The 288358-nt window shown below is 44.1% G+C and overlaps 1 protein-coding gene across 3 annotated transcripts; it reads right to left on the reverse strand.

Moving 5' to 3' along the window:
* Positions 1 to 2353: 2353 nt before the first annotated feature.
* On the reverse strand, positions 2354 to 236328 carry DVL1 (dishevelled segment polarity protein 1). 3 transcript variants are annotated; one of them, XM_073585434.1, is made up of 16 exons: positions 235933 to 236328; positions 143581 to 143650; positions 138420 to 138541; positions 118350 to 118462; positions 40713 to 40845; positions 33658 to 33751; positions 31597 to 31666; positions 30435 to 30574; positions 24744 to 24820; positions 23886 to 23953; positions 22285 to 22434; positions 18123 to 18254; positions 15632 to 15799; positions 12011 to 12217; positions 11259 to 11306; positions 4997 to 5109 (listed from the first exon to the last, which is right to left on the reverse strand). In XM_073585434.1, exons 1-15 carry the CDS (start codon positions 236100 to 236102, stop codon positions 11296 to 11298), a joined length of 1725 nt encoding a protein of 574 aa, XP_073441535.1. In that variant the 5' UTR covers positions 236103 to 236328; the 3' UTR covers positions 4997 to 5109; positions 11259 to 11295. The 3 variants fall into 3 exon arrangements, with proteins under 3 accessions (XP_073441533.1, XP_073441534.1, XP_073441535.1); XM_073585432.1 differs by lacking the exon at positions 11259 to 11306 and having other exon boundaries at positions 2354 to 5109; positions 235933 to 236327; XM_073585433.1 differs by lacking the exon at positions 11259 to 11306 and having other exon boundaries at positions 2354 to 5109; positions 22357 to 22434; positions 235933 to 236326.
* Positions 236329 to 288358: the final 52030 nt, after the last annotated feature.

Consider the following 288358-nt stretch of genomic DNA (forward strand, 5'->3'; position numbering starts at 1 on the left):
AAATCTTCAGGCCGAGAATTGATCCGTCAGCGAAGAAGGTGTCCTTCATGTTCATTACTTATCAGTATGGGAGCAATGTTCCTAGCTTCAAGTAAAAGGTTTAGCAGTAGCATATACAGGGCAATGCCGCCATAGCAATAAAACAAATGTAACAGGAGTGATCTTACACTGCTGTAAAAAAATGCACATAAGTTACTTCCAAACCCTGGCCTTTTCCCAGTCTCTGTCTACCTGCCGTCAGCTGTGCTGATATCAGGACGTACTCATTTGGAGTACAGCTGATGGCAGTGATGGGTCAGGTCAGCACCTGTCTCACTGCCGCTGGGGATAAAGTACTGCAGGATATTGTCCTGATAAGCAGAAGACTTATCACTGACATCAGTACTCCAAAGGAGTACATTTTGATATCCATACCGCTGAAGGCAAATAGACTGGGGGAAATCTGAGGTTTGGAAGTCACTTATGAGCAATTTATTTACAGGAATGAAGACAAATCCCTCTAATAGAAGGAGTTGCAATGTTTCAGAACTTTCCTTGATGGAAAAAATATAAAAAAATTGAGTCTTTGAAGTCTATGGTGGTCATAAAAGCACCTCTTCACCCACATATCCATCAGCCATTAATAAGGTAATCTGCAGATCTATAATTTTCAGTGGTGGTAATATCCCTTTAAAGGCGTCTCATAAATACAGCTATGTCCCCCTGTGGCTTTGAAGAATTGGTCTTAGGCTGGGGTCACACTTGCAACTGCAATGCGAGAAACTCGCGCATCAATACCTGACACTGCCGCCGGCACTCGGGGCCGGAGTGTTCAGCTGGATAGAAATACATGCAGCTGAGCGCTCTGGTCCCGAGTGCCGGCGGCAGTGCCGGGTATTGATGCGAGAGTCTCACATTGCAGTTGCAAGTGTGGGGCAGCCTTACTTTCTTCCTTAACCACACGGCTAATACTGTGGTCCTTCATGGATTTCCCATCTACTGCCATAGAATTCACAAAATGCTAAGTCTATAGTCACCCATCTTGGCCAGTCAGGAGGACTAATGTGGTGATCTTTATCTGACTGTTGGCCAATGCTGCTAATGGGTAGTACATTTTAACAATCAAGCCCTTGAACGGGACATTGTCATCCTAGGCAAAATGGTCCATATTCTCCAGTGAACATGGCATAATTATTCTTAGGCTCACCAGATAAGGTGGATCCAGTAAGCCTCAGGTCTGGGTGGACACTCGGACACTAAGTGTTGGTGTAGCACGCAGGAAGGCACATGTAGAATGAAGACTTGGCTCAATGGAGACCACAGGTGGCTGGTTGCAGAGGACAGAGGAAAGTTGGAAGCAACAAAGGCAGTAAGTATGGCAGATACAGACCAGGAGCTGATGAAGGAGAACAGCAAACAAACAGTAGTCTTAATACCGAGACACAAGTGTGTGTCTTAGTGGGCTTCATATAGGCCTAGGCAGATGATGTCATGAAAGAAGGCAGGGTCACTCATAAAACCCAACGTGGAGAAAGCCATAGGGAAAGGTGGTGACACTCTGCCCAACCGAGGCAGATGAGTAACAATAATGATGTCATAGGTGGTGATGCTCAGAATTACACCACGTTTAGTATTTGTAATCCAAAACCAGGAGTGGGACAATCAGAAGAAAAGTGTAATAGAAACATGTCACCACTCCTGGTTTTGGCTTACAAATACTGAAGGTGTGAACGTGACCTTAGTGAAAAAAAAGCTCTGAGGAGGAGGTGGTGCAGGACATCAGGCGCATCATGGGCCATATTTGCAATCTATTCAGGAATGTCATGGGAACTCCATTAAGAATGGCAGTGTTAGGAAATTTCCTGGAAGGCAAACTCGAGCCCAACTATTGTGTTTTTGCCATTATGCTGAGTCTCAGCATCCCGAGGCGAGGCACATTCAGGGGGTGGAAAACGGAGCATGGTGATTCATATAAAAATTAGACAAAGAGCTTCACAGGCCACAGTCTCATTTCTTGGAATTAAATTTTGAAAAGTTGGCAAATATGAGGACATTTCTAGTGGGCCACGTAGGGGGCTTCCACGAGATCTTCAGTAAGTGCCACTTTTGGGTGGTTTGTTTTGCCAGCACTTTAAAAGTAATGTGCAGCACTCTAGTGGCATCTGTGGCTGGCAGTGTCTGTGGTAAGTAATCTGGACGGCACGGCTTAATGGGACTTGTGCTAGAAAACATTTTAGATATTTACTCGTTACCTTATTGTCACCCTGCTGTTGCTGCTCCTTACTGGCCTTGAGAGGAGAAGCATTAGCATTTTCTGTTCTAGACAGTAAAACCGTCCCCCCTCACAAAGCTGATTCATCAAAAGCACTAAAAGTGAAGTTGAATGTCGTTTAATCTTTCACAATAAATTAAAATGCTCTGTAGTCATTAACACGAGTCAATGCATTCTCTAATACGGTTAATACGGTTTCATGGTAAGCTGCTGGAAAACACGCAGTGCGGAACCAGGCGACCGTCAGAGCTGCAGCAGTTTTCTTCGCAACACCTTTCATGATTATCAGCACTGGCGGAGAATCCTGGGAGTTGTAGTCCATATGACAGCTATGGCACCTGATCTGGCTCATTCTGGTTGGATTTTTAATAAATGGGAAAAAAATGTTGAATTAACTTTGCTCTGTAACTGATATTTACACAGATATACACATATATATTAAAAAAACAAAACATTAAATTAGGGCTAATTATCTATACACAGATTTTCTGTACATTTGTAGAGGAATTAGTAAGAAATAGTTCAGAATATGGGACATTTCGGCCTGCCCAGCGGGAAGGAGCGGAGGTGTGGCGCAGATTTTTAAGTGCTTTCCTCCACATATGGGATCAGTTGTATCTGGTGTAATATAAATGCTCTCCTTACATTCATGGTGTTTTGGGCTACATTAATGTACGTAATCAGTAGTAGTTGACCCAACGTTGGCGGTACAGCCCAGTACGGACTGTAGAAGGCAGTTCTGATTGTCCACAAATATTTAAAGGGGGTCTCCTCTACAGAAATATATATTATGGGTGAAGTAATGGAGCACCAGACTTCTTATAGGAGCTGTAAGGGAGCAATCAGATGATTGCCATAGATCTAGTGTCTGAAACCCCTGGTGATCATCTGCTATGGTCAGTGAAGTTTTGGGCAAGTATACATTATATTTCTCAATCTACAGGGAAAAACGAAGTATTACCCTTGTTTTTGCCATCCTAGCACCCTTGCTTGGTCCCACTGCACCTGAGCTTCTCATTCTTAATCTACTGCATGTGCCGAGTCCTGGTTTCCCGTGTGCCTTACCTGCCTGTTGCACCGACGCCCGTGACCCGTGTGCCCACCTGGACCTGGGGCTTGGAGGATCCACCCCACCAGGTGAGCCAAAACACTTACGGAGCCATCTCTGAATGTACACAGTCATACAGGAAAGACTCTCAGTCCCTGAACAGGCCCGCCCACTGGACTCCTACGCATACAAACGCCAGGATTTCAATTAATATAATTCAAGTGTTGCTGAAACTTTTCTTACAAAAAATGGTCAAAATGACGTCTTCTGTTCTACAGCTTCCTGTCTGCAGATCAGATACCATTTTCAATATGACGGGATCCCTTTAATAGTATTAGTCTTCTCATATGGGCTAGAGAGCCCTCTTGAGCCCTCCTAGACCCCAGGGCTCGGTGGCCACTACAACCCCTTTACCCACTATAGCTGTGGCCCTAGTGAATGCTAAACCTAAAGTAATGCTCTACCATCAGATGTTGGATTTTTGCTCTATACCCACTATAAACCTAAGAGCAAGTTCTTGGGGTCCCCAACCTCAGGGAAGGGAGGTTGTTTATCTTGTCCATATCCATGGGCTATATTTCTAGGGACTTACATTATATACATATCCTGCCCATATGGATGAGACCATCCCTTTGTTGTGACTGCGTAGCATGCTCTGTTATTTCAGCCATTGATGTATTTCAGAAGAACCCTCTTTAAACCTAAAGTCACGATATCTGCGAGGAACTGATACTGATTCTAATATCAATGGTGAATCCTAAAAATATTTTTTTAATCACTAAATACTTTTGAGTGAATGCAGAGTCATCTTTGAGGACTCTCCAAACTATCACTATTATTGGGCTGTTAACGGACATGCTGAAAATGCAGTCCGATCTGCGGGTGGCATGTTTTGGAACAGAAGGCGCTATGGAGATTGATAAAAGTGTTATGGGATTTGAAATTCTGCTCTTTTCAGCTCAGGAGTCCAGTAGGTGGTCCTATTGAGTAGGGGGACCCCCCACTGGACTCCTAATCCCAAAATGAGTAGAATAAACCACGGATGACTCTTCTGAGCTCCTTCTGCTCTACAGCATGCTGCGCACAGATCAGACTTCATGTTGAATGTGATAGATTCCCTTTGGGACGTCAAATTCTGCAACCACCCAGGGTTACCCAGAATTACAGGACTATGTATTTTAGCAGGCTTGTGTCTTTCAGAGGAGTCCTTCTCCAAAATGTGCTACAGATCTGTACACTTAAAAACCTTCTCTCATTGCACGGCGGCGCTGCGTTCACTTCTACCATTCTTTATGGCTTGCGACTGAATATGGCAGTGGTCAACCTTTCTGATAATACGGAATTTTTAAAGTTCTAAATTTCTTTTGTGGTTCTAGTCGCTGACTCAGAAGGCACTTTAGTTGTCACATGATGTCAACAAAAAATTCACAGGGGTTTCCCATTGCCTTCTGAAAGGATTGTCGACTTCCGGTCAGTTCTGGGGGAACATTGCCAAGTTCTCGGACAGGGGGTCCCCCTGGTGGGCCGCTGGTGCCATACACCTTGCTCCCAATCTTTGGCAGGCTATAAAGTGGGGGTACACCCGGAGGACCATGCGAGTGGTGGCTGCTGCGGTGACTGCGTTCACTTCGTGGCACTGAGCTATGACTCCGGTGACTGTGTTGGCTCAACGGCCTATCACTTTTTCTTCCTCCGCTGCTGGTGGCCCGATCAGATCCGCTGCCGCTACCAGTGGACTTGCGGTCCTTCTCTCGGCCGGATGATCTTTTTCCCTCTCTGTTGCTGCGACTGGAGCCACTGCTTTTGCTGCCTGTAGAAAGGGAAATGACCATAAATATCAGAATGTGGTACTGAAAGGAAAGCCGTGGGATTTACGGTATGTTATTATTCACATGCAGAAGGAAAACTGAGGGATGACTACCACGGAAATGAATACATAGAATGTTCGTTATGATTGGCAAAAGTTGCAAAAGTACAGACGAAATGGTCGGTGACATCTAATCTTTATCAAATGCTATGTACACGTTCACACAGAATTTTGCTCCCTAAATGCAAACTCAAGAATGTACAGTCTCAGAGAGGGCAGTTAAAGTAGAGCTGTAAAAAAAAAAAAAGGGGGATAGCACATGAAGAGGAAATAGGCACAGGATAGAAGCTGTGCTGAAGCTGCACTCTGGATACATACAGAGTTCACCCAGCCTATATTACAGGGAGAGGCAATCCCACAAGAGAAAAATCTGGAATTTAGATCAGGCTGCAAACTACATATCAGGGGATCTGAAAATGAATAACGGAATGAAGATTGCTTTTTTTTTATTAAAGGTAATCATTAATACATATAAAAATATTTTTTAGTGAAAGTAAATGTCATTTAAGCCACAAGATTTTGTAGCTCTTTAACGTTACAATTATTGCACAGATTTGATTTCAATGACATAACCCACCATTGCTTTGTCCGCCTTTGAAAACGGAAAGTAAAATAGATATACCCATCATTGCGTGTTATGGCACATAACCAGGAAGTATCATAACATTCTGGTCAATGGGCATTTCACCATCTGCATTTCTACTGCATAGCGGCACTCGATCATCTGTGTGAATGGGGCAGATGACTGGGAGCGCTGCATGGGTGAAATAACACTGTTAAAGGGGTTGTCCAGTAAAGAGAAGTTATCACCTATCCACAGGATAGGTGATAACGTATAGATTGGTGGGGGACCGACTGCGGAGAGCTGCGTTGATCGGCAGAACGGAGAACTTTCATGTCCATTAGAATAGAGTGGTGGTGCGCATGCTGGAATGCCACTAAATAATTCAATGGGAAAAGCTAAGTGTAGCACTCAACACCCAAATAGGGAATGAATGGTGGTCGAGAATCTGCATGTTCTAACAATCAACCCCCCACCAATTTATATGTTATCACCAATCTCCTGGGTAGGTGATAACTTATCTATCTTCACTGGACAACCCCTTCAAGGATTCAGTGCTTAGTTAGTACTGCTCCTCTTCATGCGAACGGTGGCCATATACTGATAAATACAGTATGAGCCAAAACAGCCGATTTCAATGTGACTGACCAACCATCTAACCTTTATCAGGAAGTTATGTACATGTTCACACATAATTTTGCTCCCTTAATGCAAACTCAAGCAAGTTTCTAAATCGTCTTTCTACCATTTTGCTGCTGCGGAGCATCTGGAAGTCCTTCATCTAGCTCAGTGGTTTGTTTTTTTTTAAACTGATGTAAATAAGTAGTAGCTCCTTATCCTAGTTTTGATAGCACTCTGCTCTTGATCTACCTTTTTTCAGGAAAGGAGAGGTGTTGGTGCACAGTTTAGCAATGTCAGGCAGATAAGGGTTAAATCCTAGTTCTCCAAGCTTTGATTAGTACATCTGCTTAGCTCTGCATATAGACAGGCTAGGTGCTTATCACAGTAAGTCTGCTGGGGAAGGTGACCAGACTGGATGTGTCTTGGAGCTACACCACAGGCCAGAATCCCTCTCTGAGAAGGGTCTGCACAGGATATGTGCATAGAACCAAAAGGTTCAGTGGTTGCTATGAAAAATAGCTGTTTTATTTGACCAAGCTGGGACTAGTTTAGCCATGTATGAATAGCTAAGCTCCATTCTGTTTAGATAGTGCCTAGACAAGGCTAGGGATTAATGTTTAGGAGTTTGTTTGGTGCTGTGGAAAGCAATAAAAACTGCACCTATTTGGGCCAAAACTGGATTGCCTGTGTGAACGCTACCCAAGACCCAATGTCTAACACCTACCAGAGACAGTGAACCCCTACAATAGCTATAGACCATGTGGAGAAGGGAAAAGCATTTACAGTTTCAAGAAGGACAGAGAAAATAGGTCTGTAAAAAAGGGGATATCACATGAAGCAGAAATAAGTACAGGATAGAGGCTGTGCTGAAGTAGCACCCCGGAGACACAAAGAGCCCATATCCAGCCTATATTACTGGTAGAGAATGGGTCCTGGCTGGGTGTTAGTGTTCTATGGGCTTTACGCCCTGCCCATGCGTTCTACCTTTAGCCGAGGGTATTGGCTGGCCAAGACCATGAATTCCACAGATTAATAATGGGAGACTTCCGTTCAAACATGGGGACTTTACTGAACTTGATAAGGGTTATGTACAAGTGACAGCGAGTACACAGTTTTAAGTATGTTTCCTTCACATCAAGACGCCTTTTCATTCCCACTGTATCCTTCCTCTGTGGGCAACTACAGGGCTCTGCAGCTTATCTGTTTCGTCTCTATGTTGCCACAACCCAGCTTCCAGGCCAAAGACCTGATCAGCGAGTTTCTCTCCACATGCTCAGCGATTCCCCATCCTCTGGATCTACCGTACGGGACCCCCACTATCTCCCACTCCAGTCTCTTCTAGCTGTAGATCACGCCTTGGCAGCACTACACACCTGTTATTCTCCAAACTCTATCAAGGAAACACAGTCCTGTCCCTATCACTAAGCCCTCCCCCTGTAGGCTAGTCCCAACACTACTTCTGACTCTGCTGTCTGTTGCTGGGCAGAAATTTCCTTACACTACGCATTACATTACTTATCTTACACTATACATCCCCTGTAACACTGCTACAAGCTATGCATATTGTACTAACAATACTTATCACACAATATGTCAAAATACATCACATCGGAACATATCACATGACATAATATACAGTATATATATAAGACACACAACACTATTCACATAACACAAATGGTGTCTTCAGGAGTAGGAATGCGACAATCCAGTCCACACCCCTTACATAAGAACAGTAAATTGTCCCATTATAGTCCAATAGCTCATTATACTGCACAATACCACCTGCTTTGGAGGTGGTAGAGGAAAAACAAAACCCCCAGCAAAGCCACGGGTGTAGTGACCCATGACTCAGCTTTGCAAGGCTATTTTCACACTAGCGTTTGGCAGAGCTGCAGAGGGCTGCGTAGTTCCTCCATGAAGCTCCGCCCACTGCCGCACCTCATCCAGTCAGCTCCACCTACGTCTGCATGCCGCCTGCGTACCTATCTTTAACATTGGCTACGCAGGCCATGCAGATGTATGTGGATGCGTCCGCATGCGTCATTTTGACGATGCGACCATCTGCGTCGAACGCAAGGTGTTGCAATTTGTTGCGGTCGCCGCATGACCTGCGTACCCAATGTTAAAGATAGGTACGCATGCAGACGTAGGCGGAGCTGACCGGAGGAGGTGCGGCAGTGAGCGGAGCTTCACGGAGGAACAACGCAGCCCTCAGCAGCTTCTGCCAAAGGCTAGTGTGAAACTAGCCTAAGGAAAGCAAATTAAATAAATAAAATGGGAAAAACGCAGGCTTTGCAGGGTCAAAAGTTTAAGAGGGTTGGGAAAGGAGTGGGGGAGGTGACAGTAGAGCAGGCCTATATATATATAATTAGGGATGAGGTGGGGGTTACTAATGAAAAAGGTCCCACCCTCTCACCCTGTTAACTTGGAGGTTGAGTAATGTTGAATTATTGGAAGAAATAGTGTATAAGGGGGTCGCTGGGCCATTTCGGCGAGGGGTGGTGAGCGGGTTCTTGGAGTTGGTGGCAAAATTGTGATGGGGGGTTGCACAACAGGTGGATGGTAACATCCCCTTTATGTTCAGACTTGGTTAATTACCGGGCAGGGCCGGCCCGAACGTATAGGCGAACTAGGCGGCCGCCAGAGGGGGCGCCAGAGAAAAAATAGGAAAAATTATAAAAAATCTTTTCAAAGGGCAAAAAGTTTTAGGGATGGAAAGAAAAGTGTACATATTTAAGGGCAAATATGACGCAATGACGCAAGAGAGGTTGGTTGGGTTGGCAACAATTTCAATAGAATCTGAAGTTGCTAAACAAATTAATCTCGGCGACTTAGTGTCATCCTTTTAAAAAAAAAAGGCAAGGAAACAAAAATTTTAATTACCTATGGTCGTTTTTGTTTTGTGTTATTGATTACTTTGTATATATTTGTCCTATACAACTTCTCAGAAGATTAAAGAGTTAATTAATCATTGTTGTTGTGGTTTATTTTGCTCCTAAATTTATATCCTAAGTTTTCATCTACTGCCAAGAATAGTAGGGCGCAACAAAATAGTTTTGCCTAGGGCGCCGTAATCTCTCGGGCCAGCCCTGTTACCGGGTGGTTTTTGGAACTCTCCAGGGTGGGATCCCTGGGAGTTGGTGATATGGAAAAGGTTTTCCTGCAACAGCTGTGCCCCCGAGCCTGTGTTCGCGGCTGGGAATAATGCTGGATGGGTAATTATTATAATATTGGTTTCTGCCAGGTTTTGTAGCTCCAAGAACCTTCCTACCTTCAAGTTATTTATTACTGTAATGTTTGTATAATAAAAGGCCGATTTCCCCAATTAATCCAAAAACGGTGGTATGAGTCTTTATTAGGACGGGGTCCTTGGGAGTGGGGTGGGAGTGTGAAATGGTTGGATCGTAGAATGGTCAGTTAGAGGGGAAACCTCTACAATCCTGCACCTTCTCTCTTGGGCTCCTGTGCGGCTGTACAGGTTGCACCAATGATATGTCCGCCCCTGATCTACACAGAGTTTGTAAGTTCTCAATTTGCTTGTGAAAGTTTCCTCCAGGTTCTCTGGTTTTATTCCACACTCCATGAATACACTGATAAGTTAATTTTTCCTGTGAAATTGACCGGAGTGTCTGAAATAGGGCAATTGAGTTGCAGTCATACACACCAGTGGACCTACTATGTGAGTGATGCATGCAATATAATGCCCAGTGCCCAGGTGAAGCAAGTCATGCACTGTCATATAGTTTCTCCTTGGATTAAAAATAACATAATGGGGTAGACATTGTCCTACAATACTGTGCGTGGTCAATAAGGATAATATTTCTCATCAGATTCCTATACTTCTCCACTGCACTATGTAGACTTCATTACACAGATATTGCATAAAAACACATCATTTATAGAAAGAACATGGAGGAGCAGGACATGTCATTACATTTTGAATAGTATTTACACAGAGGACCAGATATCAGTTTCATCCTTTCCATTTGGATCTGTTTCTTTTATAAGAAACAAATCCATTATTTTCTAACTTCTAATTGTTTCAATTCACTCTACACATCCTCTCTTCTCTATTGAGTGAAATGGGACTATGTCAGCAGTTTTTTTTGCTATGCAATTTGTCTGAGGGTAGCATCTAGTAGGGGCAGAGAGCCTGATTCCAGCGATGTGTCACTTACTAGGCTGTGTAGCTGTTTCAATAAAATCAGTGTTTAATCAGCCAGATACTGTCACTACAGGACTAGGTGTCTCGTGCTTCCTAGTCCAACCCGGTCTCCACCACGGACGGATTAGCCTCTTTTTGCCTATGCAAAGTGTACACAGAAAGCTGCCAATCAGTGATATGGGCAGGGTTATATAGTGCTCAGCATTCAGAAATCTTCTAGATCTAGAAGACTGTGATTTTATTACAACTTGGCCATGTTTGAAAACTAATTTTTGAAGGCTCAGACGGAACCCTTGTTGGTGTCAATAAATGGGAATTCCTAACTGGGCAATAAATGAGAATTCACAATTTGTGATCAGTGGGGGGTCTAAATTCTGGGACCGAAACTGATCCTGTTAATTACGGGGATTCATTCCAGACTAGTGCTGCAGCCCCATGTAAATTTTACTTGCACTGCCACCCCCCTCAATGCCTAGCTGTACAGGGAAGTACAGCAAGCCCAATTCACTTGAACAGGACCATGCTTGGGTTTCCTGCAAATAGGATGTCCATTGTGTTGCCTTTCAGGAAAAAATACTGAGTTTCTTACTATTAACTTGCCATCTAGGAAAGGATGGTTGGCATCTGTGGTTGCTTGGGGGTGGGGGGTGGGAATGGTCTTACGAGGGTGAAGGAAGGACCACAGGATATCTGAATGGACATGCTTGGACTCTAGTGTTGAGGTCAAAGTTGGAATCTTACCGATGACCTAGATTCCTCCATTCCTTCCATGCATCCTTCAGTCTAATGCTTGCTCAGCACAAAACAAGGGAATAACACAGTTACTAGTTGCAGAGGATACAGCAAGGGATAAAGGAGCAGATTATTTTCTTATTGTACTGTAGACGAATACACACCTGAATAACCTTGTCCTTGTGTAAAGGGGAAGCACAGGGTTAAAAAAACATGGCTCCTGTTTCGTTTTTTGTGTGTATTATAGCCGAGCTGCAATACCAGACACCACCCATGGACAGGTGTGGTGCTGTGACTGCAATAAAGGAGTCATGTTTTCTTTTGTAATCTTGTGCAACTGCACTAACCGGCAACTCTTAAACTTTCTACCGTCTAATCTGCCTTGCTCATGCAAACTTTTAATAAACTCTTTGCACCCCTGATTGAAATAGAGGAAGGTTATTCCAATCTGATCACAGTGATCATGCTGCTTTCATGCCCAGTGCATCGGCATAACCAGGTTACGATGCACCACAGACCGCCCATGGTGCGCATTCTCAAGGCGAGCAATGCCGTGGCTTCATCCGTCCACGGGAGGCAATACTGACCCATTTGGAGTTGAAGAATGAAAGTCACACTATGGATAATGTCAACAGATGGTCACACCGTGGAAGCTTATGATGTGGGAAAGTCATGCATGCACGACGGAAATGCAAAAAAAAGCTTGAAGCACAGGCAACAAAAAGAGGTAACGGGGCACAAGAGAGGCCACTAGGACTTACCTTCACTGTGCTGGCTTCCTGCACTGCCGCTGCCATAGCTGAATCCTGGCTCTTGATATGTCGGGGGGAAGCAGGCTGGTGCTAGAGGATACTGGTAGGGATATCCCTGACCTATTGGCCAGGGAGCAGCTGACTGCGGGAGGGGTGCCAGTGTGTCCTGATCAGATGTCCCACTGGACCCATCGTTAAGATTCAGTGCTGCCACATCTGATGAGCAAATACAAACGACTGTTATTTCTGGACTTATATATGATGACTACGGTGCCGAAAAAAATATAGTGGCCACTAGTATATACCATGTAACTACACAATAAGATCACGATTGATAGGCACCATTGTCATCGAGTCTGAGGGCAACATGGATGTCTCCACTATTGGCAATCACCATTGAGACAATAAACTCCATTTCTTGTAGAAATTGATATTTTAGTATGTTTATTGAAGATATGGTGGCCAACCACGTCTATGATAATAAAGCTGGAACCAACAGATGTTGGATTCACGAATATGACCTGGATGGGATCTACAGTATAGGGTTGAGGTGCCATCACAAAGGACTACAAAGCAGACCAAGCACAATGCAGCTGTACATTGTTAGTGGGTTCTTAACCTTTTTTATTCCAGGGTCATAAAATAAGCTGTAAGGTTTGCGTGACACATTGCTCATGGTCTTCCTGGGTTTATAGCTTATTGGCATCGGATCACTGGGTAACCCCTACTTGCATGGTGGAGTTTAGCTCAGTGATAGAGAAAGCCGAGTAAACTGTTTGACTATTCTTATCCATCCCATAGACATTCACCAGAACATATGGAACCCCTGTTCCCATGATTGGCATTCATCTCCGGCGTGGGACCCCCAGTGATCAGCCATGCATCACCTATCCACAGAAAGTTCGGGTGCTGTGGCTCCCTCATGGATAGTGGTGGTCCCATCCAACCACTGCACATGGAACTGCAACAAAGCTCCATTGACTATTAATTCCCTGGTTGTGGATCCTTCATTTTTGGGATTAGTAGGGGTCTCAGATGTCTCACTCCTATTACCTGTAATGATATGGCGTATCCTAACGATAAGTCATAACATTAATAAATGAGAATACCCCTTTTCTCACCAGGGCATCTAAATGGAGACTGTATGCTCCCCCTGTGATTAAATCGACATTTCTGTAAGAACTTTTGTTGTTTCCAACCTTCCAAACCCATCTTTAAGCTGACTATACACATTAGGACTCATGCAGATGACTATCTCGATAGGAAGAATGCTAGCCGGGGATTTGATGGCTAGCACTTGTGTCCATATTATTCCATGGGGCTGTGCACATGACCGATTTTTTTTTTCCTCAGACCAAGTGGTCTGAAGAAAAAACTCGCTGCATGAATGATTTGTCGCCGATAATCGGGTCGCACTCGTCCATTCATGTCTATGGGTCCGTGAAAAAAAATCGGAACAAACTTGGGTGACATATAGGACAAGGTGGAGAAACTTTTTTGTCTCCACCTCCGAGAAAATCGGATCCCAATCTGATCAGAGTCTGATTAGCATAATCGGACCGAATTTCTCAAATGGAGAAAAAAAAGTAGTCTGCACCCGTCCTTAGCACCCAATTGATCGTTCAGGTGACAGCCATCTTTCCTGAGACCTCCATACTTAGGGGCGGCCAGCTCAGCTGTGTATTCATGTGTTTTCTATGATACAGTCGCCGTCAGAGTCATCCAGTAGCGGCCAGGCTCCTGGAAAACGAAAAGTTCGAGTGACTGAATTCTAACTAATCGATTCTCATGTCCCCGCACATGATTTGTTGGCGGACATTTAAGAGGTCCCCATGTACATTAGATGACTGGGCGATCCTGCAGTAATCGGATGGTTGGGATGACTTATACCCAATGTGTATGTTGTCGAGTACTGGACCAACCTGCTTTTTTATAAGTAATGATTACACATTTGATAATGGTGAGTGTGCCTCCACCCATTTGTCATTTATAAGTGGTTAAATACTGGGCACATTTGATGCCAACTACAGAAGCCTCTGGATCACAGAAGGATCCTACAGCCCATGGTCCGTATGGCACAGGTTAAGAACCCTGATGTCCAGCACATGGTGTAGTGATGGTGTTTGTGCCAAACATGACAAATTCTAACAAGCGGGCTATTCTGTACACAGACAAGCGACAATAACCAGCAACACGATGAGACGGAGGTATAGGCAATTCGACAGGCATGTAAAAATGATAATCCTTCTCTAGTGTCCCATTGCTGTGTAGACAGAGATCAAAGATGTATGTGCACTACCACATATAACAAATTGACCCTAAAACTAGCTGGGGCTCATGACACTATTATCCAGTTCCCATACTACCTCCTCCTTAGTTCATGTAACAAGTCCAATAAGGGGCTAAATGGCGGCTATATGATACCTCTAAGCTATTTTGAATCAGAATTAACTAAAAATCTTCTACTCATATACTCATATACAGAAGAACATTGCGTTCTTATGGGCACAGAGCTTATAGCATAGAGTACCTGTCACCAGGTCAAAAGTGGTCAGTTTTTGCTCTTATTCCCACTGCTCTCCTTAGGATTTTTTTTTTCATTAAACGCATCAAATGGTGCAAGAGATATAGGCTTTTTTATTTAATGCTAATTTTTATAGTCTTTCCAAGTGGTCGTGGCTCAGAGTGTAGCAATGCAGAGTAGCCTAAAGACACGCCCTAGAGGATCCTGTGAGCCACGCCCCAGAGGATCCTGTAAGCCTCATCCCCTTGTAAAGACCATAAAAATGAGCACTAAATTAAAAGGTCCTTTTTTTTTAAACTGAGATAGATTTAAAAAAAGAAAGAAGTATTTAGGGGGACCAAAATAAGAGCAAAATCTGTTCACTTTTGATGCCTGGTGACAAGTTCTCTTTAAAGGTCATATTAAACTTCACTTGAAAGTCCACTTTATTAAAATGAACCCCTGATGATAAATTGATCATCGATCAGCTGTGATCTGTAGAGAACTTTCGCAGCAAATGTTCAGTTTCCCTGCAGTGCCCCCACAGGAGAAATAAAGCAGTACGCAGTGCCTATTGAAATCAATGGGCTGATATTTAATGCAGGGATGTGCTAGGCCCTACAGGGAGAGAGAACTGCTACTTGTAGTCATTTTGTGCTTGTTTCTTATAGTCGTTCTTGGTACGACTGGTGGATCCTCTTTCCTTGGCCTATACAGTTGTGAGAATCCTCAGCATTGGGCACAATTTAGGAGACCCCTTAGATGTAAAACCTCTTTGAATTAACATACACGTCTCTTCTCTAAGCTAAATCCTTGCTCTGGAAAAAAAATATTGTTGTGATATAAATGTATTTTGTTTTCATTGCGTGATAATACACATTACATCTATTGAGCAATGGGACACTATGGCTTAGGGCCGCCATTTCTGTACTGTAACCTTCAGCCATTGACAGTCAGAGCATTTATCACGGTGACTTTCCGGTGCTTGCAAAACTATAACTTTGAGCTGACTGGGAATGTTGAGAGTGGTAGTTTTGCAACAGCTGAAATTCCAAATGCTGGGGTCCAGTTATCTTTCCTAACTTCTCTCATTACTATATGAAATGGTGGGTAGATTTGGTACTTACTACCACACAGGTCTCCAAATACGTAGTAGCACTGTTCTGAGAAGGTGATCTTGTTAACCGTGTGTCTGAGGTAGCCATGCTTCAACATACTGCTGGCATATTTTCTAGCTTCTCGCCGCTCTTTAAAGCCTTCTACGTGAGTGTACAACCAGTCTACGACATCGGCACCTGGGGGGTCAACCAAAACCAAATCAAACATGGGAGTCACAATGAGCAATATTACAATGTACGTTCATCCATTTTGTTGCATTCATCCAGTTTGGCATCCAGTTTTATCGTATGGGAGAAAAAAAATCAAAGATTCTCCTGGCGTAAAAAAACCAGGCAGCACTCAGATAGGGAGACCTGTCATCTGCTGGTGTAGGTCCACTGTGTTTTATCAAGACCAAAGTCAGCGCAGCCGTCTACCAGGAAATTTTAGGGCACTTCATGCTTCCCTCTGCCGACAAGCTTTTTGGAGATGGAAATTTCATTCTCCAGCAGGACTTGGCACCTGTCCACACTGACAAAAGCACCAATACCTGGTTTACAAACAACAGTATCACTGTGCTTGATTGGCCAGCAAACTCGCCTGACCTTAACCCCATAGAGAATCTGGGGTATTGTCAAGAGGAAGATGAGAGACACCAGACCCAACAATGCAGATGAGCTGAAGGCTGCTATCAAAGCAACCTGGGCTTCCGTAACACCTCAGCAGTGCCACAGGCTGATCGCCACCATGCCACGCAGCATTGATGCAGTAATTGATGCAAAAGGAGCCCTGACCAAGTACTGAGTACATTTAGTGAACATACATTTCAGTAGGCCAACATTTCGGATTTTAAAATAATTTTTTCAAGTTGGTGTTATAAAGTATTCTAATTTACTGAGATAATGACTTTTGGGTTTTCGTTGGCTGTAAGCCATAATCATCAACATTAACAGAAATATAAACACTTGAAATAGATCTCTTTGTTTGTAATATAATATAGCAGTTTCACCTTTTTGTATTGAAGAACTAAAATAAATTAACTTTTTGATGATATTCCAATTTTGTGAGATGTACTTGTGTTTATTTCCTTTGTGTGGACTTTCTCAAGTCCTCAGACAGATCTCTTCTCCTCTTTCTGTTCTCCATGCTTAGTGTGACACAAACAGACACACAGTGCAAAGATTGACTCATCTTCTCGCCTTTTTATCTGGTTTCAGGTGTGATTTTCATATTGCCCACATCTGTTACTTGCCACAGGTGAGTTTGAACGAGCATCACATGCTTAAAACAAAGTTTTTTTTAATCCACAATTTTGGAAATATGCCAACAATTTTGTCCGGCCCATTTTGGGAGTTTTGAGTAAAATTATATCCAATTTTTTCTTTTTTTTTCTGTGTTGTTCCAATACACACAACGAAAATAAACTTGTGTATAACAAAACATGTGTAATTGCAATAGTTTTCAGGGAGAAATACTTCATTTTCTGGAACAATTTCAAGGGTGCCTTTTGGCCATGATCGTATGTGGTGTAGTAGCTGTGATGGGTGGATCAGGTGATGGCGGACTGATGGGAGTGAATACATCTTTTTGCAGCGCTGTAGGTATGGTAATTAGGGGTCTGTTTAATTTATATTCAGAAGTAATGATCTAAGCATAGGATGATAATTATCCCGACCGTGCAATGAACAATGCACATAACCTGGTATGTGCGGGAACCCTGTTGTATTCCTACTACTTTACAATAGACCTCACACCGTGACAAATAATCACACATGTACAGCTGTCCGACTCAAAGGAGGAAAGCAGAAAGTGATCCGGGCATGTAAGCGATACAGCCGCAACCTTTAACCCCTTCCTTGGTTACACTGATCCTTGCGGAGTTTGAGTTTAATTATCGTTGGTCACACGTACTTAACTCTTGATCATCAACTCAGCAGATTCAATCCGTAATATGTGTACAAATACCTAATCAATCTTTATTAGATCATCTAATATATATTAAAGGGATTGTCTCATCACAGTCGATCTTTTTAACACGAGAGCTGCCGCAGGCAAATTGCGATCGCTATAGGAAAAAAAAATGAAGGGTCATCATCTATGTAATAGATAAACAGATCAACCCATAAAGGCATATGTTGCCATGTGAATCTATCAGCACAAAATGACGTTCAAACCAAGCACAGGAGCTCGGTGCACCCTTGTCGTGCAATACTTGTCTTCCATCTATCTCTGCCCTCCTCTGGGTCGTTTGTAGAAATTAGTCCAAAAAATACCTAAAGTGTGAACACACCCTTACACCCCTGATCGGTGGCCCCCAGGGTTAAGAGCAATAAAAGAGATTATTTTGATAGGCCGGGACCAAGTATTTTAGGGCGTTTAGAAATGTGATGAGAAAGTCAAATTTGTTATATATTTTACATTTCACTTTTTTTTTTTGAACTTTTCACAGTTTCATGCCCAGAGCAATGGAAGAGCACAAAGATGGGCAATGAGGTTGTTACATTATAGGGGTCGACCTACCAATGACCGCGTTCAATATTGTAATCTTTAGCCACATACGATCCCGAATTTCCAGTCCTGAATCTGGCAGCTGCATTACTTTCACTATAGTCGCCATGTCGCTCTTCACGGATAGAGAAGACTCTTCTAGTTCTGCAGTACAATAAAGCAAAAAGCGAAAATTCAGACATCTTGAATACTTCATAATTAAAGGGAAACTCTAATCCGAAGAGAAATGTGCTCGATGACCATCAGGCCCAAGGTACATATGTCTTTATGTGGATTTGTTATGGTATAGAAACGATATCCAACATAAAATACTATAACCTCATAAAAGTAGCAATATTAAAAGAACCTCATTAAGCCAAGCTCTGGCTTATTATCGCAGAGCCTTAGCTTATTACCTTACAGCACTTGCTTATTATCTCAGAGAATTGACTTACTAACTCAGAGCAGTGGCCTATTATTAGTGAGCCATTAGTTTGAAGAAGTAAACCAATGGTTTATCTCACAACACTAGCTTATTACTTTACAGCACTCTCTTATTGCCACACAGCACAGCCCAGTGCACAAGCATAGGTATTATTTTATACCACTAGCTTATTATCTCTCAGAACACTGACTTATTATATTGGAGAACTCAGAGTACTAACTTATTAATTCAGAGCACTGACTTATTACCTGAAAACATTTGATTACTATCTCATGGAACTAGCTTATGACCTTAAATCACTGATTGCCACACAGCACAGATATAAAATCTCACAACACTAGATTATTACCTTACAGCACTACCTTATTATCAAACGGTACTGCTGTCATTTCAGAGTACCATCTTCCTAACGTAGAGCACTGAGTTATTACATGAAAACATTAGATAACTATGTGAGGGCACAAACGTATTATCTTACAGCATTATCTTATTATGTCAGAGCACTGGCTTATTATCTCAGAACACGGACTTATTATTTCAGATCAATGACCTATTACCTTATAACATTGTGCTATCTCAGAGCACTAGCTTATTATCTTACTGCACTAAATTATTACCAAACAGCACAGACTTATTATCTCAGAAGACTAGCTTATTACTCTACAGCTCTACTTTATTACCATATAACATTGGTATTATCTTACAGCAATAAATTATTATCTCACAAAACTGACTTATTGTCTCAGAGCACTAACTTATTATCTGAGAGTACTAACTTATTACCTAAACAGTGGGTTATTATTTCAGGCAACTAGCTTATTACCCTTCAGCACTATCTTATTACCACACAGCACAAACTTATTCATATTGACTGAGAATACTAGCTTAATACCTTACAATAACGTATTTTTGCCACAAAGCACATAGTCTAATTATCTCAGAGCACTTGCTTATTACTTCAAATTATTATTCTACAACACCCATAGAAAAATGAATCTGTGTCTTAGGTTTAGTGGTCTATTAAAAAACGTGGCACCAGTTTATTGTACTGACAATGTTTGCCCAACCAAAGATTGTGACATAGCGTAATAAGTGCTGTCATTCTTCAAGATATCATTTACCTCAACAGAAAAATTAATGACAACTTTGTGATTGCCAGATCCAAAACTAGATATCAGTAATTCAGATGAGGTGAAGTACAATGATGTCCTTCTGTCTTAAATCATTGATTTCCATGACGATTGTTAAAAGCTCTTGTAGGATCTTTCTTTTGAGATTATAGTCACCATTAACAAAAAATATAAATTGCCCTCACAGTATCCGGGCAAGTAGGTAAACGTGGAACACATTTTTTTTTATATAGCGCTAACATATTCCGCAGCGCTTTACAGTTTGCACACATTATCATCGCTGTCCCCGATGGGGCTCACAATCTAAATTCCCTATCAGTATGTCTTTGGAATGTGGGAGGAAACCCACACAAACACGTGGAGAACATACAAACTCCTTGCAGATGTTGTCCTTGGTGGGATTTGAACCCAGGACCATGAAATATATTTCTACTATAGTCAGACCTCAATCGGGATAGGGTATGTAGAGAAGGCATCATACATAACCTTGTACACCATCACTAGGTCTGATCTGGTGCTTGATTTATCAAGCTTGGTAAAATTTAAAGGAAAACTCTGCCTTTCTCCACTACCGAAGACTCGAGGAGGAGAACCTGGAAGAACTATATGCAGGAAAATTTGAGTTTTTCCTTAAAGGTGTTGTCTCATTAAAAATATCCTAGTCCTTGTAAATGTTTTTCTCTGCTACTAGTTTCTATCCAGCCCTGACATCTCTCTAACCACAGGTGTCATGGTCTACACAGGTCACTGGATTTTTATGTCTGCTGCCCTCAGAAATATGAACCCCGCATGGTCAATGGCACCATTTATCTTTAAGGTGTCAGCAAGAGGACAATACCCAGCACAGGTCAGCCATGTCACAGGATTTAAGAAATCAGATCACGGTTACAAATGTCCCAATGAGAAAGATGATACAGCATCACCTCCCTCTCTAGCCTGAGAATCATGACTTGGACCCTCAACAAGGAGTCAAACTGTCTTCTGATGAGGTGAGAAGGCAAAACCAAAGGAATCTGTTCTCTGACTCCCACGGAGCAATTATGCTAGACAATGCCTACATCTCAGTGCTCCCAGAACTGCTCCGTCAGTTCTATATAACCTACTAGTGACTTGGAAGAGGTGAGGTTTCTATCTCCACTAACAACATTTTTGTAACCTGGATCCCCACTGGTCATTCTGATGTCCCAGATTGCTTGTTTTCTAGGGTGTCTTCCCAATTAAGGCCAGGTCCCTTCAACACAAACAACTGCTGCTGCTTTGAAGTGGCGGCAGTAGTTGCCAAAACCACACCCTACTTGATCAGTTCTCTGCATCTACTGGCTATGGCTACATGGAATTGACCCTAATTATGGCCGCCCCCTTCAGCAGTTATTGGCCACTGGTGGATTTGTTTTTTTGGACACTCAAACATTTAAGGGTCCCAGGGCAAAAAGTACACTGAAAAGCAGATAGAGAAGAACTTGCCACAAGCAGCGACAAACACTTGACCCTTGTATGGTGGTGTAAGTACCTAGCCCGAATTACAATGCTGGTCTCTGGACCAGTAAGCATTGGTAAGCCTACAGCAGAACTGGGGTAAGGGCAGATGATGGGGCAAGTAAGGGAATCCCCCTGCAAGTAAGTCTCTAAGGCCCCACTTATATGTCTGCTTTTATTTCCATTTTTATGATCCGTTTTGAGAGCAAAAAAAACCTAAATGAAACATCCAGTTACAGAACCCAATCATTGTGGTCCATAAAAAGGCATTCGTTTCCATTGGCTATCGTTATTTTTTATATAGACCCAAAAACGGTATATGCACAACCTTTATGATTCGTGTATTTTAACATCAAAGTCTATGGAAAAACAAATTGTAAAAAATGGATCCTTCTAAGGGCTTTTGCACATGACTGTATTTTCAGTCCGACAAAACATTGGATCATACTGCTATTCTATGGGGCCATGCACATGCCTGATTTTTTTTCCTTAGACAGAGCGGTCTGAAGAAAAAAAAATCACAACATGCTTATCAGTTCACACTCGGCCATGGCAGTCCAAGACTCCATGCAACACAACGGGCTGCACTCAGATGACAACTGAGTGCAGTCCGATTTCAATGGATTGACACAATGGAGAAGATGGACACTTTTTTTTTTCCCATCTTCTCCTCATTTGAGAAAATCGGATCACACTATGATCACACTCTGGAATTAGCATCTGAAATACTCATGAGCAGATTCTCCAATCTCAGTGCAATAACCAATGTTCCTTCCAATATACGTGTTAGTTTATATGACAAGTAGAGCATTGAGCGTGAAATGGTTTAGTAAATCAAGCCCTACTTTAAAACGTTTATGGAACTTTATATCCCATTATGGCTGAGCATGCTTGGTCTTGTAGTTCCTATTCAGAGTAACAGAAGTCAGCAGCCCACTTCTGCGCTCCACCATTCCAGTAGCCCCTAATGGACTTTATGCAGCATTATCAGTCAGATGATCTACTTGGCAGTGGCGGGCAGGACGCAGGATAGCGAGCACGTCCTTCTGCTTGGCTGGTTGGAGGGATTGTGGGTTTGGGTTACACTGCTGCCCCAGAGCAGGATCAGTCCTGCGCACAATGCGGGGGCTGCAGTGTGACTTACTTTCCGACTCGGGTAAAGAGCTTGTTAATGAGGAGCTGGTGCATGTGATGATACTCATGGAGGGGCTCATACCGTAACGGGGGTATGTTCCCGTCAGGGCTGAGGTATGAGTGATCCAGGCAGCCGGGTCTATTGGTCTCACGGGTTCCGCTATAATTGGACATGGGGGAAATAAAAAAAGAAGAGAAAGTTACCACAATGAAAGGAGAGAAGGATAAAATAATTCACATTGTAAGATCTGTACTATGCCAGATTGCATTTCTCCGTTTTCTACCTGATGTTTTAGCTTTATGGAGTGATTTCCAGTCAATTAAAATCCTCATGGCAATTCTCTTCCAAGAGCTGAGAATATAGATCAGTTGTCTTGAGATGCTCTTTGTTTTCCCTTTATAGAGCTTCTTATTGATTGCTAATCAGTGAAACTACACGTAAGCCCAAAGTCATCTAGATTGGCATTTTACACACTAGTCTTAATGTCGGGTGTAAGAAACATGCACTAATGAAAAGGAATCTGTCACCAGGTTTTTGCCACCCCATATGAGAGCAGCATAATGCAGGGACAGAGACCGTGATTCCAAACATGTATCACTTACTGGGCTGGTTGCTGCAGACCAAATTGCTGTTTTATCTTCTGCAGAGCTAGCATTGGTTTTGCACCCTTATCGATCAGATATTGATGACCTATCCTAAGGATAGGCCATCAATGTTAAAGTCCCAGACAACCTCGTTAAATATGTCCTACTTACAATTTTTGTGTCTACAGCTCCAATGCAGACCAATGAGTCAGATAACAGATTTCCTATAAACGCTGTGTAGTCAGATCTTTGATCTATCACCTACTTATTGCAAACCTTAATTAAGTATATTAGAAAAAAGGAATCAGATTAAAAAAAAAAATTGACTGCAAGTTCAGACTACAGAGAATTTGTAGTCTGTTACCATGGAGACAGTTTTGCATAAAAGTCCCTACTGGTCCTGTGATCGCCAGTGTAAAATAATAAAGCTTACACTCACCTCCCGTGCCTGCTCCGTTTCCAGCAATGTTGGAATTCGCTCTCCCGGGGCTCCCATGCTGTTGCTGTGGCATGTGATGTCGGCGTCCAATCAGCACTGGAGTCACTGTCTCCGCCTTCGGACAAATCGATCATGAAGAGGAAGTCCGGGAACAGCTGATCTTGGACTTCCTCTTCCTGCTCAATTCGACAGGAGGCGGAGACAATATCGCCAGCTCTGATTGGGCACCAGTGTCACATGTCACAACAACAGTACGAGAGTCCCAGGACCGCAAGTGCCGACACCGGGGGAACGGCGCCTGCATCTGAGGCAATCATAAGCTTTATCATTTTATGGGAGCCAAGTGAGAAGAAGTTGTCCAAGTAGTGGACAACTTCTTTAAGGGAGCCGTGGTCACCCATGCATATTAACACTCATGTAAATGTATAAGGGTGAAGGGGCAGTGACCAGGCATTAGCAGGACCGTTCAAGTCACATGGTGGATATCAGACCCCCCATTCTCAGGATTATTTCCTGTGAAGAGTTGATAAATGCTATGTGTCTAAAAAAATATATATATAAGCCACAAACTTGCATACATTGCTTACCTCGGGGAATGGTGAAGTAGCTTCTTGGAGTGGGGTCCCAACATTTTGCTACAGTAAGGCTAATTGGTCTGGAAAAAAATGAGACAAATACTAAAGAACTATAGCGCCGCCTAGTGGTGCCACTGTACGGCAGAGCAATATGCAAATATTCTCCGTAATGTGGCTGTAATATGTACTGTATGTGTGCTGTAATATGGCTCTGAACAACAAAGAGGTTACATAGAGCCATAATACAGAATTGAGCATTTGTGGGCTCCCGACCTATGGGTATGAGTGATACCTGTGGCGTATAGCAGCCATTTATAGGATAACGTGAATGAGTGATATGAAGGGGATGATCTAAATCAACTGACAAATTATTTGCCCAACAATTTTTTCCATTCTTGCCAATAATCCCATGGTGGAGACTGGCTTAGCATAAACATGCCCACATGCAAGTATTTTTAGGCGATCTTGGTTGTATTAGGGGTGGGGCTTAGATTTCAGCAAGTGTGCCTTGGTATAGGTAATATTTAAATGAAACCAATCCATTGAATAAACTAGCATGCTAAATATATGAGTACTGTTTAACAGGAAGCTGTCACCAGTTTTTAGCTATTTAAAGTGAGAACAGCATAATGTAGAGGGAGAAACCTTCATGCCAGCGATGTGTCACTTAGTAGGCTGATTGGTATAGTTTCAATAATATCAGTGTTTTATCAGCAGGAGATTGTCTCTAGGCGACTAGCTGTTTTCTGTCAGCCCTGCAAGAGACACATCTCTGGAATCAGGGTCTCTGCCCCTACATCATGCTGCTCTCAGTTTACATAACTAAACCTGGTGGCATACACTATATAAACGTGTCCACATGCTACTTACCCTGGTTTGGATACAATTTCCCTTAAAACTCTGACTGCATCATCATTGCTCATGTTCTCAAAGTTGACATCATTGACCTGCAAAATCCCCCAAAATATAGAGAGATATAAATATTAAATAAAGAGATAATGTCACGGGGTTACCACAACAGAGAGGAGCCAGAGGACCACAGCATCTGATTTCTCCTACTCCTGCGCTGAAAATAAGCACTTCACCTTCTTTTTAAATGGTGTTAATTTATTTTGACAGAACAGGGGTTAATTAGCCATGTTGAGAGCTCTGGGAGTCTGAGCTCTCAGCTGAGAACGGTTAGCCAATCCTATCCCCTATATGATCTGGGTCCTGATGGAAACATATTGTCAGTGCTAGCTTATGCTGCATGGCTTGGAGGAGAGGTGTTTTTGGTGGTTATATGAGAAGGAGTTATCTGTAACTGTTGTTTGGTTTGTAAGTTTGACAATTCCCTTCCCTCTTCTTACTTTAGTTTTTCCCCATCCTCCACTCCCCGATACATTCCTCTGTTAAATGTGAGTGAATATTTGTATGCGTGATATTTTCAGTTGACCCTTGTTTGTGTTGCCTTGTTTGTTTGGTTGGTGTACTGTGGTGCACATCAGCTCCCCTCTTCCCTATGTGGGGGAAGGGAACAGACGGAGGGCGGACTCAGGAGAGAAGGCAAGGGTGGAGGCCCCGGCATCTTCACCTTCAGAAGTATCCTGGATAATAGGGCGAGCTAGAGCACCCTAGTGTTAGGGACAGGGAAGGAGCCCTGGTCCAGGGTCACCCAACAATTGAATAGTGACAAATAATCTGAAACATAGATAGATAGATAGATAGATAGATGTTAATAAAAAATAAAGGAAGGTAGCACTCCAAAATTCCAGTTGTAAATTGTGAGGACTTTATTTGCTCTATGCAACGTTTCAGTCCATTTGGACTTTTTTCAAAAGCATAGATTGTTTTTCTAATATAGATAGATAGATAGATAGATAGATAGATAGATAGATAGATTATGAGATAGATTAAACAGGGCCACTGCTCAGGAGGAATATTGATCTGGTATAAAGAAGAGCTCCATCAGTACATCAAACCAGTGAAGCGAGGAGACAGCCACATATGGATCAGAATCAGCAGCTCCATCCTCACCTCTCAGTCTGGTGACTACTTCTGCGCCAGCGTCACCTATATACCACCACCAAGGTCACCCTACTTCAAACCGGTCAGATGTGAGATCTTACAAGGCTATGTGCAAAGTTCTCATCTTTGGAAACATCAATGCGAGAACAGGGAGATAAAAAATACTTTTTGACCACGGATGGAAACATGTATATATTTGTAGCCGAGACTGATGATCACGGCTCAGTACACATGGAGAGAAACAGCTATGACAGTACAGTCAACAAAAGTGGCAAAATGCTCCAGAACTTATGAAGAAGTTTAGGACTTCATATTCCTAATGGCGACACCAAGGGAAACTCTCTAGGAAGGTGTACACTAAACTCCCATGTAGGAAGGAGTGTAGTAGACTACACCATTACAGATATGGACCTGGCAAATATCGGCGCCTTTATAGTCACCCCAGAAACCCACCTGTCAGATCACAGCTAACTTGTTCTGTACATGAAATCTATTAAGAAACCATCCACACAAAAACTTCAGCCGAGCGGCCTCTTCAACCTGCCTCCATCGTATAAATGGTCCAAGATGTTGGCAATAAAATATAGAGAGGTTCCAAGCAGATCTTAAACACTGGAGATGCTCCACCACTTCTACAACTACGAGTACAAGCCTAAACAGAAGGAATGGAGTCAAGCTGCCAAAGACCTCAATTGTATATTCTACAACATGGCCAGATTGTCCAACCTTATAAAAGTTAACAACAAGAGGCCAAAAGAAAAACAGATCAATGGTTGGTTTGACTGAAAATGCAAAGCCGTATGGAAGAACCTGAGCACAGCCTCAAATAAGAAACACAGAGACCCCAAACACCCGGGTCTGAGGGATGCCTATGACACCATACAAAGGCAGTATAAAACAATCCTCAGGAGGAAGAAGCATTGTTACAACTCTACCAAACTTAGTCAACTCTAAGACGCCCTCCAAGACAACTCTTTCTGGGAACTATGGAACCACATGGGCACAAAAAGCAAGAAAACCAACATCCATATCCAAAACAGCAACATCTGGCTCCAGTACTTCAGAGACCTCCCTAAGGAAGGACTAAACCAATAACAGAAAAACATGACGGCGAAACTAAAGGCAAAGGAGGAAAAAGTCACAAATGTCCAAAACCCTCTGGATACACCAATCACATTACTGAAAGTTACAGAGCGAATCTGTTCCATAAGGTGTAGAAAAGCCAGTGGCCCACCAGAAATACAGGCAGCAATGGTTAAACTGTTCACTGACATCCACAAGAGTGGGGACAGGTATGACCCTGCCAACTACAGAGGCATATGTGTCAGCAGCAACCTGGGAAAACTGTTCAACAGCATCCTGAACAAGAGGATCCTCAGTTTCCTCACAGAGTGCAACATCCTCAACAAATGCCAAGCAGGGTTCATGCCAAACCACCGCACTACCAACCACAACTACAACCAGCACAGCCTCAATCACAGCCACGTCCCCAACGCAAAGCATGGGAAGATATATGCCTGTTTTGTAGACTTTAAAAAGGCCTTTGACTCAATATTGCACCTGGGACTATTTCTGAAACTGCTTGAGAGCGGAATAAGAGGAAAGACCTATGATGTCATCAAATGCTCCTACACCGAGAATCGCTGCAGCGTGAGGGTGAACAGTGAAAGAATGGCTGAATTCCAGCAGAGCCGCGGAGTCAGACAGAGCTGCAACCCAAGTCCTACACTCTTCAACATCTACATTCATGAGCTGGCCACTACTCTGGAATCCTCTGAGGCACCAGGTCTCATCCTCTATGACTCCCAGGTGAAATTATTGATGTATGCAGATGACCTACAGCTGCTGTCACCAACCGATAAAAGCCTCCAAGACAATCTGAAAATCTTGGAGAAATTCAGCTCCACATGGGCACTACCAATCACCCCAATGAAAACCAACATCGTGTTCCAGAGGAAAAAGCCAAGATCGGACCAGCACCCTATATTTGTGCTAATCAACTGCGCTCTTACAGGAATTTACAAATACATCTTCCTGGGCCTGGAAATTCACCAGTCAGAAAGCTTCATACATGCCATAGAGACCCTTTAGGACTAGGTCTGAAAACCCTTCTCTACCATCCTAAGGAAACGCTACCATCTGAAGTCACCAGTGAGAGTCTTGCTAAAAATCTTCGATGTCATCATAGCCCCAATCCTCCTGTATGGCAGCAAAGTCTGAGGTCCTCACACATACCCAGACTGGTCAAGGTGGGATTCCAGCCCAAAAGAAATATTCCAACTGGAATTCTGTAAGCACCTTCTCCAGGTCCATCAGAGCACCTCCAACAGTGCCTGATGGGCTGAGCTGGGCAGATTCCCTCTCCACCTAGTAGTTCTGAGGAGGGCGCTGTTATTCCATGCTCATCTACATAGTAGCAATCCAAGCTCCCATCACCATAAAGCCCTCCCATCACCAGAACCAGGACTCCTGGACCAGCTCACCCAGACCCAACCAGACCAAAACACCAATCACAGCAGCCTGACAAAAGCCAGAATTAGGAAGGTGGGAGATGAGGGCCAGAAGAGGTATGTCAGTGACAGGAGGAACATTATCATCACCTCACAGAAAATGACCATGTACCGGAGTCTACAGAGAGACTACAGACTGGCTCCATATATGGAGAAACTCCTGGACCCCAGAGACGGCCAGATCCTGCCGGTATAGACTAAGTACTCACAATCTGGCCATTGAGGTCGGCCGGCACAGACAGGGCTACAAGACCAGGACGGACTGAGTGTGCCCTCAGGAGGGTGAGACCCACTTCCTGCTACATTGCACCAAATACTCAGCAGTGAGGGACACTCACTTTAGGAAATTCTCCGATCTCTTCCCGGATTTCAGCTCAATGGAGGAAGAGAAAACATGTATCCTGCTGGGGGGGAAAGAAAAGAGTGCGGTGGAGAAAAAGAAGGAAAGGGAAGGGAAAGGAAGGAAATGGAAGAGGAAGGAAAGGAGGAAGAAAGAAATAATTTTTTTGCTATAAAGGGTGAAAGCTTCATGGAAATGTTCCCACATCTACTTGATAATCTAAAGGCAGTACTCCGAATGTAAAGAAAAATTGAAAGAATAGATGAATATTCGTAACGTAATATTATGGATTACACTTGTAACCATGTCATTAAAAAAGAGAAGCTCAGATGACGCTGCCTGTATTTTGTATGCCTGGCACCTTTCCCAAGAATATTAAAATGCAACAAACACGTTTATTCCTCATTCTTCATTTAAATTGGGGAGGTTAAAAAAAGGGAAACAATTCCCAGTATATATTAGGCTTAGTAATATCAAAGGCAGCTGCCATGAGCCTGTGATGGCAGTAAAGCATCCCCTGTGTAATCGCTGCAAACTCAAAGAAACACAAGTAATCTTGTAAATGACTCCTGAGGCTTTGTGATAAGTGGCCCACATCTTGCTTGTTGTTTCCGTAGCGTTACTTCTACTTTTGTCTTTCAGGATGGAATAATACCATAAGGCAGCCTTAATTAACACTGCGGTGTCTATGGCGCTGACTTGTTGTAACCAATAGCAACCAAAGACTTAGCAGCTTTGATCAGTCCGCTATATACCATTGGGTTTTTTCCGATTTCCCTTGTAAAGGCTAATTGAATGTCAATGTTACCATGCAGGGAATGGCTAGTCTATCGCTTTTCAGTCTAACGTTCAAAGGACCATTAAACCTAAACTCTGCAACCTAAAATCCGGCCGTGCACACTGGAGACATATAAAGTTGGGGGCATACATTGGAGGGGGAAGTATATATTTTTCTTGACCTCATCGTCTCCTAGGGATTAACTGTGCAGCAAAGGAGTTAACATCGATTTGACATTTGTGTCTTGTAATGAGCATGATGACAACTTTGTTGGTTGCTACTGGCAAGATTTCAGCTCTGAAAAAGGCAGAACTATGATTGCAGCTGCGCGCTATACTCCTAACGCTAAGAATCAGCACAATAATCAATCATTATAACATATTTAAGATATTATTTGACTTTACGTAGATTATTTATATGTGAATTGTACATTGGTGGCCTGGTTAGACGTATCTTTTAAAGAGGACCTGTCACTTGTTATGAATATGTAATTTTTTTTCTTTTAAATCTGGTGAATGTGCTACTATTGTCCTAAATCTGGTGTTGTTTTTCTTTTGATCCTGTGACTTTCCATTCCTGAGATATGGCCCTCTCTAAATCTGGCCTTGTTAGCCAAGTGGGTGTGGTCCCCAACTATTTACGACAGTCTTCTTGACAACCGCGTACGGTTGTCTATATTAAGAGGGGGTCATATCTTGGGAATGGTGAGGCGCAGGAACAAAGTAAAAACAACGCCGGAGGAGAACAGCGGCTTTTATGCCAGGGAAACAAATTATGGCAAGTGACCTATCCTCTTTAAGTATTAGATATATCATATGTATTATCTATTAGCCTTGATTTGGGGCTGTATTAAACTTCATGTAGCAACAATCAAGAGAAAATGAAAATCGGGGCATATAATAATATAATATGGTCATATACTACACCTGTAGGAGCATATCTCCAGGCTCTATACGTCCATCTGCTGCTACTGCGCCACCTTTCATAATGGATCCAATATAAATTCCTCCATCCCCACGGTCATTGCTCTGGCCCACAATACTGATCCCCAGGAAGTTATATTTTTCTGGTAACAAAAAAGCATAGCAAAGCATTCGTAGACAAAGGCTTAGGTGATCCAAGACACTTCTACTTGTAGTAATAGACATACCGTACAGGCAGCATTCAGAGGAAACTATGTATGAAGTCTGTCTACTGACTGATCTACTGACAGACCATGCTCCCATTATCTGGGTGTCAGTAACTTAAAAGGGAACTATACTGTCATCAAACTTTGCATAAGTCAATAGTACATGTACATAAATAGTACTTAAGAAACCTTGTAATACATCTTATCAGCATAATTTGCTCTTTCTCCACTTACGAGCCACATCAATTTGTCAAGCTCAAAACAAACAATAACCCAAAAACTTGGATAAGGCTTAAGAAGGGAATAATAGCAAAAGACCAATAATATATAAAAATGGAGTGACGATAATATTAAAAGCAATGCACACATAAATATAACAATACAAAAAAAACAAATATAAATGAATAAAAACATTGTAGGGACCACGTAAAATTACTGAACCACTATAAAAAATTATTAATCTAGTCCCACATAAAACCCTATACTATGCACAGAGAGTTGTACAATATATCCAAAAAATATATCACCCAGAGATAATATATGCATAAATCCACATGGACCTTAAAAATGAAAGATAGAGTTAAATAAACAATATATAATATGTGTTGTGTGGACAACCTGCATAACATAATCCCCTGAAGCAGAGTGAGGAAACGGAGACATAGAAAGATCATGCTGAGCTTTCTAGCAAGTCTTTTACCTCATTCCAGAGCTGGATTCACATCCACACATATAAAATAAGCTCTGGAAGCAGAATGTCAGTGAGATCTATGTCCGGCCCATAGATCATAACATTTAATCTACATATTAAGAAAAATGTGGATTTCTCTGGAATAAGACATCAGATCGCATATATCAAGGTATGATTTTATTGAGCCTCCTATGACCTACATGTTTATATAGATGGCTTGTGGGGGGGGGGGTTGTCCTATGTCAAGTTTCAGAGTGCTGCCACTTACCCATATTTAGTGTGACTGTGATGATATTTAGTGACATTGTTGAATCTGTGATGCTGCTGAATGATGAGGACTGTGGAGGAAAACACAATATTGAATAAGAAGCAAAATTTACTCTTTGCTAATAACATCTTTATAGGCTATGTACATGATCAAACACATTTTTTGGTTTATTTGGTTCCTAAATGAAACCTTAAACAACTTTTTAAATTGTCTTTATTAAAAATATTCTAACATTTTGCTGCTGCAGAGAGTCTTTACAGTCCTTTATCTAGCTGATTGATCGGCATAAATATTACAAATCCATCTGAGCTTCTGATCAGGTCTGGTGGCTGTGATGGATCTCTCTACTCTCACCTCCCTTCTCTTAGTGTTAGAGATTGCAGCAAGGAGAGTAATGAATACGATTTTACAGTGAAGAGAGGGGAAAGCGTATCTAAAGATTTATCAAGAGCAGAGAAAACAGGCTACAAACAAGGAGGAAAGCCTAGAGAGAGGAAATACGGTAAGTGGATTCCTGTAGCTGTACAGATACATAACACTAAGTGAAGACAGCAGCACCCTGGATACACACAGAGCCCACATTCAGCCTATAATATATATATATATACACACACACACACACCGTATATACTCGTGTATAAGCCGAGATTTTCAGCCCATTTTTTTGGACTGAAACTCCCCCTCTCAGCTTATACCTGAGTCATATATCGGAGGTGGGCGGGGAAGGGGGAGCGGGGGTGTCAGAGACAATACTCACTCCTCCTGACGCGGTCTCTGCAGCCCCTGCTTCTTCCTGGTGGTCTGCTTCCTGCATTCAGCGGTCACGTGATACCACTCATTAAACTCATGAATATGCGCATATTTATGAGTTTAATGAGCGGTACCACGTGACCGCTGAATGCAGGAAGCAGACGACCGATGGAGAAGCAGGGGCTGCAGAGAAGACCGTGTGCCAGGAGGGGGTGAGTATCACGGGGCAGAGCAATATTCACCTGTCCACGTTCCATCGCCAAACACCGCTGTGTCTTGGGGTCCTCCTGCTGTGACATTCAGGTCAGAGGGCGCGATGACGTAGTCAGTGCGCGACCTCTGATGAATGAACGTCACCGCAGAGACCCAGGAGACACAGCGGTGGACGGCGATGGAACTGGAACTGGTAAATATCGCCGGTGCCGGGGGCTCAGGACACCGGCACCTGGCCCCCCAGCGACGGAGAGGTGAGTATGTCATTTTTTCTTTTGTAATTGCAGCAGCAGCGGCAGCAGCAAATAAGGGGTATTTATGGAGTATCTTTTGGGGCAGCATTAACCCTTGTGCAGCAGCATATGGGGCGTATTTATGGAGCATCTTATGGGGCAGCATTAACCCGTGTGCAGCAGCATATTATGGGGGGTATTTATGGAGCATCTTATGGGGCAGCATTAACCCTTGTGCAGCAGCATATGGGAGAGTATTTATGGAGCATCTTATGAGGCAGCATTAACCCTTGTGCAGCAGCATATTATGGGGGGTATTTATGGAGCATCTTATGGTGCAGCATTAACCCTTGTGCAGCAGCATATGGGGGGTATTTATGGAGCATCTTATGGGACAGTATTATCCCTTTTACAGCAGCATATGGGGGGTATCTATGGAACATCTTCTTGGACCACCATTAACCCTAGGCTTATACGCAAGTTAATAAATTTTCCCAGTTTTTTGTGGCAAAATTAGGGGGGGTCGTCTTATACACGGGTCGTCTTATACACAAGTATATACGGTGTATATATCGCCACAGGATATCAGGATGGTACGGAGCAATAGGTTGAAGCTCTTAGTTCTGAGAGCAAAACATATAGCTATTTCCAAAGCCTGCACTATCAAAGTTGCCAACAGTCCTAAATCTCCTGGGACTGTTGTGATTTCACAATCTCAGCATATCTGAGTACATCCCAAAAAGGAGTGCGGTTCACCCAAGACAGGGGGTGATTGTTGTTGTTGGCGTTCCCCGGAAGGAATGGAGGTGAGACTTAAACCTCCCTATACAGCCAAAATCAATGCTGGTAACAATGCTCAACTCACCCTATCGATTTGCCTCATTTTCTGCTTCCGCCGCCTTCGTTTGTGCTTCCGTATAAGTCTTGAGGATGTGCTCTGCTCGGTGGAGCTGCTTAGCCTATAAAATACAGAACAGGTTCACATACATTGTGACTACATTAGAAGCAGAATTACTGAGAACTTAAACTCGAATCTCCATAGGTCGCATATTTATTGACCCACAGAGCATTGGCCTATAGTCACAGAAGGTCTAAAAATATTACATTATGCACATGTCCGATTTTTTTCCTTGCACAGAGACAGTCCGTGGCAAAAAAAAAAAAATCGCTGCATGTCCGAGTTTGATATTCGGATCGGACTCAGCCAGGCAAGTTAGCATGTCAGTGGAAAACATCGGGCTGCACTCACATGATATCTGAGTGGAGTCTGATTTCCACAGAATCAGAATGGAGAAGATGGAAAAAAATTTTCTCCATCTTCTCTTTATTCCGGAGAATCGGATCACACTCTGAACAGAGTTTCATCAGAGTGTGGTTTGCATAATAATCCCAATTCTCTCAGGAGAATACACGGCTGTCTGCACCTATACAATACGCATCAAGTTGTATGTAGCTCGAATCTTACGATTCTAATAATGATACTATTTTCTGGGAGGCAAGTTCATTTTTGTGACATAGAGAGACATATAGAGTCGACAGTTCCTCTACATCAGCATTTCATCAGTATTATAGGTGCTGGAACTCATTTATCTTACCTTCCAGAATGTATTGCCTTTGTCCAGTGGTTTGCGTTCCATGAACTGGAAGCCTGCCTTTCTTTTACACCTCTAGGAGAGCAGGAGCAAAGACATAAAGACCTGCCACAATTTATGTAATCCATCTCGGCATCTCTGCTGTTAAGGACGGATTACACTTGACAACAGGCAGTGGACATCAAACTAGACAAAAGGGAGACATCTTGTGGCTGGCAGTGTGGATTGATTTTTATTGGGGCTGAAAATGTAATTTTCGTAAAGTAATTTGTCATTTTTGTCAATCACTGCATTGGCTATCAGTAGATATATAATACTAGGGTCATTTTATGTGGCAGCGAGGCCTTTGGGTGCCTCAGATAACCATAGCCTGTGTGCATCTGCTACCTCTGTACCCCCTATAGCTAGGCATGTATATATATAAATAATCATTGCTGTTCCATTAAATATTCATTCCTGACAGATGTGGTTTATTCATGTTTATGGTGAAAATTCTCCTTGGACAATGTAGCGGCTCATTGCTGGGTAGATGTGTTTGCAGAAGTCTTTCATCTTTAGCCCTGCGTGTCCAAGATCTGTACCCGTGAAATTCCTCTGGTAATTAATCTGCTCTCAGGATGACAGATATTTCTACATCGCCAGCAGCAATGATTTCATTCTTGGGAAAAGAAGGCTAAATGCTGGTGAGATACAGACACAATATCACACAGGGAAGACAAAGGTGATATTGCTTGTTGTTTTACACTAACATGAACCTTTACGAAGGCGTTTCCTTATGGCGTAGTTTGCAAAATTGCACTTTGTCATTCTCAATGATGTTTGGAAATGTGCAAAATTGATCATGCCTTCAGGTCAGCAAGTTAATTATAATCAGCATTAATTTCAAGAGAAAATGTAATTTTGCAGGCGGCATTGTGACATGACATACAAGTTGTGTGGGAGGGGAAGCCGTACACGTGCACTCTATGGCTGCACTCAGCTTTAATACAGACTGTCTCCAGCAGTTTCATTCATGCGTGTTTACCCCTCCATTCCAAAAGTGCAATTAAAAATTGCAATTTTGGAAATTGGTGGGGTCCCAGCAGTCGCAGCCTTGGTGGGGTCCCAGCAGTCGGAGCCCCACTAACCAGCAAGTTATCTTCTATCTTGGAACTGGGTAAGTAACCTATATGTGACGAACAGGCCACCGCTGTTCACCAATATGTGACGAACGGGGGTCCCGCTGCCACCAAAACGCGACGCGGACAGCGGACCCTGTGTCACCAATATGTCACAATCCCACCACTGGCACGGGTGTATCAGCGGACGGAGGGACGCGACACACTGCCGGTACACGGCTATCACAGGCACAGTGGGGCTTATCTTAGTTATCCCACCACTGACACCATGTGACCAAAATATCCAGCAAGCTAATCTCGCTCTAACAATTTGCCGCAGGAGGGGGGCACGGTGGTTAGTCCTGGGTTCGATTCCCACCAAGGACAACATCTGCAAGGAGTTTGTATGTTCTCCCCGTGTTTGCGTGGGTTTCCTCCGGGCACTCCGGTTTCCTCCCACACTCGAAAGACATACTGATAGGGAATTTAGATTGTGAGCCCCATCAGGGACAGTGATGAAAATATGTGCAAACTGTAAAGCGCTGCGGAATATGTTAGCGCTATATAAAAATAAAGATTATTATTATTATTATTTAACCTGTAACGTTGCGAATAATCCTTCAAAGGGGTTGTCCACAACGTTTGATATTGAAGACCTTTTTATAGGATAGGTCATCAATATCAGATTGGTAGAGGTGCGACATCCAGCACCTCCACCGATCAGCTCTTATCAGCTCCTGTGGCAGTTGGATGTAGTGTACGGAGTGGAATTGTACAGCTTGCCTCACATAGAAAAAGGACCACCAGGTCATCCATTTTTGGTTGGATCTTCAACCCCAAACCAGTAATTGGGCAAATTTAGTCACAGGGCAAAAGAAAACTGGACCAGGCCCTCATATGATGCCCTCATACCTGTGAACCTCATAGTGTAAAAGAGCCCAGCAGATGTGGTAAGTGCAAGCAGTGTTCTAGATGATACAGGATCTCTGTGGGTATCAGAGGAAGTAAATGGGGGGGGTTGTGAACATGGCATTCAATTTTGGGGCAAATGAGGCACTGTATAGTGGCAATCTCTGTGACAAGTAACCTGGGAGGCACACAAAGGTAACTTGCTTACAGAACTTCTGTGTAAAAAATAGGTACTGAGAAATATTTGCACTGGGCGTTATATAATGTCCTAGATTTAATCCTGAATGCAGAGATTTAATCCTGAATGCAGAGGTGTAAGGTGGGAGTTGGAGCTGCAGTCATGACAGGACTCTGACACCTACAGCGACTATAAGCTCTGTTGGCCTATATAAGAAGACCACTACTATCAAAGACTCGTGATAGTTCGAGGCCCTACTTGAGATTTTGGAGCAGACCAGTGTCATTGTCTACATGTCAAATTTTTGTGGGCTCTTACTTGTTACCAAAGATTTCAACATTTCTTGTCAGGACTCAAAAGGTCTCGTCCATTCTTTATTTTTCCTCATTGTGGCATGCTCTTCCTGTGTGATGACAGCTGTGATCTCCACTTTAACACTGCTCTGTCTACGAGGATTTACATCAACCCATCAATTGTAACCAGTCTCTCAATTTCTAAACTCAAACCTCCAAAACAAACCTAGTGTCATCTCACATACATCCCTCCCATGTCAGAGCCTGCAGGATTCAAGCCCCGGGGAAGTGTCTTGATCTCTGGGTACTAAGCATGCCAGATCACAAGCGGAAAGAAGAGATGTGATGACAAGGAGGCATCTGCTGGAGAGGAGACACACCTTGACCACAGCCACCATGGCAAGTAGAGTCTAACTGTATGGTGAAATCTTATCAAGTTTTGGCTTGTCGTGAAGACTTGTTAGAAATGTTCTACTTTTATGTCAGGCGTAGATAATGAAACAAGTAATAAGATATAGGCTTAATATGTCTTGTTTTTCTATAATAAAATATGGATGTGGTTTTTCACTAACAAACTAAACCGTTTTGAACAGTTTAACAAACATTTATGTGACTTGTTCTCGGAAAAACATATCAAAATCCTAATTTCACCTCTACAAGTCAAAATCTCTTGAAGATGTTGTCCAGTGAAGCTACTAAAAAGGGGTTGTTTAGTAGAGGACATCCACTTAAAGGCTATGCTTACATAGGTGGCGCAGCAAAATCGCAGCTCCAAATTTGTTGTGTGACAGTCACACAAATGTTTTTGATCTGAGACTTGCTGTAGGGTCACTAGTGTCACCATGAACCCCCAGCCTAATACTTCTACCATTCCATATCCAAGAACTTTAGCAATTCTTAAAGTACCTCAACTCATGCAAGTTTCATCAAAGTACCCCCAAAGATATGATCATAGACAGTGCTGCTAAGTAGAGTATGAATACAGTGCGAGTACGTCCCAGATACATGGTATGTAGTAGTATATATGTACATTTGTAGACCTGGCATTCCAGAAAGACGCACGTATGACATCTTACTAGGCCTACTGATCAGGCGCTGGAGATGCCAGCAACTAGGAGGATGTTTGCACAGCTCTGGTCTAGCAGCCACAGACTATCAACGTGGCCACTGCACCAGGATCCAGCAAATGTTTTGCTCAACTCCAGTTGAGAGCCTAGGTTCAAGAAGATTGGCTCGATGCCTTTCGGTGTGCAGGCAAGTCAAGTCAAGACTATGAAATTCTGCATCCGCCACAGAAAAAAATGAGAGTAAAATATTCCAATTAGAAAAATGACACTTTGGGTCTTAAAAAATGTGTACACTGTTGATATCCTAGAATTAAAAAAAATGTAATAGATTTTCATGTTGAGGTCCAACGCGTGGTAAGTGTAGTCCTACAAGGGTTCAACAACACCTGCACAAAGAATGCAAAGAACCCTCGAACTCCAGAATATTGTCATCGAGGAGTTCTAGACCATCAATACATTGATGTCTGAGAGTTCTAGAAAACTGGTGCATGTGTAGGTAACAGCAGGTTCGCAGGATGCAGTGACGAGATGCGAGACTGGTTGAACTTTGAAAAGCAATTTTTTATAATTTCAAGCCGTTAGGGCTATACTAAGCAACCAAAAAAGGGTAACAACAGTTGTCCTCGCAGGGACTCAGTACAACCAAACACTACTTGGGTCCTTATACTCTATAATGTCACTTATCCGTCCTGACATCCCTCGGCGGCTCTGTGGAAGCTGTGTTGCTGATGAAGCTGCTTTGGCGTCTTTGATAAGGCTGCTGTGGCGTCTTTGATGAGGCTGCCTTGGTGTCGCAGCCACTGGGCCCAGCTGCTGAAGGTTTGGAGTAATCTTCGGGCGTTCCAGCACCCAGGAGGAGTTGGGGCACAACAGGCCCTGATGGAGTCCTGAGATGAAGTGACCCCCTGTTGTAACAGCGGGGTTGCGCTTGTTAGCGAGTTCAATGGGACTCCTGTCCCCAAGCAGGGTTGTGTCGCAGTCCTCAAGAGTGGCGGTTTACTGGCCACGCGCACAGCCTGAGGCTGTGTGCAGAGTGTCTCTGTTGACGAGGAACAGGCCCCAACTGCCGACTGCAGCAGGGTGAAGGTGGCTGTGAGCGGTGATAGACAGGCCGCAACCACGGGCTGAAGTGAAACGGCAGCGTCCGCGGGTGGCAGCGGGCAGGCCACAGAAGCGGGCTGAAGAGGGATGGCAGCAGCCGTAAAGGGAGCGGACAGGCCGCAGAGGGCTCGAGCTCAGCGGTAACGGCCGAGGATGACCGGGGGCAGATCGTAACCCGGGATTGGGGTGAAGAGGCAGTCCCCTGTCGGTAAGCTCGGCGCCTCTCTCTTGGGGGCCACTTTGTATCTACCCTCTGCTGCTGGTCTCTTCTCTCAACTGTCAGTGTCCTTCCCGTTCTCTCACGCCCCCTCCGTCTCCTGCTCTGTGTCTGACATATCACCAACTCACTCCTCTGCGCGCTCCCTGTCCCTTTTATACTCGCCGCTCCCCTTGCTGTCCTGTCACTCTCAACAGTCCACTCTCCTCCGGTTCTTGAACCTTAGGAACTAAGATGGCGGCCCCCTTGGTTCCGGCCCGGACACTTTGTGGGGATCCTCCTCCCTACACTTGTACATCTAGAAATCTAGTTTTCTAGAAATCTTAGAACACTGGCTCAGTGATGGCTAGGAGTTCATGAATACTGGGACATGAGACATCTATGAGTTCTTGAACACTGGCACACTTGATTAAGAGCTCTAGAACACAGTCAATTCTCTCTCAGAATAAGTACTACTAAAATTGGCAAAATGAAAAAACGTCACAATTTTCTTTCCTAGCAAAGCTCTATGAGATGACCAAACAACTGAAACCACAGGATAGCCAAAAAAATTCCAGACAGGAATTTAGGTAATAAATATTTTTGTTAAATAATAGTGGCAAAGAAAAGAATTACATAAAAACAAAATGCACGTATTTAGGACAAAGATATATAAAAAAAGCCATTTTGGAAAAGGTGGACCCTAAAATTATATGCATGAAAAATATATAATAAACCTCAAAGTATAAGAAAAAAAATTTAAAAAATGATAAAAAATAAAAAATCTAAATACGTGCAAATGACAAGGAATATTTAGACTAAATTTAATCGCATAAAAAGTGCCTGTGCAGTACCTTTTGGGGTGCGTGTGGTTACGGGACCCAGCGACCCTTAAAGGGTCCTCCTAGCACTTTATATATGCTTTGGATTCAGTTTCAATTGTATTTATATTTTATTCATCATGCACATTTCATGATTTTTCATATATACTGCACATGCACTTTTTGTGCGTTAAATTTTATTCTAAATATTCCTTGTCATTTGCACGTATTTATATTTTTTATTTCTTTTTTTTTTCTTGTACTTTGAGGTTTATTATATATTTTTCACGTATATATATTTTTAGGGTCCGCCTTTTCCAATATGGCTTTTATATATCTTTGTCGGAAATACGCGTACATTGTTTTTATGTAATTCTTTTCTTTGCCGCTATTATTTAATAAAAATATTAATTACCTAATTTCCTGAATTGAATCCTTTGGCTATCCCGTGGTTTCAGTTGTTTGGTCAGCTCGTACACTTTGAGTGGTTTCCACTTTTTTTCACAGAGCACCGGGTTTTGTTAATAATATACCGTAGATACGTATAAATTCTTGTGTATATATATATATATATATATATATATTTTTTTTTTTATGCCATATTTGGTGTCTCTGTTGCTTTACTTTAATCTAGCAAAGCCCTATGTAAGGGTCCCTGGTACATACCTGCTTGTGTTGTCTTCATCAGAGTCCACAAAACTGCTGGACTCCAGCTCACTGCTCATCACGGTGGACGTGCTGTCATATCCTCCAGCCTCCCGTAGACGCTCCACCTTGGGGTGCCCATTGATTCTTGGAACTGTCACAGAAAATAAACATTGTGATGAGCAGAAGCCCCCTGGAGGACTACTATGGGTTTATGCCAAGAGAGAGGTTTTCGATCAAAGAAAAAAGTTTGTATCGTGGGAGAGACAAAAACAGTCCAAAGTACAGTAGACTTAGCAGAAACTACAAGTGACATGTAGATAAGGGCAACTGAAAAAAGAAATATTACCATCTAACGCAATGTATGTCTTCCTTTAATCAGAGTGAAAAATGGATGACACTGACACCGGGAGACAACAAAGCCGAGAATAGGTCAGGCCTTTAATCAGACTAATAGGTGCTGTCATTTCCAGACTGTTTGAAGTGAGGTTCCCTGACTGATGAAGATGGAGGAACATTACCTCAGTCATAGCACAACCTCTGTCATCCTCTACCTGTATCCGAGCTCCTGCAGGACTTCCCCTACCTCAGCCGGCGCTAGGCTCTAGTTATATACCACGAAAGGAGGCCGGAGAGGCATTGTTTTCTGTCAATGTTTTAAAATGTCAAATCGGGCTTTTTTGATTATTTTTGTTTGGATTCAGTTTTTCACCAAATTTCAGTTTACATAATACCGACATATAGTGAGAAGCTAGTAATATTGTCATTTGCTACACAAATAACACCACCATGACTCTGCCATCAGTTCAGTTCCTAAAGAATATCACTACATGCTTATGAAATAAACTGGGTGGTTGTAGTTTGATCATGACTATCCCACCCTCTGCGAGCCCCTACGAATCAGGACCCTGGGCAATTACCCAGTTTGTCATCCTTATCCCACCATGGCTAATGTGCTGTATGTTCAGTACTACGTAGGTGCTAGATGTACATCTAGAATACCGTAACACAGAAATTACAATATAGTCTTCTGAACGAGACCATTTTTTATTTTCCCATCTATAGCATTGTTCACCTTAATATACAGAGCAGTTAAAAAATTATTTATATTTAGAAGCAGAAAATGCACTTTAAAGGGGTTGTCTACTTTAAAAAAAAAACATTAAAGTGGTGCTCCGGTTGAAACAAGTTACCACCTATCCATAAGACAGATGAAAACTTTTAGATGGGTGTAGGTTTGACCTCTGAAATCGCAACTGATCGTCAAAATGGGAAACTTTTATCTCTTCCCGGCCTTTTGGATAAGATCAAGTATAGTAGCGCTCGAAAAGGCAGCTATGGACTGGGATGCCTGAGTAAAAAGATACAAAACACACTGGTTGGAAGCTACGGGGTGTATGTCGGGTGGCTTATATAGTCATCCCGTAGGTGAACCTGGACCCCAGGATTGCCGCCACAGACTGAGTAGTTTGAAAGCCCAATGCTGCTTCATTCTTCCCCTATTGGACTGCAGGGTCACTGTATTCAGCTTTCTCGGGCAGCCCCATACAGAATGAGTAGAGCGGGTAGTCAATCATCTGCACTTCCGATCCATTCTCATAGGAATAAAAATGCCTGTTTTAGTGAGGGTCCCAGCTTTCAGTCCCCTTTAATATAGGGGGTCTTCTTTACAGCATCCTCATGTCTGGGACAGTGATTTTCTCTCTCTGGAGGAGCTGTTCTGTCCTATAACGCACAGAAAACCTACTGTTTTCAATAAGTCAGTGTAATGCTTATTATCCCCTGTGGTGGCGCTGTACACTGTACACTTACTAATAGGTTTCCCCACAGATTACAGCTGATTGATGGTGGACCTAAGGAGCTCAAAAGGTCCCTTTGATACAAATGAAAAAAACAATACTAAAGACCCCTAACAGTGGGGGCCCCATTGGAAATTTTGCATTGGGGCCCATGAGCTTCAGGTTACACCACTGTATACAAGTATTTATCGTCTAGGTGTTCCACTTGAATTGTGATATAATGATGCCACTATGCCCTAATTACAGCCGATCACAGCCCGGAGCAACGTTCCAAAGAATGCAGCGTGTAAGAGTTTTCTATACATAATACATAACAAATCAGTCCTATCACTTGACAGGGCGTATACTGTAAGGTAAACACATCCATTCCTTACAGGCGACATCTTACACCATGTACCAGGCCCAGCATGTAACAGGCTTAGGATGAGGTTTTATCTTCAGATCCTTGTTTGGACTCAGAACTCAGATTTCTAGATAAAATGACTTTCAATTCTAAATGGAAAACTGCTTTAAAACGAAATCTGATCGGCCCTCTACGCTTTATATCTTCACCCCCGGATTCTATTTCTTTACCTCTGCAAACTCCGTATCTGAGAATGGATGACGGACACATTAGATGTTTATGCGGCCATCCCACTGATTTCGGAAGGACTGGATGACTAATATCTTTTGGGACCACACGACTGTCCCCTTATGTAAAAAGTCATGGACGATTAGGACCAGGCAGATGGATTTTAACTGACTGATCCTTCTGCTCTCGAGAGATATACTTGAATCACTATGTACAAATAAAGGCAAACATCTACCTGCGACAAGTATTAGCTAAGGACAAGTTTAGGAAAAGTAAAATCCCTAAGGGGCAATAGTTTCTTGATTCGGAAACAAGGGTATGTCACAATCAATTTTCCATGTATTCTGCTGCAATCAATGGTTCTTGAGCAAAAAAAAAGCATTGCGAAACATACCGACGTAACGCCTTTACGTCTCCAGCATTAGCAGATATCGCCTATATGTTGTATACAGCACTGTAACTAAGATGAAACATGATAATACATTAGCGCGAAATTCCCGCAATAATAGATCACAGTCAGCCTCCTGAAATCAAAAACTTTCAGAGGTCATCCGGTGACCCCCATCACTGCGATCGCTTTCACTGTGAACATAAAGATTCTTATCAGGGAGTATGAATATGTGAAGAATTTCATTAAAAACACTACATACAGGACCTAAAGTCGTCTTCCTATGGATAATTGTTAAAGTCGTCTATTCAGTTCATTTCTTAGTTACAGCTGATTTGAGAATAGCCGGGTGGAAAGTAATACGGCGGGCATTGCAGAGCCCTCCCATAAGAATATCAAATATGCTTTAGTGCTGTAGTACATGGATCAATGATTTGGAACCTATCGACGGCTGAATATATAAAAGGGCCTTTAATAGTAGGATGTTTCTCTATTTGGGACAAGCGTCTACTAGCCAAAGTAGATAGTGGCCACAAAGAGCTTGGGAGTCTCTTGCTTGGGAGGAATTGGTATGACTACTACCTATTATTTCAATAAACATCATGTAATACCTCAAATCTCCTCTGGAGGTGCTGCAGGGAAATTGAACCAGGGCTGCAAGATTTTTCAAACAGATCACAAATGCTCTCTTTTAGCCTTAGTAGCAAGACAGCCAAATGAGCATTCTTTAGGAGACTTCTCAAAAGCAAAGAGCCCCTCTAAATCTAGAAATACGATGGAACAGCAGTGACAAAAACATTTTTTTTAACATATCTGCCTAATATTGTAAAATTAAGTCTGTCCTCATAGGTTTTTGGACGTCTGAAAAATGTAAGAAATGTAAATGCCGTATGATTTCGGTCTTACTCTGAGTAACTGATGAAGATCAAGTCAGCAAAGGATTCTTACGTCACATACTACAGGTCACCAAAGGTCCAGGTTAATACCTACAATGACACACTCGTGGTTGAGCTTCTGGATAACAACGAACAGGTTCCAGGGGCCAAGGCAGACAAAAATGACCTCTCTGCGTAGATCTCCTTGCATGTGTGTGTGATTGAAAGGAAAAGTTTGATCGATGGCGTTGTGGTGGGTTCCTTCCAAAACATTCCATGAATGAAGAGGTAACCATGATGGACCTCGAGATGGAGCATAAATCCAGAAGATCCTATGATACAGCTATGAAGACGAACGTATTACAGGCATCAGGTATAATGAGAGGTGCATGGAGAATGTCATATATTAGATAAGACTTTAGGAATGTTTCTTTTCCAGTAGCGTCCCCGCCATCAGATGATTGATGATCTGTAATGATGGTGAAACAGGAAATTGGCAAGAAATAAGTAGTTGTAGAGCATTCTAATCAGCTCAGAGCATTCTACATTTACATAATTAGTGATCGCTCTATTCAAGTGTCCCCATCACATCAAGAACATTGCCATATCCCTAGTGAACTATTGAGATGTGCACACGGAGGGTTTTTTCCGAGGCAGTCAAAAACAAGTTTTGTAGAGGAAACACTCCTTCTTCAAGGAGTTATTGATGTAGTTTTTCATTTCCTGAAGCTTTTTTGAAAAGTTTTGGAAGATATTTTTGTTTCCTTGAAGCCTTTTTTTTGCAGCATTTTTTTCATAGTGTCTAATTTGTAACAGATTCCATCAGGAGCTGCTTCAAAGAAGTGACATGCACTTTCATTTTTTCCCTCACGAGTCGTTTTTGAAAATCTAAAGCAAAAAAAAAATCGTTCAGGAGGCTGAACATAAGAACAGTAAATAAATATGATGGGTCTTTCAAGCTTTTTTGTTTTAGCAGTTTTCCAAGCATTGTTTTTAGTGGACCTGTTCTAAAAAAACTCTATAAAAAAATCTGTGTGCACATACCCTGAGAGAGTGCATTCTGAAATGATATACAGCACTCTATAGCTAGTGTCAGTAGTTCAGTGTAGGATGTGCTGTAAATGCACTTATAATAATTTGGGAAAGTTATGAAATGTCCTATAAATGTCTGTTCTGTTCCTGATCTAACGATCTCGGCTTTTAGTGGAGATGAATCTGTGCTGCACTTCATGTATAAGTTCAGTAGTGACCAGTGCTGTGGAGTCGGAGTCACGGAAATTGAGAAGTCGGAGTCAGAGGTTTGGCTTATCGATTCCACAGTCCTGGTGAATAGGAGTGTGTTCAGTGTGATCGGAGTGTGATCGGAATGTTATTGGAGTGTGTTCAGAGTGTGATCAGAGTGTGATCAGAGTGTGATCAGAGGGTGATCAGAGTGTGAAAGGAGGGTGAAAGGAGGGTGATCAGAGTGTGAAAGGAGGATGATCAGAGTGTTAAAGAAGGGTGATCAGAGTGTGAAAGGAGGGTGCTCAGAGTGTGAAAGGAGGGTGTTTAGAGTTTTATAGGTATGTGTTCAGAGTGTGTTCAGAGTGTGATCAGAGTGTGTTTAGAGTTTTATAGGTGTGTGTTCCAAGTGTGTTCAGAGTGTGATCAGAGTGTGATCAGAGTGTGATCAGAGTGTGAAAGGAGGGTGATCAGAGTGTGAAAGGAGGGTGATCAGAGTGTGAAAGGAGGGTGTTTAGAGTGTGTTCAGAGTATGTTTAGAGTTTGATAGGTGTGTGATCAGAGTGTGTTCAGAGTGTGTTTAGAGTTTTATAGGTGTGTGTTCAAAGTGTGTTCAGAGTGTGATCAGAGTGTGTTCAGAGTGTGATCCGATTTTCTTGGATGTGGAGAACAAAGAAAAAAGTTTCTCCATCTGCTCAATTCAGTTTGTCCATGAAAATTCAATGTCATCCAAGTGCGGTCCGATTTTTCTTACAGACCCATAGACTTTAATGGCCCAGTGCGATCCAATTAAATTGTGCATGCTGCGATTATTTTTCCTTGGCCCACACGGAACAAGGAAAAATTTAGACATGAGCGCGGCCTCATTCAATAATGTGGCGGAGCGCTATCTGTCAAAACTACGGATAGCACTTGTCCGATTTTTACGGTAGTATGCATGAGCCCTAATGCTGAGGATGTCACCAGTCATACCTTTCCCACTTTCATTGATGTAAAGCTGCCTAAAAACTAATTGGTATATGGCCAGCAGTAATCACACCCCAAATCCTCCTACATTACTATACATAATTCACCTCAATGGTGAGATTTTTAGAAGCCATATACCATAGATTGTAGGCCGCTGCCATGAAAAATAGCAATATCTGCCAATAAACGTCTATCGTAAATGGGGACGTTCATACTAATTAATTGGCGCGTTAATGATGGAAAAGAATCATTCGCCAATTATCGGCCCGGGCGAAAGAGCATTTTGATAACTGAAAGATTTATAGATAAAGACCTAGAGGAAATAGTGCATGCCATATTTAATGTACGGCTGTGAGCTCAATCGTACAGCCATCTGCTCCACGTACTGGAGACTAAACAATACTAATTTGTCCGATCACTTTTCAGCTCTTACATAGGACTGCACCCATTATGTACCAATATTGGCACATTTACCAGGAGGGCTATTTAAAACCCTAAACCTGATCGCCCTATCAACCATCCGTCCTGCATCTAACATGCTCCATCTGTATTATTAGATTATATCTTAATAACTATACCGCAGCATCTGTTTCGAATTGAAATGATGAAATAATCTTATTATTATTATTTACTTTGTTTTTATACATTTTACGATTATTTTACCATTACAAAAAATTCCCAAGCTAACCCCACTGTGTAACGACCTGAAGATTTAATAAGAAACACTTAAAAAAAGAACATCGTTATAACAGATACGTACACGACTGTATCTGCTGATCATGTTGCCGACGGCTTTTAAGTTCTAAAAGGTGCAATTAAATTTGAGCTTGTTTGCTCCAGGCTGCAAGATCTTATGGCAAGATAAGCACAGATTGCGCAGAGCTGAATGGGTCATTTAACTCCTATAGTGAAGTCCTATGTAAAACCTTACGTGACACATACCGTAGTAAAATCGCCTACATCTGCTCTCCTATGTATAGATCTATACATTGTATGTAAAGAGGTTTACACGCAAAAAATTAATTGTCTTTGGTGTTAATTAAATGGACGGACTGTCCCGCTCTCATATTAAGGTAAAATACCCCCAAAATTATGCAGACAATACATAAGGGTCATTTACTTACATAGTTTAGTTGCATGGAGCTCAGGTTATGCTCGTGATCATTGCACATTTCATTCTCCGCAGCTCCAGCGCCCCCAACAAAAGCTACCTGAGAAGTACTACTACCACCACCAGAGCTGACAACTCCATTCCGCAGCCGCTGAGGTCACTGCCCTTGAAGCCAATGAGATCCTAGCATGCAAATGTATTATGGAACTGTATATAGAGGCAGCCCCAGGCGGTGGGTTTTGTGAGATTGATAAATGGCCACCTCAGAGGTGACTACCCTAAGGGGGTGAATGCGGGAAGAGAGAAAAAAGACCCTGTTACTTAGTGGAAGCTTTGCCCTTTAGTTTTTTTTACTTTTTTTTTTAAGAAAGTGATTCACCATTCCCTTTGATGCTCATACGACACAAATCAGATTGATACTTTACTAACACCTAATAAGCCCGTTTGCACCCCTAGCTGAATGCAGAAAATCAGCGCACGTTTTTTTCCCCCCGTAGAGCAATTTTTTAAGCAGCTGTAAATTTAGGTCTTAAAAAACATCAAACTCTTACAGCTTTGTTTCTAAGATTTTCTGAAAGTTTTTTTTCTTAAGAAAGCTGGGTGACACATCCATTCGTCACAAATCTTACTCCAGTCCCTATGGCGCAAGGTACGCCTTCACTGGTCGTGAATTTGGCGAATGGGGACCACCACACACCCATCCTGTCCTCGTTCCACCCCAGCTTCGCTGACTTTGACGGAGCTGGGAGGAAATGTTGTGAACATCCCAAAAAATGTCAACATTTTTGCGCAAAAATATTGCGCATGTCAACGTTTTTTATGCCGGAATTCTCAAGTAAAAGATTTGGAGTACAAAAAATGACAAGTTTTCTAGCGGAAACCGCTTCAAGAAACTCTTATTTGCAGAGTTTTTATGTGCAATTTTTATTGAGAAAGTGCAACAAACAGTGCAACAAAGAAATGCCAGGTCAGCAGTTTAAAACCTATGGATTTGTAAAGGTCCCCGTTGAAATGAGTGAGTGAAATTGGCGCCAATAAAGCTGTCCGGGGTTCATTATGAGTGCATACCATGGTGTTGATAAGAACAGGGCCTTGGCCACATGAGGTCCCTATTAGTGATGAGCGATCATGCTGGGATAAGGTGTTATCTAAGCATGCACGGGTGCTAATAGAGTGACTTTGGCGTGCTCGAATACTATGTCCTCGCGGCTGCAGGTCTCAAGGCTGTTCGACAGCCAGAACACATGCAGGGATTGCCTAACAGCCTCAAGACATGCAGCCGCGGGGACTAGAACATAGTATTCGAGCACGCCGAAGTCACTCGGTTGGCGCCCGAGCATGCTCATATAACACCTTATCCGAGCATGATCGCTCATCACTAATAGGAACCTCATGTGGCCAAGGCCCTGTTCTTGTCAACACCATGGTATGGGAGGCACAGTATGGACTCTATAACACATTGTTATGGAATACCACCAAGTGGATGAGACAAAAAATGTACAGAAAACTGCTTCATAAGTGCATTCCTCCAAGAAGCGTTTAACAGCCTTTGTTATACCCACGCAGTGTATATATGTGTTTATTTTCACATCATATGCTCCTTACGGCTCATTTATATCAGTTTTGCCTGTAGCACGTTCATCTCAGACCCACAAAATGAAACTGTCACAGTGATCATTAATCAAGACAATCTGTCAGACCACTACTTTCTCATGTTTTAGTTTGTTGCGGTTTCTTTTTATTGTAAATTAATTTTTATGTGGTAACCAAAGTCAGACACATGATCAATAATCAGAGTCCAGATCTCTTATCATAATTATAGAAAAAAAATGGAATATGGCTAAAATTCCAGACACACTTGGGTGTCACGAGTGTATTTTTTAATGCGTCTACTGGGATAATATTGTCAGATATTGAGAATTTCATTATAATTTTGTATGAATTAAGGCCTTATACACACAGTCATGTTCATGGATACATGTATAGCAGGTATACAGAGTCCAGACTGTGCTGTAAGATGAAGAACAATTGGACAAGCCTCAATTTTTATTTTTATTTTTTCAAAAATCCAGAAAAAAAATCTGTGAGAAACTCTCTATGCTTGTATTTGAACCCGTTGAACAGTATGAACAAAAGACTTATGGGTGACATATCATAGATCTGTACAACATAACCATAAGTCCATAAGACAATTTTTGGTCACAATAATGTAGAGAAGTTGTCGACAGTACTATCAATATTTGGGCACATCTCTCTTTAGAAAGTGGCTCGATGTTGCCTACAGTAAAGCATTGCAGTAGCTTGTTGATGCCTACAGTGAAGCATAGAGGTGTCTTGGTGTTGTCTACAGTTAAAGCACCACAACAGCATTTTATTTTATTTCAGTGCTGGAGTGGTGCTACTAAACTAAGTTACCCAACCCTTGTTTTATACTTAACAGCTGATGTCTTCAGCTCTTCCCGATGCTGCTCTGGTTCCACAATGCCATCTTCTGACTGCAACTTCTGACTTGTCAGAAGTAACGGTCAAGAGCTCTCAATGCAAGTCTATCAGAGCCTTTTTCTGGCTCTTATAGACGTACATTGAGCTGTGACTTCCGTAACACTCCAGCAAATACTGAAGTGATCCAGCAGGTCACAACAACTGGAGACTGACAGGAACAGCGCCAGGAACAGATGAAGACGGCAGCTAGCAAGTATAAGACCGAGGCTGGGAACTTAGTTTAGTAGCACTACTCTAACGCTGCAATAAAAAAATTGCTGGGGTGGTGCTTTAAGCATGATGGTGGCTTGGTAATGTTTAAAATGAAACATGGCGGTGGTTCAGTGATATCTAAATAGAAGCATGGCAGTGGCACAGTGATGAATACAGGGAAGCATGGTGTCAACTTGGTGATGAATACAGTGAAGCATGGTGGTGGTCTGGTAATGACTACTGTGATGCGTGGTGGTGGCTTGGTGATGACTAAAGTAAAGGCCGGCAGTGGTTCAGTGATGCCAACAGTGAAGGATGGTGATGGCTGGGTAGTTAATATAGTGAATGATGGCAGTGATTCAGTGATGCCCACACTAAAGCATGGTCGTGGAGCAGTGATGCTCTGGAGCTGCATTGTTTCTTCTGGTACTGGAAACCTGCAGCGTGTGGAGGGCAAGATGTATTCAATCAATCATCAGGAAATCCTTGGAGAAAATGTCATAGCTTCTGTGAGGAAGATGAAGCTTGGGCATCACTGGACTTTCAAACAGGAAAGCGATCACAATCATACCTCACAGTGTACCAAGGCATGGTTTCAGAAAAAGTCGTGGAAGATTCTGGAGTGGCCAGGCCATCACAGTCTTCTCACTTGAACCCCATAGAAAATCTTTAGTGGGATTTGACTGAGGCATTTACAGAAAGGAAACCAATGAATCTTAGTGATCTGGATGCCATTGCCTAAAAGGAACGGACTAAGATTCCTCAGGAAAGTTGCCAGAAGCCTGTGTCTGGCTATAAATCACTTTTCCATCAGGTCATAACAGCCAGAAGGGCTCAAAGTAGTAAAGAGTCTTTTCACGAATAATTCTGGGATGGAAGTAGTCAGTAAAAGTGTCATTATGTGATGCAGTTTGAGAAACCACTTGTTATATTAGTTGTGTAGTTCCTATTACACAAGAAACACAAAATATAAGGCATAAATCCTACAGATCCATGGGTCACTGTTGTGTGGGAAGCGGTACGTGACTATGTGCAAACGATGGGGTTCAAGACAAAGGCTGGGAGAAAGTAGAGGCATATTATAGTGGGTGCAGGAGTTGCACTGAAGCCTAAGGCTGTGTGCACACGCTGCGGATTTTGCTGCGGTTCCGCAGCGGTTTTGGCCGCTGCGGACCCGCAGCAGTTTTTGCTGCGGTGTACAGTACAATGATTCCCTATGGGAATCAAAAACCGCAGTGCAGACGGTGCGGAATTTTCCGCGCGGATTATCTGCGGTTTTCAATCCGCAGAAAGAATTGACATGTCAATTCTTTCTGCGGATTCTCCTGCGGTTTGCCATCTCCTCCATTGAGGAGATGAAAAACCGCAGGGCAAAACCGCAGAGCAATCCGCAGGTAAAACCGCAGGTCTTTTGACCTGCGGTTTCACCTGCGGATTGTACAAAATCCGCGCGGATGAATCCGCACCTTTTCCGCAGCGTGTGCACACAGCCTAAGGGGGCCCAAAAGGTTCCTTTGTCCCATATTAGGAGACCAAGACTAGTAAAGACCCGTGATAGTTTGAGGCCCATTTGAGATTTTGTATGGGCCCATAAACTTCAAGTTACACCACTGTGATTAAGGAGCTCAATCAGCTCTGTCTATGTATACTTATAGGGCCCAAATAATAGTTACAGTATGGTGGCCTTGATGATAATGTTTGGATGTGTGGTAGAGTTGAGACATTAGCAAAAATCAGTTTAACCAAAATATCTTACAGTTCTAAATTAAGGAAAAAAGTAACTACAGAACCCTTTATTAAAACAAGGGGTCTCTTATCCTTGTCATACGCCAGGTGGCTGAGACTTTTTATAGCTCATTGTGTACTGCCAGGCCCGGGGCCGATGCCCTTATTGCCCTTATTATAATGGTGCTGCAGGGGCAGTTTTCTGATAACCAAGAGCAACACATTTCACCCTTAGATTTTATTCATTAATTTGTATACATCAATAAAAAAAACTGAAAAAAAAATGAAAAAAGGAACAAAAAGATGCCTAATCTGCTCAACAACCTCCAGACATCAATGACAGATTTAATTATAAATCAGGACTTCATTTAACAAAACTTTCAAATAGTAAAACTGTGTATGTTGTGTATAGCAACCAATCAGAGCCCAGCATTCATTATTTAAACTGCTCTGGTAAAATGAAAGCTGTGCTGTGATTGGTTGCTATGGGCAATGAAGTCAGTTTTGATAAATGAGGCCTCTAGTACTTCCTATTGCAGTTAAAACCATTATCAGCTAATGACCTTTCACTAATGTATATGAGTGTTCGTAACCACGGTTACCTAAGCTACTGCAATGCCCTGCACATTAGCGACATAGCTAATCAGAAGAACTATACTACATTTCTAATTGGAGGTATTTGCTAATATTATTATTATTACTACACCTACTACATATTGAAATAGGATCTTGGAGATGGGAATACCACATTAAAACAGCATGTCATCTTCTAGCAGCCAAGGCACGCAGCTAGCGAGCATTTATTATAGTAATTACATTGATTGTGACTTTTCTGACTTCATGACAGCGTCTGATAGGATATTTCTAGGAACCAGATTATAATGCAATGATAAGAAGGAAGCGGAGACTGTGTGACGCAAATACCTGGTAGATATGATTATTCTGATTGATTAAGCAAACCGCGTACTATTAGAGGCACAGCGAGAAGTAAAACGCAAAAAGCAAGATTAGACACAGCACAAAAACATAGCTTCCCAACTGTCCCAATTCTCGCAGGACAGTCACGTTTTTGACACCCTCCATCCGCATCCCGACCGGGACACTATTTTTCCCGCATTGCACTGAGCCGCCACGCCCCCCCATGCACCGACCCCATCCTCGCCCTCCCAGAGACCCACCGCAGCCTGCAATGACCTGTGTGACACAGGACCTGCGATGAGGTCACAGGAGGGGAGGAGTCAGGGGTCACATGATCAAGGGCCTCGATGTATGCAGGACTGTGCTGGTTGTCATGGTGCTGGATGGGGTAAGTTTCTGTGTGGGGTCATGAGGGGTTTACAGTGTGGATGCAGAAGAGCTGTGTGTGTTCAAGGTGTTCGGAGCGGAGCCACACGTGTACGAGGTGGAAGGAGAGGAGCTGTGTGTGTACAAAGTGTACAGAGCGGAGCCACGTGTGTACGGAGCGGAGCCGCGCGTGTACGAGGTGTACGGAGCGGAGTCGCGCATGTACGAGGTGTACAGAGCGGAGCGGCGCGTCTACGAGGTGTACGGAGCGGAGCCGTGCATGTACGAGGTGTACAGAGCGGAGCTGCGCGTGTTCGAGTTGTACGGAGCGGAGCTGCGTGTGTTCGAGTTGTACGGAGCGGAGCTGCACGTGTATGAGGTGTAAGGAGCCATGTGTATTAGGTATACGGAGCGGAGCCACGTGTGTACGGAGCGAAGCCGCGTGTGTACGAGGTGTACGGAGCGGAGCCACGTGTGTATGAGGTGTACGGAGCAGAGCCGCATGTGTACGGAGTGGAGCCGCGCGTGTACGAGGTGTACGGAGCGGAGCCGTGCGTGTAAGAGGTGTACGGAGCCGCGCATGTATGAGGTGTACGGAGTGGAGCCGTGTGTGTACGAGGTGTATGGAGTCACGTGTGTACGGGGCGTACGGAGCGAAGCCGCGTGTGTACGGGGCGTACGGAGCGGAGTCGCGTGTGTACTTGGTGTACGGAGCGGAGCCGCGTGTGTATGGGTATGCGGAGTGGAGCCGTGTGTGTACTGAGTGGAGCCATATGTGAACGGGATGTACGGAGCGGAGCAAAGTGTGTACGAGGCATACAAAGCGGGCTTTTCACACGGACACAGGAGTAGATGGCGAAGCCCCGAGGAGCACTTTAAAACTCGCACATGACGGTCCACCAGAAGTGATGTGCTGGAAGCTGACCGGAAATTAGGTAATTTCATGAGGAGTTTGTGATGGAACCAGGAATGCTTCAGATCCATCACCATGTCCTCCTCCAACAGCGCGGACAGCAGGACTGCCTTGGAATCGGAGATGCCGGCCATGTGAGCAGATCGTGATATGTCCAACACCGGGAGGTTCAGGTGGGCAATACAATGGGAGCCGGGCTGCTATAGTATCTTTATAGAATCTTTACTTCTTTCTTTCTTTCTCTCTGTTTCTTTCTCATTCTCTGTTCTGTCTTTCCCTCTTTTTCTTTCTCTCTCTATGTTCTTTCTTTCCCCTCCCTCTTTCTTTTTCTTTCCTCTCTTTCTTTCTTTACTTGTTTCTTTCTCTCTCTGTTCTTTCTGTCTCTCTCTGTTCTTTCTTTCCTCTCTTTCTTTCTTTCTCCTCTTTCTTTCTTTCTCTCTGTTCTTTCTTTCTTTCCCCTCTTTCTTTCTTTCTCCCTGTTCTTTTTTCTGTCCCCTCTTTCTTTCTCTCTCTGTTCTTTCTTTCCCCTCTTTCTCTCTCTGTTCTTTCTTTTTTCTTTCCCCTCTTTCTTTCTCTCTGTTCTTTCGTTCCCCTTTCTTTCTCTCTGTTCTGTCTTTCCCCTCTTTATTTCTCTCTCTCTGTTCTTCCTTTCAATTTTTCTCTGTTCTTTCTTTCTATCTGTTCTCTCTCTGTTCTTTCTTTCTCTCTCTCTGTTCTTTTTTTCTGTCCCCTCTTTCTTTCTTTTTCTGTTCTTTCTTTCTGCCCCCTCTTGTATTCTCTATGTTCTTTCTTTCTTTCCCATTTCTTTCTCTCTCTGTTCTTTCTTTCTTTCCCTCTCACTACATTACAATGGAAGCCAGGCTGCTATAGTATCTTTATAGAATCTTTCTTTATTTCTTGCTTTCTCTCTCTGTTTCTTTTTTCTCTGTTCTTTCTTTCTCATTCTCTGTTCTGTCTTTCCCTCTCTTTTTCTTTCCCTTCTTTCTTTCTCTCTGTTCTTTCTTTCTCTGTTCTTTCCCCTCTTTCTTTCTATCTGTTCTTTCTTTCTTTTTTTCCCTTTCTGTTCTCTTTCTCTCTATCTGTTCTTTTTTCTGTTCCATCTTTCTTTCTCTCTCTGTTCTTTCTTGCTTTCTCTTTCTTTCTCTCTGTTTTTTCTTTCCCCTCTTTCTTTCTGTTCTTTCTTTCCCCTTTTTCTCTCTCTATTCTTTCTTTCCCCTCTTTCTTTCTCTCTATGTTCTTCCTTTCTCTTTCGCTCTCTGTTCTTTCTTTCTATCTGTTCTCTCTGTTCTTTCTTTCCCCTCTTTCTTTCTCTCTCTGCTCTTTCTCTCTCTGTTCTTTTTTTCTGTCCCCTCTTTCTTTCTCTGCGTTCTTTCTTTTTCTCTATTCTTTCGCTATTTCCCCTCTTTATTTTTCTCTGTTCTTTCTTTCTTTCCCCTTTCTTTCTCTCTCTCGGTTCTTTCTTTCACTCTCTGTTCTTTCTTTCCGCTCTATCTTTCTCTCTGTTCTTTTTTTTCCTCTTTCTTTCTCTCTGTTCTTTATTCTTTCTGTGTTCTTTCTCTCTCTGTTCTTTCTTTCTCTCTCGCTCTTTTTTCTTTCTTTCTCTGTTTTCTTTTTTTCTCTCTCTCGGTTTTCTTTCTTTCTTTTCCTTAGTACCAGTCAGTGTGCCCACAGTACCAGCCACTGTGCCCATAATGCCAGCCACTGTGCCCTCAGTACCAGTCAGTGTGATCAGCAGTACTAAATGGGTGCGGTTGGGTGTGGACATGGGTGTGACTAATTGCGAAATGGGTGATATTGGGGGGCATGGCCTAAAATTTGCAGCGGCGGTGCTGCGAGTGCCGCAGCCTTTGTCCCTCTTTCCCTTCTTCAAAAGTTGGGAGGTATGCAAAAAGCTATCAGACCGTATGTAAGCCGACCATCTTAGAAGAGCAGTCTGTGTCTTGTAGGTCTTCAACCTGTGGCTCTTTGGCTATTGGAAAACTATAGCTACTTTCATGAAGGTTAGAGCCACAGATTGGAAACCACTTGGGCTATGTTCACACAGAGTCTTTTTTTCAGAATTTGTTTTCAAAACGCTTGCAAAACTCTTCCTGGAAAATCCTCTTTTCTGTTCATGTGAGGAGGTTTTATTTTTTTTTCCTGAAAAAATGCCTATTAGAGAAAAAAGTCCATATATGTTACTTCTTTGAAGTGAATCCTTATAGAATCTGCTTCAAATTAGGAACTGTGCAGTCAAAAGTTTGCAAACACACACTGCGAGGAAAAAAACTCTTTAAGGCCGGGATCGCACTCAGGAGCGGAGCGTGCGACAGCATAGCAATACATAGAGCCGCACACTCCGCTCTCGAGTGTCGGTGGCAGTGCCGGGTATTAACATGCGAGACTCGGCCGTATTCCTCGCATGTGTGATCCCGGCGTCTCTTTCTTTTTCTGTGGAATACGCTGACAAAATACCCCCCAAAAAATGTCCTACTCATTTCTATGTAAAAACGACTTGCTGTTCATATGTTTAGGCTTTTGAGCATCTTCTAGAAGAAGTGAGCAGACCACCGTTCCAGGCATTTTCTGCTTTGAAGGCACGCAATACTTTAACAATACAAGTCAATGAGAAAATGACCAAATCCTGAAGAGTTTTCTGCTTGAAAATAGGACATTTTTCACTGCCGGAAAAAGGTGCAGTGTGAACGTACCCCAAAACTACATCAAAACTGCATCAGTAAAACAAAAACTGCCTCTCTTTCCCTTCACAAAAAATATATGAAAAACTTATGGTTTTTGACCTCCTCAAAAAATTCAGTGTGAACATAGCCCAAAATCACTTGAGAACAAAAAACAGTTTTTTGCAGCCATTTCTGCTTAAATTTTTTTTTTAAAAATTCACATTAAAGTAGCCTTACAGTACAATCTCAATGTTAGGGCATGCTAGGATTTTAGAAAAGTTCCGGCACTTGCAATCTGCTGCCCTCAGTGATACATTCTCTTCCCAGATTCCATGAGCTGGTTACCATACCTCATGCTCACAAGCGGCTACACATCAGAGGTTTGGCCTGCCATCACCTGCAGTTACTCTTCTGGCTCTATTGAGACGCTCGTCATTGTGGATTGACTTCTCTATTAAAGAATAGTTACTGGGCTCTGAGCAGAATATATAGGTAGTGGGACTGATAACCTTTTATTTTTTGGATATGTGAAAGAGAATCATTATTTTACATGGCATCACCTTAGGCCACATTCCCATGATGAGTTTTTGATGCTGCAAAATTTTTGCACCTATTACGTTAGGTTACTTGCTTTTTTTCATTGTGTTTTTGTGTGCTTTTTTTATCATGGGTATTTATGGCATTTTTGACACTGCGTTCTTTGTCTCTGTTTGGTGTGTCATGCTTTAAATAAATAGGAAAAACTGGATAAAGCGCAAATACTGTTTAATCGGTGTTGCAATGGGGAGACCAAAGGCAATGGTAGTCACCTGGTGTGGTTCTATATCCACAACCACTAAAAGGCTCAAGGCTTCTGCAGACCCACGGCTTGGAAAGCAAGTACTTGGAATATAAGGGTTAATTCTGCGCTGCTGGTATGGAAGAATAGAAGAGAGCGATATCCAGGAATGCGGTTGCAAATTCAACGCATTTCGAAGTTCCAGACTTCTTCATTGGGACAAACCACAGTGTCCACAAACCAAACCAAAAGAATGTCCTGCTACTCTACCGACTGGAGTGTGACAGCTTTCATAGATATCTGTGCAGCGGTCAGGTCAGGAGAGCACACGGATTGTTTAAATCAAGATTTTGTGTTTTATGCATTTTTTATATAATAGAATCAATAGGGGGTGATCCAAGTAAATCCAACACGTCCCCTGAAGAAGTGTGGACGAAACACGCGTCGGGGTAGAGGGACACAGCACGGACTCTGCATCGTTTTTAGTAAGTTGCCTTCGTAGGGATTTGTGCCCATGCTTATTTTGCTGTACAAGTCAGTATTGAGGATAATCGTTTTACATTGTATCACTAACTTATCTCAGGCTACAATTAAACTTTAGGCTAATATACCCCTTATGCTATTCTAAGCCTTATACTCTTTAAGGGGATTTATTGATTAAACCTCTAACCTGCTTTGAGCTTGCCTACCTTCAGTCTATACATTGTTGTTCTGCACATGCACTTTATAATTGACATTTGTTGGTGTCTTTTGAATGTAGGCTTGCTACAGAGGTTATGATGAACTGTAAGGCTATGTGCACACGTAGTTTTTTGGGTCTGCAGATTTTGTAGAGAAAACCGCAGGTAAATCCGCAGGACAAAAGTCCTGCGGTTTATCTGCGGTTTTGCCCTGCGGTTTTACACCTCATAATGGATGAGGTGTAAAACTGCAGCGTTTCTGCACCAAACAATTGACATGCTGCGGTTTGTAAACCGCAGCAAAAGCGCGCGGAAAAAAACCGCAGCGTCAGCACAGCTTTTTTTATTTCCATAGGAAATAAAGGTACTGTACAACGCATCAGAATCCGCACTGTGTGCACATACCCTAATAATTCACCTCATATTATCATTATCCTGGCAATTGATGTATATCAGGGTCCTTAGCCATAAACGTCCCTCGCATTTGAGGCATCTTTTTATTGGTAAATAAATTTGAATGTAATTATGATTATAATAAAGATTGTTTATTAATTTTCTATAATTTTGCTTTGGTTGTGCTTTTTCTGATTACCCTATATCGTTCCCGGCCTAAGACAGATTGTCGAAACTAGTAGGCCATCTCTGTCTCCATCATGGTCTGACAGATTGTCGAAACTAGTAGGTCCTGTTAACAATAATATACACTGCATTGCCTGTATGTTTGGAGTTTTTTTGTTCTTGAATAAATGCTAAGTTTTACTTTTTAAAGAAAGCCTCGATCGTTTCTCCCTTCATTTTTGAACATCTTCACTTTTTCCATTGGACCCCATTGCACGATCCTGGGCTGTAGCTAAGGTACGTATTGTACGTCATAGACAAGGTCCATAAGTCAATAAGTTAGGTCTACATCAACATTCATCCTCACTTATAGCAGAAGAACGATGCTCACATGCTGTTCGCGCGCAAAGTCTCACTAACTGTAGGACAACTTGACGTTGTAATGTTCTCCTTGAAGCCAAGATCCAAACCTACCTAGAGAAAAAGGATCTATTATGGGACAGGGGCACAGATGATATGACGTTTGGTTACACACATTATATAATACATTTTCCACCTCCTTTACTTGCAGGGACAAAGTTGAATGATGTAGCTATGAGGGTATGAAAAGCATGAACCCCCTATGGCAAGAAGTAAGCTGCTGCTCAACAAATTAGGACAAACCCTGAAAAACTTCACCTTAGGCTGGTTTCACATTTGCGTTTTTTAGCGCTGGAAAAAAACGCATACGTGCGCATGCGTTTTTTGCCCTATATTTAACATGGGTGCGCATACCTGCGCGCTGGCATGCGCACGTATGCGATTTTCATGCGCTGCGTTTTTTTGGGGTGTGCGTTGGTATTTTCCAGACGCAGCATGTTGCATTTTTTGGCCCTGCAAAAAAGCGCATGTGCACGTATGCGCACGTTTTGCGCTAAAAATGGCCATTATAGCCTATGGGTGCGCATATGTGCGCATTGGCATGCTTATGTATGCGTTTTTTTGCACATGCGTTTTTTTTTGTTAACCATGGAATTTAGGGGTTTGGGTTAGAGTTAGGGTTAGTTAAAGGGGTTTAGGGTTAGGGTTAGGGTTGGGGTTAGGGTTAAGTATGGTTTGGTTAAGGGTTAGGGTCAGGGTTAGGGTTAGGGTCAGGGTTAGGGTCAGGGTTAGGGTCAGGGTTAGTTAGGGTTTAGGGTTTGGGTTAGGGTTAAGTATGGTTTGGTTAAGGGTTAGGGTCAGGGTTAGGGTCAGGGTTAGGGTTAGGGTCAGGGTTAGGGTTAGTAAAGTCATGGTTTGGGTTAGTGTGAGGGGCCACCTAATGTTGGAAAAAAACGCAAACGCGGTAAAAACGCACTAAAAACGCATACAAACGCATAAAAACGCTGCGTTTTTTTCATGCATGCTCATAAAAATGCTTGAAAAAAACGCAGCAGTTGTATGCTTTTGTATGCGTTTTTTCAATGCGTTTTTTTGCGGGAAAAACGCGCTGCAAAAAAAAGCAAGTGTGAAACTAGCCTTAATTCTCTATTGTGTGAGACATCACACTTTGTGAAGGTGATTAATGAGTCGCACTCCTTGCCTTAGAAGGTGATAAATGGGTAAAGCTTTCTTATGTCAGGGACGTGACAACTTTCAGAAGTCTTAGGCTATATTCGCACTAAGCGTTTTTTCCAGCTTTTTTTAATGCAAATATTCGTCTGCGTTTTACAGCACCAGCAAAGTCTATGAGATTTCAGAAATCTCATGCACAGGCTTTGGTTTTTTTTTGTCATCAGTATTTTGTGCTTAGCGATGTTTTTTCTTCCGCAGAATACAGCATGTACGGTAAGTCTTTTCAGCGTTTTTCCTGTGTTTATTCACCCGTTGAAAATAATTGATGGTGAAAAAATGCTGAAAATACGCACCAAACAACATAAGGTATCAGGTTTTGCAGCGTTTTTTTTGTGCCAAAACCTGATTAAATAGAATGAGATTCTTTTTTGCACTAAACATTATCAGCATGTACAAGAGCATGCAAAAAAACGCAGCAAAAAAAGTAAGAAAAAACAAGGAAAACATGCTTATTTCTACAGCTTTTTTTCTGTCAAGAGAGCAGGTTTTGATGCAGAAAAAAAGTCTAGTGTGAAAATAGCCTTAAGCTGGAAATAGGAAAAAAAATGGAGTGCCATAGTGATTCTGCGAAATACCGTGGGGGGCTTAAAACGGATAGTAGTAATAAAATGGACAGCACTTAGATGGCACAAAAACGGCATCTGTGCTATTGCTTTTCCATTGATCCATGGGCAAACTTGATGTGTGACACTGACATGTCTGTTTTATTTGCAGACCGCACGCCCACAAAAAAAAATTAATTCTGGAGACGCGACATACGTCCACAATATAATGGGTATGTGCTCTAGTTGGGAAACATATGGCTAGATCATGTAAGCAAAACAAGACGTCTGAGACAATTTTCAGTCTCAAGCGCTGAGCGAACGTCAAGACGTGACAAATAATTTTGCTGCAAATCTGAAATCAGTGTGTGTTTTGTGCGGATTTTAGTGTAAATTTGCTCATGGATTTTATCATCCATATTGAAAACAGTGAAATCCTTGGAGGTAATCCCCATCTGTTTACACATCACTGTATAGTGCTACAAATTGCTGCTTATCTGCACTGCGGAATACTGGCTGCTGCTGATTCCAGTGGGGGATTTCGGAATCCGCAGTAATCCCCTGGGTGTTAAGAAGGCGAAATAACCTCTTTAATACCTGGGGAAAATCAAATTTAGGGTTGACCTTCATTGTGCCCTCAGGTCCTGTCTTTACACCCAGTGTCCCTGAATTGTTTTTCCCTAATAGGAAAATGTAATCAGCACTTTCCAACAAAGTGAAATGAATGGGCCGGCTCGCCCCGACCTGTTCCTATGATATTACCATTTTTTTCTCTTCATATAAAATGTTCTATGCACAGAACGTTTTCTTGCGATTTATGGATACTGTGATTACGATGACATGTTTAGTAAGTTTAGTAGATCTCCGCCATGCCTTCACCTGTTTGGACAAGATCTAAAATATGTGTATTTTCTTAATGTCATAACAGGTCAAAGTAAATCACATGCAGGTTAAGCAAATGACAGGCACGGGTGGCTACAGATCGCATCGCCCGGTTGTAGGTGAGGCAGCTTCTGAATTCTGAGGTGTTGGCTTTGATATATTTGACAGTAAAATCTCTAGTAATTACTTGTGAAAATAAAACATTGAGCATTGAGCTGTCAGTACGACGAAAGCGCGGCCCAGACACTAAACTGAATGATGATGATGATGAGGGCAAAACAAGAAATGGATTGTGCTGGTTACATCTTTGGAAATGATTTTCTGTCACCAGTACTTTAAACGGTCATGTATAGATTAGGAGCCGTATATCAAATCTTACATTAGGGTCCAGGAATGACAGAATATGACTTAATTATCTATCATTATCTATCTATCACCTATTATCTATCATCTAATATCTATTGTCTATCTATTATCTAATATCTATCTATCATCTATCTGTTATGTACCTATAATCTATTATCTATCAATCACCTATCTATTCTCTACCCATCATCTAATATCTATCTATCATCTATCTGTTATCTATCATCTATCTATTATGTACCTATAATCTATTATCTATCAATCACCTATCTATTCTCTACCCATCATCTAATATATATCTATCATCTATCTGTTATCTATCATCTATCTATTATGTACCTATAATCTATTATCTATCAATCACCTACATATTATCTACCTGTCAACTATTTATCTATCTAGCTATCACCTATCTATTACCTATCTATCGAAAAGATTTAATGGGCAAAAAAGCATGGCCTCTTTATATATAGATATCTATCTATATCTATCATCTGTCATCTATTTATCTATCAATCATCTATTTATCATCTATCTATCTATCATCTATCTATTATGTATCTATTATCTATTATGTATCCATCAATCACCTACATATTATCTATCAACTATCGATTTATATATCTATCTATCCATCTATTATCTAGCATCTACCTATTATCTATCTATTTTCTATCTAGCTATCATCTATCTATCTATCATCTATTGTCACGTGTACCTGTCCTGTGTGACATGACCCGCAGGTCGGTAACTGAAACAACAACTGTCACGTATACCTGTCCTGTGTGACACGACCCGCAGGTCGGTAACTGAAACAACAAGACAAAGGGGAACACCGGGGAAACAGTTACAACGGTGGGCCCTGCAATAGGGAACGGGGACGTGGAGACCTCCTGCACTCCCCTGAGGCAGTGTCCCTGAACACTCCTAACGTTCCCTATACAGGCTCTTCACCTGTCGCCCACCAGGATACCTAAATCCCTCACTATCCCTGCACTAATCCCTTACTAGGGAGCTGGTTAGTGCGGACACTGGTCCCACTGCTGCACTAATACACATGAAGGAAAATACACCAACGGGGGAAAACAACAAAACACTTATCTTTCTCTGCTGCAGTCACCAGGCAGCAGAGTTCATCACCGGATTAGCTTTCAGCAGTGGCTCGACACCTAAGAGACAGCTGCTACCTTCACATCTTTCTCTGCTGCCATCACCGGGCAGCAGAGTTCAGCACCAGATCAGCTTTCAGCAGTGGCTACACACCTCAGAGCCAGCTGCTAACTTCACCGTGGTTGGAATCCACCAAGGACCTGCTATTACCAAACCCCAGCTGATACACCATGTGGACCTTATAAAACAAAGGAGGAGTGATCACATCAGCAGGGAAAGCAACAAACATGAAATAAGCCCAGTGACCACCGGGGGCAAAAACCCATATTAAGGCCCCAAAGACCTGAAAGGAAAAAAAAGGTTTAAATGAGGGAATCCAGAATCTGACACAGATCCAAGAATTGGACTGTGACATCTATGTATTATCTATCATCTATCTATTATCTATTTATCATCTATCTATCTATTATGGATCTATTATCTATCTATCAATCATCTACATATTATCTATCAACTATTTATCTATCTAGGTATCATCTATCTAATATCTATCTATCATCTATTTTTTTATCTAGCTATCCTCTATCCATCATCTAATATATATCATCTGTCTATCTATTATCTATCAATCTATTATCTATATGTCTATCTATCTATCTATCGAAAAGATTTAATGGGCAAAAAAGGATGGCCTCTTTATATATACCGTAGATATCTTTTTATATCTATCATCTATTTATTATCTATCATCTACAGATTATCTATCATCTATTATCTATCATCTATGTATCTATTATCTATCTATTATTTATCTATCTATTATCTATCTATCATCTATTTTTACTATCCATCTCTCATCTATCTATTATCTATCATCTATCTATTATCTATCTATCTATCTATCGAAAAGATTTAATGGGCAAAAAAGGATGGCCTCTTTATATAATCCATTAATTGCAATGCATGGCACTTTATAGGCTAAATAAAGTCACTCTTTCTTGCACATATTGAAGTACTGCCTTCCTTTCTTTTGCTGGCAATTATTGAGGTTTTTTGGTAATCCTTTGAAGGTGTGCACCAGGGGACATTGTTATTGGTGCTGCTTCATTCTCTTGTTTTCTGTTTCTATATCCATTTACCTGTGTAGATGAAATACATCTAGCATTTAGCAGGGGTTACTGACAGAGACGTACATAGAGTAGAAAGACCATATAGCAAAAATGAAAACAGACCCCTTTTCTGGTAGTGGCCACTCACATATCCCACTTCCCATGCAGAGCTTTTTTCATTCCCGTCCTTTGTGGTCAGAGCAGAATAAGATTGAGTCCTTCCTTCTCTCTTTCCTTCGCTTTTCTCTTTCTTTCCTTCGTTTCTCTTATTTTCCTTCTTTTCTTTATTTCCTCTTTCTTTCCTTCTCTTTCTCCTTTGTTCTTTCCTTCTTTTCTCTCTTTCTCCTTCTTTCCTTCATTTCTCTATTTCTCCTTCTTTATTCCCTTCTTTTCTCCGTCTTCCTTTCCTTCTTGTCTCTCTTTCTCCTTCTTTTGTCTCTTTCCTTCTTTTCTTTATTTCCTTTCTCCTTTCCTTTTCTCTTTCTTTCCTTCTTTTCTCTATTTCTCCTTCTTTATTGCCTTGTTTTCTCTTTCTCCTTCTTTTCCCTCTTTTTCTTTCCTACTTTTTTCTCTCTTTCTTTCTTTCTCCTAATTGTTTATTTAACTGTTCCCATCTAATTTATGAAACCTTAAAATGAACCTGTCGGCAGGATTGTGCATAGTAACCTACACACAGTGTCAGGTCAGCGCCGTTATACTGATTAAAATGATACCTGGTGATGAAATCCATCTTGTGGTTGTTGTTTAATCTTTATTTTCAGTTTTGATCGCCGATAGCTGCTACTGCGCAGGCGCTGGCGGCGCCATCTTGGAGGAGGACATTTTTTTTTCTCTAGCAAGATGGCGCCGCCGGCGCATGTGCAGTAGCAGCTATCAGATCACCTCTATATACAATGATAACTGCTACTACACAGGCGCCCGCCATTTTCGAATGGAATTTGTTTGGAAAATCAGGATAACCTCAAACATATTAATTATATACACAGTAAACATGCAATTATGCTGCAGTGCAGGTGCCATGAGGGTTTTTTTCAATATGTATATGTAATATTCATTATGTAAACGAGGGACCAGGTTGCTGAGAGATCAGTGAACTGTCAGAAGCCATACTGGTGAATACCTAATCAGAACAGCACATGAAGATCCCCCACACGCCGCTCCGGAGCATGGGAATTTCATTATCTCAAAACTGAAAATAAAGATTACACAACAACCACAAGACAGATTTCATCACCAGGTATCATTATTCATCAGTATAACAGCGATGACCTGACACTGTCTGTAGGTTACTATGCACAATCATGCTGACAGGTTCACTTTAAGGCCTTCTTCATGTAGTCTTTTTTAGCATTCTCTTTAATATTTTAATTTATGAATTTTATATGTTATTTCCAAATTTGATTTTGTGGCATTTTTTAAATCTATACATTGTATATCAAGAGTGAACACAGACCGAAGAGACCCCTTGCCTAAGAACAATATCCGAATCCTTTTCAGTCCAATAGCTCCTCATATTGCACAATTCCACTTTCTCTGGAGATGGTAGTGGAACCTTTACCTCTTGGGCCCCTGTGTGACTCTGCACAGTTTGCCCCAGTGGTATGTCTACCCCTGCATTGCATTAAAGGTTTTACTTTTTTTGCTGTACACTGAAAACATGCTTCAGGAAAAACATCAGTAAAAAACACCACACCTCCAGCAAACTGCATAAAAAGGCCCCAAAATACTTAAAAAGGCCATAAAAAAGGCAAAACAAATATTTTTCCTAGTGAATGCTATACTTTGCTATGGATATTTAGTTAACTTGTGCATGCAGTGTTTAAAAAAAATGAAAAAAAAAATCCACAGAAACCTATGTTTATCTAAAAACCTTCCTTTTAGCCTAATTCTTTTTTTTTTTTTTTTGCCGAAGGAATAATGTGATATCTCTGGCTGGTTCCATGGACCCTCCAGGGATTTATCATTGGTTTAACACCTCGTTTACAGGCAGAGATGTCCCTTTCTCAGGGCCCGTTGGTATCACACAGGCTGGCAGCCATGAGTTTTCTTTGACACTGTGTTAAGGCTTTATCTATCCCTTTATAGTGAGCGTTGACTCCCTCACCTCCGGATGCATTAGTCGCAGATAATATGGCCTTTAAACATTACCTTCAGCGATGGCATGAAATACTGAAGTCAAGATGAGTGTAGCTGTGTAGCTGTGTAGCTGTGTGCAAGCGAGATAGGAGGACGGAAAAGTAATAGACTGGCGCATGAGTTGTAAGGGTGTACTCATTACCATGTGCAGAGAGATTATTGGAAAAGGTTTATGATGTTTGGCGTTGTAACGTGGAAATGTAGTAATGTAAGGAATTTGTGCTGCATGTGTGGATGAAAGACCTCTAGGACTGAACAGTGGCTACTAATACTGGCGTACATGGTAAAAATAAAAACGGCCCCTTATATGTCCCATCCAGCATGAAGAGCCCCATGCTTCTTCGCCTCTACTGCTTCCCGTCCCTTGTGCTCAGAGCTTCGTCTGACTATGTGTCTGCTCTCTAGAAAGTACAGGTGCTTCTCACAAAATTAGAATATCATGAAAAATAGAATCATAGAATCATAGAATCAAAAAGTTAATCTATTTCAGTTCTTCAATACAAAAAGGGAAACTCATATTATATAAAGTCATGATTTTAAAATCATTTTTCAAGCTGGTGTTATAAAGTATTCTAATTTACTGAGATAATGACTTTTGGGTTTTTATTGGCTGTAAGGCTACTTTCACACTAGCATTGTTTTGGGCTGCGCTACGTCCAAACGCATACAAAAAACGTACCAAGCGTTTTGTATGCGTTTGCTTATTTTATGCGCATGCGTTTTAACCAGTTTGTTGCCATGTGAACTCCTAAAACGCATGCATTTTTAAACGCTGACATGTGCATGGACTGTAATGTGATTTTTGTTTGCGCATTCCGTGCACTTTTGTGCGCATGCGTTTTTTTGGCACAGGTCGGGCGCACAAAAAATGCAACAGGGTGCGTCCAGCGCGCCTAGGCGCACACTGCAAAAAAAACCGCATGAGCACAAAAACGCTTACAAACGCTAGACCATGCGCACCCATTGCGCATGCACGCGCATGTACGCGCACGATGCGCTGCCCTGAAAAACGCTAGTGTGAAACCAGCCTAAGCCATAATCATCAACATTAACAGAAATAAACACTTGAAACAGATCACTCTGTTTGTAATGGCTCTATATAATATATGAGTTTCACTTTTTGTATTGAAGAACTGAATTTTTGATGATATTCTGATTCTGTGTGAAGCACCTGTATCTGTAAATCATCGTCATCAATTGACCTTAAGCAAGCTCTCATCATGGCCTAGTTGATCCTCATTGTATATTAGTTTCACATAGCATTTATGGCATACTAGTTATCTAACAAGTAAGGATTCTCCTTGTGGAGAGCGTCCAGTCGGCGTAAGGATTGTTCTTGCAAAAGTTGCATCTTTTTCAAAATATAGCAAAACATGCGACTTTTGAAAACATGCATAAAAGTACACTACAAGTGGAATGGAGTAGGCCTGCGCCCAATTTTGTGACTTTTTAAAAAGTCGCAATTGATAAATCGGCTCAAAGCAAGAAAAAAAAATATGCAAAGGCAATGATAAATCGTACCTTTACTCATGAAATTCTTTGTACAGGCAGACAGGTTTTGGAGTAACCTATCACCATCACAGCAATATGCCTCCTCGGCTCATCATCACCATCACAACAATATGCCTCCTCTGCTCATCATCACCATCACAGCAATATGCCTCCTCGGCTCATCATCACCATCACAGCAATATGCCTCCTCGGCTCATCATCACCATCACAGCAATATGCCTCCTCTGCTCATCACCACCATCACAGCAATATGCCTCCTCTGGTCATCATCACAGCAATATGCCTCCTTGGCTCATCATCACCATCACAGCAATCTGCCTCCTCGGCTCATCATCACCATCACAGCAATGTGCCTCCTCGGCTCATCATCACCATCACAGCAATATGCCTCCTCTGCTCATCATCACCATCACAGCAATATGCCTCCTCTGCTCATCATCATCATCATCACAGCAATATGCCTTCTCTGCTCATCATCACCATCACAGCAATATGCCTCCTCTGCTCATCATCACCATCACAGCAATCTGCCTCCTCGGCTCATCATCACCATCACAGCAAATATGCCTCCTCGGCTCATCATCACCATCACATCAATCTGCCTCCTCGGCTCATCATCACCATCACAGCAATATGCCTCCTCGGCTCATCATCACCATCACAGCAATATGCCTCCTCTGCTCATCACCACCATCACAGCAATATGCCTCCTCTGGTCATCATCACAGCAATATGCCTCCTCGGCTCATCATCACCATCACAGCAATCTGCCTCCTCGGCTCATCATCACCATCACAGCAATATGCCTCCTCGGCTCATCATCACCATCACAGCAATATGCCTCCTCTGCTCATCATCACCATCACAGCAATATGCCTCCTCTGCTCATCATCATCATCACAGCAATATGCCTTCTCTGCTCATCATCACCATCACAGCAATATGCCTCCTCTGCTCATCATCACCATCACAGCAATCTGCCTCCTCGGCTCATCATCACAATCACAGCAAATATGCCACCTCGGCTCATCATCACCATCACAGCAATGTGCCTCCTCGGCTCATCATCACCATCACAGCAATATGCCTCCTCTGCTCATCATCATCACAGCAATCTGCCTCCTCGGCTCATCATCACAATCACAGCAAATATGCCTCCTCGGCTCATCATCACCATCACAGCAATGTGCCTCCTCGGCTCATCATCACCATCACAGCAATGTGCCTCCTCGGCTCATCATCACCATCACAGCAATATGCCTCCTCTGCTCATCACCATCACAGCAATCTGCCTCCTCGGCTCATCATCACAATCACAGCAAATATGCCTCCTCGGCTCATCATCACCATCACAGCAATGTGCCTCCTCGGCTCATCATCACCATCACTGCAATATGCCTCCTCTGCTCATCATCACCATCACAGCAATATGCCTCCTCTGCTCATCATCATCATCACAGCAATATGCCTCCTCTGCTCATCATCACCATCACAGCAATATGCCTCCTCTGCTCATCATCACCATCACAGCAATATGCCTCCTCTGCTCATCATCACCATCACAGCAATATGCCTCCTCTGCTCATGGTCCTCACCAGCTGTCTTGTAGTGTCATAGATGCGGATTTTCCTTTTGGTTAGACTACAGGTATTGTAGCAAAACTGTCAAATATCAGGCCAAATTGTTTAACCTTTTCTTAAAAAGGTCAAACAGTTTTTACTTAAATGTTCACTAGCCACAGACACCGACTAGACATGACACTCAATCTACAATACAGATCCTGTTAGATCCATTTAAAAAAAGGATCCGACACCGCGACAGAGGTAAACAACCGATCGCCCAGAAACCTTCACGGTCAACCTCCAGTAAGGGCCATATCTTGAAACTCCTGGGCTCAAATAAAAATGTCTCTGTCCACGTATGTGGAAACATTTTCTTTGGGCCCCCTTTAGTCAATTATGCAATGTTGGGGGTGAAAAGTCACAGTCCATGGAAATATCCCAACATTGCTTCACTCTGGATACTCCACTTAGGAAATCAACGGTTGTTCCGCTCATCAAGCTACCACCAATGGCCTATCCTGTGGAAAGGTTATAACTAGCAAAATAAGTGTTCCGCTCATCAAGCTACCACCAATGGCCTATCCTGTGGAAAGGTTATAACTAGCAAAATAAGGACAACCCCTTTAAACTGTGACTGTTTTCTCAAAAACTACAATACCAATACGTGTCTTCAGTTTTTTTAAAGGGGTTGTCCGGGACTATAACGATGATGGCCTATACTAAGGATAGCCAAAAGAAAAGAAATCAGCTCATCACCTGGTTGAGAATGAAGTCTTAGCACGAAACCGCCCTTGTGCAGGTTGAGGCAAATACAAAAATAGGAAAAAGAATTTACTCAAGTGATGAAAACGTAAGTATAAAACTTCACTTTTATTGCAGTGATGTAAAAAATTGAGGTTTTGGCAGACTATGCGAGTTTCGGGGTTCTGGCATTAGTCATGGTATTAATGATAGGTCATCAATATCTGATGCACACCACAGCTCTGTCGACTGTACAGTGTCTGCGGTTGGGTACTGCACATCCACCCTTATTGATTTGAATAGGGGGCGGATGTGCAGTATCCAGCCTAGAGCACAATACAGTCAACGGAACTATGCAGCTACATAACTGTACAGTTCCGGCCATCGCCGACCCAGGAAACAGCTGATAGGCGGAGGTGCTGAGTGTTGCACCCCCCACCAATCATACATTGATGACCTATCCTAAGGATAGGCCATCAACAAAGTCACGGATAACCTCTGTAACTTGATGTCCAATGCCTGCTGTCAAGTGTAATCCACCTCTCCCAGCTGAGATGCTGAAATGGATTACATATATATTTTTAAAATTAACATATCCTTCCCCTGTTTGTTTTTTCTGTGTTTTTATTGTTTTATTCATACATTGTGGTGATTAATAAAATCATATTTATCAATTTATTCTACATTTGGGTGTGCAATTTTCTTTCTGTACAGCACTCCCTCTCATATTTTCCCAGTTCACTTTCTTGCACAATTTTTTGTAGCACCCCTTATCATTTATCTGAATCTTTTTTGTGGTGCCCACTAAATCTCCCTTTTATTGCAACAAATAGTTAGTTGCAAGATTCAAAGTTGGCACCTATCCATCTCTGGGACCCTGATCAGTCCTGAGAATGGGGCTCTGAAATGGCCTGTTGGAACTGCGCGTCACTGCTTCATTCATTTGTACAGCATCCCAATGGTAATTAATTAAATTGACCGGTTTGATGGAGAATTTCACAGACCTGATCTTGGCATTGATGGATGTCCCAATTCTCTTGACCCCCAGCATTTAGTAAATTCCAAAATGCAAAAAAAAATAAATCTGCATTTGTATGTTTGATGCAAATTTTGCCTTCTTTGAGTGCAGCTCTATTTTTCCCGTCAAGATGCCGGACACTCCAGTAGAACATGTCAGACTTCACTACAAGGCAACAGGGTTTGGTGGGCCCTTGCAATAGTTTCAGAAGAGAATTGAAGGTTTAGTTATAAATCTGAGATGCAAGAAGTACTAGTTTGTTGTCACGCACAAGTTATGAGGTTGGATCACCGCAATATGGTAAGACAGGATGTTGAGAAGGCCGAACTTTTAAATTCCTATTTTGCATCTATTTTCTCTCAGAAAGGAAATGTAACATCAACTATTCTTCACTGTCCTATTAAGGGAATAGAAGAATCCAGGATAACTATAAACAGAAATATAGTGAGGAAACACTTAGCTAACCTAAATGAATTCAAGTCTCCAGGTCCAGATGAATTACACCCCAGAGTATTGAAGGAGATAGCAGAAGTAATTTTTGAACCGCTCTCCATAATCTTTGAAAATTCGTGGAGAACAGGAGAAGTCCCAGAAGACTGGAGAAGAGCAAATGTTGTTCCTATCTTTAAAAAGGGGAAGAAGGAAGACCCAGGCAACTATAGGCCGGTGAGTCTGACTTCTATACCATGAAAGATATTTGAACAAATTATTAAACAACATGTATGTCAGTACCTGGATAAGAATGAAGTGATTAAACAGAGTCAGCATGGGTTTGTAACTAATAAGTCATGTCAGATTAACTTAATTTCCTTCTATGACAGAATCACTGATTGGGTGGATCAGGGAAATGCTGTAGATATAGTAGATCTTGACTTCAGCAAAGCATTTGACAAAGTATCTCACACAATCCTTATTGAAAAAATGAAAGTATAGAATGGACAAGGCAACTGTTAGGTGGATTCATAACTGGCTTAGTGATCGGACCCAAAGAGTGGTCGTAAATGGCTGCACATCCAGTTGAAAGAATGTCTCAAGTGGGGTACCACAGGGCTCTGTCCTGGGCCCTGTATTGTTCAACATTTTTATCAACGATTTAGATGAAGGAATTGAGGGTAAACTGATTAAATTTGCTGATGACACAAAGCTAGGAAGGATAGCTAATACTATAGAAGAGAGAGAGAAGATTCAAAAAGATATAAATAAACTGGAGCAGTGGGCAGCAACTAACAGAATGGTTTTTAACAGGGAAAAATGCAAAGTACTACATCTGGGCAATAAAAATGAAAAAAGCATATACAGAATGGGAGGAATAGGGCTAAGCAACAGCACATGTGAAAAAGACTTGGGTATACTAATAGATCACAGACTGAATGAGTCAACAGTGTGATGCAGCAGCAAAAAAGGCAAATGCAATTCTAGGATGTATTAACAGAAGCAAACAGTCTAGATCATGTGAAGTCATTATTGCCCTCTACTCCTCTTTGGTGAGACCTCATCTGGAATACTGTGTCCAGTTTTGGGCGCCACATTTTAAAAACGACATCAACAAACTGGAGCAAGTTCAGAAAAGAGCGACCAGAATGGTGACCGGTCTGGAAACCCTGTCTTATGAGGAAAGGTTGCAGGATTTGGGAATGTTTAGCCTGCAAAAGAGAAGTACTGACAGGAGACTTAATAACTGACTACAAATATCTCAAGGGCTGTCACATTGCAGAAGGATTATCTTTATTCTCATTTGCATAAGGAAAGACTAGAAGCAATGGGATGAAACTGAATGGGAGAAGACACAGATTAGATGTTAGAAAAATTTTTTTGAGAGTTAGAGTGATCAATGAGTGGAACAGGCTGCCACGAGAGGTGGTGAGTTCTCCTTCAATAGAAGTCTTCAAACAGAGGCTGGACAGATATTTGTCTGGGATGATTTAGCGAATCCTGCTTTGAGCAGGGGGTTGGACCAGATGGCCTAGGAGGTCCCTTCCAACGCTACGATTCTATGATTCAATAATTCTTATTATGGACCAAGACAGTTTTTAACTTCCAAATTCTTGTAAAAGACTTTTATAAATGTCCACATTTACTTAGCCTTTGTAACATTTTATAGGAATGTCAGGCAGCTGTTCTTCACCATTCACATATATGAAGACATGGTGCAAAGTGTGGGGATACCTTATGGATTTATTTGCACAGCTTTGAGCTCCCGTGAATATAATCCTTCATGGATCAGGTGAGGACAGACAGAGGTGCACTAATGCCTAAAAGCATAGTTGTAGATAGCAAGTGAAGCACATTAGAAGAGATTAATGAGGGTCTACAAGGGCCAGGAGAAAAAGCCTTTTGGTCAGATAACAACTTGGCCTTAGACAATGCTCGGCCAAGTTTCCCAAACGTTGTTATGGCTTTTTAAAAAGCTGCTGTCATTAGGAGCAAATTTGCCCAAGATTATCTTGCCACCTTCCTCCTCTCCCCGTGCACCTAGCTGTTCACATGTCATTCGAGTAGATTAAGAAAGTCAGTGAACTTGTACACAGGCCAGCTGCATTAGTCCCAGTCAGTAGAAAAGAACAGCTGGTACCAAGGTACTCCCCCATAGTTACAACGCTTCATCCCCCACCATTATGGAGCCACCAGATAAGGTCCAATTAGCAAGGAATGTTGGTGGCTTTTTATCTTCTGGAAACACCTCTGACTTGGGTAGGAAAACACACTTGTTTTGTTAACAAGTTAATGGTGTGCCGAGTTCATAGACACTATTAGACTCAATGAGGCTTACAGAGACAAATGACTACTTCACTGCTAAACCTTGACCTCTGTTTGCTTAGACATTTGTTTAGGATCTGCGGTGCTATTCCCACCAGACCATATGCAAGAGGCCTCTCAGAACGTATTCCCTTGTTGAGGTCATTCAACTCTTTTTGAAGCAATTTTGTAAATAATTCAAGTATTCTCAGTTATAATTGCCTATTGAGGCCCATCCAGACTTACTAGGCAGCGGCTGATTATGCTTTGAATGGAACTCTTGGGACCACTTTGGTTGGCATTTATGGAGTACTGGCGTTCGATGATAGCAATGTGGTGACACACATGGGCACTGTATGTCTACTGTGGTAGCACTATAGATGTAATGATAATTGGACATTGTGGCTGTCACACATAGGGACTGGTTATCTCTTATAAGAATACTGTGTCTCTCAATAATATGATTCACTGTGGTGATCACACATATGGGGACTGGCTATGTGCAATGGGAGTAATTTGGCTGTCATTATTGTGGGGCAGTGTGGCTGACAAAGGAGGAGAATGGATATCTCAAAGTATAATTTGTCATTTTCATCAGGCATTATGACTGACAAACATGAGGGGACTGGTTGTGTGTTAAGGGAGTACTGTGGCTGTCATTATTATAGGGCACTGTGGTTGACACATGAGAGGATTGACTATGTCTTATGGGAGTACTGTGGCTATCATTACTATGGGGCACTGTTGTTGACACATGAAGAGACTGGTTATGTCTTATAGGAGTACTGTGGGACTGGCTATATATTATGGGTGTACTGTGGCTAATATTATAATGGGGCACTTTTGTTGACACATGAAGAGACTGGTTATGTTTTATGGGAATCCTGTGGAGCTGGCTATATATTATGGGAGTAGTGTGGAGCTGGCTATATATTATGGGTGTACTGTGGCTAATATTATAATGGGGCACTTTTGTTGACACATGAAGAGACTGGTTATGTCTTATGGGAATCCTGTGGAGCTGGCTATATATTATGGGAGTACTGTGGAGCTGGCTATATATTATGGGAGTACTGTGGGACTGGCTATATATTATGGGTGTACTGTGGATAATATTATAATGGGGCACTTTTGTTGACACATGAAGAGACTGGTTATGTCTTATGGGAATCCTGTGGAGCTGGCTATATATTATGGGAGTACTGTGGGACTGGCTATATATTATGGGTGTACTGTGGCTAATATTATAATGGGGCACTTTTGTTGACACATGAAGAGACTGGTTATGTCTTATGGGAATCCTGTGGAGCTGGCTATATATTATGGGAGTACTGTGGAGCTGGCTATATATTATGGGAGTACTGTGGAGCTGGCTATATATTATGGGAGTACTGTGACTGTCATTATTATGGGGCACTGTGGTTGACACACGAAGGGACTGGCTATGTCTTATGGGAGTACTGTGGCTGTCAGTATTATGGGGCAGTGTTGCTGACAAAAGAGCAGTATGGAAGTCTCTTATATTATACTTTAATTGCTATTTTTGTCAGGCATTGTGACATAAGGGGACTGGCTATGTGTTACAGGAGTACTGTGGATGTCATTATTATGGGGCACTGTGGTTGACACATTAATGGACTGGTTAAGTGTTATTGAAGCACTGTAGCGGTCATTACTATAGTTCACAGTGGTTGACACAGAGGATCGACTATGTCTTATCGGAGTCAAAGTCCAGTGGCTGTGATTATCATGGAGCACTGTGGTGAATACATGAAAGGACTTAAGTACGTCTTATGGGAGTACTGTGGCTGGCACATAAGAAGACTGGATGACTTGGTACACTACGCTGTCATTATGACCGAGGGGTGCTGCCTTTCTCTCTTTTTTTCTCTATTATGTAGGCAGTAGTCACACCAAACTTTGCAACGTCAAGCCCTTGTGTATGTTGGGTGATTTAGGAAATAATAGCAGGTTTGAAATTTTTTTTTTTACTTACAGGTTATCTTTTTTAGGATAAATGCATTTTAAGAGGTAGGCACCTTGTAATCATTGTAATAATATTTTACAGCCCTGTACATTACCAGCCGTTCTAGCTCAACAAAATAAAGAGAACATTTGTAGTGGGTGTCATTTTCAAAGCCATTTTGCAACACATCAGACCAGTAAATGTTATTATGGCGTCATGCAGCATTTAGCGAGGAGCAAATACAGGCAGGCACGTTGAAGTATGGGATTGCCCCTAGGTTAACACAACATTGTGTCTGGCCAAGAATGTGAAAATTTTAAAGATAAATCTGTGCAGGAGGATATGTCTGTACTGTCAAGATGGGTGCGGGGTAAACTGTAAAATAATAAAAATAAAAGAACCAGCCTAAATAAATATCTGTTTTCCTAATATACTTAGGGGGAATCTGTCAGCAGGATTTCACACTGAAAACTATATATATTCACATGTAGCTCTTTCAAAGAGAAGTCCAGCAATACCTTTACATAACCGATCCATTCCTCTGTTACTGATAAACTAGCTTTTGAATTGATATGCAAATTGCTATGGTAGATCTGAAACCTCTGTCACTCCAGCTCTAATCCCCACCCAGTGATGCCTCCTGCTTGACTGATGGCTCCTTTGCCTGAAGTCACACAACATAGATACTGTCAGTTAAGCAGGAAGAGGTGGCACTGGGCGGGCAATATGACTGGTGTGACTGAGGCTTAATATCTGCCATAGCAATTTGCATATTAATTCAAAAGCTGATTTTTCAGTAATGGAGGAATGGAATGGCCATGTAGATTGTCATCACACTCATACACCTTGAGTTACAGCCTATGGCCAGGGTCACACTTGCGAGAAACTTGCACGATTCTCGTGTCTCAATACCCGACACTGCCGCCGGCACTCGGGACCGGACTGTATTTCTATGCAGCTGAGTGCTCAGGTCCGAGTGCCGGCGGTAGTGCGGGGTATTGAGACGCAAGAGTCGTGCGAGTTTCTCGCAAGTGTGACCCTAGCCTACCAGGGAGTTGTTAATGATGTGTAAATGATGAAAAAATAGAAACAACATTTTCGAAAGATCTCGATTTATTCAGTATCAAGTGAGTGCCACATGAAGAAATCTCAGCACTTACAGCATTGGCTGATATCAATAAGGTCATTAATCGTTGCTTGAGTAAGGTTCTGCAGCAATAAATGCATTAGAGAATGCAAATAATCAAGATCTGCTGCTGGCAGCTTCCTTTGCAATTGCTGCCAACTGATGAGTTCGATGGGAGACAAGTCTGTAAATTCTGCAGGCCACAGTAGCGCGTTTAGGCCATGTAGGCTCACAGTAGCACGACATTCCTAAGACAAATATTAATAACATTATTCATAGCAGCCACAGCAGTAAATGAGGGGATTTCTCCACATGGTGCGCCATACTAAATACATAGAGATGTTTTTAAAATATAATTTCCATTTTTTTCATCATTTACAGATCATTGACATGTTTATTAGTGATAAGCGAATGTACCCGGATAAGTTGTTATCCGAGCATGCTCGGGTGCTGACCAACTATCTTCGGCGTGCTCAAAAAATATGTTTGAGTCCCTGCGGCTGCATGTTTCGCGTCTGTTCAACAGCTACAACACATGCAGGGATTGCCTGTTTGTTAGGCAATCCCTGTATGTGTTGCAGCTGTCCAACAGTCGTGAGACATGCAGGCATGGGGACTCAAACATATTATTCGAACATGCCGAAGACACTCGATTAGCACCCCAGCATGCTCAGATAACACCTTATCCCAGCATGTTGGCTCATCACTAATGTCCATCCTTCCTATGATCTTCAGAACTCCACAACTTATCCTTCTCGGTGTTGCAGATTCAATGTAGAAGAGTGTATGAACAAGCTATTTAAATAGAAATTAATATTTTTATTATTTTGAGTGTTTTTTTGTCGCATTTTTGGTGCAAAAAAACGTAAAAAGATGCTCAGTGTGAACATACCATTAGGCTATGAGCAGGCAAAGTTTTTTGAACAGGTCGAAAACATCGAGTTTTTCAAGCATGAGAAGTTTTTGAAGGAGTTTTTCTTTTCCTGAAAACTTTCCTGATTTTTTTAATTCCCAAAACCTTTTTTGAAGTCTTTTGATTTGACAGTGTCCAATTTGGAGGGGACCGCATCAGGAACCAGTTCATCTACTTATTTTTTTCCACCAGGCAGTATTCAAAACATTTTTCATAAAAAAAAGCTCAAGAAACCTCTGAGAGCCGGAATGGGAAGTGTCATCATCATTCTAAAATTCGACTGAATCAGATCCTGAGCCAAAGTTCTCTACTTGCTCAAACAAGTTGATATCTCAGGTTCTTGGATTTGATAGGCTGCAGAGGGATAATGCTGTATCCCAGAAAATGGCTGCCCTGGGTGCCCTCACAATGCCCCGGTGACAGATACAATAATTCTCTGTACAAACATTGAAAGGAAAAGCAAATAAAGATGGAAAGCAGTGGAAGGGATGCGAGGCTTCCTGTTCAGCGCAAGATGGATGACGAGATGTGTATGTTAGCACTCAGAGATGTTCACACTTACTATGAGTAATGTCTTCATGTGTGAGATAATATCGCCTCATGCTGTGGCCTGCTACGAGATGGATGCCTTACTCCGGACACTTCAGATAAATTGATGGTCTAGTATCAGGAAGTGTTACTTCATACGACGGAATGTGATCATCGAGTGCTTCTCTTGGTTAGCGCTGCGGACAGCACATTTACCAATAATTCCTATTTGTTGGCCTTTTTCACAACTAGTTCAGCATCAAAAAAGTCCAAGGTACCAACATGTTTCACCCTACCATTGTTGAATTGTAAGATGATTGTCGAGGCTGTAGGAAACAACGCGGATGGCATCTGAGTGTTCTGTTCCCTAACGAACCCATTGACTTGAACGAACGATTTTGATCTACAAATCAGACACGTCTCAGTCTTTTTTTATTTGCAATTGGCGCACGAAAAACGGACTTGTGAACATGCCGAAAGACTGTAATGGACACATGTCCTGAGTACGTGTCCTATCTGTGAAAAACACAGAGAAAACTAATGCAAACTAACTAGTAGACCTCCTTCAATCTTCGCTGAAAAGCTTGATGACAGCAGATCCAAGGTGCCCGAACCTCAGCCAGCGTGAACCAGAGAATGACTCCGTTAATGCAGCAAGGTATGTTTTACTCTATAGCCCTGCAGTATTTTGGAGAAAACTTACCACAAAGAGCCGGCCGGGTTTGGTCATCTTTAACTATACACTAGTGATTAACAAATCAATTTGATGCTGAATTTTAAGGAATTTTAGTAAATTTGAGCAAATCTGGACAATTAATCCCTTCATGACAGCCAATACGTATATTTACTGACCTGAGATATAAGGGAATATCATCCCCATAAGGGTGACAATCCAGCAGCTGTCAGCTGCCCACTATATCTGACAACTTGCTGTATCACAAATGATCAGTGTTGGCACCATCCATATCTGTTTAACCCCTTAGTTGCTGCTGTCAAAAAGTGACTACATCAAATAAATGGTCAATAGATTGTGGGGGCTTGCACTTTAGCCATGCCAGTAGAGCACAGCCGTGCCAGAAGAGAGAGCAGTGCAGAGCAGAGCCGTGCACCCAGAGCGGAGTCAAGCCGGGTGTCGCAGCAGATATAGAGAGGAGTGCTCTGGCCAGGAGTACCAGAGCCAAGCAGACCAGTGTCACCCTCCGCCAACAGCGGGAACCAGGGAGAGTGGGACGTGCGGTGTGTGTCCAGTGACAGCCAGAGAGTACCAGGTGCCGTACATGACGTGACCGTGAATATCGTACACGCGCTGCCCATGAGACCACATATAGGACTGACACTCGCACCCTGACGTGGACACACAATAGTTGTCCTCACCTGTTGTGAATTCCCTTGCTCGGACTTCTGAGCCGAAGCTTCCTCTGCTTTCTCTGGTGGTTACTGGGAGTAGTGGAGCTGGCCAGGTTGATGGAAGTTTCCCACCTGACGACGATAATTGGGAACCTGGGATTACTGGCTGGGAGCATACTGTATAACTGAGCTGGCTGCTCTTGGTAGTTGCTGGTGATTTCCTCCTTGTGCATTTGGAGTTCTTTTGTCTCCTGTCTGTTCTGCATGATTCAGTTAAGTGATTCTTTTGCTAATCCTTTGCATCTAATCTGGTTGTGCCTTTTTTTGCTTCCTGCTTTGTTGCTTGTGTTCAGCGTACTCCCTGCTGGGGGCAACGCTGGGCCCCGCTCCATATGTTACAGCTTGTGTCAGTTTGTTCAGTCCCCTGTTATGTTAGTATCTTTTGCTTTGCTTCCAGTCCATACCAGAGTGCTGATCTAGCAGGGGTGAGGTCAGGTTTTTGTATATCAGATGTGTTGGATTTTTTTAGGGTTTTGTGCATGATTGCAGACAGTATCTTTTCTGTCCTGTCCTGTCTAGACAGCTTGGGCCCCACCGTTTGGGCAGTCTGTTCTCTACCTGTGTTAGTGTCTCATCTTGTCTCACCGACAATATATGTTTGGGGGCTGTCTATTCCTTTGGGGATCTGCTCCGGGGCAGTTTAGATTTCACCTTTCTGGCTTTAGGCTTAGTTAGTTCTCTGGCTGTGCCGAGGCGTCTAGGGCATCGAAGGCACGCTCCACGGCTACTGCTAGTTGTGTTGATAGGATCAGGGGTCTGCAATCCACTTAGTTACCAACCTCTCTGGTTTTCTGGTGGCTTAGCCTGTTCCTGCCATCCTCCTCGGTGACCCATTCATAACACTCACCCTTGTGACCTTACTACGTCAGTTAAGACAGTTTAGGAGCCACATTGGACTTGTACAGGTCTGTGGCCCATTCCTTTAATAGCCACATCAGTACCGGAGACCGACCACTGCCGCCGGAAGACGGACCAACGACTACAATACCATCCAGTAGAAGGCGCTGTGCTCATTGTTGCCGGTGCTATTGAGTGGGCAGCAGGAGCGGCAGTTAGGACTTCCCGATACTCTTGCTACCTAATTGTCGTGATTTGAACCGTTGTACTCTACCGTGCCTTTAATACTGTTTAACTCTTTACCTCCCTGCGTGGAATATTTCCCTTGCAAATAAACCTGTTACCCCTTGCTATGCCTCCTGCGCGTTGCTGCATCCCGCATTCCTGCAGTTTCTACATCTCAGTCACTTCTGCTCCGGATCTCGCTATCACTTGAGTTCGGTCTCCTCTCAATTGGGGACACCCCAGAATGTCGCAATGCTCACATTGAACCTTAAGTTATCTTGCTATGCCCTCCAGACCCTATCTGCCTTCCTGACAGGAAAACTGTGACTTTCCCCTCAACTTAGCCCATCCCACTCTTGGTTAGTCCCAAACATTAACTCACACTATCCCTTTTGTCAAATTACACACTATATCGATACTGCTAACATATTTAACGAACATCACAATTCAGATTAAACATTACATAACACATTAACTTGTTTCTTCAAGGGGAAAGTGGGCAACATGTCCATCTCCTTACACTTGCACAGGGGTCCTTTTCTGTCTGTGTCTACCACTGGTGTAGATGGGACCTAAGACTTTAATGGGTACTGTGAGGGATGAAGGAGACTCCAATTTCGATTTATGAATTCAGGCCCCATAGATTATCCAGAGATCTTTCTCCACTCCTGAAATGTGGCCCCCACCCTTGGAAAAAGTACACAGTTCCCAAAAGAGCAGAGCTTTTGCCAAATGGCCAGTGAACTAGAGGCCATGTGTTAATGAAGGCAAGGTGGAGCAGAGCTAGGACCCCCTGCTGTCTTTTGTGCAAGTCTGCCTACTTCAAAGAAAAACTCTAGCTCAAGCTTCACCATCATCTAGAGATGAATTATGAAAGTACAGTGCATCTCAGGATTAAGTCCAATGTATCACCAGAACCCTGGGAGTCCCCTGCATGCACTCGAGTCTCATATTGCTCTAGCTGTCTCAAATGCCGAGCTATCAAGACTGGCTCTCCCGAACCCGTTAGCCGACCCAAGTTTGGACTCTCTGTATGGGTCCAGCCCCAATGAACCCATTGAGACTTCAGTGGTCCCGTTTGGACCTCCTGCTAGGAAGTTATGACCCATCCTAGATATTGGGAATTATTTAAGCCAGGAGATCAAGGGAGGAGAATTCAGTCCATCCCAGAGGGGCGGTGGCAAATATGGGAGGGGGTGTCCAAAGGTCTAAATACCTGGTTGTCTAATGGTTAAACAGAGACCAGGAGAGGCGTACAAGCAACAGTGTCTTGCACCCACTGTGAAAGTTGGTGGAGGATCGGTGATGATCTGGGGATGCTTCAGCAAGGCTGGAATTCAGTAGTTTAATCTTTGCGAAGGATGTATGAATCAAGCCACATACAAGGTTATCCTGGAAAAACAGTTGATTCCTTCTGCTCAGGCAATGTTCTCCAACTATGAAGACTGTTTTTTAAAGCAGGACAATGCGCCATGCCACACAGCTAGGTCAATCAATGTGTGGATGAAGGACCACCACATCAAATCCCTGTCAAGGCCAGCCCAATCTCCAGACCTGAACCCCATTGAAAACCTCTGGAATGTAATCTAGAGGAAGATGGATAGTCACAAGCCATCAAACAAAGAAGGACTGCTTAAATTTTTGTACCAGGAGTGGCATAAGATCACCCAAAAGCAGTGTGAAAGACTGGTAGAAAGCATAAGAAGACGCATGAAAGCTGTGATTAAAAATCCTGGTTATTCCACAAAATACTGATTTCTAAACTCTTCCTGAGTTAAAACATTAGTATTGTTGTTTCTAAATGATTATGAACTTGTTTTCTTAGCATTATTTGAGGTCTGCAAGCACTGCATTTTTTGTTATTTTGACCATTTCTTATTTTCTGAAAATAAATCCAAAATTTAGTGCTTGGAAATTCGAAGACATGTTGTCAGTAGTTTATAAAATAAAAGAGCAATTTTCATTTTACTAAAAAATATACCTACAGTTGTGGCCCAAAGTATTGACACCCCTGCAATTCTGTCAGATAATACTCAGTTTCTTCCTGAAAATGATTGCAAACACAAATTCTTTGGTATTATTATCATCATTTAATTTGTCTTAAATGAAAAAACACAAAAGAGAATGAAGCAAAAAGCAAAACATTGATCATTTCACACAAAACTCCAAAAATGGGCCAGACAAAAGTATTGGCACCCTCAGCCTAATACTTGGTTGCACAACCTTTAGCCAAAATAACTGCGACCAACCGCTTCCGGTAACCATCAATGAGTTTCTTACAATGCTCTGCTGGAATTTTAGACCATTCTTCTTTGGCAAACTGCTCCAGGTCCCTGATATTTGAAGGGTGCCTTATCCAAACTGCCATTTTTAGATCTCTCCACAGGTGTTCTATAGGATTCAGGTCTGGACTCATTGCTGGCCACCTTAGAAGTCTCCAGTGCTTTCTCTCAAACCATTTTCTAGTGCTTTTTGAAGTGTGTTTTGGGTCATTGTCCTGCTGGAAGACCCATGACCTCTGAGGGAGACCCAGCTTTCTCACACTGGGTCCTACATTATGCTGCAAAATTTGTTGGTAGTCTTCAGACTTCATAATGCCATGCACACGGTCAAGCAGTCCAGTGCCAGAGGCAGCAAAGCAACCCCAAAACATCAGGGAACCTCCGCCATGTTTGACTGTAGGGACCATGTTCTTTTCTTTGAATACCTCTTTTTTTCTCCTGTAAACTCCATGTTGATGCCTTTGCCCAAAAAGCTCTCCTTTTGTCTCATCTGACCAGAGAACATTCTTCCAAAACATTTTAGGTTTTTTCAGGTAAGTTTTGGCAAACTCCAGCCTGGCTTTTTTATGTCTCGGGGTAAGAAGCGGGGTCTTCCTGGGTCTCCTACCATACAGTCTCTTTTCATTCAGACGCCGACGGATAGTACGGGTTGACACTGTTGTACCCTTGGACTGCTGAGCAGCTTGAACTTGTTTGGATGTTAGTCGAGGTTCTTTATCCAACATCTGCACAATCTTGCGTTAAAATCTCTTGTCAATTTTTCTTTTCCGTCCACATCTAGGGAGGTTAGCCACAGTGCCATGGGCTTTAATCTTCTTGATGACACTGCGCACGGTAGACACAGGAACATTCAGGTCTTTGTAAATGGACTTGTAGCCTTGAGATTGCTCATGCTTCCTCACAATTTGGTTTCTCAAGTCCTCAGACAGTTCTTTGGTCTTCTTTCTTTTCTCCATGCTCAATGTGGTACACACAAGGACACAGGACAGAGGTTGAGTCAACTTTAATCCATGTCAACTGGCTGCAAGTGTGATTTAGTTATTGCCAACACCTGTTAGGTGCCACAGGTAAGTTACAGGTGCTGTTAATTACACAAATTAGAGAAGCATCACATGATTTTTTCGAACAGTGCCAATACTTTTGTCCACCCTCTTTTTTATGTTTGGTGTGGATTTATATCCAATTTGGCTTTAGGACAATTCTTTTTGTGTTTTTTCATTTAAGACAAATTAAATGAAGATAATAATACCAAAGAATTTGTGTTTGCATTCATTTTCAGGAAGAAACTGATGATTATCTGACAGAATTGCAGGGGTGTCGATACTTTTGGCCACAACTGTATAACGAGAAAAATCAGACAAACTGAAAAATTTTGCCAGAGCTGTATACTGTTGCCTACATGCTTCACAGTAAGGATGAAGTTCCACAGAAACTTGAAGAATATCTTGCTGTAGTGTTTAACAAATTTGGAAAAATGACAAAAGCCCTGCGTGCAGATAAAGGAACCGAATATACAAGTGGTAAGGTGCAAACCATTTTGAAAAAGGATGGAATCATGTTCCAGACTACTATTCCATACAACCCAGAACAAAATAGCATTGCAGAGAGAAAGAACCATACTCTCTGTGAAAGTGGAAGAAGTATGTTGTTTGATGCGAATCTACCTACAACGTATTTGGGAGAAGCCATCATGACATCATGCTATGTTCAAAACAGAGTGCCAGGTAAAGCCACAAATTAACCTCCATATGAGCTATGGAACTGCGAGAAGCCTAACCTGAAGCACCTCAGGATATTTGGAAGCAAAACGTTTATGTATGTTCCCAAAGAAAAATGTTCCAAGTGGGAATCACATGCAAAGCAAGGAGTCCAGGTGGGCTATAGCGAAACTCAAAAGGGATATAGAATCCTGCACGCAGAGACCAACACAGTAACAATCAGCAGAGACGTAGTGATTGATGAAAACTCTGTATCACTCAAATTCCATGAAGTTACACCAGTTATTCAACCTAAGAAGCAAGTACAAGAATCTCAATCACCAAAACCAGATGCCGAAAAAGAAAACACTGAAGTGTGGATAAGTTCTGAAGTCACCAAGTAAGACACAGAAGAACCAAGTCAACCTCCAGTCAGGAGGTCAGAAAGGTCAAACAAAGGTATCCCAGCTAGACGCCTTTCTTATAGGGTCAGAACATTTCCTGAACCAGAGCCACTGTCATGGCAAGAGATGCAAAAACTGACAGTTCACAAGAAGCAGAAGTGGATAAATGCTGCTAATGATATGGAGTCCCTTCACCAACTCTAGACATAGGAGCTTACTGAGCTACCGCAAGGAAAAAGAGCTATCGGATGCAAGTGGCTCTTCAAAAACAAATATGACTCAGAAGGTAAAGTTCACCGCTTTAAGGCAAAACTGGTTGCAAAAGGGTACTCGCAAAAGTATGGTGAAGATTATGATGCTACCCAGCAATGAGAATTACAGACAAGCAGTGGGGGCGCTTCTGTACATAGCAACCACAACTCGTCCGGATATCACAGCCACAGTCGGAATTCTCTGCCAATGTGTAAGCAAGCCACACCAAAGAGACTGGAATGCAATTAAGAGAATTCTTCAATATCTTAAAGAAACTCAAAGGCTAAGTCTTAAGATATCTGCATCAGGAGATCTTACTCTCAGAGGTTATGTGGATGCAGATTGAGCTGGAGATTCAAGTGATCAGAAATCAACAAGTGGTTACTTGTTTAAGTTAGGAGAAAATTCACTTTCTTAGTCCAGCAGAAAACAAACAAGTGTCAGTCGCACTATCTTCTACAGAAGCAGAATATATGTCTGCTGCTTATGCAAGTCAAGAAGTAATTTGGTAGAAACAAATTTTGGAAGATTTCATCAAGCCATTAGTTTAACCAACAGTTATCTATGAGGACAACCAAGGATGCATTAAACTTGCCAGCAGTGAGAAGATTAGGGCAAGGACTACGCACAGTGATGTAAAACATCACCACTTACGTTACTTAGTTCAGCGTGGTGTACTTGAATTTGTTTATTGCGAGTCTGACATGATGATAGCTGATGGAATGACAAAGCCATTATAAAAAGCCAAGTTTGGTGCAACAACTCCATTCCTGTCTATGAGTGTTTAGCTGCTAGATTTGTAGGCTGTTTATGAAGTTAGAAGAAAAAAAAATCCCAGAGGCTCATACGGGGAGAGCATGTTACTGTATTTCCAGTTTTTCCTGTGTCTGTGTATGAGAGAAGCAGCCTGCTGTAGATGCTGCACAGATAGAGACACATAAATTATTTATTCCTGATCTGTTAATCTTATCATATATTGTTCCTGTTTGTTACTGAATAAAGAAGCTTTGTTGTCACACACTTGGAGAGTATCCTCATTAATCTGCTGCAAACAATTTGTAGTATCTAGTGCGCCTTTCGGCAATTAAAATACCCATTAATTTTGGGCTGCTCTTTTATCTCGAAACCTAATTTCCCACATCTGTGAATCCGGCTAGTACTTATATGCTACCTGGGGTTCGTTTCCGACCTGATATAAGCTTGTGAACAGACCGGCCTTATATCTAACCAGGAACTGGTGGCAGCATACTGTTCTGGTGTTATTGGGGGATCCCAGCAGTGTCGGATCGGAGATATATATATATATATATATATATATATATATATATATTCCTGGCCTGGGACTGGTGATATTTATACCGCCCTCACTGCAGAGTGCCCCTATAACCATTAGGTGACAGGGCAGCCTCACGGGCGACTACTTATCCTAGGTGCAGTGATCATCGCTAAAATGCACCCAACTTATGACACATATATAATAGTTTATCATTACTAATAGGCAGTAAATTTATATATATAATATCTCTAAAACAACAACTTGGCACAGAGCTGACGTTGATGACTATTCGGTATGGACTATTTACAAAATGAGTCTACGAAGACCAGCGATAGCCCAGTCACACAAACGTAGTGGAACATGACCTCAGTGGTGTTCCATTCCTCGCCACAAAGGAGGCAGAAGGCCATTTTCCTATGAGAATTATCAAAACTGGAAATCGATACCGATCGAGTATAACAATGAGTAGCCAAAACCGTGTGTACGAAACTGTCCATCTGCTCTATCAAATGCCCTGAACAGATGCATCTAGAAATTGAAAGAGTAGATCCATGATCTCATACATGGCAGCTGTAAGTCCTGAGTCAGAAAGGAAAATCAGATTATTTAACAAACAATCAAAAATTCTACAACAAGAAAAAAAAGAAAAAGAAAAAAACCAAGATAAACACATTATAAAAGGGAGGAGTATGTGCACACAGATTTTTTTTTTTTTTTTTTTTACAAGAAAACAAAAAAAAATTTTGGAGCCACTTTTATGCATTCTTTTACTCCGTCTTTAGGGTCTTTGTTATTCTTCTATTCAGTCAATACACTTGGGGTTTGTTGTTTTTAATGCAGAAATGCCTCAATAATTGACGCTTTGGTTCTTTTTCAACACTAAAAAATGAGAAAAAAAAAGCACCATGTGCACTGAAATCAATAGGAAAATTATTAAAAGACTACTTGAAGATGTTTTTGCTTTGGAGTTTTGAAACAGATACGTCCAAAAACTCTGCATGAATATGACCACACTGTAACGGTTTGCGTGGTGGATCCACTGTGCCAAAGCCCAAGAAAGACCTGGAGAGGCGTGACTAGGAGCCTCACTCAATCCGCCCTTGGACACGCAGCAGCTAAAGACACCGCTGTCCGTGGAGAAACAAGGGAGGTGATCCAGGTGCTTTGGTTAGATGGCAGCTGACCCCTAGGAACGGATAGCTGGAATGGCCCGGGGAAATGTCCAGCAGATGCAGACAGGCAGAAAAGATGACAAGAACCGCAGGTGCAGGCAGGACAGTCAAACGGAGAGATAAGCATTGGTGGGTTCAGCTGGCTTGGCTTCCATTGAGGTGAGCACTGGCAGGTGCAGCTGCCTCCGCTGGCATTGAGATAAGCACTGGCGGGTGCAGCTGCCTCTACTGCCATTGAGATGAGCACTGGCGAGTGCAGCTGGCTCTGCTGCCATTGAGAAGAGCACTGGCAGGTGCAGCTGGCTCTGCTGCCATTGAGATGAGCACTGGCGAGTGCAGCTGGCTCTGCTGCCATTGAGAAGAGCACTGGCAGGTACAGCTGGCTCTGCTGCCATTGAGATGAGCACTGGCAGGTGCAGCTGGCTCTGCTGCCGTGGAGGAAAGCACTGGCGGGGGCAGCTGGCTCTGCTGCAGGGGTGGCGAGGAGGGACAGGACAGGCAGGGCCCAGGAAAAAAATTAGGTGGTGGTGCTGCTGCTGATGCTGATAGGCGAGGAAGTTGTACTGTGCTTAGGTGGTGCTGATCCAACAGGCTGGGGGGGGGGTGACCCACTTCTTGACGCAGACAGACTGGAGACTGAGACAGGAAAGCGTATTCAACAGGTCCGTATTTTATTCACCAACTCCTTTACCAACCTCCGCAGACCATGACAGGACTTTTGGGAATTGTTTCTCACACAGACCCGGGTACCTTTACTTGTTCTGTGTGTCACCGTCGTGGTGTCCCCTGTGGTTCTCTTCGCTGTGGCTGCCCTAGGCACCTTCACCATAGTGCTTCACCATCCAGAGTACACTGTTGTCCTCACCCTCAGGGTGTCACTGTCTGCTGCCACCATCTATTGGGTCACCCCCATGACCGTCTTCACTGTCAGGCTCTCTCTGAGGGCCCTCTGCTGCCTCTCTCCTAACAGCAGACCCTCCTTTCTTGTGAGCTCCCCTGGCTAACTGAAGCTTCAGCTTCAGTTAGCCAGGGGAGCTCACAAGAAAGGAGGGTCTGCTGTTAGGAGAGAGGCAGCAGAGGGCCCTCAGAGAGAGCCTGACAGTGAAGTCTTTATACTCACAGCCTAGGTAGCCCCGCCCACTGTCACCTGACAGTCACCTCTGACCAATGAGAGTGACCTTGACCTCTGGCAATTACATAACCTCTCTCATGGCAGTTATATAACTACCCCTTACAAGCTCCCCACTGCCCTCTAATGGTCACTCTCAATATGGCACCCTCTTTCTTGATCTGAGTGCCTCTGTCAGGTCAACCCCCCCACACTGCTGCCATTGAGGTGAGCGCTGGCGGGTGCAGCAGACTCGGATACAAGTACAGGGACCTGAGAACTGACAAGTGTGTTAGGAACAAACTCACAACATTGCAGAGGCACCTGCATGTTGGGAAAGGCAGTTTAAATAGAAAGAGACCTCCAGCTATTGGCTTGGGACACTTTACAGGAACGCGTGCAGCCCCTTTAAGACAGAGGAAGGGTGCATGCACGTGCGTTCTAAGCACAGTGCCTGGAGACCTGCTAGGAGTGCGTGCACCCCGGGCAGCAGCAGACCCAGAAGGGGCAGGGCGGAAGCCTTGGCGGTGAATACGCTTATGTCTCTGCAGGGAGAGAGGGATTGCAGGCGCTACACTCACCATAGGCTTACACTTGATTGATTGCCAATTCAGATCCTTTACATTTCGATAAAGATCTGAGATCTACCACCTACATCCCCAGCTACTCTTTTAATTAGTCATCCCGGTGCAACGTCATCATTGATGCATGCAACACATTTGACATCTCGTTAGGTGGGCTAATCAAGAGAAGAGCAGCGGATGCAGGGGGGTAAGAGACGGTTCTCAGTGCTCCCATCAAGCAGCCACAGATTAGGCTGGAGTCACACTAGCGATTTTAAAATCGGTCTGATTTTGATGCAGGAGAGACAGACGAGTGTAATGCAAGTGTCATGCGTTTTTTATGCGAGTACAATCCGATTTTTCACACCTAGCATCCTATCTACATCTGAATACAGTGTGATTGCTATCCAACTGCAATGCAATTTTAACATGAGCTTTCACATAGAGAAATTCTGTAAGTAATTCTCTAAGTCATTTACACATCACTTGGAAAGGAAATATTCTTCAAAACATACAGTCATATGTAAAAGTTTGGGCACCCCTATTAATGTTAACCTTTTTTCTTTATAACAATTTTGGTTTTTGCAACAGGTATTTCAGTTTCATATATCTAATAACTGATGGACTCAGTTATATTTCTGGATTCAAATGAGGTTTATTGTACTAACAGAAAATGTGCAATCTGCATTTAAACAAAATTTGACCAGTGCAAAAGTATGGGCACCCTTATCATTTTCTTGATTTGAACACTCCTAACTACTTTTTACTGACTTCCTGAAGCACTAAATTGGTTTTGTAACCTCATTGAGCTTTGAACTTCATAGCCAGGTGTATCAAATCATGAGAAAAGGTATTTAAAGTGGCCACTTGCAAGTAGTTCTCCTATTTGATTCTCCTATGAAGAGTGGCATCATGGGCTCCTCAAAACAACTCTTAAATGATCTGAAAACCAAGATTATTCAACATAGCTTTTCAGGGGGAAGGATACAAAAAGTTGTCTCAGAGATTTAACCTGTCAGTTTCCACTGTGAGGAATATAGTAAGGAAATGGAAGAACACAGGTACAGTTCTTGTTAAGCCCAGAAGTGTCAGGCCAAGAAAAATATCAGAAAGGCAGAGAAGAAGAATGGTGCGAACAGTCAAGGACAATCCACAGACCACCTCCAAAGACCTGCAGCATCATCTTGCTGCAGATGGTGTCACTGTGCATCGGTCAACAATACAGCGCACTTTGCACAAGGAGAAACTGTATGGGAGAGTGATGCAAAAGAAGCCGTTTCTGGAAGTACGCCACAAACAGAGTCGCCTGAGGTATGCAAAAGCACATTTGGACAAGCCAGTTACATTTTGGAAGAAGGTCCTGTGAACTGATGAAACAAAGATTGAGTTGTTTGGTCATACAAAAAGGCGTTATGCATGCGCTGTATTGTTGACCGATGCACAGTGACACCATCGGCAGCAAGATGATGCTGCAGGTCTTTGGAGGTGGTCTGTGGATTGTCCTTGACTGTTCTCACCATTCTTCTTCTCTGCCTTTCTGATATTTTTCTTGGCCTGCCACTTCTGGGCTTAACAAGAACTGTACCTGTGTTCTTCCATTTCCTTACTATGTTCCTCACAGTGGAAACTGACTGGTTAAATCTCTGAGACAACTTTTTGTATCCTTCCCCTGAAAAGCTATGTTGAATAATCTTTGTTTTCAGATCATTTGAGAGTTGTTTTGAGGAGCCCATGATGCCACTCTTCATAGGAGAATCAAATAGGAGAACTACTTGCAAGTGGCCACTTTAAATACCTTTTCTCATGATTTGATACACCTGGCTATGAAGTTCAAAGCTCAATGAGGTTACAAAACCAATTTAGTGCTTCAGGAAGTCAGTAAAAAGTAGTTACGAGTGTTCAAATCAAGAAAATGATAAGGGTGCCCATACTTTTGCACCGGTCAAATTTTGTTTAAATGCAGATTGCACATTTTCTGTTAGTGCAATAAACCTCATTTGAATCCAGAAATATAACTGAGTCCATCAGTTATTAGACATATGAAACTGAAATACCTGTTGCAAAAAACAAAATTGTTATAAAGAAAAAAGATTAACATTAATAGGGGTGCCCAAACTTTTACATATGACTGTATATATAAATATATACTGTATATAACAGATAGATAGAATAAAAGCCGGCAATTCATGTGCCGCCTACAGAGTTAAATCACGGAGTGACAGGTTAGAATAGAATAGATATATACATATAAAATACATATATATATATATATAGATGTCAGTGACACACACGCACATATACAGTGCCTACAAGTAGTATTCAACCCCCTGCAGATTTAGCAGGTTTGATAAGATGCAAATAAGTTAGAGCCTTCAAACTTCACACAAGAGCAGGATTTATTAACAGATGCAGAAATCTTACAAACCAAAAAGTTATGTTGCTCAGTTAAATTTTAATAAATTTTAAACATACAAGTGTGGGTCAATTATTATTCAACCCCTAGGTTTAATATTTTGTGGAATAACCCTTGTTTGCAATTACAGCTAATAATCGTCTTTTATAAGACCTGATCAGGCCGGCACAGGTCTCTGGAGTTATCTTGGCCCACTTCTCCATGCAGATCTTCTCCAAGTTATCTAGGTTCTTTGGGTGTCTCATGTGGACTTTAATCTTGAGCTCCTTCCACAAGTTTTCAATTGGGTTAAGGTCAGGAGACTGACTAGGCCACTCCAACACCTTGATTTTTTGCCTCTTGAACCAGGCCTTGGTTTTCTTGGCTGTGTGCTTTGGGTCGTTGTCTTGTTGAAAGATGAAATGACGACCCATCTTAAGATCCTTGATGGAGGAGCGGAGGTTCTTGGCCAAAATCTCCAGGTAGGCCGTGCTATCCATCTTCCCATGGATGCAGACCAGATGGCCAGGCCCCTTGGCTGAGAAACAGCCCCACAGCATGATGCTGCCACCACCATGCTTGACTGTAGGGATGGTATTCTTGGGGTCGTATGCAGTGCCATCCAGTCTCCAAACATCACGTGTGTGGTTGGCACCAAAGATCTCGATCTTGGTCTCATCAGACCAGAGAACCTTGAACCAGTCTGTCTCAGAGTCCTCCAAGTGATCATGAGCAAACTGTAGACGAGCCTTGACATGACGCTTTGAAAGTAAAGGTACCTTACGGGCTTGTCTGGAACGGAGACCATTGCGGTGGAGTACGTTACTTATGGTATTGACTGAAACCAATGTCCCCACTGCCATGAGATCTTCCCGGAGCTCCTTCCTTGTTGTCCTTGGGTTAGCCTTGACTCTTCGGACAAGCCTGGCCTCGGCACGGGAGGAAACTTTCAAAGGCTGTCCAGGCCGTGGAAGGCTAACAGTAGTTCCATAAGCCTTCCACTTCTGGATGATGCTCCCAACAGTGGAGACAGGTAGGCCCAACTCCTTGGAAAGGGTTTTGTACCCCTTGCCAGCCTTGTGACCCTCCACGATCTTGTCTCTGATGACCTTGGAATGCTCCTTTGTCTTTCCCATGTTGACCATGTATGAGTGCTGTTCACAAGTTTGGGGAGGGTCTTAAATAGTCAGAAAAGGCTGGAAAAAGAGATAATTAATCCAAACATGTGAAGCTCATTGTTCTTTGTCCCTGAAATACTTCTTAATACTTTAGGGGAACCAAACAGAATTCTGGTGGTTTGAGGGGTTGAATAATAAATGACCCTCTGAATAAACTTTTCACAATTTAAAAAAAAATTAAAGAAATAACATTCTTTTTTGCTGCAGTGCATTTCACACTTCCAGGCTGATCTACAGTCCAAATGTCACAATGCCAAGTTAATTCCGAATGTGTAAACCTGCTAAATCTGCAGGGGGTTGAATACTACTTGTAGGCACTGTATATATATATATATATACTAGAAATAGGCCCGATGCTTTCGCATCAGGAGTGCGGTGACATTTAAACATCACCGCTATTCCCCACGCAGGCGCAGTAACAGCCGCATCGTTACCGCGCATGCACGTGTAGTGCGTGCAGCTGTGGCTGTTACTGCGCAAGAACGGGAATAGCGGTGACATGCTGTCACTTGCGCAGGCACAGTTTGTCACACTGTATAAAAACACACACCAAGAATAAAGTGCTTTAATTGAAAAAAAGACACAGACTCCTTTAATAATCTTAATTAAACCATACTTACAACCTTGCCTAATTCCACAGAAACCCTCGTTCTCCTGTAATAAAACCAAAATAAAAAAAAAAGAATATACCTGGATGGTGCCAAGATATGACCGTCCAGGTAGAGAACCACTTGTGAATGAGCCGCTGGGTGCGCAGCTTCAGTGACTAGCGGTGACGTCATTGAGGCTGCGTTCCCAGCCGGGCTGAACTGCAGTGACCTCACTGTGAGCTCCACTAGCACTGTGAGAAAGTCACACGGTGCAGAGGTGAGTTCATCGCAGTTGAAATTCACCAAAGTGAAATTCTCCCGCTTCTCTGGGCCTCAGACTTGGCTGAAGATTCACATTCCAACAAGACAATGACCCTAAGCACACAGCTAAAATAAGAAAGGAGTGGCTTCAGAACAACTCTGTGACCATTCTTGACTGGCCCAGCTACAGCCCTGTCCTAAACCCAATTGAGCATCTCTGGAGAGACCTGAAAATGGCTGTCCACCATCCAACCTGACGGAACTGGAGAGGATCTGCAAGGAAGAATAGCAGAGGATCCCCAAATCCAGGTGTGAAAAACTTGTTGCATCATTCCCAAGTAGACAAATGGCTGTACTAGCTCAAAAGGGGGCTTCTACTCAATACTGAGCAAAGGGTCTGAATACTTATGACCATGTGATATTTCAGATTTTCTTTTTTAATGAATTTGCAAAAATTTCTACATTTCTATTTTTTTTCAGTCAAGATGGGGTGCAGAGTGTACATTAATGAGAAAAAAAATGAACTTCTTTGAATTTACCAAATGGCTGCAATAAAACAAACTGAAAAATTTAAAGGGGTCTGAATACTTTCCATACCCACTGTATGTATGAATATAGCCTAAGCCAGCAGTAGACTAAAGGTCCCCCATATATATTGGATTAATGTCAGCTGAACATGCCTCATTATAAGTCAGTTATGCAATTTGAATAGGGGTCAACCGACTCTCCCCCGACTGTTGATGATGGGGATTAGAAAGATCAGACAGTTTGAGTTAAATCCCCAATTGTTCACTCCGTAGAAAGAAACACTACAACACCTGCTCCTGTGACATCTACTTCTGTCGCCAGGTGATGCCATATTAATTCTGCAGGCAGCACTGGTGATAAAAGAGACATCAGATCCAGAAGCTTTGTGTAACACCAAAGTCCTTGCATGCCTCCGCTCCTCCCTCACGTCAGGGACGCCAACTTAGTCACCACCCAGGCCGCCCTGTCGCATTCCCTTCTCCAACTCCCAAGTCTCAGGGTCTGCGCACGCCAAGCAGGACTCCTGGCAGCGCTCTCACTCAAAATGTGTCTGCAGCTAATAGCTGGAGACACGTAGCACTTAAGGCAACTCCACCTGCTGGGAGGTGCCTGTGCAACAATTGAGTTAGTCAGTAGCACCTGAGCTACCTGAACCTAAAACCTCTCCGACGGTACCTGAACCTGAAACCGTACCTGCAGTACCTGAACCTGAAACCGCTCCAACGGTACCAGAACCTGAAAACTGTTCTGCGGTACCAGAACCTGAAACCTCTTTGGCAGTACCTGAACCTGAAACCGCTCTGGCGGTACCTGAACCTGTATCCGCTCCGTCGGTACCTGAACCTGTATCCTCTCCGGCGGTAACTGAGCCTGAAACTGCTTGGGCAGTACCTGAGCCTGAAACCTGCGCATCTAAACCTGATTCCGCACTGGCGCTACCTGAACCAGTACCTGTGCTTGAAACCTGGTCCTGTCTGGACCAACCCAATATCTGTTCCACCAGAATCCAGTCCTGTCTTGGACTCCGAATCTGTGTCCGCTGTCCTGACCCTTGGGGTCAGCTGCTGCAGTACCGGGAAAAGCATCTGGCGTCCACCTGTGTCTCAAGTCTAACCCCACCATCGGGGGCTCTAGTGAAAACCCAGGTGGTCACTTAGTTATGCCCCTCCAGGCCGTGGCGCAGTGGGTACACGATCCACGAGCATGACATTCTGGATGGCGTAGGCTCTGTCCAGCCACTAAGATTATAGTGCCATGTACTCTGGCAGCATAGGAGTGTGTGCTGTTCAGCTGCAGTCATCAGCTCACTACTCCAGCCAATCGGAGAGCACCACACCCTACTTAAGCCTCCAGCTTCCTGCTATAAGCTGCCATATATAGTCTTATCCTCCTCTGGTTAAGGTCTTGGCCTTGGCTCCTGTCTAGTATTTGTGTTTCCTGTTTTTTGACCTTGGATTGTTTATTGACTTTTCTCCTGCCTTACAATTTTGTACCTTTGCTGCCCTCTTGGTTTTGACCCAGGTACCAGACTACTCTCTTGCCCTGGTTCGCTCCTCCAGACAGCAGCTCTTTTGTGGAAGCAATCCAGTGGGCCCCATTACAAGATCAGATCCCTGTACATGGGTTTAAGGGTGAAGGCCAGGGTTCCTCTGGTGTCTGCCATACAGAGTGGAGTGTGCCAATAATGTCCGAGGTGCCCTTTTTGGGCCTATGGCCTGTGACAGATGTGACATGTACTATTTCTTATCCTATTAGTCAAAGGTGAAGTACATAGGAGGATACCCAGCTTATTTATAGACGGCATTCCTAAAATTTGTATGAGGAAATCGGAAATCTGCAGCGTTGTGTTCCATGTTATCCCAATGGCTCATCATATATATATATATATATATATATATATATATATATACACACTCACTGGCCACTTTATTAGGTACACCTGTCCAACTGTGTGTTAAGACTTAATTTCTAATCAGCCAATCACATGGCGGCAACTCAGTGCATTTAGGCATGTAGACATGGTCAAGACAATCTCCTGCAGTTCAAACCGAGCATCAGTATGGGGAAGAAAGGTGATTTGAGTGCCTTTGAACGTGGCATGATTGTTGGTGCCAGAAGGGCTGGTCTGAGAATTTCAGAAACTGCTGATCTACTGGGATTTTCACGCACAACCATCTCTAGGGTTTACAGAGAATGGTCCGAAAAAGAAAAAAAATCCAGTGAGCGGCAGTTCTGTGGCCGGAAATGCCATGTTGATGCCAGAGGTCAGAGGAGAATGGGCAGACTGGTTCGAGCTGATAGAAAGGCAACAGTGACTCAAATTGCCACCCGTTACAACCAAGGTAGGCAGAAGAGCATCTCTGAACGCACAGTGCGTCGAACTTTGAGGCAGATGGGCTACAGCAGCAGAAGACCACACTGGGTACCACTCCTCTCAGCTAAGAACAGGAAACTGAGGCTACAATTTGCACGAGCTCATCGAAATTGGACAGTAGAAGATTGGAAAAACGTTGCCTGGTCTGATGAGTCTCGATTTCTGCTGCGACATTCGGATGGTAGGGTCAGAATTTGGCGTAAACAACATGAAAGCATGGATCCATCCTGCCTTGTATCAACGGTTCAGGCTGGTGTGGTGGTGTCATGGTGTGGGGAATTTTTTCTGGGCACTCTTTGGGCCCCTTGGTACCAATTGAGCATCGTTGCAACGCCACAGCCTACCTGAGTATTGTTGCTGACCATGTCCATCCCTTTATGACCACAATGTACCCAACATCTGATGGCTACTTTCAGCAGGATAATGCGCCATGTCATAAAGCTCGAATCATCTCAGATTGGTTTCTTGAACATGACAATGAGTTTACTGTACTCAAATGGCCTCCTCAGTCACCAGATCTCAATCCAATAGAGCATCTTTGGGATGTGGTGGAACGGGAGATTCGCATCAGGGATGTGCAGCCGACAAATCTGCGCCAACTGTGTGATGCCATCATGTCAATATGGTCCAAAATCTCTGAGGAATGCTTCCAGCACCTTGTTGAATCTCTGCCACGAAGAATTGAGGCAGTTCTGAAGGCAAAAGGGGGTCCAACCCCTTACTAGCATGGTGTACCTAATAAAGTGGCCAGTGAGTGTATATATATATATATATATATATAAAATTGAATGAATATGTGTGTGTATCACCAACAAATCATGAAGCGTCTTTCATTTCACCAGAGCTGTTTAAAAGAAGCTGAGCTGTGATTGGTTGCTATGAGCAACAGTTTTCTCACTCCACGACAACACCTCAGCAGACAGTGACCGGGTGGGAGAAATCTAGCATCCCCGAAAACATAAGCTCCCAGCCATTGTCTGCCCCCCAGGAAGGAGCAGAGAGCATATGACAGAAATTAATCACCCCCTCCCGTGCCCATATCCCCATTATTATTATTATTATCATTATTTATTTACATAGCGCCATTAATTCCATGGTGCAGTACATGAGAAGGGGGTTACATACAAAGTTATAGATATCGTTAACAGTAAACAAATTTACAATGACAGACTGGTACTGAGGGGAGAGGATCGTGTCCTTGCGGACTTACATTCTATGGGATAGTGGGGAAGAGACAGAAGGTCGGGGGTGCAGCAGCTCTGGTGGTTTTGAGGCGGTGGTGAGGCGGCAGAATGGTTATTGCAGGCTGTAAGCTTTCCTGAAAAGAAGAGTTTTCAGGTTTCGTTTGAAGGATCCGAGGGTGGTGGATAATCGGAGGTGTTGAGGCATAGAGTTCCAGAGGATAGAGGATATTTGGGGAGAAATCTTGGAGGCGGTTGTGTGAAAAACGAATAAGTGTGGAGAAAAGTAGGAGGTCTTGGGAGGATCGAAGATTACGTGAGTGAAGATGTTGGGAGATTAGTTCAGAGATATAGGGAGGGGATAGGTTGTGGATGGCTTTGTAGGTCAGTGTTAGTAGTTTGAACTGGATTCATTGGTGAATTGGGAGTCAGTGGAGGGATTTGCAGAGGGGAGAAACAGGGGAGTAGCAGGAGAGAGGTGGATTAGTCGGGCAGCAGAGTTGAGGACAGACTGGAGTGGTGCAAGAGAGTTAGAAGGGAGGCCACAGAGGAGAGTGTTGCAGTAGTCAAGGCGGGAGATAATGAGGGCATGTACAAGAGTTTTAGTAGATTGAGGGCTGAGGAAGGGACGGATTCTGGAAATATTTTTGAGTTGGAGGCGACAGGAGGTGGCAAGAGTTTGGACGTGTGATTTGAAGGACAGGGCAGAGTCGAGAGTTACTCCGAGGCAGCGGATTTCAGATGCGGTAGAGAGCGTGATGCTGTTTACCCTAATAGATAGATTGGGTAGGGAAGATACGTGAGATGGAGAAAAGATAATGAGTTCAGTTTTGTCTACATTGAGTTTTAGGAAGCGAGAGGTGAAAAAGGAGGATATGGCTGATAGACACTCTGGAATTCAGGACAGCAGAGAGGTGACATCTGGGCCCCATCACACATCCTCCATCCCATAGGCACATCTTCCCTCTTAAAGGGATCCCCGGTATGGAAGTCAGGGCAAATCCATCCAGCACTTTGGTTTTGACGCCAGGCCTCTCTTAAAGGGGTCCCCGGTATGGAAGTTAGGACCGTTCTACTCAGCTCTGTGGTTCTGACCCCAGGGTCTCTTAATGGGATCATTAGTATGGAAGTTAGGGCAGTTCCACTAAGCGCACTGGTTCTGACCCCAGGCCCCTCTTAAAGGGATGCCCGGTGTGGAAGTCAGGGCAATTGCTGTTAGAGTGTTAGCGACTTCTGGAGTGGACCTTCTGGGTCGCGGCACCAACCCTCCCAGGGCGAGCCAGCCTAGTGAGGACCACCCCCTATACAGGGAGTGTCAGGAGCAAGCCCCAGGGGATACGATACCACGACTGCTGGCACCAGGCGGCCGGCTCACAGGAGATACGAGACTGTGTGACTGGAGGGTGCAGGATACTAGGGAACACAGGAGAATACACGGGAGTGCGCTGAATACAGGATAGTGCAAGACGGGTACACGTGGGCACATAAGGCGTGTAGCGAGTAACACATCCGGAGGTAGACAAAGCAGGACGCGTGCAAGGAGCACGACAGGGTACAGAATGAGGCAGCAGTCGTGCCAGGAGGTGTAACAGAACACAGGAATAGTGAATGCCAGGAGGCACGACTGAGCAAGAAACAAGGGACAGGATACGAGAGGATGTGCCAGGAGGCACAACTGAGCATGAAGCAACAAGGGTTCAGAGCAAGTGCTAGGAGCACCACAGAATAGCAGACAGAGCAGAGGACCTGAGAACAGCGCACAGCCAGGCTGGGACACAGCTGACCCAGCCAGGAAGCACAACAATAATCAGGCACCTCCCCTAGGGGGAGGTCGTCTGATATAGCACATGACTACTACTGGTTCCGGGTCAGGACCTAGCCAGAAAGCACATGACCACTACAGGTTCCGGGTCAGGTCCTCCATTACCATAGAGAGGACCGAGCCCTATACAGCACTGACAGAAGCGCGCAAGCGCAAACGTGACATGTAGGAGGAGACCCGGGGACGAGAGCTGCGCGTGCGCACCTGACAGGGACCCCCGAGGGACCGCCGTACCAGAGGGAGTGACGTCGGGGCCGAAGTCCCGCCTCCTGGTGAGCGCGGCATAACAATTGCCTTCAATTGCTCTGAAACTGACCCCAGGCTCTCTTAAAGGGATCTCCTGTATGGAAGTTAGGGCAAATCCCTCAGTGCTCTGATTTTGACCCCAGGATTCTATTAAAGGGATCATTGGTATGCAAGTCAGGGCAAATCCACTCAGCGCTCTGGTCCTGATCCCAGGCTCTCTTAAAGGGATCCCCAGTATGGACATTAGGGCAATTCCACTCTGCGCTCTGATTTTGACCCAAGGCCTCTCTTAAAGGGATCCCCGGCATGGAAGTTAGGACCGTTCCACTCAGCGCTCTGGTTCTTACCCAAGGCTGACTGGATGTTGTGGGCTATTAGGGGTAGTAGTCCGGTGGCTCTGGCTGACTGGATGATGTGGGATATTAGGGGTAGTAGTCCGGTGGCTCTGACGGGATGATGTGGGATATTAGTGGTACTAGTCCGGCGGCTGTGACGGGTTGATGTGGGATGTTAGTGGTAGTTGTCTGGTGGCTCTGACTGACGGGTTGATGTGGGATATTAGGGGTAGTAGTCCAGTGGCTTTGACGGGATGATGTGGGATATTAGGGGTAGTAGTCCAGTGGCTCTGACGGGATAATGTGAGATATTAGTGATAGTAGTCCGGTGGCTCTGGCTGACAAGGTGATGTGGGATATTAGTGGTAGTAGTCCGGCGGCTGTGACGGGATGATGTGAGATATTAGTGATAGTAGTCCGGTGGCTCTGGCTGACAAGGTGATGTGGGATATTAGGGGTAGTAGTCCGGCGGCTGTGACGGGATGATGTGGGATATTAGGGGTAGTAGTCCGGTGGCTTTGGCTGATGTGGGATATTAAGGATAGAAGTCCGGTAGCTCTGGCTGACGGGATGATGTGGGATATTAGGGGTAGTAGTCCGGTAGCTCTGGCTGACGGGATGATGTGGGATATTAGGGGTAGTAGTCCGGTGGCTCTGGCTGACAGGATGATGTGGGATAGTATAATGAATGCGGCTATGCGGAGTGGGTGGGGATATACACAGCTACAGTATATATATATCATTATATAATACCGCAGTTATTTACTATGCCCTGGCAGCGCCGGGCACTTCAGCTAGTAATGTATAAAACTCAACAGCATCTCCACCCTCGGACTCAGCGGACCTCGATGCCAGCCTCCCGGTTACTGCAATTAGAATTCTTTTTAAACAAAATAACAGACTTCTGATTCCAGGCAATAATAACATGCTGCTTCTGATTACTGTTTATTTTATCCATTCCTATAAACTCATTGTATCTGCCAGGTCTGAATTAATGTTGACCTCACTGGCTGGGTTTCTGGAATAAACTTGTGAAAACTGATTAGGTGAGGTTTTTCCATGCTGAGACACAGATGCATCTTGAGCACCTATGGAATTTGAGGGATAAATAAATCTCTCTCTTTTTAATGATTTTCCAAAGACTGAAAAAAAAAACCTGAAACATTGAAAATCTTATGTGAACTGCCCTCAGGACCCATCTGTAGCAGCAAGATATTTTTAACAGGTGGGAAATGTTCTAGAATTTAGCTGTCATAATTCTTGAATAAAGAACCTTAAATGCCAATTTTCGACCCTCGGAGGGTATTCTTGTTAACAGTCCTTAACATAGTCTATTCAGACATTTCTGAGTTTCCTTGGTCTATCACAAAGGTAACAGACAGTGAATGGCAGCCAGAAAGAAAGGCTCAAAATGCCATTATTAGTGCACAATCACACAGCTGTGTTTCACAAGGATCATGGCCCATATTCCATGGTGAAATCTGTGAAAACATGACCCTCCAAAAATCCCACAGTCCCACAGCTGCAAATTTTTTAGTTGCGAAAATCAATCAGACCTGTCATAGATACCGTGGCATGTACAAGTTTGGGCACCCTGGTCAAAATTACTGTTATTGTGAACAGTTAATCAAGTTGAAGATGAAATGATATTGTCATCTTTTACATTTTAAAAATGGCAAAAAGGAAAATAGGCCAATGTAAAAGTTTGGGCACCCTGCCTGGTCAGTACCTAGTAGCACCCCTTTTACAAGTATCATAGCTTGTAAACGCTTTTTGTAGCCAGCTAAGAGACTTTGATTCTTGTTTGAGGAATTTTCATCCATTCTTCCTTGGGAAATTCTTCCAGTTCTGTGAGATTCCTGGGTCATCTTGCATCCTCTGCTATTTTGAGGTCTAGCTACAGATTTTCACTGATGTTTAGATCAGGGGACTGTGAGGGCCATTGTAAAGCTTTCAGCTCGCACAATTTGAGGTCATCTATTGTGGATTTTGATGTGTGTTTTGGATCATTATCCATCTGTAGAAGCCATCCTCTCTTCAGCTTCAGCTGTTTTGCAGATAGTGCTATGTTGCATCAAGAATTTGTTGAAATTTCATTGGATCAATTCTTCCCTCTACCTGTGAAATCTTCCCTGTGCCATTGGTTGCAACACTAGCCCAAAGCATGATTGATACACCCCCCAATGCTTAACGACTGTCAAAATGTTCTTTTCCTGAAATTCAGTGCCCTTTTTTCTACACACATACCTTTGATCATTGTGGTCAAAATTTTTTAAAATGATCGATCCACAGGACTTGTTTCCAAAATGCATCAGGTTTGCTTTGATGTTCTTTTGCATACTTCTGATGCTGAATTTTATGTTGAGGATGCAGGAGAAGTTTCTTCTGATGACTCTTCCATGAAGGCCATATTTGTGCAGGGGTCTCTGAACAGGAGAACTATGTACCACAACTCCAGTGTCTGCTAAATCTTTCTGAAGGTCTTTTTCAATCAAGCGGGGGTTCTGGTTTACCTCTCTAGCAATCCTACCAGCAGCTCTCACTGAAACTTTGCTTGGTCTTCCAGACCTTATCTTGACCTCCACTGTTCCTGTTAAAGGGAATCTGTCACCCTTTTTTTGCCCTATGAGCTGCCGGCATTGACATCAGGGGCTTATCTACAGCATTCCGTAATGCTGTAGATAAGCCCCCGATGTAACCTGAAAGATAAGAAAAACACGTTAGATACTCACCGGAGGTGCGGTCCGGTCCGATGGGTGTCGCGTTCCGGTCCGGCTCCTCCCATCTTCAAACGATGACGTCCTCTACTTCCCTTCCTGTAGTAGCTCCGTCGCTCGTGCACTGCTCTGCCCTGTTGAGGGCAGAGCAGAGTCCTGCAGTGCGCTGGTGCCGGGAGAGGTCACAGAGGTCCGGCGCCTGCGCACTACAGTATTCTGCTCTGCCCTCAACAGTGCAGAGCAGTGCGCCTGCGCTGGAGCTACTACAGGAAGGGAAGAAGAGGACGGCATCGTATGAAGATGGGAGGGTCCGGACCAGACCGCGACACCCATCGGACTGGACCGCCCCCTCCGGTGAGTATAATCTAACTCTTTTTTCTTATCTTTCAGGTTTCATCGGGGGCTTATCTACAGCATTACAGGCTTTCAAACTTAGGAAAGGGTAACAAACTCTTTGCTATCTTCTAATTGCCTTCTCCTGCTTTGTGGGCCTCCACCATTTTCATTTTCAGAGTGCTAAGCAGCTGCTTAGAAGAACTCATGGCAGCTGTTTTTTGGCACAAGGTTAGAGGAGGCTGGGTATTTTATACAGCTGGGAAATTTACAACACCCGGCCTTTCCTAACGATAATAGTGAACAAGCCATAACCCTAACAAGATGATAAATGTTTCAAACCTTGGTCAAAGTAATCTGAGCACACAAATCTCCAAGGGTGCCTAAACTTTTGCATTGGTCCATTTTTCCTTTAGTAATTTTTAAAATGTAAAAGATGAAAATATATTTTTTTGAGCAAGACACATAGGAAATGTGTCATCTTTAACTTTAGGTGTTTTAGAGATTATTTCATCTTCGACTTGCTTAACTGTTTACAGTAACAGTAATTTTGACCGGGGTGCCCAAACATTTACATGCTACTATATATTTTTTTTAAACTTGGCGTAAATGCCAATGTTCTCCTGAATCCAGCGTCTATTTATCTCTTTCCTTACCATTCCTGAAATATACCCCTCTCTTCCCTGTAAAAAAATCTAGCCTTTTTAGCCAACTGAGCTTCATCTTAAAGAAGATTGGCTGAGGCCCACTCCCACTTGGCTAAAGAGACTAGATTCACATGCATGGATGAGGGGGGCAATATCTCAGGAATGGAGTGGTGCAGGAACAAAAGAATAACAACACCGGATTCAGGAGAACGGCGGCATTTACACTACAGAGGAAAAGACACATTTTAAAGTAATAATCCTCTTTAAAAATCATTTCAATTAGGGGCGTGGCTATGGAGGCGATGGAGGATGCGTTCGGTGGAAGCTCCTGCCATCCTGACAGCATCCGACCGGCGGACCCCTTGCTTCTGGGGCACACTTGCCTGGCTTTGACCCCTCTGGACCCGGGGTCGTTCCTGGACCGCCGCTAGAGAGCGGGGCTGGATTCTGCAGTGCCTGCGGCTCTGAGGACTCTGGCGGCCGGCGGGGGCCTGCACGGGGCGGCGGCCATATTGGAGGTGCGCACTCTGCCTGTGAGACGCGGCGCCAGGCTCTATCACTGCAGCGCTGAGGAAACAGGGAACAGTGAGCAGATAAACTGACCATTTGCGAGGGACAAGCGGTGTGTGCCCTGAAAAATTGGGCCCCGCGTCCCTCTATTCACCATATCGCCCACCCTGCCAGCGCCATAACTAGTTGGACCTGGATCCCTTCCTGGCTGTGATCCGAGGGGCCCTGAGGGTTACTTCCTGGGCTGTGGGGGCCCTTGCCTGCCGCCTGATATTGGATATTGCCCCCTTGTGAGATGCTGTGAGACGCTGCGGGTCTGTGTTACACCTGGGACCCTGCAGTCACCATACCTTTGTCATACCCTGTCTGTCACTCTGATTCAGAGACTCCGGAGTGCACGGTTCCTGCTCCCCAGCTTTGCCCTATTGCTTTTAAAATGAGCCGTTCCAAGGGATCTGGAACGGCGGCTGAAAAGCTAAAAGAATATGCCAGAATAGACCATGCTGAGGGTTCAAGATCCACTAAAAATAACCCCACACAAGCTCAGCGTAAGAGTCGCCCCTCTGAAGGTGGGGACGAGTGTGAGCAAGGGGAATTAACCCTTAAACAGGCGTCCGAGCAACTCATGCAGGACATCTCCCTGACCAGGACGTCTCTGTCTGGGAAGATAGAGGACGTATACACTGAGGTGGGACGCCTCCGACAAGATATGCAAGCCATGAAGGGCCGCATTATGGAGGTGGAGACGTGGGTATCCCAGGTGGAGGACACCATCACGCTCATGGAAGCTAAGCTGACGAAAGTGGCAGGCTCCATGAATGTGTGGAGGCAAAAGGCAGACGACCTGGAGAACAGAATGCGTCGGAACAACATCCGAATTATTGGCCTGCCAGAGCAATTAGAGGGACAACATCGGGAGCAATTCCTAGAAGACTGGCTTAAAACCACTTTGGGCGATGAATTCTCCTCAATCTTTGCGGTGGAAAGAGCTCATAGAGTCCCTACTAGGCCTCTTCCTCCGGGAGCCCCGCCTAGACCATTCCTGGCGCGCATTCTTTACTGCAGGGATAGAGACGTGGCTCTACGACTGGCACTGCAAAAGAGTCCGATTAAGTTCAACAATACCACGATCTCGATTTTCCCGGATTTCTCTGCGGAATTCCAGAAGCAACGGGCGCAGTTTACGGAGGTCAAGAGACATCTACTGGAGAGGAATATTGTGTACTCGACGATTTACCCGGCCCGGCTCCGGGTGGTCCACGGGGGTTCTACTTCGTTTTTTACAGATCCGGCGGAGGCGGCGGAGTGGCTGCGATCCCATGGAGGGTCTGCTGGAAAAGAATCCTAATGCATCTATTTCCAACAGGAATTTTTCTATTAATCAGCTGATTGGAGCTTTACTTGATGGCGTTCAGGTTTCCAACAATACCGGACAAGGGTTCAGTAATGGCATCTCCTTGATTGTTTTGCGATGGGAGTACAGGACTCTGCTCCTACGTTGTTCGTTGTTTTTTCACTTTGCTTTTTTCCATAGTGGTTTTTGGTTTTTTTTAGGTTATAACCGCAGTCAACAACGATTTGAGTCTCTAGGTGATGTTTCTAAACTTTGCCCGGGTAACACTATGCACCATGTTCAGAGGAGTAAAATATGGGGTTGGAGTTAATATGTATAACATGGAATGTGAGGGGAATAAAAACTCCTCGAAAAAAGGTCAAGGTCTTCTCACAGGTCAGACATTACCGTCCTCACATTGTGGCCTTGGTGGAGACACATTTGACTAGGGATACAGCGCGGTGCGTGCAGAAGCCCTGGGTACAGTGGTCAGCCCATACATTTCATACCAGCTACTCAAGAGGGGTCTCACTGTTGATACATAAAGACGTCAGATGGGAAGCGAGGGAAACTCGAAGGGATCCTCAGGGTCGTTTTATTTTTGTCCACGCATTGATAAACACCAGAAAATATGTGGTCTTATGCCCCCCTCCGGCTCGTATATCCATCCTGCAGAAGGCAATGTGTTTTGCCCTTAACTACCCGGACGCAGATGTTATTTGTATGGGCGATTTTAATATGGTCATGAATAACTGCCTTGATAAATTGAGGCTGGATGATGAAGCGACCGGGGGGACCTCCCCAACAACTATAACCCCGTTATCATCATTTATGGGGGGTGGGGGGTGGTTGGATTTGTGGAGGATGCATCATCCTGAGTTAAGGGAATACACTTGTCACTCATCCACTAAACGCTCTCTATCACACATAGACTATATATTCGGTTCTGGCGGTCTGGCAATGTGGGTGGCTGATATAGAGCATGGAAGTAGGGGGCTCTCAGACCATAGCCCGGTCATCCTTACACTCAAATATGGGCAAGTAAACAATAGGATAGCTTGGAAGTTAAATCCTTTCTGGTTAAAATTGATGGGGTCTCCTGATAGAACGATTGATCAGTTGAATTGCTTCATCGCGTCCCACCCGGAACCCCGGGATATTAATTTATTCTGGGATGCCCTTAAAGCATATCCCAGGGGCTGGTTGTCCTCCACGATTTCTTATATTAAGTGGGTAACCGCAGGGAAGGATGACGAGGTGGAGCAACGACTGAGAGACGCAGAGGCAACGTATATATCTAACCAAACCAGCGGGAACAGGAATGAGTGGCTGGCTGCCCAGAGGCTATATACTCAGCACGTGGACACTAAATCTAAGCGTAAATTATTCTTTACTCGTCAATCCTATTTCGAGTTGGGGAATCAGACTAGCAAATTTTTGGCCTATCTGGTGCGCCAACATAACACCTCTAATACGATACTGCAGATCCGCAGGGTGGACGGTACACTGGTGTCTTCGACCGAGGCTATTCTTGGCTGTTTTCAGGATTACTACAGGTCATTATATGAATCTAAAAGTGACTCTGACACTTTGGGGTGTTTAGATATATCATTCCCCACATTAGACTCGGAACAGCGAACCCTTATGGACGCTGAGTTCACTGCAGAGGAGATAGATAAGGCTAAGACAGATATGGCTTCTGGGAAGGCCCCTGGACCTGATGGGTTACCTATTGAACTATACAGGAAGTATCGGGATATATTGACGCCACTTTTGGTAAAGGTATTTCGGGGAATATGGGAAGGGAATTCTATGCCTGAGTCCTTTAACGGGGCTAATATCATAGTGCTTCGGAAGGAGGGGAAGAACCCTTTGGAATGTGTATCCTATTGTCCCATTTCATTGGTGAATGTGGACTATAAAATTTTTACCAAGATTCTAGCTACCAGATTGAATTCCATTATATTGAATCTTATACATCCAGATCAAACGGGCTTTATGATTGACAAAAGTACTTCTATTAACATAAGAAGAGTCCAGTCAATAGTCCAATATAGTTCCCTAATGCCAGACAATAAATGGGCATTGGCATCGCTAGATGCTGCCAAGGCTTTTGACTCTCTTGAATGGCCTTTCCTCTCCGCATGTTTGCAGAGGTATGGCTTTGGCAATCAATTTATAACATGGATCAAAATATTATATATGAAACCTAAGGCCCGTATTATAATAAACAATTCTATATCTGAGTCTTTCGCGTTGCATAGGGGAACCCTTCAAGGTTGCCCTCTTTCCCCGGCTCTCTTCGCCCTTGCGATTGAGGCCTAGCAATACGTATAAGGTCCTTCCCTAATGTCCGAGGTATAGATATAGCAGGTAGGGTAGATACCATTGGCCTATATGCCGATGACATGGTGATATTCTTGAATAATGCGGACGAAACTTTGCCACAGGTGATATCCCTTATAGATAGATTCAGTAAATACTCAGATTTACATATAAATTGGGAGACGTCTGCCCTGTTACCCCTTTCCCATGCTCCGATGCCCCAGCTGGAGGCTCTCTCCTCGCTGCCTATTGTATCTAGTTTTAAATATTTGGGCATCCACATCTCTAATAATAATACGCTTGATATACAACTTAATGTCCACCCACTGCTGGACCTGGTTAAAGCTAAATTTGCGTCTTGGAGTAAGCTCCCACTATCTGTGGCTGGACGCATTAACCTGATTAAAATGATATTGCTCCCTAAATTTGGCTACTCGCTCCAGCACAGTGCGGTAGCGGTGCCCAAGTCCTTTTTTGTCAATCTTAACCCTTTGGTCACGTCCTTTATTTGGGGGAAAACTAGGCCCAAACTTAAATTGTCCATTTTACAAAGACCAAAGAAGGGAGGTGGGGCGGCGTTGCCAGATTTTTTCCTATACTACTTAGCTGGGCAGGCTAAAGCTTTAAATAAATGGATGCCGGGTAACTGCCTCCCTAACTCTGAAAGCCACCTGCTTCACGCTGCACAAGCAGATTGCCCATTAGGTTTCCTTGAGCTGGAGAAAACTAATGTCCCACGTCTGCTGCCCCTGCTCAAGCTGGCACGATTAATATGGAGACAAATTAAGAAGGTAATAGGGTTTAAGGATGTTATAGCTGAAATGCCCCTGAGGAGTAATAATTACTTTCCGGAGTTGCTGAATCACCCGTCCGCTGTTTTTTGGACCCAGTGTGGCGTCTCATCAGTGGGAGACTTGTATGACCAAGGGACCTTAAAGTCTTTTGAACAATTACAGGCCATACATGATATTCCGAGATCTCAATTTTTTAGCTATCTGCAGCTGAGATCAGCTCTTCAATCACATATGAGGGATAGGGGTGTGGACCGTACTATTTCATCTTTACCTCTGACAGGAATTCTTAATTCGCAGGGTCCCCAGGGTCTCATATCCTCCTGTACACATATATGCTGGCAGTAGGGGCAGATTCGGCCATAGGCTCTATTAAGATGAGGTGGGAACGACTCATCCCTGATACGCAAGGAGAGGAGTGCGAGGAGATTCTTGAGTCTCCGATTGGAGTATCACCATCTATCAATAACAGAATGATACAAATGTATATAATAAATCAATCATATTTGACTCCGTTGAGACTTTTTAGGATGGGTCGCCTTCAATCGTCAGGATGTATGCGATGTCACTCGCCAGATGCTGATTTTATCCATATGGTGTGGCATGTCCCATTATTCTACACTACAGGAAAGAGGTGACTACATTACTGACGTCCCTGGTTTGGGGCCCCTGTCCCTCTAGAGCCATTGGTCTGCTTGTTCGGGGTATGGGAGGAGATTTGGGATCGCTATACTGGGGTCTTCTTGCGCGAGACGCTGTTTATGGCACGGAAGGTGCTAGCACTGAGGTGGATGGGGGGTTCGGATCCTTCCCTTAGATTTTGGATTAAATTGGTGAAATCAATTGTTCCATATGAGCGCACGCTGTATCAAAATAGGGGATGCCCGGGTAAAAATTGAAAAGATCTGGGAGAGGTGGAATTCCTCTCACCACATCACACGCGACATAATATGGTATAAGAAACTAGGCTACGGAAATAGTGGATACTAGTTGATGTAGTGGTAGTTGTAGTTTAGGAGTTTTAGTTAGTTTTATACTGCTGCATGACATGACAAGGTTTGTGAAATTAGAGTGAGATACATATGGGGAAATATATAAACAGTTATTCTTTACATACACTGGGAAAGAAATGTACACATTACCTTGTTTATCTATAAGAGTGTGCAATCTCTTTGTATTATATTTTACTATGGACAGAGACATGTATGCTTTGTAAAATGCCTGTTATCATAAGTTATTGTGTATTCTTTGTACCCTGATGTTTAATAAACGATTTAAAAAAAAAAAAATCATTTCAATTACGGTAATTTCTTGAAATTACTGAAGCTGTCTGTATGGCATTCCACCTTGAAATCACAATGACAATCCACGTGCAGACTAACCCCACAGTATGGGGCTAACATACAGCTCTGGCAAAAATTAAGAGACCACTGCAAAATTTTCAGTTTGTCTGATTTTTCTCTTTATAGGTATATTTGTGAGTAAAATGTAAATTGCTCTTTTATTCTATAAACTACTGACAACAAGTCTCCGAATTTCCAAGCACTGAATTTTGTATTTATTGAAATGGTCAAAAGAACAAAAAAATGCAGTGCTTGCAGACCTCAAATAATGCTAAGAAAACAAGTTCATAATCATTTAGAAACAACAATACTAATGTTTTAACTCAGGAAGAGTTTAGAAATCAATATTTGGTGGAATAACCATGATTTTTAATCACAGCTTTCATGCATCTTGGCATGCTTTCCACCAGTCTTTCACACTGCTTTTGGGTGACCTTATGCCACTCCTGGTACAAAAATGTAAGCAGTTCTTCTTTGTTTGATGGCTTGTGACTATCCATCTTCCTCTTGATTACATTCCAGAGGTTTTCAATGGGGTTCAGGTCTGGAGATTGGGCCGGCCATGACAGAGATTTGATATGGTGGTCCTTCATCTACACATTGATTGACCTGCTGGAAAAAAAAACAGTCCTCAGAGTTGGGGCACATTGCCTGAGTAGAAGGAATCAACTGTTTTTACAGGATAACCTTGTATGCGGCTTGATTCATACGTCCTTCGCAAAGATTAACCTGCCCAATTCCAGCCTTGCGATCCTCCACTAAATTTCACATTGGGTGGAAGACACTGTGGCTTGTACGCCTCTCCAGGTCTCCGTCTAACCATTAGACGACCAGGTGTTGGGCAAAGCAGAAAATTAGACTCATCAGAGAAGATTACCTTACTCAAGTCCTCTATGGTCCAATCCTTATGGTCTTTAGCAAACTTCAGCCTAGCTCTCCTCTGCTTCTCATTGATGAAAGGTTTTTTTCTACCTTTACATACTTGAGCCCTGTTACGAATTGTTCTTGCTGTGCACTTCACCCCAGCTGCCATTTGTCATTCCTTTTGTAGATCACTTGATGTCATTCTGCGGTTGCTGAGTGACATTCGAATAAGATGACGCTCATCCCGGTCAGTGGAGAGTTGTTTTCACCCTCTCCCGGTCTGTAGCTTTGTTGTCCCCAATGTCTACTGCTTGACCTCGTTGTAATGGACTGCCGTATTAGAAATTTTAATGATGTAGGCAACATGATGCTCACTGTATCCCTCTGCTAGTAAAGCCAGAATTGAGCCCTTCTTTTCCTCACTCAAGACTTTTCTTTTCAACTCCTTTGACACGGTTAAAAGTTATTTTTTCATTCCTATTACTTTTGGGATATTACTAGCACTTGTTTTGCCATCCAGCTTGTCCTTTTACAAGAGGATTATAAACACCACAGCAGGGTTTTTTTTATACTTTCCTTCATTAAATAAGAGTTGGTTCAGGTGATCACCTTATCAGAAGTACATTAAGTAGAATGAGGTGTACTCTGGTTGGAATTCAACGGACACTGGACTGGAATGGCTGTCAGACATGTAGAGAAGCTGATTTTTATAAAACTGCGCAGTGGTCTCTTAATTTTTGCCAGAGCTGTACGTGCAAACTTGTTGAAAGTAACATTGAAAATCACAGAAATTTGTCTCAAAGTACCTATACAATAAAGCCACACAGAACATGCAAGACATTTTTCACTACTTGGTCCTGGCAATTGGATTCATTAAAAAATTGCACTGTTTGCCTTCTATAGCTGATTACAGAATGAGTTAACCGAGAATCCATCAGCGAGCTCATTAGGCTGTGAGAGTTTGTAACTCATTTATTTATTTATTTTTACTGAGCTCCTCTAATTTATGAACACAGATCACATCAAAGTTGAATGTGCCAGGTAATAAACAGCCTGTAAAAGCCAAATGGGGCAACATTCTTAATGCAGGACAGTTTCCAAAATAATTTCTAGCCCTAAATAAGTGAAACGAAGTGAAAAAAAAAAAATATCCCCAAATGTGCACAACCCTGTTAATTTGGTAACGATTTCAATTAATGGTCCCCTTGTCACACAATGATGAAGTAGAGATGAATATACAGTCACCTGTGTCAGCACACTCATAGCATCGCCTGCAGTCTGCTCACATTCCCAGCACGGCTAGAGACAGGTGACCTGCCTGCAGGCGGCACATAGCCAGTCCGGACAAGCAGTGCACAGAACATCCGCTCTGAGAAGCCTCAGGGGCATAAGCTGGACCTGCTGCACTTCACGAAAACCAACTAACAGTCTGACCCTAAGTGAGTGATGGGTACCAGAGAAGCCCAACTCGATTCGATCTTATCAGGCAAAATGCACATTCAAAGGGGTTGTCTAAACGTACAAAATGGGTAAGATTGCAAACAAGTAACTTCGCCATTTACTTATTTTTAAAAAGCCTTTCCTTCCTCATTTCCTAGGTTACTGTCCACCTCTGCAGTCTACTGGAAGTGGCCGGCTTCCTAGGTAAAGAGTACGCACATACAAACTTTTTACACTTTGAAGGCCCCGCTCTGAAGCTATCCGGACCACTGGATCTGGCTAGCTTTAGTGTCCCTGCGCTCCTCCGATGCTACAGAGATGAAACTGCGTTTTAATGCACACAGATCAGCCATGTAGCTGATCCAAAATCAATCATGTGGAGCACATTGCGCCCCCGCCTGGAGACTGGACAGAGGTGCGCTCCTGAAGACAAAAGAAAAAATAACCTTTAGGTCTGACAATTTTTTCACATTGGAATTTGGCTGAAAATGGGTGTTGCTTAGAAAGAAAAGGGTGCGTCTTAAATGTTGCAGTGTGTAGAAAAACTTAAAAAGGGTTGTCTAATACCTGTACAACCCCTTTTTAAAATAAGTAATCCCCTTGTAAAATAAAATGAACCGATACTCACCTCCAGCAATGTCGGCGGCGGGTCTCCATGGTCTAGTGACATTGTTATGCTAGGTGAGCCCTGCAGCCAATTAATGGCGCCGGTGTGGGTGATGAATATAGATGGCTTTTATCTCACAAGTTGGGGTACTTATGTTAAATAGGATAATCTAGATAGTGGACACAAAAAGTGGTGTGAGGTAAGCCATCCAAGAGGTGGCGGAAAACTAGACAAAAGTGTCTGAGGAGGCGCCACTGTGATAAATTTGCTGCAGTTTCAAAGTAGTGGACAGGTTCTGAAAATCTGACGCTGAATTTTAAGACATATTCCCTGTGTTTAAATCGCAATTTCCCAAGAAATTAAAATGGTTCTTGGGAGAACATCTTTATGAAGAAATTAAAGACCCAAATCATCAAAGTATTTTCATCAGAAATCTAGTGTAAAACACCTTGACAGTCGAGGATGCACAAAAATGTTGGCACTTTGGACATTTTTACACCAGTAGCGCTCAACTCCGACAAAATGGTATAGGGAGGTGACACCACAGATCATTAAATTCATGCTGAGCTCAAGGTTTGCGGAGGCGTCACCACTTTCACGAGTCTGATTCATTAGGATTAATTTGCCCTTTTCATAAATCAGATGCGTCTTGACTCCAGAATTGATCACTGATGGCAGGATCCTCGGATGATGAAAGCATTAGACCAGGCAGCATTGTCTTTATATTTCTCCTTTTATTTAACCCCTTAGTAATGGGGCCAATTTTTTAAATTCTGACCAATGTCACTTTATGTGGTGATAACGCTGTAACGCTTCAACAAATCCCATTGATTTTGAGATTGTTTTTTCGTGGCACATTATAATTTATGATAGTGGTAAATTTAGATTGCTATGTTTTGTCTTTATTTATAAAAAATATCGGAAACTTGACAAAAAATGCAAAAAAAAAAAAATCGCAATTTTCAAACTTTGAATGATTATCCCTTTAATCCAAATAATCATACCAAACAAAAACATGAATAAATAACATTTCCCACATGTCTGCTTTACATCAACACCATTTTTAAAACACTAATTTATTTTGTTAGCCTTTTAGGAGGTTTAAAAATGTAGCCGTAATTTTTCATTTCTTCAAGGAAAGTTACAAAATTTATTTTTTTGAGGGACCTATCCAGGTTTGGAGGGACTTTGGGGGTGCTATATATTGGAAAACCCCAAACATGATACCATTTTAAAAACAGCACCCCCTGTCATATTGAAAACTTCTGTCATAGGCTAGTTTCACACTAGCGTTTATTCTATGCAGCGCACGGTGCCGCTAAGCCCCGCCCCCTGCCGGCTCCCTGCCCGCCCCATCCGGTCATCGCCGCCTACTATCGCACATGAACGCTTGCGATCTGCGCACCCTAACTTTAGCATAGGGTGCGCAGATCGCGCGCTGGCCGTGCGCTAGTAGGATTTTGGCGTGCGCTGCACACTTTTGAAAGTGTGCCGTGCGCGCCGAAATGCAACATCCTGCGTTCGGCGCGCACGGGCGCACCTTCAAAAGTGCACAGCGCATGCCAAAATCCTACTAGCGCACAGCCAGCGCACCCTATGCTAAAGATAGGGTGCGCAGATCGCAAGCGTCCATGTGCGATAGTAGGCGGCGATGACCGGATGGGGAGGGCAGGGAGCCGGCAGGGAGCGGGGCTTAGCGGCGCCGTGCGCTGCGTGGAATAAACGCTAGGGTGAAACTAGCCATATAGTTTATTAACCCTTCAGATGATTTTCAGGAATTAATGCAAAATGGCAGGAATGAAAAAGTGTTTGTCTACCACCTAAATGTCGCTAACTTCTGAATAGGCCGCTATAGCCGAGAGACTCTAAGGCCGCTATTTGGCCATGAACTGCTATGGCAAACATCAGGACCACACAATCATGATATCGGTGTGTCAATTAGATTAAAGCGACAGCCCCCACAATCTATTAACCATTTATTTGATGTAGTCACTTTCGACAGCAGCAACTAAAGGGCCCGTCATACTAAGCGAGATCGCTAGCGATATCGCTAAAGTGTCACCGATTGTGTGACGCAGCAGCGATATCGCTATGTGTGATACTTACCTCCGACCAGCTCCCCAGCTGTCTGTCGCTGATCGCGCGAGATCGTGCAGCTCCATTTCTCGTCGGGCGCTTCCTGCTGGCGCCGACGAGCGACGCGTGGACGCGGGCGGGAGGACGTCAGGATCGCCACGTCTGAAAGGTAAGTAATAACCGCCGACCGCTGCTGCATCGCTAGTGAGATCTGCCTGTTTGGCAGCTCACTAGCGACCACTTAGCGATGCACCAGCGATCCTGACCGGGTCGTATCGTTGTCCGAATCGCTGGTGCATCGCTAAATGTGACGGTACCTTAAGGGGTTAAACAGATATGGAAGGTGACAACACTGATCGTTGGTGATACAGCAAGTTGTCAGCTATAGTGTACAGTTGACAGCTGCTGGATTGTCATCTGTATGGGGATGATATTCTCATATCTCAGGGCAGTAAAAAGATGTATTGGCTGTCATTAAGGGGTTAAATCCTTAGGTCCCAAAATTAAGCTCACCACTGCAATCATCTATAACATATAAATCAACTTCAGCTACCTTTGGGACCTATGTAGCCATTGAAAGGATTTTGGTGCGATTTTCACAAAATTCCATTTGACCATAACGTGAGACCCCACCTTTGAAGGTTTTCCCATACAAATCACCAGTTTTCTATATGAGCACCCACTAGTTAGAATGTGATAGCCATGGTTCCTGCAGCTGGAAACCCTGGCCGTCAGCTGCTACTGCTCTATGCAGCCACCATTTGTGCTTGGTGATGTAAGGCTTGCATGCTCTCTCATGGAAACCCATGCCATAAACTGCTTTTGAGCGTTTGTGACTTTTATACACTCTGCTCCTCAGCACTCAGCCATCCCTGTTGTGAGTTCATTTTCCCCTTCACTACTGAGGCCCGAGGAACTCCCTCTTCTGGTGAAGAAAGGTAGTGAGCCTGATTGTCAAACACCTGGGGCTGATGATGATGACTGGCTGAGTGGAGTTAATGACTGGATATAAGGCTGCGGACGCCCTTCTGGCCTGCGGGTGATTTCTCTGTGGACTTCTAGGAAACCAGTCTGATTCCTGCTCATCTAAAGCTAAGATTTCTGCTTTGCCTTTTTGCATTAGTGTTTTGTTTTCCTTGCTTTTCTGGATTCTGCCATTCCCTGCTGGGGTGAGCTGAATCTCCTTTTGCCTGTTGCTCTGTCTTCAGAATATTCCTGAGTACTGACATAGCTTTTTTGAAGCCTAGCGTCTTCAGGGCCTTTTTTACTGTCAGTTTGTTGGCTCTTATTTTCATAGGGTTTTTTACGGATTGCAGACAGCAGCCTTCCTGTCCTTTCCTATCTAAGCTAGCGTGGGCCCCATCTTTGCTCAGTCTATCTTTCTGTCTGTGTTTTGTTCTTTCTTCTTGCTTCACCGTCATTATATGTGGGGGGCTGCCTTTTGCTTTGGGGTCTGCTCTGGGGCAGTTTAGATTTCCCTTTCTGTCTTTAGGCTATGTAGTCCTCCGGCTGTGATCGAGGGGCCTAGGGCATCATAGGAGCCCCCCACGGCTACTGCTAGTTGTGTTGATAGGTTCAGGGGTCTGCAATCCGATAGCTGCCAACTTCTCTGGTTTTCTGGACTTAGCTAGCATTTCTATTTTTGCCTCCTACGGTGACTCAATCATAACACATCCCTTTATGCAGCCACTCAATCCGACATTTGGCACTGTGCTTGGTGATGTAAGGCTTGATGCAGCTATTTGGCCATGGAAAGGCATTAAGCTCCTGTTGCACAGTTTTAGAGCAATTGTTAGTACCAGACATGGTTTGCACTCTACAGTTATGGAGTCAGAGCGATGGTGACTCCTTTTGTCAAACATCGGGTATTGCTCACAGCAATAGAATGGATCAAATTATCTAAAAATGAATATATATAGATATTGTGACAGGGTCACTGGCACAGTGTATGAGGGGAGATATGTGTTACTGCGCATAAAGGCGTCAGTGATGTGAAACCAGGATATTTTCCTCCAGCACGCTATGTGTTGAAAGGGTCAAGTTAAAGTTAAATGGGCTGGTTTTTGGTGGACAGTCACAGAGCGAGTGGGAGAATGTCCACCTTATCTCCACCTTTTATCACAATAAAACATTTTCCATTTTTTTTCCTCCATAAAATGATAAACCGCCATCAAGCATACAGAATAATGCCGATGTTTTTGCCGTTTCATGGTTCTCTAAGCCTCACATTTTGGATATGTTTCTATGCATCTCTACAAAATCTCTCAAATTATTTTAGACTAGTTGGTCACGAAAGCAAGTCCCCAGCAGACGTTCATCGTGGAGGAAATCAATGACGGTCACTGATGTGATCAGGTGAAAGCCTCCCGTCAGCATTCACTCAATACCTCTGTCTGTCAAGTCCATCTGCACCGATCAATATCTACATGACACAGACAGCTGAGCACGACATGCGAGCGGAGATGGCGGGCCACCCTACCGTCATTGTGAGCCTCTCTGTTCTTCCGCCGGTGACGTTCTCTCCTGTGGCTCACAACCGAGTCTGTTCCTGTCTCGTTGTCGAGTCCATCCCGACTGCTGCCAGCGTTAGGGCTGTGAGAAACAGGAAAAGTCAGTGCGACATTATAGATTCTGACAGATGTCACAATTTCCATCATTTACAAATTGCTACTTTTTCAGAATTCTGTAATTTCGGCACAGGGATATATATACATATCTATATGAGTATTGTGCAGCAATCACGTAGTGCATAGTATACAGACGCCTCTTACAAATACGGATATTACTAGAAAATGTATCTGGTCACTCATAAAAGTCAAACATCGCATCACTGGCCGATATAGTAAATTAGCTACTAAAGAATTGGGGGTAGAATTGCTGGGGTTCATAAGCTGGTCAGTGTCCTGCCATTAGTCCTGGGATCAGATGTAATCCATTGGGAAACCTTGCAGTAAGGCTTCTTTTACTCTTGCCGTGTTTTTTTTGCGGACCGTTTTTGCGGGTCTTTTTTGCGGGCCGTATTGCTGCAATTTTCACGGTCATCCGCAAAAACGGGCCCAAAAATATTCTCGGATCGCCGTTTTTCCTGTTTGGAATAGCTTTTGAAAAGTAGAAAAAAATAAAAAATATGGCGTTCCGCAAATACATTCTTCACGGCGTACCGCAAAAACAACACACTGGGCAAACTTCCGTTGTTTTTGCGGCCCCATTGATTTTCAATGGGGGCCGTGTCCGTAAGCCCTGAAAAATATCGAGCTTACGGACACGGCGCTCCTATGATTTTTTGTGGCCCATTTTTGCGTCCCCATAGAAATCTATTGGGGACGCAAAAACACGGCAAGTGTAAAAAAAGCCTAAGTGTTTCGTTTTCCTGCAGCACCCCCACATGGGAAATAAAGCATTACACAGTTTCCAATGAAAACAATGCATTATCCGTGTAATTTAATGGCATGCTGGGTCCTCCATAGTGAAAGAAACATTTAGCCACGCTCTGCTCCGAGAGACTAGATTCTATCTATCCACAATTTATAGGAAAATAAGCTTTCTGAAAAAGACAACTAATTTAAAGGGAAGATCTAGCTTTATTTATGTAAAAGTATTTTACTCCCAAAAAGGGGGTAAATTAACATGTGTGAATTCATATACTCTCTTAAAATGGTCTTTTATTAAAGGGAATCTGTCACCTATTTTTTGGCCTATAAGATGCGGCCACCGCCATCAGGGGTTTATCTACGCCGGACCTCTCTGACCTTTCCCGGCGCTTGCGCACTGCAGTACTTTACTCTGCCCTCAATAGGGAAGTTAAAGTACGCCTGCGTAGGAGCCAAGGGAGAAGTAAGAAGGAGAACGTCATCACTAGAAGATGGGAGGACCCGGACCGGACCGCGACACCCATCTGACCGGACACCGGGGTGAGTATAATCTAACTCTTCTTATCTTTCAGGCTACATCGGGGGCTTATCTACAGCATTACAGAATGCTGTAGATAAGCCCCTGATGGCGGTGGCCGCATCTTATATGCCGAAAATGGGGTGACAGATTCCGTTTAATAAAGTCTAAAAACAATACCCAGTGTAACAAACAATGGTGATACGAATAAAGGAGATGTAAAATTGCGCCTTCAATTAGATTAGACCATACATAGATTGTAGTGATGAGCGAACGTGCTGGAATAAGGTGTTCTCTGAGCATGCTCCGGTGCTAACCGAGTGACTTCAGCGTGCTCGAATAATATATTCTTAGTCCCCGCGTCTGCATGTCTCGCGGCTGTTGTGCAGAACAGTAAACCCGTCCTAGTTATGGGTCATTGTCTGAAAATAATCTCACTTCTTATGTACAGTATAATAGGACACACACAGTTGGAAGGATTTCATTTGCAACAGCACAACCTAGTGGTAGAAACCAGAACTGCAATTTTTTTCTTAAATGTTACATAACATAGATAGCTCAATTAGTTAGAGACTAGATAGTTTCTGTAGATAGATGGTAGATAAGTAAGTAGATACTTACTAATATACTGCAAGAGTTTCCTAACAATCAAATAATAGCAGCAGCAAGGATAGATATTAGTAGGATATTTAAAATCTAACTTTTAATATAATCATATAAAAACTGAGGAAAAAAACAATACAAAAGATACCACATAGAACGTGCTCACCGGTACAACAGTGCACATAAGTAAAAGTGGCTTGGTCTCACCCAACCCCTCTTGTCAGAATTGGTGCATCTAATAGATGTGTCTTTTTTGGGATGGCTGGCAGCTGCTATTTTTAGGCTGGTGGAGGGCAATATCCATGGCCCCTTACCAGCCTGACAATACCAGCCCCCAGCTGTCTGCTTTAGCAAGGCTGGTTGTCAAAAATGGGGGGGGGAACCCATGCTGTTTCTTTAAATTATTTGTTTAAATAATTAAAAATATGGCGTGGGGACCCCTCCATTCTTGATAGTCTTGCTGAAGCTGGCAGCTTACAGCTGTCAGTTTTGCCAGGCTGGTTATCAAAAATACAGGGGAACCCACAACTTTTTTTTTCATTTATTTATTTATTTACAGCACAGGTGGCGGCTGATGAATACTCTCATCAGCCGCTGTCGCTGTTATAAGCTGAATACAACTCTCAACATTCTCCCCTGCTAGTGCGGATTGGTTGACAGTCACAGTTGCAGGATCACGCTGCGCTGTGACTGACAGTACCGGCGGTAAGGTTACCGCGGGTGACAGTCACAGTTGCGGGGTCACGCTGACATCTGACAGCATGATCTCGCAGCGCTGTGACCGAGAGTACCAGTGGTAACATTACTGTGGGTGACAGTCACAGCTGCGGGGTTACGCTGACATTTGACAGCATGATCCTGCTGCGCTATTACCGACGGTCTTATTGGCAGTAGCGTTAACGCTGATAAGAACTATCGCGCTTGTGTTTCCCACGCTGTCACACAGATGACAGTGTGGGAAACACCATAGGAAGCCGGTAAAACGTAAACTAAAAACTCAGCAAATCCGCAAATGTTTTTATACCTGCGTTTTCACTGCGGATTTGACTGACTCAGTTGAAGTCAATGGGTGAAAAACGCTGCAGAAATGCACAAAGAATTGACGTGCTGTAGAAAAAAACGCACTGCAAATACAGACAGAAATTTACTGATCATGTGCACAACATTTCAGGACTGTCATTGAATTACCTTGCATAAGGATGCCATTGCGTTTTTGGACCATTTCCGCGCGGAAAAAAAGCAGCGAAAACGCATCAAAAACGCTTTGTGTGCACATAGCCTAACATTGATGGCCTATCCTTACAATGATCAGTGGGGGTGTGACTCCTGCTCCCTCACCGATCAACTGTTCCCAATGTCAGTGGCTGGAACTGCACACCTGGAACTTGCAGAGCTGCACAGCTCCATCAACAGGTCTTTACCATTAGGATGATGACATGATGTGATTAAAATCTTTTTAGCTCTATGTAGAAACAGGAGGTCAATTTTCCCTGTATGACTCATGAGTCACTGCAAAAGTCCCTGACAGGGACAGAAGGGAACAGATGGGCCAGGAGGATAAAAAAAAACTTTGAAGTACTACAAGTCTCAAGATTTCTGGCAGCACCTTCAATGCCTGTGAACTTCTCCTCCATCTTAGGGCCATTTTGACAGATTTCAAATTTATGCATTTTTACTTGTATGTTTTTCAAGGAGCTCACATTAGGCTAGACCAGCTTTCTACTTTATAGGAACATGCATCGGGGAAAAACTTTGTTCTGAAAATTCCGAAAGTCACAAGACTTGGCGCTGGAGCAAAGCAATGTGGTGTTCTGTATTGTGAAGCTGACTCATCAGTTCTTGGATCCAGGCAGTGATGACACATCACCAGTGGGGGAAGAATAGGGTGGGGCACAGAAGACCTTTCCAATTAATTAAATTAATAGAGAGGAGAATTGATTTATTTGGCTTTTTCCAATGGCTATTGTCCATCAGAGCATTAAAAAGGATATCCATGTACTGCTTAGGGCGTTAGCTTTTTTATGCATGACAAAAACTGACGGAGTTTAATCAGGGATTTTCATCAGAGTTTCATCACTTTTTTCCACAAATGGAAAAAAAAAAGTTTCTCCATCTTCTCCTATGTATCGATGAAAAACAGACGGCACATGGATGGCATCCGAGTGAAGCACAATTTTTTTCACAGACTCACAGACTTGCATTGCCTACTTTGATCTGACTCTCGGCTCAATATCAGACATGTCTCCACAATTTTGCATGCACCAATCAGTCCACAAAAAATCATGGATGCGTGAACAGCCCCACAGAACAAAACGGATAGCATGCATACGTGAAAAACTGGTGTGAATGAGCCTGTATTGTTTTTAATTCTCCCTATATAATAATAATAATTTTATTCCTATAGCGCCAACATATTCCGCAGCGCTTTAAATTATCGAGGGAACTTGTACAGACAATAGACATTACAGTATAACAATAATCACAGCTCAAAACAGATACCAAGAGGAATGAGGGCCCTGCTCGCAAGCTATCTATGAGGAGAAAGGGGAGACACAAAATGTGGATGGTAACAATTGCTTTTGTTGTTCGTACCAGCCATAGTGTACGAATCGGGTGTTGATGTAATGCTGCATGAACCAGTTAACAGCCTAAGTATATAACAGTACAGACACAGAAGGCTATTAACCCCTTCATGACCCAGCGTATTTTGACCTTAATGACCTGGCCATTTTTTGCAATTCTGACCAGTGTCCCTTTATGAGGTAATAACTCAGGAACGCTTCAACGGATCCTAGCGATTCTGAGATTGTTTTTTTGTGACATATTGGGCTTCATGTTAGTGGTAAATTTAGGTCGATAATTTTTGCGTTTATCTGTGAAAAAAATGGAAATTTAGTGAAAATTTTGAAAATTTCACAATTTTCAAAATTTGAATTTTTATTCTGTTAAACCAGAGAGTTATTTGACACAAAATAGTTAATAAATAACATTTCCCACATGTCTACTTTACATCAGCACAATTTTGGAATCAAATTTTTTTTTTCGTTAGGATGTTATAAGGGTTAAAATTTGACCAGTGATTTCTCACTTTCACAACAAAATTTACAAAACCATTTTTTTTAGGGACCACCTCACATTTGAAGTCATTTTGAGGGGTCTATATGGCAGAAAATACCCAAAAGTGACACCATTCCAAAAACTGCACCCCTCAAGCTACTCAAAACCACATTCAAGAAGTTTATTAACCCTTCAGGTGCTTCACAGGAACTAAAGCAACATGGAAGAAAAAAATGGACATTTTAATTTTTCCAACAAAAATGTTGTTTTATCATCAATATTTTCATTGTCACATGGGTAACAGGATAAAATGGATCCTAAAATTTGTTGGGGAATTTCTCCGGAGTACAACGATACCTCATATGTGGTCATAAACCACTGTTTGGATGCACAGCAAGGCTCAGAAGGGAAGGAGCGCCATTTGACTTTTTGAATGGAAAATATGCTGGAATATTTAGCGGGTGCCATGTTGCGTTTGGAGAGTCCCTGTGTGCCGAAACATTGGAGCACCCCCACAAGTGATCCCATTTTGGAAACTAGACCCCCCAAGGAACTTATCTAAATGCATAGTGAGCACTCCAAACCCCCAGGTGCTTCACAAATTGAGCTGTAAATATGAAAAAGTACTTTTTTTTCACACAAATTTTCTTTTAGCCTCAATTTTTTCATTTTCACAAGGGCAGCAAGATAAAATGGATGCTAAAATTTGTTGGGAAATTTCTCCTGAGTACACCGATACCTCATGTGTGGTCATAAACCACTGTTTGGGCGCACAGCAGGGCTCAGAAGGGAAGGAGCGACATTTGACTTTTTGACTGGAAAATTAGCTCCAATCCTCAGCGTACACCATGTCGCGTTTGGAGAGCCCCTGTGTGCCTAAGCATTGGAGCACCCCCACAAGTGACCCCATTTTGGAAACTAGACCCCCCAAAGAACTTATCTAGATGCATAGTGAGCACTCCGAACCCCCAGGTGCTTCATAAATTGAGCCGTAAATATGAAAAAGTACCTTTTTTTTCACAAAAATTTTCTTTTAGCCTCAATTTTTTCATTTTCACATGGGCAACAGGATAAAGTGGATCCTAAAATTTGTTGGGAAATTTCTCCTGAGTACAGCGATACCTCATATGTGGTCATAAACCACTGTTTGGGTGCACAGCAGGGCTCAGAAGGGAAGGATCGCCATTTGACTTTTTGAATGGAAAATATGCTGGAATATTTAGCAGTTGACATGTCACGTTTGGAGAGTCCCTGTGTGCTGAAACATTGGAGCACCCCCACAAGTGACCCCATTTTGGAAACTAGACCCCCCAAGTAACCTATCTACATGCATAGTGAGCACTCCGAACCCCCAGGTGCTTCACAAATTGAGCCGTAAATATGAAAAAGTACTTTTTTTCACAAAAATGTTCTTTTAGCCTCAATTTTTTCATTTTCAAGTGGGCAACAGGATAAAATGGATCCTAAAATTTGTTGGGAAATTTCTCCTGAGTACACTGATACCTCATATGTGGGGAGGAACCACTGTTTGGGAGCACGGCAGGGCTCAGAAGGGAAGGAGCGCCATTTGACTTTTTGAATGGAAAATTAGCTCCAATCGTTAGCGGACACCATGTCGCTTATGGAAAGTATGTAGTGTATGTCAGGTTGGTGTGTGGTGTAAGATACACCACCCACACACACGACAACAACATGATGTACACTATATTGCACCACACACCAACCTGACGTACACTACGCCACACACACCAACCTGACACTACGTCAGGTTGGTGTGTATGGTGTAGTGTACGTCAGGTTGGTGTGTGGTGTAGTGTACATCACGTTGGTGTGTGTGGTGTAGTGTACAGCACACATACTCACCAACCTGACGTATACTAGGCCACACACACCAACCTGATGTACACTACACCACACACACACACCAACCTGAAACACTACGTCAGGTTGGTGTGTGTGGTGTAGTGTACGTCAGGTTGGTGTGTATGGTGTAGTGTACAGCACACATACTCACCAACCTGACGTACACTAGGCCACAAACACCAACCTGATGTACACTACACCACACACACACACCAACCTGACACACTATGTCAGATTGGTGTGTGTGGTGTAGTGTACGTCAGGTTGGTGTGTGGTGTAGTGTACGTCAGGTTGGTGTGTGTGGTGTAGTGTACAGCACACATACTCACCAACCTGACATATACTAGGCCACACACACCAACCTGATGTACACTACACCACACACACACACCAACCTGAAACACTACGTCAGGTTGGTGTGTGTGGTGTAGTGTACGTCAGGTTGGTGTGTGTGGTGTAGTGTACAGCACACATACTCACCAACCTGACGTACACTAGGCCACACACACCAACCTGACACACTATGTCAGGTTGGTGTGTGTGGTGTAGTGTACGTCAGGTTGGTGTGTGTGGCGTAGTGTACAGCACACATACTCACCAACCTGACGTACACTAGGCCGCACACATCAACCTGATGTACACTACACCACACACACCAACCTGACACACTATGTCAGGTTGGTGTGTGAGGTGTAGTGTACGTCAGGTTGGTGTGTGGTGTAGTGTACGTCAGGTTGGTGTGTGTGGTGTAGTGTACAGCACACATACTCAACCAACCTGACGTACACTAGGCCACACAGCAACCTGATGTACACTACACCACACACACCAACCTGACACACTACGTCAGGTTGGTGTGTGTGGTGTAGTGTATGTCAGGTTGGCGTGTGTGGTTTAGTGTACGTCAGGGTGGTGTGTGTGGTGTTGTGTATGTCAGCCTAGTGTGGGCGAGTTCTGTCGTGGAATGTCTGGATGTGTTTAGTCCATGGACGTGTGATGAATTCTGAAGCATTCATTCAAACACAGTCCAGGTTTGTCAGGACACGTTTCACATTGGAAACGAGTCGTTCTTCTTGTCCCCCTTTTATAGCACACCCGGCACCTTTTTCTTGTTATCCCCTCACTGGGAAAATGTTGCCCTAGTACCATACGGGAAACTTGAGTTCCAGGGGTGCTGGGGCGCACTCCGTCCTCCTCTCTAAAAATCATGGCCTTTATCACCGCCTCCTGGAACTGAAGGAAGGTGTGGGTCTGGCCTGCACATCGTGATAGCACACATGCATTATACAGTGCCATTTGTACGAGGTACACAGCCAGTTTTTTGTACCACACCTTCACCTTCCGCATGGCATTATAGGGCTGGAGGACTTGATCAGAAAGATCAACTCCCCCCATGTGATGGTTGTACGCCAGGACACAGTCCGGTTTGTGGACCGGTGCTGGGGTACCTCGAACGGTGGTGGCCGTGGTGTCGGGACCATGGATTGTGGTCAAGACAAAGACATCTCTTTTGTCTTTGAACTTGACCACAAGCATGTTGCCGCTACATTGGGCTCGGCTCTCACCCTTTCGGAGAGGCTGCTCAATTAGCGGCAAAGGGAGACCCCTCTGGTTTCTGCGCACGGTACCGCAAGCAACGGTAGCTCTGGCAGAGAGAGACTGAAATAGTGTGATACTTGTATAAAAGTTATCAACGTACAGATGGTAACCTTTATCAAGCATTGGGTGGACCAAATCCCACACTATTTTCCCACTCACCCCCAAAGCAAGTGGACATTCTGGGGGCTGGATCTTGGTGTCCTTTCCTTGGTAAACACTAAAGCTGAGAGTGTACCCTGAGGAACTCTCACACAGCTTGTAGAGTTTTATCCCGTACCTCGCCCTTTTGCTGGGCAGGTACTGACGGAACTGAAGCCTCCCTTTGTAGTGGACGAGGGATTCATCCACACAAATTTCCCTTTCGGGAATGTACACTTCAGCAAACTTGTTGCTGAAGTGTTCGATGAGCGGCCGAATTTTGAATAGTCTATCAAAATTCGGGTCATCGCGGGGAAGGCTTTCAGTGTTGTCCCTGAAATGGAGAAATTTATGAATCGCCTCAAAACGTTTGCGAAACATAACCATGCCAAATACTGGAGTTTGATATAAAATATCGGTACTCCAGTATTGGCGAATTTCTGGTTTCTTCACAATCCCCATGTGAAGAACCAGTCCCCAATATTTAATCATTTCTACAGAGTCCACGGGACTCCAAGTAGAGAATGAAGAAATTGGGTGTTCGGCCAAAAATCGCTGGGCATACAAGTTTGTTTGCTCCACCATGAGACCGACGATTGACTCAGAGAAAAAGACTTTGAAAAAGTCTATTTCCCTGAAGTTGGCAGTCTCAAACTGGATTCCTGATTGGGGAATGAAATCTGGAATCCGTGGAGCAAAATTTTCAGGGACGGGGGTCCAGGAGGGAGCACTAGTGCTAGGTTGGGCGTGACTAGCACTAGGTTGGGGGAAACTCACACTTGACTGTGGGACTTCCTCCAAGGTACCTGACTCTTCCTCTAAGGCCTCCGACTCTTCCTCCCTGGGCTCCGGACGATTTCTCGTCCTGCGACATCTTGGTGGTGGCAAGTCTATGTCGCTGGAAGAGGAAGAGTGGGAGGTATAGAGAAAGGTGGGGTCCTCCTCACTATCAGTTTCGGAGGCAATAATTTCATATGCCTCCTCAACTGAGTAGACCCTTTGTGACTGGGATGACTGGGATGAGCGGGACATTGTGTGTGTGGTGTGTGCGTGTGTAAAAAAGCTTTATTATAGTGTGCGTGGGCGTGTGTATGTGCGAGTGTTTGGTGAAAAACTTTCTACTGCAGGACGGGGCTGTCAGGTGCGGGTTGTCAGGCGGGGGCAGTCAGGCGCGGGCGAGGGCAGTCAGGCGCGGGCGAGGGCAGTCAGGCGCGGGCGAGGGCTGTAAGGCGCGGGCTGTCAGGCGCGGGCGAGGGCAGTCAGGCGCGGGCGGGGGCTGTCGGGCGGGGGCTGTCAGGCGCGGGCGGGGGCTGTCAGGCGCGGGCGGGGGCTGTCAGGCGCGGGCTGGGCAGAAGGGGAGCCGAGGACCAGCTACAGATGGAGCGGGCAGCAGCAGGTGATCAGGGGGGCACGGGGTGATTGGGGTGATCACCAGGGGAGGATGGAGCTGTCAGGCACTGGGGGGGCAGGAGGGGAGCAGAGGATGAGCTGTTTTTATGGAGCCGGCAGCAGCAGTAGGTGATCAGGGGGTGATCAGGGAGTGATCAGGGGGGCACGGGGTGATCACTGGGGGGGTGACCACCAGAGGAGGATGGGGCTGTCAGGTGCAGGGGGGGGCAGGAGGGTAGCAGAGGACCAGCTGTAGATGAAGCTGGCAGCGGGTGATCAGGAGGTGATCAGGGGGGCAGGGGGTGATCAGGGGGGCAGGGGGTGATCAGGGGGTGTTTGGAGTGATCACCAGGGGAGGATGGGGCTGTCAGGTGCGTTTGGGGGCAGGAGGGGAGCAGAGGATCAGCAGAAAATGTAGATGGCAGCAGCAGGTGATTGGGGGGGGGCAGGGGGTGATTAGGGGGTGATCAATGGGTGATCAGGGGGTGATCACAAGGGGAGGAGGCCAGAAATTGGAGCTGTCAGGCGCAGGGGGGCAGGAGGGAGGAGGGGAGTAAATGGAGCCTGCAGGAGGAGGTGAGCAAATGCAGCAGGTGATTAGGGGGGCAGGGGGTGATCACCCGTTCAGGTCGTAATCGGGGGGCAGGGGGGAGGGAGCGGAGGTCGGGGGGAGTGGAGGACAGGAGGGGGGAGTACCTGTCCTCAGCACACAGCAGCGGTGGTGCTAGCAGCGGCGGCAGGCGGCGGCAGTGGCAGCAGCAGCGGCGGCGGGCAGCGGCGATCGCGGGCAGGTCAGCGGTCAGGCAGCTCGCTCCTCGGCTTCCACAGATGGGATCAAGCTGAGGAGCGAGGCAGACATTGTTTTTCTCCGCCCCTCCACATCTGATTGGAGGGCTAGCGTCACATGGACGCTAGCTCCAATCAGATCAGAGGGGGGTGACAAAAAGGTCACCAGGAGTGATCGTAGACCCGGGGGGCTAAGCCACCCCCCCTGGGGTCAAGTATAGGTCCCCCTGTACCTGCGTGCCGGGTGACCTTTCATTCACCCCGGTCACCCGGCGCGCAGGAGGGCGATCATTCTGTGACACAGGGTATGCGTCACAGGTCGGATTGGCACCGACTTTCATGACGCATACGCTGTCACAGGTCGGGAAGGGGTTAAGTGCATAAAGCATGTGAGAACATGATGCGAGGAACCAGATTATGGTAAAAAAAAATTTTTGAATGTGCCACAAAGTGATAGTTAGGTTAATGCGTTGAGGCGGTAGGCCAGCCTAAACAAATTCATTCTTAGGGCACGCTTAAAACTGTGGGGGATTGGGGATTAATCGTATCAACCTGGGTAGTGCATTCCAAAGAATTGGCGCAGCACGTGAAAAGTCTTGGAGACAGGAGTGGAGGTTCTGATTATTGAGGATGTTAACCTCAGGTGATTAGCAGAACGGAGGGCACGGGTAGGGTGGTAGGCTGAGACGAGGGAGGAAATGTAGGGTGGTGCTGAGCCATGGAGTGCTTTGTGGGTGATGGTAATAAGTTTATATTTAATTCTGGAGTGGATGGGTAACCAGTGTAATGACTGGAACAAGTTAGAGTCATCGGTATAACGATTGGTGAGGAATAAGATCCTGGCTGCAGCATTCAAGACAGATTGGAGAGGGGAGATTTTGGTAAGAGGGAGGCCGATTAGTAGAGAGTTACAATAGTCCAGACGAGAATGAATAAGAGAAACAGTAAGAGTTTTTGCAGAGTCGAAAGTAAGAAAAGGTCGAATTCTATAAATGTTTTTGAGGTGCAGATAACAAGAGTGAGCCAGTGATCGGATGTGGGGGTGAATGAAAGCTCGGAATCAAGTATGACCCCAAGACAGCGGGCATGTTGCTGGAGAGTAATGGTGGAACCACACACGGAAATGGCAATGTCGGGCAAAGGTAGGTTAGTAGAGGGAGGAAACACGAGGAGTTCAGTTTTTGACAGGTTCAGTTTCAGATAGAGGGAGGACATGATGTTAGAGACAACGGTAAAACAATCACTGGTGTTTTCTAAAAAGGCAGGCGTGATATCGGGAGAAGTGTATAACTGGGTGTCATCAGCATAGAGATGGTATTGGAAGCCAAATCTACTGATTGTTTGTCCAATAGGGGCAGTATACAAAGAGAAGAGGGGGCCTAGGACTGATCCTTGAGGAACCCCAACAGTAAGGGGAAGATGAGAGGAGGAACCTGCAAAAGATACAGTGAAGGAACGGTCAGATAGATAGGAGGAGAACCAGGAGAAAACGGTGTCCTTGAGGCTGATGGAGTGATGCATAGGGAGTAGGAGCTGATGATCCACAGTGTCAAATGCTGTGGAGAGATCCAAGAGAATTAGCATGGAGTAGTGACCATTAGATTTAGCAGTTAGTAGATCATTAGAGACTTTAGTGAAGGCAGTTTCAGTAGAGTGTAAAGAGCAGAAACCAGATTGAAGAGGGCCGAGAAGAGAGTTATCTTAGAGATAGCGGATAAGACGGGTGTGGACCAGGCGTACCAGGAGTTTAGAGATGAAGGGAAGATTAGAGACATGTCTATAGTTAGCGGCACACTTTTGGACGAGGGATGGTTTCTTAAGTAATGGATGTATGATGGCATGCTTAAATGAGGAGGGAAAGATACCAGAAGAGAAACAGAGGATGAATATTTTTGTTAGGTGAGAGGTGACAGCAGGGGAAAGGGACTGGAGGAGATGTGACGGAATGGAGTCACTGGTGCAAGTGATAGGGCGAGAAGATGCAAGGAGCCTGATTACTTCTTCTGTGACTGGTTCAAAATCAGAGAGTGAGCTAGATGCAGTGGAGGAGGGAGGACAGTGCATGGTATGAGGTGATTGGAAGATAATTTCCTGTCGGATATGGTCAATTTTTTTCTTTGAAATAATTGGCCAGATTGTCAGCGCGGAGATCGTTGAGTAGGGAATGAAAAGTGTCAAAGAGACGTTTAGGGCTATTGGACAGTGAGGTGATGAGAGTGTTGAAATAGATTTGTTTGGAGAGGTGAAGGGCAGAGTTGTATGTTTTAAGCATAAGGTCGTGGTCAGAGAGCAAGAGAGGGGAGTTTGTGAAATCATCCACTGAGCAAAGCCAGGAGAAGACCAAGTCAAGGGAGTTTCCATCTTCATGCGTGGGGGAGTTAGTATGCTGTGAGAGGCCAAAAGAGGAGGTTAGAGATAAAAGGTGAGAAGCAGATGGGGAGAGGAGAAAAGCAATGGGGATGTTGAAATCACCCATGATGAGGGTGGAGATGTCACAGGAGAGAAAATGTAGAAGCCAGGTGGCAAAGTGATCCAGGAACTGAAGAGAGGGGCCGGGAGGACGATACACCACTGCCATTAGCATGGAGAAGGGGATGTAGAGTCTGAGAGCATGGACTTCAAAAGAAGGGAAGATAAGTGTGGGTACTTAAGGGATAACTTGAAAGGTATATTTTGGTGATTGGAGCAGACCAACGCCTCCACCTGCTCTGTTGTCCGATCTTGGGGTATGAGAAAAGTGTAGTCCACCATATGAAAGAGCAGCAGCAGCGATGTGTTTGACTGCTGGATCCAGGTTTCAGTAAGAGCTAGAAGGTTAAGAGAATTAGAAAGTAAGAAGTCATGGATGAAGAGGAGTTTATTACACACTGAGCGAGAATTCCAAGGGCACAATTGAAAGAGACAGAAGGCATGCACGGAATATTAATAAATTTATAGGGGTTTCTGAGTGTAGCAGTTGGGAGGTTTGTCTTGCTATAACATGAGGGGCCGGGGTTTGGAGCGATATCTCTTGCGACTAGGAGGAGGATAGAAAGAGTGATCAGATGGTTAAGTGGTTTTTAATTAATAACCATTATGGTGGTATTATTAGGTCACTATGTGGTGGTAATAAGTGGTCATGGTGTGGTGGTATTTGTCTCTTGCATGTGGTATTATTGAAACTGGACAGATTTGTGGTGAAAAACCCACGCTGCCGTGCAAATCACGATCCAACAGTAAAGATGAAAGTAATGGTTTACTTTCTTTCTCTATGCGTTTCAAAGTCACAAGGACTTCTTCTCCTGAAGACAGTAGCGTAGTTACTGGGGGGGGCAGAGGGGGCCAAAGCCCCGGACCCCGTCCCATGAAGGGGCCCACTCGGAACCATGCCGGCTTCTGTCATAAGGCTGCACTGAAGGTGAGCACAGCAAATTGCCTGCTCCCTTATCTTCCTGAGACTCGGCACACTGGCTAGAACAGTGGCAGAGTCCTCAGTGCAGTGTAATGTGCAGAGGAGCTCACAGTTTCTGACCGGCTCCACTGTCAGTGCTCAGTCAGCTCAGCTCCATGCTCTGACTGATGCAGGCTGGGGCTCCCCTGGGTCCTAGTGCTCACCGTTGAGTTACCTCAGACACTGCCTGGGCCTGACCTCATTGCATGCTGTTAGCCTGCAGCACTTGAATCACAAATTGCCAGGGGCATTTATAAACTATTAAACGTTTTAATATATGCGCTCAGAGATAGACTTTTAAATAAACTAAACTCACTTTGTAAATGATTATAGAAAACCAAGTAGCCAGCCTGAATTGCAACCTCCTAGCATCGGTGAGGGTCAGGCACCGCCTACTTGACTCTTTAGAAAAACTTTTTCAATAGTGGAAAAATAAAATAATAAAGAAATTAATACTTCAGATACTGCACCATACAGCATTAACCATGTGGCTAGGAAGAGGAGATTGTCCCTAAATAGAGGAAAAAAGTTACCTTGAGGTAGACTTCCTTAAACTAATGGTACTTGGCAGTCCAGGTCCTGTGCATGGAAGATCCAAATGAAGCGGCAGCGATAACAGTATAATCCAAAGTGTTGCCACCAGGTAAGGCAGAGGGTGATTTAGTGCTGTAGGTTGCGGACGCTCGTCCCGGCCGGAGACGTACGTCCTCTCTGCAGTGCGCCCACCTGGGCTGGAAGCGGTAGCGGCGCACGCCGAGAAAAGCTAACAAGGTCCGCAGGACCTTGTGTGACGTCACGGTCACGTGATCACTCACGTGACTAGCTATGGAGAGCGGTGAAGCTCAAAAACATCCGACGCGTTTCTGAATCAGCGGATTCCTTCCTCGCGTCGGATGTTTTTGAGCTTCACCGCTCTCCATAGCTAGTCACGTGATAATTTCTTTATTATTTTATTTTTCCACTATTGAAAAAGTTTTTCTAAAGAGTCAAGTAGGCGGTGCCTGACCCTCACCGATGCTAGGAGGTTGCAATTCAGGCTGGCTACTTGGTTTTCTATAATCATTTACAAAGTGAGTTTAGTTTATTTAAAAGTCTATCTCTGAGCGCATATATTAAAACGTTTAATTATTTATTCATTTGGAGGAATTTGGTGGTATTATCCTAATATTTTGCAGCTGAGTAGACTAAAGCGCTAGCGCTGTGGCTGAGACATCCAGCATTTATAAACTACCTGCAAACTTCATCTGTTGGCGGCCAGAATGTATTATGATAATTAAAGTCAGGTATGTAATGATCTCTTGTGAATTCTCTTTCTGGTCTCCTTCTGGTTATTACTGAAGGTAGTGGAGCTGGTCAGATTGACAGAGGGGTTGCGAGTTCTCTTTCTGGGCTCCCTCTGGTGGTTACTGGAGGTAGTGGAGCTGATCTGACTGACAGAGGCTTGCCACCTGATAATGAGGATGACGATTGGAGATCTGGGGTTTCAGATTGGGATTTAAGACAGCTGACTCCCTCTATCCCTGCTGGTGATTTTCTTCCTGTGCCTTCTGAGGTCTGATGTCTCCTGCTTTGTCTCTGCATGGTTCAAGTTAAGTGGTTCATTTGCTATTCTGTTTGCATTTGATCTGGTTTTGTATATCTCTGCTTTTTGCGGGTCAGCCAACTCCGGCTGGGGCTGTGCTGAATCACCGCCCATATGTTACTGCTTGTGCCAGTTTGTTTTGTCCCCTGTTATATTGGTCTCTTTTTGCTTTGCTTTCAGAATATACCAGAGTGCTGATATAGTGGGGGCAAAGTCGTGCAACTTCAGTGTTTTTGTGCATCAGACGTGTTGGACATTTTGCAGGGTTTTTTGCGTGATTGCAGACAGTGTCTTTCCTTTCCTGTCTAGTCAGTGTGGGCACCATCATTTGCTCAGTCTATTTTCCTGCCTGCATTTGTTTTTTCATCTTGTCTCACCAACAATATATGTTTGGGGGCTAGCTATTCCTTTGGGGTCTGCTCTGGGGCAGTTTAGATTTCCCCTTTCTTGCTTTAGGCTTAGTTAGCTCTCTGGCTGTGCCGAGGCATCTAGGATCATCGTAGGTACGCTCCACGGCTACCGCTAGTTGTGTGGATAGGATCAGGGGTCTGCAATCCGCTTAATTACCAACCTCTCTAGTTTTCTGTGCCTTAGCCTGGGCCTGCTATCCTCTTCGGTGACCCATTCATAACATATCTCTGTGGGGTGAATGTGAGAGGATGGGGGCATGGTGGGAATTACGGAAAATGAGTAGGACAGGGCGGGGGGGCCTTATTATTAGTGTTTATTGTTTTGCACTACATGCACTACAGCCCATGTGCTGTTTGGGGGGCTGATGGGGAGGTAGAGGGCTTAATTTTCTTACAGCCGGGGTCTTATTATAAGCCCAGCCTGTGAGTATAACAAGCCCCCATACAGTAATCACGGCATGTAACCGTAAATTACTTATTATAATAAAGGTATTAAACCTCTCCTGACCAGTGATACCGGACGCTCATGGTTTGTGCAGCATCTATGAGCAACGGCTGTAGTGTCACAGCTGGGTATTCCCACGGTCAGTAAACGCTGCTGGTTGGACGCTGTGTACATCCACAGCGCCCAACCCGCAGCGTTCAGATGTTAGAGCATAGTGGATATCCCATGTCCACTATGCATGCTGAGACGCCCGCGGGTCACCCACAGAAACGGACATGCGGCACGTCTTTCCAGACCACAGCATGTCAATTTATCTCATGTAGACGCTCAGTCTCCGCAAAATAAATTTCCCCCGACAAGGTATTGGACACGGTGATTCAGCACAGTTCAATGAACACATGCAGAATCACCTGCGTTCAATAAACTTCATCGCTTTGGACACAGCGGACGTGTGCTGTGTCCAAAGCGCTGCCAATTACTGACTGTGTGCACCTACACAAAAGCTGTGGTGTTTCAGAGAAAAACATACTAATAACTGCTGGGAAGCGAGCGGTGCTGTGCACTAGTCCTACAGACAGGTCCCCGGCAGCATCTCCCCGCCGCGCTGACAGTGCAGCGCTGTGCACTAGTCCTACAGACAGGTCTCCGGCAGCATCTCCCCACCCGCTGACTGTGCGGCGCTGTGCACTAGTCCTACAGACAGGTCCTTGGCAGCATCTCCCAACACGCTGACAGTGCGGCGCTGTGCACTACTCCTACAGACAGGTCCCCGGCGGCTTCTCCCCACACGCTGACAGTGCGGCGCTGTGCACTATAGTAAAGACAGGTCCCCGGCAGCATCTCCCTGCCCGCTGACAGTGCGGCGCTGTGCACTAGTCCTACAGACAGGTCCCCGGCAGCATCTCCCAACACGCTGACAGTGCGGTGCTGTGCACTAGTCCTACAGACAGGTCCCCGGCAGCTTCTCCCCACACACTGACAGTGCGGTGCTGTGCTCTAATCCTACAGACATGTCCCTGGCGGCTTCTCCCAGCCTGCTGAAAGTGTGGCGCTGTGCACTAGCCCTACATACAGATCACCGGCAGCATCTCCCCACCCGCTGACAGTGCAGTGCTGTGCACTATTCCTACAGACAGGTCCCCGGCAGCACTATTGGAGTCCATGCATCCGAACAACATGCCGGTGGTGGGAGGGTCCAAGTCCAAATTTTGAACTGGTGCCCATAGGACTCTAGCTATGCCACTATGACAAAGGCAATATTTATGACACCAAAGATATGATTTCTGGTGGGGCCATATTTGATATTTGATCCATTGACTGTGTTATTACAGCCTGACCAGTCTCCTCCAGGGTTGCCAAATGTCCAGAAATTCCATGACAGTCTAAAAATTTGGCACTTTTTTTGCTCTGTATAAAAAACTTTTTTTTTTTAAGATGAAGAAACTTCTACAGATTATTTTGACGCAATTATCATTTTACAGTGAATACAGGATTATGGGCTGTAGACATGGATCACTTATAATCATTATCATTTATTATGGTTTTACAATGTGTTCATAAAAAATAATGTCTATTCGTGATTTTTCGATAAGGCGTCCTGAAAAAGTTAAAAGTCAAGTTGGCGTAAGTTCAAATGGGGACTGAAGAGACATTGACTTGCTCACTCACTGCTTAGCAAACCCAAATCTGAGGGTGGTACGGGCATGTCGAACTTGAGAAACTACCATTGGGCAGCCATAGTGATACGGGCCTTGGACTGGTTTCATGATCAGGGAGGAAACAATGGGTCTAGATAGAAAGGTCTCTTTCACCACTGGCCCTGACTTCGCTACTTTGGACCCCTAAGACACATTGTAACTAGACCAACCCCCTACCTTTTCTGGCACGTGAGCTACTTAAAATATGGGACTCCTCTATTTTGGCACTGTGTTTCTCAAACAACCCCGGTCCCATGACCCCAGTGTTTGACAAACCCAAGTTTCCCCCGGGTGTTGGAGTAGGATCGTTTTTGGCGTAGTCCAACACACCTAAACTCAGAGTGATGCACATCTCTAGGATGTTAAAGAGACAGTAGTCACTGGCGGAACTGAGGGAGGAATTTCCAGAACTCCACATCTCATGGTTTGCAACTACATTCGTTTGTGTCGTCTCTCCAACCTGCTTCATTAAACAAGACAGATATGACGCCACTGGAATCATTGATGATGAAAGAAACGAGCCCTGCACACTCAGTCTCACAAGTATACTCAAGTCTTATGTCAGAGAGAGCCGAGAATAAGTCATGGTTTGCCGTGGATTGGGAACGGGAGATTGGGCTAGAGTTTTCTTTTGAGCAGTGTAAAAAGCTTTCTTTTGTGCACACAGGCTCCCTCTGGCTTGTAGGGCTCAGAAGGCGAACTTTAAACTTTTAACTAGGTGGTACAGATGTCCAGCCCACCTTCATAGGATATATCTCTGCTGAAGATGTGATGCATCTGAGGGTACCATGCTCCACATCTGGTGAGATTGTCCACCAATTAAAAGACTTTGGAAAAAGGTCTTTGAAATGTATTCAAAGGTTTCTGGTGACATCATTCAAAGTAACCCACAGCTGGGCCTAGTGTCAATAGTGTCAATGATTGCAGGTTCCTTCAGGTGCTTCAAGGTAGGACTCCTAAAACATTGCATAACGGCCACTCATACTATCATTCCTAGGAAGTGGCGTTCTAAGACAGCCCCAAGTATCGGGGATTGGATAGTTGAAATGGATTTCCTATGTAGGATGGAGAGGCTATCCACCGTTACGACAGAGCGTGAGGATACGTTTTACAAAACATGGCAGGAATGGATTATGTTTCGCGAATTGCCTGAATTCCTAACACTCTTGGAGACAAATTAGTAGAGTACGGTAGAACAGAGAGGCAGTTAACACAAACGGGAGAGATTCAACTCTCCTCATACTTCACCCCTCAATCCCTTCTATTCCCCCTCCTCCCACTTTTTTCCGTACCCCTATTTACTACTTTCTCTTTTTTCTGTACTTTCTATTACCTACTCTACATTTTTTTTCTTCTTTTCATTCTATTTTGCTTCTCGGATATTTCTGATGATAAGGAATATGATACTCAAGACAGCATTATGGCAACTCTCTGGACAATCAATTAATGGTTATTGAGTGAATCGGACTCATGTAAGGCGTTTATGCTTTACTTGGTTGTCTTGCTGTTTTACTTGACTGTTTTGCTATTTTTGCTTTTCATTGTCCTTGCATGGATACTTTCTACTTTTTTGTATGTTATATATGAAAATATTAAAAAAATCTGTTAAAGATAAAAGTCAAGTTGGCAACCCTGGTCTCCATACAGTATGATATTACTTACTGAAAGGATGGCGGGCGCGAGTCTCCAATTCCACCTGTCCTCTCGATTGGAGGAGGAAGGTCTGTCCGGCTTTCTGTACTTTGGGAGCCGCCATCTGAGTGTGAACTTTCCGCCAAAACCAGCTACGGAAACATAAAATAACAAAAATGATAAGTACTGAATATACTTAGGGAATGAGGCTAAGACAGAGGATCCTCCATAAAGAAAACATGTCCAACTTTGACATTTCAAGACGGGAAGGAGTCCTATTCGCTGCTCAGTGGGTGGCTAAGTGCCTGTCCTGCCGTCATAACATTATGTCTATGTATCATGTGACTGCTACAGCCAATTACTGTCTAAGTTGTCACTGCTGAGGCCACTGATTGGCTGCACTAGTCACAAGACCGATGGATAGTATGCCAATTTTGGCACTTTGTTGTGTGACAGCACACTATAGGGAGTTTCCAATAGAGGAGGGTATGACATAGGGATTTAAAAGGGTCATCCACACTTTTTTTTTTACTTAAATGCATGTAACTGGGGCTAAAAAATAAATTTTGCAGTTGGGTTTAATTAAAAGTTTTGGACCATTTGTGTTCTGTGACTTCTGTGTTGCACTGTCTATTGCTGATGGCAGAATTATTTTACAGAATTTTCCGAATATATTGCAATTCAATGGGGAAAATCCGCACCCGCAAGAGAAAATGGACATGTCGCAGATTTTAAACACGCACCGAGGGTCACTTTACGCTGAGTAAAAGAGATGAAAGGTGCGCACGAGATTTCTATAAATCCTATCTGCTTTGCTGGAACTGTAAAACACTGCTTTTTTTGTGCAGCAAAAATACACAGCATAATTTTTTTTTTTTTAAACTCATCATTGGAACTCTATCTGTCTTCTTCTGACCTCCTCTCATCTGATTGATGACCACAGGCAACATCAACGTTGAATGTGCCGGAAACAAAAAGACTGTAAAAGCAAAACAGTGCCAAATTTTTAATGCAACCCAATTGCAAAACATATTTTTGCTCCAAGTAAATGCATTTGAGTTTAAAAAAAAAAAAAATCCCCAAAACGTGGACAACCCCTTTAGTGACCAATCACATTTTTTCAGATCTGATGTTACTTTATGATGAGTGGAGTGTTTCAACATTGTTTTTTTTTGTGACACACTGTACTTTGCTAGTGGTAAATTTAGATTGATATACTTTTTGGTGCAGGGGCACTATATTGGGGATTAAGAAGCACTGTGGGGGCATCATACTGTGTGGAGGGCAATGTGGGGGACACTACAGTGGCATCATATTGTGTTTTGGGAGCAGCATGTAGGGGTCACTGTGGGGTCATCATACTGTGTGAAGGGCAATGTGGGGGGGAACTATAGTGGCATCATATTGTGTTTTAAGAGCTGTGTGTTGGGGTCACTGTGGGGGCATCATACTGTGTGGAGGGCATTGTGGGGGACACTACAGTGGCATCATATAGTGTTTTGGGAGCTGCATGTAGGGGTCACTGTGGGGTCATCATACTGTGTGAAGGGCAATGTGGGGGGGAACTATAGTGGCATCATATTGTGTTTTAAGAGCTGTGTGTTGGGGTCACTGTGGGGGCATCATACTGTGTGGAGGGCATTGTGGGGGACACTACAGTGGCATCATATAGTGTTTTGGGAGCAGCATGTAGGGGTCACTGTGGGGTCATCATACTGTGTGAAGGGCAATGTGGGGGGGAACTATAGTGGCATCATATTGTGTTTTAAGAGCTGTGTGTTGGGGTCACTGTGGGGGCATCATACTGTGTGGAGGGCATTGTGGGGGACACTACAGTGGCATCATATAGTGTTTTGGGAGCTGCATGTAGGGGTCACTGTGGGGTCATCATACTGTGTGAAGGGCAATGTGGGGGGGAACTATAGTGGCATCATATTGTGTTTTGGGAGCTGCATGTAGGGGACACTGTGGGGTCATCATACTGTGTGAAGGGCAATGTGGGGGGGAACTATAGTGGCATCATATTGTGTTTTAGGAGCTGTGTGTTGGGGTCACTGTGGGGGAATCATACTGTGTGGAGGGCATTGTGGGGGACACTACAGTGGCATCATATTGTGTTTTGGGAGCTGTATGTAGGGGTCACTGTGGGGGCATCATACTGTGTGGAGGGCACTGTGGGGGACACTATAGTGGCATCATATTGTGTTTTTGGGAGCTGTGTGTAGGGGTCACTGTGGGGGCATCATACTGTGTGGAGGTCATTGTGGGGGGGAACTATAGTGGCATCATATTGTGTTTTTGGAAGCTGTGTGTAGGGGTCACTGTGAGGGCATCATACTGTGTGGAAGGCTTTGTGGGGGATACTATAGTGGCATCATATTGTGTTCTTGGGAGCTGTGTGTAGGGGTCACTGTTGGGGCATCATACTGTGTGGAGGGCATTGTGGGGGGCACTATAGTGGCATCATATTGCGTGTAGGGGTAACTGTGGGGGCATCAATATGTGTGTCCTGGGTTATCTTTGGGGCTTCAAACTGTGTGATGGTGCATCATACTGTGTAGGGGTCATAAAAGGCTTAATTGTGTGAGAACACTTAGGCTAAGGCTAGTTTCACATTAGCGTTTTTTTGCGCAGCGCATCGGGCGCATAAAAAACGCAAAACAAATGCGCTTTTTTTAAAGTCATGCGCACGCTGATGCGTCAAAAAAACGCAGCGTTGCTTGCGTTTTACATGCGTTTTTGCATGCGCTTGCGTTTTTTTATGCACATGCGTTTTTAGGTGTCATTTTTTCCATTGCCTAGAGCAGGGTTTCCCAACTCCAGTCCTCAAGGCACACCAACAGATCATGTTTTCAGGATTTCCTTTGTATTGCACAGGTGAAGCAATTATCACCTGAGCAATACTAAGGAAATCCTGAAAACATGATCTGTTGGTGTGCCTTGAGGACTGGAGTTGGGAAACCCTGGCCTAGAGAACATTCTAGACTTGTTTAACTCAAAAACGCATGCACAAAAAAACGCAACCGTGCGCAAGACCATGCGCACGCATGCGTTCCCATAGACTTCAATGTGTTGTTTTTGCGCATTCCGTGCGCATTCCGTGCGCAAGCGTGCACATGCGTTTTTTTGCCGAGACAGGGCACACCAAAAAATGCAACATGTTGCGTCTGGCGCGCCTGGCGCGAAAGACAAAAAAACGCATGCGCACAAAAACGCAAGTGTGCGCAAGACCATGTGCACGTCATGTTAAACATAGGTGCGCAGTGCGCATGCGCACGGGTGCGCACGATGCGCTGCGCACAAAAGCGCAAATGTGAAACCAGCCTAAGTGCCCACGTTGCAGAAATGCTGTGGAAATATACGCAGCATTTTGGAAACTCCCCGCTGCGTTTTCCCACAAAATACAAGTGTTTTTAGCTTGCGCTTTTCCAAGCGATTTGAAGCATCGCTTGGAAAAGTGATTGACAGGTTGGTCACACTTGTCAAGCATAGTGCTTGACAAGTGTGACCAACTTTTTACTATTGATGCCGCCTATGCAGCATCAATAGTAAAAGATAGAATATTAAAAATAATAAAAAAAAATAGAGATATACTCACCCTCCGTCGGCCCCCGGAGTCGTCCCGCCCCTCATTGGCGCTGCTGGCAACTTCCGTTCCCAGGGATGCCTTGCGACAATGACCTCTGATGATGTCATTTGTGCAATGCATCCCTGGGAATGGAAGTTGCCAGCAGCGCCATTGAGGGGCGGGACGACTCCGGGGGTTGACGGAGGGTGAGTATATCTCTATTTTTTATTTTTTTTATTATTTTTAATAGGAATATGGTACCCAGGGCATGGAGGAGAGTCTCCTCTCCTCCAGACCCTGGGTACCATCCGCATATGAAGCGCTCACTTCACGCATGGGGGGCATAGCCACGTGCGTAAAGTGAGCGTTTCAATACAATCCTATGGCGACGGAATCGCCGCGATTCTGCAGAAATAATGCACATGCTGCGGATTTTAACGCTATGCGATTCCGCAGCGGAAAAATCCGCAGCATGCTCACAGCAACTGCAGAATCCCATAGTATTCCATGGGGATGCAGTTTTTTAGCGTTTTTTTAAGCATTTCTGCAACGGAAACGCAAAAAAATGCAATGTGGGCACACGGGCTTCACTACAGGCACTATTTCTGTGTGGGTGCACAAAAAGGAGTAGGAATAGTTGAAGGTGGGGCTTAGCTGTAGAAAAAAATGCTGCAATATGTCTTCCTCTTCCCTGCTCTTTAAAGTAGGGAGGTATGATGTACCCCTGTTTATAGTGGAATAAAGATGGTGCTGGACACTTATTGCAGGGGTGAAGCCTCGTCCAGTATCCTGAATCAATGCTGTGTTAATAAAACAATTATATAATTAGATAAAAACACATGCGTTTGAAATTTGCATAAATGTGACTGTGCCATCACCACCACAGAGACAGGACACTGTTATGTGTGGTGAGAGGGCTGAGAACTGAACTCCTCTTGTTTCCCATGACACTGGCATAGTGCTTACCTGCAGCCACTAGAGGGAGCTCACTACATACAGGTTTATACAGCAAACAAGTTCAGTATTAACTGTATAAATCCATATTTAGTTAGCTCCCCCTAGTGGTGGCTACACAAATTCATAATTATCTCATTTATGGAAGTTCTGATCTTAGCCATCTCCAGACTAAGAGTTCCCTGAACCACATATTGCCCTTGGTTGCCACATTCAAGCAGAGAATGAATGGAGAGATGAACACATGTGTACTCTACACGCTCCATTTCCTTCCATGGGAGCCACAACCTCTCCATTCAGTCTCCACCTCTATGTGTTGTGACCTGAGGATCCTTCTGGAGATAAGTCTGGATCCCAGAGGTGGTGCATCTATCAGACATTTATGAAATATTCCATGACTTTTAATTCAAATAATCCCATATGATATAATTTTGGCAGCATGTCACCACCACTAGGGGGAGCTCACTCCTTTACCAGAAGACAACAGGGCTCCCCTTATACAAGTATATTATAAAATGAGAGGGCAAAGAAGGTCCTAAAAAAAATAAGGATAAATAATGCCCATTCTCACTCTGGGAGGGTTACCAAAAGTGACATCATATCAATTCCAGGTATGAAACCATGATAAATTGGGATAAAATCTCATTATTATTTTAAGCGGAAACTCACCCAGGACACCACTCTTCCATTAAAACACGGGAGTTTAGCATTGTCATCCGAAATCTCTTCTTTGACCACCCTGAAAGATTGAATGTGACAGGAGAGTCAGAGGCTGAACGTTTCATCATCTCAACAGCCAGCCGCCCTCTAGAAATACATATAGTCTTTTCACAGCCGCACTCGCACGCTCTTCCTCTGTAATCCATGCCAATTAGCTCAGTCGGTCTGCTGTCATCTCTTCACTATTTTAAGAGCCCATCGACTATAGCAAGGGAATAAATACTCCATAATTGCTTGTTTATGGGTACTCAGGTTCTACTTTCCGGATATTACAGCCACAATGTTCCATATAATTTTAGAACAACGCTATGCATGCAAAACATGATGGGGCAATTAAGGCCATTGCCTTAGAGGGGTTGTATAGGTTACTATTAGTGATGAGTGAACGTGCTGGGATAAGGTGTTATGTGAGCATGCTCAGGTACTAATAGAGTGTCTTCAGCGTGCTCGAATACTTTGCTCCAGTCCCCGCGGCTGCATGTCTCACAGCTGTTCGACAGCCACATGGATTGTCTAACAATCAGGAAATCCTTTCACGTGTTGCTGCTGTCTAACAGCCGTGAGACATGCAGCTGCGGGGACTCTAACATATTATTCCAGCACGCCAAAGTCACACGGTTAGCACCCGAGCATGCACAGATAACACCTTATCCCAGCACGATCGCTCATCACATCAATAGGTAGTGAAAAAAACGCAACAAAAACGTAGGTATAATTTTTTTGCAGCTTTTTTTGTTCCAATACCTCATTCTTTCGAATAGGACTTTTTTTCAATACTAAACTTTATCAGCATGCACAAGAGACAAATCTAGCATGCCAAAACCGCTGCAAAAAACGCGTGAAAAACGCAAAAAAAAAACCCACGGAAAACATGCTTTTTCTGCAGCTTCTTCTCAGTCAAGAGATCAGGTTTTGCTGCAGAAAAAAACTGCAACAAAAATGCCTAGTGTGAACTTACTCTGTTGGACTATCCTTGTAAACAAATTGGGGGTGGTCTGACCTCTACGATTCCCATGACATGGGAAAAAAAGGTGCTGCGCCAAGAGAGCTGCAGATCTTCAGTGACCGAGCAGCAGTACCAGGCACAGATTTACAAAAGGCGCCAGAGGGCTCCATCAATGTACAGAAGTTATGTCGCTTATCCAGGGTATGTAAATAATAGCTAATCTGACATTAAATTCATCCATTGGTTGTATAAATTATTCTTTTGAAAGCTGAAACCCTCCGAAATGTAGTTTAGGTTAAGAAAATAAATTGGCATCAATGCAGAAATATTGATCATTTAATGAACACAGAATGGTCAGATTTTGGCAAGACAAAGGTTTTGTCACCCGCAGAAAGTAATGTGATATTCAAACAAATAATTAACTTAAAATACAAATATAGGTTGCATAACATTGGTGACTGAAGTTGTGGTGCTATTAGAGTCATATTTAATATTTTGTGTGACTTCCATAAGCTTGAAGGACTGCATCCATGCGGTTCAACAGTGATCCATACAATTTATTAATGAAGTCATCAGGAATAGCAAAGAATGCAGTCTTACATGCCTCCCATGAGTTCATCTAGATTCTTTGGTTTTGTCTTCCAGGCTTCCTCTTTCATCCTACCCCAAACATGCTCAATGATGTTCATGTCTGGTGACTGGGATGGCCAGTCCTTGAGCACCTTGATCTTTTTTGCCTGGAGGAACTTTGTTGTAGAGATGGATGTATGAGATGGAGCACCATCCTGCTGCAGAATTTGACCATTTTATGATTTGGAATATAAGAGGTAGCTAATACTTCTTGATATTTTAGGCTATTGATATTGCCTTCCACCTTGCAAATGTTTCGCACACCCCCATGCTGAATGTAACCCAAGACCATGATCTTTCCAATACCAAATTTAACTGTTTTCTGTGTGTATTTTGGATCCATTCTGGCTCTAGTAGGTCTCCTGCAGTATTTGCAGCGGCTGTGGTGTAATTCTACTGAAGATTCATCAGAGAAATCCACCTTCTTCCACTTTTCCAGTGTCCATCTGTTTAGCAGTCTGTGGGACTTTGCAAATGCCACACGGTTTTTTATTTGCCTTTTGTTTAGTGCTGGCTTCTGGGCACTGATTCAACCATGGAGGCCATTTCGAGACAGAATCCTACAAACTGTTCTAGTTGACACAGGGACTTGAGGTGACCAGGCCTGTTGGAGCTCTGCTGCAGTGGAAGAGGCGCTTGCTTTGGATTTTCTAACAAACGCTCCTCCTGATCACTTGTCTTGTGGGGTCTGCCGGACCTGGGCTTGTCAAACACATCTCCAGTCTCTTCAAATCTTTTTTTAATTCTTTGTACTTGACGCTGAAATACATTAAAGGTGCCAGCCACCTCTGCAGTGGATCTGGTCTTCAGCCTCTTGATAATCCAGGCTTTGGTAGCAGGGTGGATTTTTGGCAAGTTGTCAAAGGTCAAGTTGCAGCTCAAGTGAAGGTCTGGGGTGCTGGATTTCTTTTTATACACACCCGCTAACTACCCGATCTTTTACTGAGCACAGGTGAGGATGTAAACTAGGATTGGGTGCATTATATGACCAGGCGACAAAACTTTTGTCTTGCCACAATCTGACTATTCTGTGTCCATTAAATGATCAATATTTCTGCATTGATGTCAAATTATTTTCTTAACCTAAACCACATTTCGGAGGGTTTCAGCTTTCAAAAGAATAATTTATACAACCAATGGATGAATTTAATGTCAGGTTATAAGCTTTTATTTACATAACATGGATAAGCGACACAACTTCTGTCAGGGAGTGTATTGGAGAAGAAGATAAAAAGAGGATGGCGGCTCGTGTAATATGTACAGTCTAATGAAGGGTAACTAAGTCCCGAAATGCGTTAAACTCCAAATAAAGAAAAAATATTTTACTGCAGAGTCATCTTTTCAATGAATCGTCCATTTGCTTTGCAATGCTTCAGCCGTGCACTCAAGGTATTTTAATGCCATAATATATTACTAGGGGCAACACCAAGCAATACAGACCCACTGGGGTGGGGGGCAGACCTCCACTTAATGACACACACTATATCGTGATTTATGATGAATTATTTCTGTTTTATTCTTTTATATATTTTATTGTATTTCATCCTTTGTTGTGTTCTTAGCAGATTGTAATATAATACTATTTTTTATAGTTCAGATTATTCTCCACATGGTGCCGACACATGAACTCTACAGAATGCATTTGTTCACTTGGTGGAGGTTGTACTAGATTTGCATCTCTCATGCCGGCATTGTCCACCGATGGTCACACCAAAACAGGATGTGGAAGTTCAGCATCCGGTTTACTGTGTATAGCAGATAATGGTCCGGAGGCATTCTTAACAGATTTGTCTAGAGTCAGTGTCTGCCGTACTCAATATATGTCATTGCTCCACGTCTGGGAGCATGCCATATATTTCAGGCACTTGTCCATCAAAGTAGGCGGTAAGGGGTAATGTTTCTCATTGTGGAGAGTGACATGCCAAGCCTGGCATGTCAGAGTGATGAGACTTATAAGCCATGCAATGCTACTCTGGGAAATTACAGAAGCGAATTGTCTCTTTATGGAGGAAGAGGACTAGCACTATAGCATCACCTATTCCAGGACTTTTTGCTTTTTTTCGGGACCTTTTGGTACCTTCCCCAGTTTTCATGTATCTAAAAAAAAAATAGCTATTTACTTTGTTACCCTATTGTTAGATTATTAGATCTGTTGATTTTTCATTTATTCCTCTTCTACTGTTGTGCTTTTTATCTTTTTTTTTAATTGCAAGGCATCAATGGATATTTGACTTTTGTGATTTTATTACATCACTCCAGGGAGTAATTCCCTTATGTATATATAATATATTTTTCAAGCAGAAAATTGATAACATCAGGGACAGTTTTGGTCAACAACCCCCAGAGCCCTTCCTCCCGACTTCCCAGCCCTCCACCTTCAAAACCAACTTCTCCACCATTACAGAAGATCGACTCTCCACTCTACTCTCAAGATCACATCTCACCACCTGTGCACTCGACCCGATCCCATCCCACTTCATCCCAAACCTCACCACAGTCTTCATCCCAACCCTAACCCATCTCTTCAACCTATCACTAACAACTGGTGTTTTCCCCTCAAGCTTTAAACATGCCTCCATCACACCTATCCTCAAAAAGCCCTCTCTTGACCCATCCTCTGTATCTAGCTATCGCCCTATATCACTTCTCCCATACGCCTCCAAGCTACTGGAACAACACGTCTACCTTGAACTGTCCTCCCATCTCTCTTCTTGCTCCCTCTTCGACCGCTTACAATCTGGCTTCCGGTCACACCACTCCACTGAAACTGCCCTTACTAAGGTCACCAATGACCTCTTAACTGCCAAGAGCAAGCGACACTACTCTGTCCTCCTCCTCCTGGACCTGTCGGCTGCCTTTGACACAGTGGACCATTCCCTATTATTACAGACCCTCTCATCCCTCGGCATCACAGACTTGGCCCTCTCCTGGATCTCATCATACCTAACAGACCGGACATTCAGCGTCTCCCACTCACACACCACCTCCTCACCTCGCCCCCTATCTGTCGGAGTCCCACAAGGTTCAGTCCTAGGGCCCCTGCTGTTCTCTATTTACACCTTTGGCCTGGGACAGCTCATAGAATCTCATGGCTTTCAGTATCATCTTTATGCTGATGACACACAGATCTACATCTCTGGACCAGATATCACCTCCCTACTAACCAGAATCCCTCAATGTCTGTCCACTATTTCATCCTTCTTCTCCACTAGATATCTGAAACTCAACATGGACAAAACAGAATTCATCATCTTTCCCCCATCTCACGTGACCCCCCCTACGAACCTATCAATTACAGTAAATGACTGCCCACTCTCCCCAGTCCCACAAGCTCGCTGCCTCGGAGTAATCCTTGATGCTGATCTCTCCTTCAAACCACATATTCAAACCCTTTCCACTTCCTGCCGACTTCAACTCAAAAATATTTCACGCATCCGTTCATTCCTCACCCAAGAATCTGCAAAAACCCTAGTCCATGCCCTCATCATCTCTCGCCTTGACTACTGCAACCTCATGCTCTGCGGCCTCCCCTCAAACACTCTCGCACCCCTCCAATCTATTCTAAACTCTGCTGCCCGACTAATCCACCTGTCCCCCCGCTATTCCCCAGCTTCTCCCCTCTGTCAATCCCTTCACTGGCTCCCAATTGCCCAGAGACTCCATTACAAAACCCTAACCATGACATACAAAGCCATCCACAACTTGTCTCCTCCATACATCTGTGAACTCGTCTCCCGGTACTTTCCTGCACGCAACCTCCGATCCTCACAAGATCTCCTTCTCTACTCCCCTCTTATCTCCTCTTCCCACAATCGCATACAAGATTTCTCTCGCGCATCACCCCTACTCTGGAACTCTCTACCACAACATATCAGACTCTCACCTACCATCGAAACCTTCAAAAAGAGCCTGAAGACCCACCTCTTCCGACAAGCCTATAACCTGCAGTAACCACCGATCGACCAAACCGCTGCACGACCAGCTCTACCCTCGCCTACTGTATTATCACCCATCCCTTGAAGATTGTGAGCCCTCGCGGGCAGGGTCCTCTCTCCTCCTGTACCAGTTATGACTTGTATTGTTTAAGATTATTGTACTTGTTTTTATGTATACCCCCCTCACATGTAAAGCGCCATGGAATAAATGGCGCTATAACAATAAATAATAATAATAATAATAATATATATATATATATATATATATATATACACACATATAGATATACATATATACACTTCTCAAAAAAATAAAGGGAACACAAACAACAGAATATAACTCCAAGTAAATCAAACTTCTGTGAAATCAAACTGTCCACTTAGGAAGCAACACTGATTGACAATCAATTTCACATGCTGTTGTGCAAATGGAATAGACAACAGATGCAAATTATTGGCAATTATCAAGACACATTCAATAAACGAGTGGTTCTGCAGGTGGGGACCACAGACCACATCTCAGAACCAATGCTTTCTGGCTGATGTTTTGGTCACTTTTGAATGTTAGTTGTGCTTTCACACTCGTGGTAGCATGAGACAGACTCTACAACCCACACAAGTGTCTCAGGTGGTGCAGCTCATCCAGGATGGCACATCAATGCGAGCTGTGGCAAGAAGGTTTGCTGTGTCTTTCAGTGTAGTGTCCAGAGGCTGGAGGCGGTACCAGGAGACAGGCCAGTACACCAGGAGATGTGGAGGGGGCCATAGGAGGGCAACAACCCAGCAGCAGGACTGCTACCTCAGCCTTTGTGCAAGGAGGAGAAGGAAGAGCACTGCCAGAGCCCTGCAAAATGACCTCCAGCAGGCCACAAATGTGCATATGTCTGCACAAACGGTTAGAAACCGACTCCGTGAGAATGGTCTGAGTGCCCGACGTCCACAGATGGGGGTTGTGCTCACAGCCCAACACCTTGCAGGACACTTGGCATTTGCCACAGAACACCAGGATTGGCAAATTCACCACTGGCGCCCTGTGCTCTTCACAGATGAAAGCAGGTTCACACTGAGCACATGTGACAGACGTGACAGAGTCTGGAGACGTCATGGAGAGCAATCTGCTGCCTGAAACATCCTTCAGCATGACCAGTTTGGCAGTGGGTCAGTAGTTGTGTGGGGTGGCATTTCTTTGGAGGGCCGCACAGCCCTCCATGTGCTCGCCAGAGGTAGCCTGACTGCCAGTAGGTACCGAGATGAGATCCTCAGACCCCTTGTGAGACCATATGCTGGTGCGGTTTTCCCTGGGTTCCTCCTAATGCGGACAATGCCAGACCTCATGTGGCTGGAGTGTGTCAGCAGTTCCTGCAAGATGAAGGCACTGAAGCTATGGACTGGCCCGCTGGTTCCCCAGACCTGAATCCGATTGAGCACATCTGGGACATCATGTCTCGCTCCATCCACCATCAGGTTGCACCAGACTGTCCAGGAGTTAGTGAATGCTTTAGGCCAGGTCTGGGAGGAGATCCCTCAGGAGACCATCCGCCGCCTCATCAGGAGCATGCCCAGGCGTTGTAGGGAGGTCATACAAGCACGTGGAGGCCACACACACTATTGAGCATAATTTCCTTGTCTTGAGGCATTTCCACTGAAGTTGGATCAATCTGTAATTTGATTTTTTTATATATATACACACACATATATATATATATATATATATATATATATATATATATATATATATATATATACTGTATATATTTCAATAAGATTATCATAGACCATCTTTTTATTTAATGTATGAGAAAAACGGATAGAGTTTAAACAGCAATTTTCATCAGAGTTTGGTCAGTTTTATTAGTTTTTCTTCACTGATGAGAAAAAAAAAATCTCCAGCTTCTTCTATCAGTCAATGAAAAACGGACTGCACATGGATGGCACCCGGGTGCAGTCCGATTTTTTTCACGGATCTGTAGACTTTTATTGCCGAGTTTGATCTGACATTCGGATCAATATCGGACATGTTTCTGAGATTTTCACGGACCACTCGTTCCAAGGAAAAAAAAATCGAACATGTGAACAGCCCTATAGCCTTATGATAGGTACGAAAGCAATCCGTGAAAAAAATGGATGGCACTCGTACGTGAAAAATGAACGTGTAAATGTGCCTAAATTGTACATAATGAAGGGTGTATTTCTCAGTCGAAATGCATTGTACGCATCAAATAAAGAATTATGCTCAGTCATAATGCCATATTTATCCAGCATCACTGATTCCGGTCTGACTACTTCGGATTATTACACTTTGTATTCACTGTTTCTTGTCCATCGAGGTTATAATAGATATCTCTATTTATAAATGTTATTTTAGCAGTTGATCTCATTTTAAAGATTTCAGTTTGCATAAACCCATGAATATAGTTGGGGGTAATGGGAGACTCAACACTGCCCAAAGTCTACATCTGTGAGGTACAGCTCCATAAAACAATCCTGTCTTTTCAATAGGAAGAGAAAGTGTCACAGGGTTACCGTGACAGTGTGGAGCCAGAGGACTACAGCGTCTAATTGCTCCTACTCCAGCGCTGAAAAGAAGCATTTATCCTTCATTTTTTTGTGTTTATTTCTTCTAGCAGAACAGGGGTTAATCAGCCATGTTGGAAATTCTGTACTCAGCTTAGCCACTCCTTTTCCCTTTATAATCTGGGCTCTGTTACAAATCCTTGTCAGAGCTAGCATTTGCTGTATGGCTAACGGTGGAAGAGGAGCACATATGAGAAGGAGAGTTGGAGGAGTTATTAGTGACTGTTGCTTGGTTTGTATGTGTGGTAATTCCATATTCTTCTCTATTTTGGTTTATTCCCTTACCTCCATGCCCCGATGCATTCCTCTGTTATATGCGAGTGAATATTTTGTATGCTTGGAGTTTTCTGTTAACCCTTGTTTGTGTTGCCTTGTTTGTCGGGTTGGTGTACTACAGTGCACAGGAGCGCCCCCTCTTCCCTAGGTGGGGGAAGAGAACAGATGGAGAGCTAATTCAGGAGATAGGGCAAAGGTGGAGGCCCCGGCATCTTCACCTTCAAAAGTATCCCTGGGAGTAGTGCGAGTTAGGGCACCCCTTAGTGTCAGGGACAGGAAAGGAGCCTGTTGTCCCGGGTTTCCCAACAGCTGTGTCAAGACAGAAAGAACTGCAATGGTCACCGATTCTCAAGGGAAAGACTGGGACGGGTCGAAATCCAGTCTGGTGAAACCTGATTTACGATGGAATGGATCATTTTGAATGTAGTCTTTTAATGGATGAATGGACAGGTACAGGTGACCTAAGGAATGCATCATTAGAGCATAACAATAGCAATCTGGGCGCCTTGAGAGCAAAGGCCCCCATACATGATAGATAACTGTCAGTTCTCTCCTGACTCTCCCACACTTTGACTTGACTGATTGCTCCCACAACTCTCTAAGGCCCCTTTCACATATCAGTTTTTTGGCGTCAGTCACAATCCGTCGCAGATTGTGAAAAGCTGATGTGACGGATCCGTTTTTTCGCCAGACCCGACTGCCCTACTTGGTAATAATAATTGGAGCATGCTCAGTTTAAAAAAACGGAATCCGTCGCTGGATTCCATCATTTGACAGACAGCGACGGATGCGGCTCCCATAAGCTTCCTTTCTAGCAAATGATGGACGGCGCCGGATCTGTCGCTGTCCAACTTTTCGACGGAGACAAAAATCGTCACTTTGTCCGTCGTCTCTGGCCGCCAGATACAAATAGCTTCTCTTGTTAAGGTTTGCTGCTTTCGTTCTTATTAACAAGGGACAAAGTGGGAAACCATTATCCAAAATGATCCAGCTTTTATGGAAAGTTAATATAAACACAGATTACAATTATAGGATAAGTGAATTATGTCATAAAATGGAGAGATTAGGTAGATGGAGAGCACTGAAACGGAAATATGTATCTTCAGCCTAAGAAATGACAATCCCGGGCTTATCTAATTATACTAGAGCAGAGATGTCATATTAGTATAATGAGCCCTTGGGGAAATCCACTGCAAATCTTGCAATACTTTACAGAGGTCACAGGTCAACACCAGGGAATGCCCACAACTTTAAGATTCCTTTTACACTCCAAATTTGTTTCCTTTGAGTTGTATTGAAGTTACTGGATCTGGACATCACACGTCAATGCTCATCGTAGTAAGATCTGAACCTGGCAAACTTAGGAAGAACTGGAAGGGAGGATTCTGCTCTTCCTTAGACTTTATAGGATGCAATAAAGTGGTCAAGGAGCAGCTCGGTCAACGCCTACACTTTAAAAATCAATGGGCAGAATCCACTGCACATAAAAAAGCCTGTCAGGGGATTAAGTGAACAATAGAGTGTATTAAAACACAGCGGTGCAGGGGGAATGTCAAGTGAGGAGGGTTTACAAGCCAAGCATGGAGAAAATGCACCAGAGTGCCAGGACTCCCTGGTTGCTTGGTCTCCATCTCTACAGATTACGAGCAAAGGAAGATTAAATCATGTGTGTAAACTTTATTCAGTGAGAACAGAAAGGCTCACAAATAAAAGATAAAGGGGTTTCACATCTTCTGCATACCATACTAGTTATGTGCACTCCCTATCCACAGCAGAAGACTACTGGAATTCATCCACTTCTTTAGGCAATGGGGTTAGCTCTACTGGAAACATGTCTAGGGGCTGAAAAGATATACTCCAATAGAAGAAACCTTTTTAAACGCGTATTCCCATTTTATATCCACAGGAACCTTGGTATTCACTTCTATAAAGAGATTGGAGAATTCCTGACCCATATTCCACCCAGCGAGATGGTCAACTCTCCATTCAATCTGCCACATGTAGCCATATCTCGTGGTAGACCTACTGATGGAGGTTATCTATTGGATATTAGATTAAATAACTGTTTAAAATTAAGGACATATTCCCGGTCATGTATGTCTGTTGACGGTTCATGGATGGATTGAGGCTTGTGACTTGACCTTGAGCTTAATATACCATGGCATACCAGGACATCTGGCAATGGTCAGACTTCACTGACTTCAAAGATCTACTAAATGCCATATGCTATAAAAAAAAAAATGGCATAGAGCATTTTACATTAATATAACTTCTTAACTATTTAAGAAAAATTAGGATGCCTCACACTGGTCCCATGAGTACTTCTTTACACTATAAGGATTGGATGAAAACCACCTTACAAAACTACCCACAATTTGCCACAATAAAAATCATGTTCTTCACCTGTGCTCATGTGAATTCTCAGTAAGTCCAGGGGAAGTACATGATTTGTATCATGTGCCCGGCTTTCTAAGAAATTGACGCAAATTGCAGGTAATTTTGTAGAGCGCTTCTTGTCTGTGCACTATATTATCGCCCCACAAACACTGGAAGAAAATCTAACTTTAGTCAGTTTACCAACATCAGTTCTCAAGTACCCGACATATGCCATGAAATGAGAACTCTACTCACATCTGTAGCTATTTCAGAGACACTGACAACAACCACATCGCCTGTGGAATAGTCCGAAAATCCTGCAAACATGACTTGCTGGGTATGGAAGGACTTAAATAAGCAGCCCTCCCATCAAAATTTTTATCCTCTTAATATATAGCACTTTGTACTTACAATTGCTCATTTTTGCCCTTCTACCCAGTAAATTCTTCTCTTTCCATTGGATCTAAGACATCTTGATTAAAAATAGAATCTGAATCCTTCTAAGCTTTATGTAGGAACAGGAGGTCAATTTTCCCTACATGTGTCATCACTGCAAAAGACCCTGGCAGGGGGGAAGAGGGAGCAGCTGGGTCAGATGTTGAAGCAGGGGATGACTCATGCAGGGAAAAGACACTTCCTGATTTGACATAGAGCAGATAAAAGAGGAGAATTATCTAGGTAGAAAGGCAAAATGAGCAAATGTAAGTGCACAGTGCCTTTGCTGAGAGTGATTCTTAAGCTGAGAAACGCTAATCTAAAGAAACAAAAATTGATTTTCATGCTTCTTATGATTGCCAACTTTTCTAGGGCATTTAACTCCCAGTCCCAGCTTTAGACATCTCAAGAACTCCTCCAACCCACCCCACAATGCCCAATTTAAGGCATGGTTTACATAACGCCCACCCACTTTTATCCAGAAGTTGTGGGAAATCGGGGACAGTTGGCAACTGTGAACTCTATAGTGATATGAGTCCTCTCATTGTTTCTGGTCGAATAAAGTGGCTCTTTGAGACAAAGCTCCTTTTATGTTGAGAGGAGCCTCAGAGCTACATCCTTTTAGGTATGTCCCTTTAAAGATAAAGGGATTTCTGGGATTAATATCTCTGTGACTTAAGAACCGAATGAGATTCAAGACAGTACGTGGAAGAGTATGCAAAATGCTTACGTGCTGTCACATGACCGTCCACTCGCACTGGAAATACAGGGAAGTCATGACTGTGAGCTCATTGCACAATGTCAATATTCAGCAATCTGCAGTTACATAAAATGAGTTCAGAAATGTGTCTACAGCTCGGAAAACCATAGCATTGTATGCTCAAGCAAAAACACCCCATTTGTCCCACGGGTGGAATATGATATTGGAACTCATTCACTCCTATGGGATTGAGCTGCAATACTATACACTGTCCAAGGTCAGGAGTGGCACCGATTCAGAATGAAAATGGCCATGCTTTTATAATCATGGACAATGCAATAGGTTGAATGATTTAGTACTAGGAGCAAAAATTAACTGCAACCAGGATAAGCCACATATTTTAAGTGTTTATATCTCACTAGATAACCTATTTAATTTTTCTTTCAGTGCCGATTAATGGGGACCTTGAAGAAATTCACAATCCTACGTTACTGATTTTGTAATTCTGCCTTAGAACTGTCATAATACTGTCCCCTATGGGCTAAAATAAATATCAGAAAATGAGAAGAGATTTTCCTATCGGGCTGGACTAACTTTGTAATTGATGGTTGCTTAGGATAATGCACTGCAAGAACAGGTTAAATGTCTCTAAAAAATATCCTGTTTGTCATACACAGAAAAGCTGCGGTTTCCAAATCCAGTGATCCATTATAATAATGGTACAATATACAGACAACAGTAATCAGAGTTAAATCCTTCATTCTTGAAATTACACCAGGGTAAACTTTGTCTCTACTAAGAGGACGTCAATTACTATTCTCCACTACAAAGACCTTTTTGAATCAAGGTTACCATCCAAGAACAATTGAAAACCAAATTACAAGAGCCACCAGATTGTCAAGGAATCACCTGCTAAATTACAAAGCTAAAGAAGAAAATAACCGAGTGCCTCTAGTAGTCACCTACAACCCAAATCTGGAGGTGCTAAGGGGAGCTGCACGGAAATTACAACCTTTACTACAAAAAGATGCCCGATTAAAATCCATTTTTCCAGACCCCCCCACTGCTGTGTTTTAGGCAGCCCCCAAATTTAAGAAGCATCATTGTCAGAAGCTCCCTGTCCTCTACAACAACTGCAGGAACCTTTCCTTGCAACCAGAAAAAATGTAAAACCTGTCCATTTATAATAACCACGGACAAGATAAAGATCCCCAACTCACATCAGAACTACAAGATCGCAGGTACTTTCAGCTGCATTACATCTAATGTGGTGTACTTAATTATTTGTACTAAATGTCCAACTGGGGGTATGTATGTGGGGGAGACAGGGCAAAAGCTTAGAACAAGGATGAATGCTCATCGTCACACAATAAGAGAAAAAAGAATGGATCTACCTGTGGCAAAACATTTCTGTATCCCTGATCACAGCAGCGTGGATATGAAATTACTGGTATTGAAAGGTAACTTCAATTCTCAGAGAGAGAGACGAGTTTGGGAGTACAAATTTATGACGAACTTTGACACTCTCAGTGCTGGAATGAATGTGTCGCATGGATTTATGTCTTTTTACATCAATTAAGGAATTTCCTTTTAAAACCGTGTGGGGGCATCACAACACAGAACTAGACCCCAATCAGAGGACCATAAAACATCCGGACTCCTTATCTATGAACTGGTCCAATGTTTATATTTATGTTTCTCCCTCTCCCATATTGATAGTTCTGCTTCACGTCACTTGTCTTATCTATTGCATTTTTTCTAGGCTGTATTGTGCATAAATATGTGACTCTTCAGATTTTGTATTAGTCTAGCCTGATGAAGAGACCTGAGTAGTCTCGAAAGCTTGCAATGTGTTACCATCTTTTCAGTTAGCCATTAAAAGGTATCAACTACTGAGGACTCTCAATCCTGAATATTTGTCTATCTACTGGCTAACACGGTACAAAGATATACATCTTCCCTGTATCAAAATGGAGGATACCAGAATGTACCGCATCTTTATGGAACTAAAACCACTTCTGAAGAAACGTGCACAAATGGACAGCGACATTTTTTTCTTATCTAAATGCAAAAAGGAGAGTCTAATTCCCAAAGGACTCTGGATTACAAACCCAATTCTTCATACCTACAATACCCATTATGCACAAAACCTTTGTCACAGGACTTCTGAGAGACTAAGGAACCACCTTTTACATGTCTGCTACAGCATAAGGAGTAAAGTCCAGGGGCAATTTGAAACTCTGAGGAAAACACTTACAGAAAGCACAGAGCAAAAATTACAACAATACTACAACAAACTACGGACCTTTCTGGTTCATAACAAGGAAAAGAAACTGCACAGACTGCGTCTCAATTCAGGACTCTATACAAACAGATACAAAACAAATCCAAAACCTGACAACTTGGACAACCACTCCACTCCAGACACAAAAGCATCTAACTGTGTCATCAATCTCTCAGATTATAAACCCAACAAGGTGGAACTGGCCGTGCTTTCTAGAGGACTCTCATTTTGTCCCACTAAGGCCCTAGATAAAACTGAACTCTGCAGTGATATGGAACAGTATTTCAGGAGACTGCGCCTGAGGGAATATTTCAATGATACAGAAGATTCAGAAAACACTCAGACCGAAGGAAAAGGGATCGTAACAACTAGGAAAAGGTCAGACTGGACACCTCCACCTGGACGCAACCCTCATTTGGATAAATATATAGACTCCTTCAGACATTTGATAAAATCCACAATCATAGACACTAACAGGAGACAAGCATCCAACATCAGTGCCCAGGAGAGAAAGGCCATACAGTCTTTAAAAACCAACAAAGAAATCATCATTAAACCTGCTGACAAGGGAGGTGCAATAGTCATGATGAATACGTCAGACTACATGAAGGAAGCAAACAGGCAACTTATGGACACACGCTACTATAGAAAATTGGAGTCGGATCCTACACAGGACTATTACAAGGAACTAAACAAGTTGGTTTCTTGTCTGCCTGACCAGTCCATAAGAGCTGGCGATGACCTGATACCAGAGACTCCAAGAATAGGGACATTCTACATGCTTCCCAAAATCCACAAATCTGGAAATCCAGGAAGACCAATTATTTCATGTGTGGGCACCCTCACTGAGCAGGTATCTGGATGGGTAGAGGGTATTCTTAAACCACTGGTGAAGCATACATCCAGCTACATTCAGGACACAACTGACCTATTGAATAAACTAGCAGCAATAGGTCCTCTACCAGAAGGAACCATCCTGGCCACCATGGATGTGGAATCTTTGTACTCTAATATCCCACACCAAGATGGTTTAAATGCCTGCAAATTCTTCATGGAAAACACAGGGACTGATGCTGATGCTGTGGTGAAACTTATAAAATTCATCCTCACCCACAATTACTTTGAATTTGACAACAGGATCTATCTACAGGAGACTGGCACAGCTATGGGAAGTAAAATGGCTCCACAGTATGCAAATCTTTTCATGGCAAAGCTTGAAAGCGACTTTTTGTCCTCATGCCCCATCAGGCCCCTGGCCTACTACCGCTTCATTGATGATATTTTAATCATCTGAACGGAGTCTGAGCAACAGCTAAAGACGTTCCACGAACAGTTTAATCAATTTCATCCCACCATCAATTTAACACTCAACTACTCCAGTACTGAGATTAATTTTTTGGACACCATCATTAAGCTAAAAAACAATGAAATAGAGACATCCCTGTATCAGAAGCCAATCGACCGTCCAACATACCTTAAATGGGACAGTTTCCATCCAAAACACAAAGAACTCTATTATCTATAGCCAAGCCATCAGATACAATCGTATATGTTCCAACCCCATGGACAGAGACAAACACCTTGGTCGCCTCAAAAAGACCTTTTTGAATCAAGGTTACCATCCAAGAACAATTGAAAACCAAATTACAAGAGCCACCAGATTGTCAAGGAATCACCTGCTAAATTACAAAGCTAAAGAAGAAAATAACCGAGTGCTTCTAGTAGTCACCTACAACCCAAATCTGGAGGTGCTAAGGGGAGCTGCACGGAAATTACAACCTTTACTACAAAAAGATGCCCGATTGAAATCCATTTTTCCAGACCCCCCACTGCTGTGTTTTAGGCAGCCCCAAATTTAAGAAGCATCATTGTCAGAAGCTCCCTGTCCTCTACAACAACTGCAGGAACCTTTCCTTGCAACCAGAAAAAATGTAAAACCTGTCCATTTATAATGACCACGGACAAGATAAAGATCCCCAACTCACATCAGGACTACAAGATCGCAGGTACTTTCAGCTGCATTACATCTAATGTGGTGTACTTAATTATTTGTACTAAATGTCCAACTGGGGGTATGTATGTGGGGGAGACAGGGCAAAAGCTTAGAACAAGGATGAATGCTCATCGTCACACAATAAGAGAAAAAAGAATGGATCTACCTGTGGCAAAACATTTCTGTATCCCTGATCACAGCAGCGTGGATATGAAATTACTGGTATTGAAAGGTAACTTCAATTCTCAGAGAGAGAGAGACGAGTTTGGGAGTACAAATTTATGACGAACTTTGACACTCTCAGTGCTGGAATGAATGTGTTGCATGGATTTATGTCTTTTTACATCAATTAAGGAATTTCCTTTTAAAACCGTGTGGGGGCATCACAACACAGAACTAGACCCCAATCAGAGGACCATAAAACATCCGGACTCCTTATCTATGAACTGGTCCAATGTTTATATTTATGTTTCTCCCTCTCCCATATTGATAGTTCTGCTTCACGTCACTTGTCTTATCTATTGCATTTTTTCTAGGCTGTATTGTGCATAAATATGTGACTCTTCAGATTTTGTATTAGTCTAGCCTGATGAAGAGACCTGAGTAGTCTCGAAAGCTTGCAATGTGTTACCATCTTTTCAGTTAGCCATTAAAAGGTATCAATTACTGAGGACTCTCAATCCTGAATATTTTTCTATCTACTGGCTAACACGGTACAAAGATATACATCTTCCCTGTATTCTCCACTACAGCACTTTCCTAATTAATAGTGTGATAATGTGATGTCTGGAACAAAAAAAATACACATCCTGATGAAAAATATACTCTAAAACCATAATTAAAGAAGCCCTCCTCCTCCCGTCAACATTGTTATCCTCTTAATATATTGCAGTCATCCTATTATACAGAACTGTGTACTTACAATTGCTCATTTTACCTTTCTACCCATTTAATTCTTCTCTTTTCCATTAGGTCTATGACATAATGTGATAAATAACCGACTAGTTGAATCCTTCTAAACTCTATGTAGAAATAAGAGGTCAATTTTCTCTGTATGACTCATGAGTCAATGCAAACGTCACTGGCAGGAGGGAGGAAGGAGCAGCTGGGTCAGGAGCGGAAGAGTGGAATGATAACTGCAGGGACAAGAGACTTCCTGTTTCTATATAAAACAGAGAAACGAGAAGAATTTACTGGGTAGTAAGGTAAAATGAGCAATTGTAAGTACACAGTGCTATATACCATGACGACTGCAATATAGTAAGAGGATGAAATCTTTGATGGGAGTAGTGCCTTTTTAATTAGCCAAGCTGCTCCTCCGTTCCGAGCATTGTTCCTTGTCAGTCTTGTGACACTGTTTATATCACGTGAGAGCTCCAGCAGATCAGCCGCAACTGATCAAGAGCTACCATCACAGTTCCATTAGAGGGACACAGACCTTGGAGCGTAAGAACTCAGAGGTAATTATCCTATTTTTCTTATTTTTTTTCAGCCCAATTAAAACGGATTTGTCAAGTAGTAGACAACCCCTTTAAATGAAGATGTCGCTCAGTATTTGTCGGCAATGAATGTCACATTTTAAGGATCTAAGAAGTAATGTTTCTCCTTGTGGAGAACCAAGAGATAAAATTTATCCTTGTAGAAAGTGACAAGCCAGGTCTGGCATGTCAGAGTGAGGAGACTTATAGGCCATGCATGTGTCAGGAACACCACACTGTACTTGCTCACTGAGCCAGTGCGCGTGTCCTGAGTGTCAGGATCCTGTCAGCGCCGGCGTGCAGCCTCCGCTGAGCAGGGACTCACCCGCACTGTAGGGGTACCGGGGTCAGGTACAGCCAGAAAGTACTGATGCACAGGACCTGTGGATGCTGAAGTTTAGCAAGCAGACACGGGACCTACGGTCATGTGACTGCAAGGGGGTGGGGCTTAGCATCCTGCTTAGTGAGATGGAAAGACACTATACAGAATTACTCAGAGTCAGGCAAAACGGGGTTCATGCACAGAGATAGGTGTAACGTACCAAGGATGAGACAGAGCGGATAGTCAGGGCCAAGCAGAAGTCAAAACCAAACAGACATAGAAGGTACCAAGCAGAATCCAAAGCAATATCCAGAGAACAGACCGAGTCGTACACAGAGTATCAAGCAACCAGAACACTGCACAAACAGGGGTCACCACACAATGCCAAGGGCAAGAGAATAACTGACAGGGATGGGAGCGTCCTGAGGCTATACGAAGCCTCCCCAGAACCAGGGAGAGGCCACAATCACAGCCCCAGGTGTGCAGATAAGCCTGCACTGGGATCACAACCTTTAACCCCAGAAATGCCAGTCATCAGCACTGGTTCCAGACATTAACCCCATGTGTGCGAGTCAAATCCGCACTGAGATCATGACAGCATGTTACTCTGGGAAATTAAATATGCAAAATTGCCTCTGCAAAGAGGAAGAGGACTAGAACTGTAGTGCCACCTATTGCAATAATAAAAGCAATATTGACCCTTATATTATATCTCAGGTTCATTGAAGTGCATAGAAATGAACTACACTTCTACACACAACCTATTGACAGGTGAGGTGCCTTTTTTGGATGCCAGGCCATGTTTTATCAAATTCTATCCAACCTCATTGTCACCCCCAAAAAACATAAGGAAGTCATGTCATACGCATAAGTCTCTACTTCACTGATTTGCCAGAAAAACGGTACTGAGCAAATGTATGGGTCATTTTCTAGGGCGTCAGTAGATATGTTTGGGAATAGAGCCTTACCCTGTAATAAATGTAGTTGGGGTGGTAAAGATCAATCAGCTGCTAATCCTATAAATTACAATTAATAGCACTCCTCCAAATGTAAACTACAAATCTCACTCATTACTTCAAAGAGCACAAGACAAACGGAATAACCACATAAATGGCTGTCAGACTGGTATAGGGGGCGTCCGGCACATCCAATGCCTCTCTCTTCTAGAAGTTAGTAGAGACTGGCTTCACACATACAGTGGGGAAAAAAAGTATTTAGTCAGCCACCAATTGTGCAAGTTCTCCCACTTAAAAAGATGAGAGAGGCCTGTAATTGACATCATAGGTAGACCACAACTATGAGAGTCAAAATGAGAAAACAAATCCAGAAAATCACCTTGTCTGATTTGGTAAGATTTATTTTGCAAATTATGGTGGAAAATAAGTATTTGTTCACGTAAAAACGAACAAGATTTCTGGCTCTCACAGACCTGTAACTTCTACTTTAAGTGGCTCCTCTGTCCTCCACTCATTACCCATAGTAATGGCATCTGTTTGAACTTATCAGTATAAAAGACACCTGTCCACAACCTCAGTCACACTCCAAACTCCACCATGGTGAAGACCAAAGAGCTGTCGAAGGATACCAGAAACAAAATTGTAGCCCTGCACCAGGCTGGGAAGACTGAATCTGCAATAGGCCAGCAGCATGGTGTGATGAAATCAACTGTGGGAGCAATAATAAGAAAATGGAAGACATACAAGACCACTGAAAATCTCCCTCAATCTGGGGCTCCACGCAAGATCTCACCCCGTGGGGTCAAAATGATCACAAGAACAGTGAGCAAAAATCCCAGAACAACACGGGGGGACATAGTGAATAACCTGCATAGAGTTGGGACCACCGTAACAAAGGCTACTATCAGTAACACACTACACCGCCAGGAGCTCAGATCCTGCAGTGCCAGACTGGCCCCCTGCTTAAGCCAGTACATGTCCAAGCCCGTATGAAGTTTGCTAGAGAGCATTTGGATTATCCAGAAGAGTATTGGGAGAATGTCATATGGTCTGATGAAACCAAAGTAGAACTGCTTGGTAGAAACAAAACTCGTCATGTTTGGAGGAGACAGAATGCTGAGTTGCATCCAAAGAACAACATACCTACTGTGAGGCAAGGCATGGGGTTGGCAACATCATGCTTTGGGGCCGTTTCTCTGCAAAGGGACCAGGACGACTGATCCGTGTACATGAAAGAATGAACGCGGCCATGTATCGTGAGATTTTGAGTCCACCTCCTTCCATCAGCAAGGGCATTGAAGATGAAACGTGGATGGGTCTTTCAGCATGATAATGATCGCAAGCACACCACCAAGGCAACGAAGGAGTGGCTTCGTAAGAAGCATATGAAGATCCTGGAGTGGCCTAGCTAGTCTCCAGATCTCAACCCCATAGAAAACCTTTGAAGGGAGTTGAACGTCCGTGTTGCCCAGTGATAGGTCCAAAACATGACTGCTCTAGAGGTGATCTGCATGGAGGAATGGGCCAACATACCATCAACAGTGTGTGCCAACCTTGTGAAGACTTACAGAAAACGTTTGACCTCTGTCATTGCCAACAAAGGATATATAACAAAATATTGAGATGAACTTTTGTTAATGACCAAATACTTATTTTCCACCATGATTTGCAAAATAAATCTTGCAAAATCAGACACAGTGATTTTCTGGACTCGTTTCCTCATTTTGACTCTCATAGTTGTGGTCTACCTATGATGTCAATTACAGGCCTCTCTCATCTTTTTAAATGGGAGAACTTGCACAATTGGTGGCTGAATAAATACTTTTTTTCCACACTGTATGTAATATGGCCACATTTTGGGGTCTGAATTATGGGGTCCCATTACTCTGATATTGTGAGTCTAGCCATAAAAAAAGGCCATTATTCTAAAATTGGTTGGTGGTCCTTACTGCTATCACCCACATCGATCTGCTGTTTTGTGATTGGATATAAACAGTATATGGAGATGAAACACCACAGCTCCATACACTGTATAGTGGCCATTTTCAGGTACTATTCATTTCAATAAGAACCAAGCTACAGTCCCCGAGATGAGTAGGCGTGCTAGCTAATCAGTGAGGGATCTGGGTGTCGGACTCCCACCAATCTGATAGTGATAACCTATCCTGTTATGAATGGGTCACCGAGGAGGATAGCAGGCCCAGGCTAAGCCACAGAAAACCAGAGAGGTTGGTAACTATGCAGATTGCAGACCTCTGATCCCATCCACACAACTAGCAGTAGCCGTGGAGCATACCAACGATGATCCTAGATGCCTCAACACAGCCGGAGAGCTAACTAAGCCTAAAGCAAGAAAGGGGAAATCTAAACTGCCCCAGAGCAGACCCCAAAGGAATAGATAGCCCCCAAACATATATTGTCGGTGAGACAAGATGAAAACACAAACGCAGGTAGGAAAATAGACTGAGCAAACGATGCGGCCCACACTAACTAGACAGGACAGGAAAGGAAAGACACTGTCTGCAATCATGCAAAAAACCCTGCAAAAAGTCCAACACGTCTGATGCACAAAACCACTGAAGTCGCATGACTTCGCCCCCACTATATCAGCACTCTGGTATATTCTGAAAGCAAAGCAAAAAGAGACCAATATAACAGGGGACGAAACAAACTGGCACAAGCAGTAACATATGGGCGGTGAGTCAGCACAGCCCCAGCCGGAGCTGGCTGACCCACACAAAGCAGAGATTGACAAAACCAGATCAAATGCAAACAGAAAAGCAAATGAACCACTTAGCTGAATCATGCAGGGACAGAGCAGGAGACATTAGACCTCTGAAGGCACAGGAAGAAAATCACCAGCAGGAAAAGAGGGAGTCGGCTGTCTTAAATCCAATTCTGAAACCCTAGATCTCCAATCGTCATCCTCATTATCAGGTGGCAAGCTTCTGTCAATCAGATCAGCTCCACTACCTCCAGTAACCACCAGAGGGAGCCCAGAAAGAAAACTTGCAACCCCTCTGTCAATCTGACCAGCTCCACTACCCTCAGTAATAACCAGAGGGAGGCCAGAAAGAGAATTCACAAGAGATATCACAACATTCACAACACTATCCTATGGGAAAGTCATAAAAGGGATTCTTTGAGACGCATATAATCCAGCATGACCGCCATCTCTTATTTCAGGCTGCAATCAATCCTTGTGCGTGCCTTGTACGGGTTGCAGCCTGAAATAGGAGATGGTGGTCATGCTGGATCATGTGCGTCTCAAAGAATCCCTTTTCAGAAGAAATGCTACTTCAGAAATATGTGCTTAGTTACTATACAGTACCGGCTGAGGAGCAGCATCATGAACAAGCATAATTTACCTGCTCACTCAGCCTGATTGGTTTACAATGGGACTCTGAGCAGGAGAAAGAAAGACAACTCTGCTCTGTGAGTCTCCATGCTCTGCTGTAAACCTTCAGCATAACAGAGCGGCTTTTTTCCTACTGTTCAGTGCCTTGTTGTAAACCTGTCAGGCTGAGTGAGCAGATAAGTTATGCCAGTTCTCAAGGCTGCTACTCAACCTGACATGGACTTGTATGTATCAAGCGGCATTTATACAAGTTGCCAAAGAATGTTTCTTTTTTCCCCTCACTGAAACAGTGTAATACAAATTGGAAGCTGCAACACAGAGGCACAGAGCAAGGGTTAACAGGGGTTTGGTTTAATTAATACAGGGAGCTACAGGGGTTAAACAGATTTTAGGCTAAAAAACAGGTTAACTTAAGGCCACAGTCTAGGCATTTAACGGTTTCACTTATCGTGAGTCCGAGGTTGTTCACTGCTCCAAAGATGCGACTGGGATGGGCACTTGGTTGGCTGCTGTCAATCTGATTACCGGGCCCCAATCTGGCCGCAACACTTCTGAAAAATGATGTCTAAAGTAAGCTTCTGGCATGGTGATCACTTGCGATCCGGTATCGATTAAGCAATGAACTGCTCGCCCATTCACTTCAGCCCAGACGGTAGGGCTCATAGAGATTAAACCTCTGGGACTCCTGTCTCTCCTCTTTGGTCTTTTAGGCTCCAGGCTGTGTCCCCCAGCCACGGAGCCCCCTAGTTGAACGGGTGCCGTTGTAGGGACCGTCCCTGTCTCGCAAAACCTCAGGTGTAGTGTCCAGTGTTCCCACATTTGAAACAAGTTAGATCTCATTCTGCACGGGGCTGTCTTGATCCACGGCGAGGCTCGACGAGCAAGCAGGACTCTGTTTCACTCCTATCTCTTGATGAGGGAGCCGCTCTCGACGTATCTAGGGCTGAAGCGGAGACCTTTCTAAGGCTGGACCATTCTTCAGGCATTTCTCGTATTTCTTTACGGATTTCCCGGGCCCACTCTGGCTCAGCTGCGGGCAAGGTGGGTACCTCATTGCTCTGGACCATTCCCGCTAGGGCCGCTGTCCCCTGTTCCTGCTCTCTCACGCGTGCTTCCGCACCTATCTCTAGTAAAGTCATATGCGGCTTAGTACGTAGTCGCTCTCGCAAAGCCTGTTTAAGTGACGCGTCCTTGAGACCTGACACAAACTGATCCCTCAGTTTCACATCAGGGGGTTTCGCTCCTATGACCCCCACATCATCCGGTTTAACAATATGCGCATTAATATACTGGGTCACAGACTCTCCTTCCATCTGGACGCGGTGGAACAGTCACATCTGTAGCTCCCCAACATTGTTGGGGTCTCCATGCATTTCTTCCAGGATCTGCATCACTTTATCCCGTGTATCCCACTCATGGGGGGAACGGAACATGACCTTACGCCGAGCCTCACCATACAGCAATCTTAGATTGCATAGCAGGGGTCATGGGATGCATCCGCAACATGCGCTTGACCCTCTCGGTCCAGTCCCACAGCATCATATTATCCCCCTGTGAATTTTGGAAGATTGCTGAGCATGGCCCCCAACGGCAAACAGGATCTTGGGGCACTCATGGTTGATTGGTCTGCTACGTCTGTGTCCAAAGACTGCATCCTGCCGACTACGCCAAATGTACTGTAATGCAGGCAAATTGGATGCAGCAACACAGAGGCGCAGAGCAAGGGTTAACAGGGATTTGGTTTAATTAACACAGGGAGGATTCTCCTTGCAGGGAGCGAAAGGGGTTAAGCAGATTTCAGGCTAAAGAACGCAAGAACAGGTTAACTTAAGACCACAGTCTAGGCTTTTGACTTTCACTTATCGTGAGTCCAAGGTTGTTCAGTCGAAAGATGAAAGTTGAAAGCTGGCTAATGCCGGTGTTGTGATCTTCAGGCTTCCCCGCCCAACAGATCATTATGCACTTTTCTGGCGGCAACGGGCGGTCACCGGTCTGACCCACTGAGCCCCTAGTTCATCACACTGCTCAGCAGCCGGGAGTCTTTCACCACAATCTCCCGTCCGGCGTGCTCTGCCAACGGGAGTTCCGCACAACACTCTCCCGCTCAGCGTGCTCTGCAATGGGGAGTTCCGCACAACACTCTCCCACTCGGCGTGCTCTGCAACCGGAAATCCTGCACAACACTCTCCAGCTCGGTCCTTCCTGCACTTGTCCCCTCTCGCTAGCGCTGACTAATTCTACCCGCGGCGTGCTGCAGGTCCCTGCTCTCTCTCCTCTCTGGCTGGAACGCTCTCTGTCTTCCCGGGCAAAAACTTCTGCTTGCCTCTCACTTACCACGCCCCCTCTCAACAGATTATGGGTCCTCTACGTCCTCAATTTCCTACCCTCCTGCAACAAGAGGCATGGCCCAAGCAATTCCGGACCCGGTGCTCTGTCAGCACCCACATCAGCCCGGTCTTCTTCCTTACAACAGCACCACTTTTGTTCATGGATTATATCAGGTATTGAATCTATTTTTATTAAAAAGAATGGAGCAGTGCTGCAATACCAGACATGGACAAAAGTGGCACTGTTTCTAGGTTACAGAAAATATGCTTTTTTAACCCCAGAAAACTAATTTTAAAGAATACCGTCGCTTAACATAATAATGTAATTGTTTTTACTTTGTATAAATGTCGCTGTTCTCCTGAATCCGTTGTTATTTTTCTTTTGTTCTTGCCCCTCACCATTCCTGAGATACAGCCCTCTGTTCCATGTATTTTAAGCCAAGCGGGCGTGGTCCTCAAGGTGCGGACCACCCCCACTTAGCAAAAAAAGACTAGATGTGCATAGATGGAAGAGGGGCCTATCTCAGGAACAGAGAGGTGCAGGAACAAAAGGAAAACAACGACAGATTCAGGAGGACAGCGGCGTATAAAACAGATATAAAAATACATATTTCTGGAAAGTGACAAAGTCTCTTTAAGTTGGGAGAATTCCTTAAATGTAATCTAGCCAACAACAAACCTGAACCAATATGCTGATACATTCACTCAAACCAGTCGGGCCGGTGGGAGTAGTCACGCAGATGTTGATTTTCACAAGTATGTGTGTGTGGACTGTCCAATAGTCCGACCTTACTTGGCCCTGTAGGAACGCTTCAGCCTTTCATTGCTTCCTCCCAGCAACACACCCTAAACACTTCTTACAGCCATTGCTTTGCTGCTGTTTTTATTATTGACCCCAGTGACTTGCGGAAGAATGGAAAAGTTTAAAATCAAGCGATTAACTTGTTTTATTCTAATCTCCTCTAATCTCTCTCACGATTTGTGGACTGTTTAGAAGTCAAGAACAGAAATCTCCATTATTCAAGGAATGACTCAGGGTTTTAATGCAAGACGAAGGAAACATTGTTTCCGCAAACCACAGTATTTCTACAGTTGACACAAGGAGAGAGGTTATCGGTCTCATGGGAGCAGCTAGGTACCTAGTAAGTGTCATGGGCGGTGATTTCTCCACACTTGCAAGTAACTAAAAAGATAAATCCGAGCATAAATACAAACAGCGACGTTACCCATAGCAATGAGTCATGTAATACTTCTCATCCTCCAAAAAGAAAACCCCAAAAAACAGCGACCTGATTGACTGCCAGGGGCGTAACTGCAATCGGTGCAGAGTTGCGATGGCTCATGGATCCTGGTGCCCAGGGGGCCCCAAAAAATCCATTTGGCCTATAAGAGAAGACCAATACTACGGTCCCCGTTGGAGTTTTTGCATTGATGTCCATGAGCTTCAAGTTACGCAACTGTTGGCTGATACAAAGAAATTCTCATTTTCAAAAACCTCCAAGAAAGAATGATAACCTATGTGGCATTTATTTTGGAAACAATTCTGGTTTTTTTTCCATTAAATTCTTGGAGCAAAAAGTGCAATATAAAAACAAGTGCATTACACTATTTGGAGGCTTTTTTAAGTTTTGTAGCATTTTTACAAACTACAGCAGTCTTTAGCTATGATGTTTTTTTCTCCAATTGACTTCTCTATGAGACACAAAATTAACCAGAAACAAAATGCATGATACAATTGTAACAAAAAACTCCAAAACTATTTCTGAAAAGTAATAAAAAAGCTTGAAAACTAATATTAAAAAGTTTGAAATGTAAGGTGTATTTTTCCATGAAAAAGAAAAAACTAAGGATATGTTCACAATGCCTCTTTTTCCAGCGTTTTTGGAGAAAAAAAAAGCTAAAAAGTGTGAACCTATTCATTTTTTATGTAAAACTAGATGGAGGGCGGTGACGCTCTGACGGGGGCAGGCTTTGCCGCACTGAGAATCTGTCGTCCCCAAGCACGCACCCCATCTCCAGCACAGGCCGCAAGCCGCGGTGTTTCCTGCCGGCTGTGACGGAGGTGGGTGGACAGGCAGCGGCGGGTCCGGGGGGGGACCGGCGGGGTGGCCAGCAGCGGTGGGTCCAGCGGCGACGGTGTTCGGGTCCGGCGGGGTGGCCAGCAGCGCCGGGTTCAGTGGCGGCAGGTCCAGTGGTGGGTGGTGTCCTGGCGGCGGCCAACCGGCAGGAAAGTCCGCGGTTTGCGGCCTGTGCACAGGCCGCAGGCCGCGGTGTTTCCTGCCGGCTGTGATGGGAGGGCAGGTAGCGGCGGGTCCGAGGGGGGGGTCCGGCGGGGTGGCCAGCAGCTGCGGCAGTGGTGTTCGGGTCTGGCGGGGTGGCCAGTGGCGGTAGGTCCAGCGGCGGGTGGGGTCCTGGCGGCGGCCAGCCAGCAGGAAAGTTCGCGGCTTGCGGTGACGCTGGTGGGTGGGCAGGCAGCGGCGGGTCCGGCGAGGGGTCCGGCGGGGTGGCCAGCCGCGGCGGCTCCAGCGGCAGCAGGTCCAGCAGTGGGTGGGGTCCTGGCGGCGGCCAGCCAGCAGGCAAATCCGTGGCTTGCGGCCTGTGTATAGGCCGCAAACTGCGGACTTTCCTGCTGGCTGTGACGGAGGTGGTGGGTTCGGCGGCGACGGGGGGTCCCGGCGGTGTCCCACTGGTGGTACTGTGGAAGGGCCTGGTACCCCCAGTGGGTGCCATATTGAAATACCCTCTACTTGGGTATTTCAATATGGCGTTCGGTGTACTTCCGGTCGGCGCGGTGGATTGTGGGATTCGGGGACATCCAGACGGAAATGAAAACGTTACAAGGCAATTATGTATATAGATTACTTGCTGATTTGTTTAGGCTTTTGTGCTTTTCTTTAAGGCTATGTGCTCACAGAGTTTTTTGGCTCTGCGGATTTTGTAGTAAAAACCGCAGATAAATCCGGTTTTGCCTGCGGTTTTACACCTCATAATGGATGAGGTGTGAAACTGCAGCGTTTCTGCACTAAAGAATTGACATGCTGTGGATTGTAAACCGCAGCAAAACCGCACAGAAAAATCCGCAGCATGTGCACTGCGTTTTCCAGTTTACCATTGAAAACAATGGTACAATGCACCTAAATCTGCTGCGGACCCGCAGCTGCAGAAACGCTGCGTATCCGCAGCAGAATCCGCACCGTGTGCACATACCCTAACATTTAGGCAACCAAAAGATGGCAAATGTTACATAGAAGTAACATGTTCGATCTTCAGGCTTTTCCTGATTGGAAGAAGCTCAGAAATTTACAGTACAAGGCAATGGAAAAGCTAAAAAGAAGCCTCAGTGTATTTTTCAGCATTTTGTCACTGCTTTTGCTTCAAAATTTCTTTTAAAAAATGATGTTTTTGACTGCTAGAAAAATAACCAGGGTGATTTTTTTTACTGTGGAAAAATGCAGCATTTTATAGTACTAGCAAAACCAATGAGATTTCTAAAATGTATTAAAAACACATAAAAAACTAGTGTATTTTAAGCAGCTTTTTATCTGCTAAGACACTGGTTTTTGGTACCAAAAAATCTGCTGAAAACACTGAGCATGTGTGTGCGCATGGCTGGAATCATGTTCAAGTTCTGCAGTTTTTGATGATTTTCTTTAACTTGAGACATACAGTTATATGTTAAAGTTTGGGCACCCCTATTAATGTTAACCTTTTTTCTGTACAACAATTTTGGTTTTTGCAACAGCTATTTCAGTTTCATATATCTAATAACTGATGGACTTAGTTATATTTCTGGATTCAAATGAGGTTTATTGTACTAACAGAAAATGTGCAATCTGCATTTGAACAAAATTTGACCGGTGCAAAAGTATGGGCACCCTTATCATTTTCTTGATTTGAACACTCCTATCTACTTTTTACTGACTTCCTGAAGCACTAAATTGGTTTTGTAACCTCATTGAGCTTTGAACTTCATAGCCAGGTGTATCAAATCATGAGAAAAGGTATTAAAGGTGGCCACTTGCAAGTAGCTCTCCTATTTGATTCTCCTATGAAGAGTGGCATCATGGGCTCCTCAAAACAACTCTCAAATGATCTGAAAACAAAGATTATATTCAACATAGCTTTTCAGGGGAAGGATACAAAAAGTTGTCTCAGAGATTTAACCTGTCAGTTTCCACTGTGAGGAACATAGTAAGGAAATGGAAGAACACAGGTACAGTTCTTGTTAAGCCCAGAAGTGGCAGGCCAAGAAAAATATCAGAAAGGCAGAGAAGAAGAATGGTGAGAACAGTCAAGGACAATCCACAGACCACCTCCAAAGACCTGCAGCATCATCTTGCTGCAGATGGTGTCACTGTGCATCGGTCAACAATACAGCGCACTTTGCACAAGGAGAAGCTGTATGGGAGAGTGATGCGAAAGAAGCCGTTTCTGGAAGCACGCCACAAACAGAGTCGCCTGAGGTATGCAAAAGCACATTTGGACAAGCCAGTTACATTTTGGAAGAAGGTCCTGTGGACTGATGAAACAAAGATCGAGTTGTTTGGTCATACAAAAAGGCGTTATGCATGGAGGCTAAAAAACACAGCATTCCAAGAAAAACACTTGCTACCCACAGTAAAATTTGGTGGAGGTTCCATCATGCTTTGAGGCTGTGTGGCCAATGCCGGCACCGGGAATCTTGTTAAAGTTGAGGGTCGCATGGATTCAACTCAGTATCAGCAGATTCTTGACAATAATGTGCAAGAATCAGTGACGAAGTTGAAGTTACGCAGGGGATGGATATTTCAGCAAGACAATGATCTAAAACACAGCTCCAAATCTACTCAGGCATTCATGCAGAGGAACAATTACAATGTTCTGGAATGGCCATCCCAGTCCCCAGACCTGAATATCATTGAACATCTGTGGGATGATATGAAGCGGGCTGTCCATGCTCGGCGACCATCAAACTTAACTGAACTGGAATTGTTTTGTAAACAGGAATGGTCACAAATACTTTCATCCAGGTTCCAGGAACTCATTAATAGCTAAAGGAAGCGACTAGAGGCTGTTATTTTTGCAAAAGGAGGATCTACGAAATATTAATGTCACTTTTATGTTGAGGTGCCCATACTTTTGCACCGGTCAAATTTTGTTCAAATGCAGATTGCACATTTTCTGTTAGTACAATAAACCTCATTTGAATCCAGAAATATAACTAAGTCCATCAGTTATTAGATATATGAAACTGAAATAGCTGTTGCAAAAACCAAAATTGTTATAAAGAAAAAAGGTTAACATTAATAGGGGTGCCCAAACTTTAACATATGACTGTAGGATGCAATAAAGCTTAAAGGGGTTGTCCACTACTAGGACAACTCTTTCTTGATCAAAATGTTTTGCCCTATAAAATATTAAAGCCTATACTCACCTCCCGTGCCAGTGCCTTTCCCACGGTGTCAGCACTCGCTCTCCAGGGCTCCCGAGTGGTTGTTATGACACGTGTTGCCAATCAGCGCTGGCGTCACTGTCTCCACCATCGGACAAATCGAACATGAAGAGGAAGTCCAGGATCAGCTGCTCTGTCACTTCCTCTTCATCCTCAATTCGACAAGAGGCGGAGACAGTGACGCCAGCAGCATCACATTTCAGAACAACAACACAGGAGCTGTGGGACCGCGAGTGCCGACACCGCAGGAACGGCGCCAACACTGGAGGTGTGTATAGGCTTTATTATTTTATGGGGGCCATGCGAGGGGTATGACAAGAAGTTGTCTAAGTTGTGGACAACTTCTTTAACTTTCCATGCCTTAGTTATGAAGATTTATGAGCACATGGAATAAAATAAATCTGAACAGGTAGATTATTTCCCAATCACTTACCTTTTAAATGACTTCACATGTATCATGAAGATTAACAATTTATATGTGAGAAAAGCCACAATATGCGTAAGAACTATAAGACTGACAACTGTCCCCTAACAGCAGATTAGGCAAAACAAGAATCGGGCACATTGGATTTTAGCATGTCTGATCCTTGGTCCTCCTAGGAGATAGGCTGCTGGAAATGATGTCTGGCAAACACGTATTCCCCTCTTCCCACATAAATAAACATGAAATTTGGCTAAGTTGGTCTTGCATGTTTATTGGAGGTAACGACGCCTCCAAAGAAAATGTAAGAATGAATGAATATTTTTGGGAAATGTATATCTGAATACTATCAAGAAGTTGAATGTTCTACATGAAAGTTCATTATTCTATTGAAACATTCCATATCAGCTTATTATTAACCCACGCTATCTCAGGCTACGCTGAAAAAAAAGAAAGTTACAAGCCTTCCTGTTCCTCGTTCAGGTGGCATTCCTGTGCTTCCTCTGCCTCACACTAGTCCCCCAGGAACTTCCTTCCCAACATCTGTGTCTGCTTACTCTGTGCCCATCCCGTATGCTCCCTCATCTCCTGCAGATGTTTTATCCCTCTAGGCTTCTATGCTTTATGAAGTTCCCTTCCTACGGCCTAAACTTCCATAGCTTTGGGAGAATGACAGGATGAGAGCCCCTGACAGTCCGTCCATACATAATTTATATTGGTAGTCGAAAATAAATCTATGCCAGCTCCCACAGTGATGTAAAGAGTTCATCTACAGAGGTGCTTCATACATTTTAAACAGCAGACCTAATTTTTTTTTTCTATATAACACCGGCCCTGATCTTCACGACTATCCTTTAAAAAAAAAAAAAGGAAAATAACTGAGAAAGTAAATGGTTTCTCATTCTGATAAATTGTGATTATTATGCCATAATCAGGTTCTTTAAATATGTTTCCTCTGAAACCAGCACGACAAAAAGGAAATTGCTGTAATTGTATAAGAGGATGTCCCAGCAATCAACAATCCGCCTGTTTGTCTGACGTCTGTCAATATAGGAGAGACACAGAGTATTGTGGCTTCTCTCACATACAAATTATCTTCCCGATACATGTGAAGCCATTTAAGAGGTGAGAGATTCTTTCCCAATTACAACTATCTGCCTCTCATCACTCCCAAAATTGCAAATACGACGAGAACTTCACCCTCAGGGTCAGACACTACACAGGCTCACAACACCTCTCTACATTAGTGCCTCCGTGAGATGGCCGAATAATACTAAGCTGTAGCTGCAATAACACACATTTAGCTGCACTGCTCAGGTCAGGTCAAATTGCCCAAATGGTCATCTGAAGTGAAGTGAGGATATTGAACCTGTTGGGTAATAGGTGACCTATTCATGCCGTGTTTGTGTTGCATATAAAACATATACACCAAATATAAGCTATAATGAACGTCCTGTTAGCATACATTCAGGTGGTATATGTCAAGATACCTTTTGTCACACCGGTTGGTTATGGAACCACTATGCCACGGACCAGGGAGAGCCTGGAGGGGTATAACAAGGCGACCACCTTTGTTTTCACTAGAGCCCCTAGTGGTGTGGTTATACTTGAGCCAGAGGTGGACGCCAGGTGCTACTCCATGGCAGATTCCGATATCGTTAAAGTTGACCTCAAGGGTCAGGACTATAGACATGGGCTCGGATTCCAGGGATGGACCGGATACTCACGTAGACACTGGTTCAGACGCAGCAGACTCAGGAACCGGAACTGGCAGAGTGAAATACAGGCACGGGTACCGCCAGAGCAGTTTCAGGATTTTGGTACCACATGTGCAGTTTCAGGCTCGCGTACCGCCGGAGCGGTTTCTGGTTCATGCACTGCTGAATCAGTTTCAGCTTCAGGATGCACCAAAGCAGTTTCGGGATCAGGTGCCTCCAGAGCGGTTTCGGATTCATGTTCCACCACAGCAGTTTCGACCAACTACAATTGTTGCTAAGGCATCTACCACCAGGTGGAGGTAACCTAAAGGGAATCTGTCACCCTTTTTTTGGACTATCAGCTGCCGGCATTGACATCAGGGGGTTATCTACAGCATTCTGCAATGCTGTAGATAAGCCTCCGATGTAATCTGAAAGATAAGAAAAACACGTTAGATTATACTCACCGGAGTGCGCAGGCGCCAGACCCCTCCTGACGCCTGCGCAGTGCAGGACTCTGCTCTGCCCTCAACAGGGCAGAGCAGTGCACCTGCGCTGGAGCCACTACAGGAAGGGAAGAAGAGGACGGCATCGTATGAAGATGGGAGGTGTCAGACCGGACCGCAACACCCATCGGACCGGACCGCCCCCTCCGATGAGTATAATCTAACGTGTTTTTCTTATCGTTCAGGTTACATCGAGGGCTTATCTACAGCATTACAGAATGCTGTAGATAAGCCCTTGATGTCAATGCTGCCAGCTGATAGTCCAAAGAAAGGGCAACAGATTCCCTTTAAGTATTAAGTGCTTCCCAGTTATTGGCTGGGGACATACTAGGAGTTTGCGCGCTGGTTCTTTAAGAGTAAAAAGTGTGTGCGTGTCCTAATCACTGTGCTAGAGAATCTGCGTGGTTCGCGCAGACCCTGAGATATAGAAGATAAATAAGTCTGCGTCCCTGCCGGGTGGGAGGGGCAGAGGCATGCAGGTGACATTGGTGTTACACCTTTTCATTACACTGCCTTAAAGAAGCACTACCATCAAAGTTCTTATCTCTTAATATACTGCAGTCATCATATTATATCAGACCTGCGGGCCACATCCGGCCCTTTAGAAGTCTCAGTCCGACTCGCAGACCGAGACAGTCAAGAGGCTGGAAAACTGCGGTGGTCCATGGGCCGCACCATGCCCGCCTGCTTGCTGTCTCCATAGGCTCTGCTGACTGCGTTGATGGAGGAGGAGCCTCCAGCCACTTCCTCCAAAAATCTGCGTGTGAAACAGCTAGCGCGATGACGTCATTTCATCACGTCAGCTGTGTGATGCGGTGCGGAGAGTCAGCGCACCAAAGACAGGGAGACAAGCAGAGAGTCGGGGAATGGGACTGAGGTGAGTATGTGGTGTTAATTTTTTTTCATGTGTATCGGATGTTTTGGTGTGCATGGGGAAGCTATGGGGGGGTCATGCTGCTCAAAAGGAGGCTATGGTGGTGTGGAGCTTTACAAGGCGAGGCTATGGGGGTGTCGAACTTTACAAGGGGAGGCTATGGTAGTGTCGACCTTTACAAGGGGAGGCTATGGGAGTGCCGATCTTTACAAGGGGAGGCTATGGGGGTGTTTAGTTTTACAAGGGGAGGCTATGGGGGTGTCATGCTGCTCAAGGGGAGGCTATGTGAGCCTCGTGCGGCACATTAAGAGGCTGTGTGGGCTTGTGCAGTATATGGGGAGGCTGTGTGGGGCTTGTGCTGTATATAGGGAGGCTGCGTGGGGTTTATGCAATATATATATAGGGAGGCTGTGTGGGGGTTCATGCTGTATATAGGGAGGCTGTGTGGAGCTCATGCAGTATATATAGGGAGGCTGTGTGGGGCTCATGCAGTATATATAGGGAGGCTGTGTGGGGCTCATGCAGTATATATAGGGAGGCTGTGGGGCTCATGCAGTATATATAGGGAGGCTGTGTGGGGCTCATGCAGTATATATAGGGAGGCTGTGTGGAGCTCATGCAGTATATAAAGAGAGGCTGTGTGGTGCTCATGCAGTATATAAAGGGAGGCTGTGTGGGGCTCATGCAGTATATATAGGGAGGCTGTGTGGGGCTCATGCAGTATATATAGGGAGGCTGTGTGGGGCTCATGCAGTATATATAGGGAGGCTGTGTGGGGCTCATGCAGTATATATAGGGAGGCTGTGTGGGGCTCATGCAGTATATAAAGGGAGGCTGTGTGGGGCTCATGCAGTATATATAGGGAGGCTGTGTGGGGCTCATGCAGTATATATAGGGAGGCTGTGTGGGGCTCATGCAGTATATATAGGGAGGCTGTGTGGGGCTCATGCAGTATATAAAGGGAGGCTGTGTGGGGCTCATGCAGTATATAAAGGGAGGCTGTGTGGGGCTCATGCAGTATATAAAGGGAGGCTGTGTGGGGCTCATGCAGTATATATAGGGAGGCTGTGTGGGGCTCATGCAGTATATAAAGGGAGGCTGTGTGGGGCTCATGCAGTATATATAGGGAGGCTGTGTGGGGCTCATGCAGTATATATAGGGAGGCTGTGTGGGGCTCATGCAGTATATAATGGGAGGCTGTGTGGGGCTCATGCAGTATATATAGGGAGGCTGTGTGGGGCTCATGCAGTATATATAGGGAGGCTGTGTGGGGCTCATGCAGTATATAAAGGGAGGCTGTGTGGGGCTCATGCAGTATATATAGGGAGGCTGTGTGGGGCTCATGCAGTATATATAGGGAGGCTGTGTGGGGCTCATGCAGTATATATAGGGAGGCTGTGTGGGGCTCATGCAGTATATAAAGGGAGGCTGTGGGGCTCATGCAGTATATATAGGGAGGCTGTGTGGGGCTCATGCAGTATATATAGGGAGGCTGTGTGGGGCTCATGCAGTGTATATAGGGAGGCTGTGTGGGGCTCATGCAGTATATAAAGGGAGGCTGTGTGGGGGAGTTCATACGATATGCAGAAGGGGCTGTACTTGGGTTCAAACGATATTTAGGAGGATGTCAGCATATTTAATTCTGCTCAATATTGGTTCTGCCCTCCACAATAGTCACGGTCTCTCGTGGCTCCACAGGAAAATTAATTGCCCACCCTTGTATTATATAATACTGTGTACTTAAGTTACAATTGATCAGTTTGCATTTCTACCCAGTTAGGTCTTCTCTTTTCTATTAGGTCTATGATACTGAATGATTAAACATAGACTAGCTGAATTAAAATAAGCTCTATGTACAAACAGGAAGTCTCTTTTCCCTACACCAGTCATCACAGAGGGAGCAGCTGGGTCAGGAGTTGAAGAGGGGGATGACTCATGCAGTAAAAGAGACTTCCTGTTTCTTCATAGAGCAGAGAAAAGAGAAAGAGTTAACTTGGTAGAAAGGCAAAATGAACAATTGTAAGTACACAGTGCTGTATAATATGATGACTGCAATATGTTAAGAGGATAAAAACTTTGATTGGAGGAGTGCTTCTTTAAAAAGCATTTTAGTTGGGGTTTGTCCAGACTCAGAAAAAAAGACTTTTTTTCTAAAAACAGCAGCACCCCATGTTCATTGGCCATGTCTGGTATTACAGCTCAGCCCTATTCTCTAGATTACAGATCTATCAGACACAGTTCATAGACGTATGTCTTTAAAGACAATCTACCAGCAGAAAATTACTGTTCAAACTGAGCATCGGGGCACGGTGCACCCTTGTCATGGAAAAACAGTTCAGTGCCCTCTACCACCTTCTTGATTTCCATCTATCTCACCTCTCCTCTTACTCCTGTACAATCAAAGCTGTCAATCAAGGAACAGAAGGACGGAGAAAGATGGGAAGGTGCAGAATGCTTTGGTCAATCCAAGGGTGCATCGATCACCTGTGCTTGGTTTGAACAGTCATTTTGTCCTTTTAATCTCCTGATAAGAAATTCTAGTAAGTGGGATTGACCTACGATCTGCGATCCCTGACATTTCCTTTTAGGTCTGCCAAAATAAGCTAAGCTTCTTGAGAAACTGCACCCTGACAATTGTTTATTTTATGAGTCTATCTGTTCTAAAGGGCCTGTCACACATAGTGATATCGCTAGCAATATCGTTATAATGTCACTGGTTTTTGTGACTTAGCAGCGATATTGCTAGCGATATCGCTGTGTGTGATACTTACCTCCGACCGGCTCCCCCCGCTGGTTATCGCTGATCGCGCGAGAAGCTCCTGGACCGTTTCTCGCCGTCAGCTTCCTATGGTGTCGACGAGCGACGCGGGCGTGGACGCGGGCGGGAGGACGTCAGGATCGCCTCGTCTGACAGGTAAGTAGCTACCCCCGACCCAGCGATGTCGCTGATGAGATCTGCCTGTGTGGCAGCTCACTAGCGACCACTTAGCGATGCACCAGCGATCCTGACCGCGTCATATCGCTGGTCGGGATTGCTGGTGCATCGCTAAGTGTGACAGTACCTTAAGTCTATCTGTTATCTGTAGCGTATATAGTGTACTGGCAAGGAGCAGTCACTCCGGATATGTTCTGGAAATGCTGCCAGCTATTCATGGTTCGACTTTATTTATTGGTTTACTTTAGAACATTGTTCTAGCTCCATGTGCCCCAATCACCTTCACACTAACTTGTCTGGTTGGTGATTACGTATTGCAGTTGATATAAAAGACTTTGACATTAGTGTAGCTATAATATCTACAGGGATTTCAATATGGTCGACTGCTGATTTATTCCTTCCCCTTTACATTTAAGCTCTGTTCAATCAGATTGGCTTCTGTCTTCTGCATTAGACAGTGTAAACTTACACTAGACACCAAATTTATCATAGTGCCTCATGCTGGATGATAACTTTTGTACATCTTTAGACACTTTTGTCTAACTGTTAGAATCTGTTCAGTTTGTGACTATCCGCCATTTTCTTGTAGTGTTCTGGCTGCTGGTCTTTTTCCTCTGGTGCTGGCTTGTCTTGGTCAGGTGATTTCATCACCCTTTATTAACCTGCACCTGTCTCCCATACCTTGCTGGACAACAGTGTTAATCCACTTGAGTTCTGGCTTGTAGCTTTGCTTTGCCTTCTGTGTGTTTAATTAGTGCAGTGCTGGGACCTCTGGTTCTGCTAGTTTTAGTTTCTGTTTTCAGTTTGTTTCTGCAGCCTTCTCTTTGTTTTCTATTAGGAGGTGACCCGTTTTTGTACCCAGTCCTTAGATCTTTCAGGGACCCCCTTCCCCCTATATATAGGTCTTCGCTTGATATTAACCTAGGATCGTCAGTGGGTCTATTCACAAGGAATGGGTCGCCCACTCCATCGTAGACTATCAGCCTAGTCGCATTGCAGGGTCAGTTTTCCCCCCTCCTACCCTAGTCCTGTGCTGCAGTACCGTAACACTTAAGGCCCCGTCACACACAGCGAGATCGCTGATTTTGTGACGCCACAGCGATCTCGCCAGCCATATCACTGAGTGTGACACGCATCAGCGACCGGCCCCCCTGCCGGGTATCGCTGATCGTACAGGAGTGTCCTGGGCCATTTTTTGATCGTTGGTCTCCCGCTGGCCAGCACGCATCGAGACCAACGATCAGCGACGCTGGGAGCTGGTATCCAACGTAAACAGCGGGTATCTAAGAGCCACGCAGCTCTTAGATACCCGCTGTTTACCCAGGAAACCAGAGTGCAACGCTGGCATCCAAGGTAAACAGCAGGTAACTAAGAGCCGCGCGGCTCTTAGATACCCACTGTTTATCCTGGAAACCAGCGTGCACACTGGCCCTGATCGCTGGTGAGTCTGTCTATGTGACAGCTCACCAGCGATCCCATCCACATCGGATCGTTGGTGGGATCGCTGGGACATTGAAGCATGTAACGAGGCCCTAACTGTGCATCATTTCATGGCTGATTTATTTTGTGCCTAAATTTTGGAGCAATTTTGTGAACATTGGGGCATTTTTTAGTTCCTCCCTAAAAAACCTTGTATCTTGTCAAATGAAGCCCAGACAATGTATAACACATACTAAAGAAGTCTAAAATTAGGTGGCATTATGCTTATATTTACATGTCCTATACAGTGCATCTATTACACACAGTATGATGCCCCTAAAGTGCCAACCACACACAGTATGATACCCCTAGATTCTACCACACACAGTATGATGTCCCTAAGGAGCCGACCACACACAATATGATGCCCCTAAAGAGCCAACCACACACAATATGATGCCCCTAAAGAACCAACCATACACAATATGATGCCCCTAAAGAGCCAACCACACACAGTATGAGGCCCCTAAAGAACCTGCCACACAGTGTCATGCCTCTAAAGTGCCAACCACACACATTATGATGCCCCTAAAGAGCCAACCACACACAGTATGATGCCCTGATGCCTCTAAAGAGCCAACCATACAGTGTGATGCCCCTAAAGAGCCATACACACAGTATGATGCCCCTAGAGAGTAGACCACACACAGTATAATACCCCCACACTATTTACTATACAGAGTATTATGCCCCCAATCTCTCCCTCCATGGTATGAACTGACACTGGGGTATCTTATGGTTCTTCCCTAAAATCCTCCTATCTTATCAGTTGAATCCCAAACAAGGTCTAAAACACATACTAAACAAGTCTAAAATTGCTTCGCCATTATGCTTCTATTAACATGTCCCATACAGTACGTACATCCACATAGTATGATGCCCCTAAAGAGCTGACCACACACATTATGATGTCCCTAAAGAGCTGACCACACACAGTATGATGCCCCTAAAAAGCCGACAACACACAGTATGATACCCCCACATTGTTTACTATACAGAGTATTATGCCCACAGTCTCTCCCTCCATGGTATGAATTGTACACTGGGCATCTTATGGTTCTTCCCTAAAAACCTCTTATCTTGTCAAATGAATCCCAATCAAGGTCTAAAACACATACTAAACAAGTCTAAAATTGCGTGGCATTATGCTTCTATTTACATGTCCCATACAGTACGTACATCCACGTAGTATGAGGCCCCTAAAGAGCTGACCACACACAGTATGATGCTCCTAAAGAGCCGACCACACACAGTATGATGCCCCCACACTGTTCACGACACAAAGTATTATGCCCGCAGTCTTTCACCCCACACAATATGAATTTCCCACAATGGTCCCCACCAAAGTATTCTATTCACCTGTGTGGTCTATGAAATCTTTGCAATTTTATGACAGAGATGGTCTCTGTTGCCCAGGCATGTGTCCTGAGAATGTCATGTGACCTCAAGTTTCTTTCAGGTCCTTCAGACTCTACCAAGAAGGAATGGTGGAGCAGGAACCTAACCTTTTCTAGCTCTACCATTGTGTTCAACTGTATCTGATACCTGAAGACACAGATAGAGTTAAAGTATGGACATACCCCTGACCTCCCAGGACATTGCGACACCTCACCAAATCTGAGACTGTCCCACTGCATCTAGAACAGATGGGAGGTATACCTGGGTGTGTCCTACTCCCACACCCACATCAGCATATGAATACACATAATTTATATAGATTCATAGCGCTCGGTGTATTCCTATGTAAACTTTCCTATGAACAGACTCCGCTGCCCTAGTATCGTCCACAAGAACAAGTCTTAGTCTACTTTCACATATCCGGCGGTAAGAGTCCGGCGGCGTGCGGCGAAAAGCCGGACTGCTGGATCTGGCCTGTAACGGAGACACCGGAAGTAGATGCGGCGCTACTTACGGCGCCTGATCCAGTTTTGACAATAAGAAGCCGCCGCAGAACGGGGGATGACAGAAGGTATGGAGGCAGGCGCAGGAAGGAGAGAGAGAGAGTGACACTCCGGGCATGCGCAGAAGGGAAAAACTGAATGCGGTGACCGGATCAGGGAAAAGACTGATGCGGTGGCCGGATTTTCCCATTGAATTTCATTGTACCACAGAGTCAGGAGCGCCGCATCCGCGCATGTCTGTTTTTTTTCGCCGGACAAAAAAAACATTGTTGCACGCGTTGTGTCTGGCCGCCGGAAATGAGATTTCAGCCGGATCTGGAAAAAAACGGAACAAACCCAACACATGCGGCGCGATCCGGAACATGTGCTAGTCAATGAGAAAAAAACGCATTCGGCGTAAAAAAAACGGATCCGTTTTTTTACACACATGCCGGATCGCGCCTGACGGGAAAAACCGGATGTGTGAAAGAGGCCTTAGTGTGCTTATAGGTAAGCTGAAGGCCTCATATATAGATATCAGCCGATCTGCACCCAATGTATAACTATTTATTTTATTTACACTGGGTTTAGAGCATTTTTATATCTAATGCTACATTCCGGTCGTCTTCAAGAGAACTTGCAAAATAATAAAATAGTTGTGGCCAACAATATAACACACACAAGAGTTACCCAACAGTTTTTTACGAGCCTGACAGCTAATAAAACACAGCTATTAAATTATTCACCATCTGTTCATATTTTTCACTTGGCATTACGTGGCAGAAAAGATTGCTAGGCCTGTTTACTAACTAACCTTGAGTACTGTGCAAGGCTTTGATTGATACAGGCCTCGCTCAGGTGTACGCTCAGATCTTTCATGGTTTTCTTTAAAAGGTCCATCAAGTAAAGACCCCCCTACACTTATTGGTGGGATCCACAAACAGTCTAATGTGTATGAGGCTTTTACTTTAGGGATCACTTTTAAGTCAATGGTGAAATAAAGCAACATTCGATCCTTTGCTCGGAGATAAGTCGCTGCCAGAAGAGCCTGACAGTGAGTCTTCAGGATCTGAATATTCGTGTGTATGTGGGAGTCGGAGAGATGGCTGTTGGTGGAGCACTCTCTTAGCCAACAGCTATCTAAAGTGCATGGGGGGGGCTTTAGGCTCTGTTCACATGTGCAGTGAAGGCCATTCTCTGGGCCACAGTTGCAGATATCACCCAAAATTCTGGCATGCTGCACTAATTTGTCTTTTTAAAATGTCAGACACCATGATGAAGACACAAGCATCCTGACAATAGTTTGGGCAGGGGCGAACATATGATTAACATAGTAACATAGCTAGTAAGGCCGAAAAAAGACAATAGTCCATCCAGTTCAGCCTATAAAATTCTGTCAGAATAAATCCCCAGATCTAAGTCCTTCTAAAGAACCTAACAATAACTGTAAGATACAATATTGTTACACTCCAGGAAGACATCCAGGCCTCTCTTGAACCCTTCGACTGAGTTCGCCATCACCACCTCCTCAGGCAGGGAATTCCAGATTCTCACTGCCCTAACTGTAAAGAATCCTATTCTATGTTGGTGGAAAAACCTTCTCTCCTCCAGACGCAGAGAATGCCCCCTTGTGACCGTCACCTTCCTTGGTATAAACAGATCCTCGGAGAGATATTTGTATTGTCCATTTATATACTTATACATGGTTATTAGATCGCCCCTCAGTCGTATTTTTTCTAGACTAAATAATCCTAATTTTGCTAATCTCTCTGGGTATTGTAGTTCCCCCATCCCCTTTATTAATTTTGTTGCCCTCTTTTGTACCCGCTCTAGTTCCATTATATCCTTCCTGAGCTCCGGTGCCCAAAACTGTACACAGTACTCCATGTGCGGTCTAACCCGAGATTTGTACAGAGGCAGTATAATGCTCTCATCATGTGTATCCAGACCTCTTTTAATGCACCCCATGATCCTGTTTGCCTTGGCAACCGCTGCCTGGCACTGGCAGCTCCAGGTAAGTTTATCATTAACTAGGATCCCCAAGTCCTTCTCCATGTCAGATTTACCCAGTGGTTTACCATTCAGTGTGTAATGGTGATATTGATTCCTTCTTCCCATGTGTATAACCTTACATTTATCATTGTTAAACTGCATCTGCCACCTTTCGGCCCAAGTTCCCAACTTATCCAGATCCATCTGTAGCAGAATACTATCTTCTTTTGTATTGACTGCTTTAGTTTTGTATCATCTGCAAATATCGATATTTTACTGTGCAAACCTTCTACCAGATCGTTAATAAATATGTTGAAGAGAATAGGTCCCAACACCGACCCCTGCGGTACCTCACTGGTCACAGCGACCCAGTTAGAGAATATACCATTTATAACCACCCTCTGCTTTCTATCACTAAGCCAGTTACCCATTTACACACATTTTCCCCCAGACCCAGCATTCTCATTTTGTGTACCAACCTCTTGTGTGGCACGGTATCAAACGCTTTGGAAAAATCAAGATATACCACATCTAATGACTCAACTTGGTCCAGTCTATAGCTTACCTCTTCATAAAAACTGATTAGATTGGTTTGACAGGAGCGATTCCTCATAAACCCATGCTGGTATGGAGTTAAACAGTTATTCTCATTGAGATAATCCAGAATAACATCCCTCAGAAACCCTTCAAATATTTTACCAAAAATAGAGGGTAGACTTACTGACCTATAATTTCCAGGTTGACTTTTAGAGCCTTTTTTTTGAATATTGGTACTGTAGGGAAGGTGACCTGACGGACAGACGGACTTGTCAGAATAGAGAAAGGAAGGTTTGCACAGTTTAGACAGGTGTTAGTTATTACAGTGGGGAAACAGTTAGGAAAGTGTAGTGGACGTGCAGTACCTTGGGTTGAGGGCAGGGAGGAGTGTGAGCATAGGACTTGACATCAGCTTAGGGCTTAAGAAACCGTTGGTCATGGGGGGCGGAGTCACAGGGAACCGGGAAAGTTATAAATTTGACAGGAGGGTTCCAGAAAGTTCCAGTCCCCAGGGGGAGCTCAAGTGACAGGAAGACTGCGACAGTTTGTGCACTGTGAGGAAAACCAAACCAGGGGGTTTGAGGAGAGAGGAAGTCAGGGGGGTGGTCCTGACAGAAGGTACTGCAATATAGACGAGGCACAGAGGTGAAGCATACCGTATTAAGGAAGACGTCTGACCAGTAAAATTACTGTTGGTTTACGGGCCTAAGGCGGCCACAGTGACGGACCTGTCAGGAGCGTCAATAAGTGAAGGGACGGTGCGTACATGTACGTCCCTGGTGTGAAAGTATGGTGTGCATAACGGGCCCTAGAAACGGAGGGCCATGAAGTGAAGTGCGGTGTACTTCTCAGGCCGTCAGGCGGACGGCGAGTGAATAAACTTGGACCTGTTGTACCCGACACTTGCCTCCATCGTGTCTCTGTTACGTCTCTGCGCGGTAAGAGAGGGACCACCCCCCAGTTCGGCCCACCGACCCTACAGTACCACATTTTCTATGCACCAGTCCTGTGGAAAAGACCCCGTCGCTATAGAGACTCTAAATATAAGAAATAATGGTTTGTCTATTACATTACTTAGTTCTCTTAGTACTCATGGGTGTATACCATCCGGACCCGGAGATTTATCTATTTTAATCTTATTTAGCCGGATTTGCACCTCTTCTTGGGTTAGATTGGTGACCCTTAATATAGGGTTTTCTTTGTCTCTCGGCATTTCACCTAGCGTTTCATTTTCCACCGTGAATACCGTGGAGAAGAAAGTGTTTAATTGGTTACCTGTGCAGCCACATAGGGGTCCGAGGTAATGGGGGCCACAACCACCTCCAAAGAAGGCAGAATTGTGCATTTGATTAGACTATAAAGGGTCCATACATTATTCCAGCACTGGGCCGTCTTCTATGCCTGCCACTGATCAGTGAGGTCTATCAAGTACCGTGGATTTTAACTGTGGACATCCAACTTTGTAGCGTAAAGGGTAAAGGCTATCTTGAGGACAGTTTACAACTTATAGATCAGTGAGGGTCCGTCCGCTAAGATCTGCAGAGTGTTGAACTTTTATCATCCCCTTTAGAATGGAGCAGCAGTGGGCATGCTCGATTACTGCTCTATTCATTCTTTATGGGGGCGCCTAGCGCTGTGTTTGGCTTTTTTCAGTAGTCCCATGGAGAATGATTGGATCAGCGGCAGGGCATGTGCACCGCTGCTCCATTCAATATGAATATAAAAGTGCCCTCTTCTGACGATCAGTGAGGGTCCCAATGGTCGAACCCCTTATCTTGTAGATGGGTGATGTCTTCACTGGACAACCCCTATGATTGCCCGATGGATGCTTTTCTCTTAATGAGCTGTGCGCCATACAAATATGGATATCATGCATTTGGTATACATTTCTCTTACAATATAGGTCTGATTGATCTGTGCGGTACAGCTGAATATACCGGAGGCATCTGTCGGCCATATACATCAGGAACATTTCCATAATTGCACCGTGATCCGAGTCTTAGTGATATCTTTGATGTTTGCTGGTTATTTAAAATGAGTTAAATGCATAAACAAATGTAATGTTCTGCATGGTGAGGAATCCTGGATAGTCTGTAGAAACGAATGAAAACCGCTCGCTCAGCTTTTTGGATGCGTGTCCTTGAGCCTCTGAAGCTGCTGGTTACCACTGTAAAGAGTATAATTAAATTCTTAAAGGATGTATTGGAGCACAGCCTACCCCCAGCCTGGAAAGCTGAATTTGGAACATGTAAAACCATTCTTATAAAATTATACTGCTGTCACACAACTAGAAACATATGAAACGCATGTGGGATCATCCCAAAATCATAAACACATTCTTATCCCCCCCCCAAAAAAAAATATTCTATTCTTAAATGGGGACCTCTGATTTCAACACATAGGAGCAAATCTAAGAAACTTTGTAATATATCTTATTAGGGAAATCAAGTTGTTTCTCCATGTATCTGCCACTTCTGACTGCCCGCCTCTTGAACTCCGAAAAATCTGACATGCTCAAGTCAAGACAGACTGCAAGCAGACTGAGGAATCATATTACAGCTACCTATTGAAGAGTATACATAGGGAAGAAGCAGAATAAGAGAGACGCATAGGTAAAGAGTGCTGCTGTTTTTTAGTAAGTGTTTATTTCACTGCAGTGCTGCATTCACAGTTAGACTGCTCACTACTGTTTCAGTGCATGTCCTACATAGAGACAGGGAACCAGAAGTCCTTCATATTTCTGAGTGCCATTTATATGGGATTAATCATAGCTAGTCTCTACCCACTAGCTCAGAGACAACTGCAACATAAATATAAAGCCTGCAAAGCAGAAAAAATGGTGAAAAATACAGGATATAAACCAGGATATGAGCCACTTCTGATCCCCTGCCTCATGAACTTGGAAAAATCTGACATGCTCAAGTCAAGACAGACTGCCAGCTGATGCAGTATTAAGATTACAGTTACCTATTGAAGTGTATACATAGGGAAGAAGCAAAATGAGAGATACAGGAATAGACACGGAGAGCTGCTACTTTCTAGTAAGTGTATATTTCACTCCAGTGCTTCATTCACAGTTACACTGCTCACTACTGTTTCAGTGCATGTCCTACATAGACACAGGGAACCAGAAGTCCTTCATGTCTCTGTGTGCCCTTTATATAGGATTAATCAAAACAGCTAGCCTCTACCCAATAGCTTAGAGACAAATGCAAAATAAAGATAAAGCCTGCAGAGGGAAAAAAATGTTGAAAAATACAGCATATAAGTGACATAAGACATAGTGTTATTCTTCATACATGTACATGACAGCTTATTCTAACAAGCTAAATAAATCAACAAGTATTCAAAGTTTTCTTGAATTTAATTAAGTTCTGCAATTTGTCATGACAACATGTGCTGTGCCTTTATTTGTGTCTTATTTGCTTCACATTATTTAATCTCATGGCACATTTTTTACACATCGCCCACTCACTTCTTGCTGCCATTACAACATAAGCAAGCAAATCCCCCCTGCCGGCTGCTTTTACAATGCCACAGGCAAAGATCGACACTGCATTTTAATCTGGATTTAGGCAATTCTTTTCTGACCCCATCAAACAAATCTATATGGAAAAAAGCAACAAGTGAGGATCTGCCTACTAATGCAGGGACGGTTAATGGTTCATTTATTACGCATTGCTATTTGTGAAGGTAAAAAAAATAAAATGGTGTTAAAAATATTAATTTGCATTATCTTGACGAGATATAATGATAAGACATATGGTCGTGGTGTTATGTAAATTAGAAATTATACATATGCTAATCAGGATGAGTCATTCCGTATATATTCGACTCTCTGTCATAAGCTTATTAAATTTGTGGCTTGTTCCTGGCAGCCCGTATAAATGACAATGTGCTGATACAAACTTGTTAACCCAGAAACATGCAGTGTAAGCGCAGAGCTAGTTATTCCAGTCATCCAACCCGCATGGCACCGAGCATCGTCATCACTGAGGTCCGACCTACAACACCACTGCAGAATAACGACACCAATGTACTCTTTTAAAAACATTCAATCTATAATTGAAGAGAAAGTCATCAGAATATATTAAATAATTCATTAGTGCTAATTAAAACATTTTCATTTTAAAGGGAGTCTGTAGCAAAAAATGACTGTTCAAACCAAGCACATGCACTTGGAGCACCCTTGGTGTGACTAAACAGTTGAATGCAGCTTCCCACCTACTGGTTTTCCATCTTTGTCCGTCCTCTCTAGGCCCCTACAATGCTACAGCTGTCATTCAATGAAGAGACGGACCCAGGAGCATAGACAACAAATAGGTGAGAGGGAACTGCTCGGCCACACCAAGGGTGCACTGTGTGGATGTGCTTGGTTTGAACTGTCATTTTCTGCTGAAATACTCCCTTTAAAATTGAAAATACCTAACAAAGCCATTAACATTTATGTATGTTTTTGCGTTTTTACCAGTAAACATGTAGAAATGACCTTACCCATGGCAGGCACAAAGGAGAGACTAATGATCCTATAGTTTTGCATGATCTTGCTCTGCCTGCATCAGTACCTTGCTGTTCAAAAATATATATGGATTGGACCCATAAATTCTGGCCTGCTTACAAATTGATCAGTGTTCATTTGCTGGTGGGCTGATGCAGTATTTGGGGAGAACACCCAGGAAGGGACAAAAAGAAGACTGCAGAGGGAACTAGACACTACGGGTCCAATTAATCAAAGCTTACATACCAGAATTCAGGGGTAAAAGCTTTGAAAAGTCACAGAATTTAGGTGCAACTTGGAGGATCAGGGCAGAAGAGGCACAGGGATGGAGCCAGGGTCAGGTATAACCTATAACTGGCACTGGAAGAAGGGAGCTAGGGGTTTATACAGTGTCACATCCCATTCAAGACTCACAGCAGAGAGTTAACAAGAAAACCGATATTGGATGTCCCCATACTAACTTCAATGTTAGATTCTTAAAAATAACAAATGCTAACAGCAGGAATCATAAACAAACACTAGGTACAGTACCTAGTACAGTAAAGTACATGATGCTATACGCTGTTAGAGGTATGTTTGTTATTACAAGGCTCACAGATTCCCCGGAGAGGCCAGAAGGCTTCTGAATGCAACTTAATGGGGTTGTACAGTCTAAAAGGACAAGTATGTAGTCACTCTATGTGGCTGTAGATTTGCCAATCCTCACACTGCGTGCTGTGAGCATTCTCCATCACCGGGAACGACGATCACATGACTACAAGTATACGAGATGCATACTGCCGGCCAGAATCTATCTAGACTGTTTACGGTGTGCTCAATGCAAGTGTATTGCGTGAGACCAGATATAGTCTAGTCGGACTGAGGCCGGGAGTATACATCTTGTATACTTATAGCCACGTGACTGCCGTTCCCAGGGCTGATATCAGAGAATCCTCTATTAGACTCCTTTTAGTGTGTGCCCATCACATTGAAAATGAAGTCTACAGTGCAGGTTCCACATTTTAGAGCAAAACTAGATCACCATAATCGGACAAATCTGCTCCTTGCCTTATTTATGACCCCCTTCCCCCACCTCCTCAACTCATAATTACTTTGTAACAACGACTAAAATCCTTCTTGTCCAAACCAAGGACTGTCAGCACACTGCTGTATCAGATACACTATGGCTGCTTTTAGCATCTGTGGAGTGGAGAGGAGGAAGGCAGAGAGAGAAGCAGAGTATGGCCGGGATCACACATGTGAGAAACTCGGACGAGTCTCGCATCTTAATACCCGACACTGCCGCTGGCACTCGGATCGGAGTGTGCGGCCGCATAGCAATACATGCAGCCGTATGCTCTGCTCCCGAGTGCGGGCGGCAGTGGCAGGTATTAACAATTGAGACTCGTCCGAGTTTATCGCATGTGTGATCTCAACCTATAGAAGAGGCGAGAGACACACAGCCCCCTGCAGCTTCTTTCTAGTAAGTGTTTTATTTCTCCCAGAGCTGGATTATGCTGCACAGATAAGTACTGCAGTACTATGCTTCTGAACATGCACTACATAGAGACAGGACAACAGGAATCCCTCACGTCTGTGTATGCTGTGTGCAGGAGACATCATAGCACCTAGTGTCCACCCACCAGCTCAGACACAACTGGAGATGAGAGGGAAAAAAAACTGCAAAGGGGGAACTGGTGAAAAATACAGTCATAAAAGTGCCAAGAAATAGTGATATTCCTCATGTACACATACATACAATAGGTTATTCTGAACATTTACTCAAAATGACAGGTTAGTTTGAAAGGAGTTGGTCCACTATCATGTCACATCTAATATTTCATTAAAAAAATAATATTTGCAATTTACATGCTGGAAAAAAAAAATCGAATAAGGAGTTATGGCACTTTGTTGCACGCACTATCTGATTTTCAAAGTCCATCCACTGAGCTGAAAGCTGCTCTGTGTTCACTGCGGAGCTGTCACCAGTAATGACTTTCTGCCCCGCACGCTATTTCCATTGGCTGCTCTGCGGTGACTACCTATGAACAGACCAGGCTGCCAATCACTGACGGAGTCATAAGGATATCCTTATTGATGGTGCTCTTGTGCACAGTCTCCAATAGACCCCACTGGGCACAATTACAAGTTAATGCATTATTAAGGCAACTGGGGAACTGCTGAAGGTCCCCATGATTTCCATTTTGTCCTTCTAGGAAGCCCAGTGTATGATCATTGGCTGGGCTTCTTAGGAGAAGGTCAACGACACTATATACTGAAATACCACGATATTGTGTTATTTAGTATAAGCAATCAAATGTCTGCAGGCTCAAGTCCCCTAAAAAAAATAAAGTGAAACTAAAATAGAACTGTTTTTAAAGATATATATATATATATATCTTTAAAAACAGTTCTATTTTAGTTTCACTTTATTTTTTTTAGGGGACTTGAGCCTGCAGACATTTGATTGCTTATACTAAATAACACAATATCGTGGTATTTCAGTATATAGTGTCGTTGACCTTCTCCTAAGAAGCCCAGCCAATGATCATACACTGGGCTTCCTAGAAGGACAAAATGGAAATCATGGGGACCTTCAGCAGTTCCCCAGTATATATACAGTACAGACCAAAAGTTTGGACACACCTTCTCATTCAAAGAGTTTTCTTTATTTTCATGACTATGAAAATTATAGATTCACTCTGAAGGCATCAAAACTATGAATTAACACATGTGGAATTATATAATTAACAAAATAGTGTGAAACAACTGAAAATATGTCTTATATTCTAGATTCTTCAAAGTAGCCACCTTTTGCTTTGATTACTGCTTTGCACACTCTTGGCATTCTCTTGATGAGCTTCAAGAGGTAGTCACCGGAAATGGTCTTCCAACAGTCTTGAAGGAGTTCCCAGAGATGCTTAGCACTTGTTGGCCCTTTTGCCTTCACTCTGCGGTCCAGCTCACCCCAAACCATCTCGATTGGGTTCAGGTCTGGTGACTGCGGAGGCCAGGTCAACTGGTGTAGCACCCCATCACTCTCCTTCTTGGTCAAATAGCCCTTACTCAGCCTGGAGGTGTGTTTGGGGTCAAAAAATAAATGATGGTCGAACTAAACGCAAACCGGATGGAATAGCATGCCGCTGCAAGATGCTGTGGTAGCCATGCTGGTTCAGTATGCCTTCAATTTTGAATAAATCCCCAACAGTGTCACCAGCAAAGCACCCCCCCACACCATCACAGCTCCTCCTCCATGCTTCATGGTGGGAACCAGGCATGTAGAGTCCATCCGTTCACCTTTTCTGCGTCGCACAAAGACACGGTGGTTGTAACCAAAGATCTCCAAATTTGGATTCATCAGACCAAAGCACAGATTTCCACTGGTCTAATGTCCATTCCTTGTGTTCTTTAGCCCAAACAAGTCTCTTCTGCTTGTTGCCTGTCCTTAGCAGTGGTTTCCTAGCAGCTATTTTACCATGAAGGCCTGCTGCACAAAGTCTCCTCTTAACAGTTGTTGTAGAGATGTGTCTGCTGCTAGAACTCTGTGTGGCATTGACCTGGTCTCTAATCTGAGCTGCTGTTAACCTGCGATTTCTGAGGCTGGTGACTCGGATGAACTTATCCTCTGCAGCAGAGGTGACTCTTGGTCTTCCTTTCCTGGGGCTGTCCTCATGTGAGCCAGTTTCTTTGTAGCGCTTGATGGTTTTTGCCACTGCACTTGGAGACACTTTCAAAGTTTTCCCAATTTTTCGGACTGACTGACCTTCATTTCTTCAAGTAATGATGGCCACTCGTTTTTCTTTACTTAGCTGCTTTTTTCTTGCCATAATACAAATTCTAACAGTCTATTCAGTAGGACTATTAGCTGTGTATCCACCAGACTTCTGCACAACACAACTGATGGTCCCAACCCCATTTATAACGCAAGAAATCCCACTTATTAAACCGGACAGGGCACACCTGTGAAGTGAAAACCATTTCCGGTGACTACCTCTTGAAGCTCATCAAGAGAATGCCAAGAGTGTGCAAAGCAGTAATCAAAGCAAAAGGTGGCTCTTTGAATGAGAAGGTGAGTCCAAACTTTTGGTCTGTGCTGTATGTATATATATATATATATATATATATGAACAACGACAAAGCAAAGTCCAGCAATAACGTGAGCAATCCAACGACTTTCCTGCGTTATTGCTGTTTTGAACTGCTTGGACCATTGCATTTTAATGGATTTATGAATAAAAAGAAAAAAATTTTTAACAGCATCCTGGATTGCTCACGTTATTGCTGGACTTTGCTTTGTCGTTGTTCACATTTGTATGGATGGACCCCTACATCCAGATCCGGGCACAACGGAGTTAACCAGGTCAGCTGAGGTTCCAGGTGGCTCACAGGAGTGAGCTGGTCTACATTGTTGGATATATATATATATATATATATATATATATATATATATGATTAAGTCGCCTCACTTTTCCATGTTCAAAAATAAACTAAATTTAAAAAGTAAACATATTTGGTATTGTCATGTCTGTAAAAGTCCTTTCTAAAATTATTTTAAAATTTACATTAAGGCTAAGTTCACACGTAGCGGAACTCTCGCGGAAATTACCGCGGGAGTTCCGGAATTCCATTCTGCGGGAAAATCGCATTTTAAATTCCCGCGATTTTCCCGCGGAAAAACTAGCATTTTGCAAGCGTAATTAGCTTGCAAAATGCTAGCGTTTTCCAAGCGATCTGTAGCATCGCTTGGAGAACTGATTGACAGGTTGGTCACACTCGTCAAACATAGTGTTTGACAAGTGTGACCAACTTTTTACTACTGAGGCTGCCTATGCAGCCTCTGTAGTAAAAGATAAAATGTAAAAAAATAATTAAAAAATAAAATATGGTGTTATTCTTACCTTCCGACGTTCCGCGCAGCCTTCCTGCCTCTCTCCACCCTCCCGTTCCCAGTAATCCTTTGCGAAAATGCCCGCGATGACGTACGTTCTCACGGGATCGCGACGTCTCGCGGTAATTCGCGATGACGTCACGCGAATGACCGCGAGACTTCGCGATCCCACGAGAACGGACGTCATCGCAGGCATTTTCGCAAAGGCTTACTGGGAACGGGAGCGTGGAGAGAGGCGGGAAGGCTGCGCGAGACGTCGGAAGGCGAGAATAACAATATTTTTTATTTTAAATTCTATTTTTTACAGGGATATGGTACCGTTGGTACCATCCGCAATTGTTCTGCTTACTTTTCGCATGGTGTGCACAGCCACATGCGGGAAGTAAGCAGAACAATACATTCCTATGGGTGCGGGATGGCCGCGATTCCGCAAAATTAATGAGCATGCTGCGTTTTTTACCGCGAATCGATTCCGCCGCGGTAAAAACCGCAGCATTAGCACAGCATTGCGGAATCCCATAGGAATGCATGGGATGCTTATTTTTCACGTTTTCGCGGCAAAATCGCGCGGTTAAAACAGCCGCGGAAACGCGAAAAAAACGCCACGTGTGAACTCAGCCTTAATGTAAAAAAAAAAAAAAGAAAAACATAAATAAATCCCAGAGCTATAATTTTTTGGGGGGTCACTGCACTTCTTCAAAAAAATGCAATAAGAAGTTATCAAAATGTTGCATGTACCCCAAAATGGTATCAAGAACAACAGTTCAGCAAGCTGGAATTTGTTTTCTCCTTTTTCAGTACAGCCTATGGTAAAATGAATGGCATCAGTAAAAAAACAAAAAAACGAAAAAAAAAAGAGTGGAAAAAATAAAAAAGATATGGCTCTTAAAAGAAGAGGAGGAAAACTAAAGTGAAAATGTAACAAAATTAACAGGTCATGAAAGGGTTAGATGGACCTGGACATTGCTTTACAACCAGGTGGCGCAATACCATGTAAAAAATTTTCAGTTATGATATTGCTTTTATTTCTTTAAATACTTGTAAATTGCAAATACTATTCTTGGTTTTGACCTATACAGCAGATATAGTACGCCAACCTACTTAAACCTCTCCTCTTTCTGAGCTTGAGAGTCCAGCGGACAGCTGAATGCACACCACTTATACTGGAAAGGCTCACTCAATCACTAATTAGGACTGCCCACTGGACTCTTAAGCCCAGAAAGGGTTTCTTCCGGGCAAATATTTTACAGTGGCATTTAAAAGTTTGGGCACCCCTGGTCAAAATTACTGTTATTGTGACCAGTTAAGCAAGTTGAAGATGGAATGATCTCTAAAAGGGCTAAAGTTAAAGATGACACATTTTCTCTGTATTTTAGGCCAAAAAAATTATATATTGTCATTTTTTACATTTTCAAAATTACAATAAGGAAAATAGGCCAATGCAAAAGTTTGGGCACCCTGCATAGTTAGTACCTAGTAGCACTCCCTTTTAAAATATCACAGCTTGTAAACGCTTTTAGTAGCCAGCCAAGAGTCTTTCAATTCTTGTTTGATGGATTTTCATCCATTCTTCCTTGGAAAATTCTTCCATTTCTGTGAGATTCCAGGGTCGTCTTGCATGCACTGCTATTTTGAGGACTAGCCACAGATTTTCAATGATGATAGAATCGGGGGACTGTGAGGGCCATTGAAAAACCTCTAGCTATCACCTTTTGAGGTAGTCTATAGTGGATTTTGATGTGTGTGTGATCATTATCCATTTGGAGAAGCCATCCTGTTTTCAAATTCAGTTTTTTTACACATGGTGTTATGTTTGCATCAAGAATTTGTTGAAATTTCATTGACTCCATTCTTCCCTCTACCTGTGAAATGTTCCCTGTGCCATTGTCTGCAACACATTTTCAAAGCATGATTGATCCATCCCCATGCTTAATGGTTGGAGAGATGTTCTTTTCCTGAAATTCTATGCAATTTTTTCTCTGCACATACCTTTGATCATTGCGACCAATGAGTTTTATTTTAACTTCAACGATTCACAGGACTTGTTTCTAAAATGCATTGGGCTTGTTTAGATGTTCTTTTGCATACCTCTGATGCTAAATTTTATGGTGAGGGTGCAGGAGAGGTTTTCTTCTGATGACTCTTCCATGAAGGCCATATTTGATAAGGTGTCTCTGAACAGTAAAACAATTACCACAACTCCAGAATCTGCTAAATCTTTCTGAAGGTCTTTTGCAGTCAAGTGGGGGTTCTGATATGCCTTTCTACAATCCTACAAACAGCTCTCTCTGAAATTTTGCTTGGCCTTCCAGAACTTATCTTGACCTCCACTCTTCCTGTAAACTGCTATTTCTGAATTACATATTGAACTGAGGAAAGGACAACTTGAAAACGCTTTGCTATCTTCTATAGCCTTCTCCTGCTTTGTGGGCCTCCACCATTTTCAGAGTGCTAGGCAGCTGCTTAAAAGAACCCATGGTGGCTGTCTTTTCGCACAAGGTTAGAGGAGGCTATGTGTTTCTAAACCTGTGGAATCTGCATCAGCTGGCCTTTCCTAACATTGAGGGTGAACAAGCCATATCCCTTACAGGCTAATTAAGGTCTGAAACCTTGGTCAAAGTTATCTGATCACGCAAATCTCACAAGGTTACCAAACTTTAGCATCGGACCATTTTTTTTTTTTTTTTTTAATTTTTAAAATGTGAAAAAATTAAAATGTGTATTACTTTTTAGCCTAAAATACAAAACAAATGTGTCATCTTTATTTTTAGGCCTTTTAGAGATAATTTCATCTTCAACTTGCTTAACTGTTCACAATAACAATAATTTTGACCAGGGGTGCCTAAACTTTTGCATGCCACTGTATATGATAGACTTGGCACAATTACATAAGGATCATGTGGGTCATTTTGGTGTGCCTATCCTGGCAAAAGCACATAGGTAAGTCAGTAGTCTGGAACCAACCACGGAGTACTGACCATCATACAGTAATTTCTGCAGGCTAACGGACAGCAGGTAGCCAAGCCAATTTTTCCAGAAAGCACAGGCTGCTACATAGAATTACAAAGGAAAACTGATAAAAATATGACTTTGATACTCGCCACTGGTGGACACAGTCAGAAAAGGGCCCCTGTGCAAGAACAATACACGGCCCCTTTGCAGCCCAAGGTCGACTTAAAATGCAAAACTGAACCTGCTTTGGGGGTATAAATGGGCCCCCTCACCTCTTGGGCCCCTGTGTGGCTGCACAGGTTGCACCAATGATATGTCAGCCCCTGGTACTCACGAACTAACCAACCTATACATTGTAGTGCTGCGGCATTCACATCGTGCAGTTGACCCAGTAAAGTTAAACTTAAATGTCTTTATTGTCCAAACTCTCAAATGAAAAACGGTATCCTCTGGATCACAGCCGGGGCGTCAAAACAGTCCATATCCGAGACCAGTTATCATGGGTGACTGCACCACCATGTCACGCTGAGGGGGAGCCAGACATTCGTTTCACTTGGCTCTGTGTTGATTTCACACACAAGCCAGATGTTGCAGAGCCACCTGCTCTGCAGCTTGCAATCCAACACTGACACACCCAACCCTTTGCTGCAGGGTTTCTAAATGGGATCTGTGGCCATGGGCCACTTGTAAGACCCAGCTCGAGGGAGTGAACCGCCCCACTACCATCCTATAGTTCACTCCAAAAATAAAAGCCCATGGTGGGTTTTCTTAAATCTTCCTTGGCCAAATAGCGTGTCCAAGTCCACACTTACTTTTAGGCTGGGATCACACTACCTTGTGTGATGCGAGAAATTCTCACAAGTCTCTCGCATCAACACCTGCTGCCGGCACTCAGGACCGGAGCTGCGGCTACATGTGTAATCCTGGCCTTATTCTGCACTGCAAACACAGCTATGCCTGTGCCTGCAATGCACTCCAGCGGCCTCAATACCGTTCTCAGATATAATTCCATTCATTGCCTCACAACTTGGAGACACCCATATATTAGGATTAGGATCCCTATGGCCACGAGGGATCAGCTGTACCAGTGTATCTATAATAATTAAAGGGATTGTATACTTGCTAACTCAGAATTCCCTACTAGGGTATTTAACAAGTGAGTATACTGTGTTATTACTCCTATATTCAGGATGACTAGTCATGCAATTCCGCCATATATATTTTAGTCACTTGTTTCATGTATGATCCAGGTTCATTTTATTAGTGAGAAAATCCTGTGTGATCAAAATGACATAATTTCCAAACGATGTATATACTTTTATCACTTTCCATAGAAATACAATTTAATTAGAAAATACATGAAAGCATACATTACAGACATTAGAAAGCAGGCATTTCCAGGAGTCGGAGCTTAGTCTGCCAACTGCTCAGGGGATTAATTGTGTATGTGCTCGGCTATTATTACCGCCCAGCGCAGATCGGCTATATAATGGAAATATGGCAAATTAACATTTTTCTCACAGTTCAGAGATTTGTAAGCTCGCTAGACTTCCCGTAGGAGGACAGGGCTCCGGGGGAATTATACATTTCTGACGAGATCCTGAGGATGCTTTAATTATTTCTTTCTATTTATTTATAGACCTGACAGTATGCAGGAAAAAAAAACCACGTAAAAATCAGTCGACGTGAAAATCTGCGGCAGGTAAACGTTAAAAGTTGAGATGTTCCAGCCTATAGGAATAAATGCCTACAGAATCAATATCAAAGCTGTACAATTCTCATGATACAGACCTGAAGTACCGCTGTAATAAGGCCAGGCCTATTGTAAAGTAACTGAGCATGGTAGCTCTTACCAGGGATTCCACAGAAAAGCATTGCACAAGTCACTCTGTCTCGCACGTCTCGGTACAACTTTGGCTTTCACTCTCTAACACCTATACAGTGATCAGAACTTGAACAGGGTCCCCTAGGTTGGCTACATGGAGTGGCTGCTGGCCAGTAGAGCAGGATGGCAGGGAAGGGTCAATAAGCTGGGTCAAAACCAGAGAGGTCAGAAAGCTAAGTCAGAATTATCAGGCAAAGGTCAAAACAATCCGAGCAAATGAATAACACACAAGATCAAGGCAGCTGAGGCACAGGGATGGAACCAGGGTCAGGTATATAGGTATATCCAATAACTGGAAATGGAAGATGGGAGCTAGGGAATTATACAGTGTGACGTCCCATTCAAGACTCTGAGCCGAAAGTTAACCAGAAAACCATTTGAGGAATAAACCCACTAGCTCCCTGATCTGATGGTATCACAAGTCCTAGAATGCTGAACAGAACTGCTGCCTTGCCAATGAAGATGCACTGCTCACAAAAACATCTGACCAACAAAACATAGCGATCAGTCTAGGAGGTTACTGTTTCTCCTTGTGGAATGCACCAGCTGGTGTAGGGATTCTTACAGACCAGGCAAAGCACACTGGGCAAACAGGTACACAAATTGTTTTATAGGACAGCCAGGGCCGGACTGGCCATCTGGCAATTCGGCCAGAAGGGCCTGTCTGGTCGGGGGCTTCCTTGACTGCTACGTTGTTAGCAGAATTGGTGTTCTCGAGACACCCATACTGTTAACAGTTGTGATGAAACACAAAGTTGCTGACTCCATCACCTACCCCAGCAATCTACAGGAATCATTAGAGATGTTGGTCTTGTAGTAAATCTTGCTTTCCTCCATCCATGGTAATATTAGTAATATATCCCATCTGGTGCTTAGGGATGGGACATCATGGGCCTGCGTGATTTCAAATGCCAGGACTGAATTTCAGCCCCAGTCGGTACCTGAGGACAGCTACCTCCAATAGACAGCACCAAAGACGCTTTCTTTCATACGGACAAGAGCTATTTTGCATACTTTTTTCCCCAGGATGCATTGCATTGCCTAGTCTATAAAACTATCTAGGCCAACTCCACAAGGAGGAACAATACCCTCCCAAACAAAAAACCAAGGTCTTTTACCAACCAAACAAGTGCCAAGAACCGTGAACTAGCTGTCTAAACATGTTAAAAGACTGTTAAAGGGTCAAATGTGGACTAAGGTCAGTTTGACATTCTAACATTCATGGTCCAAGCACAAATTGTGATGTCTGGACCAGCCACGGGTCTCTCGACCCAATTCATTTTCAATTCTCACGCAGCGGTGCCGTAAGTGAGAGCACAAACTCCGATGAACTCTCAGTGATGTATTGCAGGAGCGATTCCTCTTGTCAGTGTATCACCGGAGGCCGAGTAGAGCGATCACATCTCCTGATGTGACTGTTCTATACGTGAGATCATCCTGGGACACTCAGTAAATGGACTACGGCGGACAGGGAGTATTTATATTGGTTTATTATTTTATTTTTGTTGCAGGAGATCGAGGGATTCGGAAATTAGGTGATGCAGTAAGTATAGTAAATTAACCCCTTCCTGACATCAGACGTACTATCCCGTCCATGGGACCCGGGCCCCTATGCCCATGGACGGGATAGTACGTCTAGCGCGATCAGCGGCGCCCACGTGGTGAGCGCCGCTGATCGCGGCCGGGTGTCAGCTGATTATCACAGCTGACACCCGGCACTATGTGTCAGGGGCGGTCACGGACCGCCCCCGACACGTTAACCCCTTGCACACCGCGATCAAACACGATCGCGGTGTACCGGGAGTTAAAGGGAAGCATCGGCAGGGAGGGGGCTCCCTCCATGCTTCCCTGAACCCCCCACGGCAGCGCAATGTGCAGCGCTGCAGCGGGGGACTCCTTTCCTCCAGGCCCCCGGATCCAAGATGGCAACGGGGGCCTTCGGGGGCCTGGAGGAAGCTGGCTTCCTCAGTGCCTGCAAAGCGCAGGCATGAGGTAGCCTTGTGCACTGCCTGTGACAGATTGCTGATCTGTCACAGTGATCTGTGATGTGACAGATCAGCGATCTGTCACAGGACAGTGATGTCCCACCTGGGACTATGTAATAAAGTAAAAAAAAAAAAAAAAAAAAAAAAAAGTGTAAAAATAAGTTTAAAAAAATCGCCAAATAAATTAGTAAAAAAAAAAAAATATTCCCCAATAAATTCATTTTTTGAAAATAAAAAAAAACCAAAACAATAAAAGTACACATATTAGGTATCGCCGCGTCCGTAACGACCCGCCCTATAAAACTGTCCCATTAGTCAACCCCTTTAGCGAACCCCTTAAAAAATAAAAATAAAAAACGAAGCAAAAAATAATGATTTATTATCATACCGCCAAACAAAAAGTGTAATAACGCGCGATCAAAAAGACACATATAAATATCCATGGTACCGCTGAAAACGTCATCTTGTCCCGCAAAAAAAGAGCTGCCACACAGCATCATCAGCGAAAAAATAAAAAAGTTATAGCTCGCAGAATAAAGCGATGCAAAAATAATTATTTTTTATATAAAATAGTTTACATTGCATAAAACCGACAAAACATAAAAAAACGACCTAAATGAGGTATCGCTGTAACCGTACTGACCCGAAGAATAAAACCGCTTTATCAATTTTACCGCACGCGGAACGGTGTAAACGCACTCCCCCAAAAGAAATTCATGAAACGCTGGTTTTTGTTCATTCTGCGTCCCAAAAATCGGAATAAAAAGCGATCAAAAAATGTCACGTGCCCGAAAATGGTACCAATAAAAACGTCAACTCGTCCCGCAAAAAATAAGACCTCACATGACTCGGTGGGTCAAAATACGGAAAAATTATAGCTCTCAATATGTGGTGATGCAAAACCTATTTTTACAATAAAAAGCGTCTTTTAGCGTGCGACAGCTGCCAAAAATAAAAACCGCCATAAATAGTAAATCAAACCCCCCGTTATCACCCCCTTAGTTAGGGAAAAATAATAAAATTAAAAAAATGTATTTATTTCCATTTTTCCATTAGGGCTAGGGTTAGGGCTAGGGTTAGGGCTAGGGCTAGGGTTAGGGCTTGGGTTAGGGCTGAGATTAGGGTTAGGGGCGTGTTGGGGTTCGGGTAGGAGTTAGAATTGGGGGTTTCCACTGTTTGGGCACATCAGGTGCTCTCCAAATGCAACATTGCGTCTGATCTCAATTCCAGCCAATTCTGAGTTGAAAAAGTCATATGGTGCTCCTTCCCTTCCAAGCTCTGCCATGCGCCCAAACAGTGTTTTACCCCCACATGTAGGGTATCAGCCTACTCAGGACAAATTGCAAAACAATTTTTGGGGTCCAATTTCTCCTGTTACCCTTAGGAAAATAAAAAATTGGGGGCAAAAATATCATTTTTGTGGAAAAAAATGATTTTTTTATTTTCACGTCCGAGCGTTATAAACTTCTGTGAAGCACTTGGGGGTTCAAAGTGCTCACCACACATCTAGATAAGTTCCGTGGGGGGGTCTAGTGTCCAAAATGGGGTCACTTGTTGGGAGTTTCAATAGTTTAGGTACATCAGGGGCTCTCCAAACGCACATGACACCCGCAGACCATTCCATCAAAGTCTGCATTCCAAAATGGCACTGCTTCCCTTCCGAGCCCCGACGTGTGTCCATACAGTAGTTTTCTCCCACATATGGGGTGTCAGCGTACTCAGGACAAATTGGACAACAACTTTTGCGGTCCAATTTCTCCTGTTACCCTTGGGAAAATGAAAAAATTGGGGACTAATTGATCATTTTTGTGGAAAAAATACCATTTTTTTATTTTCATGCCCTGGCATTATAAACTTCTGTGAAGCCCCTGGGGGTTCAAAGTGCTCATCACACATCTAGATAAGTTCCCTAGGGGTTCTCGTTTCCAAAATGGGGTCATTTGTGGGTGTTTCCACTGTTTAGGTACATTAGGGGCTCTCCAAAGGCAACATGACACCGGCAGACCATTCCATCAAAGTCTGCATTCCAAAACGTCACTACTTCCCTTCCGAGCCCTGACGTGTGTCCATACAGTAGTTTTCTCCCACATATGGGGTGTCAGCGTACTCAGGACAAATTGGACAACAACTTTTGGGGTTCAATTTCTCCTGTTACCCTTGGGAAAATAAAAAAATTGGGGACTAATTGATCATGTTTGTGGAAAAAATACGATTTTTTTATTTTCATGCCCTGGCATTATAAACTTCTGTGAAGCCCTTGGGGGTTCAAAGTGCTCACCTCACATCTAGATAAGTTCCTTAGGGGGTCTAGTTTTCAAAATGGGGTCATTTGTGGGGGGTTTCCACTGTTTAGGTACATTAGGGGCTCTCCAAAGGCAACATGACACCCGCAGACCATTCCATCAATGTCTGCATTCCAAAACGTCACTACTTCCCTTCCGATCCCCGACGTGTTCCCATACAGTAGTTTTCTCGCACATATGGGGTATCAGCATACTCAGGACAAATTGGACAACAACTTTTGGGGTCCAATTTCTCCTGTTACCCTTGGGAAAATAAAAAAAAATGGTGACTAAAAGATCATGTTTGTGGAAAAAAGACGAATTTTTTATTTTCACGCCCGGGCGTTATAAACTTCTGTGAAGCACTGGGGGGTTCAAAGTGCTCACCACACATCTAGATAAGTTCCTTAGGGGGTCTAGTTTCCAAAATGGTGTCATTTGTGGGGGGTTTCCACTGTTTTGGTACATCAGGGGTTTTCCAATCGCGACATGATGTCCGATCTCAATTCCAGCCAAAAACGTCAAATGGCGCTGCTTCCCTTCCGAGCTCTGCCATGCGCCCAAATAGTGGTTTACCCCCACATGTGGGGTATCAGCATACTCAGGACAAATTGCACAATAACTTTTAGGGTCCTGTTACCCTTAGGAAAATAAAAATTGGGGTGAAAAGATCATTTTTGTGGAAAAATATGATTTTTTAATTGTACCGCTGTACGTTATAAACTTCTGTAAAGCCCTTGTGGGTTCAAAGTTCTCACAACATATCTAGATAAGTTCCTTGGGGGGTCTAGTTTCCAAAATGGGGTCACTTGTAGGGGGTTTCCACTGTTTAGGTACATCAGGGACTCTCCAAACGTGACATGGCGTCCGATCTGAATTCCAGCCAATTTTGCATTGAAAAAGTCAAACGGCGCTCCTTCCATTCTGAGCTCTGCCATGCGCCGAAACAGTCGTTCCCCCCCCACAAATCAGGTATCAGCGTACTCAGGACAAATTGCACAATAACTTTTGCAGTCCAATTTCTCCTGTTACCCTTGGTAAAATAAAAAAAATTGAACATGAGGTATTTTTTTTGTGGAAAAAAAGTTAGATGTTCATTTTTTTTTAAATATTCAAAAAAATTCCTGTGACGCACCTAAAGGGTTAATAAACTTCTTGAATGTGGTTTTGAGCACCTTAAGGGGTGCAGTTTTTAGAATGGTGTCACTTTTGGGTATTTTCTATCATATAGACCCCTCAAAGTGGCTTCAAATGTGATGTGGTCCGTAAAAATAAAATGGTGTTGTAAAAATGAGAAATCACTGGTCAACTTTTAACCCTTATAACTTCCTAACAAAAAAAAATTTTGGTTCCAAAATTGTGCTGATGTAAAGTAAACATGTGGGAAATGTTAGTTATCAAGTTTTTTGTGTGCCGTATCTCTGTGATTTAAGGGCATAAGAATTCAAAGTTGGAAAATTGCGAAATTTTCAAAATTTTTGCCAAATTTCCGTTTTTTTTCACAAATAAACGCAAGTTATTTGAATGAAATTTTACCACTAACATGAAGTACAATATGTCACAAGAAAACAATGTCAGAATCACCGGGATCCATAGAAGCGTTCCAGAGTTATGACCTCATAAAGGTACAGTGGTCAGAATTGTAAAAATTGGCCCGGTCATGAACGTGCAAACCACCCTTGAAGGTGAAGGGGTTAAGATTCAATAATGGAGTCTGTGTGATTATTTCAATTAAAGGACTTTATTCTGGCTGTGTCTTTATTTACCATATAACCATAGGATTAGTAATCAATACTGTAGGTGTCTTATTGACGCTTCTCCATTACTAATCCGTGAGCTTGATGTCAACGGACAATACACAGGTGACAGCAACCCCACAAATATTACCCCACTTGCCACCGCTACAGGGCAAGTGGGAAGAGCAAGGCTAAGTGGCAGAATTGGTGCATCTATAAGATGCGCCATTTCTGAGGCAGCCGAGAGCTGATATTTTAAGCCTGTGGGGATGCCAATATACATAGCACCTTCCCAGGCTAAAAATATAAGTCCGCGACTGTCTACCTAGCCTTTGCTGGTTCGATTTTATAGGGGGACCCCATGTCAATTTTTTTCTGGGGTTCCCCTGTAAACTTGCCAGTAAAGGCTAAGCAAACATATATGAGCTGATATTAATAGCCTGGGAACCTTTATGGCTATTGGCTCCTTCCCAAAATAGTTTTCCCTCTGATGGTTATGAAAATTATGCGGGAGCCCACGCAATTTTTTAAAAAATGTTTTAGAAAAATAAACAGATATTGCATTTCATGCAAATTGTGTGTGTGTGTGTGTGTGTGTCTTTTATTTAACTCTTCATGTAGCATTTTATTAATGAGGGTATCTGGCTGACACATGCATATATATATATATATATATATATACACATGTATATATATGTATATGTGTATATAAATATGTATATATACACTATATATATGCAATATATTCACTTATATTTGTTTTGTGTGTGTAAACATTATATTTGAACATGGTTTGTAATGATATTATGGTCTTCAATGGAGAATGAAAAAGAAGAGGTTGGACAAGGAAATGACATCATAATTCTTTTTTTTGTTAAATAATATATCTTTATTTAGCTTGCAAATCCGTTGAGAAAACCACATGAAAATCCTCTTTAAAACCACATAAAAACTGCGCAGATTTTCAATTGCTTTTTCTGCAGTGGAAGAATCTGTGCAGAATTTTACAAAAGCAAATCCGCAACGTGCACACATACCCTTACACACGCACATTAGATGCTTTAATGCAAATTATAGGGTCCAACTCAGCAACTGTTGCTGCTAATGTATATGTGTATTTCCTAAAAGGACAGGAAGTGAGGGTACGTGCACATGCTGCGGATTCTGCTGCGGATTGATCCGCGCGGATTTAGCAAAATCCACAGGTAAATCCGCAGGTCAAAAGACCTGCAGCTTATCTGCGGATTAGCCTGCGGTTTTGCCCTGCAGTTTATCACCTCTACAATGGAGGAGATGGTAAACTGCAGCGGAATCCGCAGAAAGAATTGACATGTTAATTCTTTCTGCGGATTAGAAACCGCAGCAAATCCGAGTGGAAAAATCCGCACCGTCTGCACTGCGGTTTCCATTTCCCATAGGATATTATGGTACTGTACAATGCAGCAGGAACTGCTGCGGATCCGCAGGACCAAAACCGTTGCGGATCCGCAGCAGAATCTGCAGCGTGTACACACACCCTAAGGCCGGGGTCACACTGGCGAGGAATACGGGAGCGTGAGAGGCGCAAAAAGCACGCATTACACAAGGACAAATGATTTTCTATGGGGTCACTCGCACCAGCCGTATATTTCTCATCCGCATTCTACACTCCGTGCCACTCGCAGCATGCTGCGATTGTCAGCGTACTACGCCCGTAGTACGCCAATGCAAGTCTATGGGTGCGCAAAAAATACGGATTACACACGGAACACACGTGTGACCTGCGAGCAATACGCAGGTCTTTTGGCTGGTGAGCAGGAAATGGGCCAATCCATCATCAGGAAGCCTAGACATGCAAATGAGCTCAAAAAGCGCTCCAGACATCCAGGAAGTACGCCTCCACGGAGTACAGCAGCAGCATGGCGTCCACATATATTAATGTAGAGATGCTCATTGTGCTGGTGCAGGAGCGTCCCGAAATATGGGACCCACGCGACGCAAACTATGCGAACCGGACAAGAAAGGAGGCGTCATGGAGGCGCATCTGTCGCCAGATGTACCATGACTTTGGTGACAGACCACGTGATGAGCAGCATAAAATTCGTAAGTGCAACCATAAAAACATCATTAGCCTTAGCGCGCGCTTAAAAATGATTCTACAATCAGCACCCCCCTTCCTGGGCATGTAATTTTATTAGCCTCATGAGGCCGTTACATTTGGATGTGACACGTGGCTTCACACAGCCATAATTAGGGGTTTAGGCCACAAGCTCCTCATCCTCCTAGCCAATAAAATTAGTTTAAGTGGAGCTAATGAGACCCTGTGTATCGGCCCAATTACATATGCCACCATGGGTAGAACGCACACCCCAGAAGGCCCCATGCCCAGACTACTGTTAGAAAATGTTACCTCTCAAATATGTGATTTTGACAATATTTCCTGTCACATTGCAGTGGAAGATGTGATGAAACGCTGGCGAAGCATCCGGGACCAGTTTCGCCGGGAACGCCAGCAGCGGTCCAGGAGTGGGGATGCTGGGCATATCAAGAGAAAATATATCTACTATGACCGGCTGAACTTCCTCGCCCCAATTCTGGATCTGAGACCGTAAGTACATAGGTCACACCACATGACACAAAAACATTACACAAATACTTTACAGGGACAAAAATATTGATGTATTTTTGCCTCTGTTCTATTTCATAACAGAACTCAATCCAACCTTACGGATCGAGGAACGGCCTCAGAGGCAGAGCCCATTATAGATCCTGTAGGGGATGAGATGGCTGGCCCATCTTCTCCCCCTACAAGAAGGATGGCTGAAGATGAGGCATCACAAGACCACACAATGGCTGCCCTACACACCACACCACCAGGACGGTCTGCTGCTGCCACCTCACCCATCCTGGAAGAGCCGGGCAACTTGAGCAGCAGCCCAACTGCCCAGATCAGGTCCTCCCCACAGGCTGCTGTAGTATCACGGCGAACAAGAAGAAGGCGCCAGGTCACTCTTCAAGAGAGTAGGACCAATGTGGACACAGGGGTCCTAAATTATTTGTCCAGAGTAACAACAGATGATGGTGAGGAGGCCTATGCACGTAGCGTCACCCTTTATCTCCGTGCCCTTACCCGTGAGGTCAGGCTCCGTATTAGGGGATGTATTCAGATCCTGCTTGATGCAAGCACCCCCCCCAATACCCCATATGAGGTTTTTGAATTTCTGGAGAGGTGGCAGCTCTCACCACGAAATTTAATGCGCATGAGACCATCTACACAGATGCTTGCTCAAGCAGGGTCTGAACAGCCCCTAATACATGGGCCAACACCTCAACCCCTTCCTCCCCCTACCCAACCGTCTATACCACAGCACCAAATGTCTTCCTCAAGCCAACCCCACCAATATGGCCACTTGTACCCACCCAGTGTTGGAGGCTGGTCCCAACCTGGTTGGGGACGATCTGGCTATCTTGGTGGGTATGAGCCACGGGCCTACCAGAGCCAACAAGAAGCCCCTCACCATTATCAGTACTCTGGCCAGTATCCCCAACAGTCCCAGGAGGCTGGACAATTCCAGCATCATGGGCACCAGTATGGCCCCACACAGGGCGATGTTGGCCACAATGTCCAGCAGCACCCACAGGCTGTTGATCCACGTTCCCCTTCCCCAACATATGAGGATTTATGATTCTGATGGTTGGAGATGTCCAGTCAGATGTAACTGGTGCTCCTAATCTAAAACAAAAAACAGGTGTTCTCTTTCACCAACATTTAGAACATAATGTAACATTCACATTTTTAAATAATGTTTTCCAAACATATGAAACAATCCATCATGACAGGCAACGCTACCTCACGCCTTTCAGACAGATATTACATGTATGTAGAAAAGAGAATCTTTAAATGCGCTATGCTGTAAACTGAAAGGATGAAAATACACTACTCACTTGCAAACGCATAGGAAAGGCGTGCTCGCCTTAAGGCCCCGTCACACTAAGCGACTCACCAGCGATCCCGACACCGATATGAAGGTGTCAGGATCGCTAGTAAGTCGCTATGTGATCGCTGGTGAGCTGTCACACAGACAGCTTCACCAGCGATCAGCACAGCGATGCCGAGCGCCCGGCATCGCTGGCTATCGCTGTAGAAAATAGTATCAAAATAAAAAATATAGTTATTCTCACCTTCCGACGTCCCACGCAGCCATCCTGCCTCTCTCCACGCTCCGGTCCCAGTGATCCTTTGCACGAATGACCGCGAGATGTCACGGTCTCGAGGGATAACAAAGTCTCGCGGTCATTCATGCAAAGGATCACTGGGACCGGAGCGTGGAGAGAGGCAGGATGGCTGAATGGGACATCAGAAGGTGAGAATAACTATATTTTTTATTTTTTTTATTATTTTTTTACTCCTGATCGCTGGTCTCCCGCTGTCACACACAGCGATGCGTGCTGGCCAGCGGGAGACCAGCGACCAAAGAAATGTCCAGAGGTTTCTTGCAGCGATCAGCGATACCGGCAGGGGGGCTGATCGCTGTCACACACAGTGATCTCGCTGGTGAGATCGCTGTTATGTCACTAAAGTTGTGACTCAGCAGCGATCTCGCTACCGAGATTGCTTAGTGAGACGGGGCCTTTAGTTAAGTGGTCACCTTTTTTGTTAGCAATGTCTAGGACAAAATTTCTAGGCGACAAGCATTCAGAATAACCCGCTTTCTCTATGTCTTAACAAGTGAGTTTTGTATTTTCATCCTTTCCGGTATAGCATGCTTAAATATTGTCTGTTCTACAGACAGGTAATATCTGTGTGAAAGCTGTGAGGTAGCCTTGCCTGTCATGGTGGAATCTTTCTATGTTTGGCTAACATTATGTGGAAATGTGAGTGTTATCTCGTTGCCTTTATTTTGGTGATGGAGCTCACCTTTTGTTGCCTAATCAAGGTTAATCTAGTGATGCAGCAATGTTTTTTTGGCCTAATGTTTGTGGCTGTTTTGTTCTGTTATGTTCATTTTACAACAAGTTAAAGAAGGCACAAAGGGTCATTTTGGCCATTGCCAAATTTGTGTCATGGCAAAATTATGTTTGCCTTTAAGCGAAAAAAAGGACAAAACTAAATATTTGTCTACTCTAGTTAACGTCTCTGTGTGATTTTTCACAATCCCTCACAACATACTAACAGACACCAACCAATGCAAAGAAACACTCATAGAATCATAAAGGCTTGAGTAATATATATTTAGACACACTTAAAGCAACAAATTATAACATAGACACAGCATTCTCTTGCCAAGAAGTTGCCCCCTCAGGTGAGATAAAGTAATTAGTGAATATATCACGCACTTTGAGGCCAGAGAGCAGTCTACGTTGAGGGTTGATAGGTGGTCTCACCCTGCGCACATTGTCCGGCCTACGCACAACACCATCAGAGGAGGAACAATCATGGATCCTGGTGAAGTTATGCAGAACAACACAGGCTTTCACAACTTCATTCACATTTTGCTCACTCAACTGAATGGCAGACTGGAGTACTCGCCATTTGGCACAAAGAATCCCAAAGGAACACTCCACCAGTCGCCTAGCACGTGATAGGCGCAAGTTAAAAATTCTGCGCCTGTGGTCAAGGTTGCGCCGGGGATATGGCCTCATGACATTACGTGATAACTGAAAGGCCTCATCTGCCACAAGGACATAAGGGACTGATTGTTCGGGGGAGCCTGGTAGCTGGCGCGGTGGTGGTAGATCCAACTGGTTGGTGCGTAGCCGCCGAGCCATTATGGAAGTATTGAAGACTCTAGAGTCTCCCGTCCTTCCATAGGCCCCAATGTCAACAATTATAAACTTGTATTGAGGGTCTACCAGAGCCAACAATACAACAGAAAAGTATTGTTTATAATTGAAGAATTGGGAGCCAGAGTTCGGCGGCTTATGCACCCTGATATGTTTGCCATCCAGGGCCCCAATACAATTTGGAAACTGGCAGTCCTCCTCAAAGTCCCTTGATATGCTTAACCAGTCTTCCATCCTGGGCTCGGGCATGACCACTTGATGGAGTCTTGTCCAGATTTGTGCACATGTAGACCTCACTATGCCTGAAATGGTTGACTTTCCAATGAGAAACTCATGGTGGAGGGCGGCATAAGACAGGCCAGTGGACAGGAAGCTGTAGAACAACAGAAATAGTAAAGTTTAGAATGGCTAAAGTAAAAAAAAAATCATTTACATGCCGACCAAACTTGTTAGGAAATGATAGAGAAGAACACACACATATTTGGTGGCACAATGACTAAGTGATATGCAGGACATATTAGATGTAACATTCTGCTGTGTCAAGTGCTTCATATTTGGAGTAAGATGATGGCATTCAACTTTGTCCAAGAAGGGCAAAAAACATAAATTAACACACACATTATGAACATAGAGAATGTGGTTGTGTAGTACATACCGTATTGTGAGTAGAAGTCGCTCCTCTGCAGATATGGCTTTGCGCATCATAGTGTCCTGAAAAGTTATCCCAGGGCGCACGGTCTCCAAGAGGCGATCAAATGTGGAAATGCTCATTCGACAGTACTGGTAAAATTTCTCCGGATGCTCCCGCAGAGACGAATAGAGGCGGTGAAAATGACCTCTGGTGAGTCGTTGCCTGAAAAGTGGATGTACCCACATGCGTCTCCTCCTCCGCAGATCCACTATCACAGGATATGGTTGCCCAAAGCGCCGTGACAAAAGCCAGATAAAGAGAACCTGCTCAGTTGTATTGAATCGCAGACCCTCTGCCATGCTGCACAAAGAACACCAACACACCTCGTGAAAGCAAGGTGACAAATGTACAGAATGGAGGCAGCCACCTGTTTCTGAGTGTCTAAATAGGGTGCAGGCTAATGATTTAAATTGTTTGCAGGCCTGAAAACCGTTAAATGTCCATTTTGCAAGCCTGCGAGAAAATCTCGCCATACGGATTGCATACGGATGCAGACATGCGCAAAATACGCGACCTCACCCTGCTTACGGATGACCTACGGAGCACTATTTAGAGGTCATTCATCCGTATTACGCAAGTAAACTACGGACCGTATTTTGGGAAGGTTAGTGTGACTTCAGCCTTAGGCTGTGTGCACACGCTGCGGATTTTGCTGCGGTTCCGCAGCGGTTTTGGCCGCTGCGGACCCGCAGCAGTTTTTGCTGCGGTGTACAGTACCATGATTCCCTATGGGAATCAAAAACCGCAGTGCAGACGGTGCAGAATTTTCCGCGCGGATTATCTGCGGTTTTCAATCCGCAGAAAGAATTGACATGTCAATTCTTTCTGCGGATTCTCCTGCGGTTTGCCATCTCCTCTATTGAGGAGATGAAAAACCGCAGGGCAAAACCGCAGAGCAATCCGCAGGTAAAACCGCAGGTCTTTTGACCTGCGGTTTCACCTGCGGATTTTACAAAATCCGCGCGGATGAATCCGCACCTAATCCGCAGCGTGTGCACACAGCCTTAGAGTTCTAATATAATTCAAATTTTAATATAAAAAAATCTTTAAAAAAATTAAGAAAGTTAAAAAAATATGTTTAACTAAAAAAAACTAATTTAAATAATGGTTTCTATTCTGATGAAACATTTCCTTTACACTGTATGTGAGTCTATACACTAATAATCTCTAGTGAGGCTCCTGCAAGGATGAAAGTTTGCATTTTCACGTCTAACATATTGCCAATATAAACCCGGCTCACTTACATGTTCCCTTTATTTCACTGATAAAAAAATAGTTATGATTGGTACCACAGGCAGTTCTTGTATCTGTAGACCACCCCAACATCTACAGCTATGTTTATGATTGGTACCACAGGCAGTTCTTGTATCTGTAGACCACCCCAACATCTACAGCTATGTTTATGATTGGTACCACAGGCAGTTCTTGTATCTGTAGACCACCCCAACATCTACAGCTATGTTTATGATTGGTACCACAGGCAGTTCTTGTATCTGTAGACCACCCCAACATCTACAGCTATGTTAGACATGAGGCCACAAGGGCACAGCAATGTGGGCTTCTCTTTTCTTGAGATTTTCATCTTGTTTTTTTTTTTGTTTTTGAGCTTTTATTCCTGGTCTTTTTATTCTTTGCACCCATATATTTACAGCAATCCGGGCTGCAGGTCAGATCATGTACTCCATTCATTTACTCAAAGCCAAAATAGTTTTGTATAAATAGAAGATAAATGAGAGATTTGAAAGCCTCCTGCTCAAGGACAGCTGAGAGCGGGATGACGCGCGTGTATTCAGAGCACACAATGCACGCAGAATATAACCTCAAAGGAAGAGTTCTACGGTACTGAGAGCAATTGTGAAAGATCACGAAAAATAAAACAAAAAATTATTTATTTTTTTTATTTTCCGGAAAGAAAAATATTTTCTATCGACTTATTCTGAACAATTCTGAAACTGCATTCACAGAGGTGAGGTGCACTATGCGTGCGCGTTACGGCCTCACCCTGGGTGCCTCCATAAGACACCATTTTCTCCCTCAGCTAAACTATGTTTTTTATGTATACACTATGGGGATAAAGAGTTTCCTTATAGTTAAAGGGGTATTCCCATCTCCAAGATCCTATCCCAATATGTAGAAGGTGTAATAATAATAACAATATTAGCAAATACCTCCAATTAATAATGCAGTATAGTTCTTCTAATTAGCTTTGTCGCTTTTCTCCATGTATGGCAGTAGCTTCGGAATTAATGATTAAGACCACTAAGGGTGTGTGCAGACGCTGCGGAATCCGCTGCGGATTAATCCGCACGGATTTTGCAAAAACCGCAGATTAACCCCTTACCTACAATTGACGTAATATTCCGTCCATGTGACCATGGACCTAATTACCATGGACGGAATATTACGTCATCGCGATCAGCGGCGCCCACGTGGTGAGCGCCGCTGATCGCGGCCGAGTGTCAGCTAATTATCATAGCTGACACCCGGCACAATGTGTCAGGGGCGGTCATGGACCGCCCCCGACACGTTAACCCCTTGCACACCGCGATCAAACGCGATCGCGGTGTACCGGGGGTTAAAGGGAAGCATCGGCAGGGAGGGGGCTCCCTCCGTGCTTCCCTGAGCCCCCCACGGCAGCGCAATGTGCAGCGCTGCTGCGGGGGGCTCTTTCCCTACAGGCCCCCGGATCCAAGATGGCGACGGGGGCCTGCAGGGAGCTGACTTCCTCACTGCCTGCAAAGCGCAGGCATGAGGAAGTCTGCAGCAGTGCCTGTGACAGATCGCTGATCTGTCACAGTGATCTGTGATGTGACAGATCAGCGATCTGTCACAGGACAGTGATGTCCCACCTGGGACAAGGTAATAAAGTAAAAAAAAAAAAAAAAAAAGTGTTAAAAATAATTTAAAAAAAAATCGCTAAATAAATCAGTAAAAAAAAAAAAAATATTCCCCAATAAATCCATTTTTTCAAAATAAAAAAAACAAAAACAATAAAAGTACACATATTTGGTATCGCCGCGTCCGTAATGACCTGCCCTATAAAACTGTCCCATTAGTTAACCCCTTTAGCGAACCCCTTAAAAAATAAAAATAAAAAACGAAGCAAAAAATAATGATTTATTATCATACCACCGAACAAAAAGTGCAATAACGCGCGATCAAAAAGATGCATATAAATATGCATGGTACCGCTGAAAACATCATCTTGTCCCGCAAAAAACGATCCACCATACAGCATCATCCGCAAAAAAATAAAAAAGTTATAGCTCGCAGAATAAAGCGATACAAAAATAATTATTTTTTATATAAAATAGTTTTCATTGCAAAAAACCGACAAAACATAAAAAAAGACCTAAATGAGGTATCGCTGTAACCGTACTGACCCGAAGAATAAAAACGCGTTATCAATTTTACCGCACGCGGAACGGTGTAAACGCACCCCCCAAAAGAAATTCATGAAACGCTGGTTTTTGTTCATTCTGCGTCCCAAAAATCGGAATAAAAAGCGATTAAAAAATGTCACGTGCCCGAAAATGGTACCAATAAAAACGTCAACTCGTCCCGCAAAAAATAAGACCTCACATGACTCGGTGGGTCAAAATACGGAAAAATTATAGCTCACAATATGTGGTGATGCAAAAACTATTTTTACAATAAAAAGCGTCTTTTAGCGTGCGACAGCCGCCAAACATAAAAACCGCCATAAATCGTAAATCAAACCCCGCGTTATCACCCCCTTAGTTAGGGAAAAATAATAAAACTAAAAGAAAATGTATTTATTTCCATTTTCCCGCTAGGGTTAGGGTTAGGGTAGGGTTAGGGCTAGGGTTAGGGCTAGGGTTAGGGCTAGGGCTCAGATTAGGGTTAGGGGTGTGTTGAGGTTCGGGTTGGAGTTATAATTGGGGGTTTCCACTGTTTGGGCACATCAGGTGCTCTCCAAAGGCAACATGGCGTCTGATCTCAATTCCAGCCAATTCTGCGTTGAAAAAGTCAAATGGTGCTCCTTCCCTTCCAAGCTCTGCCATGTGCCCAAACAGTGTTTTACCCCCACATGTAGGGTATCAGCCTACTCAGGACAAATTACAAAACAACTTTTGGGGTCCAATTTCTCCTGTTACCCTTAGGAAAATAAAAAATTGGGGGCAAAAATATAATTTTGCAGAAAAAAATGTTTTCTTTATTTTCACGCCCAGGCGTTATAAACTTCTGTGAAGCACTTGGGGGTTCAAAGTGCTCTCCACACATCTAGATAAGCTCCGTGGGGGGTCTAGTTTCCAAAATGGGGTCACTTGTGGGGAGTTTCAATAGTTTAGGTACATCAGGGGCTCTCCAAACGCATATGACACCCGCATACCAATCCATCAAAGTCTGCATTCCAAAACGTCACTACTTCCCTTCCGAGCCCCGACGTGTGCCCATACAGTAGTTTTCTCCCACATATGAGGTATCAGCGTACTCAGGACAAATTGGACAACAACTTTTGGGGTCCAATTTCTCCTGTTACCCTTGGGAAAATAAAAAAATGGTGACTAAAAGATGATGTTTGTTGAAAAAATACGATATTTTTATTTTCACGCCCGGTCGTTATAAACTTCTGTGAAGCACTGGGGGGTTCAAAGTGCTCACCACACATCTAGATAAGTTCATTAGGGGGTCTAGTTTCCAAAATGGGGTCACTTGTGGGGGGTTTCCACTGTTTAGGTACATCAGGGGCTCTCCAAACGCAACATGACACCCGCAGACCATTCCATCAAAGTCTGCATTCCAAAACGTCACTACTTCCCTTCCGAGCCCCGACGTGTGCCCATACAGTAGTTTTCTCCCACATATGAGGTATCAGCGTACTCAGGACAAATTGGACAACAACTTTTGGGGTCCAATTTCTCCTGTTACCCTTGGGAAAATAAAAAAATGGGGACTAAAAGATCATGTTTGTGGAAAAAATACGATTTTTCTATTTTCACGCCCGGACGTTATAAACTTCAGTGAAGCACTGGGGGGTTCAAAGTGCTCACCACACATCTAGATAAGTTCCTTGGGGGGTCTAGTTTCCAAAATGGTGTCATTTGTGGGGGGTTTCTACTATTTTGGTACATCAGGGGCTTTCCTAACGCGACATGGTGTCCGATCTCAATTCCAGCCAAAAACGTCAAATGGCGCTGCTTCCCTTCCGAGCTCTGCCATACGCCCAAATAGTGGTTTACCCCCACATGTGGGGTATCAGCGTACTCAGGATAAATTGCACAATATCTTTTAGGGTCCTGTTACTTTTGGAAAAATAAGAATTGAGGGTGAAAAGATCATTTTTGTGGAAAAAATATGATTTTTTAATTGTACTGCTGTACGTTATAAACTTCTGTGAAGCCCTTGTGGGTTCAAAGTTCTCACCACATATCTAGATAAGTTCCTTGGGGGGTCTAGTTTCCAAAATGGGGTCACTTGGGGGGGTTTCCACTGTTTAGGTACATCAGGGGCTCGCCAAACGTGACATGGCGTCCGATCTGAATTCCAGCCAATTTTGCATTGAAAAAGTCAAACGGCGCTCCTTCCATTCTGAGCTCTGCCATGCGCCGAAGCAGTGGTTCCCCCCCACATATCAGGTATCAGCGTACTCAGGACAAATTGCACAATAAGTCTTGCAGTCCAATTTCTCCTGTTACCCTTGGTAAAATAAAGAAAATTGAACCTGAAGTATTTTTTTTGTGAAAAAAAGTTAGCTGTTCATTTTTTTTTTAATATTCAAAAAATTCCTGTGACGCACCTAAAGGGTTAATAAACTTCTTGAATGTGGTTTTAAGCACCTTAAGGGGTGCAGTTTTTAGAATGGTGTCACTTTTGGGTATTTTCTATCATATAGACCCCTCAAAGTGGCTTCAAATGTGAAGTGGCCCCTAAAAATAAAATGGTGTTGCAAAAATGAGAAATCGCTGGTCAATTTTTAACCCTTATAACTTCCTAACAAAAAAAAATTTTGGTTCCAAAACTGTGCTGATGTAAAGTAAACATGTGGGAAATGTTATGTATTAAGTTTTTTGTGTGCCGTATCGCTGTGATTTAAGGGCATAAAAATTCAAAGTTGGAAAATTGCGAAATTTTCAAAATTTTCGCCAAATTTCCGTTTTTTTCACAAATAAATGCAAGTTATTTGAATGCAATTTTACCACTAACATGAAGTACAATATGTCACGAGAAAACAATGTCAGAATCACCGGGATCCATGAAAGCGTTCCAGAGTTATGACCTCATAAAGGTACAGTGGTCAGAATTGTAAAAATTGGCCTGGTAGTTAACGTTAATATTTGGTATTGCCGCGTCCGTAACGACCCGCCCTATAAAACTGTCCCATTAGTTAACCCCTTTAGCAAACCCCTTAAAAAATCAAAATCAAAAACGAAGCAAAAAATAATGATTTATTATCATACCGCTGAACAAAAAGTGCAATAACACGCGATCAAAAAGACGCATATAAATATCCATGGTACCGCTGAAAACGTCATCTTGTCTCGCAAAAAACGAGCCACCACACAGCATCATCAGCGAAAAAATTAAAAAGTTATAGCTCGCAGAATAGCGATGCAAAAATAATTATTTTTTATATAAAATTGTTTTCATTGCATAAAAGCTCCAAAACATAAAAAAAGACATAAATGGGATATCGCTGTAACCGTACTGACCCGAAGAAGAAAACCGCTTTATCAATTTTATCGCACGCGGAACGGCGTAAACGCACCACCCAAAAGAAATTCATGAAACGCTGGTTTTTGTAAATTCTGCGTCCCAAAAAACAAAATAAAAAGCGATCAAAAAATGTCACGTGCCGGAAAATGGTACCAATAAAAACGTCAACTCGTCCCGCAAAAAATAAGACCTCACATGACTCGGTGGGTCAAAATATGGACAAATTATAGCTCTCAATATGTGGTGATGCAAAAACTATTTTCACAATAAAAAGCGTCTTTTAGCGTGTGACAGCTGCCAAATATAAATACCGCCATAAATAGTAAATCAAACCCCCCGTTATCACCCCCTTAGTTAGGGAAAAATAATAAAATTAAAAAAATGTATTTATTTCCATTTTCCCATTAGGGTTAGGGCTAGGGCTAGGGTTAGGGGTGTGTTGGGGTTAGGGTTGGAGTTAGAATTGGGGGGTTTCCACTGTTTGGGCACATCAGGGGCTCTCCAAACGCAACATGGCGTCTGATCTCAATTCCAGCCAATTCTGCATTGAAAAAGTCAAATGGTGGTCCTTCCCTTCCGAGCTCTGCCATGCGCCCAAACAGTGTTTTACCCCCACATATAGGGTATCAGCCTACTCAGGACAAATTGGAAAACAACTTTTGGGGTCCAATTTCTCTTGTTGCCCTTAGGAAAATAAAAAATTGGCGGCAAAAATATCATTTTTGTGGAAAAAAAAAGATTTTTTTATTTTCACGCCTGGGCGTTATAAACGTCTGTGAAGCCCTTGGGGGTTCAAAGTGCTCACCACACATCTAGATAAGTTCCTTGGGGGGGGTCTAGTTTCCAAAATGGGGTCACTTGTGGGGAGTTTCCACTGTTTAGGTACATCAGGGGCTCTCCAAACGTGACATGGTGTCCGATCTGAATTCCAGCCAATTTTGCATTGTAAAAGTCAAACGGCGCTCCTTCCTTTCTGAGCTCTGCCATGCGCCGAAACAGTGGTTCCCCCCCACATATCAGGTATCAGCGTACTCAGGACAAATTGCACAATAATTTTTGCAGTCCAATTTCTCCTGTTACCTTTGGTAAAATAAAAAAAATTGAACCTGAATTATTTTTTTTGTGAAAAAAAGTTAAATGTTCATTTTTTTTTTAAATATTCAAAAAATTCCTGTGAAGCACTTTAAGGGTTAATAAACTCCTGGAATGTGGTTTTGAGCACCTTAAGGGGTGCAGTTTTTAGAATGGTGTCACTTTTGGGTATTTTCTCTATTATATAGACCCCTCAAAGTAAACATGTGGGAAATGTTACTTATTAAGTTTTTTGTGTGCCGTATCTCTGTGATTTAAGAGCATAAAAATTCAAAGGTGGAAAATTGCGAAATTCTCAAAATTTTCGCCAAATTTCCATTTTTTTCACAAATAAACGCAAGTTATATGAATGAAATTTTACCACTAACATGAAGTACAATATGTCACGAGAAAACAGTGTCAGAATCACCGGGATCCATGGAAGCGTTCCAGAGTTATGGCCTCATAAAGGTACAGTGGTCAGAATTGTAAACATTGGCCCGGGAGTTAACGTGCAAACCACCCTGGGTAGTGAAGGGGTTAATCGCCAATGGGTATGAGGCCTTAAAGAAGTATTCTGAAGATTACACCTATGTCTCTTACATATGCCACGAATATAGGAGAACTGGGGGTCCCATTAAGACGAGTCTCCCGCTTGGCTGTTTTCCTATTGCAGGTTCAGAACTAGGCCCAGAAAGCCTCAAATCATGTCCACAGCCAAATATCGGCCACTCCCGCCATCATCTACAGTTCTCTGTTGTTTTCAAAGCAGAAAAATATTGTTCAGACTTCACGCAGCAGCTGTTCACGTCATGCACCACTAGCAATGAGTAAGTGCTCAGCCTCCATCAGTAGTTCTGGAGAAACGGCTCCTCCGTCACTGCCCAATTCCCCAGTTTATCATCTCTCATCCATCACTGACACCGCATGTCTACAAAATATATCATTTCATTAATTATAGACTACGTCAGCCCGAAGGAATTTTTGTTTGTTTGTTTCTCAGCTACTTGAATATAATAAAAAAATCTAAATTTTTTTAATTATAATTTCTATTAACGATGATCTATTTTTTTTTTTTTACGAGCTGACGAGCATCTGACAGCATTTTAATGCTGCCAATTTCATTTTTGCACTTTGGTGTTTCCGCCTTTCCTTTTTAAAAGAGCAGTAACGTTTAATTTTTTCTTTTCTTTTTTTTTTTTTTTTTTTTTTTTATACTCGACAGCTATACGAGGGACAAGTTGTAATTTGGAATGACACCATTCTGCTTACCACATACCATAGTTGTTTCTGGGTTTTGTCTTTACAGCGTTCATTATGCAGTAAAAATAACCTAACATTATTTTCAGTATATAATCTAGTTTTTTATTATATTAGTGGCCTTAAAAAATCTGAACGTAAAAAAAAAAATAATAATTTGGTTTGCGTCGTCATTTTCCGAGACCCGTAGGTCTTTTATTTTTCCATTGATTGATTTGTTAGAGAACTTTTTTTTGTGCATGAAGCTGCAGTTTTATTGGAAACATTTTGGGACACATAAGATGTTTTGACATTTTAGCTTTTTTATTGCATTTTTTGAGGGGAGGAACAGCAATGTAAAAAGGGGCAATTCTGGTGTTTTACTTTTTTTTTATGGTGTTTACCTTATGGGTTAAATATTCTACATTTTACTGATTGGACTTTTATATACACAACGATTCCAAATAGGATTCTTCTCCTTTTTTTAGAAAAATATTCAGAATTGAGAGTCCTCAGTAGTTGATACCTTTTAATGGCTAACTGAAAAGATGGTAACACATTGCAAGCTTTCGAGACTACTCAGGTCTCTTCATCAGGCTAGACTAATACAAAATCTGAAGTCACATATTTATGCACAATACAGCACAGAAAAAATGCAATAGATGAGACAAGTGACTGAAGCAGAACTATCAATATGGGAGAGGGAGAAACATAAATATAAACATTGGACCAGTTCATAGATAAGGAGTCCGGATGTTTTATGGTCCTCTGATTGGGGTCTAGTTCTGTGTTGTGATGCCCCCACACGGTTTTAAAAGGAAATTCCTTAATTGATGTAAAAAGACATAAATCCATGCGACACATTCATTCCAGCACTGAGAGTGTCAACGGTTGTCATAAATTTGTACTCCCAAACTCGTCTCCTTTTTTTTTAAATTTCTTTAATTAAGAAAAAAATACAATATTTTTACAGTGTTTTTTATATCTTTAAAAAGCATTCCTTTTTTAAATTTACTCTATAATTAATAAATAATAATTTAGCAGCAAAAAAATAAAAAAAACACGTCTACTGAGTATTAAATATAATTTATCAAACATACGTGACAGTAAAAATGAACAAAAAACACCTATTATATACATATATACGGTATATATACAGTATATATATATATATACACCGTATATATATATATATATATATATATTATCACCACTGTCTAACAGAAAAATTAGCTTTGTTGCCCATAGCAGCCAATCACAGCACAACTTTCATTTCATCACAACTGTTTAAAAAAAAAAATCTCTTTTTTTCTCTATATTTTGCATGGCAAAAAATGACAAAAAATACCAAAGTACCACATCAAATTGCACTAAAAAAAAGTCAATTTCTCTCAAAGGGAGATCTAATATATCCACAACATTAGAAAAATAAAAAAAATACAGGTACAGCTGCTGATCTAGATTTGTAGGGCTACCTACATACATGGTAGGTTTATCCCAGCTGTTGCTAGGAGACGAGAACAAATAGTGAAGACATCTCCTTCCTTCTCATCAGTTGATAAATCAGAGGCCTTACATTACATGCGGAAGGATAAAGCGATGCGCTCGCTGAAAGCACACAGCCGACGAGCTCTAAAATTATTGTTAATTACCGAATGAAAATAACATAATTAATTCACGGTCTTCATGGAGGCGAATGTAAATTATGAATGTTGCCAGGGGCACAAGGCCTTGAATCATCAATGAAACTGAGCAGGCCTTTATGCAAAACACCTGGGGGAAACACTTGGCCAACAACTGCCTGGGATGGCTAGTAGCAGCTCAGCGCCAGTGTTATAAATAGGGTGGCAATCATATGAAGATTGCAATCTTCCTCTAGAGAAGGGGCTACTTCAAAGGTCCATGATGCACATTAGCTACGAAGAGGACTTGTCACCAGGTCAAAAGTGAACGTTTTTCCTCTTATTTTATTTCCGCTACTCCCCTTAGTCCATTCTTTTTTTTTCTTTATTTCGTCATATGGGTTCTAGAGATATGAGCTTGTATATTTTGGGCTCATTTTTATGGTCTTTTCGAGGGGGTGGTACTCATGGTAATAATGTGGAGCAGCCTAAAGACACGCCCAAGAGGATCCTGTGAGCTACATACCCTTGTAAAAAAATATAAATATTAGTACTAAATAAAAGACCCAGATTTCTGGAACCGTATGGAATAATTAGGGAAGAAACTGGAATAAATTGACTACTTTTGATCTGGTGAAGGGGCTGTTCACAACTGGACAACCCCTTATTAATGACCCCAGCATGCTGGGTAAAGTAAAAGAAAAGGTTTAATTAGTACCTCTTGATCCGGTACCGCGCCTTCATTCTGAGCATTGTTATCCCTGCTGGACTTGTGGCATAAACAATGGCACGTGACCACTGCAGTCAATCAACAGCAGCAGAATGGCTTCAAACTTCAGTCACAGTTGAAGTTCTATTTAATGCAGCATCTTGGGTCCATTCACAAAGGGCTGTTGGGTCGTGGACAATCCCTTTAAGTCATCTAAAGCAGGACTGAATGGCTCCCTTATGTGCATGTGAGCACCTAATAAGGATTGAGCATGTTGAATTTTAAAATGTCCCATGCGGGAGATGAGTCTGGAAGCATCGTATTCGTCTTTGCACAGTTAAAACAGACAATGGCTCACCCCAGCTGAACATGCATGTCAATGATGTTCCATATTTGTCAACTTTTCTGAGCTAGCTTTTCAAGAGAGAGTTCTTTGTTGTGTGCAACATTTTTACCAATAGAATTACTCCTTTTTAAAGGCCACACCCATCAACATCCATTCCCCACTCCTGCGCAACCCACTCCTGCCCCCGAATAAGCAATCACATCCTGGAGCTTCATCTATTCTCATCCTCACGCACAGGATACCTTCTGGCTTACAGAGGGTTCAGGAGGTTCCTGGGAAATTTGCCAACTCATTCAAGGAGAGATGGCAAATAGGACCCGGGAAGTCAGAGAAATCAAAAACTGATGAAAAGGAGCCAAAACAAAGCTTAAAAATGTATGAATGAATACTGTATAAGATCGCTTGGAAATGTCATAAATATTAGAAGGGGGCATATCCCTTCATTAATTTTACCAGGGAGGTAAAACCTAGATACTCACCTGCCTAACTTGTGCCACTCCTCCGTAATCAGTGCTGCACCCCCAGCTGGTCTCTGAGAGGGGATGCTGTGCTAAGGAAGGATTAGTGGCACCGGTCTGGGATATGATTATCGTTTTTCAGGGTGTTTTTTTTTTCTTTTTTCATCTTGCAAGACCCATCAATGAGGGGTTGTGCAATGGTGAAAAATCCCATTAATAGCAATTATTTTTTATTTGACAATTTTAATTGTAAATTAGCGACCAATATCTATGTATAGCACATGAATGAAATATACAATAATGAACGTAGTCATCCAGCTCCCAGAGCTATATTTAATTTGATACCTGCCTATACTCCTACATCTCTTGGATCTCTCTCCTACATAGGAAGACCAAAATGGAGTCATTGCATTACTGATGCAAATGCACCTCTATGACTAAGGGCGTAACGCCGGAAATGCGTCAGAGATGTCTTTGAAACCACAGAATTCGTTCTGATGGACATATAATAAAGAATTTGGATTTGTTATAAGTGGATAATTTCCTACGTTTCTTCTATGCTCTGAAAGTCGGCAGCTGGAAAAGGTCCCACACATTGTGCAAAGTCTAATAATAATGTGGTGAGTTCAAAAAATGATTTTTACAATTATTGTTGCATTTTTTGCTGAGTTTTTATTGTCTCTTGTGCAGGCTGATAAAATTTAGCGCCCCCCTCAAAAAAATAAGTAATGCAATTTCCTTGGGTTTTTGCACCGAAAAAGCAGCAAAACCTGATACCAGTGGGGTTTTTTGCTGCGTTTTTGCACTTGCTTTCCATGAGCAAAGGCAATGTAAATACACCTTATCCATACTGCGTTCTACTAAGACTACGTTCACACGAAGGTATAAAAAATTGTCCGATTTCATCCAGATAAAAGGTTTCCTACGTTTAACTATTGCAATGTACATGTAAAAATCGAATGCTATATGGTTGATCTGTACGGGATCTGATTTTTATTTTGGGCACTCAAAAACCTGAATAGGTGAGTCTCATCCGACAGAAGGAGGAGACTAATGTATGTTTCGTTTTTTGCAGGGCTGTGGAGTCAAAGTCGGTGTCAAGTGAGGCCGTACTAGGCCAAAGGCCGTGAAAGGGAGGCCATCATGACAAAGTTGAGAGGGAGTGAAGAAGCTACAGTTGTGGATAGTGGGTAGCGTGGTGTAAGGGGTTAATTAGTGAATAGTGCTGAGTGGGGCCGGGTTTATTAAAGGGGAGGGTTAGTTAAGGGGGGGAGGGGTCAGGGGACATGGGTATAAATAGGGGGCGCCATCTTATAGGGGCAACCATTTTTGGTACCCCTCAGTAACAGTAGCAATCTCCCACCCACCCTCCCGGTATGTTGGGCTATGGGTTGGGGGTTGTCCCTGGATTAGTATTTTAGTTGAATTGCGTGGAACAGTCTTTGTATTCTTCTACATTAGAACAGCAGTTTCGTGTACGTTTTCTGTCATGGCAGCGGGGCGTGGGGGTGGTCCTCGAAGTTGGTGAGGCTGGATGCCCTGGGGGGGGGGAATCGGAAGAGGTCCCGGACTCCCTCCGGGGTGGGCCTATGTGGACGGATATTTGAGGCATCCCGAAGAAGGGATAAAGGGAACTTGGATATGGTAATGGTTCATGACCAGGCGGGTTGTTTTTTGGTGCCTCCAAGCTGGTGCTTTACAGCAGGAGGCAAGACTCGACCTGGGGGCCATGTTGGTTTAATAACTATGGAATCTTGGTATTTCTGGGCTTCGAGGACCGCCCTTACGGGTTTTTAAGTACTGTAAAACATTTGTTTATATGTTAATAAATGGCTGCTGTGGCCAAATTATCCAAATAACATGTATATCTGTTGTTATTCAGTTCATGTGGGTATGGAAGGGGACACAGAGGTTGAAAAATGGGGGGTTTAGGAGAAGAATACGTTGGCAATTGGTAGTGGAGCTGCAAGGAATCGCAAATACTTTTTGTCATGGAAATTGAGGAGTCAGAGTTGGAGGTTTGGCTGACCGACTCCACAACCCTGGCAGGGCTGTGGAGTTGGAGTCGTGGAGTCGGAGCCCATTTTGGTGGAGTCGGAGTAGGAGTTGGTGTCATGGAAATTGAGGAGTCAGAGTCGGAAGTTTGGCTTACCACAGCCCTGGTTTTTTGTTCACGTGGACATTCAGTCATCTGAAAAGTCGCATTGATTAACATTGTTCCAAGTGCCGTAAGCACCAAAAGAAGGTTATATGAACATAGACTAAAAGGAATATGGAATACCATTTCATCTTCCATTATATACTGGCTTGTATACAAATCAAATAATAAGATCCCCTTTAAATCTCAAAATGGCCACTTCTCTGTGGGTTGGCAAGTTCTTCATCCTGTGTGGCTCCCTTGACATAATGTAAGAATAGATGGGCCTATTCCTGCTGACAGCTGGAAATTATACATATTCCCACTTCCCCTAAGACCCACAGAGACCGAAAGGAAATTACATCTGAATTCATTTATCAAATGTCCTTTCATTGCCGTGACCGTGTCCTTGTCAGCAGCAGATTGATAAATTAGTTATTGATGACCGGGGGAAATGGTGCATCACTATGTCCATTATCGGATATATGTAGACGAGAAATATATACTCTTTTCCGAGGATTCTAGAGAATGACAACTGACGTGACCACCATTACAACTTTCATAGGGGCTGCTACCATAGCATTCCCAGGCTGGAGTGTTGAAGAGTAACTAAATGTTTCTTTTTTTCCATTTAATTATTTATCAGCCTTTGCAAAGTTGTGAATCTTTGTAATATTCTCCTATTACCTGCTCTTGCTTCCTTTTTTACCGAACTCCATACTAAAAGGGCTGCTTCAGCCGCCTTGTTCACGCATTTGGGGCGCTGTCAGACAGCCGTATAAATCGAGGCAAGATCAGAACGCAGTGCACGGACTGGCCGGCGGTTCTACTGACCAGAGCGTGGAGGCTGCATAGAAATACATGAAGCTGTAACACTCAGGTCCGAAGAGCCGCCGGCCAGTCCGTGCTATGCGTTCTGATCTTGCTCCGATTTATATGATAATCTGAGTGCGCCTTTAGGCTGTGTGCCCACATAGTGTTTTTTAAGCGTTTTTGATGCGTTTTTCGGGGTCAAACCGTATCAAAAACGATTAAAAGCATCCCATTCATTTAAATGCATTTTGGCCTTTTTGTGCCAATGGATGCGCTTTTTACCTCTAAGGAAACACTTAGCGGTAAAAAACGCAGCATGTTCATTTCCGCGTTTTTGGCTATTTTCTATAGTCCAAAAGACGCACGGAAAAAAAACGCATCAAAAACACACGTTTTTTGCGCAAAAAACGTGCAAAAATTGCGGCAAAAACGCGCGTTTTCTGGTAAGGAGAACACGTTTCCTGAGCGTTTAAAAAACGCTACGTGGTCACATAGCCTTAGAGTAACTGTTTTGGACAGCAGGTCTAGCAAATATCTGGACTCCTGCTCTTCTCACCTAGGGCGGCTGTGTGGTGGCAGCCTGACCAAAGCTCCGGTCACTTGTGATGGCGACACAAAATTGTGCAGCAATTGGCTATTGCAGTGGGCAGCATTTTGGCCACAGCATCTGGCCACATTAATGGTCTCACTCAGAAGTCCTTGATTTTTCGCGTACATAAAAACACAGACCATTGTTCACCAGTGTTTTGGATCCAATTTTCATCAGTGTTTGATCTGTGTTTCAGTTTTTATTATCAGTGATTTTCACATATGAAAAAAAAAATAAATAAGTAATATATATATATATATATATATATATATATACTGTATATATATTACAAAGCTTCTTCTACCCACTACAATGGTAATTATGGACTGCACTCGGATTGCACACCGATGCCCTCCATTTTCACAGACCCATAGATTTAAATGGGTAATTTTGATCTGTGACTCGGATAACAAAAGGACATGTCCTCTTGATTTTTTCCAGACCACTCAGTCTGAGAAAAAAAACTGACATCATGTGAACAGCCACTTGGACTGTAATGTGTACATGTTCTATCTGTGAAAAACAAAGGACATGTACGTGACCCATGGACGTCTGAATGAGGCTTAAAGCATGCAAAATGTATTCAGACCCTTTAACTAATTTAAACTTGAGACCACACCCCCCTAACTCCAGAGCTCTCTTCACTTTCAGTACTGTACAAGGATCAAGATGTCTTAAGCGCCCACACAGAACTTAGTGCGGAAGTGGCAGAAGGAGAAAACAATATGGACAGGTGAACTTAACGTAACCTGATGTCAGTCCTTATAGTGGTAATAAACACAATGATGTGATAGTAAAAGGATGAAAACTAATGTCACTGTACAGGGATGATAAATAATGATGTCACAGTACAGAGATGATAAACACAGCGATGTCACAGTACAGAGATGATAAACACAATGATGTCACAATACAGGGATAATAAACCAAGTGATGTCACAGTACAGAGATGATAAACACAATGATGTCACAGTACAGGGATAATACCAACAGTGATCCCACAATACAGAGATAATAAATCCAGTGAAGTTACAGTGCAGGGATAATAAATATAGTGATGTCACAGTACAGGGATAATAAACACAATGATGTTACAGTACAGGGATAATAAACACAATGATGTCACAGTACAGAGATGATAAACACAGTGATGCCACAGTACAGGGATAATACATCGAGTGATGTCACAGTATAGGCATAATAAACCCAGTGATGTCACAGTACAGAGATGATAAACACAGCGCTGTCACAGTACAGGGATAATAACCACAGTGATGCCACAATACAGAGATAATAAATCCAGTGAAGTTACGGTGCAGGGATAATAAATCTAGTGTTGTCACAGTACAGGGATAATAAACACAATGATGTCACAATACAGGGATAATAAACCAAGTGATGTCACAGTACAGAGATGATAAACACAATGATGTCACAGTACAGGGATAATACCAACAGTGATGCCACAAAACAGAGGTAATAAATCCAGTGAAGTTACAGTGCAGGGATAATAAATATAGTGATGTCACTGTACAGGGATAATAAACACAATGATGTCACAGTACAGGGATAATAAACACAATGATGTCACAGTACAGAGATGATAAACACAGTGCTATCACAGTACAGGGCTAATAACCACAGTGATGCCACAATACAGAGATAATAAATCCAGTGAAGTTACAATGCAGGGATAATAAATCTAGTGATGTCACAGTACAGGGATAATAAACACAATGATGTCACAGTGCAGGGATAATAAACACAATGATGTCACAGTACAGAGATGATAAACACAGTGCTGTCACAGTACAGGGATAATAACCACAGTGATGCCACAATACAGAGATAATAACTCCAGTGAAGTTACAATGCAGGGATAATAAATCCAGTGATGTCACAGCACAGGGATTATAAACACAGTTATGTTACAGTACAGAAATAGTAAGCACAGTGATATGACAATACAGGCATAATACACACAGTAGTGTCAGAGTAAAAGTAAATTAAACAGTGATGCCACAGTACATAGTCCCTTTTTGTCAGAGTGGCCAATGCCCCTTTCCCCAGGCCCTGCAGCCCAGGTACAATTGCAGGTCTGTGTTCCCTATGACAGCTTTGCAGGAACATATGAAAATCTAATCATACAAAACAATAATATAAAATTGACCACGTGATAAAAATATAAAATCCACTTGTTATATGGTATGTTCAGCCAGCACATTGTGGGTAAATGATGTGACTGATCCCTTACAGCAGACAAGGTAATGGTCTCTATCAGAATTTGTAGTGAAATCACATGGAATTCTGTCCCTGTCAGGATTTTCCCAGGACACGGACATGAAAGTATGGGATTATGATGTTCTGTAAACCTTGATTATATTTTGGTGCAGTGTTCTCACAGGAAATGGCCCTAGACTACAGATATATCACAGCGCACTGCTTCCTATAATCAGTAAATCAGCCGTTACTATATTACCTCCAGATTATATTCAAGTGTTTCTTGTGTCTGATTGTAGGAAAGCTGGAGACCACCAATATGACCTCCATTATAGCATTCACAGAGGATATCACTCATCTTTCCAGTCCTAAAGCAGAATTCCAACTCATGTTTGCGGTCACGGAAATTCTTATGAAATAGCTGGGTCTCTTCCACCATGGAAATGGGTGGAATTCAATCTAATCATGTTTTTCCTTCTCAGATAAGAGTCTGGCAGCCCCTTATTCCCCCTTTCTGCTGTAAGTTCATCACCAATGAAGTGGGACCTGTCAGCTGATTCATGCTGCCCGAACCATGAATAGCATGAATCAGACACTGCGGCGCTTCGGAAGAAAACCTTCTTTGAAAAGCTGTCTGGGGACCATATATTTTGGATGATTAGTCCAGCGGCTTCTCCCTGCTCTACATGACTGACCGGTCTCTGGAAAGACCTCTCAAAGGGATCGGAGCAGGGAAAAGTCATTGGATACCGGCCTTAGGCTAGTCATCCGCATAGTCCCTAGCCAGCTTCCCAAAGTAGGTTTTCTCTGAAATACCGCAGCATTTTAGAATAGAACACACACGGCGGCAATAACTCAGCCGATGTTGGTTCGTGCTGCCCGTGGTTCGACCAGCATTTATCAGCTATCGAGCTCCCTTTAATCAGTCTGTCTTACAAAGTTCCCAAATGAAGCATAGACCATATAGATGTTCTCAGCTCAGAAGCACTGACTATTAGCTGACATAGTGAGTCATAACACACCCACCCCTTCCATGGTCACCCATTCACTTCAATGGTTGTCATGCAATCCTACATTTCCCGAGCAGTGATTGGAGTCAGACAGCACGTTTCTTGAAGGATATCTGCTGATTGCCGGAAGATTCTGAAGCAAGATTCATGGAGATCACATTCTACTGGATTCAGAATAAAACCGTGATTGTATGTCACATGTATGACAACGCCTCTGGGCACTGGAATGACTTCTAATAATGGCTGCTAAAGTTGATGCAAATTGATTCCCAGGACCCAATCAGACACATCAGTGATCTGTGGTTGGCTGCTGCCCAGATAACTGACTATAAGGCTAGTTTCACACTAGCGTTTTTTAGCGCTGCGCTTCGTGCGCAATAGAATCGCATGCAAAAAACGTATCATGCGTTTTGCATGCATTTGCTTTTTTTAGGCGCATGCGTTTTAACCAGTTTCTAGCCATGTTAACTCTTAAAATGCATGCGATTTTAAACGCAGGCGTGCGCATGTCTATGAGCACACCTGCGTTCCCATAGACTGTATTGTGATTTTTTTGCGCATTCCTAGCGCAAGCGTTTTTTAAGACAGGTCGGACGGACCAAAAATGCAACAGGTTGCGTCCAGCGCGCCTAGCCGCACACTACAAAAAACGCATGTGCACAAAAATGCATACGAACGCGTGCATACGCTAGACCATGCGCCCCCATGTTAAAGATAGGGGCGCAGGACGCATGCGCATGGACACGCACGAAGCGCAGCGCTAAAAAACGCTAGGGTGAAACAAGCCTTTCCTGACGATATCCCCGGATGCTCTTTTGAATATCCAGCCTTGCGAAACATCACATACAGTATACCAACGATGGCGCCACAACGAAGACCGACTAATCAGAAGAGTTGAAGATGCCATTAGCCTTGAGGATGGAGATAAGTGGGTAAAAATCCACGCTGCCAGTTGTCCAGAAATGAGCAGGAGACAGGAATAGTTGAACTGCACACACTTCTTCATCAGGACAAACCCCAATGAAGGATGGCAAACGCCACCTGGTAAGAAAAAGTCCTAAGGGCTCCTGTCCAGCAGTCACAGATTACAGACATGGCCGACATACCAGGTCCAGCAGATTGATATGCACCAACTCTAATGGACACCCAACATTTGCTATTTAGAGGGGTTGCCTATTTTATGTAACTCCATTAAAGGAATTGTCTAGAGAACAACATTTTTTCTTTAAATGACACCTTAAAAGAAGTGATACATGCCTTCCTTCACGAGTCTCAAGCAGACCCTGTTCTGATGATCCCATGGCCCCTGCTGGTGTCTACGTCCTGATCCCATTTTGATCCACAAGAAATACCTGCTCCGCCAATCAGTGGATGCTGTAACAACCAACTCTAAGAAATGATTGATGGGCAGTGATTGGCGGAGCTGGGTTTTCTGGACATTTCTGATTTGCTGACGTGGCAAAATAGATGCAAGAATGTGTGGTCTTTTAGGAGGTTTAGGTCATGTGAGGAGGAGAGGGGATACATGACACTGAGACAGATGATGGGAAAAGCATAGGTAAGGGTTGTTCTAGTACTGATGATTATATATTATTGGGGAGCGGGGGCAGCGTCACTTAGTAGTATATACATTCTATGCACAACCCAGTGGGATAAGCATTACAATGGGAGTGGTGGGGGTTCTTTTCCAGATTGAGCACTTTTAAAAGTAAATTTTATTCCCTGGAAATTAATTAGGAGAACAAGAGATGGCTAAATAGACTATCACGGTCAGAATTAGAGAAAACCTACACATAGTTCCCATAATGTGTGAGTCAACAGATGTCAAATTGCCATGATATTGCTACACTCTATGGAAAGAAGTATGGCGGGCCCCACTGAGGCATGTGATACCATGTGCCATTCAACTGGCGAACACAGACAGAAGAGGGCCCCTGCGCAAGCACAATATATGGGCCCTTGGGAGTCCAATACTTTATCATAATGCACAATTCAAGCTGTTGTGTAAATGGGTCCACTTACTGTTTGTACCCCCGTATAGCTGTACAGGTTGTACCAACGATATGTCCGTCCCTGCCCCCTCCGCATTGCCTCTAAGGTAGCTTTTTTGACCTCTCATTCTAGATCCATAGACATCAATTTGGAGTTGGTTTCTTCTTTGCAGGTGTAACAGCTCTTACTCTTGTGGGAAGACTTTCTATAATGTGTCTGTTTATCGAGAAGAGCATTTATGAGGTCAGATATTGATGTTGAGGGGAGGTCGGGCTCACAATTGTGCACTGGGCACAGTCATGAAGAACAGAAACAGATCTTTCCACAAAGTTGAAAGCTACAAATGCCCAAAATGTCTTGTGCTCAAGTATTAAGATTCCCCTTCACTGGAACACAAAGGCCGACCCCTGATAACAGGTCCATAACCCCAGAGCATTACACCTCCTACCCCAAACTGTACAGGGGGCATAATGCAGTCAGGATGGGTGCACGGCGAGGGGTCGGATGCTATACATCGGGGGCAAAAGGTCTGAATGTCCTAATTCTTATGTACCTGCAGCCTATCAATAATGTGCAATTATAATTGTCCAGCTGTTCCTTCACAATGTATAAGCAGTAGGACTACAGGTTCATGCTGAGACTTGTAGTGTTCAGCCAACGCCTTTGCACATTATATTCTTGTATGAGAAAGCTGTGCAGGTGTTCAGTCTTGAATGGGGTCTACATTGGGGCCCTGCTCAGCTGTTTCTTTATCAGTCACCTGCCTGTGTGGGTCTACATTACAGTGCCCGTCGCCTCTTCGCCCTCAATGCAGGTCTGCCATCCTACCCCTTGTCTATACAGCACTACCCAAAGGCCATATACATTCCATATACTATAAAACCGCCCGCCTCAGCCCTCTCACTGACTCTCCCAGCTGCACCTTGGCTGTGTCAGAAAAGACATGCCCTCCCTCCTCCCACCATGTTTATTGTGGGGCCTCATGATCGAGGCAATTGCATTGCCCTATAAAAACCTGGCATTGCCAGGACGACACAGGCCGAAGGCGGAAAGATCAGGGCTTGGCTGTATGGCTACAGTACTACATACACCAGGGAGCCATCAAAGAGGCAGACACTCCACACATGGGCATCTAGGAAACCAATTAGCAGCATAAAAGAGAACACAATCCCCATAATTACAGACCGTGCACCGAGCGCGGCACATAATGCAATGCAGAGGTCGTGTTATCAAACACTGATTATTATGGCGCAAAGGGTTAAAGTCCGGAAATAGAAGTCACCTGATAAGACTCTGTGTTGGAATAATATGAAGGTCAGCGGCGTACCTGCAGAAGGGGGCCGACTACAGCGCCAAGGTGGCCATAGAGACACAGGGGAAAACTTCTCCCATGTCAGCTCCCACCCCAGCTCCTAAAACCCACATTTACAAGCCCAATTTACCTTCTACTTCTTCCTAACAGGATATGAAAGCTGGCGTTTATTAAATGCCGCTTTCTCCTCAGAAGTCGATCTCCCCCTCCCATTTAATAATTGTTCTTTATGGAAAATGACAGTAAAAAAAAAAACCTTTGAAGCGGTGACATTGCAAGGATTAAAAGTCCCCCATCCCCAGTGTATTACTCCTGGGAATGACTTCACATTGTACTCCTGGAAATCCTGTGTAGTGCCGCCGGTACGAGGAATATATGCTAAGTAAAGTGACTTACACAACGCGGCGGCGGCGTAATATATGCGTAAAAAAATGGTGCTATACTCTGGAAAATGTTATATATCTACATAAAATAGTAACGGGCAAAGTATCGCGATGCGTTGTGATCAGATAGCGGAATGTCGTATTGTGAATGATCAAAATGATACGCCAAAAAGAGACGCGCAAGAAAATAATGGACTCGATTTATGGTTACGTAACATAGATGCATGTATTACATCTGCCAGATATGACCACAAGGAAGCAAAAAAATATATATATATATATTTATAATGAAAGTATGAATATAAATATAAAAGATATTTATTATTAAACTAATGTATATAAATGATCTAAAATATCTATTATGAAATTAATTTTATATAACGAAAGTAAGGAATATAAATAACATAAAATATATGTTTATCATTAATGACTATAAATATAAAATATATTATTAAATGATTGAATATATATATTGAAAGTAATGAATATAAATAATATAAAGTGTATTTGATTAAAGAAGTGGCTATAAATAATATATTTATAATTGAAGTAATGAATATACACACACACACATATATTGCATGTATAGAAAATAAATCTAGGCAGATATTTGTAAACTAACCATGTAACCCCTCCAGCAGGTGCACACTATGCTAGCAGCAGTATCTGCCCTGCACACACACACTGACCACAGACTCAGGGCTGGGGGGGCGCTGCTTACCCAAAATCCTGGTCCATGGATTTGAAGAAGAATTTGTAATTGTGCACAGGTCTATTGCTGAGGACATTTTTAAAATCTGCTAAGGTGACTTTTTCAGGAGACACCGGCAGTTTCACCAGATAAGGGGTTTCTTCTTCATCTATGTGGTAGATGATTTTAGTCTCAGCCATGAGCAAAGAAATGTCCAAGAGGGGGTAGACCCCCCCAAAATGGCAAGGCTCCCCTTCTTCTGCAGGCTGTAGCCGGCTCAGGAACAGAATGCTTCCACGATCAGGGCAGAAATATGGAACCAACAGTCTGGATTTTTCCCCCTGCCAGTCACTCTATAGGCTTTCACAATACACTGCTCTCAAAACAGGAAGGGAGAGATGCAGAATCCTGAGCTGGCAATGCATTGTGAAATGGCTGCTCACAGGACATTCTGCTCCCTGCAGCGCCCTCTGGCGGCACGCGAGAGAGAAGCCGCTGTTACTTTCTCTAGAAGTGCTGATTTGCCCTGTCCAAAATAAATACAGGCTTTGTTTCAGATTTCCTGTAGTCATCTTTTTTTCCCTCTGTTTGTTTTTCTTCCTTTTTTTTTTTTGAGAATGGGTTTGAGGCTTATTGGTCAGTCATTGAGTTCACTGCACTGAATCCTTGAAGCTTTCAAGTATTGCCTATGTTACTCTCTGGAGATTTACTTAGACTAGCATGTCTTATTCCAGTCTTAAACTGTTATTGTTTTTTTTATTTATTTTACGTGCTTTCTTAACATCATTAATCCCACAGCGCCTTACAAACATCATCATCATCACTGTCCCCAATGGGGTTTACAATCTAAAGTCTGTATCAGCAGTGGTGTAACTAAAGTCCCATGAGCCCAAGCACAAATTTGGACATTGGCTCTCACCTCCATGTTGGTCAAGTGTAAGGGCCTTTGTAGCGTTCTAGAGCCTATAAAGACATATATGTAACAGTGTCCCCATCATGGCACCTTCCTGTAATAATGTTTTCTGTTCTGGCCCCTTTCTGTAATAATTTCCCCTATCATTTTGCCTTCCTATAATAATGTCCCTATCCTGGGCCCCGTCCTGTAATAGTGTCCCTCGTCCTGGCCCCTTCAAGTAATAATGTCCATTGTCCTGTCCCATTCCTGCAATAATGTCCCCCATCCTTAGCCTCTTTCTGTAATAATGTCCCCCATCCTGGGCCTCTTTCCGTAATAATGTCCCCCATCCTGAGCCCCTTTCTGTAATAATGTCACCATCCTGAGCCCCTTTCTGTAATAATGTCCCTAGTTCTGGCCCCCATCCTGTAATCATGTCTCTCATCCTAGGTACCTTCCTGTTATAAAATCCCCTGTCCTGGGCATCTTCCTGTTACAATGTTCCCCATCCTGGGTCCCTTACTGTAATAATGTCCTCAGACGCACATCCAGCTGAAGTAGGCGCTGGCGTCGGCAGGCAGCCTTACCGCACGGGCTTAGTCACGGCGCACTCTCTGTCACTGCAATCGTTATGCCCCTGCCTATCAGTATGTCTTTGAATATGGGAGGAAATTGGAGTGCTCGGTGAAAACCCACTGAAACATGGGGAGAACATACAAACTGATGGAGCTGATCTGTAGGGGTTCTGGTGTCAGACCCATAGTAATTTTATATATGACCCATTTTATATAGGCCATCAATATCAAATCATGAGGGTCCAACACACCCTCCCATCAGCTGTAACCAGCTTTGAAGGTGGCCAGACATAAATAGTATGCGGAGCCGAGTACCATGTTTAGTGGATGTTCACTGCAGCTTATCTCCCATTTACTTAAACAGATTGTTTGGGACGTTAACACTGATGGCTTATCCTTAGGATAGGTCATCAATGTCTGATCAGCAAGGTGCGACAACCAGCTCTCTCGCCGATTAGCTGTTCCCGGTGTCGGTGTCGGCTGGAACTCTTCAGTTGCAGTTCAGTACAGCTCCATTGACATTCTGGTGGCTGTGGCCGGGTACTACGCATCAGCCCCCTATTGATTTGAATAGGGGCAGATGTGCAGTACCAGCCGCAGCCACTATACAGTCAGTGGAGCTGTACTGTGCAGCTCCGCAACTGAGCAATTACGCCTGACACTAGGAACAGCTGATCAGTGGAGGTGCAAGTGTCACAGCCCCAACGATCAGACATTGATGACCTATACTAAGAAAAGACCATCAATGCTAAATAGGAGCTGCCTTTAAGGGCCCTTTACACATAGCGATATCGCTAGCGATATCGCTAAAGCGTCACCGATTTTGAGACACAGCAGCGATATCGCTAGCGATATCGCTACATGTGATACTTACCTCCAAACGGCTCCCCCGTTGGCTATTGCTGATCGCGCGAGATCGGCCTGGTCCATTTCTCGTCGTCGGCTTCCTGCTGGCGCCGACGAGCGAGACATGGACGCGGGCGGAAGAAGACATCATCGCTGCATCGGAAAGGTAAGTATGACCATCGAGCATCGCTGCGTCGCTAGTGAGATCTGCCTGTTTGGCAACTGACTAGCGACCATTTAGCGATGCACCAGCAATCCTGACCGGGTCATATTGTGGTCGGGATCGCTGGTGCATCGCTAAATGTAAAGGGGCCTTTAGACTGTGTACTGAGATGTGCCTCTCCTGTTCTGTACACTGTATGTCGGGCCACCTCCGGAGTAGATAAGAGCTGATTTTGGAGGTGCCAAGTGTTGAACACCGATCTAATATTGATGACCTAGCCTGTGGATAGATCAGGTCATCGATATTATATGCCTGGACAACCCCTTTATGGTACATTGCAAATTCAGACACAAATTGAGATGTCACATTTGGAGGTGTAAGAAAACCATCAGCAAGCACAAAATACCTAAAAAGAACCATCTAAGGGTGACCAGACACATTAAGTTGTAAAAAAGGCCAATTTTGACCATAACCAACCAATGGTAGACAGCAATCTTCTTAAATGCAGGTCGGCCATATTGTTGGTTTTTGTTTGAGGATTGGAAGAGATTTAATAGTTATGGATCATTTTAGCGTACATTTTTTTTCTTCTAAATGCTGGTAAAGCTTGGACTATCATACTACTAGGCTGTGGTCCCCGATTCTAGCTGTCCCCTTACGTAGTAGAACTAAAAATTAGAAAACACTCAAGAAAAAAGGGCTTATCCTATAGACAAAAATTTAGAGAGACGTCGATCTTCGACCATCCACCTTTGGATATGGTAACCATGATTGGGTGCCCAAGAAATAGATACAAACATGGGCATGCTCGATTTTCAGATTTAATTCTGCTTGCAAACAAGCAATTATTCTGCCATATAAGGGACACCTCCATCTGTTCTATATAACAGCTTGTGTGCCCCAGAGATGCACTTCATCTGTAATAAAGCTCCTGAGAATGAGTGACTTTTTTATTACCAAACTCCACAAATCATCAAATAAGTCATTTACATATGAAACACAATTTGGGCCAGATAAAATTCTTTCAAGTGCAGCCAGGTTTTAGAAAAAAATGTGGCCCAGGGCATATAGCAAGCCATTCCCTGTACCTCGTATGTTATGGAGGGACGACTCCGCTCTACCGGTACATTGTTACAGGTAAATGGATCAGTTGATATAATCTGAAGATAATTACAGCATAATAATACTAGTAAAAAAGACAGTAACTCCATTGATTGATGAACATGGCGGTGACAGTGGTGCTTGGTCCTAAAAGCTCAGGTTTGGATGGGCTATCAGCTTACCAATGTGCATTCTGTAAGAATGTGACCCCCTGGGCCAAGACCTCCCTGCGGGCAGTAAAATCAGAGGATCGGCAGCACTTGCTTGAATGAGAAAGAGATGTAGTAGATAGCTCTGTCCCATAATTATATATGTAGAAAGGCACAAAATTAAATGGCACCACTCCAGATGAAAATGCTAGTGTAAGTTTTCAGGTCTGCAGACTCCCCGGAACACAAATACAAAGTGCAAAAGCAGACAGCATTCCATATCAATGGTCTCATGTGTTACACACTTGTCCTGAATCTGGGCTTTGCTTCCCTCGCCCCAGTCCGCTGACCTCTGTGGTGCTCCATGTATGGCTTTGCAGATGGCCTGGCGTGATCTCATATGCTTGGGCCCAGATGAGGCCTACCAAATTACACACACCTGCGTCTTCATATTATGACTTTCTAGGTACTCTGGAATGCTCTCTGCTACCTGTTCCTGGTGTTCTAGGACCTCTCCTATCTGTTCCTGGTCTTTCAGGACCTGCGCTATCTGTTACAGGTCTTCCTGGAACTCTGGTACCTGTTCACAGTCTTTTAGACCTGGACCTCTCCTTCCTTTGTGCAGTCTCCAGGACATCTACTGTCTGCCTGCGACATCCAGGACCTCTGCTACCTGTTCCCAGTCTTCCAGGACCTCTGCTATGTGTCCACCTGTGGCTTCTAAAAGTCTCCGGTCTGCCTGCGGCTTCCAAGACCTTTGTTATGTGTTCACCTGTGGCTTCCAAAATGTCTCCTGTCTGCCTGCGGCTTCCAGGACCTCTGCTACCTGTCCCCGGTCTTCCAGGACCTCTGTTATATTTTCCTGGTCTTCCATAACCATTGCTATTTGTGCAGTATATGGAGGATACTGGGTCAATACCCTGAGGCTTGCACTCCTTTGTTGTATTAGTATTGTATAGTGCTGCTTTCTATGAGGCCATCCCTCCCTCCATCCATTTAAGTACTGTATTAGAAATACAATCTAAAATTCCACTATCTTATTTATACATAGACCCATATATAAATAGATCCACATACACTGTGTTCCAAATTATTATGCAAATTGGATTTAAGTGTTATAAGGATGTTATTTTTTGTTTTTCAAATAAACTCATAGATGGTATTGTGTATCAGGGCTCTTTGGATCACTGAAATCAATCTCAAATGCCTGTGATAATTAGTTTACCAGGTGAGCTCAATTAAAGGAAAACTACTTAAGAATGATGTTCCACATTATTAAGCAGGGCACAGGTTTCAAGGAATTTAGGAAAGAAAAAGGATCTCTCTGCTGCTGAAAAGCATCAAATAGTGCAATGCCTTGGTCAAGAGATGAAAACATTAGATATTTCCCAAAAATTTAAACGTGATCATTGTACTGTTAAGAGATTTGTGGTTGATTCTGAGCACAGACATGTTTGTGCTGATAAAGGCAGAATGAGGAAGATTTCTGCCAGGCAAGTTCATTGGATTAAGAGAGTGGCTGCTAAAAAGCCATTACAAACCAGCAAACAGATATTTAAAGCTGCTGGTGCCTCTGGAGTCCCTCGAACCTCAAGGTGTAGGATCCTTCAAAGGCTTGCTGTGGTGCATTAACCTACTATTCGGCCACCCTTAAACAGTGTTCACAAGCAGAAACGGTTGCAGTGGGCCCAGACATACATGAAGACTAATTTTCAAACAGTCTTGTTTACTGATGAGTGTCGAGCAACCCTGGATGGTCCAGATGGATGGAGTAGTGGATGGTTGGTGGATGGCCACTATGTCCCAACAAGGCTGCGACGTCCGCAAGGAGGTGGAGGAGTCATGTTTTGGGCCGGAATCATGGGGAAACAGCTGGTAGGGCTCTTTAAGGTTCCTGAAGGTGTGAAAATGACCTCTGCAAAGTATATAGAGTTTCTGACTGACAGCTGTCTTCCATGGTATAAAAAGGAGAAACGTGCCTTCAGGAGCAAAATCATCTTCATGCATGACACTGCACCATCTCATGCTGCAAAGAATACCTCTGAGTCATTGACTGCTATGGGCATAAAAGGAGATAAACTCATGGTGTGGCCACCATCTTCCCCTGACCTCAACCCTATAGAGAACCTTTGGAGTATCATCAAGCAAAAGATCTATGAGGGTGGGAGGCAGTTCACATCAAAACAGCAGCTCTGGGAGGCTATTCTGACTTCAAGCAAAGAAATACAAGCAGAAACTCTCCAAAAACTCACAATTTCAATGGATGCAAGAATTGTGAAGGTGATATCAAAGAAGAGTTCCTATGTTAACATGTAACTTGGCCTGTTAAGCTATTTAACTCCAAAATATCCTTTTAGTTTAGTGAATGTGACCTCCTAATGCTGCAAATTCCACAAATGAGCATTTTCAGTTCTTTAAAACATATCAAATGTTTAGAAATTCTACTGTGCCTAATAATTTGGAACAGTGCAATTTGAGTTTTTATTCATTTTGGAGATTATAATGTTATTATTGGGAGGTTTCTTCAATAAAATTTGATGTATACTCTAACTGGTGATAACTTTTATTAGGCCGGAGTCACACTAACCTGCGCAAAATACGCTCCGAAGTTTACATGCGTAATACGGATGAATGACCCCTAAACAGTGCTCCGTAGGTCATCCGTAAGCAGGGTGTGGTCGCGTATTTTGCGCATGTGTGTATCCGTATGTAATCCGTATGCAATCTGTATGGTGAGATTTTCTCGCAGGCTTGCAAAATGGACATTTAACGGATTTGAGGCCTGCAAACAATTTAAATCATTAGCCTGCACCCTATTTAGACACTCAGAAACAGGTGGCTGCCTACATTCTGTACATTTGTCACCTTGCTTTCACGAGGTGTGTTGGTGTTCTTTGTGCAGCATGGCAGAGGGTCTGCGATTCAATACAACTGAGCAGGTTCTCTTTACCTGGCTTTTGTCACGGCGCTTTGGGCAACCATATCCTGTGATAGTGGATTCGCGGAGGAGGAGACGCATGTGGGTACATCCACTTTTGAGGCAACGACTCACAAGAGGTCATTTTCACCGTCTCTATTATTCTCTGCGGGAGCATCCGGAGAAATTTTACCAGTACTGTCGCATGGACATTTCCACATTTGATCGCCTCTTGGAAACAGTGCGCCCTGGGATCACCTTTCAGGACACAAGGATGAGCAAAGCCATATCTGCAGAGGAGCGACTTCTACTCACAATACGGTATGTACTACACAATCACATTCTCTATGTTCATAATGTGTGTGGTAAAGTATGTTTTTTGGCCTTCTTGGACAAAGTTTAATGCCCTCATCTTACTCCAAATATGTTTCACCTGACACACCAGAATGTTACATCTAATATGTCCTGCATATCACTTAGTCATTGTGCCACCAAATATGTGTGTGTTGTTCTCTCTCATTTCCTACCAAGTTTGGTCGGCATGTAAATGTTTTTTTTTTACTTAAGCCATTCTAAATTGTACTCTTTCTGTTGTTCTACAGCTTCCTGTCCACTGGCCTGTCTTATGCCGCCCTCCACCATGAGTTTCTCATTGGAAAGTCCACCATTTCAGGCATAGTGAGGTCTACATGTGCACAAATCTGGACAAGACTCCATCAAGTGGTCATGCCCGAGCCCAGGATGGAAGACTGGTTAAGGATTTCAAGGGACTTTGAGGAGGACTGCCAGTTTCCAAATTGTATTGGGGCCCTGGATGGCAAACATATCAGGGTGCGTAAGCCGCCAAACTCAGGCTCCCAATTCTTCAATTATAAACAATACTTTTCTGTTGTATTGTTGGCTCTGGCAGACCCTCAATACAAGTTTATAATTGTCGACATTGGGCCTATGGAAGGACGGGAGACTCTAGAGTGTTCAATACTTCCATAATGGGTCGGCGGCTACGCACCAACCAGTTGGATCTACCACCACCACGCCAGCTACCAGGCTCTCCCGAACAATCAGTCCCTTATGTCCTTGTGGCAGATGAGGCCTTTCAGTTATCACGCAATGTAATGAGGCCATATCCCCGGCGCAACCTTGACCACAGGCGCAGAATTTTTAACTTGCGCCTATCACGTGCTAGGCGACTGGTGGAGTGTTCCTTTGGGATTCTTTGTGCCAAATGGCGGGTACTCCAGTCTGCCATTCAGTTGAGTGAGCAAAATGTGAATTAAGTTGTGAAAGCCTGTGTTGTTCTGCATAACTTCACCAGGATACATGATTGTTCCTCCTCTGATGGTGTTGTGCGTAGGCCGGACAATGTGCGCAGGGTGAGACCACCTATCATCCCTCAACGTAGACCGCTCTCTGGCCTCAAAGTGCGTGTTATTTTCACGAATTACTTTATCTCACCTGAGGGGGCTACTTCTTGGCAAGAGAATGCTGTGTCTATGTTATAATTTGTTTCTTTAAGTGTGTCTAAATATATATTACTCAAGCCTTTATGATTCTATGAGTGTTTCATTGCATTGGTTGGTGTCTGTAAGTAAGTTGTGAGGGATTGTGAAAAATCACACAGAGACGTTAACTAGAGTAGACAAATTTTTAGTTTTGCCTATTTTTTTTTTGGTTTGCTTAAAGGCAAACATAATATTGCCATAACACAAATTTGGCAATGGCCAAAATGACCCTTTGTGCCTTCTTTAACTTGGTGTTAAATTAACATAACAGAACAAAACAGCAACAAACATTATGCAATAACAACATTGCTGCATGCCTAGATTAACCTTGATTTGGCAACAAAAGGTGAGCTCCATCACCTAAATAAAGGCAACAAGATAACACTCACATTTCCTCATAATGTTATCCAATCATAGAAAGATTCCACCATGACAGGCAAGGCTACCTCACATCTTTCACACAGATATTACCTGTCTGTAGAACAGACAATATTTAAGCATGCTATACTGGAAAGGATCAAAATACAAAACTCACTTGTTAAGACATAGAGAGAGCGTGATATTCTGTATGCTGGTCGCCTCTAATTTTTTGACTAGAGATTGCTAACAAAAAAGGTGACTACTTAACTAAGGTGAGCACGCCTTTCCTAGGCGTTAGCAAGTGAGTAGTGTATTTTCATCCTTTCATTTTACAGTATAGCGCATTTAAATATTCTCTTTTATACACACATGTAATATCTGTGTGAAAGGCGTGAGGTAGCGTTGCCTGTCATGATGGATTGTTTCATATGTTTGGAAAACATTGTTTAAAAATGTGAGTGTTAAATTATGTTCTAAATGTTGGTGAAGGAGAACACCTGTTTTTAGTTTTAGATTAGGAGCACCAGTTACATCTCACTGGACATCTCCAAACATTAGAATCATAAATCCTCATATGTAGGGGAAGGGGAACGTGGATGACCAGCCTGTGGGTGCTGCTGGACATTGTGGCTAACATTGCCCTGTGTGGGGCCATACTGTTGCCCATGATGCTGTAATTGGCCAGCCTCCTCGGCCTGTTGGGGATACTGGCCAGAGTAATGATGATGGTGAGGGTCTTCTTGTTGGCTATGGTAGGCCCGTGGCTCATACCCACCAGCATAGCCAGATCGTCCCCAACCAGGTTGGGACCAGCCTCCAACACTGGGTGGGTACAAGTGGCCATATTGGTGGGGTTGGCTTGAGGAAGACATTTGGGGCTGCGGAATAGAAGGATGGGTAGGGGGAGGAAGGGCTTGAGGTGTTGGCCCACGTATTAGGGTCTGTTCAGACCCTGCTTGAGCAAGCATCTGTGTGGATGGTGTCATGCGCATTAAATTTCGTGGTGAGAGCTGCCACCTCTCCAGAAATTCAAAAACCTCATATGGGGTATTGGGGGGGGTGCTTGCATCAAGCAGGATCTGAATACAACCCCTAATACGGAGCCTGACCTCACGGGTAAGGGCACGGAAATAAAGGGTGAGGCTACGTGCATAGGCCTCCTCACCATCATCTGTAGTTACTCTGGACAAATAATTCAGCACCCCTGTGTCCACATTGGTCCTACTCTCTTGAATGGTGACCTGGCGCCTTCTTCTTGTTCGCCGTGATGCTAGAGCAGCCTGTGGGGAGGACCTGATCGGGGCAGTTGGGCTGCTGCTCAAGTTGCCCGGCTCTTCCAGGATGGGTGAGGTGGCAGCAGCAGACCGTCCTGGTGGTGTGGTGTGTAGGCCAGCCATTGTGTGGTCTTGTGATGCCTCCTCTTCAGCCATCCTTCTTGTAGGGGGAGAAGATGGGCCAGCCACCTCATCCCCTACAGGATCTATAATTGGCTCTGCCTCTGAGGCCGTTCCTCGATCCGTAAGGTTGGATTGAGTTCTGTTATGAAATAGAACAGAGGCAAAAATACATCAATATTTTTGTCCCTGTAAAGTATTTGTGTAATGTTTTTGTGTCATGTGGTGTGAGGTATGTACTTACGGTCTCAGATCCAGAATTGGGGCGAGGAAGTTCAGCCGGTCATAGTATATATATATTTGCGTTTGACATGTCCAGCATCCCCACTCCTGGACCGCTGCTGGCGTTCCCGGCGGTACTGGTCCCGGATGCTTCTCCACCGTTTCATCACATCTTCCACTGCAATGTGACAGGAAAGATTGTCAAAATCACATATTTGAGAGGTCACATTTTCGAACAGTAGTCTAGGCATGGGGCCTTCTGGGGTGTGCGTTCTACCCATGGTGGCATATGTAATTGGGCCGATACACAGGGTCTCATTAGCTCCACTTAAACTAATTTTAGTGGCTAGGAGGATGAGGAGCTTGTGGCCTAACCCCTAATTATGGCTGTGTGAAGCCACGTGTCACATCCTAATGTAACGGCCTCATGAGGCTAATTAAAGTACATGCACAGGAAGGGGAGGTGCTGATTCTAGATTCATTTTATAGCGTGCGCTAAGGTTAATGATGTTTTTATGGTTGCACTTACGAATTTTATGCTGCTCATCACGTGGTCTGTCACCAAAGTCATGGTACATCTGGCGACAGATGCGCCTCCATGACGCCTCCTTTCTTGTGCGGTTAGTATAGTTTGCATCGCGTGGGTCCCATATTTCTGGACGCTCCTGCACCAGCACAATGAGGAGCTCTACATTAATGTATGTGGACGCCATGCTGCTGCTGTACTCCGTGGAGGCGTACTTCCTGGATGTCTGGAGCGGTTTTTGAGCTCATTTGCATGTCTAGGCCTCCTGATGATGGATTGGCCCATTTCCTGTTCACCAGCCAAAAGACCTGCGTATTGCTCGCAGGTCACACGTGTGTTCTGTGTGTAATCCGTATTTTTTGCGCACCCATAGACTTGCATTGGCGTACTACGGGCGTAGTACGCTGACAATCGCAGCATGCTGCGATTGGCACGGAGCGTAGGATACGGATGAGAAATATACGCCTGGTGCGAGTGACCCCATAGAAAATCATTTGTCCGTGTCTAATGCGTGCTTTTTGCGCCTCTCACTCTCCCGTATTCCTCGCCAGTGTGACTCCGGCCTTAGACTGACTGTCATTTGTACCGACTATTTAGGAAAATCAGAGAAAAATATCATTTGCATAATAATTTGGAACACAGTGTATATAGAAACATAGTTACAGTGTATACGCTGCCTATAAATATTGTATGTTTCTGCACAGCAACATACTGTGGATATTGTGCCAAATGATTCAGACTCTCCAGTAAGCGGTTTACACTGGCCTGCTGAATAAACAGGCTTACCCAGCTCCCGACCATTGACATGTCACACCGTATTGTGGAAATTAAACTTTTTATGACTCATGCTTCTATGTGTTGCCTTCTTACTGGCCCTACCTTATCATCAGCTGAAGGATCAGGGCAATCCATCCATTGATCTACATAACCAGACATCAATTACACATACTATCTGCTGGGGTTCTGACTCTGCAGACATCAATATCGTTCAGATAGATTTGACTTCTTCCATTATGACATCCACACTTTACGGGTATTGGGGAAAGGGTCAATTAAAGCTCCCAAGTTTCGGTCCGAACATACTGTATATACCTGGGTGTCAGTGGCATAATGGCCCCCAATTATTGCGAGTTTTTAATAGTAATGGTCTTTTCATATGGGCCAAAGGAACCTTTTGGGCCCCCTAGGACGGGCGTGATTGTAACCCCTGCACCTATTATAATTGTGGCCCTGCTGGTTGTATTCAAGTAATTGCAAAATCTGCATATATTATGATGTCCGTCCTATAATACAAAACATACTATTTATGAGGCAGTGAGTAGCATGTTTCAGAGCTCCACGATTCCTATAGTATGTTGGAAAATAACTCATGAACCAGCCAGATACAGCGGTCCTGTGATCTCTGCAGCATGGGCTACGTACAATCTAATGGTTGGGGTTCCATCCCAGATCTCTTGTCTTTCATCTTCTACCCCCTAGAGAACATTTGTTGCATTAATTTTAATTAGATACTTGGTTGTTTATTAAGTCAAAACATTAAAAAAGTGCAATCCGGTTTGCTCCCATCATTACAACTCTCTTGTATCACCCTTGACTGATGGTGGATATTTCCATGTCCAGTCAGACGCTTTCATAGGGGTGACCATTGCTGGGGTAGTGTTGTTTTTTGGATGAAGTGTTTTTTTTGAGTTTGTATCTATTGCAAAGTGGATCTCCATTCTGGCTCATAGAAATGGGTCTTGAGTGGGGGACCTTCTCTTTGTGACCTAGGCCATCCTTCAGTTTTTGCACCACTCTAAATCTTGCTGTCTTTGGCATAGTTTTCCCACATGGCAAAAGTAATTTTGGTTCTGGTGCACCTTGAGCCACTCTTTTTTTTTCCAGCTGCTTTCCTCTTTAATTACTGTAGCTCTTAAACATCTCATTTTCTATGACAGATATTGGATAAATTGGCTCAATATATACAGTATATAAGAAGCATAAAATGACATTCCTAGTCTAGAAAGAACCGTGCCCGCTCTCACCCTGTGCCTTTATATTTGCTATCCCTCTCCTACAACACCATTCATGGACTGGACATGGTCTACAAAGGACGATCCAGTCTGCAGAACTTGGCACAATGGAGCATTAGTTCTGGTCTTCCTCCATCATGTCATGCTTTTACTCCATTCCCGTAACGTAATGTGATTTCACCAGTGCCAAGTAGTTACAGCAGAGGGGATTCTTCAGGGTCCCCTGCTTCGCTGATGTAGAGAACAGGTTCCTATTATCCAGGATTGGGGGGGGGGGGGAGATTATTGAAGGAACCGTTCTGTCTGCTTCTCACAGTGAAGACTGATTGTTCTCCACTTGTAGACCTGTAGTAGTAGTATTTATAGTATAGAGGTCTCCAATGTGCAATGAGAGGGGATCGAAAGAAGAGGGTCTTTTGATATTTAAAAATGTATGTAAAAGCTGCAGAGAAGGGGCTGGAGAGCATGATTATTCATTTCCTATTAGGAATAGAGTGCCAAGATTTTAAGAATTTCAGACCCTGGGGCTCCCAATCCTATTTACCTAATAAAAAGACACACATCTGTGCTAATCAGTATATTTTTTGGAGAAAGTGAAAATACAAAATGGGGTGGTGGCATCTCCTTGAAAATATAATCCAAGACTTCTCCACTACAAGACAACAGCACCTTATATATTAGGCCCAAGGGCATAGCTATAAGCGGTCCAAAGGAACCACTGCCACATAACAAGACACCGGTGTATAATGACACACGCAGGGGCGGACATATCGTTGGTGCAACCAACCAGGGGCCAAAGAGGTGAGGGGGCCATTTTCACCTCAAAAGTAGGAAAAATTGGACTGCAAAGGGCCCATATATTGTTCTTGCACAGGGGCCCTCTTGTCTGTGTCCGCTAGGGGACACACAGTAGGCAGAGGACCCTGTTACAGATTATGTGTGGCCCGAGAGCTTCAAGTCACACTTTTAGGCCCACACAAAAGCCCATACAAAAGAGAAAAAAAACAATCCATTCACATTTCTGGAGATGATTTTTTTTTTTAAATTTCAGGATTCCATCCAAGGTCCATCAGCGATTCTCAGATTGTATGGTGATGAGCTGCAATGCCATCTTTACTGAATCAATGATTGTGTTACTGACACCTCACTTCATTTAATTTTTAACCTTTTTTTTTTTTTTTACCATTTTACTTTGTAGAATAAAATAAAACGCAAAATAGAAAAGAGTGGGTGAGTGTACCGGCTTAACTCTGGGCATCTAAAGACTTCACACCCAACTAACAGGGGCAAAATTTGCTGCAGTTTAATTTATACTAGACTCATCTTTTACCTTTTGCAGTGGCGGGGGGTGGGGTGTTGTGTTTTCCAGTCCCTGTCCTGATAGTTGAACCCTTTAATCAACTCCCATCTCTTTCCCTATATTTTTTCACCCACTTCTACAATTGCTGCTTGAGGTCTTTCCTCTTCTCCTCTTTCTTCTTGCTCTTTCTCCTATGTCCTTTTCTTTGTTATCTCTCATTCCTGTAATCACTACTTTTCTCCTATAGATTCTTTTTTACATTACTCCATCACTTGTACTTCCAAATATTCAACTGTTTTAAATTATTAAAGAGAACATGACACTTGCCATAAATCTGTAATATTTTATGGCTGGTGTAAATTCTGCTGTTCTCCTGAATCTGGCGTTGAGTTTCTATTGTTCCTGTGTCTCTCCATTCTTGATACATGGCTCCCTCTTTTATGTATATTAATCTAAACTTCTTAGCCAAGAGAGTGTGTTCCTCAAGAAGACTGTCATAGAGAAGAGTTGGGGACCTCGCCCAATGCCGGACTGGGGTGTCAAAGACTCTGACTAGCCCATTGTTCAGCACCATGCAACTATCAGGGCAGAGACACACTGCCGTATTTCTCGTGCGAGAATCGCATCGTAAAATTCGTACTGGCTGTTGGCTCTCCTGACCTGAGCTTGACAGCTGCCATCACGCTGTCATGCTCAGGTCAGGAGAGGTGACGGCCAGCCCGTGCAGAGCGATGCGATTATCGAATGAGAAATACGGCAGTGTGACTCCAGCCTCACATTACCCTCAGTCACAAATTTACCTATTTTTTTAATAAAATATTAAACGGGGTAGTTTGTTAAATGAATGTTGAGATGATGCCCTTGTCTGAACATAGTGAAAGAAACGTATTGAGCCATCCACCTCTCATATAGGTGGAGATCCTATTCCTGAATGGGGGCCCACCGGAGGATTCTCCTGTTCTCCTGTGTGCCAGTCCAAGCTTGACCACGCCCATTTAGCTAACAAGACTAGATTTATACACCAGAAAGCGAGGGGTATATCTCACGAACAAAAGAAAAATAACACCGAATTCAAGAGAACCGTGGCATTTACACCAGGTAAAAAAATTACTCATGACCAGTGACGCGTGCTCTTTAAATACTTTTTATTTGCAATTTTCACCCATGAGATGTGGCACATTAAAATAATTGTAAAAAGAGGGCATACTATAAAATAAACAAAAAACGGAGCAACTGCTAAAACTTTTTCTTCGGCATTGTAAGAATTTTGTAAGAATTATTGAAATATCATTCAATACCACACACCATCTTGGCCCCATGTCCAACTCCCCCCTCACAAAAAAAGCAATGGTTAGTAGGTGTTTGTAATTATTTGGGGGAGTCATATAGTATAGAGTAGTAAATACCAGACCCATACAGCATTATAGGGGTTAATCAGAGACTAGGAATTTGTGTTGAAGGTTTGTCAATGCATCTGAAGCAATAAAACCGCCCTGATTTATAGCTGCACAGCCTCTGCGGCTACAAAGGCGCGCCGTGCTTTTGACAGAATTCGTTTAATGCCTCTGATGTGCCTTATTTTCAAACGTGTTGATCTCCTGCCTATGTAATCGCCATGCAGGCGGCATGGACGCCCTGCTGAGCGTACAGTGTGTATTATAACAGCAGGCCTGCAGCACGGCCCTTTCTATCTTCTAGAGAGGAGCAAAGAGAATATATCACCTGCAGAGAGAAAGGAAGCGAGGAAAGGTTATAGCGATGGACAAAAATAGGCGCATCGAACCGCGGGAGAAAAAAATGTGCAGCCTAGCCTGACCGGCCTTACACATACCGGGACCTATTTACCGTAGTTGCTTACATATCATTGAGTCCCAAGAAGTAAGGGGCCCACTATCACCTCCAAAACTGTACACTGTGCCAATTTTGCACTGCGTCTTTCCTGCCAAGAGATGTAGCAATGGTGCAGAAATGCCATTTTGCAGCCAGGGCAGCTGTCTAAATACTCTAAAATGGAAGAATAAAGTAGCTTTCTGGCACTCTCCAGACACCAAACATGCATGACCCTGCAATTTCTTACTAGTTACACCATTGTAGGTAAATGTTATGTCTGACCGAAAATGTAATTATGCATTTATGCAGTGTGCTGTCGACATAGGCAAAGGACAGCACACGGAGAGCACAAAGGCACATGCACAAGACTGAAAAACCAAACCAAAATGGATGCATGGTATGGAATGACAGGCCGCTCCTGATTCCGTCTGCTATGTAGAAGGAGGCTCGGAGCTGCACGTGGACACAGTCTGGCCTGGTAATTCTAACAGAAGTCTGAACTTGGCCTTAGATCATTTAATAATTTGGGTACAATGGCAATTGTAAGGTCATACTGATCCAGCCTACTTATTTATGCAAACATTGAGGGGTGATATGCCGGACTTGTTGGCAGATCCTGTTGCCATTGCCATGACTAGGCAGCAGAATATATTATAGATTGGTGTTGATGGATCCAATTAGTGTAATCAGATTTGCTAGAGAGCGAAGGTTTACGAGTAGTGATGAGAGAACGTGCTGGGATAAGGTGTTATCTGAGCGTGCTTGGGTGCTAACAGAGTGCCTTCAACGCGCTCGAATACTATGTTCAAGTCCCCGCGGCTGCATGTCTCGTGGCTGTCCGACAGTCGCAACACCTGCAGAGATTGTTTAACAACAAGAAATCTCTGCCTGTGTTGCAGCTGTAGAACAGCAGCAAGACATTCAGCCACAAGGACTCAAACATAGTATTCGAACTACTGAGCATGCTCAGATAACACCTTATCCGAGCATGATCGCTCTTCACAAGACCTGGGCCTGTGGCCACATCTGGCCCTCTGGCTGTCTCAGTCTGGCCCACGGACCGAGACAGCCGTGGGGCTGGAAACCTGAGGTCCGCTGGCGGCACCGTGCCCGCCCACTCGCTGTCTCCCTAGAAGCAGAAAGCATTGGTGGAGGACTTCCTCCACCAATCAGCGTGCAAAACAGCTGATGCGATTACGTCATTTCATCGCGTCAGCTGTGTACCGCCGGAGAGTCAGCGCACCAGAGGCAGAGAGAAAAGCAGAGCGTCAGGGAGCGGGACGGAGATGAGTATTTGGTGTTTTTTTTTTTCATGTGTATGAACATGGGGATTCTATGTGGGTGAACATCGGGATTCTATGGGGGTGACATACAGCACATGGGGATTCTATGGGGTTGACGTACAGCACATGGGGATTCTATGGGGTTGACGTACAGCACATGGGGATTCTATGGGGTTGACGTACAGCACATGGGGATTCTATGGGGTTGACGTACAGCACATGGGGATTCTATGGGGTTGACGTACAGCACATGGGGATTCTATGGGGGTGACGTACAGCACATGGGGATTCTATGGGGGTGACGTGCAGCACATGGGGAATCTATGGGGGTGACATGCTACTCATGGGGAGGCTATGGGAAGGCTCTGGGGGGCTCATCCAGTGTATAGGGAGGCCGTGTGGGGCTCATGCAATGTATGGGGAGGCTGTGTGGGGCTCAATCAGTATATGGGGAGGCTGTGGGGGCCTCATTCAGTATGTGGAGAGACTGTAGGGCTCATGCTGTATATAAGGCTCTGTGGGGCCTCATGCAGTATATGGGGAAACTGGAGCTCATGCTGTACATGGGGAGGCTGTGTGGAGCTCATGCTGTACATGGGGAGGCTGTGTAAGGGTCATGCCGTATATAGGGAGGCTGTGTGGGGCTCATGCCGCATATGTAGTAGGCTGTGTAAGGCTCATGCCACATATCGGGGAGGCTGTGTGGGGCTCATGACGCATTTGTAGTAGGCTGTGTGAGGCTCATGCTGTATATAAGGGGCTGTGGGGAGGTTCATACGATATATGGGGGTGTCAGCATACTTAATCTGCTCAATATTAAGTGATACAATTAATATTAATAAATTAATATTGAGTAGAATTAATTTCAAGCTATTGGTTTGGCCCTCCACAGCAGTCATGGTCTCTCATGTGGTCTCTCGGGAAAATTAATTGCCCCCCCCCCCCCGCTCTTCACTATTTAGGAGGATAATCTCAGCCGTCTGCAGGGTCATTATCAGAACATTCCCGCTTATAAAGGGAGCCATCATATTACATTGGAAAATTGCTAGACTTGTAATTCCCTACTCTAGGGGAGTGATAATAGTGCAAATATATGGATCTGTTAATATTGGAGTCACTGAAGACAGATCCTGCGGCAGCCAGAAAATGACAAGGAATGAGATAATCTGCATATGCGGAAGGAAGAAGATGATGGCTGAGCGATAACATTCCTGTAAGAGCGACAAGAAGGTCAACGAGACCTCGATCGTGGCTCAGACAGGTAACACTGGGAGTCTGTGCGCACAGCCTGCAGCACTTTTAATCAGATCCTTATTACCTGTGGTTCTTCCAGTGCAAGACAAGCAGCGACACATACACGGCAACAGAACGAGGAACCAATGCCCAAAACCACGACCCTGCTACTCAAGCACAAGGCATTTTATTGTATTCAGTTATAGGATTCGTGTATATAGCCCCATGCCAAATATGTCATACCCCCGCCACTGCCAACTTGCTTCATGTTGCAGGAATTTCCTTTATTGGATCAGTGGACACAGTGTAATATGCAACTGGTAATTGCAGAGATTATATGGGATTTTTTCACTTTGCCACCATGCTTTAGGCTGGCACTATACGGCCGCCAGTGCGGTATGTGGCATAGAACTCAGCCAATTACCCATTAAAATAGGGTGTGCCTACTCTCTTAAGGGGTCTTATAGAAGCCACGAGGTAGGGGTACATTGCATGCCGAGTATGTGTGTAAGGGGAAAGCACTCAAAGTGTTAATCCAGGGCTATTCTTTCTTTTTTGCACTCTCCTTTTTTTCCTTTTCTTCAAAAAGCCATACCTTTTTTATTTCCCCATCCACCGGTGTTTTTTGCAGGACAAGTTGTAGTTTTGAACGACATCATATAATATAATGAAGAGCAGGAAAAATGGTGTGAGATGAAAAAAAAATCAATTTTGCCATCATTTTTTGGCTTTTTTATGTTGTTCATTATGCAGTAAAGTTTTTTGTGGTTTATCCTCCCTCTCCTTTCTGATGCGACGACCCTCTAGGTTCTTTCACTTTCAGCCACAGCGCTTCCCCTTTTCGAGTCCATCCGTCCGCTGCGACACTTACTACCCCTTTGGTGTCCAGCAGTCTGGTACCCCAGGCGTCCTCCGTCTGCAGCTGTCCTCTCAGGCCCAACCCCCCTGTTTGTCTCTCTCTGGGACTCTCCCTCCTTTTATTCTCTTTCTCTGGAATTTCCCTTTTCAGTTCCTGTAACTCCGCCCACCATGACTTTGCGTTTCCTAGCTTCAGCTGCTGTTAGGTCCTTTTCTCACCATCCTGTGTCTCCCTCTAGTGGCCAAAACTCATTACTACACCGTCTCTAACTAATTCTTGCTGTTTTCCCCATACACATAAACAAGTTATAATAAAGTATTATACACAGCACATTTTACATTTTATCTTTCTTCCATCAGACAGGTCCACGTATCAGTCCACCCTCCCACATACATACATTTTTATCACTTTTAGTTGTATTTTTTTTAGAGAATTACAGTAGGAAAAAAAAACATTCTGGGTTTTCAATTAACTTTTCTTTACGCAGTTTACCATTTGGGTTAATTAATTTTATATGTTCATAGTGTGGACTTTTAAGGATCCAGCGATATCAGATATGCACATTTTTTAACTTTTGTCATTTATATATATTTTTAAATTAAATTAATCTCCCTTTATTTTTCAGTCTCCCTAGGAGACTCGAACCTCCGATCATTTTATAGCTTATATAAATACAATGTAATTAAATTAGTGATATCTCATAAAACCCAGTCACAGGAGCAAAATAGCAGCCACAGGAACCTCATTAGTCCCTCAATTGGCATTGCATCCCATTTAAACTCATGGTCGCTTCATGGAGGGGTGGGAGTGGGGAGTTGATATTACTGCTTCAATCACGCATCAGCAGCCCAACCGTTTAAGTGCTGCTGTCATTTATCAACAGCAGCATCTAAATGGTTAAAAGCAGTACTATTGTGCAAAAGTATACTACACTGTGTTAGGCGCCAGAATTCTCCCGATGCACAGGTTGTATCCCAAGCTTTGTCTCCTTCTGCAGTCCCCCATTCAGCCTCAGAGGGTGCTGCTCAGCAAAGACATTGGTATCAGCACCTTGCTCAGACTCATGCTGTTCCCTTTGTTACTGCTGGCTCTCCAGCCAAACCGATAGTAAACTAGCAATAGGCAGGGGCGAACAAACCTTCCTGAGGCTAAGTCCAGGAATCACCCTACTGAGCATGCTTGTGAGGTGGCAGCCTCTCATTGGTGGTCGGTCATCAGCTGCTTGGGTGAGGTGGCAGCTCTGCATTGGTCCATGAGCAAGGTCCTGCCTGACTGGACTTAAGCGGAGCTAAGATCCTTTATGCTATGCTTGTGTCAGTGGATACGTTTCCACCCTGTGTGCACATGTGCCGCTACTAGCACGGCAACTGTATGTCTAGGTCCAGGAATCACCCTACTGAGCATGCTTGTGAGGTGGCTACCTCTCATTGGTTGTCGGCTGTCAGCTGTTCGGGTGAGGTGGCAGTTCCGTCTTGGTCCACAAGCAAGGTTCTGTCTGACTGGACTTAAGCGGAGCATATAAAAGGGTTTTTGGAGCACACGTCGGCGCGCTAAGATTCTTTATGCTATGCTTGCGTCAGTGGATAAATTTCCACCCTGTGTGCACGTGTGCCGCTACTAGAACGGCGACTGTATGTCTAGGCAGGCAGAGTAGGGTGGGAACACCAGCCTAGATTTGGGGGAAGTTATAGGGACCCCAACTAGTATTATTACCTGCTATATCCCTGTGACGTCTAACAGGATATATTGTTCTCTGTTTTATGCTTCTTTTACATTTACTCTGCTTTTGCTGGCCGTTTTTGCAGCCCCAATAGATTTCTATGGGGCAGCAAAAATTCCACGGTGCGCCGTGTGTCGTACAACCTTGAGGGCCGTATTTGCTGCCTTGAAAAAAGATTGAGCCTGCTCGATCTTTTTCATGGCTTACGGACACGGCCCCCATTGAAAATCAATGGGGCCGCAAAAACAAACTTCCGTTTGTTTTTGCGGTGCACCGTCACTTCCGGTTTTGCGGAACGCTGTTTTTTTTCCCAATACTTCTTCTATAGTATTGGAAACATGAAAAACGGCGATCCGCAAGTTTTTTTGCGGTCCGTTATTGCGGCAGACCATGAAAATTGTGGCGATATAGCCCGCAAAAACGGGCCGCAAAAAAAATCGGTAAATGTAAAAGAAGCCTTAGTATCACTCTGTGGAGCAACCGAGAAGGTACTTTGCACGCTTTCCACATGGAGTGACTTTGAACTTTGTGTGTTTACGGTGCTTTCACGCACCATCGCTCCGCCATTGTTTACTAGCTACTGTTCCTCCATCACTGCACGGTGGACCCCAGGTTGCGATCGCACCTTCTCATAATTTATATTTGGTGCGATCCGCAAAACCTAACAGTACAGTATCTTAGCACCAGGGTCTGGCTAGCAATGGCGGACGAGCAGCAGCTACCATAGAAAATCCAGCAGCTGGAGAGCAGGTTGTCTGCTTTAGAGCATGCAACCTCAGCTGTGGATCAATCCACAGTAGCAGTGCAGACAGCCAGTGAAGCCGCTACTAGGGTTTTAGCTGCGACTCCTGTTCAGTGTTTTCCACACATCCTGCTCCCCGATAAGTTTTCTGGGGATAGCAAGGCTTGCAGGGGATTCGTGAACCAGTGCTTGATCCAGTTGGAGCTACTGAGTTCACGTTTCTCATCTGAATGGGCCAAAGTGGGATTTGTGGTGTCCCTTTTGATGGACAGTGCGTTGGAGTGGACTACGCCGTTATGGGAACTTAAGGACCTGGTGGTCCGGAGTGCCTCTTGTTTTTTGGGTGCCATGAAACAGGTCTTTCTAGGACCCCAGGTTACCCATGATGCAGCACTCCAACTCCTGGCCTTGACACAGGACTCTGTTCTGACCAGCCAGTTTGCTATTCGGTTTAGGACGTTAGCTTCCGAGCTGGAGTGGCCAGATAAGGTCTTGGCCCAGTGTTCTGGAAGGGCCTTGCAGACCACGTGAAGGATGCTTTGGCCACTAGAGAGATTCCAACTACACTGGAGGATTTAATAGCCATATCCACTCGTATCGACCTTCAGTGTGCTGGAACGAGCCCAGTGTAGGCAAAGGATTCGGTTGGCACCAAATTTTACCAATCCTTTGGGGTCTCTGACTCGGACTAATGTACTGGGGGGAGTCTCTGGTGGGTCATTGGGTGGAGGTGAAATCCCGTCCCGTACATCCTCCTCCAACTTGTCTTATCTGTAGGCAGGCAGGTCATTTCGCCATCAGGTGTCCCAGGCGTCAGGGAGAACATCCGTTTCTAGTGGCTATTGGGGGAGCACGCTGATTCATCGGACGTGTCCTCCAAACTAATGTTTAAGGTGACACTGTCCTATGGTTTGACCTCACTTCCTTCAGAGGCTTGCGTGGACTCCGGTGTCAGAGGGTAATATTATGTCCTCCTCCTTCGCCCAACGGCATGCAATACCCCTAGTGATGCTCTCTAAGCCCGTTACCATCCGAGTGGTTAATGGTTCTGCCTTATCCTCTCAAATCACCCATCAGACCATTCCGCTTACTTTCGAGTTTTCTCCAAAACACCAGGAGATAATCTCGTTGCTGGTCATCCCCGAAGGTATTGACGAGGTATTGTGTCACCATTCACCCCATATTGATTGGGCTACGGAGAGTATACGGGGATGGAGTAGGTCATGCGAAGGACAATGTCTCAGGGCTCAAGTTCTGGTTGGGTCGTCCGAGGTTTCTGCAGATCTAACCTCGCTTCCCAAGCACTATTGGCAGTATGCGGAAGTGTTCTCTAAGAAGTCCGAGGAGACGCTGCCTTCCCATCGTCCCTATGATTGCCCGATATATCTAATACCGGGGTAGAGCCTCTTAATGTTCGTGTGAACCCTTTGTCCCTTCTGGAGACTGAGGTGATGTCGGAGTAGGTTAAGGAGAATCTGTTGAGGGGTTTTATTAGGAAGTCTGTCTCCTGCTGGAGCTGGATTCTTTTTTTATTCAAAAGAAGAACAGGGAGCTTTGTCCTTGCATAGATTATAGGGGTCTGAATGTTGTCACTGTTAAAAATAAATATCCTTTGCCACTTACCTCTGAGCTGTTTGACAGACTGGTGCTAGGATATTTACCAAATTAGATCTGTGTGGCGCCTATAATCTAATACGCATCCAAGAGGGTGAAGAATGGAAGACTGCGTTTAACACTCTTATGTGCCAACTCTCTCTACACAAAACTTGAGAAGTGTGTCTTTGAGCAGGAGTCCCTACAATTTCTGGGGTATATCATTTCATCCAAGGGTTTGGCTATGGATCCTGCCAAGGTATAATTGGTGTTGAACTGACAGGAGCCACATTACCTTAAAGCGGTGCAGCACTTTATGAGATTTATTAACTACTACCGCCAGTTCATTCCCCACTTTTCTACTCTGGCGGCTCCCTTGGTAGCTCTCACCAAGAAGGGAGCTAATCCTAAGCTATTGACTAAGGAGGTTTCTGAGGTCTTTGTCTCCTTAAAGTCTCACTTTGCTAAGGCTTCTGTGTTACATCAGCCAGATATCAATAAGCCCTTCATCTTGGAGGTGGGGGCTTCTTCCGTCGGTGCGGGAGCTGTGTTATATCAGAAGGATGCTCACGGTCGGAAATGGTCCTGCATCTTCTTCTCTAAGTCCTTCTCACCGGCGGAGAGGAACTATTCTATCGTGGACAGGGAGTTACTGGCCATGAAGTTGGCTTTCTCCGAATAGAGATACCTTCTGGAGGGAGCTTGGCATCCCTTCCATGTGTTCACAGACCATAAGAATCTGCTCTATTTGCAAATACAACATTAAACTCAAGGCAAAGTGCACACAAACTAATAGTTTCGGGTGACAACGTGTCAAAATGAATAAACACTGACAGTGCACCCTTGGATAGAGAACAACTCGGAATTACAATAGACAGCAAAAGGAAGAAGCCGAGGACATGTCCAATATTACAAAATACAGAAACGTTATTAGAAAGTGTACAACAAAATCAGAAAAGGGCGGGGAGCAGTACCAGTGAAAAGGGGCACAACACAAGGGACGATACTGACTGCACAATAATCAATAGGCTGGTGACGACAAGGTGTAAATACCACAAACATGAAAAAAAGGTGATATTACAATAAGAGAAAAAAGAGTAATGTGGTAGTATGAGGTATAGCATAAGAGATAATGAGGTGCAAATGCAAATTCATGAATGGGATATCAATGCATAAATTGGATATCAGGGGCTAATAGTAAACAGCAACTCAAACAGTGTACAGTTGTGGCCAAAAGTATTCACACCCCTGCAATTCTGTCAGATAATACTCAGTTTCTTCCTGAAAATGATTGCAATCACAAATTCTTTGGTATTATTATCTTCATTTAATTTGTCTTAAATTAAAAAACACAAAAAAGAATGAAACAAAAAGCAAAACATTGATCATTTCACACAAAACTCCAAAAATGGGCCAGACAAAAGTATTGGCACCCTCAGCCTAATACTTGGTTGCACAACCTTTAGACAAAATAACTGCGACCAACGGCTTCCGGTAACCATCAATGAGTTTCTTACAATGCTCTGCTGGAATTTTAGTCCATTCTTCTTTGGCAAACTGCTCCAGGTCCCTGATATTAGAAGGGTGCCTTCTCCAAACTGCCATTTTTAGATCTCTCCACAGGTGCTCTATGGGATTCAGGTCTGGACTCATTGCTGGCCACCTTAGAAGTCTCCAGTGCTTTCTCTCAAACCATTTTCTATTGCTTTTTGAAGTGTGTTTTGGGTCATTGTCCTGCTGGAAGACCCATGACCTCTGAGGGAGACCCAGCTTTCTCACACTGGGCCCTACATTATGCTGCAAAATTTGTTGGTAGTCTTCAGACTTCATAATGCCATGCACACAGTCAGGCAGTCCAGTGCCAGAGGCAGCAAAGCAACCCCAAAACATCAGGGAACCTCCGCCATGTTTGACTGTAGGGACCGTGTTTTTTTCTTTGAATGCCTCTTTTTTCTCCTGTAAACTCTATGTTGATGCCTTTGCCCAAAAAGCTTCAGCAAACTTGGCAAACTTGGCAAACTCCAGCCTGGCTTTTTTATGTCTCGGGGTAAGAAGTGGGGTCTTCCTGGGTCTCCTACCATACAGTCCCTTTTCATTCAGACGCCGACGGATAGTACGGGTTGACACTGTTGTACCCTCGGACTGCAGGGCAGCTTGAACTTGTTTGGATGTTAGTCGAGGTTCTTTATCCAACATCCGCACAATCTTGCGTTGAAATCTCTTGTCAATTTTTCTTTTCCGTCCACATCTAGGGAGGTTAGCCACAGTGCCATGGGCTTTAAACTTCTTGATGACACTGCGCACGGTAGACACAGTGTTAGCGTGGGTGGTCTGGAGAAGGAACCTCCGGGAGTGGACCCTCTGGACCGTGGCACCGAGGGGCCCCGGGCGAGCTGCCAGATGGAACCGACCCCTATACAGGGACCGTTAGGAGTAGCCGGTACCAAGAGGGGCGGCTCAGGATGGACCGGAGTAAGACTGAGACTGGAGTAGGACAGCAAGGACACTGAAGGCAGGACTGGAGTAGGACGGCAGGAACACTGGAGGCTGGACAGGAGCAGGACGGCAGGAGAACTGGAGGCAGGACTGGAGTAGGAGGACAGGAACACTGGAGGCAGGACTGGAGTAGGACGACAGGAACACTGGAGACAGGACTGGAGTAGGACGGCAGGAACACTGGAGACAGGACTGTAGTAGGAAGGCAGGAAAACCGGAGGCTGGGCTGCGGACGAGAACAAGGAACACAGGTAGCAGAACTGAGAGGCGGCTGCGGGGAGCAGCCGAGAACGGAACTGCAGGAGCAGAGGGCACACGGTGAAGCGAGGCCAAAGTGCTAGGAAACACAGCGATCAGGCGCCTCCCCCAGGGGGAAGCGGCCTGATATGGCCCTGTCTAGTCAGCCATTGGTTCAAAGGTGCTTCCGGGTCAGGGCACAGCTGGAGCGTAAGAAGCAGGAAGGAGGCGCGGCAGCGGCCTATGGCGCATGCGCATAGCATTCAGGGAAGGCATCGGTCGCGAGCCTGTCTCAGGTGACCTCCGTGGCCGTCGGGTGGAGAGAGGATGCGGCGTGGGAGCGGAGGCCGACTGCGGCGTGAGAGCGGAGGTCGGGTGAGTATGGCGGAGCAGTGTAACACACAGGAACATTGAGGTCTTTGGAGATGGACTTGTAGCCTTGAGATTGCTCATGCTTCCTCACAATTTGGTTTCTCAAGTCCTCAGACAGTTCTTTGGTCTTCTTTCTTTTCTCCATGCTCAATGTGGTACACACAAGGACACCGGTCAAAGGTTGAGTCAACTTTAATTCATGTCAACTGGCTGCAAGTGTGATTTAGTTATTGCCAACACCTGTTAGGTGCCACAGGTAAGTTACAGGTGCTGTTAATTACACAAATTAGAGAAGCATCACATGATTTTTCGAACAGTGCCAATACTTTTGTCCACCCTCTTTTTTATGTTTAGTGTGGAATTAAGGGTCTGTCACACTAAGCGATATCGCTAACAATATCGCTATAACGTCACTGGTTTTTGTGACGTTATAGCGATATTGCTAGCGATATCGCTATGTCTGATACTTACCTCCAACCGCTCCCCCGCTGGTTATCGCTGATCGCGCGAGAACGTCCTGGACTGTTTCTCATCGTCAGCTTCCTGCTGGGCTTCCTGCTGTGGAGACGAGCGACGCGTGGACGCGGGCGGGAGGACGTCAGAATCGCCTCGTCTGACAGGTAAGTAGCGACCCCCGACCCCTGCGATGTCGCTGGTGAGATCTGCCTGTGTGGCAGCTCACTAGCGACCACTTAGCGATGCACCAGCGATCCTGACCGCGTCAATTCTTTTTGTGTTTTTTCATTTAAGACAAATTAAATGAAGATAATAATAACAACAAAGAATTTGTGTTTGCAATAATTTTCAGGAAGAAACTGAGTATTATCTGACAAAATTGCAGGGGTGTCAATACTTTTGGCCACAACTGTATCTAGCTTCTCAGTTCTGGAGAGAGCTCTGTTGGCTACTCTGCATTGAGCTTAATCTCTCATCGGCACATCATCCCGAGACGAACGGGTTGGTGGAGAGGGCAAATCAGACTCTGGTCACATACTTGTGACATTTTGTCTTTGCCAGGCATGCTGACTGGGCATCTTTACTGCCATGGGCGGATTTTGCCCTTTATAACGCCGTCTCCGAATCTACAGGGCAGACGCCATTTCTCCTCAACTACGGTCAGTCCGCGTTTCCCCGTACCCATGCTCGTTTCGTCTTCCGACACTAGGGTGGTGGACTGGGCTGTGCAGGCTTGTGACATCTGGGACTGCACACAGGATGCCATTAAGGCCTCTAAGGAGAGAATGAGGGTCTCCACCGAAGTGCATCGCCGCCTTGCTCCTGTCTTTGCGCCCGGCAATTTAGTGTGGCTCTCCGCCCGTAATATCAAGTTGCACGTTGAGTCTTCTAAATTTGCTCCTCGCTATCTAGGTCCTTTTAAAGTCCTTGAGCAGGTGAACCCAGTAGTGCATCACCCGAGCCTTCATCCACACCTAAATATTACCGAAGCCTTTCACGTCTCCCTCTTAAAACGCGTTCACATGTCTCGGTTTCCTGAGTCTTCTGGTGGGGCTTCTGGTTGACTGGAAGGGTCATGGACTGGAGGATAGGACCTGGGAGCCGGTTGAGCACATTCGTGCCCCCCAGCTTACTGCAGCCTTCGAGCGTAGCGAGGCTTGCTGGGGGGGTAATGTTAAGCGCCGGGATTCTCCCATTCTCCTGCTGCACAGGGTGGATCCCAAGCTTTATCTCCTTCTGCGGTCCCCCATTCAGCCTCGGCCACAGTGGATGCTGCTCAGAAAAGACGTTGGTCTTTGCGCCTTGCTCAAACTCATGCTGTTTGCTTTGTTACTGCTGGCTCTCCAGCCAAAGCTATAGTAACTAGCAATAGGCAGCGGCGATTAGACATTCCTGAGGCTGTCTAGGAATCACCCTACTGAGCATGCTTGTGAGGTGGTGGCCTCTCATTGGTGGTCGCTCATCAGCTGCTTGGGTGAGGTGGCAGCTCTGCATTGGTCCACGAGTAAGGTCCTGTCTGACTGGTCTTAAGCGGAGCTAAGATCCTTTATGCTATGCTTGTGTCAGTGGATACGTTTCCGCATTGTGTGCACATGTGCCACTACTAGCATGGCAACTATGTCTAGGCAGGCAGTGTAGGGTGGGAACTCCCATTTGACTTAGCATCTGATTCCAGTCGTGTGTGCAGTTAGCACAGCTGAGTTTCAGAGCAAGCACAAACACCAGCCTAGTTTGGTGGAAGTTAGATTAGAAGGACCCCAACTAGTAATATTACCTGCTATATCCCTGTGACGTCTAACAGGATATAGTGCTCTCTGTTTTAATACCGCTCTGTGCAGCAACCGAGCAGGTACTTTGCACGCTTTCCACACGGAGTGACTTTAAACTCTGTGTGTTTACGGTGCTTTCAAGCAGCATCACTCCTCCATTGTTTACTAGCTGCGGTTCCTCCATCCCGGTGGACCCCGGGTTGCGATTGTGGGTCACCCTCCCAGGGCTGCGGGGTACTCGGTACCGGGCCGGTGTCAGCGGGATGTGTCACAGTAGCTGTGACCCGGTCCGTGGCCCTGGGCGCCCAAATCGATGGGGGAATGTAAATGGTGGAATGTAGTTAATGGAATAGTTTGTGACGCCACCTGTGGTGTTCGGCAAGTAGGATGTTAGGCCATCGCTGCATGCAAATCCTCTGGGGCTGGTGGTGTTTTGCAGCCTAGATGGTGTAGCTCCCCACAGGTGAAGCTGTAGCCCCAGGGCAGCGTGGATGCAATGGAAGAGGAGAGGTGCAGGCGGTGTGGAGAATGGTACCCAACTGTAGCGGTGCTGAATGTGTTAGCGCACAAATTAATGGAGGACACCGGGGCTTGTAGTTCCAAAGCTTTACTCACAGTCCGTTGTACACACACACAGGTGCCTGCCTCCGGGCCGTGTCCTCCGGGTCAGAGACTCAATCAACCTCCGGGCAAGTTAGTATTCTCCCCTCCAACACTCCGCCAACATGTACCTTTCTGAACGACTCCTCTATAGCGCCTCAAAGTGTGAAGATCTCCTAGTACTGAGTTACACTGGAGTTCCTCCTGACTGATGTTCCCAAGAACTCTACTTGTACGGCAGACAGCTGTAGCCTGCTTCAGGGACTTCCTCATCCTGAGTCCCTGCTCTCTATCCAATTGCTGTTGTGCCCCAAGTCTTAGATGGGAGTAGTGCATTTACAGCCCACTACTCCACCGGTGTCTGCTGCAGAACCATAAGTGTCCATACAACCTCGGGGACCGGGCCCTGGCCTTGCGCTGAGAACCTATAGGCAGGGTTCCTCTTCTAACCCACGTCCTCTCTGTTCTCTCTACTCCTTCGTTCCGTACTTGTCTTTCTTTCTTATGGAAGCTTAGGTTTCAGTCCTACGTCTTTCTCCTTCTTTTCCTTTCCCGTGCCAGCTGGCTCAGATCACTGAGGCAGCTGCAGCACTCCTGTCTGAGTGACTTCCTACCCGACTTTCCTGTCAGACTGACCCCTTGATCCTACACTGTCCCACTCTTTTATGTATCTTAACTCCACCCACCTCCCAGCACGTCCAGTGTTCCAAGCAGGGAACCACCAAAGGTGCTCTGCTACCCTCTGAGCAAGGAGACGCAATGTGGTTGTGCAGAACTACCCTGCTGTGTGGGGTGCGAGTGTTGGAGTGTGGAAAGGAGTTCCCACCTTACCCAGATGGTGGGGCACTACACCTTAGGAGAAGGTGCAGTACCTCTGTGGCGACTGAGCCTCTGGGGCGCCACAATTGCACCTTCTCATAATTTATATTTGGTGCGATCCGCAAAACCTAACACACTGTTCATCAAACTATCAGACTGGATGGAGATTCGGTGCACCTGCACGAACATTGCTTCATTACAACAGAGGAACCCAACCTTCCATTTGGCAAACTGTCTCCGCAAATCCGGTAATTATTCCTTATCCTGGGTACTACCCACAATACAACTTTAACTTGAAGCTTCTAGAGCCCAGTGCAAAATTGAAATCAATATACCTGCCTGTCACGCACTGGTGTCTTTTAATATGATATAGTAAATTTACCAAAAACCATTTGCCCTTAAGCTGCCATTTCTAGCTATTAGGTGTCTATAGTGCTCTTCTATCACCTTATCTCATGTTCCCGCTCTAGAATGTGACTGCGTGACTATGTGACATTCCCTACATTCTTATTTTCTTATTTGTACAGGACTGCCGACTGCTCTGATTATGTCCTCAGATAAGGCAAAAACCGCAGCGTCGCTACAAATTAACATGAGAAAACCTAAGCTAAAAACATACTAATAATACTCTGCAGTAAATAAATAGCAATAGTGTATGAAAATAACATAAGGTGCTTAGGCAACATCATTTTGATTAATAAAACGCAAAAGGCATCCCACCACATTAAGGTGACCCTCTTTGGGACAGTCCTAACTTCTAGTATTAAAACCTTACCATATGTCAAATAATGTAAATAAAAATAAGGGCCGAGCAGTACCAAGACCCCGACTAATGGACATCCAGCCATAGGAAGCCATATAAATGTAATCTTCAGCTTCAAGAAAAGTAAGGCCACCCCTTATTTGCAAAAAGGGCAAAAACATGAAACAAAAACGTAAAGAAATGAACTGGAATATACGTTGGTGTGCATGCAACTGTCATGTCCGCGATGTCTGTCATGTCTGCCTTGTCAGTTTTGCATCTCGTGTCTGCTATCTTGCATGTTCCCTAGAGCAGTGTGCACACTCACCTCATGTCCGTTGAGCTGCAGGATGCCTGCAATTCTGCTCTGCCTTCTGTGATCATCTCGTCATGTCTAGAACCCCTGATCATGTGTCCTTCCTATGCTCCATCATAGGCTGGTTCTGCAATCATCTCTGCATGTCTGGAACTCTGATCATGTGAGCTGCCTAGGTTTCAGCACTGGTTCTGCAATCATCCCTGCATGTCTGGAATCCTGATCATGTGACTGCTCCCTTTGATCCTGGAGGAATCTGAACTGGAAGTTCTTCGCTGGTCCAGAACCGGAAGTGGAGGTGCTATGCCCTATATCTGACCGCCCCTTCCTATGCTCAGGGCCTGAGTATTGTGTTGCTTCCCTGCATGGCTGCTTGGTCTGATGGGTCACTCCCTCTATTCTGTGCCCTTGCACTTTGCTCTGTCGTGCGTCTCTGCACATGCTCCGTGCTCGTACTCCGTCTCTTGTCTCGTGTCATGTCTAGTGTTTGTCCTTCGTGCCATGTTTGTCAGTGCCTTTCTTTGCCTTGTAGTACTTTCTATGTTCCCTGCCTTGCCTGTTTTCGCTATGCTTTGTTCCGTACCTTGCCTTGCTCTGCCTTGTTCCTCCCTATGGTCTCAGTCTTTGCTTGTTCTGCCTCGCTCTCTCCTATGGTGCTCTGTAGTGCCCTCTGGCACACGCACCATTCCTCCTCTTTCCTATTGTGCTCTCTTGCACGTTTCTAGGCTAGTCCCAAGGCTCTCCCTTGGCCCGGCTCTGGGCTTCGGCCTACGCTCCGCTGCTAGCTCCGTTCTCGCTCTGATCTGACTCCGTGTTTCTGCCTATGCTTCCGTTCCTGGTTCCGTACTCTGCCTATGATCTTCCTTGTTTCTTGTCTTGTCTTGCTCTGTTGCTTCTTGTGCCCTTTGCATGCGCCTGGCCTTCCTAGCCTCCTATTTGTGCCTCAGCCGTGCCCGCCCTAGCCGTGCCCGCCTGCTTGTACCTCAGCCGTGCTCGTCGGTCAGTGACAGCTGTGTCGCCTGCCATGCCTCAGTCGGGTTCGCTGGAGTCTTGCCCGTCTGTCAGTGCCGCAGTCCGATCAGCTAGCCAGTGCCCCAGCCGTGCTCCCTGTGCTTCCTTGCACTTCACGCTGTTTCTGCACTGTGCTCTGCGTGCTCTCTATAGCACGTGCAGGTCCTCGCCTGCCCTTGGCATACCTCCCCGTGCTTCTATAAAAGTACGCGCAGGTTTTGCCATGTATCCTGTCATGCCCTCTTGCACCCACAGGCCCTAACCCTGTTCTCGTACTCTGTCCCTGGCGTGTCCTCGCACGCGCAGGCCACCGTCCTTGTGCCTCTCCCTGGCGTGCCCTCTGCACGCGCGGGCCTCCGTCCTTGTACCTGTCCCTGGCGTGCCCTCTGCACGCGCAGGCCTCGGTCTTTGTGCCTCTCCCTGGCGTGCCCTCTGCACGCGCAGGCCTCCGTCCTTGTACCTGTCCCTGGCGTGTCCTCTGCACGCGCAGGCCTCCATCCTTGTACCTGTCCCTGGCATGTCCTCTGCATGCGCAGGCCTCTGTCCTGTATCTCTCCCTGGCGTGTCTCTTCGCACGCGCAGGCCACCGTCCCTGTACCTGTCCCTGGCATGCCCCTTGGCATGCGCAGGCCTCCGTCCTGTGAACCTGACCCGGGCGTGTTTGTTGACACACATCCTGTTTCTAACTTTGTCTTGTCTCCTTGCATGGAACCCTGGTTTGCTTACCGGATGTCCAGAACCTGCCGATCACCTTCAGAGCTACAGAACCTGATGTCCCGGTTGATCGTTGCCTGCTGTCCGGAGTCCGATGTCCTCGTGCCTCTGTCTACCATCTGCACGTACCATGCTTTGGACCTCGGCGTGCTCTTGCACGCACCTTGCTCTATGTACTCTGTGTGTTCACGTTTTGCACCTGTTATACCCTGATGTGTTCCTCATGCATTGGACCTCGGCGTGCCCTTGCACACATCTTGCTTTATGTATTTTGTGTGTTCACGTTTTGCACCTGTTGTACCCAGAAGTGTTCCTTAATGAAGTTTCCTTGAACTAACGTCTTGTCTCGCCTTGTCTTGTTTCCCTGAGCCAGCCATCTGGTCCAGCTGCTGTGGTGGCTCACCCCCTTGGTCTTGCCCCTGACACTCCCTGTATAGAGGGTGGATTCTCACTAGGTCAGCTCGCCCTAGATGGGTGGGTGCCACGGCCCAGAGGGTCCACTCATTCAAAAGGAAAACGACTCAGCGCAAGCTGACGCTCGTCACAGCAACGTGCAGGTACCTGTTCACACTGGCCACTAAACAGACAAAACCTAAGATAATAAATGAGCAAATACCCTGTAGTAAATGAATAAATAGCAATATTGCATGAAAAAGACATAGGGTACTAGCTAACATCATTTTGCCAAAAAAAAAATGTAAAAGCCATCCTACCACATCAAGGTGACCCTATTCAAGATGGTCCTTACTTCTAGTATTAAAAACTTATCATAGGTCAAATGGCATAAAGTGAATAACTTGCACAAAATACTTTGCTGACCCCTATTCATCCTGTGTAGTCTGCTTTTTTAGGTATTTATGGTTTTCATGAAATAAGAATGCAGAGCTCCTTTTCTACAAACATTGCATTGGACTGTTCCTCAGTTGTTTCTCTTGGAAATAGATGAGTCACTTGGACAACAGCATGTCATTTTTCCTCTTGTTGATGGTATGAGTCCCTCTAACCACTGCCTGAATAATGTCAGATTCTATAGGGACATCCCCTACTGACATGGGGAATGGTTACACTATTCTACATATACATAGTAACATAGTTTTGAAGGCTGAAGGAAGACCTTATGTCCATCTAGTTCAGCCTATTTTTAGTGCAGCTGTTCTGCATTGTTGATCCTGGGGAAGGCAAAAAACCCACAGAGTAGAAGCAAATTTTCTCCATAGGGAAAAAAATTCCTTCCCCTAAGCTGGGTCAACCATCTACCTATAATATTCTGTTATTCGTAACCTTCTATACAGTTACTCACAAGAAAAGCATCCATTCCTTTCTTAAATTCATTCAGTGAGTTGGCCATCACCACTTCCTCAGGAAGAGAATTCCAGAGCCTCACTGCTCTTACCGTGAAGCACCCTCTTCTATGCTGGTGCAGAAATTGTCTTTCCTCCAAACGAAGAGAATGCCCCCTTGTTCTTGTCACAGTCCTTGGTACAAACAGTTCATTGGAGAGATCTTTGTATTGCCCTCTGATATACTTGTACATATATATTAAGTCTCCCCTAAGTCTTCTCTTTTCTAGAGTAAATAGACCTAATTTTGATAACCTTTCTGGGTATTGTAGTGAACCAACTCCATTTATCATTTTAGTAGCCCGCCTTTGAACCCTTTCAAGTTCAGTAATGTCTTTCTTGAGCACCGGCATCCAAAATTGCACACAATACTCCAAGTGTGGTCTGATGAGTGATTTGTACAGAGGGAGAATTATGCTTTCATCTTGTGTCCCCAGACCTCTTCTAATGCATCCCATGACCCTATTTGCTTTGGTGGCAGCTGCCTGACACTGGGCACTCCAATTTAGCTTCTTATTGACTAAGATGCCTAAGTCTTTTTTCATGTCTGATTTCCCCAGCAGTTTCCCATTTAGTAAGTAATTGTAGCATCTGTTTCTCCTTCACATGTGCATAACCGTACACTTATCTGTGTTAAACCTCATTTGCCGTTTTTCAGCCCAATTCTCCAATTTACTCAAATCTGTCTGTAGTTGCAAACTGTCCTCCTTTGTGTTAACTACGTTACATAGTTTTGTATCATCTGCAAATACTGATATTTTACTGTGTAAGCCATCCACTAGATCATTAATAAATATATTAAATAGTAGGGGGCCCAATACAGAACCCTGTGGTACCCCACTAGTAACCCTGGCCCAATCTGAGTATGCACCATTAATAACCACTCTTTGTTTTCTATCACTAAGCCAGCTACCTACCCATCTACACACATTTACTTCTGAACAGACTGGCTTCACAGATTGGCAGCAGCCTACGGGGGACACATGGTAGAAAAAGCTTTTGAAACTAACTCAAAACAACTTTAAATCAAGTTTTAAAGTGAACCTCATTGTTAATGAATTCTGCCTGAACCACAGCTGATCAAAGCAAAGACCGGCTCTGTTATTGTAGCCAGGTACTGTATGTTTTACTCTGAAACACTGCGGCATTTCACAGATAACATGACGACCTTGGGACAAAGCGACTAGGGTGACTAGTCCAACCCAGGTCCCCAATGGCTTCTCCACATCTGGTTCCACTAGACTGACAGGTCTGTCCCTATATGTTTGTATAGAGGGAGATCTGTCAGTCAAGTGGAGTGAGGTGGGAAGCAGTTACCTGGGACTTGCCTCTTGGACTAGTTGCCCTAATCGCAGCTTACCTGGCTGCCTCTTCATAGTATGTTTTTCTTTATGCAGAAGTGTTTGAGCATGAAACATATAGTATTGGTTGCAACAATGGAGTCTAATTAATGACACCCCTAGTTTAAGATAGGTTCCCTTTAAAGCAGATATTAACTGCCATGAAGTGTGAAAAACATGATCAACAGGAAAACCATTTCAACTTTTATTCTAATTTATTTTCAGTTGGTCTCAAACTCTAGCCATTTCTGAAAAGTGGGTAATGAGGGTCTTGGAAAACAGAAGCCTGCTGTAAGTTTGTATCTGATCCATTTGCTAAATAAAGTGACAAACTATAAACACAACAATTCATGATATTTGCATTTATTCTACTCTCGAGTATCGAGGATTTTTCTTTTTTTTCTTTTTTTTTTTTACATGATCAGATATTGAACTTATTGCTGAATTGTTTTCAGACACCAATGTAAAAAAAACCCCCTGATGACTAGAGTTGAGTGAATATGTTCGGAATCTGTTGCCGAATCTGAATTTGCCATATTGGTACCTTAATCGTGCTGGATTTATGTTTGACAATCTATTTCAAACATATTCGTTCATTTCTACTCCCTTTGACTCCAATGAAGTTCGGATGTGTTCGACGAATATTGCAAAAAACAATATTTGCCACCGGTCGTAATCGGAACCAAATTTTGAAAAATTTGCTCAACTCTACTGATAACTTCAGTTTCCCCTTAACATTTGGAGACTTCAGTAGGAGCCACAGATTTTATCAAGACTGCATAAAAAATAAGGAAAGGCCAAAGTCCTTGGGGAACATTGGGCGCCATTTTCTTTCATGTAACAGAAAACATTGAAGTCCATTTTTTCTGCTCCTATGTGCAGATATGATCCTAGTCTAGCTTGTTAGGCATCTGTAGGATGTAGTAGTTTATTACTATTAGTAGTATGTGATTAGAATATGCCCACAGATGTAGCCGCAGCCACTTACCAGCTGGTGCTTGCAACCTGGAATCGCAGCATTACTGTACAGAATGAAATCATGGGGCTCATTATATTAAATAGTTTGAGCTGCAGGTAGCAGGGTATAGGGCAGAATAAATTGAGTTAAGTCATATGTAGTTTTGCACCAGAAATGTAAAACTTTTATTTTTGAACCCCTGCCAAATGTAAGCTGAAGAGTCCAGTGGGCAGTCCTAATTAATGATTGGCATCTATATGTACAATGGAAGGATATCAATTATTGAGCAAGACTGCTCTCTGGACTCCTAAGTAGTGATAATCAAACAGGCTGGGATAAAGTGTTATCCGAGCATGCTCTAGTGCTAAACATAATTTAAAGAGAGACTGTTAGCACAAAATGATTGTACAAACTAAGCACAGGCATCAGTGCACCCTTGGTGTGTCTGAGCAGTTCAGTTTTCCTTCCCACCTACTTGCTTTGCGTCTATTTCCACCGTCCTCTTTTGACAGCTTTGGCTTTGCAGAAGTCTGAGAAGGATGGGAATAGATGGAAAACAAGTAGATACGAAGGTGCATTGAACTGCTGGCCACAACAAGGGTGCACCGAGCGCCTGTGCTTAGTTTGTACAATCATTTAAAAAATACTTATTGCATCACATTAGGTTTTTCTATAGCATTGATGAGTACTGGTTCTCCTCAGGCAGACCAGCTGTATATGGAGTCTTATTGGCAATGCTCCATTGGGAAAAGTAGGCAAATTAGTGGTGAAATGCCATCTGGGAGGAGCTATCTACTAGAGAATGGCAACTAAATTCATCGGACTCTGGTCTAGTGGCCGCATCAATATTCTGTGGCCACCGGATGGGAGCCCTGAAAACCTCCTTCTTGGCGGCATTCCCGGCACCTCTTCTGATTTGTAGGCCTAGTGCAACAACAATGTTGACATCTCACCACGCCTAAGAATCAAAAAGAAGTCGGAGATGCCAGCAGGTAGAAGGTGGTATGCAAGGCTCCTGTCCATCAGCCACAGACTGCATTGGTTGCCACCAGACCAGTGTCCTACAGATTAATTCGCTCTTCTCTAGTTACCACCCTCAATATCTGACACTTTAACAAGTCTTCTAACATTACTAGAGATATGAGCCAGAGAACTGTTTCAGGGAACTTGCCTCTCATCAGGAACAAAGCAACAATGCGATGCTGCACTGATAATAGCATGTGCCATGTAATGATGGTATAGGATGGTCACCCAGAACCAGAGAAGGCCAATGCACCAATCCTTATAATGTTAAAGATATGGCATAAACACTGAATGCCGCAACATGGCTCCGTCTGTCTTGGCTATATTTGTATCTCCTTCTTACATCTTGGCGAAAAAAAAAATAATGTGGAATTGCAAAATGTGACAGTCAGACATCACCCATGGATCCCATTGTGAATCTTTCACATAAGGATCCGGGAGAACAAAGCATTTTGAGGACAAGAGACTTCAGATGCAGAATCCTGGCGTGTTCTTGTGCTCCGCGAACAATATGCAGGTGCCACTGTCACTGTGGAGACAACTTCAATAGATTCGATTCCAGCCAGAGAGAATGTATAAGTTGAGGATGTGAGGGAAATGGCAAGATCACAAGAGCGCTTCTCTCCACCCCTCCCATCGAATTGCGCTGCCCCCTGCTGAGCTGCCAGACTTTGATGCATTAATTGGCAGCCAGAATCAACAGGAGGAGCCTATGTGCAGCTTTATGCACTGAAGCCGTCCATGGCAGAGACATAGGCGACCACTTCTAATTATCGATTCCATTCCGGTAATTGTAATGGGGCGCTGGCGAAGACACGTGCGCACCTATTGAGCTCCGCAGCCCTTCTCCAGGCTAGATTAGGATATGTGGCGGCGTGTGCTGGTGCATGCTCAATCCTGTTTATTTTGTCCATATCTAGAGATGCACGGAGAGTCCCTACCATCTGTAGACGTGCCACTCTGCTGCACAATAGCCGAGTGCCAATTAGGAATGACACCTCACATCAACGACTCTTTATACCGGGGGGGTCACTTTTATTTTCCTCAGTTCCCTTGGGAACAGGAGATGCGGCATGATATATTAGGTTTATGTATCGTGTATCGGAATGACGTTTAGCCTCCTTTAGGGATTAAGGGTTGGAGCTCGTCTATTAAGGAGCATGTATGTTCAAGGCGCAGTTGCTTCTACATAATTTATGGTGCTTGCAAGAAGATGGTGGCGGTTGAAAGCGATTTCTCAAGCAAGAAATTGCCACAAATATTTATTTACCTCCCTTTTGAAGAAAAAAAAGGAATTAAAGGGTTTGTGCAGAATCCAAGAAATGTATTTGCTTTTTTCTTCTTCTTAGAAACAGAGCAGTTCTTGGCCACGGGCTGTGTCTGCTATGTCAGCTCAGCGCCATTTACTAACGTTTATTAAGAAGGGTTTTAAAGGAAAAGTAAATACAAGAGGTGCCATAAAGCCACGTCTAATGCCATCATTATGTAGGTAGCTGAAAAAATGGGGACTATAGCAAAACTTCAGCATGGACACCTGAATCTGCAGGTTCAGAACATGAAAAAATGTGATTACTTTGGTCTCCATCATGAACAAGGATAATGCACACAGTGATGTCACAGTAGTGGGATAATGTGCACAGTGATGTCATAGGACAGGGTAAATATACATAGATGTTCTAGCATAGGGATAATGCACACAGCACACTGCAAAGTGACATCATAGTAGTGTGATTAATGTGAACACTGATGTCACAGTACAGGGATAATAAACACTGTGCTGTCACAGTACAGGGATTACACACACTGATGTCACAGTAAAGGGATAACACACACTGTGATGTCACAGTACAGGGATTACACACACTGTGATGTCACAGTACAGGGATTACACACACTGTGATGTCACAGTATAGGGATAACACACACTGTGCTGTCACAGTACAGGGATTACACACACTGTGATGTCACAGTACAGGGATTACACACACATTGATGTCACAGTACAGGGATTACACACACATTGAAGTCACAGTACAGGGATAATACACAGTGATGTTACAGTACAGGGATAATACAAACAGTGATGTCACAGTACAGAGATAATATACACAGTGATGTCAAAGTACAGGGATAGCACACACTGTGCTGTCCCAGTACAGGGATAACACACACTATGCTGCCACAGTACAGGGATAACACACACTGTGCTGTCACAGTACAAGGATAACACACACTGTGCTGCCACAGTACAGGGATTACACACACTGTGCTGTCACATTACAAGGATTACACACACTGTGCTGTCACAGTACAGGGATAGCACACACTGTGCTGTCACAGTACAGGGATAATACACGCAATGATGTCACAGTACAGGGATAACACACTGTGCTGTCACAGTACAAGGATAACACACTGCTGTCACAGAACAGGGATAATACACACTGTGATATCACAGTACAGGGATAGCACACACTGTGCTGTCACAATACAGGGATAACACACACTGTGCTGTCACAGTACAGGGTGTCAGCACCGCTCCCCGTTCCGCCGCTCCCGCTGCCATACTCACCACCTCCGCTTCCGGTTCGACTCGCTCCTCTGACGCGTCCTGGACGCGCGCCCCCGCTCTCCTCGCTTTCCGGCGGCCGGCGTCCCGACGCTCTCCTCCACTTCCCTCGGCCGCGCGCACTATGCCTCTGCGCACGCGCCGGGGGGTTAAGCCGCGCGCCTCTGCCGTCAGCTACCCGCCTGGCGTGACCTGACCCGGACCAGCCTCCTGACCTATCAGAGCTCACCACCAGGTATTTCAGGCCGCCCTCCCTCAGTGGAGGCGCCTGACTATTGAGTTACCTCTCTTATGTCTAGGCCGCGCTCTCTGCTAGTTTCCTGCAAGCTTGCGCGCTGGTTAACCCCTTGTGTCTTGTATCCCTTCTGCCTGATAATCCCTGTGTCTCCCGCCTGTGTCTCCTGTGTTCCCTCTGAGACTCCTGCCTGTGCCTCCTGGTAACCTCTGTGTCTCCTTCCCTTTTTAGTTTGCCTCTACCTGGTTCCCGCCATCCTCTTCCGTCCTTCTCCCTCAGCTTCTGGACCCTGGTCTCCCTGGTTTCTCTCCGGATCTTCCTCTGCTCCTCATCACCTGCTCACTCTCCTGAACCGACCCCTGGTCCTGGCTGCCGTGGCGCTTGAACTTCCCGAGTCTGTTCCCTAACGGTCCCTGTATAGGGGTCGGTCCACTTGGTGCGCTCACTTGGGGAGGGCTCGGCGTCACGGCCCAGAGGGTCCACTCTCGCCACCGTCATCTGCAGCGTAACAGTATAGTCAGGCCATGGACCCCGCCCGGGCCACTGCCCAAAAGGAGTTGGTTTTCCTAAGGGAGAACCAGACCCGTATTATGTCTTTTATGAAGACCATGGATTCCCGCTTGTCGGCCTTGCAGGCCGCTGACCCTTGTAACGCTTCCCAACTGGCCAGCCTCCAGCAGGAGCTGGTTCATCAACGGGACACCCAGTCCCATATTCTTTCATATATGGCTTCGGTCGGCGATCGGCTGCTTTCCCTTCAGTCGGCCGCCGGACGCGAATCGTCCCGCAGCTCTGATCCCGGACCCTCCCCGCCTCCCAGGCTTGGTATACCGCCTCGGTATGGCGGCGACCCGAAGTTGTGCAGAGGCTTCTTACATCAGTGCAGGTTGCACTTCGAACTCCTGCCCCAACGGTACCCCTCTGACCGGGCCAAGGTTGCCTTCATTGTCTCCCATTTGGAGGGAGAGGCACTCTCCTGGGTAAACCCCCTGTGGGAGCGGGACGATCCCGTAGTTTCCAGCCTCCAGACCTTCACTGACACTTTCCGTAAGGTCTTTGACGAGCCCGGACGGTTGGCTTCCGCCACCGAGTCTCTTTTTTGCCTCACCCAGGGCACTCTTACGGTCGGACAATACGCCATCCGGTTCCGTACCTTGGCCTCTGAGGTGGGGTGGAATAACAAGGCTTTGGTTGGGGCCTTCTGGTGTGGTCTCTCTGGCAAAATTAAAGATGAGCTGGCAGGGCGAGATACCCCGACCACCTTGGAAGATCTAATTTCCTTGGCCATACGAATTGACCTCCGGTTCCAGGAACGCGCTAGGGAGACTGCTAGGGATAGGAGACCGCTTAGACCATCTGCTTCTTTTCACAGGCCGTCCAGCCCATGTCCTCCTGGGGCATCCTCCAGTCCGGCGCCAGAGCCGATGCAGGTGGATCGGGTCAAGTTGGCAGAACAGCGCCGTAAGGAGAGACTGATGGAGGGTTTGTGCCTGTATTGTGGCAGCGCGTCTCACTTCCTACGCTCCTGTCCTGAGAGACCGGGAAACTCCTCCACCTAGGGCAGGTAAGAGAGGCCGATCTAGGTGTGTCTCACTCCTCTCATCCCCTTACCCTTTCGATTCAGCTGGTTTTGGGCCAGAGACGTGGTTTGGAGGTGGCCTATGTGGACTCGGGCGCGGCAGGGAATTTCATTAGGTTGAAGGAGGTGAAGAAGTACCAGATTCCCGTGGTTTCCCTGAAGACTCCACGTGTCATCGCCTCAGTAGATGGAAGACCCCTACGAGAATCTGTGTCCCTGGTTACGGAGGAGGTGTGCGTGCAAATCGGGGCCTTGCACCAGGAGTGGATCGCTTTCTACGTTCTTCCCAACCTTTTCCATGCTGTGCTGCTAGGTCTTCCATGGCTTAGGACACATGAACCTGTCTTGGACTGGCGTTCTGGTGAGGTCCTCCGCTGGGGGCATCCTTGCCAAGAGAGGTGCCTGGGGTCTGTCCGCCCGGCCAATCCCCCTCCAGCCTTCTCGGGTCCTGAGGCTCTACCAGCCGCATACTGGGCATTCTCCGACGTGTTCGATAAGAAGGAGGCAGAGGTCCTTCCCCCGCATCGCCCGTATGACTGCCCTATTGACCTGCGGCCCGGGACCACCCCACCTCGAGGGCGAATTTATCCCTTGTCTCCAGCAGAGACTACGGCCATGTCCGAGTATATTCGTGAGAATTTAGCTCGAGGTTTCATACGGAAGTCTTCCTCCCTGGCCGGAGCCGGGTTTTTCTTTGTAAAAAAGAAAGACGGTTCTCTCCGTCCTTGTATTGATTTCCGGGGTCTGAACGACATTACTGTGAAGAATAAATATCCTTTGCCTCTCATTCCAGAACTCTTTGACCGGCTGCGGGGAGCCCGCATCTTCTCGAAGTTGGATCTACGCGGAGCTTACAACCTCATCCGCATTCGCCCTGGTGACGAATGGAAGACCGCCTTTAACACCCGGGACGGGCATTACGAATACCTGGTTATGCCCTTCGGTCTCTGCAACGCTCCCGCGGTCTTTCAGGAGTTCGTCAATGATATCTTCCGAGATTTGTTATACTCCTGCGTGGTGGTGTATCTGGACGACATCCTTATTTTTTCCCCGGATCTGGCGTCCCATAGGAGGAGTGTTCGTCTAGTTCTACAACGTCTGCGGGAGAATCGCCTCTACGCGAAGCTTGAGAAGTGTCTCTTTGAGCGGTCTTCCTTGCCTTTCTTGGGCTACATTGTTTCTGATTCTGGGCTGGAGATGGACCCTGAGAAACTGTCGGCTATTCTGCAATGGCCCCGCCCAGTGGGGGTCAAGGCGATTCAGAGGTTCCTTGGCTTCGCCAACTATTATCGTCAATTTGTGCCACATTTTTCGTCCATCATCAAACCCATCTCCAGTCTCACTCGCAAGAGCGTCAATTCCTCATCCTGGCCCCCGGAGGCTGAAGAGGCCTTTTCCTGTTTGAAGCAAGCCTTCGCGACTGCACCTGTCCTGCACCGACCCGAGGCGAATAAGCCATTCATCCTGGAGGTAGATGCCTCTTCCACCGGAGCAGGTGCAGTGCTCTCACAGAGGTCCCCGTCCGGCCGACTGATTACCTGCGGGTTCTTTTCAAAGGCCTTCTCACCGGCAGAGTGTAACTACGCCATCGGGGATCGCGAGCTGTTGGCCATAAAGTTGGCACTGGAGGAGTGGCGTTACCTTCTTGAAGGGTCGGTTCATCCGTTTACCATCTTTACCGACCACAAAAACCTTGCATATCTTCAGTCAGACCAGAGACATAACCACCGGCAAACCAGATGGTCTCTCTTTTTTGGACGGTTCGATTTTGAATTGCGTTTCCGTCCCGGGACAAAGAACATCAAGGCGGACGCATTGTCCCGGACTCTACAGTCTCCTGATCTGGTGGAGGAACCAACTCACATTATCGATCCCGCCAGGATCATCACTGTGGCTCCTGTGAGAATGATTACCCCTCCTTCCGGCAAGACCTACGTTCCTGACTCTGAAAGAAAAAAGGTACTGCATTGGGGACATTCCTCTAAAATTTCTGGACATGTCGGAGTCAAGAAGACGTTGGAGCTCATCGCTCGTTTTTATTTGTGGCCCTCACTCCGCCAGGATGTGACTGCCTTCACGGCCTCCTGTTCCTCTTGCGCCAAGGTCAAGATTCCTAGGCGGCCACCCGCCGGTCTCCTGCTTCCTCTCCCAATTCCCTCGGTTCCATGGCAACATATAGCTTTGGATTTCATCACGGATCTCCTAACTCTTCCGGATCTACGACTATCCTGTGGCGGTCGACCGCTTCTCCAAGATGGCCCATTTTGTTCCTCTTCCGGCGCTGCCCTCCGCTCCTGAGTTGGCGAAGATTTTTATCCAGCACATCTTCCGCCTCCATGGCTTCCCACGGCATATTGTTTCTGATCGAGGTGTACAGTTCACCTCTCGATTTTGGAGAGCCCTGTGCAAACTTCTGGAGGTAAAACTGGACTTTTCATCCGTGTACCATCCCCAGTCCAATGATCAAGTTGAACGTGTCAATCAGGTGCTAGCGTCCTACTTACGGCAGTTCTCCAACGCTCATCAAGACAACTGGGTCCATCTACTCCCCTGAGCAGAATTCTCCTACAATAACCATCCCAGCGAGTCATCAGCCAAGTCTCCATTCTTCGTGGTCTTTGGCACGCACCCTGGTGTCCCTCTACCTATATCCGGTTCCTCCGGTGTGCCTGCAGCCGATTCCCTGACCCAAGAGTTCTCTAGGATCTGGACCGAGACTAAGGAGGCTCTCAGGAGGTCTGGGGAGTGCATGAAGAGGCACGCTGACAAAAGACGCTTGGATGCTCCAACTTACCTCCCAGGTCAGCAAGTTTGGCTTTCGGCCAAGTACATTAGGCTAAAGCTCCCTTCTTACAAGCTGGGACCGCGCTACATTGGGCCTTTCAAGATTCTCAAACGTCTTAACAACGTGTCTTACAAACTGGAGTTGCCTGCGTCGCTTCGGGTCCCCAACTCCTTCCACGTCTCTCTCCTTAAACCAGTTGTCTTGAATCGGTTTCACCCGGCCCCGAACCTTTCTCCTCTTCCTGTCACGTCTGATGATGTCTTTGAAGTAAAAGACATTCTGGCCTCGAAAAAAGTTAGGGGTAAAACCTTTTTTCTGATCGATTGGAAGGGTTTTGGTCCCGAGGAGAGATCTTGGGAGCCGCAGGAGAACATCAATGCTCCACGCATTCTTAAGAGGTTTTTAGCCAGACGCAGTGGAGGGGAGGGTAAGAGAGGGGGTACTGTCAGCACCGCTCCCCGTTCCGCCACTCCCGCTCCCGCTGCCATACTCACCACCTCCGCTTCCGGTCCGACTCGCTCCTCTGACGCGTCCTAGACGCGCGCCCCCGCTCTCCTCGCTTTCCGGCGGCCGGCGTCCCGACGCTCTCCTCCACTTCCCTCGGCCGCGCGCACTATGCCTCTGCGCACGCGCCGGGGGGTTAAGCCGCGCGCCTCTGCCGTCAGCTACCCGCCTGGCGTGACCTGACCCGGACCAGCCTCCTGACCTATCAGAGCTCACCACCAGATATTTCAGGCCGCCCTCCCTCAGTGGAGGCGCCTGACGATTGAGTTACCTCTCTTATGTCTACGCCGCGCTCTCTGCTAGTTTCCTGCAAGCTTCCGCGCTGGTTAACCCCTTGTGTCTTGTATCCCTTCTGCCTGATAATCCCTGTGTCTCCCGCCTGTGTCTCCTGTGTTCCCTCTCAGACTCCTGCCTGTGCCTCCTGGTAGCCTCTGTGTCTCCTTCCCTTTTTAGTTTGCCTCTACCTGGTTCCCGCCATCCTCTTCCGTCCTTCTCCCTCAGCTTCTGGACCCTGGTCTCCCTGGTTTCTCTCCGGATCTTCCTCTGCTCCTCATCACCTGCTCACTCTCCTGAGCCGACCCCTGGTCCTGGCTGCCGTGGCGCTTGAACTTCCCGAGTCTGTTCTCTAACGGTCCCTGTATAGGGGTCGGTCCACTTGGTGCGCTCGCTCGGGGAGGGCTCGGCGTCACGGCCCAGAGGGTCCACTCTCGCCACCGTCATCTGCAGCGTAACACAGGGATAATACACACTATGCTGTCACAGTACAGGGATAAAACACACAGTGATGTCACACTACAGGGATAACACACACTGCGATGTCACAGTACAGGGATAATACACATTGTGATGTCACAGTACAGAGATAATACACACTTTGATATCACAGTACAGGGATAACACACACTGTACTGTGCTGATGGTATAATATAAAGATAATGAGCACAGTGAAGTCATGATACAGAAATAGCTCACACAGTTACTCACACTTCTACTGTCCATAGCCATTACTTACTGCACTTTTTTTTTATCTCAGTGGAAATGGTCCCTTCTTATTTGTTATGCCCCATAATGTAGCTATGGCTGCTACCCTAGTAAATACATCTCATATACATGACAATGATGTCATGCTTGCCAACTATTTAATAGGAAAAATTGGGATACCTAAAGGGGATGTCCACGCTTGGAGTTAAAGTCTGCAGTCACTCTAAGTGACTGCAGACTTGTGAATCCTTGTAGTGAGCTGTCAAGATTCTCATTGCCGGCGCCAGGAACGGGCAGTCATGTGACAGCAAGTATGCGATCATAGAGTGACTGCCGACTTGAGCCCCAAGACTGGAGAGCCCTTTTAAAGGGACAGCACAGCACAGAATGACTGTTTACTTCAATAAATTTTTATTGCATATTTTCGAAAAAGAAAACATATAAGTAACAACACCCCCAACGTAGGGGTTTAAACAAGGGAAACATAAGCATAAATGAGCATACTCATAGATTGACATAATGTATAAAACAGAAAACATATCGACACTTGCATAAAAAATCATATGAAAAGATATATATCTTCAATGCAAAGGGGCAGACCTCTGACTAAGTAACCACGGTTCCCATATTCAATCAACCTTTTTCTTGGTAACTGACGAGTGCGCCAGAGTTTGTTCATATTGACAATGTATATTAATTTTGTCCACCACTTCTCTCATGGTGGGAAGAGACATCCCCTTCCATTTAGCAGCAAAGGTGAGCCTAGCCGCAATCAGAATATGTGACACTATACCCCTGATATTTAAAGGAAAATCAGTTGTCCCTATAAGCAACAGTCCCATTGATGGTGTCAAGTAAACCTGAATCCCAGTCACCTCCCTTAACCACATATTTATAGTATTCCAAAAACCGATCGCCACCGGACAGGACCACCACATGTGGCTCAACGATCCCAAATCACTGCAACCTCTCTAGCTAGCCGAAGTCTGTTTTGGCCCAAAATGTACCAGTTGTCTTGGACACCTATACCACCTAAGATGCATCTTTTTTAACTGTTCTAGGTGACCAATACAAGATGATACTCTACGTATTTCTCTTAAACTATCCCTCCATTCCTCACAGAATGACTGTTCAACGCAAAGTAAAGACGCTTGGTTCACCCTTGGCGTACCCAAACATTTATGTGAACCTTCCCACCTGCTTATTCTCCCTCTGTCTGCACCCCCCCTCGTGTCTTTTATCATTGACAGCTCTGCCTATATTAAGCCATAGAAGAGCGGAGATAGATGGAAAACAAGTAGGTGGGAAAGTGAATTTAAATGTTTGGCTGCGCCCAGGGTGCATCGACTGATTGTACAAGGTTCCAACAGTCATTCCGTGCCGACACTCCCTTTAAACCTTGATTAGGAAGACCTTGGACAGGCCCTAAACAACCAGGAAACCTCAATTTTGGTTGGGAGTTATTAATTTCCTTTCCCTTATGGTCTCTGTGTTCTCAGGACCATTCCAACAAATTTAGGACTGTTGGGAAATATGGAATGATCTCTGCATTTCTATACTTTCGCACAGAGACTGTCGTATACCTGCCCCTGGAGACCACAAACTGTGCTGTGTGAATATTGACATGCGGTTTTATTGCATTTTGTGGTGTAATGTAAAAATAAAAAATGCATAGAATGTTATAGGTACTGATGGTGCTGTGCAGGTCCTGTATTGGTTAAGCCTCAGGTTACGACCACTGATATAGTGACAGTTAGCTATTTGCTAGTGGTCGTAACCATGGATACATAAGGTCCTGCAATGCCTGCACATGAGGAAAGAGACATAGCAAATCAGAAAAACAATACTACATTTATAATTGGAGGTATCTGCTAATATTATTACACCTACTACATATTGGGATAGGATCTTGGAGCTGGGAATACCCCTTTAAATAGTGATGTTAGAATGTAGGTAAAAGGTTAAGTCTGCCAAGCAACAAGACTGCTGGAGCAGACAGAGTAAAGAGACAGTTGATGATTGATCCAGCCCACAGTGGGAAGGGTTAGGGCCAGTAAAAGGCGGCCACTTCCTGTTTTAGTCAGTTAGTGAGGAGAGTTCGTTGGTGACAGTTGCTAGAGTGAGTTCAAGGTGCAGTGGGCTGTTAGGAGAAGCAAGTACAAGTTGTGCTGGGCGGTATGAGGCCTTACCAAACTCCCTGCGGGTATTCCTGCAACGTCCAGAGCTCAAGGATCGAGTCGGTGGCTATGGAGAGCACCGACACCCCTTCCATAGAGAGAAAGTTGGATGTGGAACTTTGTGAGGGAGCGATTATGGACCTCGCCAATCCTGCGGTGCTGGATAGAAAATCTCTGGGGCTGACAGGAACTGTTACAACAGGGATAGTCCAGGCAGAAAATGAAGTAAAGCGACAAATGTACTGTGTTACCGAAACAAGAAACGGAGGGTGCTGAGCCTGATACTGCGTGATACAATCTGATGTACTTCAACTGACAAAGTAAACTGTTCGAACCGGGTGTCCCCTGAGCTGTGTGCGGCTGTTCATGAGTATACAGAACTGAAGACAGCGGAGACCGACAGCCAGCAAGTGAGTGTAATACACCCTACACAAGATGGCACACTGGGACTGGGGCACTATTTATTTGTGGGGTGCCAGGGCGAGGAGAAACATCAGCCCCTCAATCATGACTAAAACCCTGCACAACTTACAACTGTACTTGCCTTCGTAACCTAGATATAATAATATGCAATCCTGATCTTCTGAGAATTTACCAAGATTTTAGCACAGTCCTGGATCTGACATGTTTGACCAATTAGCCGTGTAGAGTGTATCCCTCCCAGCTGTAACGTTATAAATATGTGTAGCATGGTGGAGCACTGTTATATAATAAGTCACTCTGAATCACAGGAGCTGAAGAAAGGAAAAGTGTGTCTGTGGTCACTGCTTACATCCTGAGATTCAGGAGTTGTGGTCAGATAGAACTCAATTACCTTCCACCACAAACCACACAGGACAGGAACATCTGGGAGATAATACAGGATGTCAGCCCATAGCAGAGAACATTAAGGGGGGTTTCCAGTCAATGAAGAATAAAGCTAAATGTTCTCTAATAGTAAGATAACTACTAGTGGAGAACGAACGTGCTTGGATAAGGCGTTATCAGAGCATGCTCAGGTGCTAACCGAGTGTCTTCGGCGTGCTTGAATAATATGTTCCAGTCCCCGCGGCTGCATGTCTTGCAGCGATTAAACATCCACAACACATGCAGGGATCGCCTAACAAACAGGAAATCCTTGCATGTATTGTGGCTGTCAAACCACCGCAAGACATGCAGCTGCGGGGACTCGAACATATTTTTCAAGCACGCCAAAGACACTCGGTTAGCACATGAGCATTCTCAGATAACACATTATCCAAGCACGTTCACCCATCATTAATAACTACTAATGTATTGCTTTTAGCCCCGGTGTCCCAGTCTACTGGTTCCCAGTCCAAGTCTTGGGTCCCTGCTGATTGGGGCACCTGGGCAATTTCTTTAGTTGACATAAAAATCTCTTTAACCCTTTACTCACACTGGATTTTTGCAGTACATGTTTAACATATAAGCCTGGAATCATATATGATAAATGGAGTCCATAACAGATGCCATCTGTAGCATCACCCATAGGCAGTTATGTTGAACAGATGTCTGTGAATAATGCCACCTATAGGGTCTCATTGTTAAAAATGTTTTATATACAGTTGTGCTGAAAAGTTTACATACCCGGGTAGAATTTTTTCTTTCTTTGCCCTTTTTTCAGAGAATATGAATGATAACACCAAAAGTTTTTCTCCATTCATGGATAGTGGTTGGGTGAAGGTATTTATTGTTGAACTACTGTGTTTTTTCTTTTTAAATCATAATGACAACTCACAACATCCAAAAGACCCTGATCAAAAGTTTACATACCCTGGTGAATTTGGCCAGATAATATGCACAGAAGTTGACACAAATGGGTTTGACTGGCTACTAAAGGTAACATCCTCACCTGTGACCTGTTTGCTTGTAATCCGCGTGTGTGCATAAAAGCTGAGTGAGTTTCTGGGATCCAGACAGACTCTTGCATCTTTCATCCAGCCACTGACGTTTCTGGATTGTGAGTCATGGAGAAAGCAAAAGAATTGTCAAAGGATCTACGGGAAAAGATAGTTGAGCTGTATAAAACAGGAAAGGGATACATAAAAAATATCCAAGGAATTGATAATGCCAGTCAGCAGTGTTCAAACTGTGATTAACAAATGGAAAATCAGGAGCTCTGTGAAAACAAAACCACGGTCAGGTAGATGAACAAAAATTTCTTCCACAATTGTTTGGGATGCAAAGAAACACCCACAAATAACAACAGCTGAAATACTAGACTCTCCGAAAACTAGCAGTGTGGCTGTTTCAAGATGCCCAATAAGGAGGCACTTGAAGAAAAATGGGCTGCATGGTTGAGTCGCCAGAAGAAAGCCATTACTGCGCAAATGCCTCAAAACTTCTGGAACATGGTAATTTGGAGTGATGAGACCAAAATTGAACATTTTGGCCACAACCATAAACGTTACATTTGGAGAGAGGTAATCAAGGCCTATAATGAAATGAAAACCATTCCTTCTGTAAAGCCCGGAGGTGGATCGCTGATGTTTTGGGGCTGTGTGAGCTACAAAGGCACAGGAAACTTGGTCAAAGTTGAAGGAAAGATGAATGCAGCACATTTTCAGCAAATACTGGAGGCAAATTTGCAATCATCAGCCCAGAAGCTGCGCATGGGACGTACTTGGACGTTCCAACATGAAAACGATCCAAAACACAAGGCCAAGTTGACCTGTCACTGGCTACAGCAGAACAAAGTGAATGTTCAAGAGTGGCCATCTCAGTCTCCTGACCTTAATATCATTGAGCTACTCTGGGAAGAACTCAAGCATGCAGTTCATGCTAGACAGCCCAGGAATTTAGAGGAACTGGAGGCTTTTTGCCAAGAATAGTGGGCAGCTTTACAAGCTGAGAAAATAAAAGACCTCATCCACAACTACCACAAAAGACTTCAACCTGCCATTGATGTAAGAGGGAACAATACATGGTGTTAAGAAATGGGGCATGTAAACTTTTGATCAGGGTCATTTGGATGTTTTGGGTTGTCATTATGATTTAAAAAGAGAAAACACAGTAGTTTGACAATAATGGGCTTCACCCAACCATTAACCATGAGTGAAGAAAACATTTTGGTGTTATCATTCATATTCTCTGAAAAAAGGCCAAGAAAGCAAAAATTCTGCTGGGGTATGTAAACTTTTGAGCACAACTGTACATACTTGGACATATTGCTTTATAGCTATCTTCTTTTTGTGCTGTGCTATTCTTTTCTGTAAAAAAAAATGGATTTAGTCCTGCCTGATGCTTTTATGGCATCTAGCGAGTGAATAGGGGCTTATTGACCGTGTTAATGTATGCGCTGGGAGCTTTCCAATCACGTACGGTAGGCGGACACTGCAGACTCAGAGTGAAAAGAGCCTTACCAAGATATTCTCTATCCAACCACTAGAGTGCACCTTCTCATAGGACTTGCTTCCCTACATGCATGGGATTGAATGCAAAGCAAAACCTGCTATAATGATGGGATACAGTCATGGGTTTTCTTTTTCACATTCCATTCAATACATAATAAGTTTACACTGGAGCTACATTGCGGCTTTGGCCATGACACAGGTCGCACAGCCAAATATCTCTGTATGCCACTGATGTCGCAGCATGATGAGAATGGATGGGTTTTCATTTCAATCTGCAAGGTTAAGCAAGCATCAAAAATTACAAATAATTCCTCTGGATTCTGGAATCCACAGAGCTCCATCTGAATAGTGCAGAGATGCACATGCTTGACCACCGTTCTAAGACTGGTGGAGAAAGCAGAGTACAGTTGTATGGAAATAACTTTTCATTTTGGGAATAATCCGGATTTACACTTACCGTAGAATCCGGCAGCCCAGATCAGCGTTTTTCTCTCAGGCATATTAGGCGTGTGTGTGTAAAATCGCAGCAGGCTGCGATTGCATGCATATATTTTCAGAGACTCCCCAATGCAAGCCTATGGGTGCGAGAAAAAAAATCACACAGCACTTGGACCATGTGAGTGCTGTCCGATTTTTACATACAGATGTCCTTTGAAAAGCTGGCAGTTCATCTGCTGGGAACAGTAAAATTACAGCAGGACCCGATAGGATAGAAGAGATGATTATATATACTGTACACATATAGAATAGATAGATATATAGATGTTAGTCACATATACCATTAGTACAGTGTGTGTGCAGCTTACTGTACATGTATTTAATTATTAAAAGATTATTTTTCTGAAAAAAAATGACATG

This window comes from Dendrobates tinctorius, unplaced genomic scaffold (genome assembly GCF_039654945.1).
Source record: "Dendrobates tinctorius isolate UK_male_01 unplaced genomic scaffold, ASM3965494v1 ptg000086l, whole genome shotgun sequence".
Taxonomy (NCBI): domain Eukaryota; kingdom Metazoa; phylum Chordata; class Amphibia; order Anura; family Dendrobatidae; genus Dendrobates; species Dendrobates tinctorius.

Excerpts from the sequence above, each read along its gene's own strand:
- DVL1 (XM_073585432.1), bottom strand. The coding sequence starts at position 236,102 with ATGGCTGAGACTAAAATCATCTACCACATAGATGAAGAAGAAACCCCT. Across the intron at positions 138,542-143,580 it reads ATGGAAGAGTGGTGTCCTGG|CTGGTTTTGGCGGAAAGTTC; the intron begins GTGAGTTTCCGC and ends ATGTTTCCGTAG. Across the intron at positions 31,667-33,657 it reads AAATGAGGCAAATCGATAGG|TCCTCATCATTCAGCAGCAT; the intron begins GTGAGTTGAGCA and ends TTTCCTCCACAG.